This window comes from Sturnus vulgaris, chromosome 3 (assembly GCF_052056855.1).
Source record: "Sturnus vulgaris isolate bStuVul1 chromosome 3, bStuVul1.hap1, whole genome shotgun sequence".
NCBI classification, from domain to species: domain Eukaryota; kingdom Metazoa; phylum Chordata; class Aves; order Passeriformes; family Sturnidae; genus Sturnus; species Sturnus vulgaris.
The window spans coordinates 53,631,952-53,850,585 of NC_142245.1; the positions used below are offsets into that span (position 1 = coordinate 53,631,952).

The 218,634-nt window shown below is 41.2% G+C and overlaps 1 protein-coding gene across 3 annotated transcripts; it reads right to left on the reverse strand.

Moving 5' to 3' along the window:
• Positions 1 to 58,869: 58,869 nt before the first annotated feature.
• HIVEP2 (HIVEP zinc finger 2) lies at positions 58,870 to 195,300 on the reverse strand. Of its 3 annotated transcripts, XM_088161661.1 has the most exons (11): positions 194,927 to 195,300; positions 163,071 to 163,176; positions 133,830 to 133,891; positions 111,114 to 111,211; positions 85,306 to 85,350; positions 78,432 to 84,054; positions 77,520 to 77,674; positions 72,275 to 72,450; positions 69,573 to 69,674; positions 68,122 to 69,032; positions 58,870 to 61,429 (listed from the first exon to the last, which is right to left on the reverse strand). In XM_088161661.1, exons 6-11 carry the CDS (start codon positions 83,841 to 83,843, stop codon positions 60,611 to 60,613), a joined length of 7,575 nt encoding a protein of 2,524 aa, XP_088017787.1. In that variant the 5' UTR covers positions 83,844 to 84,054; positions 85,306 to 85,350; positions 111,114 to 111,211; positions 133,830 to 133,891; positions 163,071 to 163,176; positions 194,927 to 195,300; the 3' UTR covers positions 58,870 to 60,610. The 3 variants fall into 3 exon arrangements, with proteins under 3 accessions (XP_088017787.1, XP_088017786.1, XP_088017788.1); XM_088161660.1 differs by lacking the exon at positions 133,830 to 133,891; XM_088161662.1 differs by lacking the exons at positions 133,830 to 133,891; positions 163,071 to 163,176; positions 194,927 to 195,300 and adding an exon at positions 143,016 to 148,800.
• Between the last annotated feature and the right edge of the window lie 23,334 nt (positions 195,301 to 218,634).

The following is a 218,634-nucleotide window of genomic DNA, read 5'->3' on the forward strand; positions in this document are numbered from 1 at the left end:
CAGTAGCATAAAAGCTGAGAAAATCTGATAAAATATACTTTGATAAAAAATCACCTTATTTTCCCACAGCTGTATTTTTTATTCTTGCCTACTATTTTTAATGGCTCCGGAAAATATTTTCCTTTTATTTATTTGCATCCTGAACTGTAAATCAGAATTGCTGATGACATCAGGATAGATTTTGGAACAAAGCTCATTAAATATTGTTAGCCTAACTCTGCAGCTCCTAAATGACTCAAGTTTCTTTTAAAATTAATGTGAGGTTGCTCTGTAAGAGAACTTAGCATTATTATTGTACTGCACCATGCTTCATTGTTCCAGAGATCATTAAACATGGTACACTAACATACAGTGAGAATCTTGCATGAGGAGCAAGTTCCTGGGAAGCTGCAAAAATGCTTATTGCTAGCAATGCATAACTATGCAACTCTAATAATCATTATAATGATAGGTACTTGTTAGACATTTTGGGATATAATTTTTATTGCTAGGTTTAGCACACGTGTAATGAAGAGTAATTTCTTTCCTTCCTAAAGGAATTACAAAACAAAAATATTACAAACACAAACGTAAGGAAGAAATGCTATGATTTTAGCTAAAGAGAGAAATAGTCCTTTACCACACTGTAGTAGAAAATGGATAGATGAGACTGATCCTGCACAGTGCTGTTAGAGGTTGAAAATATGGAAGAGTGAAGGGCATGGATATCCCTTTACCTGGAGTGCTCACAGCCTGCAACTTGCCTTCTCCAGGGAAGCAGAAACAGAACTTTTGGTAAGCTTCTAGAGATAATATGCAGACATTTACACAAGCTTCCCATGCAATGCTTTAGGTAGATTAAGCTTTAAAATCAGATAGTCCTGATGTGCCAGGGTTTTAGGTGTTTGGATGCTATTTAGGCCTGGAGAATCTGGGCTGCTTTAGCCAGCCATAAGTTACACAGTAAGTAATGCATAATAAGAAACCAGAATTATTTATAAGAAAAACAACTTGAAGTTAGTTTTATTTGATAATGCTTTTGTAAAATGGCAGGTTTTCATGTTTTAAATAATTAGAAGTATTTCAGGTAAAGAAATTACAGGACCTACTTATTCAATAAATAGTCCTGGAACTTCTGTTCTAAAATGAAGATGGGTTAAAAAAATCTGCGATCTAGAGTGGGCTTGCAGGCATTGCACCCTGAAAACTAATTGTAAACCAAAGGAATTTGTACCCCCATTCATAAACGAAATTTCCATCTCTGATTGCACAACTCTGGAATTCCTGAATGCCAGACTTTGAGTTACACAGAAACATTCATTTCTGAGTCACAATCTTAATTGACTGTGAGGTATCACAGTGTCACAAAATTTCATATCATCGTTAGACTTGGTTTATCTCAATATATTCTTTTCCATGTAAAGGTCTAAATAATCAGTAGACACAGGAATCCATGCCAGTTCTGACAAGAAAATCTTCTAATTTAGAATATTGGCTTTTAAAATTATTAGTTGGCATATGTACCACCACTAAACAGAAAAATCTTCCAGTGACTTGCGAATTAAGTTTTATCTGGCAAACAATGTTTTGTCTGCATTGTCCTTCATATTCTGCTGATTAATTAACATTAATCAGATAATAAAAACAAGGGGTGGGGGTGGTTCTAGGAATTATGTTTGCCATGGAATATGGCTGATTCAATAGGTCTAATATGCAGTAAATAATCTGACAAATCTACACCAAAGCAATCCTTAAAAGTAATCTTCAAACAAGGATAGTTTAAAGATAAAATCCTTAAAGATTAACAATACTTAATCTAAAGTCAAGGAAGATGAGTAACTTTCTGGTTAATCATTTGAGCTTCCACTTAGTTCAATATTACCATAGGTGCTGCTTTATAGTATAGGCAATTATGGATTTCAAACCCTGTTGAAAAGTAATTAAAGTTTATTCTGAAATGTCCTACTGACATAAAGCATGCAAGGTACAAGAGAGGAATTTACCATTCAATATTTTTCCAAGTAAAAGTTTTTGGAAACTGATCCAGAGTTGGTGAAAGCATTTAATGTTCTTCCACTGACTGCATAGGAGATTGGATCAGCTTTTAAGAGTGTCACAGAGGTCCTCAGAGCAAAGATTTCTTTCAACTGAAAAATGATAGACTGAGGATTTAAAAGTCTACAATCATTTGACTCTCCTGGCATGTTTTAAATATAAAATAGGAAAATGCTATAAATAAGTATTTACTTTTGTATCATATTTTCATATCATATTAACTACCTATAATTCTTTTCACCTGAAAATTTCAAACTGCTAGAAATATATTAATCAATATTAAAAGAATAAACAATGCAAAATCTCATTGTCTGAACTGGAGTCAAATATCTGACTAAAAAATGGAGACAAAGAGTCATAAGTAATTTTATTCCAAGTTCTTGAACAAATGTCTATCACATTTTGGACATTGACATTACAATTTTGGACAGGTTTGAGGTTATGGTTACATAAGTATGTTAAAAGAAAAGAAAATGGCCACTCTACTAAAAAGGCTGTAGAAAGATTGAAAAATTGTGTAAAAAGTTGCCAAATAATAAAATCTTGGACCTTTTCTGGTTTGCAAGCTCACACATAATGTAAACTGATTTTTATCTGTTTGGAATAATTTTAGTTATTATCACTTTTAATGGCTACTTTACTACAGGGATCAATTTACTAGTACCAAAAGCAACTTGATTGTTATGCACAGAACATTTCTTTAACCTCACTTCCAAAGATGTCCTTCGAGGAAGACACTAATGAAAGTCATCATATTATGCAGGTACCCTACAGCTAGACCTGATGGGAAAAGAAAGAGAATTTCCAGGGCCTGTGGCTCTAGGATAACCAGCAATGCCAGGGCCCCCAGGCACTCTTCCATTGAGATAGGTACTTGCAAGCCCACAGACTTTCCCACTAGCTGGAAAATCTACATTTGGAAAAAAACATCCCTCTCCTTTTGGTCAACTACTTAAAATAATCATGAGCCAGAAGAGAAAGTTTTCTAGAGAAAATTTCTCCCTCGAGGGGTAAATTTTTAGCAGAATGAGTGAAAAGGACCAGGCTTAAAGACTCAGAAAAACACATTTGATCCATACCTTCAAACTTTACTTGTCCATGTATTTGGTCTTGTACATCACAATCTGCCATGTGATTTCTGATCTGTGGTTTTAGGAAAATTGATTTGATAAATAACAAAGTGTGTGATTCAGTGGTTTTGGGGTGGTCTTGGTTTGTTTGGGTTTTTTTGAAGTGATTGCTACTGTCAAGACACCAGTGCCTATTTGGAGGAACTGTTTGGAAAATTCTTTAGGAAATCTAAGACTTCTAGGGTAACGGATCCCCATGTCTCTCTTTTCTTCCCAGAAATTAAGAGACTGGTAAGGAGTGATATGAAAATTATTGATTAGCCAGCAATAACAGAATCAAATGACACGGTCATAGAAGCCATATGGGACATATAAAGGTTATAAAATAATATTTAACAACCATGTGCCACTGCAATTTCCCTTCAAACAACTTTCTGAGTGAGCTGGCTCAGTGGAAGGGAATGCAAAAAGACTGAGCACAGGTTTCCAAAAAAAAAAACAAACTTGCCACTGCCAATGAAAAACCCGGATGGTGGGAGCTTCCCCTGGCTGAACCTCTCTGGGTGTACTCTACCAAAGAGTATCTCCGGATACAAGAACTTCCTGTGTAACTTCACTGTGTAAAATCCCATTCACTACAAAGTGCCTCTTCTGATTTCCCTGGAGTTACTGCAGATTTTAAAAAATGTAAATGCTACTAGAAGCCATCTGAACCTACTGGCATGGTGCTTCAGAGAGATAATTTTGTGGTTTAAGATGTTTGTTCCAGGAGGGAAATATGTATGAAAAATTGTTTAGCATTTTAATCTCCTGCGCAATTTCCATGAGATTATTGATTGCTGTGTCTCACTGAGCATTGTAAAAAAAAAAACACCAGAAGGAAGTGGAAATTGCCCTGAGAAAACATAATATAGACCCAGAGATGATTAGAAAATACAGCTGGGTTCTAATATCTGTCAAAAGCAAGTGAAATCTAAGTAACAGGTGATTCTTTGGTCTTCCAGATGTAAATGTGGAGTGTTGAGTCACAGAAAAGAAAATAGAAATGCATTTTCTGCTGCCTCATCTGTAATAAGTTAGACTGGCAGCCTAAATCATTAAATAACTCAAAATTATGAGAATTTATGCAATGGGCAGTGGAAATGGGTCTTGAACAGTCACTGCACCAAGTAGTGTGTTTTGAGCTGGAATAAACAAACTGTTCTCAAGCAATTTCTCGTGTTCACCTGCCACAATTTCCTGTTCTCTTTTCCCTACTCCAGGCAAGCTTCCCAATAAATTTATTGCATAAATGTAGATAGTAGTGGTAGAATTCTGTCTATCAAATGCAACCAAAGTTATAACCTTCACTCCAAAGTAATTGTGATTTTCTTCTGGAAGCAAGGTTTGGATTACTGCTGTAGTTTGCATTTTTGGGTTGTTCTGAGATGGTTGCTCCTTCTTTTTTATGCCCAGGGAGAATATTAGCATTTAAAAATGCTTTCATTTTTATTGAAAGTGCATCCTGCATTATTGCTTGCTAAAGTAGGTTTCAAGGTCTTTGCACAGCCAGTTGAAAAAGCGCACTAGCAAACAAAGCTGCAGAAAACCAAACTGGCAGTGCAGAATTTTGACCTGGCCCATGATAATACACACAGCAGGTCACTGTGCAGATACTCTGATTTACTGTGCTGAACTGCATGGGGCAAGAAAACGCCACACATTTACAAGGCAATTATTTGTGCCTGATTGATTCCAGCTGACTGCAAAGTGCCTCTGTCAAGGCTGAATACTGGTGCTGAAAAGTAAAGGACAATATGTGAATAACAACAAGAAGCTTGGTTAAGAAGAATAAACACAGAAATAAGAGATGAAAACTCCTAATTCCCATTTGGCCTTGGATTTCTGTATCACTTTTGGCAGACTTCTTCATTCTAGGAAGAAATCTTGACTTCTCTATTTGCAATGCAGAGGAAGCAATTTCCATTTATTCCCTTAGTTGTCTCAAGGAATGTTTGATGCTTGCATCACACTTGGGAGGTATGGTTGTTTTCTTCATCCTTTTCTTTTTCTAATAAATCTTGTGCTCAGCTACACTATGCAGTCTAGAATTTTTGAGCACTTCCTTGCTGTAATAACAAATACATAGAGAAGAGACATCAGACAGACCCCATAATCCAGCCCAAATTTGGTCATAACATCAGCTCTCAAGAACCAGCTGCTCTATGTGGGAGGCAGCCTGAAGGGGACTGACTGTGTTGCACTGCAAAGCTGGAAGAAGTGAATGGGCCACTTCTCCCAGGGTGTCCCAATTTCTGTGGCTAGCAGAATGCCATGGGAACTGCACAAGAAGATCGGTGCCTCTGCCTTGCACAGGCCTTATGAAGACGTGGTGGTCACAGCACACATCTTACAAACCTTACAAATGCTCTTACCTCGCTGCATGTCAGATTATGTGTATATATGGCAAGAGAGAGATCCATCAGTCTTTCTGAGGCACTGATTTTCTTAAGCACACGTAGCAGAAATCTGCCAGGAAGTGTATAGCCCAACATTAAGATTGTGTCTTCGTGAGCTTTGCACACACTTTAGCAGAGGGAGAAGAATCCTAGATACTTACTAGGATTCCATTGCAGAACACGTCAATGGAAATATCCTATATGAACTTCTGATATCAACAGCAACGTGTCAGATATTAGGGGACTTGAAGCCAAACGGTTCATCTTAGTTCCACCATTTCCTAAATTCTGAATGCTTGGCATGGCAATCCTACTGTTTCTAATGAAGATTTCTCTTTTGAAATAAATTATTTGCTGAGATAATGTTATCTAGATGATTCATAGCAACAGAGCCATCATCCATACTCGCACTCAACATGTTGCCACAAGTGCTAGTTACAGGCAACTCTTACTTAAAGGTCAGAACAGAAGGAAGAGGCTTGTAATGGTCTTGCTGGCTGAAGCCAGATTTTATGCTTTGCAGCTTCATTAGCTGGAATTACATCACAGGATACAGACAAGCAAAGCCTGAATTGATCCTACTTGACTGAATTCTAAATGAATGGAAATTGACTGCATGGTTTTGCTAAGGAGCAGCAATAATAGCATAAGAAAGTTATGATTTCTATGAAGATTTATATCTTTATAGCACTTCTTTTCAGCTTATGTGTTTCAGCTGTGGTCATGGGACTTGAAAAATGAAGAGTCTTTTGCAAGATGTTTTTTCAAGCAAACCGAAACAATATATTGATTTTTCAGTGTGTAATTTTAGAGTTCTTTCATTTCACTTAAAGAATGTTGCCTTATCCCAAGCACAGAAACCTCAGGATATTTTGGAAGCTTATTTCATTGTACTGATAATTACCAGTTATCAAAACGTCCTCATCCCTCCCGCTCCTGAAAGAGATTGGGCCTGTATGTTGTAGGAATGTATCTAGAGATGAGGAATCCTTTAATGAGCTGATATTCAGAACAAAGGGTTGGTAACCGGGTATTGTGGACTTTTCTTCAGTGTAATTTTGAGGAATTAATCTCACTTCACTGATTTTACACTTCCCCAGAAATACTCATAAGGATACACTTACAAAAAATGTTTCCGGCAAATAAAGAAACCAGTTAATTCCAAGATGTAGAGAAAATATGACATCTCAGTCTCTTCCATTTTTTGCCATATTACAGCCAGCACATTCTGATCACACAAACTTAAAACAGTATCCTGAAACCAGTTTTATTGAACACACTAATGGGGATGTTTACTTGGAGAGAGTCATCTAAATACACAGGTCTGAACACAGAAGAGCAAAATAACCCCCTCTTTTGACAATACTCATTGTCAGATAAAATCCCATATTTTTCTCTCAAAGTAAAAAATATTTTATTTTGGAATTCGGGAAGCAACACTTCTCAACCACTTGACACGACACAGGATGGTTTGGTAAGAATAAGGCATTAAGGAACCCCTCCACTGCCAAGGTGAACGTGCTTTCATGTGCTGGGATTTGAAGTTCTACATTTTCTTTGCTGATTTCTCTTAAAATATGTCTTGATTGGTCAGGATGAAATGATGGAACAAAATGTCATTTTGTCATGTCCTATGAGTGTGTTACCAGTACTGTAGGGTTTGTTAATAGAAAGTTAATATTATCTCCTGCATTAAACTTTCCTCCCTTTTCTATGTGAGATTTGTCCATCTCCAGAGCATTACTGAATTAGCCAGACAAGTCTAAGCATATTAAATAAGAATCTGAATACACAAATCTGACTCTGACTTTAAAAGTTTGTGTCTAAGAATATGGAAGAGTAGGAGTAACATTTTAGCTAGGGTTCACACGAGGATGAAGGAATAGGCTTTGCTTGTAGAGTAATTTTGGTTAAAAAACAGATTACAAATTTCTGACTGATAGTATTAATTATTTTGGCCCCCTTTTTCAGCACTCTTCTGGTACTATAATTCAATTACATGCATTACCAGAGCCTGTTTCTGTGGCATTTGGCTGTCTGTTTATCAATATGCATTTGCAGCAAAGAAGTCTTGAAAGGTTTGGAGACTGGATTTGCTTCAAGCAACCATCCAAATAGCTGAAAGATTATCCAATTCTCCTGCATATTTCATTTCTTGAAAAAGAGAAAAAGACATTGGAAATTTCACAAAGACAACCCTTCACTGAGATTTCTACCACTTCTGATTCTACTCTCAAACGAAATACTGGAGGAAGAAACATTCATGTCAAACACATCAGAAAGCTATAAAAGTTTGTTTCTTTACTTTTTATGTGATTAATTCAAGTGAATGAACTCATTTTCAGTATTGAAGACATGAGCATATGAAATAGAAAAAACAACTGTAAGAATGAGGCTGGGCTTTTTGCTGTTTACCCTCCACTGACAGCAAAGAAGCTTTGCCTCATAAAGACTGCTCTGCTAAACCATTTCCTGATAGTGAAGACTCTGGCTACCCCTTCTCCTTCTCCTCCCTCCATAAGTGATTCTTCTGTGTTCCCTATCCCTACCCAGAACCTCGTTTTCCTTTCTGAATATACCTCAAAACCCTGATTAGCAGACCCCTCCTTTCACTCCACTGCATAGATACCAGATGGGGCTTTGGACGTCATAATGCTGAAATCCAGGTATCCTGCTGATCTCCTTTCTTTCTGTCCAGCCTCTCTATAACCTATCATCTACAGCCATTTGTTTTGGGTTTTTTTAATCTTTGTGAGATATCCTTTTTTTTATGTCTGTGTCTGGGATGAAAAAAATCCTGGGCTGTTTATCTATAAGAAACATTTCTCCTGTGCTGCCCTGTAATGCCCCACAGGGTATTAACCATATATCCTTTCAGTGAGTTCCTGCAAAGCCCATGGAGACAAAGAATGGGTTGAACAAAGAGTCTGCACCTCACCCTCTGTCACTCTGCACTCTGCATCTTTTTGAAATCATGTGCCCTTTCCTTGAGCGGGATGCACTGTTCTTGTCTCTGAACATGAAGATGCAGTACAACTCAGCACGAGGCAAGAATCCTTATGGAGTACTAAAAATACCTGGCATTATAGTGCGAGTCTGAAAGATACCTGAACTAGTTTTTTTATTATTTCATTTCTGAATCTATCGTGATGTCAAAACTAAGAGTCAGTCTTTTGGGAATTTTCATCTAAAACATCTTTTTTCTTTTGAAGATAGTGTTTCCTTGACAGTGACCAGGATTCCTGCCAGAATAAACATGGACTTTCTTTTTCATTGAACCATCTGTGTTGATTCAGGGAAATGGATGCTGTAGTCCAGATAGATGTTTAATACTTCAGCTATTGTGCTTTTGGTATTTTACTCTTCTTTCAAAAGGAGCAATCTGGGACTTAGGAGGCTATGGCCTAATTGCAAATTAGGGGGCAGAAAATAATGCAGAAATTTCTTGCTGATTTTTGAAAGAATTTTTGACGTTACAAGTCCTTCAATTCTACAGGAAATAAGAAATATAAAGTACAAACAAATGTCAGCTTCAAAGGCAGATGGCTCAAGGTGCCTCCAGTTCCATCCAAATAAAAATTTTCTGGTGATTCTAGTACAATTATAAGATTCACAGAACTCAATTTGGTAAAAGACTATATAATGTAACAACAGCAAAGTCAATATGGTAATAATCAATATTGATTGATTCAATGATTACTGCATCTTTCCTGTTATGGGGAGGGAGAAAAATATATACAGTGTATACACACTGTATATACAATATATATATTATATTATAATATAATATATATTATATATATATTTTTATATATATATACTAATATATACAGTATATACACACACTGCAAATTCAAAACCTCTGCAACATAATGGAACTTATCACATTATCTGGTAGGAATACAGCCAGAGACTTTCTCACTGAGCAAAATACAGTAAATACAGACCAAAATAATTACTAAGGCAATGCATCTGGATAACAAAACAAACCAAACCAATGGAGATGCAGGAGGAAGAACTAAGGAAACTGATCACTGCAACATAACCTGATCCATACAGTTTGAAAAGTGGTTTACACATCCCATGCTTTATAGTCTTTATTGATTCACTGATTCAGGTCAGAAAAGATATCATTAGCTAAAATTTTTCTTCTTCAGTTTATATAACGTTAAAGATCATGTATGTATTTCTTCTAGCTCCCATTTTTATCTGATTTGAGATTTTTTTCTGTGTCACATTAATTTATGAAAAAAGCTCCCATTCAATTTAAAAACAAAGTACTTACATTAATTGGCTTAACATAACCTTTGTCTGACCTTTGAGCTTATAAAATATTTTTTAAAAAATTAACAGCCTTTCTTTGGATTTGTCAGAGATGATTTACGCATTTTGCATTTTCACACATCTGGTTTTAAAATTTCCAGGACAAATACTAATTATGAAGATCTCTGTGTGTCCTGGTTTCAGCTGGGATAGTTTTAATTCCTTCTCATAGTAGATAGTACAGTGCTGTGTTTTGGATTTAGAATAATGTTGATAACACGCTGATGTTTTGGTTTTGGCTAAGTTGTGTTTATCCTAAGTCAAGGAATACTTTTTTTTATGCCTCATGCTTATGACAGTGAGCAGGTACAAAAAAAATCAAAAAACTGGGAGAGGCCATAGCCAGGACATGTGACCCAAACTGGCCAAAGGGATATTGCACATTACAGAATGTCATGCCCAGTACACCAACTGGGGGAGTTAGATGGAAGAGGGTCTGATCTGGGTTTTGGAATGGGACATGACATCGGTCAGTGGATGGTGAGCAATTTTCCTTTCCGATACTATTTTTTTTTTTACTTAGTTTTCAATTATTAAACTTTTCCTATCTCAACCTACAACTCTTTCTTTTGATTCTCCACCCCATTCCACTGGGATTGGGTGGAGAGAGGGGAGCTTTGAGGCTGTCTGGCTCTTATTTGACAGCTGGGTTTAAGCCATGACACTATATCTGATATATCAGTAGTTCTTCATGTAAAATGGACAAATGAGATTAGCTCCTGTTTGTAAAGTGCTATAAACAAGTATGGATATAAACATATATATATATATGCTGAGCTTGCTCAGTTTCAGTTACTAAGAATCTGTAAGTCCACAGAAAGACTTGCCAATATATAATTAACGGGTTATGGACTTCAGGGACAATCAATAATGCAATTGAATTGCACAAGGTTGATTTTCTGGGATTTTTCTCATACTAGAAATGACAGCCCATGTTACAGTGATCATCAGACCATGGCATACCCAGGTTGTAAGAGGTTTTCCAACTGCTGGACAGAGATGTCTGCCTGAATTAAAAACGATTTTTTAAAAAACTTCAAAACCTATTTTAAAGACTATTATAATAGAAGACAAATTTATCAACTGCCTTGCTAAACCATCCAAAGGTTTAATCATCTCCACTGATGGGACACATCTTATTTCAAGGATAAATGCATTTTTGGATGACAATCTTTGTATATCACTAACAGTTTATGGTAACAGTGACCCGTAAGGGAAATTCATCCATCTCCTAAACTTAGAGCTGTTTTCTGTGAATCAAGTTGCAAAACTTCTTTTCCAGTTTCCATGCAAATGGAAATCCATGTATTGTCACTCATGGCTTCAACTCAGCGATTAAATAAAGCCAAGAACAGGGTGGTAACATAGAAACACAGATCCAGAGTCTGAAACTCAGTCACTCTCTTCAGTGTTTCATTTTTCTGCCAGTAAAATAGAGAAAGAATTTTAAAATTGATAATGATCTGTAAGATGAGATCCACTACAGAGCATTAGATATTCAGTACTACAATAGAAGCAGTCATTTAAATTCAGAGAGCAAAAGGGGAAAAGCAGCAGAATAATTATATTTAGTGAGGGTGCATTGTTCTGGCACAGAGATTTGTATAATCATGCAAACAAAGATACTGGTCACAAACCAAACATGTTGGGCAGCTCTGCAGTAAGGTAGACCCAAATCATCCCTTACCTAATGCACCTATGACAGATTTGGTACTGGATACACAGTGCTAGGTACACGTAGCTCAGAGCTCATTTGAATAGCCATAGTTTATTGTAGCTTAATAAATCTAGTGGAGAGGACAAATGTTTTTTCATTTACCCAAGAAGCTACGTCTACTGAAATAAATCATTTTGTCCTGTTAAGCCATTTCACCATGAATATGCACAAAGGGGAGCAGAGTTTATTTCAAGGGACTCAGCAGTCAGCCAAAGTGACGTCTCTCTGACTGGTGACACATTCCTCCTTGCAGTTTAGGAAATTTAACACAGTGCATAGAATGTTGTTCGATGGTTATGTAATGTTCACAGCTCCTAGGGGAAAAACTAGAATATCACACAGAAGGAAAAGTTCTTCTACACATAAAATAAGCCAATATTCAGATTTTGTTAATATAAATGAGTTAATGTCTGTTGTAGGAAAGAAATACTATGCGTACAGCCTCTTCTGTCATTTCTAGCTCCCTTTTTTCAGCCAGTTGGCAAACCAGTACCATATGCAGTGACCTGGACTAATTGTTTATTTATGGCAATTGTCCATATATTAAGCAGTCAGCATGCTTAAACAGAAAGGTTGCTTCTTTTCAAAACATATTTGCCATCTGAATTATATGGATTGTAAAAGGAAAGGACAGGGGAGAAAAAAAGAAATAAGCTTACATAATTTCCCAATAAAGCTCTGGTTCTGAAAGGCATTTAAGCATCTAACTCCCAGTGAAGTGCCTTCCACTATCTACAGATACAGACCAAAGCTTTGGTGCCAAAATCCACGCATGCCTTTTTGTTCCCTCAGAATAGCTTACTTTTTAATGTTCTAGTCAATGGCAACAGAGTAGAGGAATTCCGAAGAACAGTTTGGATGAATCAAAGAGGGATGTTGGTTAAAATAAGCTCAGCACTTCCTGCTGGAGAAAAGCAAGTTAAGAATGAATGTATTGAAATATCATGTCTTAAAAAAATGCTTTCTATATATGATCAAATGTTCTCCTTAAGCTCTAGTTTGTTTCCCATTCAGCACCACAGCATGGACATTGGATCACTCACTGCTGTCAGGAGGAAGAGCTAGAGCTCAGTTTGCTGTTATTGCAGCTATGGCTTCAAGTATGTGCTCAACATGAAATGGGGCTGAACTGCTTGGAATTGGTGGCTGACCTGCAGAATAAGTCACCAAGGTTCAGCTGGCCTCTGATAGCTAGGAAATCAGAGAAGCCACCCTGGAAAGGACAAAAGCCTCTGTCTTTCTTTTTCTAGTTATGTCAGTTGTTTTCCATATATCCAGGCACCACAGTGATGCTAGATTTCTTAGCATCTCACCGAATGAATCATAAAATCATCAGGGTTGGAAGAGAACTTTAAGTCCAAACGTTCACCAAGCACTGCCACTGTAGCCTCTAAACCACTAAATCACCCCGTGCCAGATCCAGACATCTCTTATACACTTCCAGGGATGGTGACTCTACCACCTCCCTGGGCAACCTATTCCAGTGCTTGACCACTTCAACCATGAAAAAGTTTGTCCAATATCTAATCTGAATCTCTCCTGCCTCAGTTTAAGGCCATTTGCTCCAGTCCTCTCACTGCAGGCACAGCAGGAGAGACCAGCCCAATCTGGCTACAACCTCCCTTCAGGGAGTCCTAGAGAGTGATGAGATCCCCCCTGAGCCTCCTCTTCTAGAGATTAAAAAACCCCAACTCTCTCAGACATGTTTTCTAGTCCCTTCACACAGACCCACAGCCAGTCCAGCCCAGCCTGTAGACCACTGACCAGAACAGTAGGCCAGCTGACAGGACTGGGATCATCCAGGGCACACACTGCACAGATTTAAGCTGTGACAAACACACTGAATTTGCACGGAGTGGTTCTCCAGGTCAAAATAATGAGTTCTTGGGCAGAAATAGAGACTGAGACTTTCTGTGATCAAACCAAGTGGATAAGTAAGAGAATCATAGGAAGTGAGTCACTTCGTTCATCCCATTGATAGCCCAGGACATCTGAGACAGGACTGTTGATGTTAATCTCACAGTATATTGGAATTAACTCAGTGCAGGACAGACAGATAAGCAGAGAACTAGACTTGGAAGAGTTAAACCTCAGGAACAGCCAGGCACTCAGAAGATTTACTGTAGGTGGAATTTCATTACACTGAGAAGCTCATGGCTAGAATAAGCTGCCAAAAGAAACAATAGAAGCTACTACCTTACTTTAAAGACTTAAGAAAATATTTAAAAGAAATAAATATTTGGTACTACATCTGCCATCTCAAAGGATACCTAGCTTCCTTTCATCCCTGCAATGTTCTCTGTTCCAGCTGCAGTATATTTTCCTCATTGCACAATAATTTTCCTTTTTTTTTTAAGGCTTAAAAGCAGCATATGCTACATTTTAAGCTAGTTCTCTCTGCTCACACAAGCTACTGTCATCCCTATCTCAGCAGAATGGGTATAAAAGCAGCTTTATTCTGCCATTTGGCCTCTCCTCAGCTTGAGGATGAAAAAAATGGCTGTGTCACTCCTCGGGTTATATTCCAGCCAGCTCAGAGCTTCTCTACTTGCTGCCTGGAAGGTATGGAATATAGGGCACCCCGACATCTGCTCCAGACTGGAGAATACTCCAACACTCTAGCCATTTCTTTTTGCTTGCAATTTTGACATGTAACATGGGAGTCTGGCTTATTTGTTCTGCTGGCAGGCAGTACATAAGGCAAATGGGACCTTGAAGAAAGACTCTCTAAATCTCTAATCTCAGCTGCAACAGCAAAGAAGAGTTAAAAAAAAAATAAATCTGAATTTGGAACTTATGATTAATTCTGAGTGGGGAAGGAGAATTAGATATGTATTAGTTTCACCATGTGAGGAACATATTTTTGCCATTACCTAGGTAATGAAACTCCAAGGACAAGGAAAAGGAACTTGGAAGCCCTATTTCTCCCATTTTAATCCAGCTGCAGCGGGGGTCGGTGCCTCCCATGTCAGCTTGTTATAATGACGAGTTACTAAGAGGTTTTTCTGCTTGTCAGCTTTATGACAGCTCTTGAATGTGGTAAAGGTGGGCTAAGAGATGATTAGTCACCACCTGCCTCTAACAAACAAGTTCTCTTGAGTAATTCATGTGAAATGTTTAACTATGAATAAACTCATTTAAAGCGCCAGCTCCTTCAAAGATCATCTGATGACCATCCGGGCCTCTTCCTCCTCCCAGCAGGTGTCTTGAGCACTGCCCCACAATGCAGCTCCACAGCCACATGCTCCAGTCCTGAGCTCCTCTGGGTGCCAGTGGGGAGAAAGCTGGGGAAGAGGCACACAGAGCAGTTTATATTTCGTGCATGAAAAGCATTTTGCATTTTGCTCCGTGTCTCATTAGGCATATTTGGACAATACAAGAACATCAGGTGTAAGGTCCTGCACACCATTCCTTGACCCCTAGCTGCTTCCCCTGCAAGGGCAGTGTGTGCACCCTGACAGCAATGTGACAGCCTGTGTCTGGTTTGGTACATCTTACTCATTGAATGGTGCAAGGAGCTTCAAGTGCCCTTTCTGCATGTTTTTGTGCTAGATATGTTTCACACAGACATACTCTGCATAGCAAAAGCAAACATAGTAATATGTATTGTTCTATTACTTACCGGTTCCATTTTACTCACCCTCTCTTGTATCATTTCAATTGAATTTCCAGCCTTGTGCTTTGAATCCACCACATATCTTACTTTCTTTCTCCCATCTCCTTTATTTATGTTCTCCAGCCCCACGGTATGCAGCACATATATTCTCCCCAAACCCTAACATTAAAGTCACAGAGCACCTACTCATCTATCCTCTTTTTCACTCACACACAAAACCATGGAAAGGCATAACAAAAAGAAATCTTGTGTCTGAAGAAGTCAATGCACATCTTTAGACTTCACACTGTTCTGGCAGAAAATGGCTTCCTGATGTGCTACAATACTTGTCTAAGAGTAGCACACAGCCCAAAAGCCAACCCACACAGAACAGCACAGTCTGAGCTGTTGGTACCTGAGCTAATCCTTTTGCACTTTGTGCCTTGGGCTGTATTCAAAACAAATTTGGCAAGATCCTTCCGTCATTTAATTTGGAGTGTCTCATTGCTTTTCTCTGCTGGACTTCTAAAACACTTAATAAATATCTGGACACCAAGGGTAGGTTGGCAACATTCATTCAGAAGGCCTGCTTGAGGAGAGAATGGAAGAGGATAAAGTGATACCTATGTAAGACAATGAAGAAAAGGCTTGAAGAACAAACATGATGATAAGCGGAGAAGTAAATGGACCAAAGTGAGGATGCTGAACAGAAAATTGTCTTTGAGGTGCTTATAGTTCCCAAGAATCACATGGTTTCATTTAGATAAAAAGGCTAGGTGACTTTAAAAGGGCAAGTACAAAATATGATCATTGCACCAATGTCAATTCCTTTTGAAGCATAAAATCCCACAGCTGCTGTTCTAAGTTTTCACACCTGCTCCAGGCTGGGAGAGTGTTCTCAGATCATAAAGGCAAGTGAAATAGCTAAAGAAGAGCAAGTTACATCCTTTGGCAAAGACTACAGGTGCAGGGTGGGCGGAAGTGGGGGCAAGGAGCAGAAAGTGCCATACAAATTTCACTATCAAGCCTGGGGAGATGCCTGTTTCTCTGCCAGACCAGCCCCTGGAACACTTCCCCATGAAACAGTTTGCCATCCATTTTCTGAGGAGCATACTTCTTTGATTCCCACCAAAGCATATGCTAAAAACTTGATTATATATTTTTGCCTTTGTGTAAATTGTCATCCATATTAAACATATTTTCAGTGTTTTCTGTATTGAGTTCTACTACAGAGTGAGGTTCCTGGACTTAGCTGTCAGTGCTTTAATTCTGCAGGATGATTTATTTGTGAATAATCCACGTTGCATCTGTTTTATAACATGTTGGGGTAGTTATCTATTTAAAAGTCTATTTAAAAGGTAGTTATCTATATAAAGTCTTTGGTTCCAATTTTTCTCCCAGACAAGCAGACACAGGTGCCATTGAACTGTAAGAGCACATGAAAATGAAATGATCCTGACACCTACTCCCTTCTAATCCATCCCCCATCATCTAATACAGGACAGTCAAATAAGTGTTGAGTCTGCTCTCAGATTATTCCATTCTTGTTCTAATAGGCAGAATAGCCCAAGTAGCTTTTTCCTGAAACTGGATTTCATACTTTCTCATAAAAAAAAAAAAATCCATTCTGTTCATAGGAAGTGGATCAAAGAGGTGAAGAAATCTTCTTTGCATTGATTAGAGAAGAAAACTTCATTGCATCGATCAAAACTCTTTAATTTGCTGTTCATCTGAAAGATTCACAGATATGCTGGATAACATCCAGGGTGATAGTCAGGGTCTACAGAAACATCTCTAAAAAGATGCAATAGACAAAAAATATTAGTAACTTTCAGTGCAGGTGAGGGGGAATTATATTTTCCTTCTGAAAGCATGAATAGCTTGCAGAGTGAATGAAAAGGGCAAAGACAGGAAAAAAGAAGTAAATCAAGAAAATCTGAGCTACACTGGGTCCACAAATGCTGTGCAGTTTATGGAGTGATGATTGCTACATAACTTAAAATTATATCCACTTACCAACGATGCTTTCAACTGTAAAACCCTCACCTTAGTCTTGGTGTCAGTGAACTCTTTATGACAGAAGGCAAAGAATTTGTTCAGCATAAATATAAACCATCATATTTTCCTTTTCTACCAATACTTTCAAAGGAAAGAAGATAACCCAAAAATCAGGATAATATCTTCACTCTCCCCTGTCACCAAAAGTGAAAATTTCATGGAAGACATAACAAGTCTCCAGGAAACTTGAAAAAGAAATAAAATTTAGAATTTGGGAAGAGAAATGCTGTCAGTCCAAATGTCCTCCCCTTCCTCCTTCTTCCCTACAATTTATATACCGAACATGATGTCATATGGTATGGAATATTGGTCACTTGGGGTCAGATGTCCCAGCTGTGTCTGCTTTCAACTTCCCATGCACTTCCAGCCCCCTCACCAGTGTGGCAGTACTAAAAAAAGAAAAGGCCTTGGCACTGTTAAAGTCCTGCTCAGCAGTAACAAAAACAACTCTATATTGTCAACCGTGCGTTCAGCACAAATCCAAAACACAGCCCCATACCCACCACTGGGAAGAAAATTAACTCTACCCCAGCCAAAATCAGCACAATATTCCATACATAAATTGAATTACCTGAAGAATAAGAAAAGATTTGGTTTTAGTGAAGGTAAAAGAAGAAAAATCACTTGATCTAAGATAATTATACTGTATAGGTCTGAAGTAATTTTTGATGACTTAAAGTAATTTGGTGTTTCTTATCTAAATTGATACATCTCATCTGGTTAGCCGAAACCAGTACTACTGAAAACAGAGCTAAAATCTATTATTTTTTCTGTTATTAATTGCCAACTGCTCGTTTTTAAAGCATGTAATATATTTTCTTTCTTAACAGTTATAATATCCAAGGGATTTCTTGTTTCTGTTAGAAATTTAATTACCTTCAGACAGTTTTCATGTCTTAAAAGGTATTGCTGGAATGTAAGAGTAGTCACTAGATGAGTCCAGGTGTCACAGCTGATATGTATGAGCATAACCCAAAGCCACAGACTTCAGCAATTTTCACAACAGGTCACATAAAAGGACAGTTCAGGATACAAGAACTCTAATCTAAACTAAAAGCTAAAGTTCAAGGAATACTAACTGCCTCTACAGTCTTACATGCACACTTGTGTTGCCATACTGGAAAAAGAAATATAAATGACAATAAATATACTAGAATTCAAATATCTCTTCTGTCTTCAGCACCCCAATGTGCTGCATGCATCCCTGGTCCTTGATGCTGAGTATTTTCTTAGCATATTCTTGTGGTTTAGGAATGGTACTCCCCAGTTTAGTGTTCCCAAAGAGATACTCCAAACCATATGCTGATCGGTTGGATCCCCCTCTGCCCTCCCTGTCCCCCTGAAGTAGGATGGAAAGGGGAATTGGAGTCACAAAAGGTGAGGATCACAGGTTGAAATAAGAACAATTTACTGGAAAGAGCAATGAGATTTAAAAAATCAAAGAGTAACAGCAAAAATACTAATAAAAGAGTGTAAAAGAAACAAATTATTCACAAGGGGGTTCTCACCCCTGACAATACCTGACCACTCCCTTCACCACCCTATGTGACCAGGAAGGGAGCCCTTCTCCCAGGAAGAGACTTCCTTTCCCCCATCCCCCAAAAAGGTTGTGAAGGAGTATAGAATAACCTCCAAGTCCTAGCCATGACCCCTCCTGGCTAGTGCAAAAATTAACAATGTCCTGTTTGGGACCAGGACACGTGGCTATATTAAAAATGTGCTATTCCCCTCAGTTCTTCTGAAAACTGCCAGGAAAGTGCCCAAAGTTGACAGACATGTAAATGAGTTCATTTTATTTCTTTTTGCAGAAAATAACTGTGAAGCTGATTCAAATTGATGTTCTCTTCCACAAGGCCAGCTTGGACAATGAAGTGTTCCAAATTACGTATAGTGCAATTCCTAAAGTACCCACATTCCAAAAGGAGCCACTTTCAGTCTTTTCTGCTAGTTTGCAGGTATGTTCAGGATGGTAAGGGAAAGATTTCCTGTGCTGGGAGTAAGTAGATCTGAGACACTAGCTGATGTGTCTCTGCTATGATAGGACATCTCCATGGTGTTTCCTCTACTGAAGAAAAAGGAAGATGGATGATTTTTCATTAAAAAGCAAAAGAGTCCAATCCAAGCCAGGTAAATGGTGATGGACCAGTGACCAGTTCTTGGTGGCTTTAAAATAAGTTCAATTCATTACTGTGGACACAGCCTATGCAATTGTGGCAAGAGAGGCATCGTCAGATGAAAAGCCAGTTTAATGACCCACAAGAGAAACTTTTTTAGAGGTCAGTTGCTGGCTGGAGGGAACTGAGGAAAGGGGATTAGCAGAGACATCTGTTCTTCCTTCTTCCTTGCTATAACTGTTTTGTGGATCAATTGAAAACTTGTTTCCAGTTTTGTCAGTTTGTAATTTTTCAACCTAAGTAAACAGATCATTTAAAGAAATGTCATTGCATCGCAGGAGCCCAGGACTCATTCTGTTCTGCTAGCTCTCTGCAATGCCAAGATTAACACCTGCGGTAGGAAAAGTAACATAACCACTAACGCTGCCTGTTGGCATTCTCACCAGACCGGAACAGGCTTTCACTTGGTATAGCCAAGTGCTCTTTCTTCCCCCTCATCTCCTTCCCCCCAGGAAGGAGAGATTTTTGACGATTCAGAGATAGATAAAGACCTTCAGCTAAGCGCAAACCAGTGCGGCTTCTCTGACTTTACGTAAGAAGCTGGTGCCAGGAGCAAAGAATGGTTTTATGTAGGGAAGCAGGACAATATAAATGTAATCCTCACACTGTGTTCCACCGAAACTGGCATGAGCAGCCACTGCTGAGTGACTGCTGTTTATATGTCCCACTTCCTGCTGGCTTTATGAGCATATGTTATATCTACAGGAGATATGTGTAGGGAGCGGAAACAAAGATGCTATGAAGGAATCTGTCTTCATCGATGGGAGAAATGTCTGGAAAAAAAGACTTCTTACACATGAAATCAGAACTGTACCAGTGCTGAAGAATGACTTTTACAGGCAAATTTGAAGACCAAGGGGGCACCACTAGCAGTGAAAACAGAGCAGTTCTGCTCAGGGTGATATAGCAGAGCAGGGATGTACCAGCTCTGGCCTGTCAGGAGCCATTTTCTTTCCATGAAAATGTCCTCCCCATCACTTCACTGAAGGCAGAAAGGACACAGAAGCATGCAGGAGACCCTGAAAGTGCGGGGTGTGACAGGGTGGAGACCATTCTCACCCTGCGGCTTGCTGTGGGAGTGTGCTGTCCCCAGAGCCCGGGCAAGCACCGGGCTCAGACCGTGGCAGAGATGCAGAGCTGCAGAGGAGCTTGGAACAAAAAGCAGCTTCACAGTCTCTGGGGTTGTGAGCAGCCAGCAAAGAGGAAGGCATTCTGCATCTTTCCAAGGTCAAAGCTTGTCTGCAGAAAAATCTTAGTGAGACCAACACTCACAAATCATAACTATCATTTTTCTTTCCCAAGCGTTTTGTTACCTCACTAGTAACAAGATCATTTAAGGTTTCAAAATGTTTCATGGAGAAACAAAACCTTAGACTTTCAGTGTTATTTGTCATCTGGCAACCAGTTCCTCCTTATAATGAGCATTTGATTTATATTGTGACATCATGAAGCACTTGATGGAAAATAAGTGACTCACTCAGGATAGTTTGTTTTAGATACAAGAGATTCAGCATACCTTGATAAACCCACATCAGCAGTTTCCATATTTCTTTGGTTCTTACTCCCATAAATCAGCTTCACAGGGACACAGAGATAAAGCCTGAAGCAAAAAAATTGTATTTATGTTGCATTCGAACAGTGGAAGACCACCACTGTGAAGCTTTACTAGAATAAGGGCTTAATCCTGCTATCTGATATCCAGCAGAATTTAGGAAGGAGCTTAGGTGAACTTACTGACCCAATGAGCAGCTTTAACATTTTTGAGCAGGCACATAAAGCACATTTTCACCTCTTCTTATCCTCCCTGCCCCCACCAGTGCAAATGTTTTCAAATCTTTTCTCATACAGAGCTAACTCAAGATTTTGGGGAGAGCTAATGAAATTATTCATTGGACAAAAACCCAAATGCCTGCATTTAGGACAGATTTATAAATGCAGCCAGGAAACAGCATCCAAATTCCCAAATCATTGCAGGAAAAGAGTGCAAGGCAAGGAGAAGAAGCAGTTTCTTCTTTCTGACCTTGTTTTCCACTTGGGGGAAAAAAAATCAATGCTTCTAAAAGACACAGAAGTCCCACTCTCTAGTCAGACAATTAACATAAGAACAGTTCTGACATATGTAGAGAAAACTTGCCAGATTTATCTTCTGTATCTTTCTAGTAGCTGCTTCCAGTTACGTAGCATGGCTGCTGGATCTGGTAAATAAAGTCAAAAGTAACTCTCATTTCAACAAAAATTTTCTCTATTTAAAATGGCTTGTTACAGAATCCTCTTGCAGGAAGATTCACATGTCATTTAGTATCAACTCAGATAACTGGAAACCCTGATCAGGGGCTTGAGATCCTACAGTCAGGCCCTCTCAGTCTGAAATACATTCCCATATTCAGCATATTTTCCTTCTTCATAGGACCAACTCCAATATTTCTGTCTACACCTACAATTAACTGAAATAAAGTTCAACATGGAAAACTCATCTAGAGGGGAAGTACGTCTTTAAAATATTTAACATGTCATTGCCAAATTTATATTCTCTAATATAATTATATAGTCACAAGGGATGAGACTTTTAAGCTACTTTTAGATATTTACAGAACAAAAGATCTTTTGGAAAGCATAATTTGGCATTCAAATGCCTCTGAAACTGAATTTTGGAATCTATTTTTCTGCAAGCGTGGAGGTGATGCTTTTGCAGGAGGTGGAGTAAGCAGTGTCCAAGATCTTGATTTTCTGGTGCACATGACTGACTTTTTCCATTGAAATCCATCTGAGCCAGAGATTTGCAGTGGTAAAATCCAGCTAAGAGCCTCTGATACATCAGCATTAAACTGTACCTCAGAAGAGCTTAACTCTGAAAGACTATACATCTGTTAAACATATTGGCATTTCTGAAAAGCTGGCTGAGTTTGCATTCCTTGAATCAGTTTCTAGGGACTTGTCTTGAGGCTCATTTAACCCAATCTGGGCAGTGCTCTGAATTTAGCTAATCTTAATAAGGTATGTTCAGGTATTCAGGAACCTAATGGCAAGATGCAGGCCAAAGGAAAATAACTTTAACTGCATTTGTCAGTAATTGCTAGGAGGGAAAATAAAATACATTGGAACTCTGTAGTGTTCATGTACTTCCCTTTTGTTGCTTTTTCACATACAACTTGCATGCAAAAGTGTCAGCTGACATTCTCTAGTGCTTCAGGATATGAATCACCTGCTGATAGACTTGGAAAGTTTCTCTAGCAGTTATATGTAAATAATCTCTGTCAAGTTCCCTGTGCTGGGATTCGAATGGTCTTATTAAAAACAGGTGGAGGGAAAACTTCCTGCTGGCAGGACTGGTGCTGGTGCAAGTGTATGTAAGGTATTGGCTGGTGATGTATCTTTGCAGACCCCTTTGTAGATCCACTTATGGTAGTAGGACCCTATTCAATGCACTGTCCACCAAATCTTTAAGCACAAACTTGCGGGTTTTTCCCTCGAGGGAGAAAATACAAGCTCCCCAGTAGGTAGACACGACTTGTTCAGTTTAACATCTCACATCTTGCTGCTCAGCTGATAACCCTCTGGGCCAGAAATGCCTTTCTTTGCACCCCCTTCCACACTCTGATGAAAAACTAGTTTTACTCAATCTTGCAAAGCTGTCTATATTAAAACCTTACTCCATTCCAAGTATTTTTCTGGTGCTTAGTTAAATCACATAGCTGGGAAAACACTTTCTGGATGAAAAATATGGGAAACTCATTAGGTTATGACCATCAACCCATTCAATTTTCCAGGTATAAAACACTCTGTTGCTCATTTCTCCAGACCAGAACTTGACTTGAAAGCCCTTGAACAAGCAACTTGGAGAAAACAGGTGAAATCATGATCCTGTAACCTAAGCAGGTCTTCCCTCTCAGGGCAGCCAGAAAATTATTATCTTAGCTTCCATAAAGCCAGCAGTCAACAAATCCTTCTTTTTCCTCTGTATTGGAGATTTTTAGCCAGATTTTCAGTACTGTGCCTTTAAAATTCAGGGCAGAGAATTATAGAGTGGACTAAAGGGAATTTATACTACAATAAAGAATCTCTACTTCCCAATGTCACCACTCTCAAACCTTGCCTAGGAAGAATTAAATACCACCTTAATCACAAATCTCCAGTCTGTTGAAAAAGCCAAGAGCCCCAGAAGGATGTGTTAGAGAAACTGCACAAGCACCACGAAGGGAGATACTTAGGTTCAGACAGTAGGAAGCAGCAGGCAAGCCCACTGGTGGAAGTTAGAATATCTGAATGTGGCCTAAGCTGGAAGTTGCCTACTTGACTTTCATGGGAGTAAAGAAGAGAGACCTAGACTCTGATTCACAGATCATCTTGTTCATTTGAATTTTGTGACAGAAACAGGCCCTCAGCCTTTGAGAGCTGGGTCTAGAGAAAGCTCTGTTACCCACACGATCACTCCCAGCGCCTGTCTGCCACATCTGCTCTGGAACTTTGCAGAAGAGCCAGCAGCCTGGTGGGTCTGTCCCCAGTGGGACTATTGCTGGTGCACATGCTTTTCAGAGGCAACAAAAATGCAGGTAGGTTGCGGAGGTGTTAAGAGACTTTTAAACACAAATATATAAATCAAAAATGAAAGACTCATAGCTGTTTCAAACTAAGAATCCCAAAACTTTGGAGAAGGCCATCTGCTGAGCATCTCCTGTACATGAAAGGGTAATTTTGGTTGAATCCTTCACACAAAACTAACATGTCAACTCCTGCTGGTGTGCTGGTTGACTCTGCTGCCACGACCACAGCTCCTTTGCAGAACCAGACACCTGCCTTGCAGTTAATGCTCCTGCCAGGTTGGAGGGAGAGCACGCTGTGCCCTAACACCTGTACTACACAGTGACTGCCCTGCCGTGCAGGGAGATTGGATTAGCAACTGGGGAGCTGAGCTAATGAACTGTAGCTAATGTTCCCACGTGAGCCCATTAATTTGAGTTTAAAATGCAATTTTGCTGGCATTAAGGGCCTTGTGTGCTGAAGGGATTTGCAAAGGTATCAACACACAGGTTATAACAGCAAGAAACTCTCTGACAGGTATTACAACCTTTGAAGTTCTGAGATTATAATTCTATTAATAAATTATATAAGCCTATAAAATTATATGAAGTAAAAGAGAAGATGTAGTACACTTCTGTGTGTCACTCAGAAACAAGGAGAACAGAGGAGAAAAATGTCTTCATCCTCTCATTAGACCTCTCCAGATAAGATGTCTGTTTGGGAAAGAAAGGGGACTTTGTAGCCTCTGTCAGTGAAGCAGCAGCCCACCTGTACCAGCCTTTCTGTCCCAAACACTGCAGAGCCATGGTGACAGCCACCACTTCCTTCTTATGTGCCTCAGACATGAGAAACCTGAAGATGAGACCCTTCTGTCCTTTTCCTGCCCTAGAAACTCCATACTTATACACAAGCAAAAAGAGGCTTTTTCAAAAGCCTGTTTCAATATCTAAGTATCTTTGTATGCAGAAAAGTGAATTTTTAACACTATTCTCCTTGACTGGGGCCAGAAACGCTTCTGTCTTCCAAGACCAGAAGTGGATGCCAGAAGACACTAAAAGTTGCACTTCTGGGATACATTCACAATGCAAATTTTGCTTTAAATTAAACCAGCAGACATGGTCCTATAGGACTGTTCAAGTCCACACAGCACGACAATACACAGTATATAGAGCCCTGAATTGATGCCAACTGAGTCCACAACAGAAGTGGGCAGGGTACCTGTGGAGGCCAGCCCCAGTCCCCTCTGGCAGCACAGTGCTGCACCAGCACTGCAGCTTCTAGAGCCAACCGGGCAACAACCCTGCACTTTGGGCCAGCATCAGGATGCAAAGATGCAAACATGCAAAGGATGCACGATCAAGCCCACTATTTAGGCCACTTTTAGATCACTATACCTGAAGTGATCCTAAATATTCCTGAACAGATCGGTTTTTTCCTTCAGATGCTATATCTTGCTACACCTGGAATTGATATTGCATCTGTTTGCGATTAGAAGATATTGTGCAAAACTGCAGGTTTTATAGAACTAGGCCATGTAGGGAAGGTGTTTATGATCTTGAGTGAGGCACATGCTGTTTCTAGGTTGGGATTAAAGCACAGAACTGTTAAAGAACAGGAAAAAGGACAGCTATCTTGGTATGTCTATCCTCTGTTTGCTAAATTTCTCTTACTCTTTCTTGCTTTTCATCATATCCCTCACCTCATATTTTGTACATAAATAAACCAAAGTGACTCTTAAGATTATTTATACTCTTTGATTCAATTTCCTTTCTTGGCAATTTATTCCGAATGTCAATTGAAATTTTTTAAGTTTCTCAGATTTTTGAGACAATTGGTAAGATTTAGGTGTTTCCATAGTAGTGGAAGTCTCATCTGAAAAGGGAAAGCAGGATTTGACAGAACCCCAAATTATGATCTTCAATTTGACCTCCTTCCCTTTTGTTCTCCAATATACGAAACTTTTTGCAATAGCTATTGTTTATGATGGGCCTATGGCTTTTTCTAAAGCCACATGAATGGTCAGAGGAAAAAATACCAATTTGGTAATGAAAGATGCTATGTGGAGACCAGGCTCACATGTTTCATTGCAGACAGTCTTGAGACATCGTTCGTGCTTCCTAGAGTAAAGTGTAGGTGATGCTAACACTTTTTCATGTAACTATTGCCAAATCAATGTTATTTAGAGTTAGGTTCCTCTAAAGGGAACATAAGATTAGGATTTGAAGACCTTTTAACTTTCCATTCTTCCATGTCTAATTTCTTAAAGTTGACTCTTGGGTTTTCAATACAGCTAATCTAAGTATTTGCAGTGATATTTTTATTTCTAGAATTGACATTCTGCCAAACACAGAATGTTTTGTGAATCAGAAATATTTCCTAGAGGCGATCAGAGAAGAATGTAGAATAGTTGAAAGTGCAATTTATAAGGTCCTCACCTTAGCAGGAAATGTACCAGCTGTTGTTTTCCCATATGTCAGGTTAATTCCAGATTCATCTTTTTGCTGTTTTCTCTCTCCTGATTGTTCTCTTAGCCACTTTTTACTCCTAAATAAACTCAGAAATTCCAATTTTTATTCCACCACATGTGGAACAAAATCAAATTTCAAAACCTCAGAAGTACTCACCAAAAGAAAATGCTGTTTTCTTGCTGGGGTAATCAACAGTCTTAACTACAAATACTCTTAGCACAATAACCCAGTAGGAAAGAAGGGGAAAGCTCACATGGAGTGTAAACAATCTGATGCTTGCAAAACAGTCCCAAATGTATTTTCAAATATATTCCTTCGTCACTGCTCAGGATGCTGCCTAATGAGTTGACAGTAAGCCAGTGACAGTCTCGCACAGCAAAAGTTTAGTGCTTCCTTTTTTGTACATTTGAGTATTCCCTATTGTTTTGAAACTGTTAGTAATGCTGCTGCCTTGCCTTTGCCATCAAACAAGCCCTTCTCCAGCAGTGACTCATTCAAGTTCTGGCACTGCGTAGGATAAAGGAGAAGTGTTAATAGGAAACGCTTGGTGACATAGATAGGAGGAGAAGGGGAGGAAATATGCAAAGCAGAGTTCTGGCTCTGTCATGTTTACTCTAATTTGCAGAGTTTTCCACTCTTTTTGGAAACTAGATGCTGGGGGTCACCACACTGCATTCCTGGATATGAAGAATGCTGAAATCCCAAGGAGCATAAGTTAGTGAACACCACATGAATCCATGCTGTTCCTATTAAAAAGATTATTTATTTCTATGGTCTGTGTTACTTTTGTTCTCCACAATGCATGTTGGGTTACTTCATTCTCTCCTGAAGCTTCAAAGCCATGAAACACTATGGCTGCTAAATAAAACTGCTCTTCCAGGAATCTATTGGCTACTAGACTGCAATGATTTCACCTGACTGGGATGGGCAAGAACAAGAACGTTAGTATTCAAATGAAACATGACCATTGCACCCCATAGCACCTACACTTTGCTTAAATCCTCTCACACAAGAAGCAAGAGATAATTCCAACTGCATTCATCTGTGCCAGTATTTCACTCCAAAAATGGTATTCTTTAGAGCTTCATAGAGTAACTGGCATCTGACCTCTGCAATTTCAGACCCTTCAACAAGATAAAGGAGTGTGACGAGGAACACAAACTGACTTCAGGAGTTTACCTTCTTTTCTTCTCATATTTTCTCCATGTAGTTTTAAAATTTAGCCCATTGTCTTTTATTCCCATTTCAATTTCATGCAGGACTAACACTTCTTTGTTAAAGAGATACCTCTAAGCTGCACATTGAAGGAGTTCCCAAAATACTAGTGGGACAGAATTCTTCAGGTAACATGGACATGGTCCTCCTTCTTGATGTAGTGCTGACATTTTAATGGAGTTCTGTAGGTAATGGAGTACAATAGCCCTGACATTGCCAATCTAAAACTGATGCAAGAGGAGAGTCAGGCTCTGTATTTTTTATTAGCTCTTAAAAGTAAAACAGTAAAAGTAGTTTTGAAAATAGACAGAGAGGTGAAGAGTTGATCTTCTCCTGAGAGGAAACTAAGTTCAGTTTATTTGCAATGTATTTCTGGGCTGTATGTCACCTTGAACTCCTATGAAAAGCATGCTTTTCTGTACTGTTGTAGTTTTTCCCATTTCTGCTTTACAGTCTCTTGGGACACCCACTAAAAGCATGCCAGAGGGGTGGTGGAAGGGTGGGGGCTTAAATATTTTAAATCTATCAAATAAAATAACACTTCTGAAATACCAAAAAACATATGAAAATATGTTTTCCCTCATGTGGGAATTCAGCTGTTCCCAGGAACAGCCTGGGTGTCAGGAGACCAGAGTAGCATATGAGGAATGTATTAAACAAATGATGGAAGAAGGACTGAATAGCTCGGGGAGCTGGAAAAATAATACATAACTTTTCATCTTGAGTCTACCCTGGACTGACACAGCAAATGAAAATCATTAGACTCTGAAGACAGTTTGGTGGTCCATGTGGAATCACTTGGTGGTTTCTCTGGAATTACTAATAGACAGCTTTCTACATCACAGAAACTTCCATACATTTATCACCCTTTTCAGCAGTTCCTAATGGAAGCCAAGAATAAGGGTTTAAGAGAGAAAAACATTTAAGCATATGCTTAAAATTAAGCACCTGCTCAAGTACTTTTCTGGATGAGAACCTTAAAAACTGCACTACTAATACATGTGGTAAAAATATGAAGAGCAGTAAGGAAAAGGGGCTGTTCGTATGGTACCTGTTCTAGAAAAGATTTTATTTTCATTAAATAGTTTTTAGTTACATTACATTGTATTTTTACAAAAGGAAAAAAGAAGAAGTCTCAAGGCTATATTCCAAAAGCCATCTGTAATGGACATTCAGAAAGGAGCAAGTGTATATCAGTATCCTGTGCTCTCTCACTAGAGGCTGAGAATGTTAAGTCCTCTCATATGCTCGCATTTCAATGTGGAATTAATTAACAGATGCCATCATATTTTCCATTTCTCAGCACCAGGCAATGTTAGAAATACTGAAGCAACTTCCAGGTAAGTCAGTAGAAATACCCAGCAAAGTGCAATACCAAAAATCTCGCTGGAGCCCTGCCACTCCACACAGTTGTGTTAGCACAGGCAGGCACATCTATGTGGCTTCCAGTTTTGAAGGCAGCTGAAGGATGACAGGTTAGTGTGGCATTGCATGGCAGCAACAACCTCCCTTTGCTCCCAGTGCAGGCAGTGAAGTGCAGGGGATGACTGTGCAGGGCCTCGCTGTGAGAGACAGGAGCAGACTCTCATTGCACAGAGATACCTTTTTTCATTTTTTTATCACATAAATGAAGGGAGGCTGAATGCACCAATCTGTCCTCAGCAGGTTGATCATACAGCGCAGAATTTATACAAATACCAAGATGAGGAAAAAAACTAACAATAAATCAAAATGAAGTTTTGCCCTTATCTCGCCCAAAGACTGCACTTAATTACACTCCTTAAATAAAACTGAAGAAAAAAATTACTTGTCTCATGATTATTTTTGACTGCACCAAAGCTGCATCAGGAATACTTGAAAAATGTAAAAACTGTGGTGTAGTAAAATGGTTTTAATTTAGAAATTAGATGCAAACTTTGTATTAGCAATGTTAATTGTGGCAGACTATTCCTCTGCCTGAACTCTCTACTTTCTACAAATTAACTAGAAATGAGGAGGAATATTTGCTTCCACATGACTACCAAGTTCATGCACCACATTACACTGCAAAATGCACTTGTGATAAGACAACTTTAGATCATATTTTCTTTCATTACCTCACAAAAGAGGAGCTACCACATTTTATCATCATGGAATACATGGAAATATTGAAGCATGTCTTGATCAACTGTTTTTATCTGTGCCAAGTGCTAGAAATTTCAATAAGAGAAAAATATCTTCTACAATTTTTAAATTATTTCAGAATGGTAAAAATTGATAAGATAAAGCAAGAGAACATTATTAAGATTATTTAATAATGTGCTATTTCTATATGATACTTTTCTAAAATGAATCTACTTAAATAATTGCTGAAATGTAAAGACTGATCAATTGCATGGCAAATTAAGGAATTGAGGATAAATATTTTAGCCATAAAATGTGACTTTTACCCAAAAATACATCATGACAAAGCAGAAAAAAATACACAAATGAGGTACGTTTGCATATATCATGCCTCACCTTCCTGACTTCACTTTTCACCCTACCTAGCAGAGTTGTTCAACACCATTTCAGCCAAATTCTCAAAAAGATCACAAAAGAAGCTGAAAGCGTGCTCTTGAATCTTGTCTCAGAGAATAGGTCTGAAGTGTATTTGCAGACAGTGGGTCTACACCCATTCCTCTTGGGTCGCATTCCAGCTCTGGAGGCTAAAGCACATTTGGGTGGGTGCAGAGTTTTCTGTCTCTGTTCCATCCCAGTACAATGCCCTTCAACTTTTCCTCCTGCTCTGTTTCCTGACCCCTCTCCTGAGCAGTGCCATGATGCGCTTTCGAGACCCTTGTCCTCTTCCCAAACCCGAGACAAGTCCAACTCCAGAGTAAGACTTTCTCTCTTGTCCCCATCTAATCTCAGCCTCGCCACACCCACTCTTCCTGGCTTCCTTTCCCAGTTTCTTTGCCAAGTCCACGCGTCCCCACCCCTCCGTCCCCAATGACATTCCTCAGTCCTTAGGTCAGCTTCCCACTTCCCCTGACTCCAGCTACTCATTTCATTACTCCGTGTCCTTATCTGCTCCCTTCCTCCCCGCTTCAATCCCTCCCATGCTGCTGCCCGGCCTGACCACAGCAGGGGAACACAGGGGCAAAGGGCCAAGGCTCGGGGTTACTCGGTGCAGCCTCCTTGGCAGGGAGCCGTGGGAAGCCGCCTTCCAGAGGAAAGCCCAGTTTCCCTGCTCAGCTGCAGGGAGGCCTTTCCCGCTGCACTCTGCAGCCAGGATGTGAAGAGCCAGAGGCACTGAGAGGCTCACACCTGCTTCCTGCAGCTGCAGCTTTCAGAGCACTTGCTTGAATTGTGGAGGTCTGTAATGATCGGGCATACACAACATTTCTTCTTCCCCCAAACCTGTAACTGCATTGGTTTCCACGGGGGTTTTACTTGGCGTTGGGAATGAGCACGTCGTGACAGGTTGCACACTACTGAAGAGAGTCATGTAACAGGAGGTGATGCTACTGCTAACCCATGCCTGTTCCAGGGGGGCTGGTTACACTTTCTGCTTGAAACATATTTCCTGGGTCTAAAGGAACTCTATCAACCTGTCTTCTGCTACATGATTACATGTGTTCAAGTGTTCACATAGGTACAGTGCCCCAGTCCTTGTCGTTTCACAGTTTATCAAAGAGATACCTTGAATGGAAATTTTGAGACTGTCATCGTCATTTTCCACAAACACTGCAACAGAGGCTTTATAGATTCAACTATAAAGCCTGAAACAAACCAAATAAAGCTTAGCCATTGCAGAACATTGTGGAGGGACAAGCTGAAATTGGAAGTCACAAACTTAGAGTAGCATGCGAAAAAGTACAAGAAATCTAAAAATCTACCTTAATTATCAACCCTCACTTCTCTTGATTCACTGAAATTATTTCCGATTTACTCATGGCAGGAACAATGGAGCACACAGCTGCGCTATTGACCTTGCAAGAGACCCATGAATTTGCAGCACTGTCCTGTGAGCTACAGCTCCTCTATGCATGTGACCAATACATCTTCCATCCCCAAGGGCTAATAGATACCACTCACCATGCTGATAATACACTCATTTTTGTTGGGATTTTGTTCAGTACAGGGGTACATATCCCAACTCTTACCTTCTCGATTTTACCTCTATTTAATGTTATTCTTTGCTGACCTGCAGACCTCCCTCAAAGTGGACTAGAGTTCTCAGGAGGAAAATGTTGAAAATGGTAGGGAAAAGATTTTTATTTCTAGGCAGATATTCAGAGCACTTTAACTGACAATCATATCAGTTTGCCTGCCCTTTCTTTCCTTGCTCCAGGTGCTGCCTAAGGGAACAAAGAGCAGGGCAAGCCCCAGGTGCATCAGTTATGAAATGTCTTCCACCAATCCAGCATCTGCCTCAAGGACAGCAGTCCTAGTAGGGATTAGGAGCTTCTGCAAGGAGGTAATGAGGAAGCTGAGAATTTGGCCTCCACAGCCCCCTCCTCCTTCCCCACCTCCCTGAGCAAACCAAAGCCCTCACAGACCCCAGAGTTTCAGCAGCAAAAAGACACAGTCTGAGTAAGAGAGAAATGCAGTCCTGGCTTCAGAGAAATACAGGACGGTAATTACAGGCCATTCAGGAAAGAGTTAAACACCAAATACAAGACTGCCTCTACTTTCAGCCTGGACACTGTGATTTTATTGCACTTTTCTCTGAAAGTTAGCAGGCTGCATGCCAAGCACTTTTTGATTTGATTTTATCTTTGTTTTATTTTCTCACACGCAGAAACTATCCTCAAAACCTCTTACTTTCAAGCTAAGTGCCAAAAAATGCTCAAGTGCCAGCCAATGACTCATCTTTTAAAAGCCTGGCTTTTGGAAGGTGGTTTTCATTTCAGGAACTTAGGATTGCTTCCTGGATACTAAACATTGTGGGATCAATAATTAGACTAGAAAAATGTTGAAAAAGAAGGATTTTAAATATTTAAACATCACTCATCTTTGGGGGTTCTGTTAACTAGTGATGCGTGGGAGTTCCAAGAAAAGGAAAAAACAGGAAGGCCAAGTGTTTGGCTGATGACTCAAAATGGCCAACATCCACCTCTTTTTTTTTTAATCCTGAAACATATTTTAAATCATTTTAATCTTTTTTTAATAATGGAACCAGACACATATATCACATTGCCTTGGAAAGAGTAGAAACAATATACTTTTTTTTTTTTTTACGTGGGTGCAAATGGAAAGCATATTATGACATTCCATCTCTTCCTCCCCTGTGCTGTGTTTCACCCATTTCTCAACACACAACAGACATGCAGCCCTTATCAGAGCTGTGGTTACATGTCATCATTTTGCCATCATGCAAGCCAAACTTCTGCAGTGCTCTTTCGCTTCTAGGGATTTCCTTATATACACACCACATAAAGCCTCACTTGCACCACAGTAAAGGCATGTGGGAACACAGAAGCCTGTACACAGGTGAGGGCATCTAGCAGGAGTCAGGGTGGAGGAAGGGCACAGATCTCCTCTTGGGCCTGGATCATTTCTATCTGGAGGCAATACTGTTTAGCAACTCCAGCAAGATAGTGACTGGATGACTCAAACAGCTATTTTTCTAGAGGGAACAAACAAAGTGACAAAATGAAAACTGGAATGCTGAGAAAAAAAATTAGATATTTATCAGGTCCAAAACGAAACATGAACTACCTCTTCCTATGTTTGATGCAGGTTCCATCATAGTTATTCAGGGTAACTGTCTTTTTTTTAATCCTGCTGAGATCATTAATTCTTTATATATCAAGGCTAGCAGCTATGACTCTCAAAACTTGCTTATAAACACACTTCACATCTTAGGCGTAGGACAATCTGCCAGCGTGCAGGTGCCCTTGTCCATGGGTGTTGGGTGAAAAATATATATATAGCTATCTGGTTATTCTGGGATTGCTAACATCCTGGACTGACATTGCAATCTGTTAAGAAGCAGTTTTGAACAAGTCTAATGAGTTGGTATAGATTTTCTAGGAGCATCAAAGGCTGTCAAAATTTTCTCCCACGTCATCTGCTCTTCTATGTCAAAGACAAACCAGCACTGAATGTTTCAAAGTAAGGTCAAGAGTCCTTGGTTTAGCCTTTAGTCTTTTAGTTACACCAGTAACTGGCACTAGAGAAAAGTATTCCTGACCACTCAGCTGAATCATACGTATGTTCAGAAATTAGACAGCTCACCATTCCTTTGGGCCCTTTTTGTTCATTGGCACGTTTTGGAGCAACTGCTAATAGAAACAAAATGGTTTTTCTCCTTACACAAATCAGCCAAAAAACAGTTGAAAACAAACAAACAAACATTACAAAACAAATCAAAAAACAAAACCAACCATCCAACTTTACCTAATATCCACTTACCCAATGTACAGTTTTAGTCACAGAAATGAAGACTCAAACCACTTTACTAAGAGTTAGAATGAAAACATCTCATGCTACCTCTTTCTTCTTAGTGTGTTGAGAGCTGCAAGTTAGGTAACCTTACTCTTTTTCACTTAAATCATGTAAAAAAACAAGCTATGCCATTCTCTCTAAGACCTTTGAGTGTGCCACAACGCAAACACAGCCAAGCATCATGTACTGCCATGGGATACTGGAAGCAGGATTTTACCTGCATTGGTGGGGTGGTTTATACAGACTTCTGGTCCTCACTTAATTTCCTCCTAATCGCCCTTGCTTGCAGAGCCCAGCCTGTCTGGGTGCGCAGGTCGTGGAGTTGCTGCCAAGAGCAGGGAGCTGCTCAGCTTCCTACACTAGGTGGCATGGAAGGACCAAGTTTCACCACCCCCAGCACTGGCCGGTGGCGAATGATGCTGCTATGTGTCTTGCAATCTCTTTTCCTTGGGCTCTGCAGATTTATTTATTTATTTATTTATTTATTTGATCGCCTGGCAGAATTTTATCCGGATAAATGCTGAAGTCCTTCTTGGAGGGGTTTGCTTGTAACTTTTCCGTTCTAACAGAGTGGGAGCTCTAAAATGTCCTTGGTGACTTTCCTTCTCGACTTTCCCATATTGACTTACAGCACTTTTGTACACCCTAACTGAACCTTATTCAGTTAAGCCTCGGGTTTCCCATTAGTTCTTCTCATTTCCCCATTACTCCAGTTGGAGCAAAAACAGCATTCTGAAATTTTGGAATTCACAGGACAGGAACTTGGTACCCTGTGTCTGAAAACACATTTTTAGCACTGCAGAATCAGACCAGTTTTGATGTCTGAAATAATCAGGATTCTCGAAGAGGTCAGTTTGATTCTTACCTTGCTCAACTACTGAGCTGATTACTGCAAATTATTGACCTTATAAAGCAACCAAGCTGGATCCATCAGTGCTGTCGCTGGGAAAGGCAGCATTGCTCAACAGTGGGATTGCACTAACAGCACAGCATGTGCAGCTACAGTCCTGCTGCAGCCCTCCTAATCCTTACTCCTATCCCACCACGTGGGATACAGATGATACAGATTTGCAATGAAGAATGTCCCGGTCAGTTCAGGATGCCTGCATGCCCCTAAATCATGTGGATGACAACACTCAGAGCACAGTCATTAACCTGTATTGCTGCCTCTCCACTGTCACTACAAAGTCGTTCATTTCTACCTGGCAGTTTCCAATACCATCTGGATGCAACGCCATTCCCATTACCTCACCGTTCTCCCAGCATGTTACTTAACAGCTTTCCAGCACATAAACCCTGCCCATGCACCCATCTCCCCACACCCCAGCCCATACATGTAATTTGCCTTCCATTGCCTGGGGCAACAACAGGGGGTAGATTATCTCTTGAGGTGTTTTCCATCTCTGTTTTCTATGATTCCCTGCGGACAGGCTTATCTCTAAAGTAACATCTTGCAGGATTCCAGGGTTGCACCGGTGAACATGTTAAGGCCAGAAACAGGGAGGGAGATGCCTGGTATTAATGGCAGAGGCATGGCTTTTCAGAGTGGAAGATTTTCCCATTATGTGAATGAGGCTGAGTAACTCAGAGTTTTTTCAGCTTGAGATTCAGAATATAGGTTTCAAGACTATTTACTGTATTTTAAAAATTTGATTCTGCAGTCCCAGCTATTTTACTCTGTCTCTCCCTGCTTTCTGCTCTCATGTCCATACTGAGGCGATTTTTCTACCCTCTTCCTCCCTGATCGCACCCTCCCCCTTCCTCTCTGCCTGTCCTGACGTTCCATGGGCTTATCAGGATACCAGGAGAACCAGAGAGGCCACCTGTATCAGGAGTAGAAAAAGAAAAAACAAAACAAACCAAAACAAACCAATCAAACCCCCCCCCAAAAAAAAAGCCCAAGAAAAAAAGAAAAAAAAAAGACAAAAAAAAAAGAGACCAAAAAACCAACCAACAAACAAACAAACAAACAAACAAAAAACAAATACACCCCCCCCCCCCCCCCCCCAACAACAACAAAATCACCTGGAAGTAGTTTGAAAACAAGGAAGGTTAGAGTCAGGCACAAAGCTCAAAAGTACATTAAAACCTAGTTTTGGTTCAAGGACATGTCCAGCAAGTACACCCTCTGGCCATTACATCTGTATTTCATCTCTTGTTATACAGTGATAAGCACCACCAATACATTTCAGTTTCCATGGCATCTACAAAGTATACTTCCTGGAGGATAAGAGTTCCTATGAGGAGCTATAGACTACAGCACTGTCAGTACTTGGCACAGAGCAGCTCACTGTGCAGTACAGAAGGAAGAAGGCAATTCCACCACACAGCTCCCTCTTGGCTGCATACCTCCCTGTGTTCCAAAATAACATATAAAACCTCCAAGTAGCTTCTAGGAAGACCCATGAACAAACTAAATGAAACCATGCCTTTTGGATGACTATACAGCAACATGTACTATCCTCAGTTTCACCAGTTCAGGTGTAAACAAGAGATAAAAATTACACACAGGGTACAAACACATGACAGTGTGAAACACTATAAAGTTTTAATTGCCACTTATTTGGTTAAGCCTTTCATAGCTTTCTGCTGGTGAGTCTTGAGCAACGTGGTCATTCCATTCTCAGGCTCATAAAAATTTACTGCATGCCTTCACGTGTTCTCCCTATATAGCTCCACTTTATTTCTCTGGCAAAATAAGGCCAGCTGGAGCTGCAGCTCTGATTAGCTGAATGCTTGGGATGCAGAATGCAGTCCCCAGAATACATCATATTCATGGTAATATTCTGACTGTAAAAAAGGCTTGACTTTTTAGGCTTCTCCAGAGATGCAGATAAATGTAATGTGTCAGAAATAGGGACCACCTACACATCAGATCACACTTACAAGGATAATGTATGCAGGCATATAAAATTGCCAAGGAATGAGAAGCCACACAGAAAGGGGTACTTCCCCAGGCTACTGACTGGTTTATTCCACATTTCACTGACTTTATTAGGCAGCTGAGTGACATTTGGTATCATCAGAACCACCTGAAGGGATGAAATTGCACTGTTCTTGGACAGCCAGCACCAGGGACATTATGATTTTAAAATATGCCAAAAGACAAAGTCGCAAACAAACAGCATTGCACATTCATACCTGCTTATTTCCAAATTATAATCAAAACCAATGAATATGTTGCCTAGTAGAGACACTGAAACAGCTCCATTAATTGTTAAGATTCAAGTTGTTATTATTATTGCCAAAGCACTTTTACAGAGAAGGATTTGAAATATTTTTCTAAAGGGAAAGAAAAGAAGGAAGAAATGTGGCTCTGTGACTCAGAGGTGCAATTGAAATAAAAATCTAAACATTGTCACAAGTGGCACCACTGAAGCCCAAAGCAAAACACTACATCTCGGAAATTTCCAGAGGATCTTGGAAAAATCCAGTGCTTTTAAACAAAGAGCAGCAAAATGAAAAGACTGTCAGAAAAAGAACTTGAAAAAAAATTGAGTAGTTAAAGCTAAATCATTACTATTTCTACAGCCCAGAGAGCAGCAAAAAATGGTTGATACACAGCTTGATACTGCAAACCTGTACTTCACTCATACTGCACTTATTCTACACAGCTAAAGAGAAGAAGAAAGGAAAAGCATGGAGCTTCCCATCATCAGTGTTCCTGGCAATTTCTTACTTTCCTCAATAAACCTGAAGAAGTTTCTTTTTTGGGTTCCCAGAGTTCATCTGAAGACCCCTCAAACAAAAGTAGCCATCTTTTCTTAATGCTGCTATGATCCTGTTTTGTAAGCCTTGGGAAGAGCAGGAATGGAAAAGGTGTAGTGACACCCCAGCTCCACCTCAGACACATCTATCCACAAGCATGGACTGTTCTGTTCAGATGCACCATGTTCCCAAATTATTATGGTGACTGAAACCATGGACAGTACAAGACATCAAGCTTCAGCTCTGCACTGTCTGCAGTGTGGCTGCACTTCCCAGGTGTGTGTTCCAGCCCCCTGGGCATTATTCCCACTCTTGTTCTCAGCACCTGGAGCTGCTTGCAAGGTGCTACCTGGGGCACAGGGTTGCCTAGTGGCTTGGACACTGTGCTGGGGAGCACTGGGTGCTCACTCAGAGCTCTGCCTTGTCCTTTAGAGGCAGATCAACCTGCAGATGAATGTCTTACAAATCCCTTTCCAGTTGCTGAATCTCCTTAGGTATTCCATTTAAAGCCATTCTACTTGGAATAAAGTACTTTTAACAGGAGCTGAAGCAGAAAACAAATGTGAAAATGATTCATGCTTTTGGGAAGTGGCTGTCTGGCTTCTAGAGCATGTGACAGTGAATATAAAATGCTGCACACAGAGTGGCTGTCTCATCAAGAGAGACCAAGGAGCAATGCTTCAAGCCTTGCACAAGCACAACCAGCTTGCAGGCTGCTAGTGAAAACACTGTCCTATTGCTCTCATATTTCTTCAGAGATGGAAACTGAACTAGTTCTCCTAAAGCTCGATGCATGCTGGAGGCTACTGGCAATATATCCTCCCATAGCAGCTTTTTCGAATCTAGCATTTCCTCTTTTGGTCTGCAAGGACCTCCATCAAAATCTTTTCAACATTTTAGATGTTCAGAGATTTTGCTTCACCAAGAAACAAGTTTTTACAATTTTTTGAAAGTTTTTTTTTTTTATCTTAGAATGAGGGTGTGAGTTGGCATCGGAGCCAAAAAAATCAGTGAAATGCACAGCTCTTCTGGTGGCAGATTGTTCCCTGTAGGAGGTCTCTGCTTGTTCTTCACATCTCATGGGTGTTACAGAAGTAGTTCTCAGGGAACTATAAAAAAGGAGAAAGGAAGGTTGTTTGGCATATTCAGAATAGCGTGTTCATGTAATCAGAAGAAAATATTGCGTAGAGTTCTGTGAATGGTACACAGATACTATGGGCAATTGGAGCTTTATAAATTTATGTAACTTGTAATTAATTAATTCAATTATTCAAAGAAAATCACTTCACACCCCCACAAAATACCCTGTATCTTACTAAGGAGACAGATATGCCTGGTTTTACACTCAAGTAATGTCATTTCCAGCAGAAGCTCATTTATTAAAATACCAGAATACTGCTGTATGATGCCTATCGTAACACCCACCTCCCACACACCCAGGGCAGCATTCGTCTTATAACAAAGGAGGCATTCATAGCTATTATCTTGAAAGGTAGTAGGGGCGATGAATGCATTAAAGGGACCAGAGAAATGTTCACTTCACCAAAGAAAAGCTGAAATAGCTCAGGGGTGTTTTTACTGGAAGTGGTGGTGCCTCCACATTTGCTATCCCAGGACCAACTTTCCCTCTCATTGCCAAGAACTTCATTGAGTTTTGAACTTCTTCAGCTTTGCAGCTACCAAGAGCTCCAAACCTAAACACTTCCCTCTGTGTTTTCAAAAGGTCCAAAACTAAATTTGGATCTCAGCTCTTTGGCTAGGGTTTTTTTTTTTGGCTAAATTTCTTTGCAACTTCAGCTGGACTGGTTACTTTTGGGGCATCTGCTGCTGGTTTGAGCTCATTGTAGGCAGGAACAGGAGAGGGCTCCTGAGAGCCCCTTTGGTTTGGTTAGACAGGTTTGGTGAACTGGATTCACTGTTCCTTTGCAGCAGGGTTCTAGCTGCACTATATTTTTGTTTTATTATCACTATAGCAGCCCTGAGTCTATTAATACGTATTTTGTGCAAAAAAAAGAGTCTGGCACTTTCAAAAAGGGAAAGGTGGTAATGAAGAGAATCTTAAGCTTCTCAACTATTACAAAAACTATACAAAGAGCTGCAAATTCTTGAGGCAGAATTAAATAAAAAAATGAAAAAGCAAAACTCAACCTAAGTGATGTCAGGTCACTCTATGAAAAGTGAAATCTGGAATTTTACCCTCTTCTATTGCTGTTGTTGAATACTCTAAAAGGATTTTCAGTGAAGCAGCCTGACAAGTGACATTTTAGTTTAGGGGTCAGCCCTCCACAGCGGCCACCTGAAGTTGGCAACAACCTGTTTGTCCAGCTAGTAGTTGAGAGTGCTCAACAGGTTTAGCTGCAAAGTGGACAGCTCTGCTTTCTTAGCTCTGGCAGTGTTATTCAGAGCAACCAGCCCTGCCTCTGGTGTTGAAACTCACTGGGGCCCCTGGGACCCAGCCTGGGCATAAGTGGCTTCCAAGCTGGAACAGCCAGACTGGGGGTTTTTCCATTAGTCACAGGACAGGGATCAGCAGTCATGGGGTTTGTGTAGGTTACACCTTCACCTTTCCTTCGGGGAGTTTAACTCCTGAAGCGCAGCCGACGCTTGCCTCATCTCCCCGCCTGGTCCCGGCCGGCGCTTGCAGGAAGCAGGAAAACTTAACGCATGCTATATAAAGCAGCAGAAAGACACACATTGTGTAACAGATGTCTGTTGAAAGGAGATAAAGAGACAGCCTGATTTCTTTCCCCTTTTTTTTTTTTTTTTTTCCCTTCTGTTTGCCTGTGTCCTCATTCCCCTCCGGCTGCCCGCCCTGGTGTCTGGGGGAGGTTTCAGGTTGCAGCCGCGTTACCTCCCGTGCCTTGGCCGCCCGGGCGGCTGGGACACGGCCACGACAGGGACACGGCCTGCCCGACAGGCACCTCAGAGACAGAGACCGAGCCTCGGGGCTGGCAAAGGGTCTAGAGGCAGATCTGCTGCGGAGCAGAGCAGCTACACAGCACCGCAGCTCTTCCCAGCTCCAGCTGCCGCTTCCAGGTGCCGTAGGTAGGGCAGCTTTAGTAGCTCTCAAAGCCTACTGTTTTAACACTGATTACCCCCAGTCAGACCTCCGTTGTCAGCAGGGAAAAGATATCCTTCTTTTTTTCTCCCTCAGGGAACTTCAGGGTACTGCGCAATGCCTCTGGTATCTAACCTCATTAAAGGAGCTCATCTAATTCCACCATACTGAGGAAACTCTCGCCTCCCTCAAAGGCAATGACTCAAGATACTAATCAGTGCAACGAGGATGTCTGAGGGTTTTTCTATCTCCTGCTCAGTCTGGGCTATACTTTTCCTTCCCCCTTTACTGTAGCCACAAATACTGTGCTTGCCTTGCCGGGTAAGGCATCCAGCCTCATTGCATACAATGCCTCGGGTATATTTAAATTTAAGCCAAGTGCCAAATAATTAAAAGGGGCCCTGAGCACACCCAGAAGAGACTATTTTCTGCTTTTCCATACTCTTCTCTCTTTACTGCTCTCTGTTATTGCTTCCTCTGGTTTCTGTCATCATTTTCCTTTGCAGCTTTCTGGCGTCTGAGCAGAGGAAGACCCCTCTCCTGAAGAAGAACCTTAAAAGAGATTCATTTGGCCCTGAAACATAGTTACAGCTGCTGACGATCGCTTCTCTTTCTCTGGCTGTTAAAGGGATGAGATAGGATCGCCCTCAGGATTCAGGGTATGTCTTAATAAGGTCTGATCTAACAATACGACTGGCTAAAGTTACTCTGTTCACATCTCTGGAGATAAAGTTAGGAAGCTCTGACCTTGAAATTATGAGTCATGAAAGAACTGACAGCAACCATACACAGAATATGGAGATTTTCTGAAAAACTGAGAATACTCTCACTCCCACTTACTTTCCATGATGGTACATGTCCCTGTCCTTCAGGCTGGCAGAGCAAACCCTCGTCAGAATCAGTGAAAGGTCTAGAGCGTAAGTCCTAAGAGAAGTGGCTGAGAGAGCTGGGGTTGTTTAGCCTGGGTAAAAGAAGCTCAGGGAGACCTGATCACTCTCTACAACCACCTGAAAGGAGGCTGTAGCCAGGTGGGGCTTGGTCTCTTCTGCCAGGCAACCAGAGACAGAACAAGATGAAATGGCCTCAAGATGCTCTAGGGGAGGTTCAGGTTGGACAGCAGGAAGATCCTTCACCGAAAGGATGCTGAGGTATTGCAATGGGCTGCCCAGGAAGTTTGTGGAGTCACCATCCCTGAAGGTGTTCAAGAAGCAATTGGACATGGCACTGAGTGCTATGGTTTAGTTGACATGGTCATGTTTGGTCAAAGGTTGGACTTGATGATCTTGAAGGTCTTTTCCACCCTTAATGATTCTGTGATTCTGAGTTATTGCTAACAACACTGAACCACCTCCAAAAGGTTATTATTAAAAGTCATTCATTACATTAATTTGCAACCCTCATTTAACGTCAGCAGACCTTTATCTTTCAGCCTAGGGGGTTTTGCTAGCTCCTGCAAGCCAAAGCCCAATCACAACAAGTGCTTCAGGTTGTAATTACAGGGTGATTTCCAATTATACCAACTGCCTACTTTGCCTCCATACATTTTCAAGTCCAAAGGTTACTTCGCTATTTCAATTCCTGTATGTCTGCACAGGGGGGAAAAATATAATAAACAGATAAATTAATGGAAAGAAAATAATAACATTTGGATAATAAATAAACTGGATGGCCTGTATCTGTATTTAGCACAGAGGAAGAAATGGGAACTGGCTGAGATGGGCCCGGAGAGTGCTCTTGACAGGCAAGGAGATCTCCTGAGCAGCGGGATGCTCTCTCTTTCTTTAGGAGGGGAAAGGAGCAGCACAGTTTCAGACTTCATTCCTCATTTCTTTGAGGCTGATAAGTTGAAATCAGTTCATATTCCTCCCACATTTCTCCTCCTCCGCAGTGCGTTAAACTTTCTTGACTCAAAAAATTATGCCTGCTACTCCCCCGGCTCCATCCAGCACCCTTCAGAGGAGGAGGAAGATAGCTCACTGAGCCACTTAGGCAGAGGCTTAAAGCTAAATAAGCAGCTAAGTGCTTGGCTGGGTCAGGAACCTCTTAGTTTGGATAAACATGCTTTTGCAGGAGGTGTTTTAAGAGATTTAGGATGCTGTCCTGACCGAGTTCCTTCACAATTCCTGAGCACAGAGCTAGAATCTCTGAAAAATTAGGCTCTTTTTTTTATTACTATTTCTAAAAATAAATCAATGTGAAATTATATTTCAAGAAACAAGCACAGGAACTGAGATGTATTTATACTCTTATTTGCACAGTGGTAAATGAGAAGCAACATAATGAAATGCTAGGTTAATGGAGGAGGACACCATTGTGAATATTAACACTGCTGAAATATTTTTTATGTATGTTTTCTGATCAGTATGAACAGTTATATTTAACCCAAGCCAAATTTCAGGAATGCAATAATTTCCATTGAAAATAACATAGTGTTTCACTTTTTTTTTTATAGTTATGTCATTTTTTGATAAACACACTGTTGAAGGACTACCAGAAAGAAAATATTTTACCTAGAGGAGTGTTGACTCTAAGCCACAATAAGAGACAATGAATTATTATGTCAGAGAATAATTACTTTTCTTGGTTGTATATAAGAATTTTCATCCTTTTCTGAAACCTGTCCCATATGCTCCTGTATTCATATCAACTACAAGGTAAATAACCTTTTTTTTAAGCCAGGATCTAAGGAAAAAATTAAATTGCCTAGAAAGTGGAAATACTTGCAAGAAATTTTTGTTAACTATAGGCATAAGGAATGTGGTCAGACGTAGGAAACACATCCGACAAGATGGTCCCAGCCTATTTAAAGGTTGTGGAATGCATCTCTCCCTGAGAGAAACTGTTGACAAGCGGCCAAAACTCTGAATTGCAAATCCTCCAGCCATGAATAAATCAAAGGAAATTCCAAGAAATAACTTAAGGCAGCTTAAGTGACTTATTTTGCTATATTAACTGCAAATTCTCTATGAAGATATATAGGCTCTGCCACAAGTCAAAGCTATTTAAGCCACCCTTGGTGGGTATTATGGCTCTGCTGGTAAAAACTCGTTGTATTGAAACCAAGCATGTCTGCATGGATCTGATGAGGTTCCCACTGGAAACTGGATTTTGTTGGAGACTCAATGAGCTAATTAGAGTGAAATGGCCAGTAGGCTGCACTGTTGGTCTGGGAACACCAGGTAATTTTATTTCAGGGGTATTTATGTGGCTGGGGAAAATATTTTCCTCCTAGGGAAGGGACCCTGGGAGTGCATTCAAGGAAATGCATTCCTTGTAGTAGCACACTTATTAAGCAGGCTTTAGCAAGCCAACCTAACCACTACCACCCTGTAGGGGCTCTGCTTTGCCCTGAGCAGTTAGTGCCTGGAGCCATGCAGGGAGCTTCAGCTAGGATGACTGGCTGGCAAAAGCCAAGCGTTTTCTGAGCATTGACTGTTTCATTTATAAAAAAGGTGCAAAGATCTGTTTCACTGAATGGGGAGGGAACAATCCGGAAAGCCTTGTAACTTACGAGAAGAAGTGGGACGTGCCCAGTCCCAAAACCACAGTGGTTCACTCTGAAAACAGATAAGCCTCAATGAACTCTTCCCCCATCCCATGAGATGCTGCAGTGGGTAGGCTGCCAATTCCTTGTAAACTCGTGGAATAACTGTAGGGTCAAAACCATCTCTGCAAATGCCTTTATCAGATCTGGTCAGAAATTTTATTACTCTCAGAGTCTCTTGTCTCCTTCGTGGAAAAACTTCCAACCATTTTGTAAGTAGTTGGCTGCTGACAGCAAATATTGATTGCTTACTTCTGCCTCAAGCAAAGGTTTACACACATCAAAACCAAAACAAAACAAAGCAAAATGATGATCCATTGATGATCCCATGAGATATGGCTGCACAAGGGCCATTCTTGTCTTACATGTATCCATTTCTGTAAGACAAACATCACCTCTGCTGTGCCAATGCTCTTTACCCTGCCTGCATTTTACACAGTTCTTTATGTGATGGCAAATCACGAAGTGACTGCATCGAGTTTGTGGTCGTTGGGGACTTTTTAACCAGAATGCTAAGGGAACCTGAGGGACAGGGTGAAGTTAGGCCACTTCCTATTTGGAAGCGAGACATTTTCATCTCTTTGAACTTTGTGGCTGTCTTATAAATGGTGATCTATCAAATCTACTGACTCACTTTTTCTTTTGGGTTTGTCATTGTTTTCTTTAATAAAACACACAAAATGTGTGGATCAAAGATATTGCAGAAACAAATAGGAATCCATAACCAGTGAGATCCTCTGATAGTTAAAATTTAAAATTCATCCTAACCTGGACTTCAAAATCAGATTCAGTTGATGACTGTTTTATTTCTTTTTCCACTCTTTTCTAGAATGCTATTTCAATATACAATTAATTATATCTTCTGCTTTCTTAGGCGAAGCCATTTTACCACAGCAGACCATTTGCCTACAAACTATTTGCTTGATGCTTTCACATAGAAGTCTGCTTTTCTGGCATTTAGGACTTGAATCAACAGTAAAGGAATCTGCTGTCCTAGTTATTTAGACATTATTTTTCAAACGTCAAAATTCCACTTTCTAAATTTCTATAATTTCTCCAGATCTGAAGAGCTGCACAACTCCGTGTGGCATTCTGCACCTAAGACTAACATGTCATGGTCTCTTATTCTGGTTCTCTTATCTTCCAGTATTGCTCTGCATGACATTTGTCACTATAGTTATGTCATAGGTGAGCCAGTACTCATATTCCTGTGCAATTCCCAGGTGTTATTACTGCATTTTGGTCCTCAAATTCTAATCCTTAGAGCATCTCACATCTTCCTTCTTTGCCCATTGTATTAGGGTACAATTCACTCAAGTGGCCTTCACTAAGCTTTTGGGATGTTCTGCTGCAAACATCCTCAATCTTATGGAAGTCCTTTCACGATCTTTTTTTTCCTCACTGTGCCCAATTGATCCACTTGCTTCAAGGTTCTGAAGTATTGCCAATTTCCATGGGTTTACTTAGGAAATATAGATTAAAAAATGAAGTCTTCACAATATGACAGCCCAATTTTGGATCCTTCTTTCCCTTGTGTTTATTTGATTGAAATTTGCCCTTGCCAAGTTTGCAATGATGAGCTGCTGTCTGACCACCGGGTCCTTCCACTTCCCCTGGGCTACTGCAGGGATCCACTGGTGCACTGCACATACTCATGGCAACTCCACTCATCCCATTCTCACTGTCTTTGCTCTGAAAGGCAAAATCTAGCTCAATACCTAATAGTTGTCCAGAGTCTGTTTTTTCTGCAAATCCATTGTAAAATGGATAATATTCCACCCAGCAGTTTCATGAGAAGTGAGACCCATAGGAAAACTACCTTTTCCTGGGCTCCAGACAAACCTCACAGAGTTTCACTTTCCCAGAGTTTTAGGAGAGAAACAAATATTCTGGTTTATGTATTAACTCTTCATGAACACAAATATGGTGTGTAATCAAACATGCAAAAATTAGCAGATACGTACACATAATTTTCCTGGGGTTTTGTTTACCTTTTATTTTAAGTTTCAATTAAATTCCAAGGACAAACATCTTCACTAAACAGCTTTTGTCTCTAGCCTCTTGTCTCATCCACTCTCTTGGGTGTCCTTGGTAATCCATGTGCATTTAATGGTGCTGGGGTTTCCCTGTCTTAAGGATTTCCTCCTGCAGGCTGTTCCTCAGCTGTATGAGCTGATCGAGCCTTAACATGATTCAAGAGGGTAAATTCTCCCTCTTTTGTCAGATTGGTTTCTGATTCACCCCGTTTGATGACAACAGTCCCTTGCCAGGTGACAGCATTGCCAAACTGAGTTAATCAGCGATGAACCAGTTTGACTTGCCATTGCTCAGCATGTGTTCATTGCAGGGCATCACCAATTATCAGTGCAAGCCCTGTGCCAGCTCCTCCTAGGAACGCTAGCAGGTCCGAGTCAGAAGGTGAAAGGTAGTGGCGACACAAAGATCAGCCTTCTGATGCAACGGAGTTTTCCATATCACACAAATTTACAAAATCCATAACCCCAAAACTTTTCTTAGACAAACCCCCGAAATCGTACCATCTGCCACAAGACACCAGAGGCCTCCAGCACAACAAAATATTACAGTACTAAATCTCTTGTATGTCCTGACTAATATACCTCAGTTGGCTCACTGGAGTGTACTGGATATTAATGTGCCACAAGTGCAATGCAGGGAATTGTCCAGCAAAGTAAATATTCTGTGCCATGGAAGCAACCTATCCTCCCATGATATCAAGCACTCCATGGGAAAGCAAAGACTTACACATGTTACCCATGTCATGGATACTTTAGGATATTCTTTTAAATTAATTAATCTTCTCATTCAGAATACATAAAACTCAAGGCTGAATTTTCTAGTTTGCTCCTGTTGCAAATATCTCATTTTATCCTTGAAATTTTAGTTCTTCTGCTAGTGAGTAAGAGTCTTAAATTAAACATTGTAAACCATGGATGTTTTGTTGCTTTTGAGCAGTTGAATTCCTTCAGGAATATTCATTGTGCCCAAAGATTCCAAAAAAGCAATTCACTACAAGTTAGAAGTTGCCTTCAAATGTTTCTACCTGGCCTCATTCTCAGCAGCAGCCAGGTTCTCACATACAGATTTTTGTTAAAATATCTCTTTGCAAGTTTAGCTATTTGAACTTGGTCTCCACATAGACCTGCTGTAATTTCATTGTTCCTGGGAGGGACAGATATCTGAATGCAAACCAAGTGATCATGTAATAGGAAGTGTAACCTGCTATAAAAAAAGATACTTCCAGCATTTTTAGGGCTTTTTGCTACTTCCTTTACTATTGTCTCTCCCTCTTTTGGTTATTAATTTGCACTTTGAAAAGACCAGTGACCTACCCCTGACTCTTGGGAAACTGTGAACTTTGTCCTTTTCCAAGCCTTCCTCGGGACTGGGAGTTTGATGCCTGGGGCTTTGTTTCCCCCCCCCCACCGTGGCCACCTGGAACAGCTTCCAGATTTCTGTGCTGATGGGAACAAACAGCCAAACCTGGTGGGTTTTCCTTCCATGTTGTTGCCAGCCGACAGTAAGCTGTCACTAGACTGGTCATGAAGGACAACCATGAAAAATTGCACCACTAAGGCAACAGGAAACTGCTTAAAAAGCTTCAGCTTGCTGTGGCACTATGACTGTGCAGCACTGGGGGTTACGATAGCAAGTCGGCATCACAAGTGTATATTCAGTGAGGTGGAATGAATAGATTTCTAAATACAACTGTCTACGGTTTATTGTAGCCACATATAGACTAAGGACATATATATTTGGTCTGCAAAAGTACAGATCTGTTTCTGATTGCTGTTAATACATTTTGTACTCACCTGGAAACCTCAGAAAGTCAAAGCAAAACTCAGTTCCAGGCATTTCTTTTTCCATCCAGCTGCTCATGAAAAATCGTGCAAAATTAAAAGCCAAATCCTCTGCAGAATTAAATCAGGGTATCTCTGTTATGGGATCTACACCAGCAGAGATGAGGCACTCTAGAGGGGCTGCCTGTGTACTAGGGACAGTCTTAGTCCCCCCAGGGTTCAGGACACATGTTCCATGAAGAAATTTGGCCTCTAGTGCACGCTAAAGGGTTATCTAACCCTCGAGCATGGAAAAACTGCTGGGTTTCCTGTGCTTAAAAAATAGGGTTACCCATTACACTGCCACAAGTGTTGTGTTTGGAAGGATGCTCTGTCTGAAACAAAATCTTGGCCAAAGAGGCAGACAAAATCTGTGACTAAAAGAGCTTACAAGTTAAGGCACAGACCATACAATGATTTTAAATATATTTAATCAATGGGGCCTCTCTGGGTGTGTTAAGCACATACCTCTTTCTCTTGGTAGGACCAACCCCCTTGAAATTTCTCTCTGTGGGAGTTTGCTATAGAGACAGACTTTTTCCATTCTCTTGGTCTTTTCTTCTTATGGAGCATTTGCACACAAACCCTCCCACAGCTCTTCCTGAGGTAGGAAGCCTTTGGAGGGTATGATGGAGAGCTCAGTTTTTCCTTCACAATGAGCAAGACTAATACAATTAATGCACAGAAAGTAAAGCCTTTCCCCCCAGGAGCTGGAAGCTCCTTTGCTGGCACTCCCAGTTCTTAGCAAGCACCAAGAATTAGTCATGAACATGAACTCCCAAACCCCCAGCTCAACTGGAGTGCATTTAATGCTACATAGCACAGCCCTTATTCATGTTTAGTAAACACCCGTTCACTTAAGTAATTCCATTGATGTCATCAGCATGAGAAAGGGTTGCAAAATCTATCTGCTTTTAAGTAGTACTGTGTGTCATGAGGTTGGTTTTAACACAGGTATAAATTTTTATCCATTCAGTTTACACAGCTTGTTTCATTGTCCATCTGAGCCCTGGGTTCCCAGTCAAGGTGTCAGATTCTTGCTCTTCCCAGAGGTCAATGCAATCTTCTGAAATTCCCTCTACCTTCCCAGAGGATTTCTTTGAATACAAAGCAACAGACTTACAAGTACTTCTCTCCTTAGCTTCAGTCCCTGATATCCCTTTAAAAATTATTGACACCCAATTCTTCTCCGTCATGATCCCAGACAGCAGCAGAAACAAGGTGCAAAAGAAGGACATATTTCCAACTCAGATATCCAATCTGAATTCCTAAAGTGCAAAGGGTTGCACACATGCTGTAATGCAAACCCTGGGAGGTAATGTTTGCCTGTAGTTTGACTTTTCACTAAGATAAGAGGTAACAAGCACACACCTGACTTATGAATTGAGCCAGTTCCCCTTCTTCAGCTCAGCCAGCCTGCTCATATGTCAGATTATGCTGTAGCTGGGCAGTAGCTTGAACTGCAATGAGAGAGGCTGGAGCTGACATGACTGTGACTGGACAATTTGGGCAGGCTATAGCCACTGACTCCAAACATATTTCCACTCAGAGAAGCAGGTGATTCACCAACCTTGCAGATCAAATAAGGTGAGATGCTGTGGTATCAGATAGCCACTTAGTCAGTACAATAGCCTTTTTTTCTAAGGACAGAACGCCTGCCAAGAAAAGGGCAGTGGTTCAAGCTGTGGTTTAAGCACTGAGTTTTCCAGGTGGGAGACACAAACAAGGCTCTGTCTGGGCAGCTCTTGTACATCCTGCTGCAAGAGGCCACAGCACAATGCAGGTGCCTCGCAGGTTCTTCAAGGGCCTTGTCCACCAGTGCACGGGACTAACCTAAGGGTTACTTAGGCTTTGCCCGGCAGGGAGACACAGAGAATCTGTTTTACTTGTAGTAGGAGAGGATTTTATGTGGGAAGGAGAGGATTTTATGTGGGAAGGAAGGGGGTCTTGATGAGTTAAATTTGGGCAAAGTTCTTGACATACTTCATGGGAAATGAGGAGTAAAGTCCTGGAGAAATTACGTGTCAAACAACAGGAATATGGTGCAGTATGACTGGCAAAAAGAAGATGGTATTTAGGGCTCGAGTCAAACTCTTAGAAACTTATGGGCCCCTGTGCTAGAGGCACACCTACACTCTGGGTACTCAACACAGCAATGGGTGGACAGACAGGTAGTTCCTTTATGTGGCTGCAGAAAATCCTTGACAGCAGTCCTACAGCAGCAGACACCAGGCAAAGCTGGGAGGCGAGCTAATGGAGCCAAAATGCACCCAGGCTGTTCACCCCCCCATCACTGCTCTGGTTGTCCCCTTGTTTACCTGCTGCCTCACTGCTGGCAGTCAGAGCTTTTGGCAGAAGACAGCCCCTGATGGCTCCCCTCCCCTGCTGGTTGTCATTTTCTTGGCACTTGGCTTGGCTGTGTGTGTACAGGCATATGCACACACGCCCTCCCCGCAGATATGCACAGGGTGTGGTTACAAAGCATCCGTAGGGTTTCTTCCTAGGCAAGGACATACTTCTATTAGCCTGTATTTACACAGGACTTGGAGAACAAACTAAAGGCCAACCCTGCATATGTTAAGAAACACCCTGAAACCAGGAGAAGAAACAAACAGTACTGGGAACTGTGTTTTAATAACTCGTAAGAAGAAAACAGCTTGTGTAAGGTATGAAGTAGCTGCATGAGCAGACTGAGTGGACCTGTGCCATTGAAGAACTTTGAAACAGGCAGCAATCCATACTGGAAAAAAAAATTGCTCACCAATATGCATGTGAAAATTTTTTACAATGAAGTGGAAACATCAGAAATAACAATAGTAGCATCTGTCTGAAGAGAGTTGCTACCTTCTTATAACATTTTTTTTCTTTATTTTGCATCTGGTTCCATTTATGACTCATACTTCCCAAACAAGCCATATGTTGCTGCAGAAGGCCTTTAACTTTGCTTGATTCGTATTGAGCTGTATTCCTGGCTGTCAGCCAAGTAAATGTAATAAAACCACTTTTTCCATCAAAAAATAAAAATGAAATCCCATTTGCAGTGAGATTTAATTAGCAGCCAGTAAGTCATTTTGGTGTTGAAAGCATGCACACTCATGTTTTGTTATAGCCTGATTTGCACCTTCAAACTCCATGGTAGCATTTTATTTGTTATAATACAAAAAGGTTTCCTCTTCCCCTGCTTCAGCCTTCATTCCAACTGCAGATCCTATAGCATTTGAGTGATGGCAATTTTTTTGGAAAATGCAGCACCCTCTGAGCTCTTCTCTTCAGATGTCGCATTGTACATCATCTGTTTAGAGCACTGGGACATGTATTGGATCTGCAAGGCAAGGTTTTGGTAGCAGGAGGGGCTACAGGGCTGCCTTCTGTGAGAAGCTGCCAGAAACGTCCCCTATGCCCAATGGAGCCAATGCCAGCTGGCTCCAAGACAGATGTGCTGCTGGCCAAGACCGAACCCTCCAGCAGCAGTGGTAGTGCCTCTGGGATAACAGACTTAAGAAGGGGGGAAAAAACTGCCCAGCTGGAGCTGGAGAAGAGCAGAGTTAGAATATGTGAGAGAAACAGCTCTGCAGACACCAAGGCCAGCGAGGAAGGAGGGGCAGAAGGTGCTCCAGGTGCCTGAGCTCGGATTCCCCTGCAGCCCCTGGAGCTCCATGGTGGAGCAGAGATTCCCCTGCAGTCCCTGGAGCTCCATGGTGGAGCAGAGATCCCCCTGCAGCCCCTGGAGCTCCATGGTGGAGCAGAGATCCCCCTGCAGCCCGTGGAGGACCCCACGCCAGAGCAGGTGGATGGCTGAAGGTGGCTGTGACCCTTTGGGAGGCACACAGTGGAGCAGGCTCCTGGCAGAAACTGTGGACTCATGGAGAGAGGAGCCCACACTGGAGCAGGTTTGCTGGCTGGACCTGTGACCCCACAGAGCACGAGCCCTGGAGCAACCTATTGCTGTGGGACTGCACCCTATGGAAGGGACCCACACTGGAGCATGGGAAGAGTGTGGCGAGTGCTCCCCTTGAGGAGTAAGGAGCAGCAGATATAATGTGTGATGAACTGATCACAGCCTCTATTTCCCACCCCCCTGGACCACTGGGGGAGAGGAGGAAGATGGGCAGTAAATTAAGCCTGGTGCGAAGGGAGGGGTGGGGAGTAGTATTTTTAGGATCCAATTTTATTTCTCAGTATCTTACTCTGATTTTATTGGTAATAAACACTACTTCCCCAAATTGAGTCTGTTTTGCCCATAACTGGTGAGTGATCTCTCGCTGTCCTTATCTCAACACACAACCTTCCATCATAGTTTCTTGTCTGCTGCCCAGCTAAGGAGGGGAATGACAGAGTGGCATTGGTGGGCACCTGGTGTCCAGCCAGGCTCAACCCACCTCAGACACTGATGATTTGAGCACCCCAAGCACTAAGCTGAAAACAGTAATTTCTGCTGAAATAGACAGTCTATCATAAAACTTGTGTAAAAAATCAGGAGCTGGCATCCCATTAAAACATGCAGAATACAGACGACTAAATTATCATCACAGCCGATGTTTCTGGAACAAACAGACTAAAGTTAGAGAAGGAAAGAGACTCTATCCTATCTATTTAAAACAGTCAGAGCATTTCTTATTCACTGCTCTTTTTAATTTGATGAAATTCTCAGGTAGTGTGCATTGTGACAGCATATTTTTGGTTCCTGTCTCATATTCCCCCAGGGAGGAGCAAAGTTTGCCACCATCAGCATTACATTGAATACCTTACATAAAAAAAAAAAACAAAAAAAAAAACCAGCAAAAAAAATCAACCAGAAACCAAACCATTGGAGGGTTTAGCTTGTCCCCTTTCCTGGAAAATATAGACTGCAGGAGCCAGGAAACTTTGCAAGCTCCAGGATACAAAATTTCCAAGTGCTATTTGGGAGCTCCTGGGACACTGACCAGCCAGAGCAGCCTCAAGCAGAGCATTGACATCCAAGGCCAGCATCTCTGGAAATGGCCAGTAGTTCCCTGAGCTGCCCCACTCAGCTGAGCCCCCAGCCAGCATTGCCCCACCAGTGGCTTTCATAGCAGTGGCCAAGGCAGCCCACAGCTGTGCAGTAGCAGCTAGAGAGCAAACCAAGCCAAAGTTTAGGCTGCCTAACACAGCATTAGCTCTCACTTGGATTTCTGCATGGAAATCCAGCAGGTTAGTGCAAGACAACACTCTAGACAGTGGCTGATCCTTTGCTCCCGCAGTCTGGCAGGAATCCAGCTCCACAGAGAGCAGCAAAAACGTTTCACAAGATCCTGCAGGGCAGGGGCAACACCACAGGGGCGTTATCCCCCTCGGCTTCCTCCTACTGCCTGTGCTAATTGATGGACCAGGCAGCAGGACTCAGCTTATAATATCACCCGGTTCCCTTCACCCCCCACCCTGACAGATCAGCTGGATCTGAATCCCTTTTGCTCGCAGTAGGGCCAGAGGAAATGCAGATGGAAAAAACTATTAGACTATTTTGCTCATCTTCTGCCAGAGAAAGACTGCTCCCTGCAGTACTCCATCCCTTTGCCTTTCTGATTTTTTTTTTTTCCCTCAGAGTTAAAAGACCCCCTCTCTTCTGTATGTCCAAGGAAAATTTCTGAAAGATTAAAAATCAGTCCAAGATGTCTCGCTGTGCCAGCCCCATGTGTTAAAATGTCATCAAGAAATATGAAATGTTGAGGAAAAACTTCGTCACAAAACTGGTCCGCTTTATCATTTACATTTTTCCTGGCAGTAAAAAGGAACAGGGTATTTCAGCCATGAATATTGGCTCATTGTTTCATTCATTTGGTTTTTTCCTCCTTTTTTCTGGCTAAATAAAGATGTTGTGGAGGAAAGAAAGACTGTGGAAAATAACAAATGGAGGTGAAGTGCCAGACATTATTAAGTTAGTCATTAAGTTTTTAAGGGCCAGATTTTTACATGTGGCCAGAAACCAGCAGTTTCTGCTGACAACAGATGCTCAGCACTTCAGAAAATTCTGACTACTTCATCTTAGTGCCTCAGTCAAAGTCTAGCTCTTCAGAAAACCTGGCTTTTCTTAAGAGTCACTCTTTCAAAGTAACCCTTTAGAGATTTTAAGTGTATACTTGTTTAGGAGGAATAAGCACACAGGTTCTTTCCCAATCTTCCTTTGCCTTTTAGACTACTGCTAATGAGCTAATGTGCTCAGAGGATTCAGGGTATTTATACCAGAAACAAGGACATTCAGGGACCACCTCCTCCCCCCAAGGCCCCGGCAGAGCACAGCTGAACCAGGCAAAGACCTTTGCTTCTCTAGGAGCAGATGGGAACGAAGGAGGTTGAAACGGCAAAATGCCAAGTACTCTGACATTCCTCTGCAACTTTAGCAGCAAGATTTCTCATCACCTCATGGAAACAAGCCTTCAGAGACTACACCTCCTGCTGTTAAAATGAATGTGGAAACTCCATTAGTTTCTATGGCAGGGTGTCAGCCTCTTCCTATATTCTGGCAGGAGATAGGGGAAAAGAAATGTTGTTCTTCAGTACAGAGCTGAATCTGCCTCCACTGGCTTTCTGCATCTCACTGGGTGCTCAGAGGGCTGTGTGCTGCCATGCATATTCATCCCGGCTGTTTCACTTTGCAGCGCTCCTGTCAGTTCAGAGATGTCACTCATCGGGAAGGTATCCAAAAAGGCAGTTTTAATAGTAATATTGTTTGGCTTTTCATCTATTAAGCCTCCTGCTGACCAAGCTCCCCTCGACATGTCAGCTTCAGGATGAATATTCATATAATGCAGAAAAGCAGGGAAGCTCACTAGAGCAGAAAATTTTTCTGGTTTTCAGAAAGCTGTTGTTTTCTTCTAGCACTGCTTCCACCAGCCTGCAGTCCAGCCTGCAAGCAGATCTCATAGGCTATTTGTATGCTTGAACAGACCTTGGAGGTGTTAGGTTCCCAGAGTCCCTTGGCTGCCCTACAGCAGAGGTGCACTGGTGCCTGATGTGCCGTGGGTGAGAAGCTTGCCTGTAGGACATGATTTTGCAACATATACAGCAATGCACAGTGCAGTAGAAGACCATCTATATTTCTTAAAGCTCGGGGAAAATGACCCCAAGGCGCCTTGTGCAGACTCTTGCTGGCACAGAGAGACAGCAGTCCTGAATTCTAGTTCATCCTTTATGGGGATTCTTGTGGCTCACGGTCTTTGCTCCCAAAAGGATGAGTTTCATTTAGATCTGCCTCCACTTAAGATTATCTTGTATTAAAAGATAGAGACATCTTCTTTACTTCTATCATATGCCTACTAAAGCTCTACAACATGTACAGGCCACCTCAATATTCACAAATTAAAGAAAATCTTAGAAAGAATTTTTGTCACCAAGCACCATCACTTGGAAAAGACTTACGTACACACAACAAATCAGCTTATCTCGTGTAGACATCATCACAGGGGCAAAAGCCAAACATTTCGCAATGAGAGCTGTCTCCCACATTCCTGGCGCTATCGGTGGCTCCAAAGCCAATTAAAAGCAGGCATATTAAAGATAGTTGCAAACACGTGATAGATGTAGCATATGTAGAGACCCCAAGAATAATTGCAGAACAAGTCAAGCCAGCATTTTCATCTTAAATTGACCTTACAGTAAGCATATGTTCAGGGTCTGTGTTTAGTGTGTGTAATCTGTGTTTGAGAAAAGGGTACGGGAACATTGTCACTGTAATAAACTCAATTAGTACACACACTGCTGATTTTTTTCATGCAGGCATTTTAACTGGAAAAAAAGAAACAACAAACCACCAAAATAGTGACTAGACTAAATTATATGATATGGTGTGCAGGTTTTGCATTGAATATCCTGGATTTACTTTAAGGACATTCTTTAGAGGATATCGATTGAGATTTTCAGGGGTGGCTAAATGACTTAAAAGGATAACTCCTATTGATGTGATCCACTGGACAATGAAATAAATCAATAAGGCTTGTCCTCCCTGAGCTATTTAGGGCAAAGCCCAATAAAGGACTCAGGCACTGTAACACCTAACTTTTGGGATCTATTCCTCACTCTGAAGCCGAGAATTTTAAGTTTTGGCCTGCCTCTATTGGACATAAGAGAGTCAGCCACTTCAGACAGGAGCTGGATGCTAAGTAGAAAGCATATTTGGAAACTCTAAGCTGTCTAGAAGACTTCAGGCAGGGAGCTGCCTGAACTCAGTCCTTATCCTTCTAAGTCTCTGCCACATCACTCTACACACCATCTTTCCAGGCACCTCTCTCCCTACTGAGCAGGGCACATCCAACAGCTCTTCTTCTTGGGGACAATAGCCAGCCTACAGTAATGACGATCCAATGAATCTAGAATATATTGTTTCACAGTAGGAGAGCTTCATCAGGAAAGAAAAAACTTCTTGTGGAGCATTTTAGAGCACTCTCCTAGGAGACCAGAGATATTGATCTAGCCAGTTTCAGCACAGATTTGGGGTGTTTTGTTTTTTTGTTTTTTTTTTTTTTTTTTTTAGATAACCGTAAATGGCGACTAAATCATTGAACATTAATCTGTAAGAGGCGGTGACAGCACTTGCCAAAAGTGTAATTCAAGAGGGCAGCATATTTCATCATATGTCAGGTATTTTCAAAGACCCACTCAGTGGGGTAGGTACCTTGGAGGATCTAGGGCAAGAAATAGAAATACAGGTGTCCAGGTCAATGTGGGAGGGGAAGAGGCATGAGGCAGTTCCAAGAAGAGAAGTTCACCTCATGCACAAAAGCAGGAAAGAACTTCAAGCAAGACAGGGCGCCTTGTTAATTAAGGTGCCTCTAGGGTTAAATGGAAATTGACTGCAGCATTCTTGAACTGAAATTTTTGTACTTAAGTCCCTTGACTGCATTTGGGTCTGTTATAGTTAATGATGCCCTTTATCAGTGCTAATTATTATCCACTGCTGGCAGTATGTGCTGCAGTGGGGAAGTCCACATAGAAGTATTTAGCATGCTATGGAGTTACTACCCTGAGTCAGAATCTAAAGCTTCGTGAGAGGATTGTGCAGGCAGTTATATGAGACTGATGCACCCTCTGTCTTGCTGACGCGAGTAAGTCCTGAAGTGACTCTGGTGACAGTATTCTGAGAGAAGAAAATAAAGAGAGCTTGTCAGAGCATCTGTATTTCCCTTGTGCTTTACAGAAAAGACATATGGATCTTCATAGAAAATGATAACCTCCTTGGACAATATAATAGGTAATTATATTCCTGATGTAGAATTTTTTTAGCACATTGCATATAAGGATTCTTGTTCGGTTCTGCAGTTTATTCTAGCATGCCCTGTTAAATCGCTTCTTTTCACCCCTTTTAACAGAACGTTTACATCAGAGAGCTCAGGGTTACACTTTGGGGTCTGAAGAGACCTCCGTGCATTCACTGCACCGAGTATTGTGGAGGAGCCCTCTCCCCATCCCCTTCAGAGAGGCTGCCTCACACAGGCAGCTCCAGTCCTGCCTGGAGACCGACATTCCCGGCATGGCAGGGAGCCATGCAGCTGCATTCTCCCAGCACGGAGGCTGAAGCCTTAGGCTCATCACAGCGGGGCACAAACAGCCCCACACCATCATCTCTGCAGGCAGCTTGGAGGGGGCTGCACGGGGAAGTGCAGGCAGAGCACTCGTGGAATTATTTGCCCCCCAGTCCCAGATGCTGTGCTTACTGTGTTGATTCTGAAAATTGCTCATGCCTGGGAAAATTTTGTCAGACGTGTTTGCCATTTCTCCTCCACACCCTTTCCAAAGCAGGAAAAGTCATCATTGATGTCTTAGGCCTTGTATGAGGATATGTTTTTTCTCAAAGCACTGTATACACATTAGCTCATTAAGGAAATACAATTAAGATTGTAAGTACCTGAAACCTCTTCAGTGTTGCTCCATCGTAACCCCAAAATATCACATGTAATTTCAGTGATACTTGTTCACCGATTATAAAAAAAAATGCCCCAAGGCTGAGAAGGTGGATGGCAAATTGCAGCTGCAAATTAATTAAAATAATCAAACAAGTCAGAGGTAACTCCCACAGTAAGAGGGTTGCTTACAAAGGCAATGTTAATAGAGCATTTACCATCAGGGGTTGCCTGGTTCCCTTTTAATAAAATATCTATGATTACCTGATTAGCTGATCATTGTGCAGAGCATTTTGTTCTCAATACAGCCATGAAGCCCAGGAGGAGAGAGGCTTTTATCAGATGGAGCTTGTTTATTTAAAATGTATAATTGAGTTCTCCTTTTTTTATAGAAGCATGATCCAACAGGCTGCTCATCTCCAACTACATATACTGTTTCTCCTCTCTGCAGTCTGAGATGAGCCAGTTTTCTGGCACATGCTTATCTTGGCAAGGTTACCGCAATGATCTGGAATAAAGGCAGAACATTGCAATGGATATGAGAAGCTAAGCTTTAATATTTAGAAGTGGTCACCATCCATTATGGTTTTACACTAATCATGTGCCATCATCCTAGAATTATGACAACATGCCACCTGTGGCTCTGCCGCCACCTGGTATTACCGGAGAAATAAGCTGGTTTGGTTTGATACTATGTGAGAAAGCCAATATATGGTCCACATTTTTCACTGCCACTCACATTTTTAAGGGTGCGTCTTGTGCAGAATGCTAGAACACCAATAAACTTGGAAAATTCAAAGAACACATGAAAACTAGACACCTCATGCATGTAACTGTATATTTATTTCTTTTTAAAGAACACTCCTTAGATGTATTTTCAATATACAAACTTGTTTTCACAGATTTATAATCCACTAAATAGCACAAAATATAATCCAGGTCGTTGGTTTCTTTCATCTGTGCGTATGCATGCGTGTGTTTGAGTGTGTGTGTGTGCGTGCGTGCGTGCACGCATGCTGCTGGTGGTAGTGGTAACCCACCACGGGTGTTCAAACACAAGCCCGGGCTCCTCCTCCCTTCCCTCTGGAGCAAACCTTGCCCAGGTGGAGACCCTACACTGGAAGACTGTGACTTTCTTGCCCATGAAACCCATTTCAGAAGAGGCCGGGGTGGCGGTGCTCTCTGCCTCGCCGGCAGGGCCACGCACCTCCATCCGCAGGACAGGATGGAACAGGACAGAACCTTTGGGAGCCTCCCCCAAAGCTGGCACGGGTATTGCAGTAGGGAGTGGCCAGCTGTGGAGTTCAAGCGCAAGGAAACACCTTTTTCTCCTCTCCAAACCCCTCTCTGACACTCCAGGGCACCTCTTCATGCCGCCTATGCCCCTTGGTCAGCGCTCAGGAGCAGGGGACTGCCGGGCTCGGCAGGGCGCCGTGTGTCCGGCCAGCAGCCAGCTCCTCCAGCCCAGCTCCGTGCGGCCGTAGGGGCCTCGCCACCCTGCTGCTGGAGGCCAGGCAGTGGGTCAGGACACTGCTGGACTCTGCCCTCTGGCAGCCAGCAGTGCCCCGGTCCCGCTCCTGGAAGCACCAGCATAGCAAATCCTGCCGGTCCCGGTGAGCTACACAGATGGCACCAGTGATGCACATATTTACATGGGGTGGAATGTTTTCCCATAGCTTCGTAAGGAGTATATAGATCAACATGTTCACATAAGACCAAATACTTTTAATATATTTATAACTGTTTTATAAAGCTTTGAAAAAACTCACAATAGCACATTGTTTTACTTTAATGCTTTACGGTACTATCAGTTTAAAATCACAATCAGCACTTAAGTTATAGTCAATCCAGCAAACAAGAGACAAAAAAAATTACAAGAGTTAAGAACTGACTGATACATCTTTTATCTTTTTTTTTTTTAACTAATGCATAAGTGCAGAATAAGATAAGATACTCTAGTTTAAATATCTTGTTTTACAATATACATTTTGTTCTAATTACGCAACAGTAAATCCCATGCTTCACATAGAAAAGCAATCCACAACATTAAGAAAAAAATTTACAATTTATGAAACAAAGTAAATAAATATTAGTATTACAGAATCAGAGCTGTACATAAAAGCTGTTCAGTTTTAATCATATAAAAATATGTTTTAGTGCAACCTCACATATATTGATGCTGTTCTGTTTTACATCATTTAGATCCAAGTGTCCAAAAAAGGAAAGAAATTACATTTATTACAAAGCAGATACACAAATTCTAAAATATGTACAAATTACTGCTAAAAAAATGCTTATAAGAATATAAGCAAAGTAAAGAAAAGGCACAAACATCTGTACAATTTAAAAGTACCAGACCCAATAAGAATTTCAAATTTAGTTTTGGTCAGGCTCATGATGACTTGTTACTTTATCTAATTCTTTTGATATAACAAAAGTATATATAATAGCAAACTACTGTAACTTAGAACAGGCATGCTGTAAAGTTGAATACTTTTTCTATCTCTAGAAAAAAAAAAAAAAAGTGGGGTAAATGTATGGGTGAAAGTCTCCATGCATCTCAGATCAATGTGGCTTGCTCTTTTCAGATGACGGATCTTTCTTTTCCTGTGTGCTTGATGGGGGGTCGCTCCTGCTGTGAAAGCCCAGCTGCTGGACATCCACAAAGCTCTTGCTGTAAAAGGTGGGATGGGCTAGCGCAGTCTGTGATGTACCAAAACTGTCCTGTTCACCACCGTGCAAGTCAGGATGGGTGGCTGAGGCACAGGGCTGGCCCGGCTCAGATCCACTAAAGTGTTTAATGCTAAAATGTGCACTTTCTAAGGGTTTCTGGTGAGGCTCAGAAGGCCTCTGCAGCTGCTCCGCCCCGTGCAGAACGGCTTCTTCTGTGGCAATTCGCAGAGAGGCTATGGCTTTTGTACAAGTCTGTATGTTCTCCTCCTGCTCCCTCTCGGTAGCCACGACACTGTCCTCGGATGCGCTCTGCGCCAGCAGCAGCAGCGGCGAGGAGGGGGCGCTGGGGGGAGCAGCGGGGTGCAAGCTGTGCGGAGAGGTACGTTTCTCGTGGTGCTTAGAAATACTATACGACTCTTTTGTAAGGATTTCCGCAGTTCCTCTTTGCTTCTCCTCGGAGACCTCCCTCTGCAGGGCCAGAGTGGACGGAGAATGTAAACCTGAAAGGGCCACGGGGACTGAGTGGACCATCTGGATACCCCCAATAGGCATCATGGGGATAGGTGCTCGGATCTGCTGCTGGGAGTGTAGTGGAAGATGACTGAAGACATAGTCACTCGGACCTTCGGGGAACAGGCTAGACCTGCGGTGCTCCATGCCTCCTTTTTCTCCATAGATGTTGAAGTAAGGTGCCTGAGACAACCCCCTCCTCTGTAATTAGAAGGGAAAAAAAAGAAATGTCAGCACTGCTACTAGCAGAATTCTTGTCTGGCTGCCAAACCACCTATCTGCTTTCCTGTCTAACACAACCTTCCATTCATGAAGCACCTTTCATCCAGACGGATCCTAAAGCATTTGGAAAACTCCACTAATTGCATATCCAAACAACAGAGGAGGTTTTGCTTAGCTCAGCCCTACAGGGCTCATGCCTCTGAGGTGAAAGGCAGTGGCTAGTTAAGAGAGTTCAGCAACACAATGCAGCAATTTAGGTCAGGAAGTGGAGGATATTATATTCGACTGAAACTTTGAACAGAATTTGGGGTAGATAGATTTTCATTCCCCGGGAGAAATTTGGCCAGGAGATCCATCTTACCTTCTCTTTTGGAAAACTATGCTGGTATTTAAACTTTGTTGCAGTGAAGTACACACCTGAAAATCCCCTGTTCACCACCACTACTTGGTGTAACAGGGAATATCTGACAGCATGTATGTATTTACTGCCTTCTGCAAAATCTGCTTTTGAGCCCCAAGGAAGGCACTTGCTCCCTGGGAGCTTTACCCAATCCTTGGTGAAAGCAGATGGGTATTTCCATGCAAGTTCAAGTGTCTCTGTGCAATGAAGACACAAATTTTTCTAGTCATTGGGACAATGGAGCACCCCTCTGGCTTATCTGCAGTGTAAACAACAAATAATAACAAAAGCACAGGCATCAGCTGTGAGGAAAAAGTGATGATTCTGTCCCAGGGAGCCTCACCCACTCATAATGGGATTGAGAAGAATGGAGGATTTTGTGACGGCTAATAAAAGCCAATCTTGCAATATTGACATTTTCACTGCCTTCCCATTAGTTCCTGACTTGGATGAATAAATAGCTCTATCTCCACTCAGTATTAAATATGCCCTGGGCTTTTGGGTTACTTTTTTTTCATTCTTAAGTTTTAAGATTTGTTTGCTATCTGATGATTAAGTATCATTTACTGCTGACCAGAGGAGTAATGATGACAGAAGTGCAGGATGATATTTTCATAATTATATGTGGGATTCGGCCACACAACTCTCAGGGACTCTCATATGAAATTAAATGAATGAAAATGCTCATCTCTGCTCTGTAAATTGACCAAACAGGGATCAATCGCCCCAGAGCTGTAATGCTACCACAGCCTTGGTGTGGCAGCCCGAGGACTGTGCTACTGAATGCCAATGCATTAAAGTGGCAGCACTTCACTGCTGGGAAATCCTAGCTCTCAAGGCATTAAGCAACCTCTTGATCCATCTCAGGGACCTGGCTTAGGGGGCAATTAAAGATTCAGTTTCTGTGCTACCCAAGGGCTCAATCTCACTGTGCTCAGATGCTTTGTCCTGTTTAATATAAATCAATGTTGAGACAGGAAAGGGTGACCCATAATCATCAGAGTCGAACTTCAGACATATTATTCAGAGACTAATCTACGTTGGGAATTTTCCTATTCAGAAAGTGAGACGCTTGAGTCTCATAAAAGAGAAACTGTCATAAGAAAGCACAGTGACAGCACATTATACTGCTGAATGGGGAAAACTATACAAAATAAACTGCAGTTGCCAAGCCACAAGACAGTTCACCTACCCTGTCAGTCCTTCCTATCTCTAACTTCACCTCTGCACAGCTGTTTGCCCCCTATATTTTTTCCATCTTTGGTCTGTCAACCAGCTTCTCAGTCATATTGCCCTTTCGGATGTTTCCTACACCATGACATTCATTACTATTACATCTGATGTGAACTTGGGTTAAGGGAAATTGAGCAAAATAAAAGAGTAAAAATCATCAAAGAATAAACCGAGCCACACATAAATCTCTAATTGAGAAAGACATTGGCTTAATGTTTTACCCTGCCAGAGTTTCATAAGGGAATAGAGCAAGAGTCTGTCCTTGTTGGATAGAGGTGGCTAACATGACAGAAACTGCTGTGTGCTTTAAGATCAGCAGCATCATCCAATATATGTCTTGTAAGCCTGATTTTTACATAAACAATGACAGTGTGTGCATGTCACTGGATACCTTCCAAGCCTGGCTGGACACATACTGGATATTTTTTCTCTAGCTCTGGCAGGTAAGTTTGGAAACAGATAACATAAATGGTTAGAATCACTAGTAACTGTTCCTACCTCTTACCTTAATTTTATTTCCTTTGCCAATATCTAGCATTTTCATTTCTACAAGCAGACACACATATTCACAGGAAAAGACTGTCTTTTTTCAACAAGCATCCTGAAAATCCAAAGACTTTCTTCATTTGACAGGGCAAGTATTAGATCACAGAGCACAGTGCAGGAAGTCACGGTATCTTTTTGCAGTGCTGTCAGAATGGGTTGCTACCAGTGCTGTGAGCTGAGCTCTTCCCTTTGTCAGCTGATGGGAATCCAGTTCATTTCCTACTAATTCTCATTTGTTACACTTCAGCATATTTCCCTTCAATTCCAGGTGACGTATAATTTCCCAAGAAACAGTATTCTGCAGCAGCTTTTCACTAAATGCTCTGACCTGGTCACAAAGCTAGACTGCCACATCACACCCCTGAGCCATAGCCAGCTTCACAAGTCCCCCAGAATGCCTCAGGGATGAGATAGGGTTTACCCTGTATCTGGTACATCATCCAAATCAGGCTCTGGGAGATTAAGAGGAAGATCACATTTCAAAGCCAAGAACCCTTCACAGACATCTTCTGGGCAGCCTCAGACCACAGCTTGCAAAAACAGTCTTGTGGAAAACAGTCCCTTTGATTACCATGTCATAATGTACTAAAGGTTTTTTAAAGTTAAAAACCAGGAAACACTGAACTCTATAGTGAAATCCAGTAACAGAACATATTACCATGAGGACCAGGAGCACCAATGTGCTTCCTGAAAGACATGATGTGTAATAAAGTGACTATAACTCCACGTGGCCTTCACTTTCAGGATCAGCTCAATTTGCAGCCCTACAGAGAATGCACCACAGTAGCTCAGATGCACCAGTGAATCTATTTACAGTTTACCTGGAATTCAGAAGTTTCTGGCTCTCTGTACAAGAACACATTTCACGCAAGATGATAAAGTAGTGAGTGTTTGGGAAGGGGTTTAATATCCATGTTTGGGATGATCAAAGGACCTTAAGTCCTATCAACTTTCAAGTGAACATAGAGGTAGGTGCCTAATTCCCTTCAGCCCTTCTGAATATATCAAGACAGGCTTCAGACTTCAAAATGAATTACATGAGCAACAAGATGGCAACACAAGCAAAATCCACTACTGCCTAGAAGCTAAAATAGTTGTGAGAGACAAGTCTGAACCACTCACACCAAGCCACCTTCTTGATCTCGTTGTGTCTATCCTGGGACTGGAAGAAGAGGCAAAGGTTCTGGTCTGCACTAGGAAGTAGCAGAGTGTACTAAGGGTTGGGAAGCAGGAATGCAGTGAACACAGTTTGTGCTGGATCCCATATTCAAAATGCAAGTGTTGTGGGTTTGGAAGGGAAGGTTACTTCAGATTAGCCCTATGTGGCCTCTTTGCAGTCACTTGAATGGCCACTCACAGTTCAAGTGCACCTGCTGCCCTCCTGGTGCACATTTTCAGTTTAATTCCATCTGACTTACTCCAAGACTGATCAGAAAATGTGAGTTAAAGCACAAAAAATGTGACAACAGAGATATATGCCCGATCCAAACTAAAATGCTAGAAGAGATTCACTCAGGGTGAACAAATGAAGCCTTCCTATTCCTTCTGTTTCTCTCAGGACTGGCAGAAGATGACTGGGAAGAAGAATCTCAGCCCTTTGATAATGGCATCAGCCTCCTCAGTAAGGAAAGAAACCTCTGGCATCAACAGAAGAGAAGATCCCGAATATATTTAGAGAGAAGAAGATATCTAGCATTAATTTTAAAGACACCAATTTAACTTTTCAAAGCCAAGTGTGACCCAGCACACACTACAGACTTAGGCTACTTTAGAAAGAATGTTCTGTTGCAAGAGTATATCCTGTTATTGATTGCCAAAGGAAAAAAAGTGTGTATTTTCCCGTATCTTTATGCAATCTAAAAAAATATTTACTTTCACCATGCTCTTTTCCACTTCCTAAACAAATAATTTTAATTGCTTTCTATGTGGTATTTTCAATGCCAGAGCACTTTACAAGCCTTTTGCACAAGACCACCAAAGTGCATGGACATTCAACAGCAAGCAAGATGAAGAGCAACTAGACCAGCACTGGCCAAAAGGACGAGAGGAAATACACCAATTTCAGTTGAGACGAAAGAAAACCGGCCTCTTCTGGGAACTGCAAGCACTAGAAGCACAAAACTGCCCTTATTCCTGCAAGGACTGGGAACCCAATGCAGATCTTGAAGTATTTTAAGAATTGTAAGCTGGCATGTGCATCACCAATACAGCTGCTAATGATGTTCTGGTTTGCTGGATTTCACTACTCTAAAAAGTGGAAAACAACCTTTATTCCTTTTTCTTCTCTGACAGCTTTCATTTATAGCAAGCTCATGTGTTACTTGTCTTCCCACATGCTGAGTATAATAACTTGTGTTTCACTTAAGCTTGTCTAATGTTTGGCTAAAGTACATTTTCCAGAAAGGCATCAAGAGACAAGGAATCCATCTTTCCTTCCCTGCAGTCATTTGTTGCAATGGGCAATCATCCTCACTTGTCATTTTTTTTTCATTAAGTTTGCCTTAAGGCAAACAGTGATGCCTCCTGTATTCAGGTTGTAGTGACTCTGCTGAGGTCTGGCCTTCTCTCTCAAAACACTCAACATGCCATCAAGTAACTGATGTTTTCTGTAAGACAATGATCTTTCACATTGTGTTTTTCACTGCCACATGCCTGACTGTACCTCAAAAACAAGGTAAACTTTGGATGTCCATGTGGCATGGTGGACTTTTCAAAAGAAGGAGTGAGAAGTGCTAAGAGTGCTTACAATGTGCTAAATGCCTTGCTGGAAGGTGTGCATAACACATAAGAAAAATATTACAGCAAGAACTGTCAGATGGCCAAGGATGACTGTTAACATAGGCTTTTGGTAGCATCATTACACATCCAAAATCTTTACTACAGGATGCCAGTGTATCTCATGTGGAATGTGAGGGACTGGGGGCACCCTGCACAATGCCAGCTGTAGAATCCCATATGATCCCATTCATTTGATACTGAGACATCATGACTGTTTAAACTGGTGACTCTTCACCCACTTATGCTTCCTTGTGTAGTCAGTAGAACTGCTGGTGGGATTTGTATCCTCTCTCAGCTGTGCAGTGATCACTCCTGTGAGAGTACAACATGGTTTCAGCATGTCCTTTCTCAAGGACCATTTAATCAGTCACCCCTCTCCAGGGCTCTCCCAAACAGCTTACTAGGTCATGGGGCCATGTCTAAGATGTGGGAGAAGTACCTGTGCTGCTCTCTCCTATAAACATGGCCACTCAAGTTGCAGCTTTCCTTTATATCCCTGAAATGCTGGGAAATCACTTTTGCATCTGCCAGCAGCTCAGGCTGGCAGTAACTCAGCTCTTTTTGGTCCACCCCTGCCCCAACTATCTTTGCCCAGGTGCATCCTTCACTCCATTCCTGGGAGCATATTACACATCAGCCTGACTCTACAGAGAAAAACACACCAGAGCTGAGAAATGCTGACTGTATGAACTCAGGGTTCAATTCTTCTCCTCCACAGAGGAACACTGCAAAGACTGCATGGAGAGTCAAAAAGACTGGGAGTGGGGAAGCAGAGAGAAGAGGCCAGCCAGGAGACGAGCAGGGAGCAAGGAGCTCTGAAGGAATCTGAGACTGTCACAGCTTGCCCAGGTTGAACCCACACACAGGCAGGCACTGACAGGGCAGCCACAACAGCAACATGGCGAGGGAAGCATAGTAAATAAATAATAAATTCACACCTAGTAAGGCCATTCCTTACCTCTGAAGATATAATCTATTTGTGGAGGGAGTGCTTTGTGAATGCTAGGGCTGGTCAAAAGTTCCAATCCGGCAGTTTCTGAGAGCTGATTTACCAAAAGGGAAGAGCATAGACAGCAGCTGCGCAAGTTTTGCATACTTCCACCCAAATGGTTCTGTGGGGCAGACAGCTGCCTGCTCCTCTCACACAATAATATCTTTTAAATTCCAGCCACAGATCTTGATTTTAGTGTGCACACTGCTTTTCTAAAAGATTTCATTATCTTAACATTTTTATTCCACTAAACAATACTCAGTGATGGGCACCATACCACAGGAATGGGGATTTAAGCCTTGATTTTGGCTTATCTCAGGAGAGTTTGGGAAGTACGAGATTTTTTACAGTGCAGAAGCAAGCCTCACAAACCGTGTAAGCTTTCTGGACCATTGAAAAATTATACATACCTACATGTATATATATAAAATAAATACAATGAATATGGAGGCAGAAAATACAAACCAGCCTAACTTCATTTGGTGAAGCTATTCAGAGCTCTACCAAGTGCCCCTTAAGCTGACTCTAGTGCATCTAAATGAATCAGCATCCTGACTTAGTCTCTGTCTATTCCAAATTTTTTGCATTTGTCCCAGAACTTCCCACCAAGGCTCAAAGTTTATACCTTCTTCTTCTACAAAGCTGCAAAGATTCCTGAAACACGCAAATTCAGTAACAGCACAGATTTTGACAAGAGGAATGAAAATATTCCTTCATACTTACTGAATGTCCCACTGGAATAGATTCAGACTGTAAATATTGACCCATGGACAATGCTGGATTATGGTACAAGCCCCTCCGGGGAGATGCTGCTCTAACAGAGGCCATATATCTCCTCTCTCGCCTGGGAGACAAATCTCTTCGAACAGACACATCTTTCCCTGGTGACATTGGTCTCCTTGGCGATAGGTGACGTCTCGGTGACACGTCCCGTCTTGGTGATAACTCTCTCCTCAGCACAGCCTCCTTCCGCGGGGAAAGGTGCCTCATGGGTGAAATATCTCGTCGGGGTGACAGATGTCTTCTGGGTGACAAATCCCCTTTTGGCATTAAATACCTCTTTGGTGAGTTATCTCTGTAGGGTGAAGAATCGTAGCCAGGTGACGATTGTCGACTGGAAGGTGAGAGGTCCCTCGGAGAAGAACTGGGATCTAACGAAGGTGTGTAATCCTCATCCATGCAGCTGGGTATGTCCAATCTGTCTTTATCAGGCTCTGAATCTGTACTCTTACTCTGGAAAAACCTCTGATATTCTGTCATTTGTGTGTCTTCACAGGAGTCGCTCGGTGTTATAAGCTGAGTAACCTGAATGCTAGGTAAGGTGACCAGGTAACTGATGAGGGAAGAGTGTCCCACTGAAAGGGAGCCCTCTGGGGAAGCCCCCTGTGATGCCCCAGCCGAGTTCACTGACAGGGAGGAGAACCGAGGGGGCTGCGGGCTGGTGCTTCTTGATCTGGTTTTTGGCGTCGAGTCTCCCTGAGTATCATCAAAATCATCCTCATCTTCATCATCATCATCATTGTCATCGCCATCCTCGCCATCCGATTCCTCTGCGTCAGAAAACTGGTGCTCTGCTGACAGCCCTGCCAGGTTGCTGCTCTTCTCTGCCTCCTGCTGCATGTCCTCCATATTTTCTGAAACAACCACAGCAAGTTCAAATGACTAGCACATATCTAATCTACCTCTTATAACCATTCCCTACCCAGCACACTCATTGCCATTGCTGGAAGCTCTTTATCTAGAATGGCTGCATAAAGCCATTCCTTATCCATGAAAACCATATTCTTTTCAAAACAATACCCTAAAATTCTATACTTGAAAGGAAGTACAAAAGCAAATTCATCCTACACTACCTTGCAACTTCACTAAATGTTGCCAACTCTCACATCTTAAGTGGAGAGACTGGGAACCTCGTATGAGACAGATCACAACAGCCATACTTTTATTTCTGGCACCTCTTCATGTAAAAAAGTATAACCCAGACAATTAGATAGGACTTTTTTTTACTTCCTGTTTATTAAAAAGTTAACTCTCAATTAAAAAATGCTCCAAGTACTTGTAATGTATTTTCCCATGCCCATCACTGTGCTGAAGTGCAATGAGTCATTTGCAGACTCCATACTTTCCATGCATTAGTTGAAATGAGGCCATTCCATTCCATCATTTTGACTTACCTACTTCTTCAGTTTCAGCATCATCTACAGATGTCATTGATACTCCAAGCTCCAAGCATTTTTTCATGTGTGCTTTAGACTTCATATGTTTTGTCAGATTTCCTATGGATCAGAGAATAATGTGATGAACGGGCAACAACAAAGATCACTATTCAAGAAAGGTTTTGGTGTATCTTAGCTCCATTATGCTGCAGATAATGGATTTTAGCTTTAAAAAATACCACAACAGACAGGGCTGACTCATCAAGACCATTGGCCTCAAAGCCTGTTTTTAATGAGAGTGGGTTTTTATATCTTTAGAAAATAAAATATTCAAAAAAACTCAGGGCCTGAGAGGTACATATGCATCTCTTCAATTTTCCACATGATATTTAGTCACTCCTAAAAACTCACTTATGGATGTTATCTGTTCCTGGACTGCCTGTTCATGATATGTACAGACTGCCTAGACATTGAAGTAAGTCCTCAGCACAGCAGCCATCCACGGCTCACACTCCTATTTGCACAGTGGCACTTTCAAGGTAAGGGCTCTCTCATTTACTTTGCACGTGGTTTCCAAATGCTCCGTGTATTTGAAGCATTTGGAAGCAAAAGTACCCCACAAAGAAAGAGACAGTTACAGGAGACTTCTCTATGCAAATTTACCATCTAGCTGCAGTCTCTGAACTGAGAGGAGCTGTGCTTACAGCACCTACCTGGGATGTGGGAAATTCAGGTTCAGCTCCCAGATTTGGAGTGCAGATCTAGACCAGACACAGCAGAGATTTGAAAGCAAATCTCCCATTCCCCTGAGGGAGCAATCTAACACTAGACTATTGACTTTTTGGAGTGCCTGTCTTGGTCTGTTTTTACACAGATAAAAAAAACTGGGTTGATATTGGTCCCAAGAGACATTTCAAGACAAAGAATCTTGAGCACAAAGCACAGGCAGGAGAATATTGCTCTAATCTATTTGCCACTTTAGTCTCATTTGCAACACCCAAAAGGGAAAGTATGGCACAAGAAAACCCAACCCACTACCAAGAAACGGTGCTTCTTAGCTCAAGGGAAGCCCTCTGGAAATGCATTTATGCTGTTTCCAGGACCCCAACCAGCACCTCCAGATGGTGTTGTGGCACATGCCATCTTGGGGCAGGAACACTGAATCCCTCTGTTGAATAGTGCAGGTGTGCTTAGAAACTCACAAGCCAGGCTCTTCTTCTCTCACTTTCAGTTCCAGCTAGTTCAAATAATTCCCCTCTCAGGAGGAGTTTCTTGTGCCTGCGTCCTGCATGAAAAGCCTAACTTGGCCATTAATGCTTCCAGATGGCTAAATGCTCAGAAAAACTGAAAACCCAAGTACCTCTGAAAGTTTGTCCCCTACTGCTCCCAGTAAAATAACAATAGTTATGAGGCTGAGAACTGCTTATAATCAGTTATAAATCAGTTAAAGACTTCTTGTACTTTGAAGGCTAACCTAGTCTCTTGCTACTGTGCTGTTTTTGTGCAATAGCAAACCACCTCCTCCATGTTTCTTCTTTGTCAGAAATGCCAGCCTCAGCAAACAATTTCTCTTTTTTTTCCCATGCCACCTCTTCTTCCTGGAATGTCCTCTCTGAACACAGCTGTAAAACCACAATACTGTCATGTACTTCAAGCCCCTCCTCAAGACCCATTTCTCCAGCAATGTCAAATGTAAGCAATGATATGAGAACAGCTCACCAGATGGTCTATTGGGACTACAAACAAGCAACTCCTTGCCTTTGTCTCTACATGCCCATGAAAGTTCTCATCTTAAATTAGGTTGATGGGTCTACTACCATCCATCAGCTATTCCCATCTTTGGCATAGGACGAAGTGCTGGAGTCATGGAAACTATTACAATTCTCAATCCTCAAAACAGCCATGAAGCTGCAGTGGGATCTTGGGAGAAATTTCCTTCAGCTTCCTTTCTCCCCCTATGAGTTAAGTTTCACTGCACTGGGACCAGAATCCATTTCTTTTGTCTGCCAAAGGGAACCTGAGAAACTGAGAATGTAAGGCTCATTTAGGCTGTGCTACAAAGAAATGATACCAAGGAAAGGATTTTTTCTTTCAAGGAGAGAGTTGCATCACAAATCTGAATTCCAAAGAATATCATTATCTGTGGCCTCAGGGTGACAAATGGAAGCTTTTTTCTGTGCTGATAAATACATGTGAACAGAAGCTATCAGATCTCTATTCATAATTAATGCCACAGTGGATGGAGGGGCCCATCTGGGAGACATACATTATTTATAAACTTGAAACTGACCCACTGTAAAGCCTGTGAAGGCATGTATTCCTCAGCAGCTGATGCTCTGCTTCTACATTATGTCATAAGAAGTGTGGTCTCCTGGTAGCATTCAAGTGTTGCTGCAATTAAAATTTGCACCATGTAACAATGTTGGCAGGGTATTATTTTTCAGGGTGGTTCTTATGCTACTACATTTTCTCTGAAAACGGAAGGACCAGCCAAGAGCCTATAGGTGTCTTAATGAAGCTATCCAAGGAGTCTCAGAGTCTTATAAAATCCCTGAATCAATTCAACAGAAGAGAACAAACTCTCTTATCCAGCCCTGTATACATAAACACAACAATTTTATTCTGAAGAAAATACTCCCCTTGATTGCAATGGGAGATTGGATCTCAGAGGGCAAAATAGTTCCAGAAGTGGCAAGAGTTCAGCAAAAAGGGTCAAGTACCTTTAGTTTTGAAGGCAAAATTGCACAACTTGCATACATAAGGCCGGACATCAGTGTGAGTGCGGATATGTTTTTTGAGCATGCTTGGCTTTTTACAGCGAATGCCACATTCTTCACAAATGTACTTTCCTCTGCCACGACCTCTGACATAGACATAATCCTCATTTGATTTATACCTGTTGGAAGAGAGCAAGTATTTAAGTCATACAGAACCTAGGTCTCATACATGTACAAACATCACTTCTACCCATCTGAGCCTTATCATCAAAGCAAACTCACAGAAAGTCCAAAGGAACTACTGAATTTTCACTCTGGAGCTCATAAAGTATTTGGCTTTCAGTGAATGTACTGGTCCCAGTGTATTTAAGCAATATGAGACCAAGAGGTTGCAGGAAGAGAACAGTAGAAATACCTTGTCAGAAAACCAATGAACAATCATTCTTACAGACACAATTCCAAATATAAGCCTGCAGGCTGGATTTATTTCAGCCCACTGTAGTCTTGTACAGCACATTTACCACCGCTGAAAAGAGCTTTGTTTTGCAGTACAGTTCATTTAACTATTTTAGAGCATTTACCCTTTGGGATCAGATAAATCATATCCTGGAAATGCCCGTTTCTTCCCATTAAGCATAGAGGGAACATGGATGATGAGCAAGGATGTATGCATTCACATTACAGATTCCTGGCATTCCCAAAGATAAATCACTTCCTAAAGAGACACTGAGTTGAGTTCATTCAGGTACGTGATGCTTTAGAAATAAAATGGTAAATGTCAAACATAGATACTTTGAAGAAAACTATAACTGAAATTTTTCTTAGCACAAACATAAGATTTTTATGCTTTTTTTTTGCTGATCACATAGTATGTAGTTAGAAAATAAATACGATATGAAAATCTATGTAAAGTTGTACATGGCCTTCATTATCATGTTAAATTGTTAATACTGAAATCTTAAAGAGTCTAGGGAATCCACTCAGGCTGTTCTGAGGTTTGAAGACTGCTGGGCATTCCTTTGGGTAAGAATTCCCTCCTCATTCACCCAAAGTAAATCCAGGAAGTGCAAGAACTATGAAATATTTCTTTTCTGCCCTCTGTCCTCCATTGCCCTGTTCCTAAGCAGCACAAAGTACTTTCAGTCATTCTGTGGATGCATAGCCCACAAAATATTGTTGGCACTGACATTCAGTACTTTAAATAAAAAGGGACTGTGTGAAAGATTCTGTTAATGTGATGATAACTCTACTAGAAAAAAGTGGCAATTTTTGGGTTACAGAGCTGGAACATTTTTAAAGTGTGCTGTTCTTAGATGAACACTTTCCCATATGTTTAGTTATATCATGGGCAATATAAATTCTGAAGTTAATATCTTAGAAAAACATAAAACAGTGTCCTGTTCTCAAGTCCATCATCTTATCTTTTAAATACATTGGCTCCTCTTTCAAATGTGGATGCCTGAATTCAGGTTGTTTTATCTAATTTCCAACGAAGTTGTACCTCTCCCATTTCCTTCATTGTCCCTGGCAGCACGGGCAAAACTGGCATAGTCTAATGTAATTTAATATTAAGTCATCTCCCTAGCAGGTTTTCTGTACAACATTTTTGGGATTTTGGTTGTCCCCATTTGGGAAATGGCTGCCCCATTTCCCAGGTTCTCCTTCACATGCACATGCCAATGACTTTTAGTCATCTCTCTATCCACTGCTTCATCAACTATCTCCAAGCTTTCTCCCACAGACAAAAAAAAAAAAGCGCCCATTATTATCTGAAATACTGCTATTTTATCTTCTCTTCATCACTCCTTACAGACTGATTTTGCTGGGATGGAGTCTATCATACCACCCCTGATTGATACTGGTAAGATAAATGCTGTGCTATTACATGTGCTTTTCTGTTGCTCCATATCTGCTCTTCTTCTGCTTGACCTTATTCCAGTGGCTTCTGTCACCTGTCAGATCCCATTGGACACAAAGACAATGATAAATCATGTGTCTCTTCATCATTCATATAGATGGTTTTTGGCCACAACTGACCTTGACTTTTTAAGTATGCTTCATCATAACAATGACTGTAAGAGAAATGACACACACAAACTTGACATTTAAAGAAGGACTGGTGCAAAAACTAAGACCAGAAGTCTGAGTCTATGGTGATTACCTTTCAGACCTCAGGAATATTAGATCTTACTGCTAACTTGTGCCTCTCTCAAAGCTTTGAGTAATTTACCCCTTCTTACTACATAATGTCCATGTAAGGACTTTAGTCACTGTCTCTCTGAGTTTGACTAGGATGGAGCTCTTGAGTTAAGAAGCATTAACAAGTCTCAGAGTCCTGCAATTTCTATCCAAAATGTTACTTTTATTTGGGCTTTTTAATTAGAGTCTATTACTGGTAGATACGAAAGTACCAACATAAGCAAACTGTGAATTCTTTCTGTCAGCTGGTAATGTCTTTAAGCTAGGTGTCAGATGGGCAGGCATGCTTGTCCTGTCCCTTCTTTCTTTGCACACCATTAGTAACTAACTGTACTGCAGCAAGGACTGAACTTCAAATTACTGCTTTTCTTTGAGAAATACTGCTTCATATCCCATCAGTCACATCTGCAGTCACAGATGATGGAAAGCAGATTTTGTGATTCAGATAATTTCACTTGAATCAAGCCACCTGCCAGTGTTAATAATGCAGTGGTTAGTTTCTTCCTTCCAAACTCCCTCTGCTACAATGCTTATAAAATACTCTTGATGGACTTTCTGCAGCGAGGAGGTGATGTGCTGTGACATCTGGTGGTACTGGCTGACAGTTGGACCTGATGATCTTAGAGGTACCAACTCTATGATTCTATGATCTACTTTTTGCCTTAATTCTGATTCTGCTCCTTCAGCTTCTCATTGATCCCCAGCTATCTGCTTTTTGCCCAGCTGCCATATGAATGCTCCACCCCATTGGCACAAGGCAGCTGCAGAGCTGCATTTCCCTGCCAGGTGGGCAGGCTTTCCCACAAACCAAAAGCCGACAGCCACAGTTCTTGCTCAGCTAATTACCTTCTGCACACCTATGAAACAAAAGCAATCACAAAGCCTAAGGAAACCCATTCCCCGTGAAAATTGAAAACCAAAATGAAAATATCCTGCTGAAACAAGACATGACTATCCATGCTTGTCTGTCCAGGGGAGAAAAAGTGACACAAAGACAGCAGACATTTGCTATACAGCTCATAGCACTCATACTGAGAGGAGATGAAGATGTGCTTGAAGAGAGAACAAAATTGCTCAACAAACAGCCAAGAAGAAGCAAGCATAGAAACCCACCCATGTCAAAACTAGCTTTAAGAAGTCATAGACAATAACTTGAAATGAAGGAAAAATTCAATAACCTCGACAGAAAGTAGTGCAAGACATGACCATAATATCTATTACATCGATTTAAAAAGTAGCCGAATGAATTTCTAGAATGGAAAGAACAAATCTATTCTTCCACAAATAATTCTCGTAAAATGTATCATAAAGTTATGTGTGAGTAAAGAGTGAACCTACTGACACTGCATCACCTCATTTGTTGCAGTTTTGCAGTTTATATGTTTCTATTGAGGAAGTCCCAGTCTATTGCACAGACTATTTGTTCTCTCCACTCCAGAAATTAATGTGCACATCAAGGTTTCTTATGTTTTGTTTTACTCAAAGGATATCTAAACATAGCCAAGTATTACTAGGAGACATTTCTAGGTGAAGTGTGAATTATACGATTTTACTCAAATACTCATAAACCTTATTTAGTGTACAGGAAAACTTAAGGTAGTGCAAGTAACACACAAAATTTCTTGAAGTAAGTTTTAGATAGTAGAAGTTTTTTATAGAGTGATCTGCTTCAGCTCACACTCATCTGAATCCTGCTTTAAGGTGCTTTTCTTAACACACTTTTACTCTTCTGACCTCTTATCATGCAGCTTACATCAAGGCAAACTATCTTCAGCTGGGTCATCCAAATTCAGAAATGGTACATAGTGGGAAGCAGGCAAATCTTATACTTCAAAGTGTAGTGAATTGAAGCAACAGCTCTTCAAATTTCTTGTAAACCTAGGCTCACCATTGAATTTGGATCACTCTTATAAAGCCAGTCTACTGGCTTAGGTACAAGGTACAACTACAGAGAACAGTCAGGATAAGGGTGCCTAGGCCAGCTCACCTACAAAAATCTCCAAAATAACTTTTTCAGGCGAGATGCAGCCTGTATTCCTTTAGTGTTGCAGACTACAGAGAAATGGTAATGGTAATTTCATGGATATTATTCAATCTTAGATAAAAACACAACGTCAGTGAAGGACAACTGAGATTTTAAAGGTTACAAACTGACAGTAGAAGGAAATGGATGTATGAATTTCTCACATCTCACACCTGACCTATTTAGTTACCCCAATAAAACAGTGCTATGGGACCATCTGAGTTTGGTAAGACTGAAAAACACATCTTGTTTAGCCACCTGACTATGCACCACTAAGAAGTGGCAAACTAATTGCACTGTGTCAGGATTCTGTAAAAGAAACTAAACAATATCTTCCACTTTAGAGTATACTGCAGAGACAAACAAGTGTCCATTCCATTTTCTTTTCTTAACAAGTTTCTTAAGCCTCAAAACAATGGTAATTGGCTTTCCCCTCTTTGTTGTTTCTGTTATCACTTGAGTGATAGATTGCCACAGTAAAATTAAATATTATTTTATGAACCATACATGGTAGATCTATGGATTGGTCTTAGATGTCATAGATTTCATTGGCATCTTACATTTTATATCCAAAATCCATCCTCAGTAAATAATATAATAATACAAGAATAAGACTGAGCATGCGTGGTCAACCCATTCAACTAAGTGGAATACACAGTGCCTAAAAATGGAAACACATCCTCATGGAAGTCATTAAATAGAAAGAAATGGCATAGAAAATATCAAAATGTCAACAGTTCATCCACTTTCTTATGACTTAAGGAATTAAAGCAACAATTTCCAGTGAGTGCTCTCACACAGATGGAAAACAATTGTCTTAATAGCAAAGTAGAGCCCAAAGTGAGTATACAGGTACCCTGCAGTGCGTTTTAAGACTGACAAACACACAAAAAAATAAAAGACTTGGGAGCTACAAGACATAGCAAGAATACAGGAGACTGTTCACATTCTAATTCATTCATATTCATTTAAAAACGTCTTTAAAATGACAGGCTGAGCTTGAAATTTCCAGTTATATTTTCTTACCCTCCTTCAAAGATTTTAATTCGTATCGGCTCAGTTTGTTTGGATGTAATGTCTTTATCTCCATGAATGTCTCCTTTTACTCTTTCTTTTATAATATTCCCCACTACTTTCTTTTCAAGCTTGCTGCCAAACAAGAAGAATGGCTCGTGTTTCATCTGTAGAACAAAGTCAAGGAAGGGTGTTACTTCTGGAGCATACAATAAACGCATACTTCATTTCAAATACTTTTAACATACCAGGTCAAGGCCAAACTCATTTTGGTCCAAATCTATACAATAAATTAATCTGTCCCATTTAATTTGACAGAGAATAAGAGAGGAGGCAACATGGACACATTTTGAAGAGAATCTTGACAGAAAAGACAATACTGTATCTTTCCTCAGGAAAAAAAAAATCATGGAAAATAGATATGGAAAAGCCTCAGAAGGTAATTTATTGCCATTACAGAATTTTCCCTGGCAACATTAGCAAATGCTTAATCCATGAGGAAGAGTCAATATGTAAAAGACATTAAATGGATGTGAAGATCCGTACTCAATTTTATCTTAATCTTTTCTTACAACCGCACGTGGATGTTTGTGTCTGACACTGTTTAAATTGGGAAAAACAAAGGGCAAAAAAAAAAGGAGATAATGTATCAGGCTCTGGCACACATGAAGGGAAGGCTTTTAAAGCCTCACTTTTTACATCTGATTTTGAAAAAGGAGACAGAGACAGACAGCAGAAGTAGCAGAGCTTGCAGAAGGATAAACTGAGGCTCAGAAGTTGTCTTGGGAAGATGTGATTGGCTGATTTCCCAATGGGGAAACTTTTTGTAAAAAAAAATAAATCATTAACTCTCATTTTACAGTTTACTAGAAATTTCTCATACAAAATTGTATGAAGTTAATTTTATTAAAATTTCCTGCTTACCTGGGCAAACTGCTTCCATGCACTTGATGATGTCAGTTTACCAGCTCCAGGTCTGTGCATAGCCGCCAGGGTGTAGATTTCCGTGGTGTTTTTTTGCTTGGACCTTAAAAGTGCTAAAGTGGTCTTTGTACTTAGCCCAGATGGGTTTGGGTTACATGAACTTATACACCATGAAGCATAAACAGAAGCTTTGAGGGTTGGTTGCTGAGTGTAATTGGGTTTTGTATAGTTTAAGAAACACCAGCTCACAGTAGTCGTAGTACGCAGACTAGGGAACTGAAGGATCTGTTGAAAATCTGCTACGTCTGTCAGGAGAATGGTTGAGGCTGTGACTTTCCCAACAGTATTAGATGACATCTGGACTAACATCCCAAGAGGTAATTTTTGATGTTTCAGTTGGTCTTCTGCCTGAATTTCTCCTGGGGGCAATGAAGACCTCTGTGGACTCATGCTCATATCTGAGGCTGTTTCATCCACATCCAATTCCTCTGGTGAGTCTCTTCCTTCAGATGGGCCACTGGACTTCTGTCCCGGTGATGCAGAATCAAAACTGGAAAGTTTCTCCCTGCTCAGTGGGAATGCATCAGCTCCTGCCATGCTGACAGGTGGGAAATCTTGAGATGTTGAGGATGACAGCGATGAAGAAGATGACATGGATGGCAAACTTTCTTTTGGCTCAGTAGCACAGCTCTGCCTTACTAGTTGAGGCTTCTGCATTCTTGGAAAATCTTTCTTTATATCTGAGTTAGTCAACTCAACTGCACTTAGTTCCTCAACTATCTGCCCATACATTTTTTCCTCTTTGACTCGTTTCTGCTGCTTGGTCTCCATGAAGAGCTCCAAGCTGCTGGCAGGGGAAAGCATTCGTTTGCTTCCTCCCAAGGTAGAAGCCATGTCAGAAGTGGAAGGCAAACACAAGGGAATTGGTGGCTCCAGTCCAAGCGGAAGTGTCTGCGGCACTTTCCACAAAGGATATTTTTCTAGTCCTCCATGATGGCCCAACATCTGAGCTATGTTAAATCCAATTCCTTGCATGGCTGCATTAGTTGCCAATGTTCTTTGAGAAACTGTCTCATCAACTTTACAAATTACAATTGCAGGACTGTTGCTCTGTCCAAGGATCTGGGAAATGCTTGTGTACATGACACTACCATAAGATGGCACGTGGGTTTGAATCCTGACGGGAACAACTGTTCCTGGCAAAGACTGTACAGATCCATCACTTGGGGAGTCAAAGTCTGTCTGAAGATGCTGCTCAGAGGATGTATCTGTTGGTTTAATGCTGTGGTCTGATTGGTACTTAGCAAGAGTATTTTTTGAATACGGCCCAGATGTTCCTGAGTAATGCTGGTATGCTTGCTCTTTAGCGTGCACATAATCAGCTGCTTTCTTTCCAATAAGTTCAGGTGCATGTTCCAGGTGATAACTTGGAGGTACATCTATTTGGAAAGCCTGCTTGACATAAGATTTCTGCAGCTGTTGTACAAATTGGTGCTGGAAGTGCAGAGGTTCTGTGCAGGACTGCCACAAGATAGGCTGCTGAGATGGTGGTAAGTGAACCATGCAGACAGCTGGGTAAGGGAACTGAAACAAGGTGCTATGAATAGGGGGAAATGGGACTTTTTCCTGATGTGCAAATAGCTGCTGCTGCTCTGATGGATGTTTGTTAGGAATATAAGGTGCTTGTTGGATTAAGGGAGTCCTTAACATTTCCGGGCTGTCTGCAACAAGAGCCTGTTGCTGGGCAAGGTGGGATGAGCTATTACTAAGCTGAGCACAAGAGCCAATAGCCTGTTTTCCAGAGTCATCTACCTGAATGGGCTGAAGTACAGAAGAAGGAGAGTGATGCCAGACAAGCTGGGAAGAGCGAAGACCAACCTGTGAATGCTCCATCTGCTCCTGCTTTATACTTTGTTCTGTGCTCTGATCAGTCTGAGAAATCTCTGGAAAACCACTGAAGGAAGCTTGGCGAACCAAGAAGCATTTCTTCCTTTCTCGGGATGGAGACAATGCCACAGTAGGTGTTCCTGCTGAAGAGGCATGAGACAAGTTCCCATAATCAAAGGATTTACTTCTGATCTCTGGGATTTCAGCAGCATGAGGACAGGGCATCTGTTCAGATGAGCAGCGTCTCATTTCCCTCTGATGGTGATGCCCAGGGACGGAAAGTGAGTAAGCACCTGCTGGAACTGTTAAAAACTCAGACTGCTTTCCAAATTCATCTTGTTTGGAAGGTGTGATGAACTTCATATTCTCTTCTCTTTCAAAGGACATTGAAAAGCTTGAACTGTGGGACAAGTTACTTTCTTGGCTAGGGCTGCGAGAGAGACTTGTACCTGTAGACTCAAAGCTGGATTCCCCAGAGGAGTGCTCCATGTCAGCCAGTCTTAAACGCTTCTTTTTAGGTGGTAGTTTTTCAGCTGGAAGTTGAGAAAGGGTTTCACTTCTCTGGGGCCACTGGAATTCTTCAGTGGGTCTCTCCTGTTCTTTACTCTGCACTTCTTTATCTTTTTCGGGCTTATCTGGCTCCTCTGTGACACGGATTTCAGGTACCTGTATGTTGTGCTGGCGAACCAACCTGGGCTGCATGTGACACGGCTGAGGCTGCTGGGATGGGGATGGCTTACTGGTGTCAACACTTTCCATTTGTGGAGCTCGGTCTGGGCTCATCGGGGACTCACAGATCTCACTCTCGCATGTTTCAGATGGTGAATACATCTTTTCCTGCTGGCATGCAATATGTTCTGTAGATTCAGACCTTTCAAATGAGTTTGGCCTACTCAGTGAATTTGTGTGCTGAATGACAGAGATGACATTTCCAGGGGGCTTTCGAACCAGTGATTCTGCAGCCTTTTCTTGCTCTGCAGTAAGGGATGAGTCTTCTAAAGAAGCTGCTGGACTTCCAGACTGCAAGTAAGGTCTGCACATTTCAAAACGCTCTGCATGGCAATGGGGAGCGTTTTCCAGGCCTTGGAGGGCAAACCCACTTCTTGGCACTTCCTGAATTTGGGATTTGGGATCGAAGTCCAAAGGTTGAATTCCCCCCGGGGTGCCAGTTGTACTGCTGCAAATCATAGGACTGTCTTCTTCATCTCCAACACTCTCCTCTTTCCTGCGCTTTCTGTTTTCAAAAGTTGTTCCAAGCATGGATGGCACAGACTGAGATTGTCCAAGTGCATCAATAAAAAACTCTCCCCCTTTGTTCATCCCACCTAAGGATGGTGAGTCCCTGTAGTTCTGCTTCTGAGCTTCAAATTCTTCCCACTTTCTGTAGTGCTTTCCACTGGCATCATAGTCATAAAAGGGCTTGTCTCCTTTCTTCTCTTTTAAGGATGGTCCTTTGTCACCTGCTGTCTGTCTGCTGGAAGCAATAATGATATTTTTCCCTGGTCTTCCATGGTAGTCTGAATCCGAATGTCCCTCCTGTACAGATGGCAGTTCAAAGGCAGCCTGTCTTCTCAACATTCTTTGGTGGGATATTCCCACTGTCCCGGGATAAAATACATCATCGGAGCCAGTAATCTTCTCATCAAATGAATGGCTTCCTCTCAGAGATGGGGGAATACTTAGGCTGTTTGCAGAAGAGGTTGGCATGGAGTTACTTCTAATAAGGGGAGAGGAATCTACTGGGGGCTCTAGAAGGACAGGCACATCACCCTGCTGACTGACTTGGTACAAGTTGGATTCACTTTTGATGGATGATGTGGTCTGGGATTGTCTACATTCTGTATTGTTGCCTGGATAAATCTGTGTAGACTTAATAGTGCTCAAATTACTGGAGTCAATGAATTCCTCTTTATTTGGAGTCAGGTGAGAAATATGTTCCTCAAGCATCTTGATATCTAATCTGTTATTTAAAAGAGGTGACGGGTCTGTTTTGCCCTTTCTACCCATTAAATTGTGTTCCTGATTTGCTGTGGCTACAGTTAGTGCTGTTCTTTGATTAATCCTATAGAACTTCCCAAAAATTATTTCTTCGTAAGACTTTGCATTAGTATTTGGTGGGCTAATTTGCTGCTCAGCGCTTTCTGAGCGGGAAAAATAGCCAGAGTCAGTGCTTCCCTTACTGTGTGGGCTCAGGAGGTTTAATGACTGCTCAGAATCTTGTCCTTTTTTCTCTGACAGTCTTAGTGCAAGTCGCTGTTTAACTGTATGAGAGTCATCAGTCTTGGTACTTAAGGATGGGGTTTGCAACATATCAGAGCTAATATATGGTGAACTCTCACTGGGTAACTGAATCCCACTTTTAGGGATAATCAAAATGGGGACTTTCATCGGCCCCACTAAGGACTCTTCCATGGAGGAGTGAAAACCACTCCTGCCAGCAATGTCCAGTGGGAGCTGCGAGACGGGGCTCAGTTTGTCAGACCCTTCCACCAGGAGTGAGGTCTCCTCATCAGTGTCTGTGCTCTGCTCTCCATCTGAATGTATTTCAGCTTCCACATCGATGTAACTGGCATCGAGGTCCAATTTAGAGACTGCTGACTCTGTGAAAGGTACCAACCCTGCCTTAATTGCATGGGCATGTGACTTCCTGTGTTTGTAAAGGTTGCTTTTCGTCTTGAAGGAGAAACCACAAGGGACACAAGGGTATGGTCGCTCACCAGTATGAGACCTAATATGCTTTTTAAGTACACTAGGTTTGGCACAGGCCCGATTACAGTATGGACAAATGTACTTGCCAGGCTTTTTGGGTTTGTGCTCTTTTTTGTGAGCATCTTCTGATTGTTCTAAAGATTTCTGAGAATATTGGCTGTATGCAGGGTTCAAACTTGAAATCTTCTTCCTGGAGAAACCTCCACTATGGCTATGCATATGAAAAGGAAACAAGTCCTCTGAGGCAACTGATTGCAAGTGGCTAGGAAACTGCCATGGAGGGCCTTCCAAGCTCTGATGTGGCTTTATGTTGTGCAAGAAGCCTTGTGGCAATGAATGCTGCGGAAAGGAAAGTGAATGTTGACATGAGTAAGGGCTTGGACGATGCTGTGGATATTGCTTCTCTGTGACTTGCTGTGCAGCTTCATTTGATGATACCAGTTTCCCAGAACTAAAAAGTTGTGCTGATGCCGGGTTTCCTACTTGATCGTGATCTATTTGTGGTTGCCGCTGTACTTCTTGGCTGCCGAAAGTGCTCATCTTAATAACAGCTGAATGTTCTTGCCTCCATCTACTTGGTACTTTAGCAGTTTCTCCAGACCTTGAGGTAGCTTTTTGCCCTATAGCCGTGTCCCCAGAGTCCATTTTGTTACACAAGGTCTTAAGTGCTAGTTCACTTGAAAGCTGTGCAGACACATGGAGTGTGCCCAAAGCTGTGCTTTTTAAAGTTTTGTTGCTCCCATTTTTCCAGGGCTGTTGCAAGTTCACAGACTTTTCTTTCTCTTTGGAACTTTCCACGCAGTAGTCTATAGGCATTAGATTTGTATCTGTACACTAATAAGAGTATTACACAGTTCTGTTCATGGCATGAACTTTCCTAAACAGTTTATTATACATTTGCAAAGACTTCTTATAGCATTTGGACATATTCCATTGTTATTAAATACTGGGACGCAGAATGATCCAGAGATACTTGTGATCTCCTAGAGCAACGTTCTTTTCATCTCTTCCATGGTGACACAGCTATCTGTAAAGAAATATAAAATAAATAAGAAAAACCAACAAATCCGTACACACAGCCATACTAAACACCATCGGTGCAGTCACCTGCACTTCTATTTAGCCTTACATGGAAGTTACTGAGGGACTTCAGCAAAGGTAACTCATTTCACAAAACTCCCTTTTGTGAGCAGACACAATAAAGAATGGCTCCAAAGACTGCACACAAGCATAATCATTACCCAATAGCAGCTCTAGGAATAGAAAATAGAGACCTACACTGTCCAAATGAAACAGTAGTCTTAGAAGGCTTTCAGGGGACAGTTCGAAGGCTTGATCTCAAAAAAGTCCACCACATACTTTCAAAGCTCTTTTAGCAAATCACTGCTGAAAATAGAAGCCTAACTGTGAGTGGGAATTACCTTATCCAGTATTACTCACCTACGGTTCAGACATGCACTTTAGTCATCTGGCCTTCCTCCCAAGTCAAAGTAGGGTGATCAGAGAAGAAATCTTCCCATATCACGACAGGTGCTCCTGACACTGAGGCTGTCTATGCACATGGCCCTCCACTATGGAGATGCTTGTTTCTTACAGTCAACTGTCAGTTTGGGGTATATACTGAATATTGCTAAAACATTGCTAAAGTGAGGTCCTTTGCACCTTACATCATCTAACTGGCTTTATAAGAAGGTGCTGTTCACCATTCTAAACTACTCTTAAACAGCCAAAAAAGAGACATCACAGAGGCATTTCAAACACAGCACTACTGGTACCTTTTCCCAACTCCATCTTCAAATCATTAAGTTAAATTCTAGTGAGAATGTCTTGCTAGACGTAAAGGATGTATTAGAGACTATGTTTATGTGGCTTTAGCATTTTAGATTTCACTGTTGAAACAATTTCATCCAGGTATATATGCATTTTTAATGCTTAAATGCAATAGGTTTCCACAGTTCTATTAAAAAGACCAAAAGCTCAGAGATATGATTTTCATAGAAAAATACAGCATTTTAATTTGAAGTAGAATGTTTGCTTTCTGTTTTCATGTTATCCAAACACAGGCTATTTTCTGGATAAAATAGTGAGAATTATAAAGACAGCCATGATATATCAATAGCAAGTAAAAGGGTAAAAAAATCAGTATTAGAGATACTGGAATACTCTTCATTCCTATAGCAGAGATAATGAATTTGGCTTAAAGAAACAATAGCAAAGTACAGGAAAACACACAGGTAATAGGCACTTCTGATTTTTCTTTTCAGTATAAAGTAATTACCTGCATCTTCTAAACATCTAATAGGCATGACTATCTTCAAATTTCCTGTGGGAAAAAAAAATTATAAGACATTTTTGATATTAGGTATAGATGACAAAAATCTTCTATTATTTACAGTAGAAGTCTGAAAATTTAATTTACCCATCCACTGGAAAATGTCTTGTTGTGTCTTAGAGGTCTGAGCAATTACGTTTCAAGACTATAAGCATGAATAGTTTTAAAGGACTTAGGTTTCTAATGTGTAGATGAATAACAACAAGTCTAAACTAATAAAGTCTCACCTTTCTGAATCAGTGAAAAGAGAGCTGCCAATGTACCTCTCCATTCCTATGCCTTTGTTAAGCCTGGATTATCCCCGAATCCACTTGGCAAATCCCCTTTCAATGCCTCTCTCCAGCTAATACTTTTAGATTCCAGGCCTCTCATTAAATGTTGCAGGGACCAGCACAAACTCCTGGTCAGGGTGTCACCATTCAGGGACAAGAAAATGTAGTGAAACAGGAGTAGGTGTCCAAATTAGTTAACACCTGTTTCTCAAAGAGGAAACTTAGAGAAGAAAATTATAGAATACATGGCTAAAAGGCTTCTGTGACTGCCAAGATTTGCCAGCTCTCTGACTCTCACCTCTCTGCAGGCTACTCTGTATTGTTGAAAAGACCAGCTCAGAGAAGAGGGAGCCTGAATATCATCTCATTGGTTTAAAATCATTTCTCTCATCAAAGGAGGACTCTCCCTTTCAGTTTTCAACAAATCTTTCCTCAAAAACAGATTTTTGCTTTTGTTTCATTGAAAAGGATGTTTGTTCAATTGTGGTAACAAAAGCAACAATGACAGCATTTCTTTATGGTTTTTATTTATGCCAAAAGTCAGAGCATCTCTAAAGAAAGATCTCTAGAAACAGCTGGAACATAAGCTTCAGAGAAGGGGATATAGACTATTGTAACAATCCTCAATTAGCAACTATCAGAAAGAAGTAAGAGCACTCATGTTTTCTCCACTGAATGACACCAAAAAATGATTAAAAACTAATGTCTATAAAGAAAAAAACAAAAACAAAAATTGAAAAATTATTTAAAAATCTTTGTTATTAATAACACTTTCCAAGAACAAATGGACATTAGCAAAGCCTGATAACTTGACACAAACAGAATCAGTACCATGCCACCTATTACGAATTAATCACCAGTAGTACAAATAATATATCAGTAGTTAGGCCAGCAATAACTGATGGAATGTTGATTTAGTCAAATATTTTTTTAAATTTTAACTATGGAGAAATCCCCTGTAGTACAAAATAACAGCAAGTTATCAAATGCAAACCAGAATATTTTAGGTCATAATGTTGTTTAGCCTTGATGTGCTAATGGCTTTTTAAAACAACTCTCTCGTCTGACTCTCTAAAATAAAGAAGAAAAATGCAATCTAAGTATAATAAAAAAAAAAAATCCTAATCCACTTCCTCAAATAAAAAGTGTTGGTCCAAATAGAAAAATAAATCTTTGTGTACAAGTTACAATATATCAGAAGTGGCTACTGCAGAGCAGCTAGGCAGGGCTCATGAGGAAATGGCAGGTAAGTGGCCAACCAGTTCCAGCAGCTGAGCTACACTGAATCCAGGCAGCTAATGATGCCAATATATGAGCACAGATGTAAAGGAAAATGTGTGCCTTGGGAAAGCACAAACAGGGAAAAGAGTGAATATTCCTCCCTGAGAGAGCATAAAGTTATTTTCCATCTTCAAAGAAAAATATCCTTCTCCTTATTAGGCAATTTTGCAAATGGTGAAGGAGAAATTTCTAGAAGATGGGAGTATCCTTTCTTTTCCATACTCCTTTTACTGAAAGCACCTTTATAGAAGAAATCTGCCAGTCACAGCAATGTTACAGCAATGGTTCTATTTCAGCAAAAGGTGATACTAATATATATCCAAAACTTTAATGTTCTGGACTGTGAACTCTGTTACAAAGTTAAAGCCATTCTTCAGTCCTGCAATTTCAGAACATTCTATACAATTTCTCAGCCTACACTATGAAGCAGGTATAGACTAATTACAGGGATTATTGATGGCTTAAATATGGCAAGAGCCACTCTCCTGGGGAAAATAAATCCCTTTCCAGAACGAACATAATACTTTCTGGTTTGGTTTGAGCTGCCATCCATCCTGTGTCAAAGATGGCTTTAATATTATTTCTCTTGTTCTTTTTTCTCTCCTTAATGGGAGACTGACCTAACTGGAGAAATAGAAGACACTGCAAAGCTAGTTGGCATTCTGTCTGCTTTATCCAGTCAAGTCTCTATCTCATATGGTTTTTCCACAGCCTAGCTTAAACCAACAAAAGACTTCCATTTTCCAAGTGATTAATGTTTCTCCTTTAGAAAAAATTGTAAATATACTTTTAAATACTGCTTTTCATCAAATACATACTATTCAATAGGCAGAAACCCATTATATTTCAAATATTACCTATTTAAAACCATGTAACTAAGGATGATAAAAGTGCACAATTTTTTTAATACCTTTGGCATGGCTCAGCTCTGACAGAGTGAGTAAGAGTAGCCCACCTACACGGATCAGAAGCTGTATGAGAGTTGCACAGAGCACATTGTTTGACAGGAGTTGCAAAGTCCTTCCTGGCTGGGCGCCAAGCCAGGTTTCCTGGCAGGAATGTGGCCCAAGAGCCAGCTTCCCTAGCCACATTAGCTGCACTATCTGCCTGCTTCAAAACAGGACATTTCATTTCTATGAAAACTTTGAACATGAGAAGATTACTTGGAAATCAGGAGCTGTAATTATGTCAGATGCACCTACTAAATCAAGATTTTCAAAACTTTCTAAAAAGGAACATTATCCAGTTGCTCTTTTTTTTAACGAGAGTGCCTTTGTGAGCTGCATGCAGTGGATGTATATCTGATTGACTGCAGAGCTCCAAGATTATTCCTACTTTTCTTTCTTTTTTTTCTTTTTTTTCAGACCATTAAAATGGTTACACTCAACAGCTTTAAAATAAAATTTGGCAAAACATTAGTTTTACTGCTTCTCAATTTGTAGCTCATATTACAGTTCTTGCAAGTGAACAAATTGGAAGCTTATGTCTTCCAGGCTAAATCCTGAGTGCACCAAACAGAATAAATATTGACTCTAGCGTAAGGACTAAGGGTCAGATCCAGCCTTGTTTTAAATCTTTTCTGTCCAGCTCTGCCAGCACAAAGCTGGCCTAAAACCACAGTAACTGGCCCCTGAAGAATTTGTATTCTATAGGGCAAGTGTTAGCACAGACAAACTGCAGTGGCTCCTATGAAATCCTTAGATCCATGCACAGGGTTCTGCCAAGACCCTTATTAGGCAAGTCTAGTTTATGTCTGGGATAAGCCCAGCAGCCTTACAAGAGAGGCCACCTCTGAACTCTTCCCCACCTGCAACTGAGAAGAAAATTGCCTTGGCCTTTCAGGAAGAAAGACAGCATACTTTCAGCTTGCTATCCTGCATGTTTCCCTCTGTCCTGCTAATGAGATTCTCCAAAGAACTGCTTGGTGTTGATACTCCAGTGAAAAATTTTAAAAGATTGGGACCTCTAGTAAAATATGGATTTATAGTTTCTCCTGCATGGCAAAGTCATAGGTGGGCTAAATCTGAAAAAGGGCTCTCAACCAGATCCAGTGTGCACCTCTGAACTGAAGGATTTAACTGGCATGAAGATAGATGAGCATTTGTTCATCCTTCTTTCCAAGGTTATATATACACATTCATGGACTAAGGATGTTATGTAGCAACGTAACAAAAAGAATGCAGTCCTTGGGGTGTATAGTTTTGGTATTTTACACAAATGAAAAAAAAATAAAGATGACCAACTGACACTTAGCAAAGTCTGAATTACTGGGGAATGGGAGCATGCCTGTGCTTTTGCTGCAGTTTGGCAGGAGTTGTAGGACATAATTTTGCACGTGTGAATCAAAGAAGGCAGCTTTATAAAAGCAGCTTAGATGCATTTATTTTAATCTACCACTTTTTATCTTGTAACTGCTGTTGTTACTTCTTCAGATTTGAAGATACAACTCTAATTTAATTTAATTCCACCACAGATGTTTTGTCTGCCCTCTGGATTTCAGTGCTTTATTGAATGTATTGCCACTCTCCAAAACCAGACAGAGAACTACCCTTTTGGAAAAGCTCTGATATATTTCAAATAATAAATATGTGTTTGGCTGAGTTTTGGGGGTTTTTTTGGTGTTGTTTTTGGTTTTGTTATGTTTAGTTTTGTTTTTTCATTTGGGCAGCTGAATTATTATAATACACTTTTTAAAATGTCATTTTAAAGTACCATCCAATACAAACCCAAACACTGCTCAGCAAGTACATGCAGTACACAATGATCTAACAAACTGTACTGAGTTTACTTGAGGACAAGCTACAGGGCAGGATCTGTTCTCCATTGCTATATTGTGCAAGGATTCCCCAAGAAGCCAGGAACTGAGGGGACACACTGAAAGGATCCAGTTACAGATACATCAAGGGCGGACTGCAACCTCACTGTGACTATAAACAACAACTTCAGGCTCTTACTCTCATGAGGGCACATTGGTGTCCCTGGCAGTTGCTGATGTCAAGGGACAGATTCTGTGTGTGTAAAACCACAAGAGGTATAAAACCTGGCATTCTGATTTGTGCAATTATTATTTCAGTGCTTGAACTATATCTGGCTTACACTTTGAGAGCTGTTCTAGAATCTCAGCCATTGAGAATTGGCATCTAGCACATTTTAGATAACTGTAGTAGTATTGAGTATTTAATTAATTTTATGCTTTTACCAAATTCACCTTAATCCTAATTATTTCATATAATTCAGAATATTACCTGAGACCATTATGAGAGTATGTTGAAGAAAGTAACTGGAATCTTTCTGCTTAAAAGCACACAGAAACCAACTAAGAAAACAAATAATCAAATCTCTTTTGATTTGTACCCTAACACCTGATAACCTGAACTGTAGGACCTTAGATCTGTTCAGACATTTCATATAAATGTCTGTGTGTACTTGCTGTGAAGAAGAGCTAGACTCTGAATGTGACTCTACTGAGTCGGAGGTCAAGCACACACTAACAGAAAAATCAGGTCTAAAACAAGAGCCTCTCATTACAAGACTTGACTCAGAGAGACTAAAAAGAGACAAATTATTCCAACAACAAGAAGGAGAGCCAAATTCTGCTCTACATTAACCTGGTATGAATCTGAAGCACCGAATTGCAAATCCAAGGACATAATTCCAGATTTATTCCTCATTAAAACAAATAGAATCAGACCACTTAGGTTTAGGCTTTTACATCCTACATACGAAATACCTGAAGTTATTTGCCACAAGGTGAAAATAAACTAATCCAGCACCTCTAAGATGTCTACAGAGAAAATAGTAACATACATTGCAAGAAATGTTCAATTACACAGTAGTAAGAAAACATGGGTGATTTTCATTGAGATGCTGGCTTTTATCATAAATGCTTTGAGTACAGCTGCAGCAAAAGACTCAGCTTTTGCTATGTTAAGTATCTGAAATATAATTTTTAACTGCTGCTCTCTCTCAGAAAAATGGCACCAACCAAAAATGTTAACTTCAAATTGAGTGTATTTTAAGAAGCCATAGAAGTCTAGAGCAGAAATGCTTAAACACTGACCTTTCAACTATAATGACAAGGATTGCTCACTCAAAAGTATATCACTATTTCCTGTTTCAGCATCATACACAATGTACACATTACTACCAGATGGAAAAAAATGTATAAAAAAAGCTTTAAGGTTGTCAAACATCGGTTGAGCACTTATTTCCACAGGATGAGTATTAAAAGAAAAAAACAAAAAAAAAGAGAGAGAGAAAAAACTATGCAGGAACCAAATTAATCTTAAACACTTCCTTTATAGGTAGGAATTTGAAAACGAATCACAATTCTTCTCTCCTTGAACTGAACAAAACTCTGCTATCAAAGAGATGCCAAAACAGCCAACAAGTCAAACAATCTTGTCAACCAATTAGCAGTTAATTGATCTCTCTGATCCCACTGCTTTTAATGGATCAGGTAAATATTTTGTTTCTGGTTGCCTAATCTTGCTGTGAACTTCAAGAGTCTGACAGAGCATGCCAGATAATACAAAATCTACCTGTTCTGTCTGACTGCTTTCTGACAGGGACATCCTGAATCTGTCTCTATAAAAAAGCAAAGGATTGGGATTATTCAGATATGAAACTAAACAAGAGAACTGTATAAACTGCTAATCGTTTCACACTGGTGCTTATTTCCTCGGGGAACAAGTTAAAAAATGAAAACAGTTTAATAAAATACCAATCATTTCCCATGTCGACCTTAAAATATTATGGCAGAGCAATGGCAGATCTGACAGGCAGTACTTTCAGGACTATTAAAATTTCAGATGGCAATGAAAATACCCCAATTGTTTTGCCCTGCCCATACCCCCACCCCCACTCCCCATTTTCTTTTGAACTGCAGTACATAGTGGTTTGTAAGAGTGAGAACAGCTCTCATGCAGAGAACAGTCAGAAAGCACTGCCCACCAAGGTCCTCTTTAAACACCATTCGGATGGCTGAAACAAGGTTTATATGATGCCTAACCCCACTGGTGCTATCTGCACCAATGAAGAATGAGTGTCTCTCGAGGGTGAATTAAGTAGTAAGCAACAGTATTTATTAAATATACATCAACAAGGTACAGGAGTATCCAAAACAGTGCTGAGATACAAATGAGCTCTTGATTCTTGGACTACTCTCTGTCAGCAGAAGCTCAACTTTATCTCGCTTTCTTCTGAGCCACAGCAGTTAAAACATAAGGATTCTGTGCCAAACCATAGAAGTGTCAAATAGTTTCCAATCACCATTTGTAGAATTACTTTTCACCATGTAGAAAAGAAATGGAGCTTTGGCCCTGCCCAAAAAGGGCTAAAAACCTCTGGAAAGCAAAGGCTCAGACACTAACCAGTGATGCTATCTGATGCCACTGGGATTGCAATGAGAGTTTTGCATTTGGGAGAACTGGTGAAAATTACTGAGATTAAAGAAATTTTTTTTCAATTCAACACAAAGGAACATGTTAATCGGGAGGGGAAATTTCACACCTATTAAAGGACAGATTAAGTAAACTATGAATTTAGCAGCACTTGGGAAGGAGAAAGTGCATGCAAGGAGCAAGATTCCCATGCGGATGTGGTTTCTAGTCACTTACAGACTTATAAAACATCACCTACAGTAGGAAGGGTAAGAACATTTTCACTGGAGAGCTCAAACTGTTAAAGTTGTCAAAGATAAAAATTTTCGTAACTGAAAGACATGCAAAGGCTGAAAAGTCTCATCATTTTCACACAAGGACTGCAAACGGGCAGCCACTGGGGAGAACACAGCTGTACTGGTAAATCCCTGTTAAGATATCATACAGCTTTCCTGTAAGTTTTCCCAGGAAAAAAAAAAATAAATCAAAATTTGAGTAAATATTGCACCATTTTTAGGTACAAAGTAATTATTCTTCTCATGCCAAAAGGAAATACTAGGCAAATATCAGGCCTTTTCCTAGCATTTTCACCTCAGAGGGAAAATATATCTGAATTTTCTATGAAGTGAGGTTTTTTAAGTTAAAAAGTTACACAATCCTAATTATGCAACCACAGCAGATTTTGTGAACAGCCATGCCTCCTTTCACACCATGTCAGAAGAAACCACTTTCATTTCACATGAAAATACCAGTATCTTTCAAACACCTTTTTAAATGAGCAAATGTACTGGCTCTGACTGAAACCCTCGCCCTGGGAAGAATTACATATGAAGACATTTATAGTACTTCAGCTTGCATTTGTTTTTCACTCACACCAATTATGATTATACAAGCTTATTTTAAAACCTGTCATTGTTTACTAAGCTCTGTGGTCATCACATGTCAAAACAAAAACAGACACATGCTTAAACATCAGCAGTATGCTCTTAGTAATTTTTTTCACTTTTTGTCCCCAAATTAGAATGGGTCTTCACAGCAGTTTTATTTCAGTCCATCCTGAACATTTTGTAAGAGTTCACCTGAGATCAGCTATTAAGCCTCAAATCCTAAATAACGCATAGATGTCACAACAGTCACTACTCAGCAGCCAAAATGTTTCATTTTCACTAATGACTCAATACTGGTGTAGCAAATCCAGCCACTGAGCATTGCCCAAGGACTCTGATCACCATAGTGGTAATGCAGGATACATTAATAAGATTGCATATTTAAGAATGCTGCTTTCTTTACAACCCTCAGAATGACTGGCAAAGAAAGAAAGAAAAAAGAACTCTTTAAAAATGTCTCTGGTCCTATTTTATATTACTTCGTTCTTTTTTACTGTGTGAAGCGTTGAAAGTCAGTATGTATAACATCCAATTGCAGCAGAACACCTCTTAAAAATCCAGCAAAATATGCATATGCTTTTTGCTGCATTTTGTAGTTATACTTGAAATTTCACTCTTTGCACTTTCCACAAAACACAAATCAACTGTGTTTATTAACATTACCATCACTCTCCCAAGAAAATACTTCAGAAGAGATGACTGTCTAACAAAATGTCTGAAACTGCATTTAAAACCTCTGTTATTCCAGAGCTGTTGCTATTTAAGGCACAGACCAAGCTGACAGATAGTTACAGATTCTCAACAAGCACAACACAATAAAAGCCAAAACATTTTTTGGGAAAGACACTGTTCAGATTTCATGATGACTTTTTTATCAGACACAGTCAGACCAGGGTGCATCACCACAGCACCTTAAAGTTTCATATCTGTATCATCCCACATACCACTAACTTTTGAAACTACTCCAAGGAAAACTGCAATATGAAATCATTGAACACCAAATTACTCCTATCCATGAAAAGCTGAAGTAAGGGCAGCAAAGAATCCTAATTTCAGCCACCAGGCAAGAGCTCAACAGGCTCTAAGAGGACATTCTCAGGACTGATGTTCCATCAAAAGAGAAAGCAACTGTTGCTCACCTTAAAAAAATTCTGGACAACTTCATACAGGATTCTCCTTCTCCTGCATCCTGCCTGGCTTATTCCACAAAGTTTAGTTTTTCTTTCCATTATCAGAAGTGGAAGTGAAATCACCAAACAGTCTGGCCCAGAAGTATCTTGGGTGCTTGTGATGCACCAATGACACTTGTACGCAACAAACAAAAGAAAGCATCACCAACATTGCAACCCAATGTTTTGAGCTGGAAGTGACTTTCAAGATCAAGTTCAACTCCCAAACATCCCATGCCTAGCTCTCAACATTCCCTCACAGACAGGGAAATGATCATGTAGAGTATGTGCACAAGCATGAAGGGCTTCATGTTTGCTAAGCTGCACCTGAACTATTACTGAAATGCTGCACTGCAAACTGAAAACATATAGGGCTATTTTCCTTAAGACTACAGTGCAATGTTTTAGCACTCAGACTACCTAAGATAAATAATCGACTTTATCAGTTTGCTCATTCAGTTGAACTCTTCCCCCTACTTTTCCCTTCCTCCCCCACCGACAGGGTTTGAGGACACCCTGTTCGCCTGGAGATGGTGAATCACTACAAGCCAGCAGCACCACTCTGGTTCCTCAAAAGACACAAAAGGTGTAAAAATAGCTCGTACTAATGAAGCAAGTACAGCGTCAGCAGCCAGATGAGCGTGGGTGATCTGATAAGGGTCTGTTGTTGCAAAGGGCAAATTATTAAGAGAATGCTTCTGCCTCTCTCTCTTTTTATTAAGCTTTGTTCTTCCTTTGCTGAAACCAGCCCTCTGCAATGCCTGATAAATGACACCTGACAAGGCTGGCTGTAATTGCCAGTTTCATACCAGTGCAGGAAGTGGTGCCTCTCTACGAGCTGAAGGTACAGTGGAGGAGTCACTAAAAAAAAAAAAAACAAATAAAGAGAGGCACAAATAAAGCCTAAAAATAGCCAGGACTACCCACTGAGTATGACTGTGTGGGTATATTTAGTCTGTCTAACACGAACTTTCCTTGTTAAAAACACAATCTTACCTTTATGCAAAATAGCTTCCTGTTTCTAATTTGGGAAACTTGAGAACACCATGGGGGTAAAAGTCAGATTTTGAAATCATCCCCTTTTCACTGACATTATAACAAGAGTAAAGATGAAAAGACCAGGCAGATTTTTCCACGTGGCTTTTGCATCCTAACATGCCATAACAAATCGTTAGAAGCTTTTTCCTAAGACATCCCAATAAACAACCCATTGAACTATGGGAATAGACTCAGAGGCAAAATCAGAGCTCTACCAGCAAACTCCAGGGAGCTGCAGGAGGCAAAGGAGGGAGGCAGGTCCCACACCTTGGAGCATGGCTGTGCCCAGCCAGCAGCAGTGACTCTCTCAGCCCTCTCCTGCCTGCCACACCTGCCCGGGCCGGTGCACAGTCCTTCCCTGGCACGAAGGGAAACATTAGTTACTGCTGCTTCAGGCTGCAGCCAAAGGGTCGCCCTTTGGGCAAGAACAGGAAGCTTGACCTAGTACTGGTGCTGGCCAGCCTTGGCTGGGCTGCCACACGAACCATCCCACTGCTCATCCTGACAGGAGCCCTGAGCCTCCCCTGGGTTTCACTGCAACAGGACGAGCCACAGCTACACTCAGCTGAGGTGTTCAGAGATGTTCAGCCAAGTCTCCTTCCAGGGAAACTCTGTGCTCCAGCAAGCCATGCACTTCGCTCCCTGCTTCCCAAAGGGAAGGCAGGGACAGTCCCCACAATCCCCTTCAGAACATCTGCAACTATTTAAAGCCTGTGACTGCAATACCACTACTGGAAGCCACGCTCATGCCAAATTCCTAGTGCTGACTAGTGCTCTGCATAAGCTGTGTAAGGAAATGGTCTCTCCCACAATTTTGCTTTTTCTGTTTGATATCATGACTTGTTTGGCTGACATGCACAAGAGGGGTTTGTTTCATCATTATGCAGCCTTCCTGTGCACCTTCAAACACTGCCCATCACTTCTGCTGGGCTAAACAAAAACACACAGGTTTTTACCAGACCTTTTCTCTCATTTACTACAGGGAAGAAAAGCCCACTGTAACATATTGCCAACTTCACATGCAAGACTAAATCCAAATTATTATTCTGAAATTAGAATTTTCCTCTGATTTTAACATTTAACAAAAAGTAATTGAAGTTAATCAAATTAAATTTTTAACATTAACTCCAGTGGGAAATTGAGACCATGTTCTTTTCTTGATATGCTGTGATTAATTCCCATTGATGCAAGAGCCTTCTTTGTGCAGCATCATAGTTTTGTCTTTTCATTCTTTGCCTTAGCAGTAAATTTAATAATCACTGATTTTTTTTACTAGAATAGATAAACATGACAATGTAAGACAAATCAGTTGATGATACTATTCTTCAGACAATTTAATTTTCATCTGAAATGAAGATTAAGTGTTATTCTATTAGAGGAAGTATGGATGCAAAAATAATCATTAGTAAGCTTAAATACTGAAGACCATATTCTGGCAGTACATTTCAATAAAGTTAATAGGAGACAGGACCACATACCCTCAACCACTTTAGGGATCTTAAGTCATAAAGTTAAAAGCACAGACTCAGACTATCTCCCCATTCAGATTTGGAACAGAAATTCTGTCTAAGCAACAGTAATATATTACCTATAATTTTAAGATTGCACCTATTTAAAGAAACATACAAAGGAGAAGATTAAGCTAAGAAAACCATAGTAAAGTGTATTAGAAAAATGAAAAATCATCTTCACTGTACACTTAAGAAAACATAATGTTTATTATTACATTGTTTTCTCCAAAATTCTGTAGAATAGACTGAAATCCCTAAATCAGGGAAGAAAGTTTTGGGGTTTTTTGTAAGTTCCTGGTATAGGCTTTCTCCTTTGGCCAGTGTTTAAACTATGGGTGTTGGAACCTTCTTGTCCCAAATGTAGAATCATGGAATCATTTATATTGGAAAAGACCTGTAATACCATTGAGCCCAACCATAAACTTAACACTGCTAAACCATGTCCCAAAGTGCCACATCTACAAGATTCCACCATTCCCTGAGCACCCTGTTCCAGTGCTAGGAAGAAAGTTTTCCTCGTACCCAAACTAAACCTCCCCTGGTGCAACTTAAGGCCATTCCATCTTGTCCTAAAGTCCCTAAATCACACCTTCACAAACAGATGGCACAGGTGGGGTGGGAGACTGGATATAGTGGTGTCCTGCACCTCAGATGGGACAGCAGTTCCACAATGGCATTTCCCACAAAATGAAAGCCTACAGTTGGTAAAAGCACTCCACTCCATCATGGGCAAATGGAGGCAGTGGGCACCAGCACAGGACAGCAGGGGAGGCTGCAACAGGAGCTAGGGGAGGCAGTAAGGAAATATGGCATTAAGTAAAGAGAGTCTGCACTATCTCACATCTTCCTACATCCTGCTGCAGGTTGCTTTTCCTGCCACAGCCTTCTCCCTCCCGCCCCTGCATGGTGTCACTTTCCCCAGTGTGCACTCCCCTCCCACTCACCAACATGTAAGGCACACCATGATTTATGTCACCTCTGCAATCTGGCCCCACATCTCAGAGGTGCAGTCTGCACAGAGTTAGGATTAATGCTTTATTGGCAATGGAGGTGCAAGCATGGATACAGTCTACAAAGGGTTAGGATTAATGCTTTATTGGCAATTGCAGCAGGCAAGTGGCTCAGCTCATAATGCAATTCTGTCCTCGGGAAGACCTGTAGGAGGTGGGAGCAGGTTGCCACGGGCCTGGTGCCTTCTGTGCACTGACATATATCCTTGTTGCTGGGCAAAAGGGCACATCCAATTAGGTGTCTTTTATTATTAACGTTCTGCTGTTTCATCTGTTGATCATGTATCCTCCTCTTGGCCCCTCTGCACCCCAGCTTGTGTAACACACCGACATCTGCAGAGACACTGCTCTACCTGGGAAAGCTCAAGTGGAAATCTGGTGGTGGAGACCAAGTATCTTCCTCTTGGAGACCCAAGCAAGGGGTAGAACAGCCAACAAGTTGAACATGATCACAGAAACTAGGATCCTCAAGCTAAAAAGAGGAGAAATATGAGGTATCTGCCCTGCTGGGAGTAATAATTACAATGTATTATTAACAAAACTCAGGTTTCATCATTAACTTGACTCGGGTTTCAAGAGCTGATCTCACCCTAATGATCCTCCAAATTACATCCAGCCTCTCCTTCAGAGTGGAACCAGTACCAGCAAGGAAGTCTGCTGATAACTTACACTGGAAAGAAAGCACGGGTAAAAATGAGCTATAAATACCACAATCAAACAGGTGCAAAAAATTACAGATATTTTAAGTTTCCCGAACTCAGGGCCATCTCACCACTTGGATGTGATCCTGCCGAAAAGAGAGACTGTAACTTCAAAGCAGCTGAGAGGAAAGGGCTCACTGTCAGTGTGTGCTGCACATGGCACAGCTGACCTGACCCTCCTTCTGCAAAGGATTGACTCCACTCCCCAAAAAGGTGTCAGTCAAGTCAGAGCTCCTCTCTTGGGTCTCAAAACATGAGAAAGGCCACCTACGTGTTTGCTATAATGAAGTAGCCAACTGTCTCAGTCAAGACCCAACTCCTGCCACAAAAAATACCTTGTTTGATTTTGTTCCTCTCCCAAGCTCATCAGAGGAACAAAGATCTTCAAAAGCATTTTCTCAGCCCCTAAGCGTGAGATGAAAATGCCACTTTAACTGTGGATTGGTGAGGTCTGCTTGTGTAAAACAAACCAAATTGCTCAGATGCAACTGCGTAACAGGGAGCCTAATTGCTTTGCTAGCATCAACAAAGAGCTGCTAGTTCATTAGAGCAAGCTGGAGGAGCTGCTGTTTGCATCTTCAGAAGCTGGGAGTATTTGATTGCAAAATCGCTACGGATGTTTGATCCAAAATTCAGCCTCTGATTTCTGTTCAGCAAAACTTAAAGGCAAAAGCGCCATCACTCTGATATTTTTCTTCACAACTTTCTTCAGGGTAACAATTCATTTTTCTCCCTGATCTGTTCAAGGATGTCAAATCTAATCATAAGATAGGATATGAACTTTCATATTCTGTATAAACTGCTTAGAGAAAGACCAGAACTGATGTGAACCAAATTGCAGTTTCACATGACAGCTATCCTGAAGCCTAGCTGCAACAGGACCTTGCCAGAAAAAGCAAAGGGCAGAGGAGGGTCAGAAAACGGCCAGTGGAGGTCAAAGGCATTCACATTTCCTGCTGACTGGTCAGAGCTGGTTTGGACAGCAGGTAGCCAGGCAGACAGCAAAGGAAGCTTACTTCCATCTTTTCCAACAGGGAAATAATTTGCTGAATCACACTAAAGGGGAATGTGGCAGCTAGTGCCATCAAAATGTCCAGGAGCATCCTCTGCCTGGGGCAGTTCTACACCCCTTTTGGGAGACCATAGTGCTCTGTTTAGGCTTGCCTATCCACTCCCTCCTCATCACAAATCTCAGATAAACCACAGCCTTGCTTTATGCTTTAGGCCGTTCTTTTTCCATCACAACCATCTTTAGACTTAAAACTTTCTGAGTGAAAAACACAAACGCAATCTCAGGCAGATAACTGTCTCAGCAAGACTATCAAGAGCACCTTATTTTCTCCAACTCAAACTCCACATGTGAATAGGTTATGTGAATACAGGCTCAGACACATCTGCATAAAGAGGTCTATTTGCCTGAGTGTTTACTGATGAATACTTGGCACACAGAAGGACATCAGAAGTGCATCCAGTTGTTTTTCATTTTTTAAAGAAAAGGTGGTTTACACCTTTAGGAACAAAGCATTGATGAAGCTGCTCATAAAATACACCACCCATGAATTCAAATTTGAATCTTTTCTTTTTTCCGCTTTTTATGCAGTCTGAATCAGCTTGTGGGAAAGCTAATAGAAATATTCCACCAGTGAAATGAAAAGTGGATCAAACCAGTACAACACAAGCCTTCAACAAAGCAGAAGACTCCACATGAGGTGCTGTCAGGAAAATCACTCAAATGCAGAACTACCCATTGTGCTGAGGGCTCAGGTAGGTCAGCCCTTTGCATTCTCTGCTTTTCCCTCAAGGTGCTCATCAGGAGTGGAAACCAAAACCTTCTTTTCTGACAGGTTATGAATTAAATAACTACAGCTGGTTTCCAGGATGTCTTACCTGCTGCTAGCAATCTCACATAGAAATAATAAAAGTCCTCATAGAGTAAATTATTTCTAGAGGTATCATTTTAATCACAGACTGCTGTAAGATACTTCTCCTCCAGCAGCACTGAGTCCAGGAAGCACAGAGCATCTGCCAGCATTAAAAGAAGAGTACATCTAAAACCACAGCTCCAAGTTGTTAAAATACTGCTTGTTGCAGGAATTTCATCTATGCTAACACTCTGCTAGAGCAGTCCAGGTAATAACAGCAACAAAACAAAAATCAAGGAAAAAGGTATAGGCACGCTAATATAAATGGGGCTGCATTGTTCTCAGATGTATTTAAGTCCCAGTAGTGTTTATCCACCCATAAGCAGATCTGGATTTATAGAAAAGGAAAGAGTAAGTGGATGACTACCCCACAGGAAGTTTCTATTTTAAAAAGTGTCTGCCTTGACTGAAAATCAAGATAACACCTCTGAAATTCCCACCTGTCAAATACATTCTGTTTCCTCCTTGGTTTTCTTTTTCTTTCCACAGTGAACTGAGCTGCTCTAAAATTATTTTTCTGTGATTTTCTGCTAAAGTAGATACAGAAGGAACTGTGGACAAGCACTGAGGGCATTAAGCCCACAAGAGACTTAGCCTTTGTCCCCCTTGAGAAATCAATACAGTACCAGCTTGAGTGAACTCTGAATCCAAGTTTTAATTAGACAGAAGGTGAAATCAGTCAAACCTACCTCTTGGTCAAATACTATTCTTTCTTTAGTATCCCACTGCTCTCCAGAAAAATGCTCTTCTGACTTGTTGGTCGCCTGTTGGTGACCACTTATGCAGGCACAGGATCCAAACTCTGTCCCACTGTGTCCTCACCATCTGCATGTTGTCAACCTCTCTATCGAGAGCCTTCAATAAAAGCTTCCTATAATAGAATTGTCCTGACTCACAGGTAGGGGGGGAGGGAAGCTGACCTCGCTGCAGCATCAAGAGTCTGTGACGCATTTTGGGAGGCTGTGGTTTCAGGTCTGAAAGAATTCAGCCTTGTTTTCAATGAGGTTTTATACAATTAACTTCCAAAATATCACCCTATAGCTTCATGTCCGTTTGAAACTTGATATTGTTTAGTGGTTCAACTCAGCACTATTCAGGGCTTTAGCCGTGCGCTTGGCGAATTAGCAGCACTCACCAGCAGAAGAGAGTTTCTCAGAAACGCAGCCACCCAGGCTCCTGACTGGCTCCACCTCTTGTCCACCCACTCCCAGTTTCAGACATTTCACATTCCAAAACTGGAAGTGTCTATGCAACGTAAGGTCACATTATTGCACAACGTGCTCTTTTCCTTCTAAGAGCCACTGAAACTTCAAAAGTACATCAACTCTAACAGCAAAAGAGATGTTTACAGTGAATTTCGATCTGAGTAGGAGTATTTTCTCCATGAATCTTATAACAAGGACATGACGTGTATGACTCTTCCCTACATTTGGTAAAATTGTTACCGAGAAGGCATTTATTCAATACTTCCACATCAGCATGCCTTCCTCTTTAAGCTGCCTTTTGAAAAATTGAGAATTCATTTTTACACTTCCTTAAAATATTTCTGTGCTGGATAATTTTAGGACGCACTAAACAGAACAATTTCTGCCTATCTTATATTTAGAACCAAGGCTTTTGCAATGCAACCGTGAAATACAACTGATTGTCACAAATGCAGGTTTTGCCAATTGTTTTTTTTCTTGCCAAACAGTGTGAGTAATTGCTGTGATCATTCCTTCAGTTAGTCTTCAAATTCTAACAGGTGAATGAAAACTCCAGTTTCAATTATACCTGAAGAAAACCTTCCATTTTAGTATAGGGGACTACAAGTGAGGCGAGCTTTATTGCTTTCCCAAAGGACAACACAGAGGTGGAAATGGTGAAGATACATTGTGTTATCTTTGAAACTGTGTTCAGCTTTCTGGTAAAATTAAGTCTTTGCTGTTAGCACAGAAGGCCTATTTGGTGTTTCCTTGAATGCCAGCAACTTATATTGGTATCGCCTAAAGGTAACTGCTGACATGTTTATATAAATAATTATATGTCCCTTCCTCTTTCTATTCAGATCTGTCACCTTTGTCTTCATCACCACTGGGGCAGCTAAGCAGTGGGAAAGCAGAAGGGTTTGGGGCTGGGAGGGTTCCCAGCACCATCTGGTAAGAATGGGGATGCTGGCAGGATAAATGACTAAGGCAGCTCTCAAAAACCCTTCCTGATTTCACAGTCAAACAAGTTCTCCATAAGCTGTCAGCCCTATCCCTCCCAGAAGGAAGAAGGTTCAGATCCAACAGTCAGCATTCAGAAGTCTTATTCAGGCCACTCAGTGAAAATTATGGGAGTCGAAACAAACCAGTGACAGAGTAAGGGGGAATGGGAACTCGAGAGAATCTTATGAGAGGGGCAGAGGAGAATGCTTTAGATGTGTCCTGGCACCATGCTTTTCTGTAGGTAAAGTTAGCCCAGGACTTTCACTCCAAGTCATTCATTAGGAAGATATGATTGAGAGTCAATTGCCCTTCGTCTAGTGGAAGAACGGAGCTAATGGCTTAAAGTTACTTAGCTCCTGTTCAGTCTGTGAGCAAACAAAAGGTTAGGCTGTAATATTTAACCACAACTCCCATGACTTTCTGAGAAGCACTGAAGAGGCTGCCTGAAGGAAAGTCAGACATTGGCCATGCTGCTTCCTGTGTGCACCAGGTGAAAAAATCTGCACCTGCCTTCAGACTCCTGTAGATAGCGAGCTTCCTCTGGTGCAGTGGCTGTCACACTTTCTGGTACAGCCCATTTCCTCCTGGGGGACATTTCCCTCGGGGACAGCAGGGGCTGGCGCTCTGTGCGTGCCACCAGTCACGATCACCAAAACTGCCAGCTGCTCACCACGCAATATAACCAAAGTTTTAGGACTGTGACTAGAACTTGCTTCATGCATCACTGAGAACAGAACGAAGAACTGATGAGAGACAGCAAGACAAAGAAAAAATTCACAGAAATCTGGAGACACAGTACCATAAGGACAACCCAGCACCTACTACAAATATTGGTACTATTTCAAATCATTAGTTTAAAAAGTAAAAGTGGTATTCATTATTTTTAAATGTTAATCCATAAGAGGTCACTGTGTCATACGATGAACACCTTAGTGTCAGCAGCATTCTTCTCCCTTCCCATATGCTCAGCACCAGGTGTCCAGTCACCTCCAGCAATGTCCCAGCCACCACCCAGCTGCCCTCGGCAGGGGCTGTCAGGGAAGGAATTAAAGCACGACAAGTGGAAGTCTTCATCTTCATTGTGTGATCTTAGTCAATTTCACAATCACTTAAACATACTTTTTATCCCCCATTAATCTCAAATGGAGTCCAAGAGTTTCACAATCCCCACAGACATTTTAAATAACCAGTATAATATACTCAAAATTTGGGGAAATTGAGTTTAAACAAAGAAAAGATATAAGCTCACAAATGAACAAGGCTCCCCTGGTTTCCCAGGGTTTGGGGCCTCTATTTTAGAATTTGTTTCGCTTTGACATTGCTTTTTCAGTAGTGAGTAGACTTTTTCACACAAGTGACTGCAACCCAGTGTGGGACATGAAGACTGTCAAGGTGATCTGCCCACAGAAACTTCTTAAGCATAAAATTTTTGTACTGCCATTCATAATGAGATGAGAGACATAACAGGCAGATGCAACTTAATGGAACTGAAACCATTTTAGCTCAGAACAGCTAAACAAAGGTCTTCTTCATGGAGTAGTGACTTAAAGGGAAGTATTTAATTCGGAGATTTCCATGGGAAAACAAAAAAAATAAAAATAGCAATATGGAAATTTTCCAGTGGAAAACTTGTTCTTGTGGAAATTCCGCTTTCAATTGACAAATTGTTTTTATGGGAAATTCCTAAGCAGCTGTAGGCACAGCCCTCATGCTGAGAAGTTTAAAAGCAGCTCATATTTGACCCAGCACCCTCAGATTTCCCACATCAGATAAACTGCAAGAGCAAAGCCCTCGTCTTTCCCTTACTCCTGAGCACACCCTGCAGCAAACAAACAGCCTCACTGAGGGCATGAGAGTATATAGACTGCAATAGCAGCCTGCACGTGGTTACAGACAGGGTAATTAATCTTGCAGAATTAATCTTTTAATGTCCCAAATCAAGACTAACTAGAGGCTCTTACATGAGCTTTCTCTAATGCTCTGATAACTCTGATACTGGTAAAGCTGTCACTGACTCCAGCAACAGGTTTACCTGCACTAGGGATTGCAGGCTTGGGAGAATCTTAAATGAAGCTGCTCACAGTGGATTCCATCAGGGAGAGAGAACTTAGTGCTGATTTTTATGTGTTTATGTGAACAGTCACAAATCATGCATACAAGCCTGTCATTATTAATTGTTTTACACTGGCTTAAACCTGTCAATAAGAACTATACACTCTACAGCTACATTACAGAGAGCAAGACAAACATTTTTAGCCAGCTTGCTAAGGGCCTTCTAAATTTCCAGGAGGAGCATTGAGTAAGTGTCGCCTTTTACAGAGTGATATTAGGAAAACATAAACCACTCATTATAATGCATCTTCTATCCACCACTTTAGCATGAATCACCATACTGTGTAAACAGGATAGAAATCATATTTAGGGTAGGGCTCAAAGTATCTCAGAAAGAAAATAGATACTACAGGAGGCAGGCTTGTACAAAACCTCGTAGTTCAGAAAGGTACTAGAAAGGCACTGAGCACCTAAATCATTCACCTAAACATTTGCAGTGATTTACAGTGTTTCTGTACTAGACCTGGACATTTCACACTAATGTATTTTTAACATAAAATTAAATTTAGAACCCTCTGAGTAAAAAAGTTGATTCTACCAGCTGTACGGGACTGGTCTTCACAATTTATTCTGTAGAGTGAAACTGTCTCTTTCCCAATGGCCTTCTGCCCCATACAGCCTTTTCAAGGGCAGAGAGGATCCACATACCCCAAACTGAGGTGGGCTGGAGGAGCTCAAGCACAGTGGATCTTTGGCAGGAGCAGGAGCCCCAAGGTGCCATTGGAGGAGGCTTTTGGCAGCTGGCTGTGTGCCAGGGGCTGTGGGCTACAAGGTGAAGGAGTGGACAAAGGCCACTGTTCAGCTGCTACAGTGACCTTCAGCTATGCTGATCTGCAACAGGAATGCACCCTCTGGCCATGCTCCTGTTTCCACATGCTTCCTTGGCTATCTGCAGCACCACATACACACACATGACACCGAGATGGCACACACAGCCCATGTCTGTACTGCACATGAGGCCAGCGAGTTCCCCTCCAGCCCTACTGCTTCTCCACACCCAGGCAGCACAGCAACCAGGTGTGCTCACCAAGGCATGCTGCATGGCTGCGACAACCAGACACCCCAAGGTCGAATTGCAAGTAACTTGAATTTCAGAGATGGGCAAAAACATCCTGTATCTCTCCACCTGAAGGAACTGGTATTTTCTGATGTCACAGTAATAGAATTGCAATGAAAGCCTTATTAATGGAAGCTTTGTTACTGCAGTGACAAGAAGGGCATTTATTTTCAGAGCCAGACACTCAAAGGAATACCCCACATGGTAGATAGCATAAGTAGCCCATATTTCCAGTATGTAACAGAGCTACTTCTACTACACTGAAGCACATGTGATAAGAGAAGAGGGCCCAGGCCCTTCTCCATATTCTCTGCATACCTGTTACTATCACACAGCTGCTCTCAAGTCTACAGTTTCCTGTGCAGTACAAACTGCATACCACTTCCCCTACGGAAAAAAAAGGGCCTTGCTTGTTCTTAATTGACGATGGAAATACTGTCATATTTTCCACTAGCCAAGCTTGAAACCATTACTGAACAAACCTTCATTAATTTTTCCACAACATTTTGCAGAAATGTCAGGAAACAGCTGCACCAGAATGATTAACTGTCCTTATCACTAAGGCTTCACTGGCCAACTTCAAATTATATAGGTTTTCTTCTTTCAAAACTCTACATTTAGTGGTATTTTTTAGTTATTCTTCAGTTGACTGTTTCAGTACAATACTTTCTCTTCAAAAGTATCTGATTGCACAGGTTCAGTGGCAGACAGACATTTTATGACCAGTGGAAGAATTTGTACAGTTTGGAGCTGCATATTTCTAGGAAAAGATTGCTTCCTTCAGATTGCTCAGCTGTGTCTTTCTTGGATCAAATTCAATGAAATTCACAACTTGCAGTCAGATTGTATTTGCCAGTCAGGCTGAATTCATTACACTGACATAATCTTATCTTGCTGCATTTTCTTATTCCTTTCTTTTCCTGTCCTCCTCTTTTTCTTGTCCCTTCTCTCTCCCCACTCTCTTTCTCACCTCTTCTTTGAGCTATACCGTGTGTCAAAACTTATCATACAATGCCCTGTACATTTTCTGGCAAAAACAAGTGGAATAGTACACATCACCATCCCAAGCATGCAAACGCTGAGATGCTAGAAGGCTTAGTACCAAATGTAAGTGCAGCCATCTGGAGGTAACTGCTAGTGTGGATCTGAGATTCCTAACTGGCTGAAACTTTGCAGCCTCAGAACTTTTCAGCAAAGTGTCAGTGAGTAAGAGACTCCACTCACACGGATTTGCACTGGGCACTGGACAGTAATTTTTCAAAAATGTAAATTCTTCGAATTTCGTTTAGAACACATCAAGGTTCTTAGGATTATTTTTAAAGACTGACATTGTAGTATAGTGTCCTGCTTATATTTTAAAATTATGTAGGGTTATGATAGCATGGCATGTAACAATAATTCTGCATATATATCAGTGGCAATTTAAAATTGCAATTGTTCGCTCCATGCCTTAACTGAAGCTGTAAGCCTTGAATCTATAACCTTAAGATATTTTTAGACAGAGGAAACTGTAGATGCAAATTGGTATAATACATGTCTTGGAGGTGAAATAAAATAATGTCATCAAGTGGGGGGTTCAGCAGTTCAAGTCTTCATGCTGTATGACCCCCTATCCCTAGGAAAAAAATAGGGTACTTGCAGAATTACAAAAAATGAAAAATATAAACGTTTATCTAGGTTTTGTAAAGAATCCTTCCAGCTGCCTGTATTTCAAGACCATTTGGATGCCTTGCTTTTTAGAAGTACCTCTCGCACAGCAGTGTGCACTGCAGCACACCATCCCCACACAGCTCTGCTCAGGGAGAGCCAGCCACTGATGCCCTCACCCTGTGCTGGGTCAGCTCCTGAACTCCTGCATTGCCTTCAGCCTGGGAGCCCCTGGGCCAGGATGCCCCACACACAGAATGCTGGCCTTCTTATTTAATTGGTGCAGTGCCTGCTACGAAAAAAAAAAAAAAAAACAAAAAAAAAACAAACAAAAAAACCAAACCAAAACAAAAAACAAACAAACAAAAAAAACAAACAAAAAACCCCCAAACCAGCAGCTCTGTTTTTAAATTACTCTACCAAGATATCTGCTTAGATGGCAGAAATTGCAGTACACTGTATTCTGCCTGAAATACGCATGAATATATATGGGGTTCTATTTACAAGATATGAAATACTGCCAAAAGCGTACGCAGGTTTTTTAAGGATGCTGTTTTATAATACACAACGCCAAATTTCTCCTTCACGATATCCTTACGTGTCTCTGCTCCAGTCTGAAAGCAGCAGCTCGCGGTGCCAGAGGATTTCAAGGACCGTGTCCTTGCAATGGGTGGGATGTCAGCCGCACATTGTGCGCGGGGCGGAAATGAAGTTGTTAGGTTTCATTAAACACGCGCTGATTTTTACGGCTTTGGGGGTTGGTTTCGGTTCTTTTGGGGGTGGGGACGCTCTGAAATAAGCAGAAGGCAAAGCGGGAGGGTGCCGCAGCTGCCCGAGGGGACGAGGCTTTTCCTTCCACACGCCGCCCGCCCCCGCCGCAGCCCCGCGGCCGCCGCCTCGCCTTTCGCGCCCGGCAGCTGCGAGGCTGGAGAGAGCAGCTCCCATTCCTGCCTCCCCTGGACCTTCTCGTGTCTCAGCCCCCGCCCCCATCCCGGCACAGCCGTCCGGGAACGGACGAATGGATTTGCTGTCCAGCCACCCTGCTCGGCCGCCTCCGGGACGTGAAAGAAGAAACGTGTTTTGCCTCTCGCTGGCTACTAGAGGCAACAGAAGCCAGTGCTTTCACTTCCCCGAGTTTGCACATCTTCAGCTCAAACCTACAGGAAAATTCAATCTCATTCCATTCACACTCTCAGCAACGAGCAGCAGGGTGTAGGGGCAATGTCACAACAAAAAGAGGGACCTTGAACTTGCTTCACCCTTTGCATAGTCATTTATATTTGGGCAAAGTGGATAACAGCTCCTTTAGCACTAGCGTAGTGGTATTTTATGCTCGCTCGGCATTCACTTTAGCCACGTATAAATAGCAAAAGGTTTCAGGCAGTAGAGAATCGGGACCAGTATCTTCAAAGGATTCTCAGCCAAAATAAAGCAGCTAGTCCTCCACATCACAGCTTGCAATCTTGCTCAGCTGCAGGAAACATTCCCCGAAGGACGCCTGGGACTGCTGGTTTGACAGGATTGCATGCTCTGGTTCTTGGAGAAAATGTGCCTTCCTACCACCCCATGCCTAGTGGTGGAATCAGACTACAAGCTTTCACCTGTAAAGTAGGCAGTAACAGGGTTCCATTTCTTAATGGGAGCCTTTTATTAGCTCACGCAGAGTATTCACTACCCTACCAGTATTAAGTGCTTGCCTTAATATCCTTACCACACGAGGTAGTGGTACATATCATCATAGCTACAATAACACTAGTTTGAATTATGTTAATTGAGAGCATCTATTCTAAAATTCAATTGTTCCAAACAAAAAGTGAAGTGTGCTATTACTTGGCTGACACATTATCAGGGAGAGTTCTCAGTGTACAAGAGCCACAACAACAAGGACCCAATGCACACAAGTGCCATTAAGTTTGCTAACATGCTAACAAAACCTGAAAAATGTATCCTAAAACCCTATTTCAGAGGATGGCAGCCATACTCTTGCGTACCAAAGTTCTCAGTTTTCCACTTAAATCCTGCCTGGTGAGTCAGGACATAGCCAGGTTTCCATACTCCAGCAGTTTTCCATTACTCCTCCTTATAAATTTCACACGCTGTTAATGCTTTCCAAACTGGCAACAGAGCTCAGGGGTGCATGAGGACAGTTTATTTTCCTGCTGAACTTTAAACAGAAATCCCACAGGACCTGTGGCGGGGGTAACAACCCTGCTGACAGCCATCAGTTCACACCCTCTCGCCCGCCCAACTTTGATCCCAGTCTGCAAAGAAACATCTCGGGCACTCTCAGTGACTGCAGAGGGGAAAGAGAACAACACAGATACCCACGATTCCCATTTGTAGGGACTTCGAGAGGGATCCATAAGAAGAGATATCCCATATAGCACCATCCTGGACTGTAGAATATTTGGGATCAGTTACAGGGTTGACCCAAGGTTCAAGGGATTGCCCTTCTCAATTTAACTCCTTCTTTCACTGAATTAATATATAGAATGAAACATAGGTCAAACACTATTTACATAATTCTGAAAAATCTGGCAGGGTTATCTCAAAATATGTTATGTGTTTTCTTTGAACACCTTCTCCTGTGCTCATGATATGAGAATCTCCAGGGTCCTACTTATACACCTAGCTTCTATGGCTGAAGATAAATATTGGATAATTAAAAAAAAAAATGAATGCCAATGAGAGAGATCAACCTTTCCTTAACCTTTCATTCTTCCAAGCTTGTCTTATTAAATTCTAAGGGATAACAATTCTCTGACCATCAAGGATGTGCCAGTACAGAGAAGATGAGAGAAGAGGAGCTTCTCAGTCCTTCAGTCTCCTACAGCAACAAAAGTAACCATGTGCACAGTTTTTGAGACTGTGAATGTGAAAACTGACCAACTTGGGACTACCAACCCAAATAAACATAGTGCTGCAATCGGTAGCTGAAAATGGACCTTTTCTTGACAAGATAAATTGTCTTCTGAACTATCTGATGTCACAGCAAGACCTCTGTTGGGGATCCACTAACTTTAAGCTATTTTGGGTGTTATTGCATACAACAACATCAGCACTTTCATAACTACAATTTCTACATGCCCAAGTGTTCAAGACCCAGAGGAAAAATCAAACCTTGAACAGTACTGTCCATGGTGCACTTGAAATGGCAAGACTGTCAAGGAGAAGTCACCAACTTGTATTTTAGGACAAAGTAAATAAAAATCCCCAGACATTTCAGATATTAAAACCTCACCCACCATATCTTCTTGTATTTTTACAAGCACACTTTTCTGCTTGTTTAGTCCAAGAAGTGGAGTCCCTGGATACCTGATACAAGAATTGCATAAGAGAAAGGAAAGAGGAAAACCAAGTACATGGGTAAAGCAAAGACATCACTTAGAAATTAACAAAAACCTGCCCCAGAAGAGAAATGTCTCTAATTTTGGCAAAAGTTGGTTTCAGTTATAACAAAAGGACACAAGATTTAAATGTGGGTGACTTTCACATGAAGCCTTTTTAGAAAGAAGAACTGTGCTCTCACACTCGCTCCCTCAGCTCACTCAAAACCACCCTTCCTTTGCTCTCCTACCTGGCTGCTGCCATCAAAGGTGCAAGTGACTGATGGTTCCAGTCAAAGCAATTTGGTTCACTACTCCAGCAAATATGGCTGTTGACTCTCTCTTCCACCTATTTGGAAAACAAATATTAAAGATTTTAATGACTGTGATCAATTCAGCCTGCTGTTTGATTTTATAGCCTAACTGACTTTATGGTGTTGGCTACATCAATACATGTAAGAACTTCAGAGATTGTCACAGTCCTTTTTGCTACCTTCAGAGCAATGTGGCACCAGCAATCAGTAGCTCTCCTGTGGTTTCCAACTTGCTGTGGGATAGAATATACATCAACTAATGCACAACAAAGTGAAAACAATAGACATACAAGGTCAGTAGGTGCATACAAATATCTATTTTCAGACATGATATATACAAAAAGCAGGGCAAACACAAAGTATGAAGTGTCTTTGTAGTATCTTTACATTTAGGCCTTGTCATTCCAAGTGTTCTGCCTAATTTCTGTCTAATTTTGAAAACATCATGCCCAAATACTAACTTAAGAGCACATAATTTTTACTTAAATGCAAATACTTTCCTGTTACTGAACCAGAGGAACGTGATTGTCTTTCATCCTGCTTCTTTCCTATTTAGCACTGTGCTTAAAAAGTGAGATCACATCTAGGAATTCCCTTTTCCTTACAATGCTAGTACGTTTTAGAAAGTAAGTTATTAGCATACACTTTGAAAAACAGTCATAATCCTTACATTTCTCTTTACATGTGATGGCACTCTGGGAAGGACCACAAAGAAAGCACTTTCTGCATACAAAAGGCCTGCTGTAGGCACGTCTGCAGGAGTGTTTGTGCATCCGAGGCACAGAGCACCAGGAGATATGTTCATTAATGTGTTAGACACGTTCGACAGCCACAGGCTGCCCTGCTCACACCGTGCAGGGAGTGGGTTATTGAATACCCCTAACTGGGACATACAGACAAGGCACCAGGAACTGGAGGCTCAGCTCTAATTTGTACACAGCAGAGCTGACTGAAACGCCCATCTTGTTAATATTGAGGCAACAAACCTCCAGTGATCTTGTAGTGACAGTGTACTCCAAAGGGCCTGGCTGTTCTGATTTTACAAAGAGTGGTTTGAGCACACAGACAACCACAGCATGCATTTTTCTCAGGGCATTTTCTTTCAGGCTTCCCTGCGTCCCTGAATACCCACGTGTGAGATCCCAGGTGATGTGACAGGTAGGGAACAAGTGTGAGCATCCCAGGTGGATGTGCTCCTGCACAGAGCAGCACTCCAGGGGTGCACAGGGTTCCAACAAGAAGTGCAGCTCATGTTGCCCCTTCTCCTCTTTTGCCCTGGCTGTGTCACTGGGCCCTGGCTGGCTACTGTCTCAGGTGATCAGGACACCACAGCAGAAGAAGGTATGTGCTCCTCAAGGGCTTACACAAGTCATGGTGAAGGATCATGGACAGAGGACTTGGACAGGCAAATCTCAAACTTAGCACACCTAACTTGCAGATTTGTGCCTGTGGCCTGACCATATCATACCCTGAAGCCAAAACAAACTTCCCTCTGCTTCCAGCAGGGAAAGCCTGTCCTCTGTGGGGTGGGCAACATGTGGTGCTCCCACTGCTAGCAGAGCACAGATGTGAGCTAGTGGAAACAGGGTGCCAAAAGCTGAAAGGTAAAGAAAGCAGGCCTGGAACAGGCTGGCAATAAAGTAGATATGCTTATGCTGTTTTTTCTGCAATGTTTGCTACCAGCAACAAAAACAAATAGCAAATGATAATGTGGTATTGACCAACAATGTCAGCAGCAGTCTATACAGGCATCTGCATTTATAAAACAACATATGCAATGGCTGCAGCCCCTGGTGCTTTATCTATAGCTTTCTAGGAAATGATCTGGGTGTGAAGCCAGGAACCACTTTCGAACTTTTGAACAGACAGGGCCCAATATGGTTTTAATCTGTTGGTGAAACCTTGGCACGGCTCTACTCAAGGGCAAAACTCTGTATTTAGCAGAGCCAGCATTTCAATCACTACTTTTACAGTTGACCTGAAAAATGTTCCAGCCAAAAAAGCAAAGCAAAGCAATAAAGAAGTCATGAGTCCTTATTCTCCCATCCTTCAGAAGGACCTAGGGGTACTCTGGATTGTAGCATCCTCCCCCTGGTGTGGCATGGATATCTTCCAGTCCTAAAGCAGATCCCCCTGTACTTTCACAGGCTGAACTGGTTTTAGTGATGCTGGCTACAATTGCACACAGTTATTTTTAATTAAAATGCATCATGAACCTGTTTATCCTATCAGCAGTGGTTGAGTCACCATCCCTGGAGGTATTTAAAAGACATGCAGATGTGGCACTTGGGGACAAGGCTTAGTCTTGGCAGTGCTAGGTTAACAGCTGGACTTCCAACCTAAATGATTCTGTGATTCTATTTGGTAATACCTGGTCATGACTCTCCTAATCTCCTGCACTTGTTTGCCAGCTGTTGGGACTATGAATAGACAAGCTCATCAGAAGTGAAATGAGAGTATGAAAATCACAGCATGTCTCACTGTTTGGAAGAGTTTTTTCAATTTGAACTTTGCCTCTCAAACGCTCTGGGAATAGCCTTTTACACAGGACTTGGAAACACAGGCAGAAGTGCTCTGATAATGACTCTTACACCATCTGCTTTTGAAAGACTGTTAGCAGCCTTGACAACCTCTGTAATCATTTTCTAGTCATAAAACTACACCTTCAGTGGTGAAACAAAAATGTAACAGAGATATCAGCATCATCTGGCCATATTAATTAATGTCATGGATCAACAACAAAATCTTTTCTTTTTATTACTTCTTGTTAAACTGACACTGTAAGGTCAGTTGAGGGTAGGGGGTTGACAGGGAGATTCCTGTGCACCTTCCAAAGCAAAAAAAAGAGTCAGAATCTCATGTGTATTTTAATCAGAAACTAAAATTTTTGGAAAGCAACTGGATAATATTTTACTGCTAATTATTCAAAGATTCTGAAATAGTACAGTAAACAGGTGAAACTGCTTCAAGAGTACAAAGAGCAAATAAAGCCATGCCTGTGTTACTCCTTAACTGGTTTGCAGCAGATAGCATTCCAACACCACTGTAACTTACCATGGTTTGGGAATTTACCTAAAGCCTCGCTTTGACCAGGTCTGCAAGGTATCACTGAGTTGCAGCCAGGTTCCAAGATTATACAGAATAATTTGTACTAAATATGGGCAGAAAAATGTGCATACTGCTGCAGTGCATCAACAAACAACTTGAATTCATGGCTGGTAACTCAAAACAGTGGGGCTATATGCAAATTTCCCACTCCAAACCATCTTGCATGAGTTCTCTCTTTATAGATGTTTTCTTACTTAATACAATGAATTGACCATAAAAACTTCTGTACTGTAATATGTAGAGAATGTGAAGCCAGTCAGAGTGGATTTTCTAATATTTTAATGTTTTAATTTTCTCATTTTTCTCTTTTTGCTCCTTTTCTCCTTCTAAAACACAAAAGGTCCACAGAACTTTGTGAATTATTGTCTGTAATGGGAGAAATAAGAAGCCTAAATTTTGCTTGATTGCAGCTATGATGCATTAAGTTCCAGACATCAATCTCAATCGCAGCACTTTTTCTCCAAACAGGCAATATTTTACAGTTATCACTCTCTAAACAAAAAACAATTTATTATACACACAATCTGATAGCTACTGCAGCTACGACTAGAAGCAAAAAAGTCTTCTGACATGAGGGAGGTAAAAGCAATGTCATACTTTAAATTGACTTCATATGATCAATGTGAGAAGACAATCATCTGTGAAATGATGTCCATGCCCTCATCAAATGCAATCACACCATATGCAATTGAATTTGGAAAAAGTGGAAGAAAATTATTCCCATTAGTTTACTGGTGTTCTTAATGTGTTCACACAAATCATTTTTGAATAGATGAATTAAAACACTTAAAGCATCTCTACCTTTGCCCTCTTAATTCTAGGTCATTCTGGCAGCTCCCGGTACTGCAGAAATATGTTTTCCTACAACCAGTTTGATAAAATTAACGGATCAAGTCTTGAACTACTTCCAAAGTCAAAGGTATATAATTTATTTTTTTAATCAAATGTCTCTATGCTGTAAATATTTTTGTCTTCATTATTAAAACAGCAAGAGATTTGAAGCCTGCTTTATTTTTCAGTATATATGCTTCTTTTGTTTTCCAAGATTTTTCCAACAGGAGTGTGATACCCCATTAAAATTTGGTTTTTACACAGCTTTTCTTCATTTTGGTATCCTGATAACACCATATTGCAGATCTCAATGCAAAGAGCACCAATAAATCTTCATAAAATTTCAGTTTGTTCAAATTTGTACATGCATAAATTTATGTGCATACATATGTATTTATCTACATAAATATATGTATATATCCATGTGTGCATATTTATACATATTATATAAATAAAAATTGACATATTTACTAACACATGTGTGTTAGTGAAGCTGGTTTTATTGTCTCTTAGGCTCTGCAATGCAAACAAAATTTAACTAAAAGGAACATTTCCTATGAACTTTGCTTACTTTACACATAGGTAATTCACTTTATTAAAACCAAGAACCTAATTTTTTCTTGGGAGCCTCCCTGTTATCTCCTCTATCTTCCAAGCTCAATCTGCACAGGAGCTTATTTTGCTGCTATGATTTTGGGTTACTTTTTTTCACTTCAGCCAGGAGCTAAATTAGCAAGAGCACATCCCCCTAAGTATAGGTCCATAACCTCACTGCAAATAACGGTTCAGACACTGCCAGCTGAGACCAGCACCCTCACTAACCAGGCTTGATGCTTTTAGACAATGGTCAAGCTGACAATTGACACAGTGTCCTCAAACACACGTTGCTCAACCCATTTGCCTGGCCTGCTGCTGCCAAGAGGGCTGTTTGTGCAGGCAGCTGGCAGGAAGATGGGAGTACATCTGGCGATCCTCCGAGAGTAGGAAGGGAAAATGAAAACATCAGATCTCAGCCAAGCCCAAGATAGGATTCTAGGTAAAGCTCATGTCCTATGGGATCCAAGCATGCTCTTTGGCAAAACAGACTTTGGCAAAATCATCACGAGGAACCTCCCACACTGAGTGGCCTTGGCTTCCATTCTCTCTTTGAATGACTAACCTGCTGTGACACCCATGCACTGGGGAAAAGCAATGCAGCAAGGTGCACAATGAAGGAACTGAGGCAGAGGCACAAAGTGGCCATTAAGCTACCACTAAGCAGGCAGACTACAATATGGCAGGTATCTCACTAGACCATGGCAATCACTTGAGCTGTCAAAACTATCTCCATCTCCATGGAAAGACCATTGCAGCATCAAGCCCATGGCAGAGTAATGGCCATAGTGCTGGACAATCTCAGCAGTAGGTGAAAGCTAACTTGTCCCTGAGAAGCTAGCAACTGGTCAGCCATGCAGGATACCAGGAGGGAAGTGGGATGTCTGCAAACAATAGAGTTTTGTCGGCAGGGAAAATAATCTAAGGACTTGGGGTCTGTTGACAGAGTTTTGGTTGTTACCTGCAAAATTTAAGCCAAGGTACCCTATAAAATAAAATTAGGAGCTCAGTGAGTCTGGTGTTAATTAAAAGTATAGACTTCAGTCAAGGCTCTCTGAATTTCGACCAGATAAACTGAGATCAGTCTCGGACAGTTGCAGAGACAGCTCGCACAGCACACACAGCTGTTGTTTCAGGTTGGCAGCCCCAGGGTAATCACCACTGGCAGCTGAATCTTTGCCTTGAAAATCTGAATGGGCCACCAAACCATCTCTGAGCATACACTTTTATAGCACTTTTGCTGGACATCATGTGACCTCTTTACAAGGAAACTACCTCATTATCTCTTGTTATTGCCACATCTAGAGAGGGAATGTTAAAGTGTCCTTTCTCCCAATCCCTCCACTTTGGTCCTTCAGGTCTTAAGTCTACCAAGACTTAAAGGCAGCAGTGAAGTCTTTGGTCCTCCTCAGTGAGGCAAGATCCCTCTGCACTGATGTCACTCCACTCTTGGGGTGTGCTCACTAAGTCAGTAATTTGTCATGAGCGTGGGCCCTATCCATACATGGCAGGCTGGAGGAGGAATGACCTCAAACTCCACTTCTAATCCAGGGGGCGTTGCCAAAGCACAGTGTTTGAGTTTGATGCATGAAGTGCAGAGATATTTTCAGCTACTGAATCACACTTTTGGCTCCACAGCTAACTTGAACTTCTCCTTAGTTTTGCTTGCAATTTTTCGCATTTTGCGATCACCATTGACCCCCAGAAAAAGAAAAATAGGTGGTGTTTTAAAGAAAAAAAACATTCACAATCATAAATGTGAAGGATTTTTTTAAAAAATCAATTTTATTTGAATAACTTCTATTTTATTCTCTTGCATGTGTGGAAGAGTGGAGTTAAACAAATTACTAATAGCTTATGGTGCATCACCAATGTCTGGCTTCTTTATTTCATGGTCTAAATATATGCTATTAAATGCTGCCAGTGAATGTTTTCTAATGATTTTCGTGTCCAACACAAGAATGAAAGAGTCTGAAAAACAAGGCAGTGCAACAGCAGTTAGCTTGGACACAGCTGCACAAGAGCTCTTAGCTATATATTCCTATAGCTGAAGCAAAAATATTTTGCTATACTTGCCCCATGAAACCATATTCACTTGACCACAACTCACAACCATAATTTGAAACTGGTAGTAATGAAAAAGCAAAATGTAATTTTACAATACAAAAGGCATAAGTGTTAAGTTACTTATCCTGCCCGTTACAACTGCATCACCTCTCTGTCACTGTGGCCTGAGCCCACTCTCACAGATTTGGGAGGAAAGCTCCAGCAGAGAAATTATGCAACCTCATTCACAGCTAAACAAGTCATTTAAGCAGTCACTTAATTCCATCTCTAATCAGTAAAGTCAATTCAGCAAAGCAAAGCATGTGCTCAAGTCAAAAGTGAATAGGCAGTGTGCATCTTTTTGAGTATCAGTTTTTCACAGAGTGAAGATATTGCATAAAACTTCCCTTGATTTCCTTTGGAGCTCATCAGGCTGGAAGAAGGTAGAATTCAGCTGTTAAATTGCCACTCATGCATGTAAAGTACTAGTCTTTTTAACTCATCCATAGATCAGTTAAGCAAAAACAAATTTTAAAAAGGCCATGGGATATAGCCTTGGAGTGGACAGAGACATATATATATATATATATATATATATATATATATATATATATATATATATACATATACATACTACCCATGGATTGCAGGGACCACAGAGGCAGGACTCAACACAAAAAAAATGAGGTAAGAAGCTATCATAGGAAATTCTGTACATATATTGTGAATTTGGAGCTTTTCTTATCTACTGGAATAAAAGTGAAAAATAATGGGCATTTCGACTCTTCATTTACCTTTTTCCTCATGTGGCAACAACGAAAGCACGGGGATAATAAACACACTACTTTGATAAGGAATGTGGCTCTTTCCTTGATGGACTGAAGTAACAGGGCAGCCTCTAACATCATCTGAAACCTATTATTTTCCTTTAAATTTCCTTCAGTCTTCGCAAGCAACATTAATCTAATAGAGAGGACTTTCAGCCAAGCACAGATCCCCAGGAGCATTCCTCGACTGCAGACTGCAGTGGGAAAGGAAAAGCCTGTTGCAAAGAGCAGGGCTGGAACCAGTCATGGGGAATTTATGCCCAGAAGCAGGCTGCACCATTTGGCTGCCTCTGCCCTCCTCCCCAGATGAAGGAGCCTTATCTACCTTGCAGATATCAGAATCAATTACAAATACCATAGGGCTGCCCTAAATTATGCTCTGCTGCCCGAGGCTGCTTTCTGCCAAGCTCCCAAGCGAGTCCCCATGGAAAAAGGCTGTGGGGAATGTGCTGAGGGCCAGGCTCTACCTGTTCTTCCGCTCCTCCAGCTGCTGTCAACACACTGACATGTTCTGTGCTTGAGATTGCAATCTGTCCCTGCCCCAAAGGTGCTGCCAACTGTATAAATGTTTTCAGAAATTAAACAACTCCAGAAAAATACACATTATGCAAACATCTTCTCTCTTCCCAGATGACACAACATGGAGCACCGAGCCTGAACAAAAATGGACCAAAGAAAGCACAGAGGCATTGTGGAAAAAAAACTCATTTAGCGAAGGGCTTCTCTGTTCTCTTTACAGCCATTAGGACAGTGATAATGCTGAACTGGCTGGTCAGCCACAAAAATTGGATAAACTGAGACACAGAAGAGACAACTGAAAGCAAGGAGACAAACAGCAAAAATAAGTGAGACAACAGATGGAAAGCAGAAATGCAAAGTCTAATTTGCAGCTGTAATGCTGCTGGTAACAGACACATTTAAGAGTAGTTCAGTTTGCTTTCCACTTTTGGAGAGGAAAAGAGTTTTCTTATTAAAAAACCCCAGTTTGTTAGCTGAACTGCTGTGGGTTTTCCCCAGGTATTTCATGGGACAGGAAAATTATTTTTCTCCAAGCCTAGGAATGCAGAAACACTTCTAAGAAAGGGCAAAATTCTGACAACCCTCTGGTGGTGTGCTAGTACTGTTGGGAGGGGAAAGGAAGGTCACATCAATAAAATCTATAGCCACAAGTGAAAGAGCTGTGTTTTAGTTGCTGCTGGCTAGGGGTCAGTCCCTGGCAGTGTTCAGAGCTCTCCCATGGTAGCACAGCTTTCTTAGTCTTTCTCCTTTACTATTATGACCATTACAATTAGGCAGGAAAAAGGTAGTTATTGTTGTAGCAATGTTTTTGTAGTTTTATTTGTCAGCTTTTCTAGCAGGATTTTAGTATAGTTTTGATAACATGCAAGTATGGGAAAGAAGGATTTCCACATTGGCCAAAGAAACAGTTGTGGCAAGACTACCTATTTTTAACATGGTTTATTCCTAGCACTATTTCAGACACAGTATTTTCTCTCCCATCTGTTGACACAGTTGTTTTGTTTCTCTAAAGACAGAGTTGTCTGTCTCTTGGAGAAAAAAAACGAACACCAACACCATGAATAGTTGCAGAGAAAAACATGAGACTGAAACCCAATCAAACAGTGATCTGGTCAAAAGGTAACACTGGCAAATCTTTATGACTGCAATGTACAGCAATTCTTCAGATGCCTCTTAAAATTTACATCAGATATTTTAAGTGTAACTGTGAATCTTTAAAATTCAGATCTGGTATACTCAGCAACTAACTAAGATGGTTTATTGATTTAAGGGGTATGACTGCAAAGCTGCTCTTGGAGCAATCTACCAGTCTTCTCAGGAGGAATGCAGACACAGAGTAAGGCGCAAACACTTTCTTTAATAAGGGAAGGAAAATATAATGAGAGCACCAAGGGGAAAAACATAAACCCCAAAGGCTGATAAAAACTAAACTGGTAAAACAGGACAAAACATTAAGCAATCCTTCTAACACTCAGGTTGCCAGGCTGTTTTCTCTGATTTTTAATGATAATTTTTTTGCCTTGCTGGACTGCTGGAGTTCATGGTTATGATCTCGCAGGCAATTTGAAAACCTTATCTCCTCTCAAAGGCATTTCAGGCAGCTTAAGAGCTGGTAAATGGAAGCAAATAAAACTGAAGCATGGCTAAGGTAGGACCTCTGCAGATCACTAAAGCACCTCTGTTCTTGTAGAACAGCCTATTTGCCGGAAAAGCTGCAATATGAAAACCTGATATATTAAAGGTCAAGACTCCAATACAGAGCAGACTCATCTGTATTGTGTTTTAATTTCTTTTTATGCCGAGAGGTGCCTAGGGTTCTGAAGAGGTGACAGAAAGATAAATCATGCATGACAAACTGGAACAGAAGACAAGGCTGTATCCCGAATAGGATAGCTCTGCTGGTGCAGCTGTCCGAGCACACTGTACTCACAGTGTTCCCAGCACAGCCTTCATTCGTACCAGCAAAATTATGTTATTTGCTGGCACAGCTTTTTCCTGAGGTCCATCTTCCCTCATCCAACACACTAGAAGTGTTTCAGTAGAAGTAAAGGTTTGTTCTAAGTATATCCACAGTGAGAGATTTCCTGTGCGTTAGAGATCAAGTCAAGGATCATGCCTCTTTACACCTTTGGCCAAGACAGCAGAGATGGCAAAAATCTCTAAAACAGGCATGTTCTTCATTGACTGGAGTAAGAAGCCTTTGTATAGGCTTCAGTACTGGCTTCTGTCCCTGCTGGGAATCTTACCTCCTCATGCACTTTTGCAGAAATGCAGAGATAAAATGTCTCACCGCACATGCCCTTATCAGAAAGGTTATGGTATTTCCACAAGCAAAAGAAGTTTCCAGCACTGCCATGACTGACCCCAGCTCTTGCTCCACCCCCGTTCTGTAGAAGGCTCACCCACCTGGTCCTGCCCACACCAGTGAGCCTGAGCCTGTGCTAAGCACCCTTCCCCAGAGCCACGGGGAGGGAGAAGCACAGTGGGCTTGGTGCTGCTCCCTGCTGCAGGCACAGCCTTCTGCCAAGATGGAGAAGGGTGGACCATGATGTACAGAGACATGGGGGAAAATTATGCCAAACCAAATGCCTGGTACTGTGTGGGCAGTTTAAGAAAACAACCAAATTCACCAAAGCGATGAAAACAACTGATTTAAGATGTATTTAAAAAATAAGATTATTAGAAAGCTTTCAGGAGCTGTGTGAAAAGTTATTTTCCAGGTGTGCTATATGGCATGACCTACCGGTCGCAATCATTTAAGTGATTTAAGATTTTATGATTGCTGTCTGTGATTTTCATAAGTGACTTTAATATGCCTTTGAAGAAATTAGGACCAGCAAAAGATCTGGCAACATACTCATACACAGTTTTCAGCCTGTTAAAAGAGCTTACCTGCTTACCTGCCTTTTGTTTGACAATGTCTACAGCTGCAGTCACTGGAAACCCAGTATTATCTAATTTTTTTTATAAAACATACGGTACCTATTTCTGGAAGGCTGGACTTACTCCAGGCTACTATGGTTTCCATAGACAGGAAGCTTGAAGGTTTGGGATTAAAACAGCAGGAGGTTGAAAAGAAAATTGAGGACCTGGAAATAACAACTGATAGTCCTGACGCAATCATCACTGAGAACACTGCAGCTCTGAAAAATGTAATCAACAGCCTGGAGAATAATCTCAGATAAAAGGCTAGATTTTGGAGGCCAGTGGAAAGCTCCTGCAAGGACAGTTACAAGACAGGTTCTGGTATACTTTTCCATAAGCGTTTCAAGAATTTCTCCTCACCATCATGTAGGAAAACATGATATAAAAGCTTGTAGCTATCCAAGCTATCCCGGCACGTCTCATGTAAAGGAAAATGTTGTTGGCTAAGAGTTCTGACAGCACGTCTTCCTCTAGCTATGGAAGCTGAAGGTCCTTCTGTCCCTATTTGTTCCATGCTGGCTGAAGGCTCACATTTCTACCTCATTCAGAGTGTGCCCTCCATTGACCTTCAGCCAAAGCCAACCCAGATGGCTTTGCCTGGAGTAAGAAGCAGAGCGCTTCCCCAGCTCTTCGACAAGTAGGGTGGTGGGGTAGTAACGTCCAGGCTGTAAGCAGTGATGATCCATGGGCAGAGGGTCACCTTTAACCTGTGCACTCCCTTGCAATTCCTGTCCACTGTCTGAGATCTTAAGCAGAGATGAAGAGTTATAGAAAAGGCAAGATGGAAAGTTTAACTTGCTGCATCACTAAAGTAATAGCTGAAGAAATAAGCTTACTAGACACACTACTGAACTTAGACTCCTAAATAAAAATTATCTATGATATGGTACTTGACAGAAGACTCATTTCTTCAGAGCAGACACACAGGTTTTATCCTGAACTTTCAGAACTCATGAATGTTATTGTAGACAAAGTACCCGCCTTGAATACCCTACTGTGACAGTCAAGACAAGAAAGAATAAAGTACAGATTCCAAATAGTGTACTAAACCAATCGCTCTCTAAATTGCCTTTTTTTACTATGCCCAGAAAACTCATTAAAAAGCAATATATTTTAAGAAAAAGATTATGACCTTTGAAACACGAATGATAATGTAGCTGAGTAGAACCTCCACTAAATTTGATGCCTGTGCTCCAAAAGCTAGGTGCTAGCTCAAACAGATACCATAACACTAAAATGGCGGAAAGAAACTGGCTGACTTAGAGACTGGCAGAGATTAGCTAAACCTGGTTTCTGAGGATGTTTCATATTAACATATGGTATCTTCAAGGCCTGGTTGCCCCAGGAAACAGAGAAATGGAAAAACAGGTTTGCAGGCTACCTTTGCCTTCTCTGCTGCATTCAGCTGAGCTTTGGTGCAGCTGCAAGCAAAAAACTAAGGAGTATAAGGTGGCAATATCACCAAGACTTGTACCCTTAAACCCTCAAGGTTTGGTTTTATGTTAGGGCTTCTGCTCAAAAATTAGTAAAACCAGAAAAATGGTGAGAGGCCGCTCTGACTGCAGAAGCTCCAACCAAGAAAAAACTGCCCTAGGAAAGGAGACAAGAAAAGTCCACGGGACTTAAAAATGCTTTTGGATAAAAGAATCAAGACATAACGCCCATAAAAATGTTTCTACCAGAAAACATTATGCCACTACTAAGAAACATAAGAAATCAAGCTAAAGGCTTCTCATGAAGAATAAAGGCTTCTCATGAAGAATAAAAGACACAACAAACCATAGTGATCACTCAGAAATTCAGATACAACGAATGGTTAAGAAAAGTGATAAGGTAGGAAAAGAAAAAAAAAAGACAAAACAGATACCTACTGAATTTTACATCTCCAAAGAATTATTCAAATTCCCACTCGAGTATTTCCAGAAATTAATACCATCAATTCTGATTCAGGCAGTTACAACAGATATATTAAAATTTAGTCAATTATGTCCCAAACCATTATTGCACTGTTCTAGAACCTTTGTGACCACCAAAAATTGCTTTCATGATAGAAGAGCAAGCACTAAAAGAAAAGAAGGTGTTTCTTTTCTGTCAGGACTCCTTCATGGGAGACAAGCAGAATAATGAGATCCCAGGAAGGGGTGCCAGGCAGAGCCTGATGAACCTTGCATGACCTTAGGACAGGTAAAGCATTGCTCATAATTTCTCTAAGGATTGCTTACTAATACACCAATCCTACAGCAGTTTCAAATGTGATTAAAAGAGGATAAGTAAATGGAGTCAGAATTAACTTTGCTGGGGTACTCCATTTCTTTAATTCTGACAAGTCAAAGAAATTCTTAACTCAAACTGCAGATGTAAGTTTTGGCACCTATGTTCCAATGCTTTTCATACCATTTCATTACAACTAGTCCTGGCAATGAGCAATGAACTCCTCAGTGGGTTTGCAGATCATCACAGCAACATGATTAGAAAACTTGATCCAAATATCGTAAAAGTCAATGGAACCTGGATTGAGACCAAAGAGAAATGCTCTTCCCTGCCAGGCGTCACTAGCTATACATCATGTTGCTTCTGTGGAAGAAAGGGAATCTTTTCCCATGCACCAATTTTAATTACTCAACAATAGAGCCTGCTTTTGAACAATGTAGCATCATGAAAGAAAACATAACCTGGCATGGAGGAAACATGTCTTCAATTAAAAATTCCACTGACTACAGTCACTGTTGAGTAAGACTACCACGCTGTTACTTCAGGGTAGGCACACACATATGAACACACACATGAACAAGCTTACTGATCTGTAGGTCCTCTAAACCCTCCCCTGGGAATCTGCATCACGACAGACATTTGCAGCAGGAGAGATGCAGCTCATGTGGTCATGGGGACATAGATTGTACCTCACTTCCCATGTGAGATCATTCTTTAAAATTGTATACATTTCCTATCTTTAAAATACGGAGACATTCCTAAGGGAAAAAAAAAAAGTCTAATTCTAAGGAAGAAAACAAAATGTTTTAAGTATAGCCTAAATATGTATAAGATTTTATTTTAACACCTATTTTCAGAGATTATGCAAAAACACGAACACACAATTGAATTTATGTAATAATTATTTGGCCCTTTACCTCTGCAATGCAATATTGGTCATATATTTATCTTACATGCTGTCCTTAGTGCAGAGGGCTTTTTTGACAATGGGGCAGTAAAAATTCATATACCAACTGGAAGAACAAGTCAGTCTGACAAGAGCTGAATCTGAAGAGAACAAAAAATCACAAACATTTGGGATGGAAGCCACCTCTTTATGGGTCATCCTAGGTCACCCATAATAGTCACTCATCTAGTCTAGCTGTGACCGACTCCACACCCTCCCATGGCAGTTTGCTCCACTGACCTAAATGTTGCATACTAGTAACCCCTTTCCAATATCGAACAGTCTAGAGCAAAGTACTCCCTACTGTAGTTTAACCACAGTATTTCCCTCCCAGTTTCTCTCCAGCAACAAGTGAAAATATCTTGCCCTGTTCATTCTGGCCCTTGCAGATACATAAGTGCACCTAAAGCTCTCACTTAGGCTCTCTCCAGACCCAATGTACCTAGATTTCTTCTCTCAAACACACTTTCAGCTTGACTTTGGGGTTTTCCGTCTTCCTGAAGAATCCTGTGAATTGAGGCTGCCCTTTGGCTCTTTGATTTTGTAGACTGAAGAGGATTTTAAATATTTGCACCAAGTCTAGTTAGGAATTTAATTTATGAGGCTTCAGGATAAAAATATGTCACTGCACAACTCCCTGCTTTCTAGTGGTATTTGTTCTTTCAAATTTAATATTTTTCTCCCAAGAGATACCTCAAGAAAATCCTGCAGAGAAGATCAATACTCACATTAATTAAATAGCTGGAATTTAATACCACTCTTCTTCAGGATGTGCCCTGTAATTCCAGAGAACTTCCATCCAAACACAAACCAAGAGTGTTACTCCCCTGTATAAACTTATGTCACCTCCATTAGGGGTTGCTCAGAATGAAGCCACATCAGCACCAATATTACCTGAACATTTACACAGAACATCTGGAGGCTGTTTAGGCCACACTAAATTCCAGTAGCAGGAACTTAAAGCTACTTCTGATATGCCTGGTCTGCAATCACGGCCCTTATACTTTGATTTTTAAGTAACACCCTTCACCTGATATATGTGACACATAGAGGAGGTCCAGGAGCACAGAAGCTGGTGGCCTCCTCATGCTTCCAGAGAGAGTCTTTGGCTGAGCTGCCTGGAGTAACACACTGTGTGTGCAAGGCATGTCCACCACACATCCACCTGTCCCAACTCTGCCAATGCCTAACACAGATCCCTCTGAGTGATGTCTGAGCAGTCCATAAAGACACACTGGGGTGGTCAAGTTCTCCATCTGTGACAGAACACCTGTGCTGGTTTTGATATCTGACAAAATGCAATTTCCACAACTGTGGATTTAAAATACAGCATTCATTTGGCGTATCATTGTATCCTGATATCTGAGACTTAAAATCAATTATTTGCCTGTAACACAAAACAAATCCATTTTCCCAGTGAAAATACATGCCTAAAGTGCTAAAGACACATGAAGAGGAGACTTATTTTCCTCTGTTTAGACACAAAGATGGGCAGAGCGTATCTGAATGGCTCTGCTCCACTGCTACTTCAAAGGGCTGAAATGTAAGACTCATCCAACTTGTTTTCAGAATCAATACATGAAAGGTTTGGATTTCCTAGTTTTTCACTGCTTTAACAAAGAGAGGACACCACTGCTGGGACTGCCTTTGCCTAGTGCCAGCATGAGAAGCTGAAAACAGATTACAATAACATGGCACGAGCAATTTCTATATCAGAGAGAGAGCTGTAAAATCTGATACAAACAGACAAGCATTATGTTTTCCAACATGCAGCTCAGAAGACGGGCTTATTGACCATAAAATGAATTTTATAACCAACTTGTATTATGTCATCTGAGACCTTGGTTAGCCCACTACCTTTGAGACACAGATATATATATATTTGAATGATATATAGCATATATATAATTATTTCCCCCAGAAAACTGTCAAGTTACATTCCTTATATAACACTGCTGCAGTGCTAACCTGAAGCATAATGACTGTGCTCATTATAGGGTTATTATGAGTTCTGAGATGAAGAGCTGTCAATAATTTAATTTTCTCCATATAAGGTAAAATACTGTCTTTGTTGCAAAGGGAATCCCAGTTATATCTGTTTGAAACATTAATTACATTAAGGTTAAGAGCAGTAGCCACAGGTCTCTGTCCAGCAAGACATGCAAGCCTGTATCTCAGTGGGTATGTGGGACAAGGAAAAGGAATGCTGCAGCCTCAGCTGCTGGACCTGGCCTCAGTGTACAATCCTCTTCATCCTTGTACTGAAGAAGATGGTACACAATCCTGCAGTGCTTATGGCCAAACAGACTCAATGTTTCTTGTATAAAACATGTAATACCTATACAAAATACATTTTCTTGGCAGTTCAGTCTAGCCTTTTTTTGGGTCATTTTTGCTGTCAATTCAGTTCAGCCTATGAAAAGAAATGGTCTTCAGCAGGGATTTATATTCCAATCACATAATCTCAATTTCTTTCAGAAAAAGAGCTATTGACCTGGTTCTTCAGTTTTCAGATAAGTCAGGTCCAACTTTCAGCCACTGCCCTTATGTTGTGATTAGGTCTTGCTAATGGCTTCCTATTTAATATACTGCAAGATAAACTGATACCTGTGCAGTTAGGTTCCAAATGTGTTAAATCAAATTGATAATGACAGGGCAAGTAGGTAAGCCTCTGACTACTTCCTGTCTGTTTATACAGTAGTGGGTTTTCTGGTCATCTTTTCTATTAAAGACCTATAATCTAAAGGTCTTTTAAAGGTCCTATCTCTAGTGAACCAGCTTTTGTTGCTACAAGTTCTTGCATCAATATCCAATTGAGTTGCAAAGCATACTGTGGATTCTGTCAAACCCTTTAGTGAGGCTTGTCCTGGTTTGTAACTGGTTTGCCTGTGTTGGTATTCCCAAGAACCAGCTGGGCTTTGTTCACTGCAGGCCAATGGATCGACAGGAGATCATGGACCACTGCAATGCTCACAGCAGCTGCCTCTGCCTGCTCAATTCTCTCTCCCCTAAAGCCTGCAGTCTGCTTCAGTGCAGCCAGGGCTCAGGGCCTGGGCTGATGGATTAGACCCCTCCTGCTAACTAAAAGAGAGGTTTCAATGACTAATGTTCAGGTGGAAAGGTCACTGAAGATGAAATGAAAATCCTGGAAACAACACGGGATGCAGGCAAGTTTATTTCAGTGTGTGTCTTACTAGAGTTTTAATTTTTAAAAAATAATTTTTAAACTACCAAAAGAGAAGAAATCCTAACTTTAGGGCTTCTGCTCCATCTAGTTCATCTGCCTGCTCCAGGCAGTTCATCTGATTCAGCAAAGTACAAACCAGATACAATGAGACAGCCCTGTTTCACAAGCTCACTAATATAATGCACTTCCATTTCTTAGGCTCCAGCCCACAGTTTGCCACCTTACAGAGCCTCTTCCTGACCCCAGTCCCACAGGGTGAGCCAGCATTTCATGCCCTCCACTGTCAGACAAGTGACATGGATTTGTAGCTGGAGGTGAGAGCACGGTTGCAAATAAAGTGCAAACCTTGTCATGTCCACGCTGTCCTTCCATATCCCTGCCCTCTCCTAGTGCCACTCCCTTTTGGGCTCAGCCCCTACCCCCAGTGGCCCCCAAGCCACTGGGACCAGGCTCCAGTCCCCACCTGAGATGCCGAGGAGTGACGACCAAGAGTCTGCTCCTGCACAATCCACCCCAAACCAAAACTCTAAATGCATCTTCAATTCTACTCATGTATTTATAGGTCCTTGCATGCCGACAAATTATGCTTTCAAAAATATTACAGGAAAATGCTGCAAGTGGTTGTCATAAAAAAAACCATCATAATTTCATTAAAAATTAACAAAAAGAAAGCATTAGTGTTGTCCTGCCAACTGAGGGTTGGGGGGTATCTCACATTATTAAATTGAGAAGGCCAGCAATGGAAAACCTTTTTAGATTGGTGTTTCCAGTCCTTCCTCTTTTGCTTGGTTCAAAAGTCCTGCATAATTAATACTGTAGTACTTAATAAATGCTTATGAACCTACTACCTCTCTGCTTTTTCCATTTAATTAGGTGATTGACTTCAGGCATACTATAAATTATAATGACAATTTAATTACTTTTTTAATGTGCACACTTAAAAGATTTATAAACAGGGTAATACAGTGCACTCAAAATTAGAAATACCATGAACTGGAGAACAGCACAAAGTAATGACATCTAAAGTATCTCCTCAGTGGCTGAGCAGCTGCAGTGACTGGGAGGTATTTAAAGTGTCTGGTACAACTACAGAGAGCTATATATTACTGTCCAAATGCCCATGTATACCTCTTTTAACATTTCCTTCCAGCATTTGCACATCTCACTTCACTTCATGGCAGAAACATAAAGGAGCTCCAAGGACAAGTCAGGCTTCGTACTGCAGTGTCTCGGGTAAAGCCTTCACAAGAAGTGGAAGACCTTTTCTTTTAAACAAATCATAAAACTTCTGAATCACTTCATTATAACACAGTCATTGTTAAAATTTGCAGGGGGGCAAAATCTCCTACAATATTCCAGCTGGCACAGGCAAACTGCCAAAGACCATGGATTTTATCATCTCATGAACAGACCCTTCCTACTCTGGAGGCAGAAATGTCTGAGAATATTTTGCACCACATCCTACAACAATCCAAGTTAACTCTTCTGATATTGTTATTATGCCACCTAGGACTCATTCCCCTCTCACTTACAGGAATGTAAAAGCTAAAAGGATTGCATATACAACAAATCAAGTAAGAATCAGATCCTTCAAACTAATGCTCAAAAAAAAAATTTGCTAAACTAAAAATTATTATTTTAAATTTAAATAGTTTAAGATAATAAAAGTTAACCTACTTATTTAGCCTACCTAAATGTCCAGACATTTCCAAGCCCTAGATGGTCATTACAAAGAAAGCTGTATTTTCTACAAGTTACCTATCACTAACAGAGAGAGATGATAGCATTTGTTTTAAATCACACAGTATGCTACATTGCTGAAAATTTCCCATGTAAAAAAAGTCATTAAAATTTGGGCTAGAGGAGACGCTTTCCCATCTGGGAGCTGAATCTGGTTTGGTGTGACTATTCCTGTCTGTTAATTTAGCAGTACAAAGTATAACTCTACATTCTTAGCATACTTACTGGGGATGCTGGCATCTCTGTAACCAGAACTGCTTACAGAGAAGGGGAAAAAAAGACTGGGCAATTCACAGTGTGCTAGAAAAATTATGGGCAATTCCACGTTTTAAGCATCATCTATCAACAGTGTTGAATAGTCAAAAGGGGAATAAATTTGAATGCATTGCCAAGGCAAATGCTGTGATAATTGTATCTGCTTTTCCTTTTCAATACAGAAAAAAGCCCCAGACGCTCATCTCATCTGCACCCAGTGAAGCTGAGTGGAAAGCAGATCAATCCCACAGCTTCGTCCTGTGGCTGCCTGTCCACCTTGGCCAGCACAGAGCAAGACCTGAAAAGGTACAGGTAAAAGAAAAAAACACCAGGAGGCTGAGCAGCGTGGTGAATCACAGGGAGCTGCTTTGTCTGCAGCTTCCGTCCTCTGAGGAACTGTGCAGGGCTGAAACAATGGCTCTCCTATGGAGCTGCATCTCATCTACCTCATCTACAGCCAGTGATGAATGATGGGTCAAGAGGGCAGCAGACTTTGGGTGCACAACCCTTAAATACTTTATCAAAGATGGCAAAAGGCCATGTGCTTCAATAACACAGCAAATACTTCCTTTTGCTGTATAGCAGACAAATTCCTTCCTCTCTGCTGGCTCAATCTGAAGCTTTTGGTTCACAGCTCAGAGCGTGTGTGCAAGCTTTACATTCACAAAACACACACGTAAAAAAGCTTCAGTTTTATTCCTGAGACCATTCAACTGTAAACATTCTCACAGAAATGGAAAGTCACTCCTATCTGTGCTGAAATCTTATGCTTTCATAAATATGTAACTCTAGGGATTTGGGGAGCCCATAGACAATTAAAGAAGGCACATTTTACTTATTTTAAAAAGGGAAACTGAATAGTAAAAATTGTAAAAAGAAAAATCTATCTCATCCAAGCTTTTCATACTGGGGTTTCCTGAAAGAAAAACCTACTGATTTGATAGAAATTAAAAGTTCAATAAAATATAGAAATTTTGTCCATGGTTTAAATGAAGATAAATGAAAATAATAGGCCTTGTGATACAACAAGATACTTCAATACTAAAAGTTTGACAGTATTGTGCTACTCAGAGAATTACAATTTAGCAAGACATACAAGATGAGTTGGAATACCTTCATTACATAAAAATATGCAAAATAAAACTGAAGCAACCTTTAAAACGTTCTGAAGTAAGATGTCTTACTGCTTAAGAGTTGTCCAGGTTTTGTCCCAGTTAGAGGAGAGGTAAAGTATTTCAGAACCTTCTGCCATCTACATTTTCTTTCAACCACTTTTGTCTTCTGTTCCTCCTTAACTCTTTCTTTGTCTTTTTATTGCTTTAGATATCTTTAAAACTTGATCTAACTGCTCTGGATTTGACAACAAAAGTTAATGTTCTAACAGGACAGAAAGCTCATGTTTGGTTTCTAAATGTAGTGGCAGAAAGCAGTCTTGGAAAAAAACTCCACATGAGCTGTGATCATTTCAGCTCCCTTACGAAAAACCTCAGCAACAGAAGAAATCCACTTGGGTTCCTGCCCACCCAGCACCAGCAGCTGGGGTAACCCTGTAACTTTGGGATCATTATTTAATGGCAACAACACTTAGAACTGGATCATAACTTTCCCATTTTGGAGGCTTTGAGGAGTTGGCTGACACCAAAACGCCGACGTGAGCAGTGCAGGTTTCCCAGCAGTGCAGCGTGGGCAGTGAGGCAGCGAGCTGTGCCACCCCACCATCCATCCCACGTGCATGGGAAACCTGCACCTTTCACCTCCAGACACACTAGGGCAGAAGAAATGGGGGTTTTCCCTCCCAAAGACCTCACATCATTTTACACTACGGCAATGGATTTGCATCATTTCAATCGAACTGTGTATTACAAATCTCACTATAGATTTTGAATTTTAACACTTCAGAACTGAGCAAAATAAATGGTGCTTATGCTCAGAAAATGGAAGGTCTTGGAGTGGAGATATCTCAGCTTCCTTACAGCCCCGTTGAGCAGGAGTGACATCTCTACTTCAGTCAAGTGAAAATTTCAGATTAAAAAATGAATTATTTTAATTGATAGCCATAATGTGTACTGAAAAGCTCCTAAAACAATAACAGCTTTTACACAACCACTGCTGCCCAGAAAGCAAACCAGCACAGAAATAACTCACCCTCTGAATATTTTCATTCCTTTTTCAGAGTGTGAAACTAAGATTGGCACCAAACTGCATCACCTTTTTAATGCATTTTCCAAATTGAGGGGCACTTGAGGAGCCACAGTTATGTCCCAGAGAAAACATATTCAATGTAACTTTTCTGCTACGCCCACCTTCAGTTCATGGCCCAGCACTCTGCTCCCTTTTATTCATCCAGGTGAGGAGAAGCTGACAGCTGGGGGAGGGAAGAGATTGGGAGCCATATGGAGCTAGAGTCAATTTTTGGTACGCATTTGTGAATAGATACAAAAGAGATAAATGCTGGCATGCATAAATTCATATTTTATCGATACCTATTTTGGTACTTACTGTCAGAGTAATTTATTCCAAAATAGGCCTTTAAAAATGAACATCGGTTTAAAGAAAATTCCAATCCCGACTTATTTCTTGCCACAGCAAATCCAGAATCCCAATGCCATGAAGCAGGAGGCAGAATTCCATTCAACGAGGTTTACTTCATGATGCCAAAAGGGAAAGTGGTGCAAATAACTAAGAACCCAAGAGAGAGATTCTCCAGGTCACTGCTCAAGACAAGCTCCCCAGGAATGGGGGTGGGCAACCAGCCTTGGTACAAGGAAGCATTGGGGGTCCACATCCAAGCTGCTCACACAGAGGGCAAGGAGAGCTGATGATTTTGCATGCAGCATCTTGTAATAACAAAGGTTATCAAAATTACAAGATTCACTAGATTGGCTGTCTGTAATTGCTGCACCTACAAATGTTCAGTTTCACTTCTCAGACTTATTCAAATAATCCAGCCCTCATGGGCCTGCAAACCCGAGCTGCAAGTCTGAATATGAAAGGGGATTTATTAAAAGATTGCTGGTGCATCTGACCATGACGGAATGCTAAGAAACGAAAAAGTAATGAAACGTACAGAACATTTCTGAGCCCCAGATTATGTTTGGCCTGGATCCAGTGGATGTGTTTGATATCCACTGGCTCCCCTATTACAGACTGTTATCTCCCCAAACTTTGATCTAAGGCCACTGCAAGAGCAGAGGAGCAAAAGTATCTATGAGAGTCACTTATTCCATTAGTCAGAAATCAAAAATCAAAAGAGCCACTTGAAACACTAACAGAATGCAAAAACTCATCACTTCCTTCAGAGAAGGGCAAAAGACCTTATTTGTAATTGTTGATTGGAACATATGCCATGCAGAAAATTTATGGACTCTATTACCAGCTCTTAAATAGTTCTGTTGCTGGACTCCAGCAAATGGTTTGAATTTTTTATGCTTTTTTCAAAATCACAATAAAAAACACATACCCACCTCACAGAATAGAGGTTTCATCAATGTTCCTAACTCACTCTCAGCTTCTTAGGTAGACAGTCCTGCAAAAGTGCAGAGCACCATTATTTAAATTTGATTTGTTTTTAAAAAATTTAATCCTATCTATTACTTGATTGGGTTTTTTTAGAAATTATCTTTCAGGTAGGAACAATTTTGGATGCTAAGTCAGTATCTCTGCCTGGAGACTGGCCTCAGGCTTCTGCCTCATGCATATGTGTACATCATATTCCTACATCTTCCACAAAACAGAAAGTGAGTTTGTGAACAGGTCAGTAGGACACAAGCCAAGCAATGTACATCTAAATCTGAAAAAAACAAACAAACAAAAATAGGTGGGTATTTTTAAGAACAAAACTCTCTCCTACGAACTTAATTTCTCCATGGTCACACAGTCTGGGTGCAATGTGTAAAAAATGGCTTTCTGAGGCACTGTGGTGTCTTCTGAATCACTGCCATTACCCAAGAAAACCCCAGGAAGTGGTTTGGATGAGAAGCTGGACCCAGCTTGCGTAGGTATCAGCTGATGTCACAGTACACACAGCACAAAGCCCTAACAATATGGACATTGTGAAATCAGGAATAACCTTCTCTTATCTCCTGCAGTTTGGGAAATAATTTCTAACCCGGTGACTACAGAGCTTAGGAATAAGTCAAACAGTTAATTATTCACTATGCTTCCTAATTAATCTCCATTTCAGGCCAAATCTTTGTATGCCCATAAAAACACGAAGATCTCCAGCGAGGGAAACAACAGCATGAGCTTTTGGACCTCCTTCTGCAAAGCAATTCGTTTTTCCATAAACAGTTACTATTAAGCAAGGACAAAGCAACAAACCAGACAGCCATCTGTGTAAACCAATTTAAAAGGATGGTGACCTCATAGCATTTTTCAAACTAACGCTCTCCATTTAACTTCTGCCACCCCGTCCTGCCCCAGCACATGCTGGGCTCGAGCAGGTCCTCGGGTGAGCGCGGTGCTTTCGCTTTAGGGAAAGCTGGTGCTTTAAAGCCACACACTCAGTGATTTCAAACCTGTGAAAAGAGCATGTCAATGAAAATACCTCGGCATATATGGAAGCAGGATAACCTTAGTGGCTGCCCACGCTCCCAGAGGGTGTTGCCACAAAGGTCTGTGCTATGTTTGCCAGCTGAGCTTCCTAGAGGTATGAGGTCAAGCGAGCACAAAGGTTCAGGCCACTGATGGTAACACAATCCCTGCTGAACTGTGTTCTTCCTTATGACCCAGAGAGAAGCCAGAACAAGCACAGATGGCAACCACATTAGAAAAGAAGCCAAACCTGATAGCCTTAGAGCAAAACTTACAAATACATACAGCACAGCTATCCTGTGTGCACCTGGGACGGCCACAGCATCCTCAGCTCATTCTGCCTACTTAGATTTGAATGCAATGAAGCTTCAGGCAAAATATGCAAAATAAAGTACCAAGTAGAACACCTACAAAGAAGTACAAGTAATAAGCACCCAAGGACATGTCTTGCACAAGGTCATTTGCAGAACTGCCCTTTATTCCATTTATTAAAGTCAGTCAGAGCCACATAAGAGCTGAGAGCAGAGTGCATCAGATGATGGTGACACCAGACCATTGGTAGCACAACAGAAGGAAATGCAGAAACTCATTTACAAGGGCATGTGGATTACAAATATTTCAGTATCAGAGAAAGAAATGTATATTCTGTGTAGTCTCTTCATATTTCCAAGCATGAGAACAACATAACTATATAAGCTGTATTTCAAGTGGTGGAAGGAAGTGTGTGCTTCTCCATTGTATAAAGATGATGTTTCTAATCCACATAGTGCAGACGTGGTAAAAATTATCTTCACAATGCCAAGGCTTGTAACATGGACTCTTTTTTTCTTTAGCCTGCATTTTCAGAGAGCCATTACTTTACTGCCACAGCGCCTGATGTTTGTGTGACTGTTATTTGTGTTTGCTCTAAAATAATGGCTGTGAGGTGAAGGTAACTTGCCCTTCTGGGCCCAGCGCATAATTGTACAACTGTTTGTGCAGTAATAACCCATTGTACACACAAAGTGACATTTCTCTAATTGGCATTTGCTGAACGCAAGGGCATCCTCTGCAAACACCGTGGCTTTTTTATTGGCAGCCCCTTTAGTTATTTCACTCCTCCTAACACAGAATCTCCTGTCTGTCATTAGAGAGGAACAAACCATTCCTCACCACAGCGACAGTAATACTATATATTTCTTAATAATATCGCTGAATACTATTATAGATTAGCCCTAAAAGACAGAGTAGTATTAACAGCTGTCCTGGGAATTTGTTTCAGAAAAGGGAACACTTCTGACCTTTGAGTCCGTGTTTCAGTGCCTTTTTGAGATGCCTCAGAACAAAAGTTCAAGAGGCGTCTCCTTTCAGTTTGTCTCATCTTGTTGCATGTTAAAAGTGAGGACAGAAATTCAAGAGAAGCCTGGCTGGTGCTGCTTTCCCTTGCCTTCAGTTCTGCTGTGTCAGCTGATGTTGGCACATGCAGCATATTTCTCTGCTTCCTTTGGTTTTGTCTTTCCTTGGTCGCTGCTTTGAGTCCCTACCCAGCCATCTCCACAGCTCTCCTGTCACTGCCATGTTACGTAAAAACTCAGAAATGGCTTAGGAAACATTTAAATCTGTGCTATCTTGGCAAGCAGCTAATCCTTGAAGCAAATGCTACTTACACAACAGAGTGCCTGCGTTTCCTACCCTGTCGTGGAGATGTCATGCCTCATCTCCTAAGGCTGGAAGGAATGCACAACGCTTCGTAAAATAGCACTGACTTTCCATTTCTACTATATAAGCATCTTGTTATCTGTTTTTATAGGGAGAGAAAATGGGAAAGGGAATTCCTGGAAGAGATTACAATTGTCAAACTGGCTTTTGATATCTGTTAAACAGCTGAAGCATTAATTTTTTGGCGGCACTGTCAAAAGCCTATGAGGGCTTCCTGACTGAAGTGGAGGAAATAGTACATTTAGTTCAACTACAAGCTGTACTTTTAAAAAAATCCATATGAAAACAGACTCATTATTCATTTTTCTGTTAATATGTGGTTTTGCCCTGCAGTTTCAGTAATATTTTTTGTAAGACCTGGCAATCTAAAAAAGAACTGTAACTTAGAGCTAATGTTTTAATAAACTCTTGTTTATACTATAGACAAACCAGAACAAACAAAATAAAGTTACAAATGACATTTTTATAGGAATTCAAGAGAAAGATTCATGTGTCTGAATATTTTAGTTACAGTGTGGTAGGCATGACTATTATTTCCTGTAAAGCCAAACTGTATCTTTAAAGAACTGGAAGAAGGCCACCATGGGAATAGAGCATGGATATGACTTGGGCCTCTAAAGAGCAGCTGGATATAAATACCTTACAATTCAATGCAAAACTCTCATCAAGTATTCTGAGAATTTTACAGTGGAGCAATGGCAAGATATGGCCATGAGAAACCTGTTTGGAGTCCTCAAAATACCACCATGCAGGATTATCGCAAATGCCTCCCTCTATGGTAAAACTGACAAAAAAATTCACAAAGAAGGTTTGCACTGAGATAGGCAAGAAAATGACCGTTTTTAAAAAGTGATCTTAGAATTCCAGAAAATAGATCAAAAATGAAAGGACCAACCAAAGCCTATTAGATCATATTGTATCTAAGTAAGAAAAATCTATATAGTATATTTTTCAGTATTTTGTCCAGTTCACTTTTGAGTAGCTCAAACTAATCAGCTCCTCCAGTTTCCATCAAGAGAAAAGAGTTTCATCATAATGATTTTTTCCTAGTAGTTAAACTAATACTCCTTTTGCTCATTTGCATAATTTTACTACTTTATATCTCATTGAGTCAGTTATTCCCTTCTAGGTGATCTTGGATCTGATACCACCGTGATATCTAATTTAATAGCAGTCAAGGTATAAAATGATAAACTAAAAAGAGCAACTGACCACCTGATTTGCAGCCTTGCTCCCTCTGTAACCAGCGGCAAGCTTCTGCTTGCATGAGACCTGAGTCAAGAGTCAAGAGGGTGGAAAATCACCACCTCGCTTCTAAGGACAGGCTGTATTTCATCAGTGCATGGCTCTGAGCTTTATGGAGGATGGAGAGCTAACAGCAAAGCAGCCTCAAAAAGCTCCTGTTTTCTTTAGTCAATGTGATGCTCCATGATTTGGTTAGACTGAGAAAATTTGGTCACTATCACTTTTTCCGCATATTAGTGAAAGGGGGTTTAATGAGTTTTCTGTTTCTTAGTTGTAATAACCCCTTTTTCATTCCCAAATTGCAGACTTCCAGATTAGGATATTTGGCTGGCCTTTGTATAAAAAAAAAATAGAATTCCTTGAATGAGAGAAAGGAGTTTCACACTGCAGACTGTTATCCTACTTCCCAGGCAAGGGTGAGAAGATGTCATGACCTCATGGACTGACTTTGTATCTCCTCTGCCCTTGAACAAAGGTGGTCCCTAGCAGCACACAGAGCAATTCCCAAACATTTACTTCACAATACAAAAGGATAAATAAGTGTACAAGAAGAAAAGAGAGTCCATCCTTGAGGATCTTGGAGTAAGTTTGTGAAAAAAAAATGACTACCTGGTAAGGAATTTAATTTTTTAACTCAGCGGTTATTATTTTTAACTAGCAGGATAGCAACTGGCAATTAAACTTGAGAAAGGCTGGATGAGTTTTTGGAAAACTCTCAATGCTAAAGGCCTGTCTGCAAAGGGACAAAGTCATGCCATGAAACTACAGACACTTGGCAAACTCCTCAGCAATCTCGAATAATACCTTGTACTGCCCTTGTGTTATTAGCTATTGCAGTACCATGTAAATCCTTCATGACAGCGCCACTTTTGAAGTGCTGCTGTACTGTCAGGTGTCCTGACATTATCAAGGCTCCTGGGGATGTCAGTGTGTGGTGTCTCTTTCTTGCCTCCTTTACAGCAAGTTTCCAAGCCAGGATGTGCAAAAGGCCAGGACGTGACTCAGAAAAAATGTAACTTGGGTTAGAAGGAAACTTCTTCCCTCACTGTCTCCTCGGAGAACAGGACCTCTTTATCCAGGATAACTGTGTCCATCACCCACTCCTCTCTCGGGATTCATGCCTGGATTTTTGTCTGAGAAGAGGTGGCTGGTAGGGAGTGCTGGTGGCTGCAAGCAGATGGAAAGGGATGCTGGGCTAAGTCACTGGCAGCTCACCACTTGTTGAGCTGTTTGAGGTCCTGCAGGAAAAATGCTCACTTTGTGGCACTAAAGAGAAATATTGCCAAGAGCAAAAATCACTAAGAGAATCCACTGTTCCATGGAGATACAGGAAACAAGACAGGAGACCAAGAAAAGACTTTGCCACAATTTACAGGAGTTGGTGCCAGACTACTGACATAAACCTTCCTGTCTGCTGCAGTACACAGCCTTCACCTGCAGTATATTCCTTCTCTCTTCTTCCCCATGAGCCAACAAACATGTGGATTTCATTCCAATTAACTGTTTGATGCCAGGGTAACATATATAAATCTATGAACTTACTGACAACCTAGTCCTGGATCTCCAACAATCTTTTGGAAGTCACTGGCCACTTGTAGGAAGGACTGAGCTGATGACTGAAGGTCCCAGGACCAAGGTTATCAGGCACAGAACACACAGGAAAAGCTGATGTGTATCTGACTCTGTTCACTCATATTACTGTATGCAGCAACATCAAAAAGATGGAAGGCTCTTCATTCACTGGATCAAGTGGATTTAAAAAATTATATTCACAAAAATGAAGCAACTTTTTTCACTGTGCCAACTTTTCTTGACACTGTATTTTTCTTGTATTGTTTCACTGTATTATTTTTCTTCACTTTTGTTACTCTGATCACTATATATATGAGAAATGTTTATAACTCCTTATTTTTCCCTACAGAAGAGTAATGCCTAAATGAAGTGATGGCTAGCCTTTATTTCTTCCACAATGTCCGAAGGAACAAAACCCAAAACAATGAAATATATAAGCTATTGCTCACACAAGCTGACCAAAACTGCAGTTTTCAAGCATCTGGGAACTGGTTCACTGATTTCAACTGGACTTTATGGAAACACAAAGATCCCCTTGAGAGATCAAGTATTTATGATTATAATAGATTATTTTGAACTAAAACAAACAAAATATATAATGTCCCCTGAAAATGTCAAATCACTACTTTGCCTCATATTTCAGAGTATTTTTACAACATATAGCCAGCTCACTCCAAAAACGTATATTGACTTGTGTTTATCATTTCACTAATGAATGAGCAGCACTGCCTGCTCCATACAGTCACTCTTCAAACAAAATAGTGCCATCAAAATGGTGGGCCATGGCAAGGTGAGCTTTCTAATTTTTTTCTTTTCCTTCTATCCCAGAGCACCTCTTTGCTCTCCAGAGTATTAAAGCACTGAAAGTACTTTGTGTAAAAATGATACAAGACTATAAATACCAATTCATGACCCTCAACAACTCTGTACATGACCCTCCGCTCTGTACAGCAGCTGTACAGAATGTACAGTCATAGATTTAACAGGTGGGAGAGATGGAAGAGAAAAGAATTGCATTTAATCTTTAAGCAGATTTCAGAATGAAGCCCCGATATTCCTGTGTCAGATTCAGTCTCCGTTTTTGCCTCCCAGGTATGGTAATTACAGTCCTGTGCCCACTGGGAACTAGTTGCACATTGAAACACCAACACGCTTCGCTGGAGGAGGGAGAGGTTTGCCTATGGAAATATTACAAGATGCAGCACTAAATACTCTGACTTTTGATGAATGTGCAGTATCCCTTTCTCACAACACCTAATTATTTTAACTAAACAGATTAATATCTGGTTAGCCACTGTGCAGGGTGACTTTCAAGATTTTAAAGGTGGCCATTGACTAAGTGAAGGCTCTTCTGGAAAAACAAGGCTTTAGCTACTGCGGTCATCATTCCTCAATTCAAGCTGTGCCAGCAGAACTTGGAGCCTGCACTTAGTCACTGAAGGCAACAGGGTGTAGGCATACAGACCCAGGCATCCACGGGGTATGATTTCACTGCAGGGTCAGCACCTAAATTAAGTTTGTCCCCAACGCGACATCTCTGTCACAGCACACAAGGAGGTACCTACACACCCTGCCACATGCCAGTTTGGATTTCATCCCTCTGCCTTGGCCTCAGTGCCAAGCATCAGGAAACTGGCAGGCAACTTGCCAACACTTTTTCTTAGAAAACGGCAACCCTTTCTGGAAATGTTCTGAAGGTCTGCAGAGTCTTTCTGGAAAGGTGATAATGTTGAGCTTTTGCACAAATACTGTAAATGAAAGCTACCCTAAAATACTATCACTACACTAAAACATGATACGCCTAAAAATGGGGGCAAATGAGGGCAATATTAGCCAAAAGATATTACTGTGTAGCCAGGCATTTCGATTCCTAGAAAGCTGAGGTAAATGACACATATAGTAGCATCAACCAGTTAGCAAGCTTTACGTTTTCAAAGCACACCCTAGGAAAATCCACTGATTTTTTATGCAAATGAGTCAAGATTCATCAAACATTTTTGTGCTCAACCTTTTGCAGATTTTTGAATTATATAACCAGTTTGTCACGAATCCCAAAATCTTACTGAAGTGACTGAAAAAAATTAAACCAAAAATTAAAGGAAGAGTATACTCGTAAATCTCAGTTCAATGAAGACCTTTCCATTCCCTCCTCTCCCCGTCTTGATTTTCCAAACCTCTTTTTAATTGCTGCTTCTCTTCCTACTGCTTCTGCCAAACGCAATTCTCAACCAGCACTCAACTAGCCAGAGCAGATGAGGAAACTTAATTCAGACGCAGTGCATGTGTAGGACCAGGCACCTGTCTGAAGGGAGCAGAAAGGTACACACAGCCCGTACTGCTCAGAGCGAGGGCACCCACGGGCAGCGCGCACCTGTGAGCACCGTGTCAACAAAGGCACAGACAGGGGCTAACGGGCTTTCTGCAGGAAGCCTGCTTTCATTCATTAACTACAACCTTTGGGCTAGTACATGCGGAGGAGGGAACACACAGGCGAGTTCAAACAAAGCTCCCGTTTTCCCTCTGAAACTTTTCAAGTCTCAAAATCTTGCACAAAACCCAAGCCGCTGTCACCTGAATGAAAAACAACAGCGGGCATTCGAATAAGTAAGACCCGAGTGAGAGTTTGCAAGCCCAGCCTGTGCGGAAGGCCACCTGCCAACAGGAAGAAGTGGTGAGAAGGAATTTGGATCCAGCTGCTATCCTCCCTCAGCCAAACAATGCCGCGCGATAAACAGCATTAAGGATTTTTTTTTTTTTTTTTTTAATCCTCAGCCACACTGGGAGCATCTATATCTGTCATTTTCACTCCCTGGTTACGAGGAGAAAGGCTTGAGAGATTTCTGTGCACAAGTTCACAGAGAGCTGCTCTCCTGTTTCCTATCATAGCTTTATCAAAGGGATTGAGACAGGAAGAACAGGAGGGAAAGAAGAAGAAATGACGAAGTGCCTTGCCGTAGGGCTGACTCAAGCTACTAAATTCATCACAGGTAACACAGAAAATCTTGTAGCTGTCTTGTAGCCCCATTTCACATGTCAGACAGAAAGGCTGAGTGGACACAGAAAGAGGAGATAACTCAGTATCTGCAGCCCTTATTTCCTCAGAATGAAGTAGTGAACACCAGGAAATGCACTGCGACTGCATGCTCAGCGGCTCATTGTGGCAGGTGCAACTTAACCTTAAGACCACGTAGCCTAGTGCACCTTCAGATTTAGCCCGGGCAGCACCTGGGTGAAGCATGCCAATAAATCCACTCGCTGCTGATGGTAATAAAAAGGGTTAAAAACCAAGCAGACTGCAGCTGAAAATTCCACAGCGTTTCCCTCCACAGAGGCTGCAAACTGCGCGTCTCCCTTGTTCCAAAGGGACAAAGTGCCCTAAAGATCAGCCGGCTAAACACATGGACACGCCAGTGCCAGCGGCGGGCAGGGATGGCAGCAGAGCTGGGAGAGTTGGAGCATCACGGCGATCCCCATTCCCGGCGCCCGGGGACGCGCAACTCGCGGCTACGCGTCGGAGCCGGATTCACCGCCTGGAGCCGAGGAACCCCCTCTCCTTCCTCCCCGCCCCAGCCCCCGGTGAACACCCAGCATCTGGGCACTACCTGCGTTCATCAGCACAGCCATCCCGCGTCTTCAGTCATTCAAGGAATTTAACAGCCTGGAAATTCCTGTTGTCCATTATTTGAGGTCACAGATAAAAAGCTAAACAGCAGCCGTGACTCCCATCAATCATAAGTCACTCACTGATAGAGCGTATGGTAGGAGACCTACTGATGTAAGCTAGTCACCAGAGAAAATACCCACTGATGACGCATATCCAGGCACAAAAATAGTTACAGGGCCCCCAAAGGGATTATTCAACAGCCTACATTTAGATATTCCTTAAGAGACCCGCAGTCAATTTGCTGCTATTAGATGGCTGGGGAACATTGAAGTTTAAGTTTCCTCAGCAGACATAACCACAAATAGCTGGTTTAAATAAGCTACTGCAATTACAAGCTGTTTTGTAAATTTCAACACTGCATTATAGAGATTAAGTCTAAACAGAATCACTGGCAAAAAAATGCTGCATAGCCTTTGCTGTCAATATTTACCAATTCCTCCTGCATATTAGACAGCAATGAAAAGAACAATTTAAAATTAATTCACAAATGTTCAAGCTAAGCCCCTTGTGCTACCCTAGAGCAATGTTTTTAAATCATAAAAAAACCCAAAACCATATATGCAAAATGGTATGGGATATTTTGGTGCTGCTTCAACGCTATCTGGACTACCTTTTGCCTTAATTTTTATCCTTCTTTGGTATTCGCCTCTGTACTACACAAAAAGAAAACTATCCAAATAGTTAATCTTTTTTGCACAAATCAAAACCATGTAAAGGTAAGTTCTGCAACATGCAAAACCACATACTGTGCACCCGCTTTGAGCAGGGGCTAGAGAGAGGATCCCCAGAAATCCCTTTGAGCCTAAATTATTCTGCAATTCTGTGCAGCTGGATTTTTTGGCATTAAAAACATAATCCTCTAAATTAACCAATCAACTGATAATCCTACAATACTCCTGCTCCCTTCAACAGTTCCAGGATCCTTCTCATACCCAGACAGCAACAAAACTTACTAGGCTATAGCTGAGCTTACTAGCACCACTGAGCACCAAACACTGACTGTGCATTTTGGGCAATATTAAAATCTTTATTTTTTAAAATGTTTAACATCCAATCCCCCTTTTTGAAAGCAATTTTGGTGCTTAGGAGTCCAAAGTTTACTGACTTTTTATTGCACATTTAGAATCTAAATATAGGAAAATATTTTATGGCTCTGATACCTATTTCATTGACATACTTTTGGAAAGCATTACCTAGCCAAACAAACACTCAAGGATTTATAGTGTTTACCCTGTAAAGCAGGAGAAGGAATTGTCTCAGGCTATGAACTTCTACCTCATTTTCTTCATCTGTGATAACATTATTAAAAATAACACCAAAAATTATTTTTAGCACAACTGTTTCGTAAAGCCCTCATGTTTCTCTCATGCATCCATATGCTGCCAGTCCACATGGCCTAATTTAACAGTCCTAAGCAGAAATATTGGTGCCCTCTAGCTGATTTTCCTCACCAATTTCCTGCAAACACTGAGCAGCAGTCTCTCTTTTCTCCTGACATTCCTGGGTCTTTTACTGGTGCCTTCAAAATGCAATGCCCTGGAATAAAACCAGCCACTTCCTACGGAAGACACAGGAATCAAAACACTCAAATCCCTTAGTGCTCTCAACTGTAGGAGCTCTTTAAATAGCCTAAGTGCTGTGAAAAATAGGAGAGGTATAACTGTGTTCAATACCACCTTACCAAGAATTAGTGAAGCACATAAATACATTTTATAACAAGTTTGCACATTCCATGGGAAAATACAGCCTTGAAATTTTGCATGAAACACAGGAAGCCCCTCACCCATTCAGAAGTAGTACAGTTACCTCCGCATCAGGAGCCTTTAGACAGCTTATAAACCTTTTAATATGTTCTGCCACACATTCTGAAGTTAGTTGGTGATGGATCAGACAATTTCACAGCTCAGAGCCCAGGATTTTGCCATCACACAAGCCTTGGTGAGCAGGGAGAGCTTTCCTCTCCTTTCACTCTGATGTCTGTCAAAGGGACAGACTCCCTGTTCCACCCTCCCCTGTTCCCATCCCCTCTGCCTCCAGCCCCTCTCCTGGAGGCTGTATCGGGTACCACTGAGGTACGGGGCCTCATCACCTTATAGCTGGATGTCCCTGTCCAGCAGGGACACAGCTGGAGCACATCTCCAAAGCTAGGAAAGCCACGAGACAAGCATGCTAACACATACTTTGAACATCATCTCCAGTGTGACAGGTGAGGTCAACAAAACAGTGTCCAAATCCCAAAGAGGAAATCTCTCCTGGCTGGAGGAAAGCCCCTGCTGAGGAAGAGCTGTCCCAGGAAATGCTGAGTCTGTGGTGGCAGGCAGCTGCCTGGCAGCTGTCAGAACAGCTCTTTGGCACCTCTGAGTGCATCTGCTCTAATCCACTGGCTGCCCAAAGGATGCAAGAGAACAGGAGTCTGTGTGGAAAGCAGTGTTAAAGCTCTATTCTCTTCCTCCTTGTCCAGCTAAAAGAACCAGAGGTTGGCTGGAGCGGCTGTCTCTGTGCATTTAATTAAAGCCATAAGGCTCTGTGGAGAACTCTGGATGGCCCTATCAACCATTAATCAAATTAAACATGGAAGGGAGATCAGGATCTGAAGCTCAAAATAAATACTACAAATAAATAAATAATACAAATAAATAAATAATACAAAATGAAAACTTTTAGGGTTGCATTCATAGTCCTCAAAAGGTCTGTTTAAACCTTGATTGGGAAAAAGGAAGCTGCAGCATATACTGTGCATTCTGTGTTTGAACAGCAATTGTAAAGCAGAAACTGCTCAAATACGTGGGAAGCATCAGGCTGATCCTGCAACTTCCATCTGTCTTTGGAAAGTTAACTTCCCATGTGCCACCTGCCTGTTGGAAGACAGAATGGGTTAATCACAGTGGCCAGGCATTTTGGAAGGGTCCTAGGGCTCCATTTCTCTAGCACCTTACTACAACATTCCAGCCATGATCCTTTCACATACACCTCTAGGAAAAGGATGCTACAGACTCAGTCAATACTCATTAGGCAGTTGTAAGCCAAATCTCTACATCAATTAAAAGATGAAGGGCTTATTTGAACATGGAACAGTCAAAACCCTTTGTTCGCATAAAACAGGTATTTTATGCCACATGGAAAGAAAATTTTTGGCACAGTCCATTTTTTGGCTTGCCTTTTTTTTTTTTTTTTTTTTTTTAACAACCAGCTGTTGGTTCTGCCCGTTCTCACACGGGAGACCTAGAACAAGGCTGGTTTGTGCAGCTTCTTTTCTGGAAGGCAACAGATTTTTCAAAAGCCTGATTTCTTGAAATATTAAAGAACCCAGCAAAATCTTGAAAAGAATAAGTACAGATGTGGTAATGTGACAGATGGGCAGTGAAGGTGGTATCTGCAAGATAAAAGGAGATATGGTGGAAAATTAGGATCTGGCAGGAACAGCTTTTGTTTTTTCCAGTGGTAAAAACATGTTGCTGTTCAATACAGAAACTATAATGAAAACAGGTGAAGGACGAACAGGAATCATGTTACAGTGGGTAACTAAGTAAACCCATCTAAGTAAGTATTAAAGAGTGTAGAGATGTCCTGGTACCACAAAACTTCATGATAGTTTTAAAAATGCCATGTTTGAAGTAGGAAAATTATTAATTATCTCTTACTGGCCCGGGAGCACCTAATTTGGAATATACATTAATGAAATGTAGGAATATTGTTTATGAAAAGTAAAGAGACCATGAGATTTCCAAACAGACAGCAAGAGAACACTTCACATTAGCAAATTTTAATTTGAAATTTCTATGATTTTTGAAACAAGAGGCAGTATTAGAAAATATTGTCTCACCAAGGATGGGATAGTATGGTGCATTTAGTCACCATATCATACAACATTAGATAAACAAGGTCACTGAGGTCAGAAACATAAATATAGTTCATGCTATTCTCAGTCTGTCTGCCCATCAATGTCTTCGGGCCTTTCTCTCACTGCTAGCATTGGCAAAACAGGTAATATTGATTATAACTGAAAAACAAAATTAAAGTATTATAGAAGCACAGGCTTCTGAGACTATATATTGATTTTTCTCTATTTGGAAACAGGATTCTGATACCTCCCCTTGCATTCAAGCATCCCTGAAGAAATCTAAGATGAGTAACAATGGATGATGGTGGTGGGATTTGTGCTTATTTTAGATATTTTACACAAAAATCAACATTTTTTACTTGTGGAAATAAGTACAATTGAAGTTAAATCTCAAATTCACACTACCTTTGATATAGTCTAATCTAGAGATACACTGGTAGCATAATTAACAGTAAATTACAGAGCTTATGTCAAAATTCTAAAGCAAAAAAAAAGAACTAAAATAAAACCAGAGAAAGCTATTGCCTGAGCACCTGAAACCAAATTTTCTTGAAATAAGAAACTAGCATTTGATAGCAATAGTTTTGCCTGTGTACAACCCTATTCCAAGATAATAAGTAAAAATATTTTATGATCTGTTATTTACCAAAATTCTTTAAAGTATTTCAAGAATATGGTGATGGAAAATAATAGTAATCTCAGTTGTCTGTTCACATCATATGTATGCCACTTGACTTGAAGGGACCAAAAAATGTTAATCATCAAAACATGACAGATTTATTCTATACATTATTCTATAGTGACTGCACTGGTGGATAAGGAAAGAGAAACTGATGTCATTATCTTGACTTCTTTAAGGTCTCTGACAGTCTCACACAACATCTCTGTCTCTCTGTGTTGGGGAGATAAGGATTTGATGGCTAGACCATTCAATAGAAAGGGAACTCCCTGGATGGCCATAGCCAGAGAGTTGCAGTCAACCTCTCAGTGTCCAAACGGATCTCTGTCAAGTGGTGCTCCTTGTGGAACCTTATTGGGAATGATTCTGTTCAATACCTTAATGAATGACATAGTGGAATTGAGGGTACCCTTATCAAGTTTGCAGGTGACACCAAGCTCAGCAGTTCAATTGATACATGTGGTGGAAGGGATTTCAACTCTAGGGACTTAACAGGCTTGAGAAGTGGGCCAGTGTGAACCTCATTATATTGAATGTGGCCAAGGCCAAAGACCTGCACGTGGGTTGGGGCAACCCCCAGTAGCAGGACAGGCAGGGAATGAATGGTTTGAGAGCAGCCCTGTGGAGGACTTGGGGGTACTGTGTGGTGGGTTGACTTGACAGGACACTGGGTGCCCACTATAGCTTCTCTGTCACTCCCTTCCTCAAATGGACAAGGGAGGAAAAAACACAACAAAAAGGATAAGGATGGGGGAGATCACTCGCCACTTACCATCACAGACAAAACAAACTCAATGTAGACAGAGAAGTTTAATTTCATGCCAAAAAAAATCAGAGTAGAATAATGAGAAATAAAACTAAACCTTAAAAAAAATTCCCCTCACCCTTTCCTTCTTGCCAAGCTTAACTTCACTCCAGACTTTCTCTCCCTCCTCTCTGTCTGTAGTGCAGGGGAAGGGGGAAGAGGTTGTGTTCACTGCTGCTCCTTCCTCCTCAGAGGAATGACTACTCACACTCATTTCTCTGCTCCATGTGGGGTCCTCCACGGGCTGCAGGTGGGTATCTGATGCACAGTGGACCTCCATGGGCTGCAGGGACACAGCTGCCTCACCATGGGCTGCACCCCAGGACACAGAGGAATCTGCACTCTGCTGCCTCCTGCCCCTCCTCCTACACTGACCTTGATGTCTGCAGGGCTGTTGCTCTCACATGTTCTCACCCTGCTCTTCTCTGGATGCAATTGCTGTTATGCAGCAATTTTTTTTCCTTCTTAAATCTGTTATTCCAGAGTTGCCACCTCTGTTGCTGATGAGCCCAGCCTTGGCCAGCAGCATGTCCATCTGGGAGCCAGCTGACACTGGCTCCATTAAACACAGGGGAAGCTTCTGGCAGCCTCTCACAGAAGCCACAACTGTAGTTCCCTGCTACCAAAACCTTGCTACACAAACCCAGTACATTGTTAGATGAAAAATTAGATATGACACATCAATGTGCACTTGCAGCACAGAAAGCCAGTTGCATGCTGGGCTGCATCAAAAGCAGTGTGTCCAGCAGGTCAAGGGATGTGGTTCTGTCCCTTTACTGGGCTCCCACCTGAGACCCCACCTGGATACCATATGGAGCTCTGGTGACAATCACAAGTCAAACACAGACTTGTTGGAGTGGATCCCGAAAAGGCCATAAAGATGAGTAGAGAGCTGGAGTACTTCTCCTGTGAAGCCAGGCTGTGAGAGTTGGGGTATTCAGCCTAAAGAATAAAGAGAAAGCTCTGGGGAGACCTTACAGTAGCCTTCCAGTACCTACAGGAGACCTATAAGAGAGGGACTTCTTACCAGGGCCTGTGATGGTAGGACAAGGGGCAACAGTTTTGAACTGAAAGAGGGTAGGTTTAGATTAGATATAAAGAAGAAATTCTTTATTGTGAGGATGGTGAAGCACAGGAATAGGTTTCCCAGAGAAGATGTAGATGCCCCATCCCTGGAAGTGTTCAAAGCGAGATTGGATGGGGATCTGTGCCATCTGGTTTAGTGGAAGGTACCCCTGCCCATGGCAGGGGGGGTGGAACTAGATAATCTTTAAAGGTCCCTTTCAACCAAACCATTCTGTGACTCTGTAATTCCAGTGCACAGAACTAGGAGTACATTACAGAGATACTCTAAAGCAAATATAGAAACAGTGACTGCAAAGAGACTATTCTGAAATGACATTTATTTCAGTTTGATGTTTGATTGTAAATCAGTAAAAACAATCTTCATCTACAGGTACTGCCAATAAAAAATTAATTCAGAATGTATACCCATTTCTAACTCCATCTGGAAAGGGAAACACAGAGAGAGTGACTATGGGTCACCAAAACTGGGGAGTGGAAAAGGGCAGCATAAGAAACTCCACTGTCTTTACTTTCTCCACCCCTGAGCACTGCGATAATGTAAGATCATATTTAAGTGTTAACGACCTCACATGCACAGATGTGACCTGCCCCCGAGGATGAAGTTTCATGCTTCAGTGAGGTCACTCCAGTGGTGAGCAGCCACCCAAGAGGGGAGGATGCCACTTTGCTTCTTCCTCTCAATGCCAGCTGTGTGCTTCTGCCAGCTCTAGAGTTTGCCAGTGCCCATGGGAAGTCAATCCAAGGTGCTCACCCATCAGAAATCCCTGGCTATCCAATAGCTCACTACTTGCCCAGCTGCCAAAACCAGCCCAGTGCAGGCTGCAGAGGACAGGTAGCAGGAGCAGCCCCTCTGGGACACGAAACCACAGCCAGGACAGAGGGAAACCTTTCCTTAATCTCCAACCACCAGTACCCACACAGCTTCCATCTTTGGCAGCACTGGACAATCCAGGCCAAGGAAAAGAAAAGCTGACCTCTCAAAGCTGAGAGGTGCTTCAGACACTGATGTGGACAGCTTCAGCAGGGACCATCAGAGAGCCAGCAGGGCTTTGAAGGAACTGCAGGGGCAAGAAAGAATCAAACCACTCCATGCAAAGGAGAGAGACCCAGCTCGGCTGCAGCCTCTTGGCTGGTCCCCACCACCAGTACCTGCCAAAAGGGGAGATTGCCCCAGAAGGTGTATTTAGCTCTATGTTGATTTGCATACTCGGCCCGTTGAAACCCAGGTATGTCTGATGTTTCAGAAATGCCCATTTGTGATATTTTTTCAAAACCTTTGTCCATTTTTTCCCTTTGTGGCAAACAGCACGGCTTAAATTCATGAGTAGTTTTCTCTAAAAGAGGTGGTTTCTTTTCCTCTTGTGAGGTTTCTTCATATTGCTCAACAATCAAGGAAATAATGCAAGGATAAAACTCACATAGCATTCTTAAACATCTGATTTATTGAAAAAAGTACAGTTACCAAATAGCATTGCTTCATCTTTTATATTTCTTAAACAACAGGAAAAAAAAAAAAGCATGAAATCTCATAGAGAGTCTTCAGGGATTTCTCCTCAAAAGACAGTTTCACTTGTTAGTTATACCCAAATTCCTCTCTTCCTGGACTCCCTCAAACCACCATCTCTTATCTCTGGAATACGTTAAACTATGAAAAAAGCATTATCTTGCCAACTTGGCATAAGAAGAAGGGGATATCTCTCCTTGCTCTTATGGGAATGCCTACTGAAATGAAAGCTTTTGGGTTGCCCCAGCTTACGCACTGACAAATATGACTCTTCTCTTACCGACATCTCCTTTTCCTATGAAAAGTTCAAAAGTTCATTTGCAACAATCTGAAGTCTTAGCTTGCTACACAAGCCTCTGGGTTACTTAATCAAGAAATTAGATTTCCACAATGCATGGCTGTACACTCACTGCAGTCAGACTAGGAACTGTTGCTAATTAACAAAAACTCCAACTTACAATTATTTATTATATCAATTAATGAAAGCATATATAAGCAGCCTATCTGTAAGAAGTTAGATGCAATCTCTAACAGACTTCCTGCTGCTGTGCTGCCAGTTTCTCGGTGCAACTGTGGCTATGCTTAATTAAATAAATAATTTACCCTGGAAGATTTCATTGAGTGCCAGACACAAGCACCAGGGCTGGGTGAAAATAAATCACTGCCGGCAGCATGCCAGTACTCGTTCCTAGAATCTATGGAAAACGGCTACTTCTCTACAGCAAACATTTTGCATAACCATTCTGCATAGTTCAATTGATCTCTGCAACAGCATGATAGTAAAACCCCCTCCATTTCCATGTATTTTAAGACAGTACTTCATGTTCTTTTGATTTCATTCTTCTTATATTTGCTGGCTTTTTGCCTCAGTTGTGCAGCTTCTTGTACAGAATCATCTTTTTAAAAATTTATTTGTTTAGGGTTAAAGTCTTCCTCAATGCTGGCTCTTGGTATGATGCTGACCCAAATCCATCCCTTTAAGGAATCATGTTAATGCTCTGAGTCTCTAACCATCCCTTGCTTTAATTTCCACCATACTCCTATCAAACTCAGGTTACTTCCTTCCTTCTCTACTAACATCCTCTTATCAGTACACATAAATCCTGCTTTTAATGTTTAACATTTACTGTGCTACACTGCTATTTAGGCATTTTCATAACCACAGAAAAAATTAGGAAAATTCCCACTTTGTGCTGTGATGTCAATCTATTTTAAAATCTACTGCAAGATACCACAACAAATATTATGGTGTGACTTCAATACCTGACAGCAGTGTAAACATCAGCAAGTTTTCCTGGGTAATCACAGGCATCTCAATTATCTGGATACTGTCTCAGCAAAAGGGCAGCCTGACTTAGTGTATGGTCAATGACTTTCTATGCATTAGTAATTTTAGAAAACCTAGACAGGAAAAAGAGTCCTTGGTTGCTCCTTCAGAGAAAATTTCCCCTTATATTTTTGTGGTCAATTTATTGTTCCTGTTCAGAAGAGTTCAGGCATTCTGGGGGGGTCTGTGCTCACCACTCCTGCCCCACTCAACAGATCCAAAAGGTGAGCTCCTGGTCTCTCTGCCAGGTCAGGTTTCAGTTGCTATTCCCCAGTCTTTCAAAGAATTTGTTTTTTTCTTGCAAATTTTGGCAGTCAGCATGTGACACTTCTGATATAAAAAACACACTAGCATTTCAAGAAAAAGCCAACCACCTTGATGGGGCTGTTCCCCTGAGGAAACAACGAAGGGAACACATTCTTCTCTGCATACATTTTACCCTAAGGCACATAACCTCCCAAGTGCCTCCAGTGTTTCACAGCTCCCAAAACTCTTCTCGACCACCTACCCACTTTTTGGCCAACTGGCTGACCCAGAAAAACAGCAGAGAAGCAGCAGCCACTGCAGGGAGCAAGAGGCAAGCACAGCTTGCAAAGCAGCACCGCGTGGGAAGGAGCTGCTTGCTGGGCACAAAGAGGGTCAGCTACGGCTTGCCCTGGAATGAGCAATGCAACGGGGTCGGACCACAGAGGTCATGAGAAGAAAGGGTAGGGAAAAAAGAGCACACCAAGGGAAAGAGCTTTCTTCTTCTACTGCAGTTAATTCCCCTAAATTTCCTCCCTCCTCCTGGTTCCCCAGTTTCCAAAAATAACCTATACAAAGGCAAAAAACTGCAGAGGCAGGGAGCGTTAAAAGAGCTGCAGTTGGAAAATACAAAAAGGTGGCAAGGGAATTTATTTAAAAGGAAAAAAACCCAAGAAAAAAGTGACACATTCTTTTTGGAAAGGAACAGTGACATCTTTCAGTGTGAAGCCATTTCAGCAGGGATGTAGGTCAATAGCTGAAACCAGCACCTGCGGGGTCTCAGGTCCAGGGGGCTGGTGTGGGCAACCACAGCAGCAAAGCAGCCAGAGGGGCCTGGGGGTTGTTTGGCCTCTCCCCAGGAAGCTGCAGAAGGCATTGGCTGGTCTTGGTCCCTTCTGCCCTCACATGCTGCAGCTCAGCAAATGGTTCCTCTTTAGGTAGCCACACACTTCATGTTTATGGTGTCAGAAGATGCTCGGCATTTGCCCTTAAAAGTAAAGGCACCTTAATGTGGAAAACATCTCTTAATGACTGAGAGTCAACAGCAAATATTTGCACCCAAAGAATTCAGTTCCTCCCACATCAAAGCAACCTCATAGAAAACTGATTATAAACAAATTAAAAAACAACTAGCATGCCTATCAGAAATAATTGTTTTGCTGCTGGCAAAGAATTAAAGACTCACAGGGCCTGAAACAAACACTGAGGGCTATATTTGATTCCTAATTGCTAGACTTGACACCCAGGTGAGAGAAGGGGAAAAAAAATTACTCCTGCTATGCAGAAATGGTTGTCCTGTTCACATGGCATCTCTGTTAAGGATGGTGTTCCCCTAACAACAGAGAAGTTAATTCAAGTATGCGTTGAGAGATTTGGGGTTACACAAACATCAGCCATCATAATTTCCACATCTCACTTTGATTTCAGGTGTATTACAGCACTCCAAAGCCACATGCAATTTTTTTGTCTCTGCTTCTCAACCCTGATCAAAATAAACAAGTATCAGCACATCTCTGCATCACTACAGTGAGATACAGGAATGCCCCTACTCTCTCCACCAAAAGCAGCAAGACCGCACTCACTGTCAAAAGGTCTATTTTCACCAAAATCTTCTTGTGCCTTTCACCACTTGCTTTCTCTATAGGAGAAAAAATTATTAAGGTCTCCAGGTCTCTCCTGTCCTCATGCTTTTAACATGAAATACTACCACATACTGCAGAGTATCTCACAGATAAGTGCCCAGAGAACCATTCGTCTTGTACAACAGACCCACATTTTTGAATGCACATTTCTCCACCTCTGCAGACATGTGTTATCTCCTTGCGTTTCAACAGTGGCATTCCAAAAAGTCTGGAGAAAACTGGTAGCTGGCCTGAGGAGGAATTCTAGACTGATGCCCCAAGCTCAGCCCTTGGTGTTGAATGGCCACTGTCAGCCAGGGTTTGAGCCTCAGCCTGGCACACGCTGGTACCACTGCCCACAAAACAACCTATTTCAGAGAAAGGATGTTTCTCACCTTGGTGATTCTGAGAAAAGTTTAAAAATATAAAGGAAATACCGTCTAAGTCTCTAGAAAAGAAGAAGCAGAAATGGCAGAAATTATTTGGAGATTTGAAGCTTTGGATAGGGTTTAAATCTTGTCATTTCTGATCTCTTTCTTCCCTTCTGTGCTTAAGTAACCATTTTCAAATGACACAGCTAGCAATGCCAATGAGTTGTTCTACAGCAATCTTCTTCAGCCTCCTATCAAGACGGAAGTCACCACAATCTGAGAAAACATGCCCTGGAAAGTGATGGCACGAAGTGGGCCAAGCCATGCCTCCTTCAGAGAAGCAGCAAAGTTGTTGAGAGAGCAGCATTTTTAGGAACGAAGTTTAGGAGAGTGGGAAGAAGACAGCTTCGCATAGCCTTAGCTGTTTTTCCCAGCAGAGCAGAGCTTGAGAAGGAAAAACACCACAAGCCTCTCATCTTCTCTGGCTTTCCACAAAACAGGGATGTATTTTTCAGCAGGATCCACTGAGTCTGACACCGAACTTAGCTCAACTGACATGAAATGTTAATGTTTAGGAACAAGGTAGGTGGAGAGGAGGAGGAAAGAAGACATTCATTATTTGATGCAGAATTCATTCAGAAGCTTCTTTTCACAGCCAGGACTAAAATTTCCATTCAGCTCTTTATTTCTGGTAGCCTAGATAACTTGAACAACTGGAAGAGGGATCTAGAGGGAGCCCTTACCCCTGCCTGCATGGCAACAGCCCTCCCTCAGATACCTTCAAAGAGAAGCAGGCACATTTTTGACTGTCAGTCTTCAGATGCAGGATGAACATTTTTCCTTAGGGATATTCATACTGGCTTTAGGCTTCCAGATATGGTGCACAGAAAAGATCTGCCTCCAACCACCCATTCTGACGCCTGCAGCAGCCTCCCAATATGGCCCTACTGCTCCTCGCCAGATCCCAAAATCTCCATAAAAAGAAGGTCACAAATTTAGCAACTACTATTTAAAATAGGCTGGACCATGATATTAAATTCATCCATGTATTTTATGAATTTTCTCCTCTTCATGTCAATCTGAATTCTCCATCCTCTGGTACCTTCTCCCACTTTCTATCTTTTAATTTTCTTGCTCCATTTTTTGTTGAGTTTGGTTTTGTCTACATTACATCTGAAAACCAGCTTTCCCCTCATAGGCACCAGAGGAACATCTCTTTCCATTGCTGTGCTCTTCCCAGCCCTGTTTTTTCTCTGATCACCCTTCTGCCTTTGCTCTGTTTCCTTACTCTTCCCAACCTTGATTTCTCTCCTCCTTTTCTTCTTTCTTTGATGTTCCTCTTGGTGCTTTCTCTCCATCCTCCCTGCCAAGCAGACTGAGGCACTCCCTTGGGAAGGTGCTGACAAATAGCAGCTGGGCTGTTTGGAGGGTTATATCAGGTAAGGACACCTAAAAAAGAATCCTTCGGCTCTCTTGCTACATTGTTGGCTGGAGTGATTCCTCCTCTTCATTTAGGGTTGTATACACAGCAGTTCCTTTGTGAAAACTCAGGAAAATGAAGGTGTGACAAATTGGGAAGCATATGCCAGTATTTAATGAGCTACATCTGCTTCCTTGTTTTGGGGGGCTGTGCAGATATCAGAAACCACAACAACAGCAGCAAAATTGTGAGGATGTCAAGTGTAGCATTAGCAAGGGACCTGGTCTTACCAGTGCTGCTCTCTCTAAGAAAGAGAACATTTAAAAATGACACCTTCTTACTTTGCAGCTCTACTGCCTGGAGGGTGAAATCCACCCCTTTGTGGAATGCCAAGACAGGATCACTTCAATGCTATTTATTTCCTTAGAAAAGATTTACCCATATTCCACTGGTGGCCTGAAGAGGGTGAAATTTCCTCCAAGCAGAATCTCAAACACAAGGTTCCCACTACAATGGAAGCAATGCTTGTTTTTAAGAAAAAATATATTCCTGCTGCTATTTATCAACAAACAAACAAAACACCCAGACTAAATTTAGAAAAAGAAAGAAAAGAATACAGATTAAAAGAGATTAATTCTATTCCTCCTCTCCTCTTGCAGAGTATAACTGCAGTTGGAAGTTGGTCAACTGCTCTCCTCTTGCACAGCAACTTCCAACTGCAGAGCTAAATTCTTCCCCCAGTTAGACAGAGAAACCTTGCTGAAATCTCTAGGCTAGATCCACTGGTATGTTCTGGCTGCTTTGCCTGTTTTAGCAATACAGAGCAGCTGTAAATCCAGTTTAACTTGCCACTTCTGTCAGCTTTACCATGCCAGATTAGCACTGCTGTTAGCCTCACAAATACCAACATCTGGAGGTTCTCCTACTGCCCAGTCTGATTTTAAACCTTGCAAATCTGCAATTCATCCACCCATCAGCACAGCCGTCAGGATCAGCCTGAGGTAGTTCTTCACCCTGAGCAAAATGTATTTACCACAATCCCCCATCCTACATTCCTGCAGTCAACCAGGCAGATCAAACAAAATTCACGTAATGATCAGCTCTGTTATTCCCTGGCCGATTGCCCAGTTGTTCTGGAGGGTGACTCCTGACCTCTCTGGGAGCAGGTGCCTTTCTATGCAGGTCTGCGAATTCAAGTCAGCTGGGAAAACAAAATACACTGTTTCTTTGTACTTTTGTATTTCTTTGGATGTCAGGAAACAGAGCGCAGTCTTGTTTCCTGCTCCTCAGCCAGGGGAGGTAGGGGAAACTGGAAGTAGATGTAGAGAAAGGCAGAAAAAGGGCAGATCAAAAGGATCACGGAAAATAATAATAATAACAATAAAAAACCCACCAAACAAACAAAAACCAACCAACCACCCACTGCTTCACTCTGCTCTGTAAAGCAGTACATCTTGGAAACAATACGTCCTTCCACCCCCATCCCAAGTCTTTCTCTCTAGGGATATACAACCGTCTCAGGGATTAATATTATTTTCTTGCAACATTCAAGTGCTGCTGCACTTTCAGTCTTATAAAAAACCCTCAAAAAACCCAGAGTCTTCATTTGCTTTTTGCCTGATAAAAATGTATATAAAAAAGAATCAGAGAGAACTGGGGGGGGGAGCAGGTGTATTCATGTCAGCTTTGATTTTCTAAGAACAAAGGATTTACTTTATATATAAATAAGTTGACAGGAAAAATTAAAAATTTCGGTGCATTTTATTTTTGCCCAGCTCAGTCCCAACCCCTCACTCTGAATGCATTAATACATCCACCCTCAGCACAGCCGGGCCCTTCGTGTTGCCATGGAACTGAAACCTTTGCAGTTTGGGTGGTGATGTACTTAAGCTGTACTTATGCTTTGGAAGCATACTGTTCTTACACTTCCTATAACAGAAGCAAAATCGCTGCATAGCATTAACTCCCTTAGTATTTAAGGCATTCAATGTCTCTCTTGCCTGCTCGTTTTCACACAGGGTTTGCTTTTTCTATCTTGCCACATGCAAATGAAACACATTTGACATGGCTATTCTCATCTCCATGAACTCAACAGCTCACATGCTGAGCACATCAGAGAAGGTCCACAAGACCATGGTCTTTCCCTCTTTAATAGCAGGCTGTTTTCAGGCCTGCAGCAGCTGAGATGAGGGCTGCAGAAGGCATAAGTGTATGAAATATATGTGGATACAGAAAAGTATTATCTTTCAAGGTGGCATTTTAAGCAGACTTTTGAAATCTAATAAACCTATGTATTGCTAAAGCTCTTGATGTTCCTGAATATTCTTTTATACCCATTTCTCTGGATAAACAAATTACACTATAAAGATCCTGCAGCGGGGACCAAATCTTTAATACCTTTCTTTAATAACCTAGGCTGGTGGGATATCAGTGGTAAACACAGGTTTGGGCACTTCAGTTAGAGAAAAAACAAAGTCAGCACAATTCTGTGTCATCATAAAGATTCAGCCTACAGTGATTATCTTCAGCAGATCTGAGCCTTCTGCCAAAGCTTCTGAAAATGCCTGTACACGAATTGCAAATACATAGATTTTTATGCTCAAAGCAAAAGCAGAGTACAAAAATATCCAAGTTCATTATAAAAAATATTAGCATAGTAAATAAATCAACAAACAAACAAATAGCCATTCATGTATGTAAACATTGGATCTGTACCTGCAGAAACAACTGGAAGCCAGTCCATGGTCTGAAGCCAGCTTAAAGCTTTTTTTGTCCCAAGTTAAATATTTGCATAGTATTAAGCTTAAAATTAAAGCATTTGCTGAAGAAACTTGCTGACTTGTGTATATGGAAAAACAAGAGGGAATTTACTGTCCCTGCACACTGGGGCAGATTCTTGGGATGCCTTCTCCTTCCCATGAATTCCTGGACAGCAGAGAGACAGACAGACTACCGACCGGGGAATTCCCCTCTTGGTTTCCGGAGGATTTTGTGTGCAGGCTGGACAGAGAGGCAATAACCCAGGTAGTGACTTTATGAAGGCAGCATTTGTTGCGTTGGTGCCTGCCCCTCGACCACCTGGTAACACTCCTTCCTTTTAGCATTGTCCCAGCTCAGAAAAGCCCCATTCACCCAGCACCTCCACCCGTGCAGGTTGGACTGGTCCTTGTGCCACTCCCAGCCCCCCATTCCTGGTATGCCAGCCACAGGCAGGCTCTGGCCACTCACTGCCCCAGGGACACGGGCTGGGGGCTGCTCACAAGAGGGGCTTTCTGAGGCAGGGCTGGCCCCTGGCGCCCACTTGCCAAAATAAGGCACAAAAGCACTGCTGTCTCTGTGTCTGTCAGAGCAGAGCAAGGCAGCTGCTTCCCTCCCTGTCCCTAGGTGCTAGCGGGTCACACGAGACCCTGTGAATGCTGTTTTCGGGTTTTCTTTTCTGCCCTCTGCAGAGGACAGAGCTGTGCTGGCAGCACAATCTTCCTCTCCTCCTTCCACCATCAGCACGAGTCTGACAGTCGCATGTCCCCATCGCTGCATCCATTACCTCCAGTTTATGTAAGGCTCCCACCATCAGCTTTCTAGTTACAGGAAAATGTATATTGAGCTGTGATGAAAGGCCAGTGCAATGTCAAGAGCATTAAAAGGACTCCAGGGACTGATTAGAGTCAAAAAGGAAAGGATTTATGATGGTTAATAAAGTTAAATCTGCCAGAGTCCTGCTTATTCTTCCCAACTGCAGGTAATCAGATCTTAAAGGAAAAATTATTAAGGTGTAAAATTATTAAGGGTATTACGATCCCATCTGAAAGAAAACCTATGTGGTGCTGTGAAGCACCTGGCCAGGAGAGTCAGGCTAACTGTGGCACCCACACTGACCCCAAGGAAGAGAGGAAAAGGAGATACATCACCTGCCCTGTGCCTTGGGTTAGCATAAAGGACCTCAGTACCAATCATGTCACCTCAACAGTCCCCAGTGGATCCTTCTGGTACCTGCCACTCCGGTTGGCAGCTGGGACAGAGCTAGGACTTCCAGAGACCATGGAGCACCACACTGAGCCTCAGCAACAAGCATGGCCAGGCAGGGAAGAAAAGCTTCCCCCTCTGTTGGCACATATCCACAAGGGAAAAGGACAAAGCAAAGATGGAAGCTCTTGCCTCTCCCAGTCTGGTGTCACATATGAGCCTTCTGCTGAAGAATGCAATCTACCTGTACACCATAGGACTGCTCTGAAACTTGATTGAAATGTTTTATAATCTAATGTGCCTGAAAGTTAACATAATTTTACAAGACACTGGAATTGGTTGCCCAGAGCAGCTGTGGGTGTCCCATCCCTGGAAGTGTTCCAGGCTAGGCTGGATGGTGCTCTGAGCAACCTGGTCTAGTGGAAAGTGTCCCTGCCCATGACAGGGGCATTGGAACTAGATGGTCTTTAAAAGTCCTTTCCAACTGAAGTCATTCTGTGATTCTAAGAAGTTAATGATTTTCCACATTGAAATAACAACACTGAGAGAAGTCAAAGCAAAGTGGAGGACCCAAGTTTAAAAAAACTATTGGGAATTTTCTATCCATATCTAAATTACATGCACTTTATTGGATCTCAAGTTTTCATTTTTCTACTGCTTAATAATCACAAATATGTTATATATACCCTTTCCATTTTGTCATTCTTTCACTATATTACATCAAATTTAATTTCCTGTGGAAGTGTGTAATCTTTTCAGCTGTCACTGCCTCAGAAGCTTTTCTGTAATAAGCAGAGCCTCGTCCTCTAGCAGGTCGATCTTTTATAAGCTGTGCTCCTGCAGATTAGTTTCCTGAAATGTGTGCAATGCTATATGAGAACTGGCAAAAGAGGAGAACCAAAATAACACTCAAAAGGAAAAATAAACATGAAAACCTTCACTTCCTTCTGACTCTTGTGTTCACCGGTCAAAGGAAATTTTATTTTGATGTGTGTAGATGGCAAATCCGTGAAGGTTATTGCTGCATATCCGAAGCTTCACAAGGTGAGACACAGCCTCCCTTGCCCTACAGTTCATTAAAAGTACAGCTGTGAGCTGGCTGCTCACTCTTTGTGCTGGGGAACACCAAGATCACAAGCAGTCACCACTCTGACAGCTGCCTCTCCACACCACCTGCCCTTGCCACCCCGAGAGGTCCCAAAAAAGCCACATTCCACCATAAGACTGAAAATGTCAACCAAGACACGTTCATGCTTTTCATGCTGAGATACCTGTGATGGCAGGAAAGCAGACCAGTTGGTCTGCTGGGTCCTTTCCAGACCTCTGCTCCTGCAGGACGTGACACTCATCTTCTTCAAACCAGCTTTCCATTACCAATGCTTACACACACACCAAAACAACTTATTTGCAAAAACACATACCAACAGATAATTCCGAATGTTTGAAAATTAATCAACTGACAAGAAAGATGAGCAACAGAAATTCTTATTCCCGTATCCCTCCTGAAAAGGTGCTTAGGTATGGAAGAGACATTTGAACAAATACAAACAGTCTGCAAAGGGTCATTGTTAATGGTGTTTGGCCAGTAGAGACTACTGGGGGGGGCTACAAAGGCATGCTAGAAGCCCTGCCAGCAGAAGCAGGTGCAATGCTCTCTCACTTTAGTGGTGGTGTTGCCTCTGAGAGCTTCTCTTGGAGCTGTCCAGACAGATGTGGAAACCATCACCAACCAACCAACCAACACACAGGCTACCCAAGTTGTGAACTGCTTTCCCAAAACACACTGCATTGATTAATGAAGAACAATCTTTCTATTCCTGCTCCTCATAAGACTTCTGTCTTGCTTTCCCTCTCTTACATCACTGCTGTAGCAGTGGATCATCCATATTTCTGACAGTGTCTTCAAAATTACATATAAAAATACAGTGCATTTAAGCCAGATATGTACTATCAGAGCAAACAATCATCTCTCCTTATCACATATAACAAGCATTTCACTGAGTTCTCTTCTCATTATTTTGTCTATCCATTTCCTTATAATTCTGTTTTATGTTTGTATTTTTAATACTTTAAGAAATGGCTAAGCAGCAAAAAAAATCCAAGCAGCAAACAGTACTTGAACAGAGGTGGTAAATGCAGTGCAACTCCACTCCCATCAGCATGAAGAAACTTTTTTCAGCCAGCTTTGGTGGAAGTTGCACTGGGGCTGTAAGTCAGATGAAGATGTTCCATGCTAACAGCTACGTGGTGTGTGCTGAACTGCTTTAGAACCTAAAACAACAATGTAATCACTCTCATAAAACCATTTTGCCATAGTCTTACAGGACCTCAGTGTGTGGTTAAAAACTTCAAGCCAGAATTGTAGAAAAGAAAAATATGCCAGCTATCAGTGACCTTACATTTTTTTGCCTTGTAGGCCATAAATTGAATATCCTCCCTTCACCAGATGTGGATCTCAGTCTCCATTTCCTTATACAGGGTGAGAAGAACATTCAATTCAAACATGAATTCACTTTCTATTGAAATCCTGGTCAAAGATGGTGGGTGATGTAAAGATAAACATCAAGGGAATAACTGCCATCATCTGGTTGAGTTTGGTAAAATGGAGTTAATTTACACTTCTTTAGGGACTCACTGGAGTGTGAAATTAATCTAATTTAGACTGACCAGAAACTGAAAATGGAATGAAGAAAGAAAGCAATTAAAGACCTTTCTTAAATGCAAAAAAAAGTACTGCTGTAAGTGCAGCAATACAGTTAAAGTACAGAACAATAAATACAGTTAAAGTACAGAACCCTTCATGCTGCTGCTACCACTCCCTCCTTCTTGACACAGAGAATAATCGTCTGTATATCTACATATCGTCACTGTACCAGTATAATCTCATCCAAAGGAAACATTGGTAGAATGCTTCTACCAATATCTGTGAATAAATACATGTTCAAGTTAAAGCAGTTCACTATTCTGCATACAGGCCGGGCCTAGCAGATAAACATCTGCTGGAACAGCTCCATGTAACTGGTTGTACATGTGGCTTAACGTTTACTTCAATGACTTTTAGCACCTTCTTGTTATTGTTTCTGTGTTGTTCCAACAAGCAATGGTTAATGTAAGATGCAGACGTTCACATACCGTGTACTTGTGAATAACTGGTTCCCAGAGATGTGGCAGTGATAACATTGTCATCGTAGGAGTCAAAGTAGCTCACGGTAGATCACATGTCAGAAGAGGGTCCCACCTGAAAGTATAACAAATCCAGATACTAAGTTCACTGTAATCAGAGGTTTACAGCAAGCTCTGCCAATACATTTGTGCATTTCACACATTCATCCTGTGTTTTTTCCAGGCTCACAGAAAACATTTTGCCATTCACAATGGCAAGAAAAAGTGCCCTGATGTCACCAAACTGTTTTGGCCCACTGCTCCAGACCATATTTCAGGCATACTATCAAGGCATTGAAAACTGGTTTTCAATATTAAAGCAAAAGCTGTTTCTGTCTGGTGGACAGATACAGAATTTCAGATTTCCCATTTGTCAGGTCCTTGAAAAGCATGTAATTCCTTTCACCAGTACACCAGTGCATTGCCAGTTTGGATTTACCTTTCCTTTTTTTTTTCCCCTCTAACATTGTAAAATGATGGTTTGGAAGAAGACACAACACTGGACCTCTCTTGTAACCTATTTTCTTGAGATCGAGGGATCTTAAGAAAGCATTTACTTCCCACTTGTGAATACAATCACCTTATTTACAATCATTTGATAATTTAAAATCACCTGATGGGTGATTTTAAATATTTTGGTAGGTAACCAATGCTGAGATGGAAAATGAATTTGTATTAGCCGTGCTGTCTGCAATGACAAGGCACTGCAACAAACAAACAAACTATCCAATTTCTTAATCAAGCCTCCCCAAACAGAAGCTGATCTTCCTCCTACTCTACAAGCTGCATCTCATCCTAGAGTAAGCAGTTTTCAAGAAGAAAGTCTGGCAAATAACAAAGAGTTTTCAAGAATTCAGATTGCTTCTTTGCAATGCTTCTTGACTCTTCATGCCTCCAAAGTGGCTTGGCTCTTGCCTTTATTACACTTCAGTGAGCAGCCTCAACACTCCACAGTTCACTACTACTACATACATCTTCATTTGTTGCCACCTAAGCAAGTCAGTGTCTCCTATACTCTGCATTTGGTTTTCAATAACAAGTGTAAAGCCATGTAAAGACGAAGTTACAAAGAACATAATCCATGGGTCCAAAACAATAACAAAATTTATTGGTGAGCAGCGATATACTGCCCATGGGTATGATGCTACAATGTAATATCTAAAATTTGCCCGCTCTGAAACAGTATAAACACAAACAGAGCAGTGCACATATTTTTGAGCATAGGCACACTTAAATGCCAGATGCTGAGCCACAGCTTGGGATCCAACAGCAGTGAGGAAAACGGGGGAGCAGTGACTGCTCAGAAGGCAGCACTGGCTGGCAGATGGTGTGGAGATCTGTGTGTCAGATAGAGCTGTTCTACGGAACTCCTGAAATTTTCTTTCCCAATAACTCTCCTTCACCTAGAAAAGCAGAATTTCTCAACCCGCCGAAGCCTTCCCAGAGAAATCATTCATGACATATCCCCCACAGAAGGATAAACACAGCCAATTTGCCTTCAACAGCAAAACACATTAAGACATGCAACACATTCTTCTTTTGTTTGCAGATTTATTTGGAGTCATTTAATAATGTCCTTAATGACTGCACCTACATTTACCTTGCAAACTACCAGGACTTTTCAGGTGAATAATTTAAACATTTTTCTTTCTTTTTTCTTTATGTCTATTAACAGTAGTGTTGGAAAATGAAAACTATCACAAATACTTTTATTTTAAAGTTCTAAATCACTGTATGAATTGAAAAGAATGATCACCAGATAGCTACATCATGAACAGAAATATACAGCACACATGGAACCAAGTGAAATGCAATCTATTATCTCTAGTAAATCAGTTCAAACCTAACTCAAGTTGGTAGCTGTCACAAACTACCTCTGACTTCCTGCTCTCCAGTGTCCTGTAGGAAATCAGTTTGTAATTCTCCATTTGATTCCCTTCTGCCCTTCTTCACTGAGTCTTTATCCTCTTCCTTGGTCAGGTCCAGATTTTCAAGGCCACCAGTTATATCCACCTCATTTCAGAGCTTGCTGTCTCTCTGCTCACAGTTGAGCTGGGAGGGATCTCAGAGGCCGTGTAGAAGAAAGCCAAAACTGCTCAAAACAAACCACTTCTAGTGGAGTCAAGAGGCACAAACGAGCAACAGCTAAGAATTTATATAATTACTCATGACCCTGACAACTTTCAAGATTTTTTACAAAGATCATTCCATCAGAGGCCTTCTAATTCCTCACCTGTGGTGAGAAACAAACACCAAAGTCCCAAATATGCACCTAAAAATTGCAAGTCCTAGAAGAGCTTCTTTAAGGCAAATGCAAAGTCTTTCTAGGTGAAGCAGAAGCATGGAAGCCATTGTGAAACGAAATGGAAATGGAAATTACACGGGAGGTATTTAAGAATGTGATTCTAGCAATTATAGAAATAGTTAGTGTTGACAGAAATCCGTTGGGGACCCAGCGCTTAAAATCTCAGTGGGAGAAAGACTGGGAACTAAACATACAAATCAATACAGTCTATAGAGAAAGAGAAACTGGTAAGAAAATTAATACAATTCTTGTCCAAACTGTTTATTTTCTAAAGCTAGATAGTGATAATCTCTAGTGCTATCAACTAGATATCAACTAAAACCTTTGTTTTCACAAGCAGTGTTTCAAGGAAATGCAGTATTAGGCACAGTTAGAAAAAATAATGGAAGCTGAAATGAAATTTTTGCTTCCAACTTAATTCCACACATGTGCCAGCACTCCTTAAAACTGAGTCTACATGTCTTAGGATTATCCTAAAACTGCATTTATACATACTAAACTACAGATAAGTTACTCCCTTGCCCCAAAGTTTACAACAAAGTACAGCACTGAAGAAGCAAATATGCAATCTTTTGTATTATAAATATTCATATCAATGCATACAGCAAAGTCACACTAACAGAGCAACAGCGACCTAACAACAACAACTATTTAGAAACTCCCTACAAAACCATTATTGTGCCCCAGGACTCACAAGGGTTTTAGCAATTCTTTCTCCACATGCTCATTTGAAGAATGAATGAGGACTTAAGAAACAGACAAGCATTGAACTCTTTACCAAACCCAGATCAGGAGGTATCAAGCCTCAAAAACTCTCCAGATACATAGAATATATTTTATTATTAATTTCATTAGAAACTATAGCTTCTAATTTAAAAAACAAATACCTCTTAATAGCCTTTCAGAAAAATAAGAGTTTTAAATGAAATTTTAAAATGTAATTAATGATCTGAAAAAAACTTTTCTATCCCTTCCTCTCAATAAATCTAAAGCTCAAGTATTACTTTCCTGGCACCTGTTTTCTGTTTTACAACTTCAGCATGATTTCAGTAAAGGTGAGAAAGTTGGTATTTTGTTCTTTCTGCCATCAGAAGCCACATTACACACAGAACTGCACTTGTATGATTTACTATGCAATACAAAAGATGGATGGATGGATGGATGGATGGATGGATGGATGGATGGATGGATGGATGGATGGATGGATGGATGGATGGATGAAGTGACAGTAAGATTTATCAGACATCCATGCAGACTGAAGCCCTCTTCTTCATACAGAAGAGGCACAGTACTCGACAATGACACGGGCTTTTCCCCAAACCACATCTCCACACACACTCGCAGCTGCATTCTGGGAGTTAAACAGGAGCAGTAGTTTCTCAGTAACCGGGAATTACACCGCTGATAGCGACTATTCAGTTCTGCCTTTGTAACGTCAGAACACAAATAGGTCACATCAACAAGTGGGAGGGCAGGCAGGAAGAGAATGAGAGAAAGGAGATGCAGCTGCAGGCAGGGGGTAAACTGCGGTAGAGGGCTCCACAATGATGCACAGCAATCTGCTGCCCAACAGCATTGGGGAATTCAGAAACCGGAAATTGGAAGCACTCCCTGGCACAAAGCTGCACAAAAGGAGTGAGAGACATGCCAGAGCTGTGCAGAAAATAAAGCATGAAAATCTCCAGACATGCTACTTTTTCTCTGACTTTCTTCGATAAACTGCAGAGAAAGCCTCTAAAATTAAAAAATACTTGTTAGACTGTCCCTGGCACGATATATTCCACCAGCACTACTTAATTAATCAAGTACATTACTTTGTCATTTTATCGTTCTATGACTTGCTTTGACCTTTCTCTCTTTTAGACTAATCTTTTTTGTTTGGTTTTTTAAATTCTGCCCCTTATTTTCATGAATGTTTGTGATCACAAAATATATTGAGAGTGACAGACAGTAAACATTACTGGAGGCTGTTGCACTTGGACTGTGACTTGGACTGTGATGTGAATGATCATCCAGAGGCGGGTATATCAGCTCAGAGTTAGAAGGTCATTCCAATGCCCATCCCTCCAAGGATCAACACTTTTGAAAAACAACCTCTAAAATCAAGATCTAACACCAGGAGAATTTCACAGTAATTCTTATTTCTATTCCAGCCACAGTAATGAAACTCATTTCGGAGAACAAAAGTCATTAAACAGAGAATGTTGACAAATGAGACAGAAGATACTGGGGATATGAAAGCACGGGAAAAAACACCCCATTCCACTCCATATCCCATTGGGATATAACATCCCAAATACTGGTGAGAGACACACAGAAAAAGACAGACAGAGTCAGCCTAGAAAAGCACAAAGAGATTTGATCACTAATCACAGACAGAAACCCATCTGAAAGTCACAACTGTCTCTGCAGGCTCTGAAAGACGGAATTAAATTGGCTTAGTACTATATTCAAAAACGAATTTAATTAGCTGACATTAAGCAGGATAAGTTTGCAGTACCATGTTGCTCTGACAAGCTGTCTCCAGAAGAGTAAGTGGAAAGTAAAATCTTATTTTTCAGGATGAGATTACGGCCGTGCACTGAGACAGAAGGTAATGGCATGTCTGCTGAGGGCAGCTGAAACTTGGTGCTGGACATTTCATCTCACACTATAAAAGGATGGTATGTGATAGATGAGCCAGAAGTGGGAGTTTCAGATTCTGCACATTTATTCATATGGCTGTGCAGCTTCATCCTCCTTCTGCCGTTGCCACTTACATGAAGAAGAGAACCTCAGTGTATAACCTCTGCCAGGAGCTTTTCTCCAGTTTCTCACAGTCAGAGCTACCCCCTGGATTGACTACAATACCCTAGGTGCAAATTTTTTATTTGTTTGTTTTTAGTTGGTTTTTTTGGTTGGTTTGTTTGTTTATGAGAGAGCATGTTGGTTAGAAGAACAAGGTCCGTGCAGGGAGCAGTTTCTGTGCTAACCAGGCAGGCTGACACATCTGTCAGCTGCTGCACATCTGTTGTGTGTTTTATGGGGTCACCCACAGCACTCCTGCTCTGCTCTACCAAGACTTCTCTACGTGTACTAGAACCTGCACATCACAGTGCAGCCTGCAAGCAGAGTGGTGGTGCTTAACAGTGAATAAAAGTAAACACAAACTCTGGCAAAAATCTGGCAGCACATAGTGACGAATGAAGAATCAATAGTAAAATGCACACTAAATCCAAATTGTTTCCCCAAGGAACACTTGGAGGAAATGGAACAACACATTTCAAAGGAAAAGTTCCATGAATATGGGATGTAACAAGCCTTGCCTTCTCATGTCTCCTTGTATTGATAAATTTAGTTCTAGAGAAAAGCATCTCACTGTGAGTGCTAGAAATTCCGCTTATTTTCAAAGCAGGGACATGCATCCCAGGGTGTGACCAGGAAAGCTATTGCTCATATCACTAATACTAATAGCTCAGCTCTGTCACAGCAGAACCAAGGCAGATTTACCAAGCAAGCTTCATCCATCCCATTAGCAGTCATTAGGGAGGTGTTCTTCCATCCCCTGACAAAACTGCACAGCACTACGAGATCTTAATTTAGGCTGGCAGTGCCTCCCGTGACTCCTCTCACCAGGACTGCATTTAGGCTGTGTGACCTTGTGTGGCAGCTCACAGATTTTAAGTGCAAGCACAACACACCGCATGCCCTTCTCTGGCACCACATTAATCACCCTACTTTAATGACTTCTACTGATAAACCACCCTGTGTACCCAGCCATCCTACCCAGCGGCTGCATCTACAGCAATAAATTAAACATGCCCTTTCCCATACCCTGCCACCGTGTCACCCACTAGCACAGAAAAAGCCACTGAGAGTCTCAGCTGGCAGTCAGGGGTGAAAACCCCAGTTTTACTAGCCATTTGACAGGTGACCCTGAATTTCTCTGTGTTTTTTTCATACAGAAGAATCCTTTTTCTTTTCAGCTACAATGAGAACCGCAGATACAAGATACCACTTCTTAATGGGAAGTATATACACCACTTATTATTCTACATAACTACAGATCAGAACTATCTTCAACTAAGCAAACATAGCTACAAAGAACATATGATTTTGTAGTATTACTTCTTAATTATTTCACTCTCTTCCAGGAAACTCAAGTCCACAGCTGAGCACGAATAAAGACACAAGATCTTTACGATAAGAAAAGCAAAACAATGGCCTGACATGACCTAATGAAAGCACAGGATACTACTCCCCCAGGGTAGAAATCTCCTTATTCCAAAACTTCCTTTCAAATGTTTTGAATATGTTACTAAACAAAGAAAACAAGACATTCACTTTTGCAAGGCGGAACATTTTTTAAAATAGTGGCATCTGACATTATTTCATAAATCATCCACAAAATCAATGCTTTATGCCAAATAGGACCTTTAAACTTAAGAATAAAACAAGTTTAAGTCTGAATTGCAACATAAAGATACATGTAATAAACTAAATATGTCCAAAGCTTCAGTGCAAAAAGGGTTGCTGAAGGTTTAACATGGTTTAACACAGTGCACAAAGGCACACAGATTGACCTCTGTAATGCTAAGTGATGTATGGTGCTGGGAGTGCCACCTAATCACAGGACTTGAGAAACAGACTGAGTTCTTAGCTGCCAGTGATTTCTTATCTGACCATGGAGGGCATCTCACAATCTGTCTCCATCTTTGATCCCTGTGATAACATTTCTTTCCTCTCCTCATCTGTCAGATATTTATGCTGTAAGTTCGGTGAGTTTGAAGATGTAAAGACAAGGAAGCCTACATCTTCATAGAAGCCTTTAGATATTACCACACAGAAAGCAATAGTCATGATAATAAAGAGAATCACATCACACAATTCTAACACTTTACCATTCTCACAAAGCTTCCTATCCGGAAAGTATTCTCCAAGGAATTAGTTCGGCCTTCCTCTCAAGATCTCTTTTGTAACCTTGTTTCCTACGTTAAAAAAACCCCCTGCAATCACAAACTGTGTGTGATGTCACGCCTATGCCTGTCTGTCTTCTCTTAATAATTTCTCTAAAGACATTCAACAAAGAGGTAACAGTCTTAAAATTATTCAGTTGCCACAAGTTCCTTCCAATTCCAACTCATGCTCAGATAGCAGAGAGATGGTCAGCATTCATGTTAAGGGAAAAATCTTCCATCTTGAGTCAGAGAAGGTAGAATTTGCAGATAAAACAAATGTACTGAGATCAAAACGGTGTCAAAAGCTGAAGTTCACAAGTAGAGGTATACCCATATGGCTAAATAAAAGTGGGAAAGGAAGCAACTCCACACACTGGAGTACGCTGGCCCAGCTACCCAACCATTTTGAGATGGACTATTTGTATCTGTGTTCTGTATCCCACTGAGAAGAGCCTATAAAGCTCCCAACCCCGAGTGTCTTCCATGGGGTTTTCTAGGGAGGACACAGTGCAAAAATCCTGAAGTCCTCAGTGAGAAGATACTGCTTTAAAATGGTGAGAGGAAAGCCTGGGAGCTGTTGCAGAAGAAAATGCATACACACACCCCTGAGTACTCATTACAGTTGCAAAGACAGAATTCCAGACTCAAAATAATACAATATTGTCTCTCTTGTTCTGCTACAATTGGCTGTTTCAGCAAAATGTAATAACAAAATAAAAATAAATACCACTGATGAACTTCACTGCTGTCCTCTCAAAAAACAATGTCTGCCAATAATTACATTCATTCTACTGCCACTGCAACACAGGGAAGTCGGATCAGCAGCAGGTGAATTATAAAATTATAACCAGCAGCACTGAAATTATAATCTTATTTTGCTGTACAAACTAAAAAAAAAGTAAAATTTAAAAGGCTGTATTTTGTTATACATATTTGTGTCATTAATTATATCAAAACACATCTAGATGTTGATGATACTTCAAATATACTGTGCAATGAAATATATGAAACAACTTTTTAAGTAATCGATTACTCATTCCCATACTTGATAAGAAAACAAATATTATACTAATTTATTAATTCTATGCTATGAAAAGCATCATATCCTGAAAGTGGTCATTTCTTTCCACTACCGGTTTGTAGCATCTTGCTTCCAGTCTAGCAATTTAGTAATTCAGAGTTTCATCTGAGAGGGAAAAGATTTGAGTAGCTACAAGAAAGTGCAACTACAAGAAGTGGCTTGTAGTTGAAAGACAGATGACAGCAGGATGGAACACAGAACCAGAATATTTTAGAAGTCTAAAATTTTTCTTCATATTGATATAATATGGACAACAGATGGGTTTTTAAATGCAGCTCTCGATACAACTTTGCATGTGAGAAGCAAAATAATTTGGAGTTCACGGGAACAGGAGCAGATTGTTCTGTGAATCCAGTTGGTATCATTCTACACCCTTAAATTCTCCTGTAAAATACTGTAAGCAGAACAGCAGGAGTCCCAAAATTCCCCATGTTGGCTCCAGCTCAATAAGCCATTCCTATTCACAAAGTATATAACCATATACTTAACTTCAGGAGAATGTGTAGGACCCAGTGATTTCACTACAACTTAGGAATCTGCCCGAAATTAAAGTTTCTCTTAGGGGCTTTTCTAATGAGGCACCAGATTCATCTGGCAGATATTTGTGCTGCATTTCTCTCATGCCTTGGCTGCTGACTGCACCTTACCTAGGATATTTTTCCTCTTAAGTAAAGGAGGTAGAACTGAACTCCAAAGCTACATGTAGCCTGACTTTTGCAGTAACTTCAATGTCTAATACCATAAATACTACGAGCAGAGGTGCCCATAGTAAATGGCACAACTATCAGTTTCTCCGAGAATGGTCACTTAAAAACAGACACAAACAAAAAAAAATTAAAGTTCAAACCCCTCAGTCAGTTTTAGCACAAAAGCCCTATTGGCTCCCTGTGGATCAATGTCAGAGTACAGCATCTGTCCACAGGACATCTCTGTAAGACAAGGAAGTGGAACTGTCATGAAGAGAACACTGCACAACAGTGATACCACTGTGCCTCATTCATATTTATGAACATAACTCGCATGAAAATCAGTGTAAGGTGGTGTGAATCTTGCCCCAAACTCATGAACTGTGTAGCAGAACCAGAAACTGAAGCTGTAGGTACTGAGTCCCCGCCCAGCCTGCAAGTCACTAGACCATACTTCCTTGGGTAGAGAATTACAGTAAACACATCAAGTCAGTTGTGTACTGCTGAGCTTGTGTGATCACACGTCACAGACAGTAAAACATGCCACCACCATAAACTCAAAGGTCTACTCCATGCATATGATGTTGTCATTTCTAGTTTTGATGCAAAGCATTCCAATTCCCAGTGCAAACACATGCATTTAAAGCAGTTTTTCAGATGGAATAAAATATACATTGAAGCAGCGAGTGTTATTCTAGTTTTCAGAGTATCTTCACAAAATGGGTATAAAAAACCTGCCATTACAATTTTAAATCTACAAGAATGACACGTCAGCAGAAACAAAAAAATTTCTTTCTCAGTAGTGCAACTAGGCACCTTGCTGCATGCAGTATGCCAGGAAAATGGACTTGTTGCAGGGGGAATTGACTGGCACAAGCACAACAGGAAGGATTTTAATCTACAAGCACTGCACCGTGGAAAGCAACTGCACTAGGAAGCATGCTCCATGCAGATAAACCAAATCTTTCATGACACACTCAAAAAAACAATTCCATTCACAAAGTAAACCTTGTGACAAACATCTCCAAAGTTTGGGAAGGTTCAAAACCAGGGTCTGCCAAGGTAAAGAGCAACAGCACACCTGTTTTTGCAGGGTGACACCCGTTCTCTTCAAGAGAGAAGTGTGTTGTATTGGAGCTTCCAAAGAAACATGCACCATGGCAACACTACTATGGTGTTGAACTCGCCTTGGTGAGACTGATGGTGAAATCAACACAATCCCACCCTTGTCTACAAGTGAACAAAAGCTTTTGCTTCTCATGCCCACAAACAGTGAAACCATCATGACTTGTGACCTGCCTCTCCCAAAGCAGTGGCAGGTTCACAAGGGACTGGCTGAGGGGGAGCAGGACTGCAACAAGCACAGTCGCCAGGCAAACACTTTCAAATCCATTCTTATGACAAGGAGCTAAGACCCCACACCACTCAGGTTTTCCATTATACAAATCTCAGTATTACCTAGGGTCCAATTTTACACACATGCAGCTCTGGGGAGGTTGTGTTGCAGCAACACAACATGGAAAAGGGGGTGGCCTTTGCATGGCTCCAGACACCATACCAAGGCCCATAGTGCAATCAGAGTTAAGAGGAAATAAGTCTGCAATAATGAGAAGATTTGTTTAAAATTCTCCCATCTTAATCTATTCTTTTTTTGTATCAGTCTTACTGTAAATTTGTTTGAGGTTTTTTTTAAATGCTTCAATCTGCTAAGAAAAGTCTTCTTGCAGATGGACTGGTAATGAAATACAAATAGAATGCTTAATATGAAAAATGTAATGCACAGCATATTTTTTTCCTTTACTTATTTCATCTTAATTTGCACCTGGTCATTTTCATGCTGAGCATCTCATTTGGTTAAATAATTAATGTAAATTAAATGTCACCTTTTTTTAACAGGCAAAAAATTGTGAAACTGAGTTGGTAATTGTTTCAAGTCCTGCCACAACATGGAAACAACTTGATAACCTGACAATACTTAAGGGTTTGAATGAACAAGATGAAGCAAGGAAAATGAAACTGTGTACAGCAACTTGCAGGGCAAGAAATCTCTCTTTGCATGGCCTTATGGCCTGGAGTAGAAACCTCTGAAGATCTATTCAAAGACCTCAGGATGTGAGAATTTACTCCTGAGCAAGTCACTGCCTGCTCATGCATAGAGATGCACCCCCTCCTTGTCCGTGCATCAGTGCCACTCGTGGCAACTAACTTTCTTCCATCCAGCAGCCACTATGCTTACCCTGCTCTGCTCACGCACAGATTTCAACAGAAATTGCACCAGAATCAAGGCCAGCCCCCACCTCCCACAGAACAACCCTCATTCCTCGCAGGCACCGATCCCAGCTGTGCTCATCTGCCGTGGCAGCATCCTGTGCCTGCACAGCCCCGCTCACCCCCCATGGGCCCTCAGCCCACCCCCGGATGCCCCCAGCAAAAGCCAGCAGGCACAAGCTCTCACCTGCCAAGATAAGGCAGCAGGGAGCCACAACAACCCCCCCTGCAGCAAAGCTCATCTCATCAGCTACCGAAACAGGGGTGGAAACTCCCACGGGTCCCGTGGTGCTCCCTCAGACCCTCCTGGCTTTATACAAGTCACGGCTCTTAACAAAGCCACAAGGACTTCTCATCCAAAAGAGTAAGGGAAACTCAAGTAAAGTACACTCAAGTAAAGGACACTCAAACCCTCCTAAGGTAGCCACAACAGAAAAGTGCACCAACAAAAATGTTAATAATTTTATAAGCTGTCTCTACACAATGTTCATCTGCATCAAGTAAATCATGGAGTTGCAGAAAGGACACAACCATTAGTCAGACAAAACCCACTACAGAGTCAAAAGTAATAAATACTGGAGCTGATAGAAACAGAAAGCATTTGATGAACTCTAATTTTGGTTTCCATCATGCAGGTTTTCATCATCATTTCAGGAAAATATCTTTCTCTCCCTACAAGGTCTTGGTGTCCTCATGTGGCACTATTTCGATTCCCAGCTCTAAGCTTCTGCTGCTGTAACAGACTATACAAAACTAAGTCCATTCAGTATGATAAATGAAAATTCTCCACAAGCCTGAAATTTATTTTAAGTTTTCATAAAAAAAGCAAGTTTCTTCTGAAGGATGTTGCACTGGCAATCCAAGAGGAATCCTGCATTTGTTTGGAAAATACAACATGGTCCACTTCCTTAGAGTGCCTTTTCGACATCCCTTGGCCATGACCTGGATGGCCTCCTGTGTGAGAAAACACTCATTTCCATCTGTGCTTGTTCATCCCCTCGTCTCCGTGCTGAGGTTATCAGCACTGGTGCCGGCTACAGCAGCAGCTTACAGAGGCTGCTTGTCACTGTAACATCTCAGCTGTCACCTGCACCAAGGTGCCATCAGCCACCGTGTTCATATACATACACGGCAGCGCAGGAAATCATTAATATCAGCACTCATTTTTGGCCATCTGTTGTTAATAACAATAAAGTTTAAAAGTACAGGAGTTTATAACCCTATGCCACAGTTTACAGCTGTTTCATTTATAGATTAGGCAAAGGAAAAATACATAATTATTTGGTCAAAATGAGAGGAAGCAGGACAGTTTGAAGGGGAATTCAGGAGCCCTAAACCATTCCTTTCCAAAATACTCATTATTCCTACTCTTTACCTGAAGACCTGTTATTCTTGCACTTTTATTTCCTGACATTATTATTTAATATTTGTATACATGCCACTAAAGCAAAAAGTCATCCCAGGCTTAACAACTCAGCATGACTTTGAAGATCAAGCCTAAGTAACAGCAGAGAAAATTGTAAAGTAAATATTATTAAAGGAAAAAATTAACTTTAAATCAATTGCTTTTATTCTAATGCATTCATACAATCATTTGCTTCTCCTTTCCATAAACTGATTGTAAAATCTCTTGAGACAGAGGGCTGTTGTGTTATACACATGCCTAATGATACTATATGGGCATATTAAAAAAAGGAAGGAAAAAGATTTATATAACACTTTACAGGGGCAATCACAGCTCATCAAGTTATTTTCTTTTACATGTGAAATCCGACCCATTTAAGGGAATTTTCCCATTTATTATCCCAGAGGAAAAAGAAGGCAGGGGGTTGGGTTGGGGTGGGGGGAATTTGGCATGCACATATACAAAACCCTTCCAAGAACTGCTCATGCCTGAGCAAATTCACTCTTCTGTCTGTTAAACATTCCCATCCCAAGATTTGTTCCAAGACATATCCTCCTAATGAATAGCTGGACCTTGTCTGTACAGCTGGGAGTACCAAGACACAGCATTTCATCTCCAAACCCAGTCATATCCTTTTCTGCAAAAGGTTGAGTGCTGTTATTTCTTTGCCTATCTTGCTTCTTCCTGCTAGCAAGCATCTCACCAGGCATGATTCATGTTACATAACTCCAGCTTGTTAAAAACAACAGCTATGTAGCTAGGTAGTACGAAAGATTAATGAGGTAAATCCAGAAGTTGCTTATTACAGAACCCAGACAAAAGCTGCTCCTTAAATAATATGCCTATGCAACTTTAAACAAATGAATAAGCCACTGCACCAGCACTGTTTACATTCAAAGTTAATTAAATCTTTCAAATTCAGGATACTGCACTTTAGACTACTCAGTGTCGCTTCTCATGCCACTATATGCACTCCCTAGTGCATACGTGTTTTATTTTTTAAAAGTGACCCTCTCCGCCCCCCCAGTCATTAGAGAATAACAGCTGAATTCTGAATCAGTCAATTTCACTCACAAAAACGCTGTATTGCTTTAATGTTCTGGATGACTATGCTAAGATAGAATCCTCCTCCCTGAGTTAGCGGCAAAATGCCTGTGTTTTGCAAATAACCATTTTTACTCATATCTCTGTTTTGGTTATGAAGTGTAAAAGCAGCAGCCAGGGAGGGTGAAACAGGCTTCCTGTCAATGCTCTGCTAGAAGCTAGCCTCTATATTGCAGCAAGGCAAAGAAATCTGCTCAGGCCCTGTATGCCCAGCATTATTCAGCACTATTGGGACCACATTCCAGGATCCCTCAATGCCCACCTGACAGTGTGTCCTCTACGTTAAGGTAGTGATATGGTCTCCCCAAGGCAAATCATCACCTGACCATCCTGGTCTTTGCAGCTCAGCAGTGTCCAGTGACATGCTCCATGGAGCAAGCCATTGCTACATAACTGTATTGTCTTCTCAGTCACTTCTCCAGGGAGGGGGAAAAAAAAAGGGGGGGGATAAAAAAAAAATAATTCAGAAAGAAAAGAAAAGAAAATTACAAAGCTCGTATTTCTAGCATCGCCCCCCTAACAGTGCAATAGGGAGGCGACTGGCTGCCCCGGGGAGGAGGCAGCAGCAGTGGGGGCCTGTGTGAGCACCAGCTGGCTGCCAAGCCCAGACCTGAAACTAGGTCTCAGCCCATTCGACTGCAGGGGAAGGGAGGGGAGAAAAAAAAAAAAAAAAAAAAAAAAAAAGCAGCAGCACTTTCTCAGAGCAGGAAGAAGGGGAGGCCACGAGCGTTTCCTGTTGTGCAGCTGAAACAAGCAAAGACGTCATTTCACTTACGCTCCCTCAGGGTGTCAGCAGATTGAGGGCCAAAGTTCAGTCATTTCCAATGCACCGCAAGGAGGGAGGTTTTGGAGGAGAAACCAGCAGTGGCTTTATTGCTAACAGTGTTCTCTGCACTTGCATAGCAAAACAGCTAAGCAGTCAGCTGCAAAGTATCGTATGTGACTAGAAACAATATTTGCGCAGGAGCCATGCTGCTCTTGTTTTACTGGTACAGCTTGTGTAAGAATATTACTGCAATATAGGAGTAGAATTAAATATTACTACAATATCAAAATGCATTCAGATTTTTTCTGCAGTCCATATTTCTGCAAGCATCTGGAAATCAAGCCTTAGGTTGCTTTGGATCCCATGAAGTAAAGCATGTTTTGTAAATGCATCAGAGGCACAGCTGGTGGGTAAAACTCCAGGATTCCCTTGTCAGATATGGCCGATAACCTGGCAGAGTGAACACAGAGCCTTCTTTTCAAATTTGCCTCTGTCTTTCTGAAGCAGGTAAGGTCCCAACTTAAGGAAAAGGGTGAGGATGCAGGAGTTGGGTAGTGGCCTGTGGATGTCCAACATCTGGTAACTGTTTGTCACCCAGGCTGTCCACCTAAATGTAAGAAAATCAGTATAGTTGGCAAGCACAGGGGGAATCTGAACTGCAATCTTACCCACCATTACTACCTTCTTAAGCTAAAAATTAGAAAGACTTTTTAAATGGAAAGCATTTACAAGAATCCAAATGAAATTCTTGTCAGAATTTCAGGAGGTTTCAGAGTCTCCACCCACCAATGGAAGTTTTAAAGTACAGTCTGAACAACCACCTGTAAGAAATGCTTTGGTTATAGCTGATCCTCTCCTGGGGCAGAGGGATGCACAGGCTTACAGTACACTCTCATTCACGAGACACATTCTAGACGCATTTTTGATAGTCTCTGAACAACATGTTAAAACACAGTGATAAATACAGTCATTCCACAATAAGCATGTCCCGGCGTACATCAAACGTGACAGACTGGGTAGCAGTGCTCCACTTGATAGAAGTTGTTTTTCAAATAGAGGTACTTAACAAACCTCAGTGAAAAAGGTTACAAGGAGTTTGGAAAATGCTCTTCTGAATTCTTTTCTCATACCACCATCACTAGCTGAAGAGAATATTTTTGCCTTATTTCTGCAATAACCACCCTGTGGTCACACTGGGAACTGAAGCCAGTTTTCGGCCCTAGTAATTCAGCATAATAGAGCTGAAACTAGGGAATCACCAGACTGTATCTTGGATATATTGTATCTTCCATGGGACATAAGCAGTGCCACTAGCTAACCAAAACTGCTCATTTTACTAAAATAAGGTCACATACAGTATTTTAATTATTTAGAAATTAAATATTTTGCATATACTTTCAAACACATTATTCTACAAGGATACAAGCTGGTTTGGTTGTTTATTACGCTGTCCTTTAGAGGTAAATTTTCCAAAGGTAATTTATCTCTAAGATTCATTGCCAGGTAGCATGAAAAAACCTCTACTGCTTTTTTGTTCTGACATTAGCTTGAAAACCTAATCCTGAAGTTGTCAACCTGGCACTAATAATCAGGACTCTTTTCAATATGAAAGAATAAGCAGACAAATTAGTCTTTGGTGTTGAAAATGATTTGCAGTACACAGGAATCAACTGCAGTAAAGACAATTTGGATTAGTTCAGTCAGAGAAAAGTGATCAGAATTTCACCTGTAAAACTGCGGCTGCTGGAACAGAATCCAGCCCATGTCATACAAAGTGGGTGTAAGTAGTGACATTCTCCTGAGAGGAGGAAAAAGGGGATGAAACCTTCAAAAGCACTGTAAGAAAGCTTCCACTGTGAACAGCATCCTAAACAACACATATAAGAGCCATTCGACTTTCTGAAATCTGACCACTTGGTACTGCACTCGCTCAGAACAAACCTGGCCAACTATTTTTAGACCCATGTCCAAGAACGAAGGAAATGCACCGACAATTTTGTACTTCTGACCATACAGAGACAACTGGTGCATGGCACAGCAGCAGCAGCACAGGGCCAGGCTGTGTAACCACCAGGCACTGCCGTGCCATATCACAACAAGCTTTTCCACACATCTATGGCTGCCTGTTGCAATAAAGCGTCTGCTGACGAACACAGAATACAACAAGGAACAGCAGTGGATTCACACACCCATCCATGTCCTGACAGTTAATTTCCATGTAATTACACCTTACTGTTCTAGTATTAAACCATCTCTCCCATGGTTTGAGAAAGTGAAATATGCTCTCTGCAATATCCAAATTCGCTGTATCTGTTGTACTGTGTTTTAACTCATCAAACAGTTAAAACTTACAGCAAAGAGACAGATGGAAACTGTGACCTGGTCTCACTGACAGTGCCCTTGCTACACAGATGAACACACTCGCCTTTCCACTCCAAAACTGATATTGGTTGTGGTTGGCTACTTACAAAGTATCTAACACCTTTACTGATCCCCACAAACTCAGTTACACTTTTACCTTTTTAAAACCCATTCACACAATACTTTTAACAAAGCCGCTATAGTGTTTCGCTTGGGAATTCAAATTATGCGCAAGATTTTTATAATTCTTCTTGAAGAGAAGTTCGGGTGGAAAAGCCATTATCTTGAAATTTTTTGCTGTTGAACTGTCGCATCACTAAGGGAATTCTCTCAAACGATCCTACATGCAGATAGTTAAAATATCCTGCACCAATTTTGTAAAGAAAATAAGGCAAACAAAGATGACAAAGTCCAAGTTGCCAAAACACTTGATAGCAGGTCATTATTTATCTTCAAAATATTTGTGGCAAAAAACAGAAGTGGGGGGAGGGGGGCTTGTTTCACTGTGAACCTGGTGTTCAGCCTAAATACAGCAGTACACAGAATGCAGGAGAGTCTGCCCTTGAAGGGCCCGATCCAGCCACCAGTGGCAGCAACTAGAAATTCCCAAAGTCTTCCCCATCATTTTGTCTCCTCATTTATGGCACTCAGCTATCTCATGCCATGCTCTCCTGCCCCAGCAGGACACTTCCACCACCACTGGTCTCTCATGCCAGGCTCCTGAGGGGATCTTCAGGCACGGGGACAAGCAGCCTCCATCCCATTCAGAAACTACTGGGAAATTCTACATTGCCAAGAGAAACATTCCAGTTATATGGCAAGATTTGGGCTCAGGATGAAAACATTAAACTTGAAATGGGATGATCCCATGGAGTGCAGATGTGTGTCAGTGTCTGCAGAGACATAATGAGGAGTGTATTTGTGTTTGTGCTGTGTCTATACATATTTACAGACACACTTACGCACATGTGAGTGTATAGATGCAAAATAATATGTAGACATCTAAATATATAATTATATATATACTCACATTAGAAGTTCATATATAAATTGATTTGGCCAAGTGGTACCAAAACCCTGTGATTGTAATTATCTTTTATAGGCAATGGCTTATGGAGATTCTTTGGGCAAAACATATTAAGTCCTGGAAGCTAAGTGAGGGAAAAGGCAAGCCCTTATTTTGTGGCTTCAAGTATTTATATTTTATTTCAAATGTCTAATCGAGACAAAGAAGATCTGAAACCCATGTTTAAGAACCTGAAGTTTTCTACAATAAGTAACCTAATTTCCAGAAACCATAAGCTATTGGTAAAATACTTATTTAAACTGCTTTCATGGAAACAAAGAGAAAACACCTTAAAAATGTTAAAAATATCAAATCAACTTGACTGCTTCTGTATCCCATGAATTCTACAAGATCCTAGGCAACAATAATATTTAGAATAAATATTTTTCTTATGGGAATAGCATTTTCACTCAAATTGACCAGATGATATCAATTAAAAAAACAAAGATTAGATACAGAAAACACATCTACTGACTTGAAAACTAAACCATACTTCAATGAGTACAAAGCTTGTTTAAGAAGACATTGACTTTTTCTTTTAAAGATCTTCCTACTTCTAAGTGGAAAATGTTTTTTTCCCCTTGCAGTATGTTTGACCTAATTTCAATCCAAGTGATGAAAATCTCTTCCCTAAAACTTCGGAGAGCACACCCTACTCAGTGTAAAACACTGCACTCATACACAAATATAAGGCTGAATATATCCAAGGCAAATCCAGTACTGAGTCCAAGTTCTGCACTTGGCCTATATGCACATCTTAAAAAAAAGAGAGGAAGATGAAGAGCGACATAAATAAATACAAACCAGTGATACAAAAATACAGTAACTTTCTACGCAATATACCATCTGTTCCCCCAGAAAAGCATGCTGCATCAAGCCACAGGGGCTACAGCTATGAAAAGCCCTTGTAGAAGAGCCAAGTTCTGTAATGAGCAGTTTCAGAAGCTGTGGAGAACTGTACCAACCACCACAGTAAGGAGGCAGGCTGTGATACGCTCGGTGGGAATCGCCATCCCCCCCTGCTGTGGCCTGGGGTTACCCCAGCTGCCACAACATCCTCAGAGAGCTCCCCAAATGTTGCAAACCAAGGGTCAGAGGTTTACAGCCTACCAGGAAAGCTGGGCCGCACTGTGGAGCAAGCACTACTTGTTTGAGGATGTGGTGTTTTGCCATGGGTTTTTACGGGAAAGTTTTGTCTCCAGAGTTACAGACACAGTAAACTGGATTTCCCCCACCACTCCACAGACCACACCTCCACTGCTGCTGCTCCCTTCTCATGTACTGTGGATCTAGGATCGGCAAACAAATAGAAATAGTTTCCAGAACATGGGAACAGGCACCCTAGCACGCCTGCTGCCCTTGAGGCACACGAAAAGCAGGAGCTGCTGTTGCATGCCAGATGCTTGCTCACTGTTGTGTGCCTTACAGCAAACGGAGCGAGCGTCTTCCAGCCACTTGGGCACAGAGGCAGGCAGGAGAGACCCAGATCAAAGAAGTGCTAAGGGGTGCTCTGTTATGGTTAAGAGGGCCAAGTAAGGTGTGTAGGCCTCTCCTTCCAGCTGGCAAAGTCTCAGGTACTCAGGATTATGTAGCAAGAATTTCCTTCTGCCGCTCCTATTGTTACTCATTACATGTGCATTAAAAATCATATCCAGCCTTTCCAGACTTCGGTTGCATTATCACACCAAGCACAGGCTTTAGGGCAAGGTCTCAGTTTTGTAAACTATGCTTATAGAGAATTTGCTTGTATTCCCTGCCACCATCCCCAGAACAAACGATGGAATTGCAGAACCCTGGGCAATTAGGAGACCATACGTGGACTGGAGGGAATTCATGAACCAACACATTATCACAGCTCTCATTAATAAAATAATAAACTGCAATTACAGTGGGTTGTACACATACCTTAGGGTATGCAATAAGGCACAAATTTAAAAATGGAATATTTCCAACAACCAACAACAATTTAAACAGGCAAGGATCCTTATCAAACAATTAGGTTACTCAAGAACTACTCCAATAACTGGCCCTTTTTGCCCAGGGTTATGCATTCTAGAATCATGTCATAAGCTTTCGTTGAACTAGGCTTTTTCCTCTTTCTTTTTTATTTCGTTGGTACTGTTTAAAAAAAAAAAAATACTCATCTCCCCTCTAATCCACCCACCAGACGAGGTGCAAGATTTTATTTGAAATTACATCCAAAATGGGGAAGTGCAAAGAAAAACTCCATTATCAGGGATAACCTACTTCAGTTTGGCGCTACTGGGCTACAGATGGAGGAGCAGATACACAGGACAGGTAGAGTACACCAGAATGAACTAAAACCATGCAAACCTTTTGTATATATTTTTATCTTTCTTTTTATGCTGAACCATACCAAAAACAGAAAAAACAAACAAAAAACCAACAACCAAAGAAAAAAAAAACAAACCAACAAACTTTGAAATTATGCCACTTGGGAAAAAAAAAAAAGAAATAAAAAAGGACATCATACACAAACAGAAATGAAATGCAGGTTTCTCACATCTTAATAATTCCAAAACCAGATAATGGGATTTCACTGGGGAGAGAAGCACACAGGACAAGTAAGATACAGCTCCAGCTCCAAGTTCCTTTTTCAGCTGGGTTATAACTACAAATAATAACAACAACAACAAAAAAAGCTAAAACCACAGCTCTAAGCCAGTCAGTTGCAACACTTTCAGCTAAGACTTCATGCACTTTATATTCAAATCACAATGAAAGCACCTTGGGGTACATAATATATTATTTTTTTTTCTAAAATACCTTATACCATCTGGCAATGTAAAGATCATTTCTGTTGAATCCCTTTCATTGCAGGTCCTCTCTGCCTAAAGTATCCAGAGGCTGTTTCCATGTAGACAGTTTTTCCAACATTCTCACCTAGTGTTACTATATTCAATGAAAAGCAAACCCTGCATGCTGAAGGTTTCCATTTATAGGCTGAGACAGTCACGAGAAGCACTATTTCAGCAGTACAAGTCCTATCTACAGCTGATGGCAAAATCCTGGCCTCATGAAAAAAAAATCAAAATCAATAACAACTTCCCATCATGCACTTTTATTGGTCAGGACACAATCCAAAATGACAGAATTTTCATTATATTCACAAGAGACAAGGTAGTTCACATGGTGTCACCAAGCTGTGCCAGGCACAGTTCAGTGTCATCTTCTCAGATATGGGGCACTGATTAGAAAACTGTGAGACGAGGGCAAGACTGAGGTTTTGTGTTGGCTCCAGAGAAAATGAAGGCCCAGCAACAAGATCCAAGGTGGCACGATGCAAGTGCTTTTTAGGGCAGCTTTGATTTCCATCACCTATTTGCACGGATAGTCTGCTCATGGATTGGCTTTCTGGCCACTTCCCTACACCTGTGAGAGCTGGCACACTAGTGCAGCTCAGTGTGGAGGTGGGCGTCCCACCAGAGGAGGAAGGCTCAGCGAGCACCATGCACAAGGTGAGTGTCAGGCACCATGGATGGCAGGGGCTGGGGAGTGAGCCCTTCTGAGCAGACTGAGTGACGTGACTATGTCCCTCAGAAACACGAGGATGTAAAAGGAATTCAAAGAGCTTCAGCTTAAAGGCAAACATCTTTATGGTCCAACAAGGCATGACCTTGGCTGAGTCAGTCACAGGCAGCTAAATGGGGCCATGCTCACTTACTGATGCTGCTGCATCCTCCTAGCAGCAGAGCACCAGGAGCAGTGGATAACATTTTAGAAAGATACTATGGGCAGACTCTGACACTCACCAAAGTGAGACCACAGCAGCTTCTCATTAAGAACTAATGAGATTTTTTACCTTTTAACAACATGTGGCTGTGTACATGCATCTACATAGATGCATATGTATATGCATTTGTGAAATAAATGCTAACAGTCATACATAAATAATTCAAATAAATTTATTTCTTTTAAATATTTTCTTTGATAGTTAACCAACAGCAGAAGTTGAACCTACATGGAATCCAGGACAAATCTTCATCCCAGTGACAACAAGCCAGACCTCCAACCATGAGCTCTCATGAAATTATTCCAGGTATATTGTACTATGAAGGAGACAGAACATGACTAGAGGTAAAAGTTATGATCACACATACATACACGAGTCTAGATGTATATACTTACACATGCATTCTTAAATATTTCTTCATATATTGTGGCAAACCGCCTCCATTTTCTGCTGTAATATGTTCATTTTAAAGGAAAAGCGTCAAAGCAGGAGCCAAAAAAATGCATTTTTTGGCTGATATAAAACGACAAATATAATCCCATCACCTGCATGTGACACTGTCTGAATTAGGCAAGGAAACTGAAACACAGCTCTCTGTTTTCTAGTGTGTGAATCTGTAAACAGCCATCAAATGTTTTTATTACACTTTTGGCTCACCAGACAACCCACTTGACTGAGAAAAAGAAAATTAGTTTCATTTATTCTCCTGCTTACAACTTAAGTGGGTCGAACTATTGACTGGGATCAAATGATACTGCAAATAAATTAAATCAAAACCATGAATAAGCAAATGTAAAAATAAATACCTTCAAGCACTGAGCAAGATAAGAAGCATCATATTCTGTGAGCAAGGTATCTGTGGAGATGTCAAAGTTGGAAGTTAGAGTATCTTACCACTGTATCCTTGAATGTGCCTTCCATGGATCTTAGTTACTTATTGACACATGCTTGTACAACTTGAGACTGGACAGGGATTCTAAAGACTGTATTACTAAAATTCTGTAGGTTAGAGGGACATTGATCTGATAAAAATAACTTCCTGTATGCAATTATAATCCACTGTCAGTCACATTCAAACCTCTCCACTCCATCTTATTGATCTTCCTCTCTAAGCCTCATGCTCAACCAGCATACATCCAAAACTGTGTATTTAACATCCCTGCTTTCTTCTATAAATAATACGATTGTGAGTGAGAAGGAAAATTAAAAGATTTCTCTCATATTAATTCCATTTGTGGAAAGTATGCTGCACTGAACTTTCGGAGAAGGATGCATAAAGGAACTCCAACATCCCATGTGTTTTCTCTTTCCTGCCATGCACAGGGTGATCTGAGGAGCAATGGAACAAAAGTCAGGATACATCTACTGCAAGCTACTTCACTGTTCCTACAGAAGAATGAGAGAAGACCCCAGACACACTACTGTAAAGCATCACACAGAGGACATAGCCCAAAATAAAAGCAAAGGTTCTTCCTGTACACTTATCTTTTACAAGTGAATGTGTCCAGTCCAGCCTCCCGTTATGGAGGGTTCAGGCTTACCAGCCTTGGATGAGGAAATCTGTACAACCCAGAAGCAAAACAAGTATTTCCAAGGCGACATGTAAACGCATCTTGTCCTTGCTCCAAAAAAAAAAAAAAAAAAAAAAAAAAAAAAAAAAAAAAAAAAAAAAAAAAAAAATCTGGAAAACCTAATATGCTTCCATTCCACTCTCTATTACTTTCTCACCTCTCCTACAAGCCTGTTCATAAAGGTAAGATACAGAGTGATTAAATTGTTTCCATGAAGAGATCACTAATTTAATAGAATCAGTAAACAACTATATGAGTTGAGCTAAAAAACAGAGAAAATGAATGTATTGTGTGTCATCGTTTTGCCTCCCCACATTTCACAGACCAAAGTCCTGTCAGAGCAAAGGAAGGTGCTGTCATACTACTGTATATCAGTTCCAATTTACAACCTCATATGTTTAGAAAAAAACAGCTGACTCAAAATTGCTCTACTAATTACTCCAAATCATGTAGTCATTTTACTAATGCGTGGCTGACGATGAAGTTCTTCACCAATAATTAACATTACTCACTACAATGAATTAGGTCAAAGATGAGCACAATTTGTGTATTTAATTAGTAATTAGGTAAATCAGAGATTAAAAATATGTGACATATCAAACATGCAGATAACTTACTGTACCAACTTCACTGTCCTCTTGATCCCAATATTTTCCATCATAAAAACCAACTGCAGAGGCAGCAACACTGTATTTGGTATCACTCTATCTCTAAAACAAATACCTTTCTGTCAGTTTGTATTTCACTAACATTGTTTCCTCCTGAGCGTGTTATATAAACTCCTATCTTTACACTTATCGCAAATTTCTTCAGATGTATCAGTAACATCCTGTTAAGCCTGTATCAAAATTCAACTGTACCTCACAGATTAAATACATGTAGCTTATCCATTATTTAAACCTTAAGAAGTCAAATATTCTAGCCAAGCAGCTCTGTGAAAATATTCACTAACTTTTAAAGGGATTTTGCTACAATTACAGGACCAAGCATAAAATAATGGAAGAGACTGCAAGTTTTGTTTGACACAAATTTACTAAGAATGTAGGAAGAAATTAAATTCACATAGCTTTGAAGAGATTTTAAAGCAAAATCTCTTTACTCAGAGCCTAATATTATAGCCACACCTGGTGATCAAAACAGATTATCATATCAAGACAGCAGCAAGATGTCCAACCTTACAGTCTTGTAGTTGATAGTTTAATCCTATTTTTACCAAACTCTAGAAACTTTTATTGACTTACACAGGACAGAGAATTTGGCTGTAGGAGTCTATGAATGTCCTGCCAAAGATAAATGCCTTTTTCACTAAAGAACTATTTTACTTCAGACAAACGTACTTAAAAGGCTTTTCATAAGCACTTTCAGAAATTGCATTCATAAACATAACTGATTTTAAATGGGAAAAAGTCAAAATCTGTCAATCTCTATTGTTGCAGAAGACCAGTACTTGATCTTCTTTTCTAAAACATTAACAAAACAGTTGTAGAAATTCAGCTCTCAAGATGCATCAGTGTTTCACAGGTGTCACACAGGACTCAGTTGAACACTGTCATCATGCAGAGGTGTCAGTGAGCCACGGGCCTGCACCACGCTCTAGGGCGCCTCTTTTTCACTGCTAATGCTTGTGCAGAAAGAAGGAAAATCACATCAGGCCTCACAAAAATTGACAACAGTTAGAAGCAAATAAAGATTTTATTTTTCAGCTAACTGAACTATTTCTTTTAGCTGTCTTTGAGAGACAAGGAACATAAAACTCCACATACTTCTAGAACTTTTGTAAGCAGACTACACTCAAAATTAACTACATGACCTATGAAGACTGCTAATACATGCCAGCAACTTACATCTCTGCTGAATACTGACTTTGGTCTAAACTAAATAGTTTTTGCTCTAACTAAATAGTGTCACGTCTTGTTGTCAAGGAAGGGTAACCTCGGTTATTATTTCATACTATTCTTTCTTGACACACTACACATGTTTTGTTTTAATGAAAGCCATAAACACAAAATACATGAATACAGAGACTGGGACATTTATCTTATTTAAACAAACAAAAATGACAAAAAAACCACATCAACATGCAAGAAAACCCCACTGTCTAATAAGACGAATTTTGGTAACCCTGATCCTGTACCATTAGATTTTTTAAACTTAAGGGCTCCTTTCTGCCTAAGCACAGATACTGCTCTACTGAAAAATTGCTCAATAAGTAATACTATTTCAACAAAATTCTCTGATGTTATATCATAGTTTACACTGTGCAGTTAGAGTTTTCTTTCGGCTTTTTACAGTTCTTTAGCAATACTATTCTCTGTAGTCACAAAAGTCTAAACTTCACCATAAATTACAGAAAACAACTTGGAATTTTTCTGCTTCATTTTTTATACGTATTTTCTTATGAAGAGAGTCAAACTCTACTGCACTACTTTTAAAATGTCACCTGACACTGTAATTTCAAATCCCGTTTGCTCCTCTAGTTTTCACTTTTCTATCAAACGGAACTATACATGCAAATTACCTAACTGCTTTTCTTTGTGTGGAATTTCCAATTAACTACTACCTGAAAAAGAAACTTTCTGTAGCAATCAAACCTTGAATTTCTCCTGTTTGACACAACAGCAATCAAGCCATGCCTGTCAAAAAATACTGAACATACTTCCCCCCCTTTTTTGCAATTTATATAAGTCAAAGAGTTTAGCTACAGCTGCAGCAGTTTATTAAAACTTCCTCAAGTTGCAATTAAGTGAATTTACACATTTAAGAAAGATGTATTCTTTACTATTCTTTTTACGTGTGCGGGATCAAATTTCTTGTACACGAGTTGCATTTTGCAGACTCTTTAAGTGTATTAGGGCAGAACTATCAACAAATAGAGAAAAAAAAGCAAAACAAGAAAACAATTTTCTGTAAAACACAAATTGAGGTGCAACAAAAACCCATACGTACATGAAGTGGCCATAAACTCATTACCTACTACATTATTACACTACTTGTGGTTTTCATGTCATATTTAGAAAGAACTTTTCTGCTGGAACCAAGTTTACACTGACAGCGATAGAATGTGAATAAATATACTCAGAAAAACGGGATATTACCACTATACAAACTGGTCATATCAGTATAACCATGTACCAGGGGAATTTACATCAGATAATTAAATCCATATTTGTGCACTGTATTACTTTAAGAAAACACTCAAGCGGCACATTTTTGGGTAGGTATGCCCTGAGACTCCCATCCAGAGAAAGTGAAGGGGGAAAAAAAGCATGCACAGGTTTTTGCTTATTCAAGTAAAGGGCGATATCCAGGTTGAAAAAACAGTAAGACATATCCAGGGTAGAACAAGGAAATAGGGAAACATAAGCAATCCTGTGACCAAAACCAGCGTGGTCCACACTCCATTGCTGTTACCCTGGCATACAGAGAACAGAGTGACCATTTTGCAGCTGTACAGAATGTGCCTAAAAGACAAATGAAAACAAGCATCCAGAATTCACAATACTTCCTCAGAGGAAAAAGCAGCTCTTATGTTTAGATCACATCAATGATGGCAAGAATTTAATCACAAGACAATAAAAAATGCAAGAGATTCCTGACAGACAAAATTGCATATGGTACTTTAATGTCTTATTCTAGATTGGAATTTTGAAACACTGTGTAAGATTGTTCCCCCTACCTATATCCCCTTGAACCTTTTCCATGCTCATAGCTTTGCGTGAGATTTCTTGGGGACAAACCTTACTGGGAACAACCTACTACAAATGAATAAGGAGGGTAAAGCCAATTGTTTAATCTATGAACAAAGCAGAGTGGTGAAATAAGATGCCTATGATACCTCCCACTTGCTATTTCAATAAAAAGAAAAACATTTTTTAAAACCCCAGATGTTTCCAGACATTAACATATTCTTTAATTTCACTAATGATTTCTTAAACAGGGGCTTGCTACTTGGTTGCCATGGAAAAACTTCTAATATTTCTATTTACAGTGGATTTTTTCTCTCAGGCTGTCAGACCAGCATTTTCACAACTGCTAATTTCACTTGAGAATGAAAAATATGGCCACAATGAACTGCTTTTTAATATTTCCTGCTGAAATAGGGGAGTTGTTGCAAAGTCTTATAAAAATTTTTAAGAGCCCAAAAGAGAAACAAGGCTGTACAAAGCTGCTATTTCCTATCAGAATGGCATAACCAGCCTGAAACTTTCATTGTTCTATCATAATTCTGTGCTACTTTATTTAACTGTAGCATCCCAAATTACCAACCCATTATGTGAAAAATACTATTCTCCATTTTCCGTCTAGCTTACACTTCCCCTTGCTGCTTCTTCACTATTTTAGCAACTGCTAGATATTCTATTGAAGGGGGGGAAATACCAAGAAACCAAAACACCCAAACAAACAAAAACCTTCCAACAAACAAATTGTTAAACTACAGGAGAAAGCCAAATAACTTTTAAAATATCTAATCTGTAATACTACTTCAGAGATGTTGTTTAAGAAATCTTGAGAAAAAATAACCTGCCTCTTTAAAAAAAAAAAAAAAAAAAAAGGAATTTTTAAAGCCATTTCCTCGTAACTTATCGGACCTTTTTCAAATAACAAAGGTATGCAGCCTCTGCACTCAACACTCCTGTTCAGCTCCCAAAAGTATTAACAATTAACTCTACCTGAAGTCTTTAACTTGTAAGAATAATAATAATTACGCATTCCTCCTGCTTGGAGGACCAATAATTTAAAACCACATACTGACAGTCTGAGAAAAAATGGATAAAACATTTTCTCTTTACCCTGTGTGAGGACCATTGGCATGGGCCAGATTCATGATGGGACCTAAAACAGAGGAAGTCAGTACTCAGCTCTGGCAATTTACCTGCAATTCTTAGGCAGAATCAACTACAGACAAGTAGTACTTGCTGAGCTGTACTTACAGAGCTGGATAGATAACTATCCATATAACCAACCACAGTTTATTATAAACCCCACCACACTCAAATTTGAAAGACAGCAAGACATATTTCATAATCCAAGTCACATTACTGTGACTTATACATTATTGTGACTTGTATACAGGAATACTCTTAAATAGCAAGCATTCTTCTCTTTCATGGGTAAGTATTGCAGTATTTCACTAAGTAAACCACTTCTGCTAGGCTCCTATATTCCCACTACCTTACCCAATATGGTTAAATTACAAAAGCAGTAACAGTAACCACCCCTGCTGTTGACCAAAAATGATGAGCAGGGGGACAAACAAAATGGTACTCATTACTTTCACTTCTGTTTAAATCCAATTCACCTTTATCCTTTCTGCAAAAAGCACCTAAAATAAATGAATAAGCAAAGAAACTTCTTTGGCAAAATGCTCAACAATAAATGTCCTGCTTTAAAAACGTCCAGCTTAGTTACAAACATGCAGACCAGGGTCATAAATTAGCTCATGCAACTGAGTAGAGCCAATGGTATTAGAAATAGTTAAAAGTCAAAAAAGAATAGCCTTGTAGGGTGCCACCACATAAACTAAACATGATATACTGCCAAACACTCAAGTAGACACATGTACCATTATTCAGCAAGGACCACATGAATGCATATGGCTCTCTGTTTTGTCTTCATAGTAACAAGAAGGTTTGTAAACAGATCTCACATATGAGGCAATCTAGTCACTTGAGAATCTAATAATCTGCCTTTATAAAGAAGCATTCTGCACTGTTGCCACACAATTGGACTTAGATGCACAATTAAAAGTCATCTACATTTGTGCTTTGGGACAAGTGCTGCTCAATTCTAATCCATAGCACTGAGGTTTTAAGAAATCACCTCAGTCAGGATGTATAGAACTGCTATGCCCAACAACCACTGGAAAACAACATCAACACAGCAGACTACAAAACATTAAAAATGCAGATTGTTCGATCAACAAAAGCTATGACACACTGACTACATATGTATCACTGCTGCCTTTGCACAGTTGAAAACCACAGTAATCTAAAATACATTTGCAGATGACAGTAGTAACTTCTTAAAACTCACATGAAAAAACCCTATTCTACAACACTTAAATTTTTTGAGACATGAGACAATTAAAAAAAATATGAAGAAAGTTTCAGATAATCCATACCTGAAGTTTCAGAAATATCTCCTGAGTGGAAGGATCAGGAAAGATTTAACATTTAAGTGTAAATAAATATAACCCCAGGTTACATGGCATCTATCTAAATATATCCACTTGCTGCAAATCTAGCAGGCAGAGACTCTCCTATCTTTGAAAAACAGATGCACTTTTTCAGCATGTCTGTATATCATCTTCACTATCAAAATATTGAGGATTCCACACCATGTCCTGATAACCTGAGGATCAAATTCCTCTGGTAGTCAGTGGTAATCCACAACAACAGAATTTAAAATTGGGCCCACTGAATTTGTACCTCGTTAGACCAGTAGTTCCTTTAATCTAGTAATTACTCTAATTACCCGGTGTCCCCAGAACTCCTGACGGTGATGACCGGAGCCCCCTTGCGCTGGGAGCTGCACGAACACACGCCTGCACCCGCAGCTCCGGCAAGCAGAGAAACACAGACCTAGCCAGCAATGCTTCTCTTTTGCCACCCTGACCACTTTGTTTGCTTCTTTCGTAATAATTCTCAGTATAAATTCATTAGAAGAACAAAATAAAGAAAAAGTGACACCCTTGACTAAGTCAGCAAAAAATGTTTAGTGCCCCCTCTATTTTTTAATAATGTGCAAACCCAGGCATTTAATTTAATATTAAAGTAGGCTTCACTTTAAAATGAGACAAGGGAAACTAGTTAAATATTTCTGCTGAAACTCATTAGTATTTCGATTACTTTAGTTTAAAAAGGTTTTTAAAAATTATTGCCTAAAACACCCCAACTCTTTAGTGTTTCAGTAGAAGTTTCATTTCTGCAACTATCATATGAAAAAAAAAATAAATAAACCTCGAAAAAAAAGTTTTACCATTAGTGCCAACTAATACGAAAAACAGAACCGTTTTCCGGGAAATTAAGCTCTGAGGAGGTTTATCGTTATCCCGGGGTGAGCCCCGGCCGCCTGCCCACGGAGACAAGAAGTGCTGGCCGGCGGCCGGCCGGGACCCTCCCGCAGGCTTCCCCAGCCGCGGGCCGGAGCTCTGGGGACACCCACCGCCTGGAGCCCGGACATCACCACCCTCCGTCCCCTCCGCCTCGGGCTCCCTCTCACGGGGGGAAGGCCGTGCGGCGCGCCAGCCCCCGGCAGGAAGGTCGGGGCGGGCTGCGGGGCATGACCCGGGATAACCCGGGGCTTTCCCCCGCCTCTCCCGCGCCGCTTGACCCCGGCGGCGGGGACGCGGCGGGGACACGGCGGGGACACGGCGGGGCAGCTCGCCGCCCCTGCCCGCCTCCCGGCGCGGAGCCGGCGTGCGGTGGTGTATCCTATGCGATATCCTATGCGACAGGCGCGGACGTGCCGCTTACATAATCCCCGCCGGCCGCACACGTACCCCGCATTACATAAGGGATCGTGCCCCCGCCGGCCCCCGCGGCAGCCCCGCCGGCGGGCGGGGGGACAGAGGGAGGGAGAAAGGGAGGGACCCGGCGGCGGCCCCGGCCGAGCCCCTCGTTAACCCCCTTCCTGTGGCGTTTACACGTCATGGAACATTCCCGGAACGGGCCAACGTCCCACCCACTTCAGGGAACAGTCACCGCGGCGCAGCGCGCACACGCACTCTGGCACACGCACCCCGGCGCGGTGCCGGGTGTCCCCGCACACACACGCACTTCCCCCGTGTCCAGCACCCCCGCGGGGACGCGCTGGCAGCCGGGGCACATCCCCTCCCTCCCTGCCTCCCTCCCTCCGCTACCTCCAGCGCCCTGCCCTCCGCCGCGCCGGGTGGCCCCGGGCGCCCCCCCTGCCTCGGTGCCCCCCCCATCCGCTCCCGGGGCGCCGGAGGCCGCGGTGAGAGCCCCGTCGGGTCGGCCCCCCCGCGGGCGCCTCTCCCCGGCGGTGACCATGCCCATTCCCCGCCGCAGGAGGGGATTACGCAAGGCAGCCTTCTCCTCATCTGCATACACTTACAAGCCGGGTATTCCCCACATTTCCTAACGGCGTGTCACCGACAAAGGCCTGTCCCCGCCGTGTCCCCCTCCTGCGCCGGCTCAGCGGGAAGGGCCGCCGGCCACGGTGCCCCGGGGACGGTGCCGGTGCCTGCCAGCGCCGGGAGCCGCCGCCACAGAGGTGACTTACCGGTCCGGCGGTTTTACAGCCCCGCCGGCTTCCCCCGCCGGCGCCCTCCCGCCGCCTTGCCCTCCATTTACCCCCGCAGCCCCGGGCGGCACTCGGAGCGCTGGCCGCAGACCCCCCCGCTCCGCTGAGCGCCCTGCCTGCCGCGGCCCGACCCCAGCCCCGCGGCGCCCCGCACCCGAGCCCCGCCGCCTCGGCGCGGCTGTCAGCTGGTGCCGGTGACAGGGGGCGAGCGGCGGGCAGGGAGGAGGGGGCTGCCCGCAGCAGCCGGTGCTGCTCACCTGGGAAATCACCGAGGAGGAAGGAGGGAAGCCCTCCCGGTGCCCTTGTTGTTGTTGTTGTTGCTGCTGCTGCTGATCTCGCCGGGCGCTCGTGTTGCTCCTTTGCTAAGGGCTCGCCCGGAGTGAGGCTGCTCGCGGTGCTTCTTTATATATAAAGACAGACAGAGATATTCCAGCGGCCAAGGGGCGCCCGCTTCACGCGTTTATCTTAAGGCAGGTCATTCCTCTCCCTCTTTTTGGAAAGGCTCATCACCATCTCCCTGACAGTGGCGGAGGGGCTGGTGTTGCACGGGGGAGAGGCGGAGGCCCGGGAGCCGCAGCCCGCCCTGGCCGCGGCGGGAGGGAGCGCTCCGCGCTGCAGGCGGCTCCGCCGGGCTATTCCTGGCACCACTTCCCAGAACAGAAGTTACAGGGCGGCGAGCGCGGAGCGAGCGCGGGGAGCGCGCCGCCCGTGACGTCACCGGGTCCCCCCGCGCGGCGGCGGGAGCGCTCCCGGGCGCGGTGCTGGGCGCTGCCCGCCCTGGGAGCTGCGCGGGGCGGGAGCCGCGGGAGCTCCGCGGCGGGGAGGGCGCGCACCGAGGAGGCAGGGCCTCACAGGGCGAAGCCGCGGCCTCTCCCCGCCGGCGGAGATCGCCGCTCCCCTCCCCCTCCCCGCCGAGGGAACTCCCAGGAGAGCCAGTCCCGGCTTGCCGTGCGCAAGCCGCGCGTCCTCCCGGCCTGAGAATTTCCTCCGAGGACGCGGGATCCTCCTGCCCCCTCCCCTCCCTCCGCTTCCTTTCTCTCCCTCCCCCGGCCCCTCCGCCCCCTCGCTCTCTCCTGGCCGAGATCACGTTATCTGTCAGGGAGAACAATACACTGCCGGGGCTCCCCGTGCCGGCCGCGGCTTCACAGCCGAGCCCGGGCGTCCCCCGGGCGGGGACCACCCCGACCCTCGCTCGCCCCTCAGCACGCGGCCTCGGAGGAGGGGGCGCGCACCAGGCCGGCCCGGCGGGGCTCGCCGCCACCCCGGAGGGCAGGGAGCCCTCCCGCCGACCCTGGCTGTGCCGCAGACATACGCATCTATTGCAACACCCGCTCGCCGCCAGCGCCGCGGTCGAGCGGAGCGAAGCGCCGGCCCCGGGAGCGGTCCGCGCCGCCGGGAGGGCGGGCGGGGGACACGGGCGGCCGCCGCTCCGCGCCGGGTAACGGGGCTAGCATCCCCCGCCGCCGCTCACGGGGCCGCCCGCGGCCAATGGGGACCCGCAGCGCCCGGGGCCGCGGGGCGGGGTCCGGCCGGGCCGGGGCCGGCGGCGGGGCCGCTCTCCCGCAGCAGCCCCCGGCCCCGGGGCAGAGAGGCGCTGCAGAGGGAATGCCCTCCCTGCCGGGCGAGGCAGTGCTCGTGCTTCCTTGAGACATCCCACCGCCCTTCCGCGGTGGTCCGGAGCCCACCAAGGGTTTTCGGAACCTTCGCCGAAGCAGGATCCTGTCCTGGTCCCGCACCGACACACGCCCCCGGTCCTGCCGCTTACACTGTCTTTGAGTTAGTTAAGCCTGAGCGCGATTCCGGGGATTGTATTCCTGAGATTTGCCACGGCTGCTCGCAGAGTGAAGCTCAGCCGGCTGGTTCCCTCTCCCGGCCGCTCCAGCAGCGCGGGGGTCCCTTGCCTGGCCTCGCCTGGTTTGGCTTTGCGGTGGCACGGGCGCCCGCTGGGTTTTTGACAGCAGGTCTTCACTTACTTTTCAGAGCAAATTTTCATTTGGGGAATCCATTCAGCCGCGTTTTCGGGCTACTGAAAGTTGATTCGAAGCGGTGCCAACTCGCAGCACCGTCACGGTGACATCGAAAGTCATACTGGCATCTGAGATTATTCTTTTGACTGAAATTGAGGAAAAAATCAGCCTCGTGTATGAAAAGGAAAAAAACTTACACATAAATCCTGAAAGCAGTGGGGCTTATGGCAATGCCAGGGTAAATAAAGCCATTATTTCATAATTTTACTAGCTAAGAATTTTAAGTTGTTCCTGCATCTTTTAGGGACTAATAACAATTCAGTGCTCAGAGCTGGCAATACAGGGACATAGAAGGGCATAGAATCTATTAATAAAAATCTTCTCATACTACTGTGGTCCTTGGCCCCTGTTAGTTTTGGTGATCCCTGAGTCAGGTTCCTAGTGCTTCATTTGGCTCAATCCAGGAAGTGCAGGAGAGTCTTGGGATTTCTTGGGGTTTCCCTCAAGTTATAGAGGCACGAGATCACGTGACCATACTTTCATGAGAAATTATTACTTCTTTTACAAAAAACGCTTGCTCCTACAAGCATGTTCAATACTGAGAGGGCTGAACAAAGAGGGTTTTGCTCCCTGTTAGGTCCATGAGCATGTCTGTCTTAGTTTTCTTGATTTTGGTGTAAGTGATACTGTCATTCCTGACACTGAGTATTGTTTGACTGGAATTATTCTGTCTGAGCAAACATATTGACTTTGGGCTTGTGATCTTTATTTGATGTCATGTCAGAATAAGTCAATAGGAAATGGGAGTGCCTGGGATTTGTTTCATATTGAGGTTTTCCCATTTTGCTGTTTTCTACAACAGGAGCGTTTATCTCTGCCCCTAAATGATGGCTGCAAGTATCTTCCCCTCTGGAAGGCTGCAGACTCCTGACCAGCACCTTTGACTTCTTTGTGCATGCCCAGCATTGTCGTCCTCTCTTCTCCCTTTTGTAAGACTTTAGAAGTTCATTTTCACTGTCACAGAGACCAACCCACAGAAGGTACTGCAACAAGGTTCAGTGTCCAAAATAGGAGTTTATTTACATTCAGTCTCAAAGCAAAGTAAAAAATGTTTGTCCATCATGCCTTTCAAAACAAGGATCTTTTCCCAGTTATGTTAGTTACCTCAAGAAGCTGTGTGTTCTTCCCCACATTGCCTTAGTATTCTCTCAGTAATGCATTCAATTAGTATTGCATCTGAGCCACAGCCGCTTCCTTCACTGTGGCTCTACATGGTATGTGCTGGAGCTACAACTCTTTGGTTGTACTTTGGTGTTCCCAGAGAAGAGAGTGAAGCTACACCTGTGCTCAGAGACCCTGACTGTTGTTCAAAATTTGTTTGGCTCAAGCCCCAGAGCAGGTTTGGACAAGCTTCACAACTTGCAGCTGCAAGGGTCCTTATCTTGGAGACCTCCCCAGCCAAGGAGGCAAGGAGGTTTTCACAGGGCTCCTTCAGCCCTCTCCCCCTTTATGCACAGTTGTAGGGGAGTGGGTGTAACTGAGTACACACTGCCCTTCATCCCTGACCAATGCCCCTTTCCCCTCCCACGGGGAGCATGAGGCAGGAGTCCCGCAGGGGGACTGCAGCTGGGACGCCAGGGTAGTTTTCCTCCCAAACTCCTGCCAGTGACTCCGCAGAGAGGCATCAGACGTCTGAATCACTTTCCCTCCCTACTCATGGCAATAACATAACTTAATAATGATGTCCTTGCATCATACCATCTTATAATTTCCCTCTATTTTTTTTTAATGTTTACACCCGGCATTTAATAAAACTATAACTCTAACAAAGAAGAGAACTAAGGGAGCTCTCAGATGTAAGATTTACAGCTGTTATTTAAATATAGATTTTGCAGATTCATCAAAAAAGAAGTCATTCTTGCCGCTTGGAAAGCACCTTGGCCATCACAGCTGCAGCTCACAGCAAACACAACACACAATGATAATATTCAGCAATGATGTTCACAGGTTATTAAATGCTATAAATTATTCTGAAAATCTGGTTTGATCTCAGAACACACAGAATCCATCAGTTTTGTAAACTGTGCTGCTCTCAAAGTAGATAATAGAAAGCATTACATAATTTTTCTGTAATAGAATGAAGTTGAATTGAAATGTTAAACAACCATTCATTCCTAAAATAGCTAATGATTTTAAAGCAATTCATCCTTTCTTAAGAAAAAATTACTTAGTCCCCAAACCTGTACCCACAAGCCCGTTGCTATTCTTCACAAAGTTGTTACAGATAGAACTGCAGCAGAGGAGACGATTCCTTTATAAAAGGCATTGATACCTATCTACTGAATTCACTGTGAGCACTGTGAGTGTAAAGCAAAATGGAACAAACGTATCCAATTTTCTGAAAGTCTGGGAGAGTAGGAATGCAAAACAAAATTTGTAGTGTTATTTTGTTTAGATCCTCTTTCTTAAGGTTTGATTAAGTTAGAAAATCTATGGGAAACTGCCTGTGAATGGCTTTCCTCATAAATAAACAAATATTAATAGTTTCCTATCAATGATGTTTGAAACACGTTGTCTTTATTTATACAAGAGCTTCCTCCCATGTTCTTTCTCTCATTTTTCTGACTGCTTGGACTGCAACGTCTCTAGCTGCCCTTGCCCACACCACTGCCTTTTCTAATGCCCTTAATACACTCAGTGCTCTTTGTGTTTAGTAGAAAAATATGCAAGATACTCAGTGCTGACTTTCCAATGCTGGAAGAGGTGGGTATACTCCCTCTTCTGTTCTCCTCTTTGGAAGACCTGGTCTTTCTCCCCTCATCAGAGAGAGAAGGGTCCTGAGCTGGGTGCTGGGCGATGAACAGCCTGTGAGGGTGAGGGTCCTGGCCGCCAGTCCCTCTTAGGGACGCATGGAGAGCCTGGAGGACATATCCAGTGGTTCTGGGGCCAGCAAGGAGGGTGAGAAGGGAGACCAGGATGGATCAGAAGAGTTGGCTAGAGTACTAAAAGGGCTGCATTTGCCTCTGACTTTACTTTGGATGTCAAATACATCACAAAATCCATTTGAAGAGCAGTACTAATTCAGGTAACTGATTTTTTATTTTAAGAGATACCTACCTTCTACTGACCATCTCAAGCTCTTATCAGAGGTAACTAGCAGCTATCAGTTTCACATATCATTTAATACCATAAAATACATTTCCAACCACAGCATTCCACTTTCTCATTTGAACATATTGCTTTCCTTTTGCTCAAGTGTCATCTTATCGTATGAGAAAAAAAAAGACACTGCCAGTTCACCCTCTCGACACCTCTTCCTATGTGTTCCTTGAATCCAGGCTGCTGTATCTTGTTTGTCTACTCTCCTACGTAAACAAGGGTAATCTTTCCTCACAGGGGAGTGTGCCCATGACTCCTCCACAGAACACAAAGGAGTCACAGTGAAGCACTTCTTTATCCACAACAGCTCCAATCTCATACAGTATCAAATGGTGTGAAGGAGCACGAAGCCAAGGTGGTTAGCTTGAACAAGCCTGTGTGTAAATAACTCTGGCAGAGGGCCCAAAGGAAGGGGAGTCCTGTTTGCCTGGTAATGAACAAATGGCTGTATTTCCTGATGGAAAAATGTTTTTCTGCTATCTTGAGATTTCCTTAAAAAAAAAAAGAAAGAAAAGTGATTTTCTCCACATAAAGTATTTCCAGATGCAGAACTAACATGCTGTGTGCATCAACAACTTGATAATAACATGTCATCACTTGACCTTGGAAGAGGGTGAAAAAATAAAAAGGCAGAATTTTCTGAAATTATACCCTTTCATGGGAACATTTTTTAAAGCCCATGAATCCTGGGAAAATGTTTTTAAATAAAATTTGATTACTTTTACTCATTTTACTTTTTATCATAGCTAATTGACTAGCTGAATAGGAAAATCTACACTGCTGACTCGAAACTCAGGCAAGGGATTATGTAGACTTTTCATGTGAGATAAATAAAGCTTGTAAGTTCTATAGCCAGGTTCTCTTTGCTTGTCCCTTTTAACATCACAATCCAATTAAATTTTTGAAATACTTTTAGGCATTTGAAAAAAATTATTTTGCCTTCCTGACAAGTGGAACATGTTACGAAACACTGGTTATTTCTCTTTATATTTAAAGTATTAGCTCCTACAGATTTTGTTTGATACTAGACTCAGTTCTTCCCCTCACCCTGCCCCATTTTTTATAGGAACAACTGAAGTAAGATCCTGCCAAAAGCATGGCATGATTTAGCAACTTCTGAGTTATATATAACCCGAACTATTAAGCGACTTAATTTTCTGAAAGCTTACCTATTTATATTTCCATTAGCCCTGATAGCCTTTCATTTAGCATTCTTCTCAAATAGGCAACTCTTTTGCATCATCTTCCAATTCAAAGAAACCTTCAGTGCTTCATGCATAGAGAATATCATGTATGGGCTGGAGAGAGCAGAGGTGCAGACCGCTCTTAACAGTGAGTAGTGACAACTTGAAAACAGAGTAAGAAGATGTCTCAAAATGGCAGGGGGCACTTTGGATAAGAAAAATGGCATTACTTAAGTTGCAGCTAGCTAGAATTTCACCATATTATCCTATCTTCATTACTCCTCTGGCACATGTCATGGGAACCTTCCTAACCACATTGGTTGCCTTCCTGGTTTTGCATCTCTGGAATCTTCCCACAAGCAAACGCCCCAAGCATCCTGCAAATACTTTCCTCCACAACAGATTGAGAGGGAAGTGTGCCACCTACTGAAGGACCTCAGCCACTTTCTATATGTCTTTGACTTTCTTAAGTTCTTTCCCACTTCTGAACTTTCCGGGCCTTCACACTGCTGATTTGAATTAGAAAATATTCTTTTGTTTATGAAAGTTTGTAAACTCAGCAACTGGAAGGTCATGAATATGGACACGAGCAAATGTAATCCAGGCTCCATCCAGGTTCCACCTAATTCATGTGTAAGTGGCATAATTTGATAAATCTTCTGTCTGAAAGCAAGTGTGTTACTCCTACATTGCCACTTTTTTCTAGAAGTGAGATCAATATCAAGAATTATCTCTACAAATGTAAGAAAATATTAGATTTGTAGATAATCAGTAAAACACGCAAATGAGTTGGCAGCACTGACACACACGGTGTTTGCAGTTTAGGTGTAAGTTAGGCATTTTTAACAAATGAGTGAACAGCTTCACTGCCAGGCAGTAGTTGCCTCTGATGATGGGTGCACTTAGTTCAGTTAATCATTTGGTTAACAAGCTCAAAGCAAACTTTACAAAGCTGTTGTCATAACTTGCTGTTTGGCACACCTAGAGAGTGTCCTTTGCTTAACTGAGTTTCACACCACTGAGTTATTCATGCACAGTAATACATTATTTTGGCTACCAAAAGAAGTTGAAACTGATGTCAGTGTTGTTTCAAGTGTCGTAATAGTGGATCATAAATAAACAATTCTAAAGACCAATTTATTTTATTAATATCTATGAAACTGCTTAACTGAAAAATTTTCAGTGTTGAGGTTCATCAGAGCCTTTTACTTTTGAGTCAGCAATATAAATTCTGTTATGTGCATTACAGTAGATGATCAAAACTTCAATTAACAGATAATAAATGCCTTTAAAGTTTCTCACACTTCTGTATTGGACTCCTTTGTTCCTGAGAAATATTGTTCTCAATAATTCTCGGTAAGAATGTCATCAAAACTTCTGCTGGAATGTAAGGAATAAAATAATGTGGTTTAGAATAAATACCTTAACGGATTAACTGTTTGAGGGTGTTTAAAATAAAAGTTTGAAGTGTTTCTACCAGTTTTGTCAGTCTTAACCAACTTGTCATACAGTACATTAAAATCTCCATAATACCTGAAATGGTACCATTAAAGGTTTCACATGTGTAGGACATAGAAAGGAAATAAAATTCCTTGTCAGCAAGCACAAAACAAGGAGAAATCTAACTCTAGACTAACCATCTTGTCTATACCTATTATCAGTTTAAAAAGTTCTGCAAGTCATTGCAGACAGTCTGGAAAAACTATCACCCCAGTGACCAATTATCAGGAGTAATTCAGAAGCAAAAGGGATAAAAAAGTGTTACACCTGTATAGATCCAGGTGGCACACACCAAATACTCTTCTGCTCAGGCACAATCTGAAAAACAACATGGTGCCATCCACTCCTCCCATCCAGAAAATGAAGAGGTTTAGCAGATTTAAAACAGGCAAAAAAGCCCCACTTACTGAACACAGCACATTGCAAAAGTGTCGACCTGAGGCAGAAGAATGCTGTGGGGTGCCAGACTGTGAATGTCCTGAAAATAAGATTTGCCTCATTAACTATGAGATAGTCCATTACTGGCTATTAAAAAATGCTCATATATATGCAGATTCTTAGGGGTCAGTCCCTAAACCATTCACTGACTAGCAGAAGTGGATGTATCATGCAAAAAGTATAGGAGACAAAAAGAGGAAATTCTTTCCCTAAGTGATATAACTGGCCACACTTTGAGGACAACAAACTACATGAATTTCTCATCTGGCTGAAATAATGGCAGCTCTTATCTTCCTACTAATTTATGGTAGGTTGTTTTGGGCTGCTTTTTACAGTCACAATTGGCCTCTCTTTCTGCAAATGTCTGACAATTTTGGACTTCTAAAATTATTTTCAGTTTCAAAGATTATATGGAGAAGCATTCAATGAAAATTTCAGTTCATCCTTGAATTATTTTTATTCTTCATAATGCAAGAAGAATTTTTCTGCTTTAAAAGCCAAAATTCATCAAAAGATCTCCAACAGATTACTGATTTGTCATAATATAACCAATTCTAATGGCTAAAATATCAATATAAACTCTATTTCCTGAATGCCACAGGAAATGTGCCATTCAGGAAATAGAATAAATTTCCCATATTTCACACTGTAAATGTGAAATACCCAAACTTTGTATTACCTGAGTTTTTGAACTTATAATATTTTTGAGTCATTGGAAGCCCAATTAGGTGTTCAGCATATGCCTTGCATTTCAGAATCCATATACCATTCATCTGGAATAAAGAGATATGAAGGGGATGTGAGTCATTAATCATATTCAGGAAACAGGTTTCTGAAAAATTAATACATGACCAGTTGCCAGTAAGTAGCCATCTGCTACATATATGAAAAAAAGTATGTTCTAAAGCTACATATTTTAATGATAGTTTTAAAATGTTAAAATTGTAAACCGCAATGGAAACAGTGTTTCTCTAATGGAATGTCTAATATCACTTTTGACCTTCTAAGGGCTGCACGATGATTCTGATCAATGGGAGCTGGGTAGTCAGTAGGGTACAGACAAGTCTGAAGTGAAGCTGCTGTGTAAAGGCATAATTACTGTTAAGTGCAGGAATAAACCTAGTGATTTCAGTGATGTACTCTTGAGTTTAAAGTTAAACAAATGTTTAATTGTCCTAGACTTCACAATCCTGCGCCCTCCATCTTTACTCACAGACAGTGACATTTCTTACATACCTTTAGGAGAAGACGTACAATTTGGCCCCATCCCTAGTCAACTATTAGTATGTAAGTAATGGTTTTCTTACTTTTTGAGAATTTTTGAATTTTTCAAGTGGTTCAAACAGGTTACATTCATTGGATGCTCTTTGTTAATTTCAGTCGTGATCTCAGTGTGAGTAATCACTGCTTGAGGAGGGGGGTAAGCATCAAATTGTATTCTTGGTCAATAAGGACATCATCAGGTTATTTAAGAAGCATATTTACCTGAAAACTAAGAATGGAAATTGCCAGCGCAATTACAATGTTTTGGCAAGGAACTAGCATGAAGCCTGAGAAAAGTCTGTTGTTGGATACTGACATGTATAAAAAGAGATTCGCTCCTGGGCTTATAGCATAGCCAGCAGTGTTCCTAGCTCAAGGTCTCTGGACTGTAGAAATTAATAAAAGAGCAAATTCAAAGTTCTGTGGCATTTTCACTTAAACTGTAATTATATTTCAACAATCCAGAAACTTTTGAAACTGCAGAAAAGTTGGCAGCAGCTAATTCTGTGTGCTGTGAGCAATAGGCACTCATAGTCATATAATAAATTAAAAGCAAACTTATCTGCTGCAGGTAGGTGTAAAGGTCCATTAAATAATTTTGATGAATTTTTTTCTTTCAAAAGATGAAAATTGCATCTTCTGTTTCTGTGCACAAACCAAAATATTGCTAAAGACAGTTGATGAATGCAGGCAACAGATGTTCTGAAGTGTAACCAATCTAACAGATTGGCCAGCCCTCTTCAGTTCCAGTCATCTATTATCTCCAACGATTGACAGGTATTAGCCATTTCCATTAATATAACAAGATATTGCCTACATACTCTGTACTGTTTGAGATGCCACAACTGAAGAAGAAGGTTTGTGGAATGCCCGACAAACTTGCAAGTACTGAGAAAACAGAAAGTTTCAAGTTTGGCTTCAGTGAAATTCTCTTAGTGAAATTATGAATAAAATCTTCTGGTTAAGAAATATTTGGGGCCAACAAATCAGGTAGACAGAGAACTCAATTTGTCTACAATTTGGATCTTTACTTACACTGTCTTGGACCTAGTAGCTAACTTAGAGTGCAGTACTCTCAAGCTTTTTTATACCCCTTATCTGCCTCTCCAAGGCCACAGGAGACAGGACAGCAATGAGAAATGGTGCAGAACTAGATTTTTCCTCCATGCCCTAGGTTCTGATAACAGAACAGTTTGGTATGGAAATCTGAATCCAAACTTATTTAAAGACATTTGGGCTTTTTAATTAGGTTCCCTTTAATTTTCTACAGGACTCATACAACAAAAGAAGACAAACAAAGCTATAGCTACAGTAGTCAATGAACCAGGGCCCATCCCTGAGGATTTGTATCTTCATTGCCTTGTATCTTTAATGCCTTCCCAAAATAGTGTGGCACCGCACACACACTCAACCTAAGAGAATGAAAAGATGCCAACCAGCAAGTTGAGGGCTGGCTGGCAATGTGCAGAGGGAAATGAAGTACATATTGGCAGGAAGTGAAAAAATAAAGTTATGCTGGATGGGAAGAGAAATACTGAGAAGGAAATTATCTCAATTCAGGAAGCTCTTAATAATGTGTTTAAAAATAAAGCATATGCTTCAGTATCTTCTTACCAATAGCCTGCGTGCCTCAAGTTAGGCACATATTTGAGCATCTTGCTGAGCTGGGGCTCTGCAGTGAAGTTTCACAAGCTGCTTATAGTGACCTAAGTCTTTGGTGTCACTGAGAGATGTGAGCCTCCCCTTCCCAATGTCCCTGTCCCTGTTGTTCTACCATCTCTCCTCTCCTGGCACAAGTACTTGTGGGAGCTGCACTGTCAGCAGCATCAGCAATGCACCTGCAATAGGGGCTGGAGGACAAGAGCAGGTGGGGAGAGGGCAACACTGGCTTCTTCTGCAGGTGAGCTGGACGCAAGCTGAAGACACTTGTCAAACCACACTCTGTGTGTCCTCAGCCACTCCACTCCTCTTTTAGCAAGACTTAACAGAGAATTCAAGCTTATCTTGGATAGTCTTACTGGGCCTTCACAACCTTTTACTGAAGTAGTTAAATAGGCACCAAATTTCTATGCAGAAATGCAGAAATGTTGTAAGATACATATCCTTCTACTTGAAAGAAATTAAAAAGTATTAATTTGCATTTGCAGAACAAACATGTCTAAAAATTGTGGGGTTTTTTTTTTTTGTTGGGTTTTTTTTTTTAATGGAGAAGTTCCTGACAGATGGTTTGAGTGAGGAGTGGTGCAGCACTTAAACCAATTTCCCAGTGTTCTGTCAGCTATTTACAGTTTCTGTTGCACACATTAATCTTTCATAATCTTTCATAAACTTCAGCTTTACCTTTCAATGTGTAAGGAAAAAAATGTTCAGATGTCCCATACTGATACCACTGTATGATATGGTTTAAGTTATTGGTCTCCATCATTCAATGTACAGTGCAGATATAGACTAGTTCATTAGTCAGGATAAGACAGTAAAATAGGTCTAACCATTTAAAACCTATTAATCTGGATAGCACCATTAGCATAAGCAATAATTTATTATTACCAAATTCAATCCATTATAAGTATCTTGATTGTCCAATCAGGTTAGTAATAAACTGACTAAAGCTATCTACCCAAATGAATGTACTCCATGATGGAATGCTTTTGGGATTGCTATGCATTAATCTGACTTTTAGTGAGCTGTACTGTTATTTATAACTCTGATAAACTGACTTTCATAGCATGTAGAACAGCAAAACATTTTAGAATAGTCAGAATGGTTTCATAGGCTCTGTGATCAATATTTTTTTTCTCTCTTTAGGGGCTAAAAGGCATTTCCTACCATATCACAGTTCCATCAGTCAGATAATCCCTGATCAATATGAAACCTAACTATGTATTTTTTCTTCAGATTTTATCGGACTTATGTTAACGAAAACAGCAATGGAGACAAAACTTAAAATACTTGCAAAAAACCAGGATGCTAAATGGCTATTCTAGATGACAAGACTAACGTGTTCTCATTGCTCCCACAGAGTTGGAGCACTGCTAGCACTGGCTGAGCACAGCACACTGGGTGTGCCAGTCTCTTGGGACAGACTAGGATTGAGGCTGTTCCTCAAAAAATACTTCAGCTATTTAGAAGTGACAGAATAAAGTCACGGATTTACTAAGAATTTTAAGAAGAGAGGTGGGAGTTTTAACTATTTAAGAGAAACATGTAACTTATCTTGGTAAGGACATGGGTATGGTTTTTGTCTGTTAATTTTAAATTATTTGTCTGACTATTTTAAAATCTTGCTATTTCTTCTAAATGCCACATATGCTAAATATTGTGTATATGTATATGTAATGCATGGTAAAATGTAGTGGTCACTTAAAAGGGAACTCTAGGCTCCCCCAAAGGCTTTGCCAGTGGAGTCTGTCTCTTTATTGCAGTTAATCTTGCTGTAGCACGTGACTGCTTCTAAAACATTTATTCTTCCCAGTCTCCTGTATAAGCAAGAAAATAGACCTCTTTTCAAGATGGGAAACTGAAGGTGAAAGATTATTACTTCACTTTGCACTGGTAGGCAAGAAAATCAGCAAGAGCAGATCTCCCTGGTGCTTTCTGTGACCTTTTTTATAGAATGGATACTTCTTCCCTTTTGGTGTGTTTCCACCACACAGTTTGATGGGGTTGGTATATAGGACAGCAAGTAGAATAAAGAATTTGATTCTATTTATCAGAAGTCACATGTCAAGCAATTTCTGTCAGTGATTTGATCCCATATATATTTTGAGATAAACAGATATAAAAAATTATTTCCCAGTGCTCTTCCTCATGCAGTAGAGCTATACTTTCACAGAGACAAAGGTGGGATAAGCTTATTTGAATCCCATCGTTGGGAGATTTTTATCACTGCTTTGAACTTTTTTAATGCCATTGGAAATGAATGTGATAGGATCAGCATCAAATTTAACTGGTCCCCAGTCTCAGTCAGTACCTCACTCCATTGGTGGGATTATGGCAAGGAACCAGAAAAAATACCCAGGTTCTCAGGATATCAGGAGTCCACTGGGGTAAACTATGTTGCAGCACTGATGGGCTGGCATAGGAAGAAGGGGACTGTGTTGCTTTCCTCTTCCTGTTGCTTCCATTTTTCTGTTATCTACCACATCTTGGTACTCAGCACAAGTTTTTTCCTGGCACAAGTTTTTTCTCGAGGCTGTTGTGATTTTCCCCTGAAGTAAGAAAATATATGACTGGGTCTTTTCTGACAAAGTGACAGGGCAATAACTTACATACACGAATCAGATTAGTTGACAGTAAAGATACATGGGATGTGTTATTTGAAGGACGTGAACAGTTGTTGTTATTTTTCAGCCTGAAACAACTTTGCTCTCCTGAATGCAAAAACCTGCCAAGAACAGTAGACCGAATGTAGCTCAACATTATAAAGCTGACAATAAGATATGCCTAATATTTTAAGCTGGCCTCTTATTCCTTTCTCCAAGGTTCAGCCATAACAATCATTCTTCTGAAAGTCAGATTGTTTGGTGTAATTTTTCAATGTAGCATGACTCAGTTGCTTAAAAGTCTTTGAAATTCCAGAAGGAAATAACCTAATGGAATCAGAAGCAAAATCCACTGAATTTTAAATCACAGGGCATCTCCCAAGCTCAATGTTTTTCCCTTATGCATGGGTAAATAAATTTAATTTGAGGGTAAGAGATGTAGCTTTCTCCCACAAAATGGATAGATTAAACAGAAGTGAATCTTTTCTGACAGTCCTTTGAGGAAACAGCTTTTGTTGGTTAAACTGAACGGGCTTGTATTCTGATCTTTTTTGGCTATTGGTTTTCACTGCTGTCAAAGCAGTTTACGAATCTATAAAGACAGAGACATGCCTAGTTCGTTTACTGTTCCTCTTTTAGTCTTCTTTAAAAGCAAAAGCATATTCAGTGAGCAACTGAATTACATTATTTAAATATACTTTATGATCTATGCAGCTAAGCTAAGTATGTTCCCTGGTTTCCTTCAGTGAGGTTTCTGTGAGAATAAGCAGGAACCCTATAAGCTTTGGCTCACAGTGTGGTCCTGCACCTCTTCCCTCCTGAATGAAAGGGAGAAAGCTGAGGGGACAGTGGGACCACTGGCTTTCTCCTGATTTACTGCAGGCAGGATCTTCACTCCTGTTACTTACTCTGAGGCTCACTCTAAGCCCAAACTCCCAGGGAAGAGGAGCTGCTCTAGGAGAAGCTAGGCTTTCAGCCAGGCATGCAGGACCACAGTTGAGGGAGAAGCAATCTAGGCTGGGACAGACACAGCCAGCTGGATACAAGTATGACCTGATGGTGAGGAAGCATCTTTTGCAGGAGAGCTTTACTGCAACCAGACAAGGGACCTTCTGGCTCATCTGAACAGACAGAAATTTTGCTCTTGGTGCTGTAAACAATCTTAATGTGGCATACTTTCCAGTATATCCAGTCTATATTTTCATGAGAAGCAAAACTTTCTGTGGACAAGGAGGTTTTTGTTACCAAAGGAGGAGATAGTGTAAATTATCAATTCCCCTGGCCATGTCTGGAGACTCCTCTTAACCAAGGAAGAAAATTATTATTAATGAGAACCCAAATCTTTGCCCCCCAGCTTAATGCAAGTGATGAGCACAATTAACATGGCATGAGGCAGAGAGTAGAATCAAACTTGTTCCCTCACTATCATCACATGAGCACCTTATAAGGCTAAACTATAGAATAGTAAAATTTTCTACAGATGACACTTTTTCCTTTGCATAAAACAAGCTGCCAGCAGCCAAGGTCCCAATAAACCCTCAATACTGCTTCAGAGATGAAACCTGTGTAGGTGTAGAAGAAGATTACAGGTGACCCTGCCCCTGATAAGCCACAGCTGTACTAATTACCAAAGAATAGCCTTGCCCTTAATGGGTTACAGCTGTGACTAATAAAAATAAGTGTAATAGAAGGGGTGGGTTGGCTGGTCAAGGGGAGCTTGAAGGTAGAGGGTCTGGAAGAGGTAGAGGAGCCCTGAAGAAGAAGGACCTTAAGGTACTGTAGGAAAAGCACTGACCGAATGGGAGAGACACTTGCTGCTGTAAGGAATCTGCTGTGAGGTCAGTCCGGGTCTGCAGTTAGACTCTGCAGTGGGTGCTTGCAGTCAGAGCAGAACTAAGTGAAGAGTCTGCAAAGGAAACCTGCAGTGGGAGTTTGTTGCAGTCAAAGTCTGTGATTAATTGGGGTCAGGATGGCTAGTCTGTAAAAAGAATAAACCGGGACCCTTTTTATGTTGTTAAACAAGAGTCTGTGTCTTGGCTCATTTCTACCTCTAATGAGAGGTCTGCTACAACAACCTGAACATTAAGCTCAAAAATAAAGTATTTTATTATTCGTTCAAAAGATATAGTCCAAAAGTAATTAGACTCCTTCCCCACCCAAACATATCCCCTAAAATGTATGAGAGAACAAGAAATAGAAGTTACAGATTATAGTCTGTTCTGCTACTGGGAAGAACTAAAACTTTCTCATATATTTCATGATTGCTTTAACTCCTGGACTATATGGGGAAAAATGTTACCCTTTCAGTTTCTTGTGTACATTCTTTCCTCTGTTCTCTCTCACCTGTCTTTCCCGCAGTATAATATTTCAGATTGCATAAAAAAGGTTTTCCAGATTTAAGTTATTTGCATATTCTCTAACAGATCAACAGTTTAATGGCAATTTGCTATCCACTTGCAGCCACAAACCTCTCACTTTGAACACCAGGAACTGAGGGAACAAGGCAAAACAGGATAGCAAGACTTGAATATTCTATTACCCATATAAAGATTAAATGCAATGGGCTATTAAAAGTAAGAAGGATCTTAGGAACATCAAAGTAATAACAAAGGCATTATGTAAGGATAAATAAATCATTAATTAGATCGATAGAATCTACAACGGAAGAATTTTATTTCACTGAACTATAGAAACATATTTGTAATGAATCTATATATAAACACTGTTGATCAGTACATTATCTTCCTTATGTACTGATGAATTATAATCACAAATTTCTGTAGGTGGCAGTTTCACTGGCAGTCTGGCATAGTGGCTTCTATAGATTTGTGAGACAACTTGGCCAGCAGTTCTGCAATTTCACATTTGAGTTCCTTCAAAATCTTGGCTGAATGCCAACCTGCCCTGGTGACTTACGGATATCTGTCTATTTGATTTACTTCCATTTGGATCCCTGTTCCTATAGCTGAAGGAAATGGGAGCAGGGACTTGAAGTAAACTGTCTTTGTCTCAGCCACATAGCCAAAGCAAGAGTGATATGTTAAGATGGAAATCTGTGGAAACAAAATAGGTCTACTGATTCTACCCAGTCACCCTCATGCAATCTGTATTGTGCTAAAAACATTGGGCAAGGGTAATGACAGCAATCATAAAGGCAGTATTGAGGCACCTTTTGATTTGCACATCTGTCAGAGCAATGCCAGCCTACTTATGAAATGATAAAATGAGCTAAATTAAGAATGATGAGGGAACCCCATTGACATTACTGAAGCATCATAGAGTAAGTGCAAGAGACAGGTGGCATAAGTGCTAAAACAAGGATGGAGAGTGTGTGCTGTAGGGAATCAATCTACTGCATTAGCAGCTAATGGCACACTCAGTATTTATCCATTATTTATCACATAAATGAGTATGTACTGTCTAGACTGCAGAGGTGCTTTCATAACTAGAGCAACACTGATTACTGAAAATTTAAAAATGAGAGCTGATCTTAATAAATGAATTGAAAACTAGCAAATGGAAACAAACTCCACATGGTATATCTGCTCAAACTATTAACAGTGGGTTTTGTTTTTGTTTTATGAAAATGATTTGATTCATCACTATAATTTTAGTTTAAATAATAATGCAAAATCTGGAAAAAGGCAGAGGACTTAGGATGCAGTCACTTTCTGACACTATCATGTACTTTCATTTGCATGCACACTTTTCATTCTGAGATGCTTTTAGTTTTGCTTTAATATTCTGCTCATTTATTTGTTTTCCCTTTCAACTTACTGGCACATTAGTGAAAACTAAGAATATCTGCTCATACTGAGAAAAGAACTATGTCACTCACTATGTACTATGTTCTGGTTGTGGCACAGAAACTACTCTCTATGCATTGTTTTTAATGTTTCAATGATACCAGAACACTGGGCTTGAATAAGTCAGTTACATGAGCTCAGACCTAATAATGTCTCATTATCAGTGGAAGCTGTATCATTACATTCAGAAGAAGAAGTGCCAAATTTTCACCTGAGACCCACTGATGGTGTTGAAACTGGGCAAAAAATTTAGATGGTTAGTTGAATCAGGAAACCTTAGAGATAATTCTAATGAAAGTAGTACAAGGTTTTTTAGGCATGTTAATTTATTAATGAGGGACAAAAGAATGATATCAAACAATTGCAAAAGAAACCCTTAAGTGTTCCCACTATATTAAGCATCTTAAAAATATGACTTTTACATTAAGAGAATTTAGTTCCTAGAGACTTAGGTAACAATTTAAAATTTATACTAATGCTAAATGTCAACCATTTGCATTCACCTGCATTACACCCTAGCCTCACTATTGACCAGGCATTTCCAAGGGACAAATCATTATATCTTGCAGTTGGTAAGGTTTTTAACAAGGTATGCTGGCCCTGAAAGGAACTTGTGTACTTCTTTTGTGTGAATGCATCATAGCTGGTCAGTTCTCTCATAAGCACTGCTGTTCTGCAGTGAATCCCTTACAAGGAGATTAGACACACTTGGATATGTTTTCTGTAACAAAATGAAAAACATAAAATTTCCCCAGCTGCCATCAAAATGTCTGAAATTTTAAAAATCCCTATCTCCAATCATTTCTGGAAATATTAATGATATAATTTACTCTGATAAGACTATATGTTATATTAAGATGCCAATAACAAACAAAACCAAAGTGAAAAACTCTCTCAAACCTTGACTTGCTTAGAAAACATAGAGGACGGTTTTGTGATTAATCTAAATCAGCCAAAATTAAATGGAGTATTACAAAGATTTAGATTGTGTTCTGAATCAGTGTGCCATCTGGGCTGTTCATAAATTATAAAGCTGCTAGGCCAGTGGCTGCATAAGTTCATGCAAGGCTTGAAGATGCTTGAGAATGGATTATATTTTTTGAAAAATGTTCATAAACAGGATTTCTTCCACCCTCATTCACATGAATATTTTGGTAAAAAAAGTGCAGTCCTTTGCATTTTCAATTATACCTAGCAGTTGTATATTACTAGCAAAACTAGTCAGATTTACCAGTTAATATACTCCAAAAAGGCACCTAAAGGCTTTCAAAGGTATCATAATTATCATATTTGCAGTCTCCAGGGTTACTTTCAGCAAAAGACATCCTAATTCAGCCTCTTCTGGTTCATTCAACTTCATTTTATTAGCTAGTAACCATACTGCCAAGCCTTATAGTTATGCTGCTCCACATCTGCTTAAACTACTGTCTCTTTATGATGCATCTGTGAAGTGTACACAATTGTGTTCCTTCTACAAACAGAAAAAAAAGCCAAAGTGACTTGTGGCTAGTCCATTCAGTTAGTGAATCTGAGATTCGTGGGTAGGAGCTCTGGCAGCCGAACTTTTCCCATGGATATTAAGTACTAGTTTTTCATTGCAAACATCCCTTTTTACAGTGTGTCCTCTGCAGTGGTTATGAATATTGTGCAACACTGCTGTGATCCAGGAAAACAAGGATTTTGATTATCTCGTTCACCTGTAGAGAAATTCCCATGATTTAGCTTGAATAGTTTTAAACTGGTTTGATTTTTGTTTTAGCAAGTGGGTAGCAATCATAACACGGAAACAGGTATTTGTAAGAAAGTCTGAAGTAATTTCAGTGTGTTCATTTATTCCCATTTGCAGGGATTTACCTAAGAGCTCAAATATGCAAAAGTGCGTAACTGGTTTCTTTCTGCAGGTTGGTTTCAACCTCCTGCTTCTCCCTTCGTTTTCTCCTTTAACACATATTATCTTTCCATCCTCTGCAATTAATCTCAAATGACCATCAGACTATAAAAACATACAAAGCTGAACAAACAGTGGAGAAAGTTATTCATGGTTGTTTCTCTAAACCCAGTTTGTAATTTGCTTTTTGTGTCACATCAATGTGTTTCCTTCCCTTTTTACTTACATTTTGAGGTTTCTATTGTATTTTTTTTCCAAGCTGATTTTAAGAGAGGCTTTTAGTTATGGAGATACAGACACATGGCAGATTAGCAGGTGAGGAAATTACAGAAATAGTTTTCTGTCTACTATTTCCACGGTGGTTTTGTATGGCTAGGAACACGATTTGAAAGCAGGCTGTAAGAGTGTAAATTAGTGAACAGGGTAGGAGTTTAATCCATCAGCATAGCCACAGACTGAATGAAAAAGGCAGAAAAAAACCCGGATTCTCCAGAGGCATGAAGATACCTTACACAAAGATTTCTTGTTCACGTTCTTATTTTCCAGAATGTGAAACGTTTTTGATACGCAGACAAGAAAAAACAAAACAAAAAAAGCATCAGTATCCAGGAAAACCATCCTATGGAGCCATCTGTAGTGCAATATCATCACAGTACGATGGAGACCCCCTGCCATTGTTAGCCCAGAGAAATGTAAGCCTTCAGCAGCAGATTGTATCAATGGGAAGGACACACACTGAAAAATTACAGTTTCCACAAGTTGTATGAAAGACATTTTGAGGATGAGCACTAGAATAAAAAATTAGATAGAAAAAGAGCTTCCAGCTGGTGACAGAGAGAGCTTGGTTGCTGCTGTATTGTCTGGCAGACAGCAAAAAGCCAGAAGTGTGGCATTCTGCTGAGAGTCACTCCTACCAAGAGAGGAGGAATTGGCAACGATCAGCACTCCCTGCAGGGGGGCTAGCAGATGATGGGAGGCACCTCCAGGTTTGCTTGGCAGCCCAAACACAATACAAGCTTCTGTGAAAGTATCAAAGCAAAACTAGTTGAAAAAACTGGCCATGCCAAATCTGTCAGATGGATATTCAGTCACTCCTGTCCTTGATAGCCAGTGCTGTCTCTGCTACTGAATGAAATGTGCTCTCTCTGCCCTGGCTATTGTATTAGATGTGTATTGCTGCTCTCTCTTGCTCAGCTAAGTCTTACTGCAGCTGAACCAGAAAATTTAGTCATTCATAATAGGAGATATTTTATGTTTAATCTATTTTCCAGTGCTGCCTATGAGTTGGTTGTCACAGAAAAAAATACATTGTTTGTTGAAGAAAATTCTGTATTTTTTAGTATTTCATGTTTCCTCAGAAGTCCGGGATGTAACTGGATGAAGTACAGTTACATATTTATAATTTCAAAATAAATTAAGAAACAGCTTTTACTGAGATGAACTTTTAGTCAGGGCACAAGACATAAAGTTTTACTAATCCAGAACTATGGGCAAGAGTTTGGGGTACAGACACAATGCAAATAAATAATTCTACAATTTCTGATGGGAAATTTCAGGGTAGAGATTTGTTCCAATTCACTTAATAAAATACACATGTTAAGTCTCCAGAACAAGCTTTTTTATGGAAGCAGTGCTACAGAAATGGTGTAGCGCACCACTCCTTCTTATCCTAACTCCTTTGCCCAGGTGTTCAGAGGAGGTAGCATGGTGATGTACTTAGGGGATTTAAGCCATCATAGAAATTATTTTAACAATCAACAATTTAATTTATTGTTAATTGTTAAATCTAAGAATTTAAATTAATCATTAACGTTATCAATTTAATTGTTAAAATCACAAATGAACAACTTTTTAATCTAGGAAGTTCAGGCAGGCTTGGTGAGCCATGTGTTAGTCACTAAATGTAAATGTATCTCCAGTTACACTAACACATCACATCAACTTGTTGAGGTTGGAAGGGACCTGAGAACATATTGTTGAATTCCCCCTGGTCAAGTGGGGTCAACTACAGCAGCTTGCTCAGGACCATGTCTAGATGAGTTTTGAATACTGCCACAGATGTAGAATCCACAGTCTACCTGGGCAACTGTTCCCATGTGCAACCATTCTGAGAGTAAACAGCATTTTCTTATGTTCAGATGGGATTTCATGTGTTTCAATGGTAACTAGTAAAAATTCTTATGCCAGGATTGTCTTCTATCAAAATAAGAGAAGGCAGATCCTTACTGTGCAGTTCCACACAGGGTTAATTTTTCTGGCTTTACAATTATTTGTGGAAAATTGGTTTGTCTTCATTTGTACATTTTTAATGAATAAGAAGCTGACTCATATTTCCCCATGGCAAACAGTTCTGATTTTTTACTGTTCACTGATATTCATAAACAACAACACATATCCACCAAGGTTAATAAACACCAAGGTTGTGGATTCAACCCCTGTATGAGACATTTAGTTTAAGAGCTGGACTTGATGATCCTTGTGGATCCCTTCCAGCTCAGATCAGTCTGTGACTCTTTTGACCCCAAGATTGGCTCAATTGTTAGAGCATGGTGCTAATAACCAGCTCATTCCAAGAACTTGACAATAGCTAGATGTAGTGTAAGGGATAAGCTCTTGAAACAGGACAGCAGATAATTTATAACTGCACGCTGCATGTTCCTAAACTGTTTCCCAAAAGCCACTGTGAGACTGCATGCTACAGAAGAAGATTTGCTCTCATTTACAGAGGGTCCTATGATCTGTGGGAAGGTGGAATACTTCCAGTCAGTAGCGCACTTCTGTGTCTCAGGGCCTGGTGCCTGCCTTCCCTTTCTGCCCTAACACTGTCCAATGTACTCAACAGAAAGTATATGAAACTGAGATATTAAATCCCAACTGAGAAACAGCTTTGTTATACGCAAACTATCTGATCCAAATGTGGAGAAAAGTTAATCTGCTTACACAGTTGCTGCATCATTTACATATTCAAAATTCCTGATCTGTACAATAAGGCTTTTTCTTTATAAAAGTCATTCCTTTAGGGCAGTATTATTTAAGAGGGAAGATGAACATAGTGATTTTTTTCACTCATTTCATCCTTATAGCAAGAACATTTTCACATTTTTTCAGGATGAAACCAAGTTTAACTTGCAGAGAGGATAACTCAATTTCCATCTGCCTCAAGCTTTGTTTCACTAATTTCCTGGTCACCTCTGCTCCAGCTTTTTTCCCATTGTTAAATACATATAGATAGATATATAGTACAATATGCAGTAAAAAATATGCAAAATTAATAACTTCATTGTAATGCTTAAACTTAAATGTGAAGGTAAATTGGCAATAATCAATCATCGGAAAACTAAGTAGCTCCAGAACTTTGCTCTTTATACCAGGTATGAACACGGTCTTTAAATTTTTATTATCTTTTTCCTTCCATCCTTCAATCTTTATTATATAGATAATTTATACCTGTTCAAAGTAAATGAAGAAATCAAAAGTTGCCTAAGTACTTTATTAGGACTTTTAACAACAAGCCTAGTTCCAGCTTCTGTCTTTACCAAACATTTTGAGTTGAATCCTCTCCTGATACGTGAGGCCATTTCCTACCCAAGTAGTACTTCATTCGAATGAAGAGCTACATATTAAACACATACATATTAACTGAGAGCATTTCTAAAAACTCTTCCCCTAGGCACTGAGAAGGCTTTTCAACAATGTCCTGTTGATTTTTAACTTGCGATGTTTCAGTAATTTTGCTTATGTTCCTTGCAAGAAAGCTTAATTTTTGCACGTCTGCTTATGTGAGAGTCACACTCCCACACATCCAAGTACTTACCTTGGCACAGTAGGTACTCTATGCCTCAGATATTAGAAATTGCAGTATCAGGTGCATCGCCATGAGCACATTGGGTTGAGGCAGTATTACCAGTTTCCTACAACTATTTATTTTTTATTATTATTATCATCATTATTGTTATCAGTGCTTTGGAGGGAAGTGTCTGTGGCGTAATTCCCTGTAGACAACTAATCTGCATTTAAAGCAATTAAGGAAAGACACACTGTGGGTCTCAAAATCTCTCTCACAGATAATTCACCAATATCTTTTGATATTCACAAAATAAGATGCTGTTCAGAAAATCAAATGTCATTTGTTCCAAAAAATGCAAAACAAGCAAAACCCAAAGCCATTTTAAAAACCCCAAGCAAAGCAAAAAACAAAACCAAACACTACAAACTCCCCCCTCCCCACAAAAAAAGGAAAAAAACCAAAAACAACAAAACCAATCCACCAAAAATTCCTTTAGCATTCTTATCTGTTAGCCTACCTAGAAAAGATCAAAAAGTTGGACTCCCACATGTTACACTTTATTCTGTCAAGGTGCCAAGTAGCAAGAACACTGTGCTACTCATTTTATATCATTGGATGGGAACCCCCCCAGCTTTTTTTTTTTTTTCCATTCAGTTCACTGATAGATTTTTAGGCATCTTGCTTCCTCTCCTGTAGTAGACAGCCCTCACT

What these genes read in the sequence shown, in the direction of transcription:
- HIVEP2 (XM_088161660.1), bottom strand. Translation starts at nt 83,843, where the DNA reads ATGCCTATAGACTACTGCGTGGAAAGTTCCAAAGAGAAAGAAAAGTCT. An exon ending in CATGGAAGCAGTTTGCCCAG is followed by an intron (nt 77,675 to 78,431) that starts GTAAGCAGGAAA and finishes TTTGTTCTACAG; the next exon opens with ATGAAACACGAGCCATTCTT. An exon ending in TTTTGCCTTCAAAACTAAAG is followed by an intron (nt 69,675 to 72,274) that starts GTACTTGACCCT and finishes TCTGATCCATAG; the next exon opens with GAAATCTGACAAAACATATG.